The following is a 288,358-nucleotide window of genomic DNA, read 5'->3' as shown; positions in this document are numbered from 1 at the left end:
TTCATCATTGGAGGGTTCCCACTCAGGGAGTGCACATTCAGTGGGCCTCTTGACAGCCTAATTTGCTCTGCTCCTGCGTCTGTAATAGGACACAGAGGGGAAGTGTTTCCCTCATTAGCATGGGGTCAAGTCCCAATGCTAGTGAGGCAGCACTCCCTGAACATGGCAGCAGCACTGTATGTGCGCCGTGCTTTCGGTATTACAGAAGAGGGCAACATGTCTAATGGGATAAAAGGCCAGTCCAGTCCTGGTCGCTCTTCAGCTACAAAAGAAGGGAAATGTATTTGATCGAAAAACCTGGGACATTTTGTCAGGAAACTGTACTAGCAAGGACACAGAGAGGCAGGGGTTGCTCACTTGTGGTCTAATTAAACTCTACAAGTTTCACATCCTCAGCATGACAGACAGCGGGTAGAACATTATTTTCAGGGCTAAAAGCCCACGAGGTAGTGGCCAAGAGGGGTTGGTGGGCGTTTACTGCAGTTCTGGAAGCTGCAAAGCTAATACCACCATAGGGCAGCAGCACCTCCCCTGCAAGCACAACATTGTTATCCAGAGAAACGAAGTCAGCATTGCCTGTAAGTATGTATTTAATGTCAATTCCCACCCAACAACTGTGTAAGACTCTACTTGGAAAAAACTACCCTGTGAGATCGTTACCACCTGCTCATCATCACACCGTAGAAGAGAATCATCAACCCAATTATTCTAGAAAGGCATTGAGAGGAGAGGAGCTCTCAACATTCAGTGAAATGGAGAACTGGAAGAGAGTGTGTGGGTTGTTGTGCAGACATTCGCATCCACAAGAATATGTTTGACCTTCCAGTCCCAATAAAATCATTTCAACCACGATGATGATCGTCATGACAGACACTGTCCTTTACACAACAGCAAAGAGTGAAGTCATGTTTGACATGACTACTAATGGCACAGAGTTTAATTTCGAAGCAGAAAACTGTCCAAAGATCTACAGAACCACACCTTTACTGGAATCGGTTCAGTTGTCACTGTTGTGCTAATGCCAACCTGTTGTATGTATACATTGCTTTAAAACACTTAAGGACCAAAAAGTGTGCAAACAACTGTTAGACCCCGATGTCAAGTGATGCTGGCAGCAACAATACGAGGTATGCGTTCAACGACACTACCCGCAGGCCATAGGGAATAGGCGTGTCGGGCAAAGCAGACAAGGGTTGCCTCAGTGCATAGAGCAGACTGGAGATTTTTACATTCTCACTAGGGAAAAGTTGAAAGTTTCCTCCAGCTTTGGTTGCCACAAAGCTGTACTCTCGGGGTCTGGAACACTTCTAGGAAAATCCTTTATGTGCAACCACAAAAAGCAGCAGCACACACACACGTATATGGTTTGAACACAGTCTCCCACAACTAATACAACGCTAAGCAGCAAGTCCGGCTCCAGTACATATCATCAATTTATAAAATCTTGTAGGTGTCGTCATAACCAGTTTAGTGGGCAGACCTATTACCAGCATCACAGTGGGTAGTAGCAAAAAAAGCAGCAATCTGAGCAGCAGCAGTCTAGGACTGAACACCAATGTGACAGGCTGATGTGAGGGAGGCATTTCACTGTGGTCAAAAGTACCACAAGAATCATGAACGAGCATAGCTGCTTAATGGCAAAATAGCAAAAATGCTAGCAGAAGATCTCTTAACATGCTCTCTTGTCAAGTGACCTGATTTTAGTTACACGTTCACAGTTGCAGGCCACTGCTAGAACATCCCAACTTACACCATTATTGGCCCTAAGACAGTTATATTATGTTAAGCCAAGTGTAAATTGTATTTAGAAAAATAATGATACATTTTATTTAGAAAAATAATGCTTAACATATGTTTGGTTTACATGACATAACTAGACCGCATTAGGCCACATTATTGAAAGTGCTTGTTTAAATCTTGCATGGAAGTATATAAAAAAGTAATTCTTAAATTAATCTCAGCCACTTCCTGGCCCATCATTATTTTGTACACCACGCTACTTCAGTTTGGAGTCAGCCATTAGCAATTCATCCCTTACCCTGCTCTAATAGCAATAGTCCAGCTCAAACTGCCATGCCAGGTCCTTCTTGAACCGGAACACAAGCAACTCTGGACCGACTTCACCATTATTAGGGCTCATCAGTCAGGTATACCTTGGTTCCAGTAGCACAGCATTGACTGGACTGACCTCTGGGCATACCTGTCCTACTTTGGGAATAGTACTGAAGTATATAAAAAAGTGATGTGAGGAATGCTTCAATTAATCTTTGACACAGATATCTGCTTGAGGCAGCATCCCAGTTCATCATTATTTTGCACCATGCCACGTCAGTTTGGACCCAGCAATATGCAACTCAGTCTTGACCCTGACCCAATAGGAACAGTCAAGCCTGAAATGTAAGGCAGTTGTGCATGAATATTGCTTTTTATTGCTTTTCAGGAAAACAATGAAATTTAACTGTGGTCATGGTCTGTGTCTGTACCTGTAAAGTAAATATTTTTTCTAGCTAACTCAGCTGAAGGAATATGATTTGAAATATTATAAAGTTATGTGCTGAATCTCCTTTGCTATATTGCTATGTTTCTATTGTACCGTTGATCATAAGTTTAGAGGCATTTATCATATTGGTAATAAAACCATTTATTTCACTTTTCCACAAGGTTGGCCAGGTTCCAATTATTTAGCTTTAACCTGTTCTAAGACCTACCACGTGAATAACTTGAATGCTATGCTTCATGGAATAGGGAGAGAGAGAGCGTAGGCCAACAAGTCTTAGATGTTTGAATCATCTAATAGGGATTGCTTTGAATGATGCAAAGATTTGAGAATTATCATCTTCAATATAGTGTTTGGCAGATAACACAGCAGATGCTTTAGCTAAGATTGAGAAGATGCAAGTGATTAGATTGATGGTTATCCAAAACAGAATGGCTTTAGATAAGCTTTTGGCAAAGAGGGAGGTATTTTTCATGTACTAAAGACACAGTGTTGACCAGCTAATTGTGAGAGTTTTGATATTTAAAGTTGTATAACCTGACTAACATTGTGAGTGAGATTCACCCATTGGGAGAACCTGGAATCAAAGAAAATATATGTTAATAAATTAGCGGGATAATCCAAAATATATTTGTGAAAGTTGTTTCATTAGTTAAAATAATTATAGTTATAATGAGTGTTTGTTTAATGTTTAAGGTTTATGGATCAGTTTGTGTTACGGAAGTTATAAGTAATTGCAGGAACAAGAAGAAGATGAGACATTTGATGAGACATTATTTTTCTAAATAAAATAAAATTTCTACAATCCTTCTTCTAATAATCGAAAAGTAAGACACCACCAAACTATTACAAATCAGTCATCATTTTTGATCTTGAAGGATGGAAGAAGTTATTCTTGATAAGAGAAAGGCAGAGGTCTATGACAATTTAAGAGTGTTACAGAGGACATATCCTTTAAGAAAAATTAAGACAGAATTTTAATAGTTTGGTGGTGTGATACTTTTCAATTATTAGAACAAAGATTGAGGAAATGTAATTTTATTTAGAAAAATAATGCCTAACATATGTTTGGTTTACTTGACATTTCATTTATTTTTTTTTTTCATTTCATAAGGCTTTATTCGGAGCTTAAACACAAAGTCCATAAAAGCACATACATAACAATAAATGAAACATCATATTAACAAAATAATCAAGCTGTTAAAATACTTTTAAAACACATTAGAAAAACAGTTTAAAATATCATACCAGGCCTTGCTTTAATGGCTCGAAGAAGAAAAGTGGCAGTAAAAAAGCAGACATCAGGTGTCGGGTTAAATAACAATTTCATAGTATCATTTACTGTCCTAACTCCATATTTCTTAAAAACAGGCTTTAAAAAAGCTGAGCGAAAATTGCCATAAATCGGACAGAATAATAAAAAATGCAAGGTGCTTTGAGCAGTAGTATTATCACAGGGGCAAGGACCATTCGGGCGTTTTTTGATACTTGGAAAAGCCACCAAATGGTGGACAATCCCAAAACGAAATCTTGTCAATACGAACCGATGGGAGGGTCTGGTGACAAAGCTCAGATATGGTTGAAAACCTATCGACTCGCAGAAACTATCATAGAACAAACAGGTAGATAAATTACCGTTGTCCCTCCCACGCACCTCTGTCTTATAGCTCATGAAAACAGATTTCATTTCATTTTTGGTCAGACCCGTGACTGCATAATGATCCTCTGTTACATTAAGACCATAGATCTCCAGGAAACTACCCGTAACAAATTTGACCCATGGAATCTTTTGATGATTATCAATAGAGAAACAGTCTTTGATGATAGCTCTATTTAAGGAGGTCTCTTCCTTGGCCCAAATAGCTCGCCACAACAAAAGTGGTCTAAGGGCTACAGAATCTTTAAGATGTTGGATACCAAACTCCCTGTGCACCAGATCGGTAGAAACCGACGTGGGAAGACACAGGAGTCTTTTTAGGAAGAGGTTTTCCTCCACTTGTAGACTACCACTAGAAGAATGCCCCCAAATACCAGCACCATAGAGAGCTATTGAAAGACACCTCATTTGATGAATTTTCAACATGTCTTTTATCCGTTTATCCCCAATTTTAGATGCGAACTGGAACACCCCATGTGCGCATTTCGCCATCCTCACTCTGACATGGTTGATCTCACTGGTCCAACTACCTGACTTAGAAAATGTTATACCTAGGTAGTTGAAAGAGTCCACCGTTTGGACTTTAACCCCATTAATAAAAAACGAATGCGGTTTTTTACAACTCTTACCACATTCCATAACAAATGTTTTAGTTTTATTGATCTTCAGCTTCCTTTCCTTAATGAACTGGGAAAACCTGTCCATTAGGCGTTGAAGGCCAATGGGGGTCCTAGATAAAATAACGGCATCGTCCGCATAAAGTAAAACTGGGACGTTGAAATCAAGGGTTTTGGGGGCGTCAGCCGCAACGCCCTTTAAAACAGAGTCAATCTCGTTAATAAAAAGTGTAAAAAGTAGAGGGGCAAGCACACAACCTTGGCTAATTCCACGTCTAATAGGGAACTTAGAGGTAAGCTCCCCTTCCGGGCCAAAGCGAACACTAGTTCTAAGGTTAGCGTATAACCGGGCCAAGAAATAAACAATGCCCTCTGGTGCCCCCATTTCCAATAATTTCTCCCATAGGATCTTATGGTTCACCATATCGAAGTCACTGCTCAAATCTGCAAAGCAGAGGAAAAGAGAACCATTCTTGGCCTTCGTGTACTTCCCTATGAGAAGATCAAGGTTGAGGCACTGTTCTACTGTCCCTCGACCCTTCCTAAAACCATATTGGGAATTGGCTAATATATTATTTGAATTGGCCCATTCTTCTAGTCTAACCAGAAGCACCCTGCTCATAATTTTCACAGAGGAATCGAGGAGGGAGATCGGACGGTAGTTCTTAGCGTCCCTCCTCTCCCCCTTCTTATATATGGGGATAATAATAGATTCCTCCCAGGTGTTTGGGACTCCATAATGGACTGCTGCATTAAATACATTTGTTAATATCGGGCCCCATATCTCTGGTTCTTTTTTATATACATCAATGGGCACCCCGTCGGGCCCCTGGGCCTTTCCTCCCTCACTAACAGAGATGCAATCCTGAACCTCGGAAATTGAAATGTCTAAGGAAATGACAGGCCAAACCCCACCCCCGACCTCCAGAGATTTATCCGAGTCAAAGATCTCGGAGAAGTGGGAGACCCAGCTAACTGCACTGACATTGGCCGTCAGTTCAGGCATCTCCTCGCTCTTAAGAAAGGGACTATTAACTGTTGCCCAGAAGAGGGAAGAGTCAGAAGTTTCAGCCGCCTGGTCTAGCTTGTCCCATGCCTCATGTCTCAATTCGGCCTTCCTTTTTTTGACTGCGGCCTGATAGGTGGCTCTAAGCTCCCTAACCAAAGGAATATCCCTTGGTTTAGCTACGAGTGCCTCTTTTAAACCTTTAAGGGCAATGGTGCTAGCGTGGTCGAACCACCCCCTTTGCCTGCACGACTTCCCCTTAAGAAGCCTAGTAAATTTGGCCTCAATAATGAGATTTATTTTAGTAAACTTGGGTACTATTACATCCGTTAATACTTGACTTTCTAAAATAACGGCAATTTCGTTAACGCAATTAAAAATAATGGAGTTGGACAGAATATCAGCTTTATCTCCCTTCCACCTAATTCTGGTTCCATTTGGGCGGTGGGGTTCGATATTTGCTATAGTGTTAGGATAGGGGCCTTGTGTCGCCTTCCAAAGAATGGCCTCCATGGTTAGGCAGTTGTGATCACTTATAAGATTATCAACTACCAAAGGGGCAGTACACCATGGGTTAAGGCTTGTTGAAATGCAAATAAAATCAATCACCGTATTTGCATTTCGGCCTGTAAAAGTAGGGATAGTTTCCCCAGAGGCACCTTTCAGATTCTCCAACAATTCAATGTCGTAGGTCATTAAGATTTTATTTAATGAATCTCCGTAAGGGTTATGGGGAAAATGAGAGACGCCTTCCCCCCAACAATTTACAAAACCACAAACCCTATGTGCAGATAATGGGCACACAGCAATATTAAAATCCCCTAACCATATGAAATCAAACACAATATTGTTACCCATTACTATGTCAGCCAGAGCAGACTCTAAAGCAAACACTACCTGCTGCCTAGTATTGTCAAAAACATTATTATAAAAATTAATTAAAAGGATATTTCTACCCAGCTCCTGGTAAAGCCATAGGATCTGGGAATGGGCCCCAATGGGTACATATTTCTTAACAATGAGTGGTGCATCCACAGAAATCAGAATCAAAAGCCCACCCTTAGCTCTGCCCGAGGTGGACGCCACCGCCGGCAGTTGGTAAGAAACATAACCCGAATAATTAATGGGGTCCATACTCCAAGTTTCCTGGAAACAAATGATTTTAAACTTATTAATAAAATCTAACCATCCTTAACAAGCATCCTTTTGTGAGAGGCCAGCAACATTCCAGCTGGCAATAGAACACCGATCCCAATTAACTGATGCAGAGGGTTTAAAAGATACTACCCCATCCCCATTGCCAGTGGTCGGACATACAATTCCATTGGCGATTGGTGCATCCATAGAGTTCACCCTGGATCCACTTAAACCAATGGCCTCCCCTGATTCTGAGGCCCCAGGGATCAATCTTACGTTTCCACAATCGACTGTTACATCGGTGTTATAAACACTGGAACCACTTGTAACTATGGCCTCCACTGAATCTGAAGCCACTGGGGTCACTCTACATCTCCCCTCGCCCAGGGTCATATCCACGATGCCTGGGTCCACCATAGGGGATACCAGTCAGTCGTTACAGTCAAGCCCACTCAAGGGTTGGAATCTATTATACGTGGGGATAATGGGGTCAACACACGTGTTCATATCTCTTGTCCTCCCTTGGTGATACCTAGCATCCAATTGAATATCATGATCTCTATAAAAGAACCCTAGGGGGCGTAGAGAAATCCCCTGTTCTCGAGATGGAAGAGAAGCGGCTTTGATCAAGACCGTGGAGGTAATTTGAGGATTTCGAAAATTAATAACAATACAATCCCCTCCACAAGTCTTACGGGATTTCCCCACCCAGTTAGCTCTTCTGGTGCTTAAGATATCCCCTGACAAAGCTACGGGGAAACCACACTGCCGGTGGAGCCAATCCACGGTTTTATTCTTTAATGATGAATGAGATTCATCAGGACCGTGGTTGCTTCCGGTCGCACTTAAAGGAGGAACATTGGTTAAAACTGCCACAAAAGGTGCACAAGTCGGAGGTAAGTCTGGCTGATATCTACTAGATATATTAAAATTAGCGTTGGGACCCACCGGCTTCCTTAGGACTGAGCTAAAAGATGGTTTAGCTTGGGCCGGCAACTGCGGGGAAAAATTGGGAACAGCTGATGGAGCTACACAAACATTCCCAAGACCAAGTGTGCTGCTCACGGCCGGCGTTACAACCAAATTACGGGAGTTACTTGGTACCTCCACTGGGCTAGGATCACTATCATTATCTTTTGCTCCCTTGGCGGCCTTAATAAATGTATCCACTAAACCTCCCAATCTGACTACTTCGTCTGATATTGTAGCCAGTTTAAACAATAGGGGTTTAACAAGTATGTCAAACTTAACATCAATAGCATTGATTAAATAATCTAATTGGTCCTTATCTAAACTGATCGCAGTACCATCCTGTTTCTTTTTTTGGTCACATTGGGCATTAGACAATGAGGGATCAGTTCTTTTTACGGGGCGATTCCCCCCTCGTTTAGGCTGATTAATCTTGCTAATGTTCCTACATGATCGTATTAATCTTTGTGGCCTCGGTGCCTGCACTTTTGGGACGGTCGAATCAATAATAGTTTCTGGACCAAGTTCCACATCATTAGGAGGCCCAGGGATAACCATAGCCTCAATAGTAGTATCATTTGCGTCAACTACAATAGGACTATCCATTGGGTCTATAAAAACACTAACATCAGGATTGATGGTTGCCTGGATAACTGACCGGTCGGGAGAGGTGGGGCTCGAACTTTGAGATCCCGGTCGTCCAAGGGACTTCCTCCGTTCTTTGTTAATTTTATCCACCATCTTGACTAGATAGTTATCCATAGTGGTCTTTACAACCGCTGATTTAGCTTTAGGCATAATGAGCCGGACTAGACCGGTACCCAGATACTAAAATAAATTAGCACCACAAAGCGGCACCCTGCAAGCCTGTACTAGATAAGACAGTCTAACATAAGTGACAACTTCCCGTAATACCACAGTACAGTTCGCTGCCCTATCCTTATGGCTATAACGTTACAACAAATCACCCAACAGGTTGGGCAGAGTAACAGCGAACGGGTAAACCTGTATATGGCCCCCTCCAGCCCCCTCCTGTCCCGGACTGTCTCAGACTGTCCGCCCTTTGTCCGGGCTTCGTCCTGGGCGTCCCGCGGCGCGTCCCGCTCTGCGATGGATGGATGATCTTATATGAGCGGGAGCCAATAGACAAAGGTTGTAAGCAGGGAGGCGGGCTTCTATGCAGGTGTGCTGACGCACGGACTCCTGGGCAATGGAGTCCCGTGCGCAGTTCTTCCTCAGGCACAGGGCAGTGGAGCGGCAGCAATCCCAGGCGTCTACCCCTCCGGGGGTGACAGGCAACACAAGGCGATACTGGCCACAGAAGCGAAGCGGGACCCGCGCCAGCGGGTTCCGCGAGCAGTTTTAAAGGGCTTGTGGGCAGGGAGGCGGGCTTCCACGCAGGTGTGCTGACGCACGGACTCCTGGGCAATGGAGTCCCGTGCGCAGTTCTTCCTCAGGCACAGGGCAGTGGAGCGGCAGCAATCCCAGGCGTCTACCCCTCCGGGGGTGACAGGCAGCACAAGGCGATACTGGCCACAGAAGCGAAGCACTAGGCAACATTATTATCACAGAGGAACACAAATCAATTTTACATTGTTCGCTGTGAAGATATTTTACCAATGTCTCTGCCAGGGACACCAGTCCACATGGGCACAGAGGTTGCACATTGCCTTGACTTTATCAATTGTAATCTAAGTATCTTCATCTGGATGACCTACTTATAAAAACACTCTTAGAAACAGGGTTTCTGGTTGACAGAGGTATGCACCCTGTCCAATCAGGTACCACAATCCTAGTCAGGGTAAGTCAGATACTCACCATAAATCAACCTGTGCTCGCCCTCAGGTAGTTTGGCACAGAGCAGTCAGGCTTAACTTAAGAGACAATGTGCAAAGTATTTGTGCAACAGTTCAAACAGTAAAACAGCGAAAACACCACAAAATGACTCCGCAGCAGTTTAGAAAAATTGATTATGAATTTAAAAATAAAACAAGACCAAAAAGACAAAAATCCAATTAATCGAAGTCAAGATTGGAATTTTAAAAAATTCAAGCAAAAATAATACTAAAAGCATTGAGCACCTCTCAGGGTTATCTGGTTGCGCTTTACTAGGGCAAAGTCAAGAGTTCAGGTCGACCGCAGTGAAGCATGGACGGAGTACCAGAGCCACGCAGGGCCTGCTGAACAAAAGTACCATGATCCTGGTTGCAACAGTGAGATGTGGGGTGCAGCCAATCAATGCTTCAGAGGTTGAGGTGATGTGTCGATCTTTTCCACGCAACAATAGCGATGCGCTGGATTCGAAGACAAATCGGCATTTCCGAGATGTGTTGGTTCCAAAGTGGATGCGCTGGGTTTCTACTTGCAGTCGAGCAAATGCATCGATCGTCTTTCTGCATTGGCAGCGATGCGGTGGTTCAGATGCTCTGGTTCCAATGGCGAAAAGCTGGTACCAGGTGCAATGTGCCACTTCTCTTTCTGCAACAGCAGTGATGCGTCAGTTCTCCTCACTCAGCAGAGGATGTGTTGGTTGAGCTGGAGCAAGCACCTGGATCCACTTCCAATAAACCAGGCACAGAAGCAGGGGGTAAGACTCCTTGATATCCCTTAGTCTTAAAACAGGAGGCCAGCGAGCATGACCTTGGAGATCATTCTGGGTTCAAGCAAGGTAGTCCAGTTCTTCCCTAACCAGGAAGACGGTAGCTGGCAGCAGGGCATCATAGCAGAAAAGAAGTTCTTTGAGAGCAGCAGTTCAGCAGAGTGGCAGTCCTTGTAGCAGCACAACAGTACTTCCTCCTTTCAGAGTTTCTTCACAGGGCCAGTAGTGTCTAATTTGGTGGGGTCTGAAACCCAGTACTAATACCCAATTGAGTCTTTGAAGTGGAGATGATTTCAAAGAGGGGCTTTGAAGTGCAAAGAGTTCCTCCCTCGTAGCTCTAGCTCCAGACTCACTACAAGGGGGTATGCAGCCCTTTGTGTGTGAACAGGATACTACCTATTCAGGCGTAAGTGTCAGCTCCTCCCTCCCATTCTGCCCAGGATCACCCATCAGGATGTGGATTCCACTGACTCAAACCTAACCTTCCTTTATGTGTTACTGTCTAGAGGCAATGCACAAAGTCCAGCTTGTCACCAACCCCAGAGGTGTATTGGAGACAGGCTGCAGGCGCACAGAGCTAAGTGCAGAGAAATGCCATCTTTCTAAAAAAGCATTTCTAAAATAGGAATGATACATTTAACCTTGTCAGCAAAGAGGATTTATCATTACCATTCCAATTATATGAAACATGATAGAGCTACTCCTTCAATCAGGAATTACGGCCAATAAGTGTTATAAGGAATTCACAATGTTAACCTATGAGAATGGTAGAACTCACAGTAGTGAACAACAAATGTGGGTGTTTTCCATTACTAGGACATGCAAAACTTACCTTTAATTACACAGCACACTTCCCTATGGGCTACCTCGAGCCTACCTTAGGGGTGACTTATATGTAATAAACGGGGAGTTTCAGGCTTGACAAAGGGTTTTAAATGCCAAGCCGACATGGCAGCAAAACTGTAGACAAAGGCTCTGCAGTGGCATGCTGAGGCATTTTTAAAGTGCTACTTGGGTGGGTGGCACAATCAGTGCTACAGGTCTACTAGTAGCATTTAATTTACAGGCCCTGGGCACATGTAGTGCACTTTAGTAGGGACTTATAGACACATTAAATATGCCAATTATAGAGAAGTCAATCAAACCATGTTTAGGGGAGAAGCACATGCACTTTAGCACTTCCTGGCAGTAGTAAAATGCTCAGTGTCCTATGACCAACAAAAAGAATACAGCACAAATGTGAGGAAAACAGGTAAAATGTTCGGGGTAGACCATACCAAGGCTGTCAGTTCTGACAAACACCCCCACAAAAATTCAGCTATGTGCATTCAAGTTGATTTCTTGGTCAAATTTTTAGGTTGATTCATTGTAAATGTAGAACAAGTATGTCACATGGGCAAGAAATTAGATCAGAGTAAAGAAGAGTCGAATGAACAATGACTGTTGATTTTTCTAAATTGCTTTACCACATAACCAATATTTGTGGTTCATGTGTCAAAGAAAGCTGCAAAGACATGTTTATATGACACTGAACCATCAAAGTAATACTGATACTGAGCGTGGGATCAATAACATAATATCGAGACAAAAACTATCAAGTCACACAATTATCGAAAATTGAATATTGATGACAAAAATATCAAGTGCCTATACATTACTATAAAAGTCACTTATATATATATATTTTTTTTTTGTCCTCATTTGCCTGCCCCACGATCCCAAAAAAAGAAAAAAGCGCCAATTCACCTTAGATGTCGTCTGGAACTAGGTACTGATTTTATCCCAGAGCTGGACACCAAAGACGTATAGACCGGCGAAAGACGCTCTCTGGGATGTTATAGTAGGAAGAAGGAGAGGGATGAGAGGGCACATCAACCCTTCTCTACTCCATCAAGACTTAATAAGCCTTTTAGAGGGAACCACCAAGGCACCTGGAGTATGATGGCATAATCATTGGACCCGGGGAGAAAAAAAAAAAAAAAAAAAAAAACCCGGAAACTCAACAGATCCTTTTATTTCCACTGGACCAGCAAGTTCCAAAAAGAGAGGTTACGTTGGCTGCATGATCTGGCTATATCCACCATAGATGTTTCATATATGGACTCTAACCAGCCTGCGTGTGAAGGTGCCTTCAGGTCTACCCAATATTTACAAATCTGCCGCCTAGCCAACAAAATTGCATAAAACAGGAAACTCCTTGCCTGCCCCGTGATATTATCATCCACCCCAAATATAATTAACGGCAAAGTAAGAGATATGGGTTTCTTAAGGATGGCATCCAAAGTGATCTTTACTTCCTCCCAAAAAGTGTTAATAAGTGGACAGTCCATAAACATATGGACATCGGAGGCCGCAGGGAGATTACACTTATTACATGCTTTTCCCGGTTGGAATTTAGATAACCTTTGAGGGGATAAATAGGCTCGATGGAGGGTAAACAGATGGTTCCGCCTCAACCAAGCCGGCTTAACCACTTTATACAGGAGAGTGAAAGATCTTATCCATATATCTTCACACTGCATACCCATGAGCCCTCCCCACTGTTCATCGGGTAGAGTGAAGTCCCCATCCCCCTCCTCCTGAATAGCCCAGTACCAAAAGGCAACCTCTTTCCACCCCTCTTGCCTCTCTATCAACTGTTCCTCCAAGAGGCTGCTCTTCCCCAAGTATATCTTTTTCCTAGTCAATTCCCGGGACCGCTAGCAAGCTGCATGTATTTAAATCTAGATAGTGTGGGGCCAACCTTCTCATATAGCTCCTCCCACCCCACCAACGCCCCTTCCACTAGCAGCTGTCCCCAACTTACTATCCCTGCCTCCCTAATAGGTGTTGCAAGATTATCCCTTAAACATGGGGGGAGCCCAGGGGAGACCCAGATTGGGGCAAGCCTAGAAAAATATGACAACCCCACCCTATCTCTAATCAATTTCCAAGCTTTAGCCAATGATTGTAAAGTCTTTAACCTCACCATCTTGAAAAACTTCCGGTCTCCAAATTTAAAGAGAAAACCATCAGGGGGCAAATCTGCCCCATTCAACATAGCCTTAAACATTTTACCAATTGGTGCACTTGATGGAGATTTCAACAACATCCTGGAGTATGATAACTGAAACACCCAGGCATAATATTGTAGGTCCGGGAGTGAAAGCCACCCCTTCTCCCTCCTCCTTCTCAGTTTTTTCCAGGCCAGTCTCGTGGCTTTGTAATTCCAAACAAATGAGTTTATATCTTGTTGAGATTTTTGAATTTGCTTATGGTCAAAGGCTAGAGGGATGGTATTAAAAATGAACGTATACTTGGGGAGGATGGACATTTTTACTAAACTAACTCTCCCGAGAATTGTCAGTGGAAGAAATGCCCAGGCTTTTAATAATGCCCGACATTCTCGAAAAACCTGATCCAGATTAATATATGCCATTTTACCAATCTCTTGAGTGATCTTAATTCCCAAATAGCGCATAGATGGGACGGCACCCAAATTCGGATTCGGAATATTCCAGGTCATCACCTCCGTCTTTCCTTCGTTGATTTCATACCCAGAAATCCGCCCAAATTCTTTCGCTCTATTGATAATAACGGGGAAAGCCTGCACAGGGTCATTTGTATAAACAATAATGTCGTCCGCATAGAGTCCTATCCGCTTAACCCATCCTCCAAACTCAAAAGAGGGGATTCTATCATCGTCTCTCAACATTTGAGCAAAGGGTTCGATGTATATATTGAATAGGAGGGGAGAAAGCGGGCAACCCTGCCTGGTACCCCCCGTGATTTTAAAATGTTCAGTTAGGGCACCATTAACCAGAAGTCTAGCCCTTGGATCCTTATAAAGGAGTACGCTAGCTCGACGGAAATTGTCTCCTAAGTTAACCCTTTTCAGAACCGTGGCCAGATAGGGCCAATTGACCCTATCAAAGGCTTTGGTGGCGTCCAGGGTAAAGGTGGCCAATGGGAGACAAAATGAAGTAGCAATGTCAATTACTCCAGCTAAATCACGAGTAAGATCTGCCAGCTGTTGCCCTCTTATAAAGCCCTTCTGGTCATGGTGGATTATTGACCCGATCTCACTCCCTAACCTTCCCGCGAGAATGGCCGCAAAAATCTTGTAGTCATTGTTTAGGAGTGAGATAGGTCTATAGGACCCGCAATCGGCCGGGTCCTTGCCAGATTTAGGGATCAGCACAATAGTTGCCTCATTCCACGAGTCTGGCGGGGCCATGCCTTCCATAAATATGGCATTAAAAAGGGCGGTCAAAGATGGGACTATTACCGAACCAAGTGCACTGTACACTTCCCCTGGAAGGCCATCCGGGCCTGCGGCTTTCGCTCGCTTCAATTGCTTGATGGCAGTGCAGACTTCGCCCTCTGTTATTTTGGTCTCCAAATGGTCGCGCTGATCTGATGAGAAAGTGAGGATGCGCGCCTCATCTAACCATGCCTCCCTGGCCTCCTTAGCCGTGAGGTCATCCACGATGTCTTCCTTGTAGATGATTTGAAAGAACTCCTGAAAAGCGGTCCCTATATCTGCAGTAGTAGATCTAGCCTTGGCTTCCCCTACCCGTTTTATTTCCTTAATATGTTTTTTGGCCTGGTCTGCTTTTATTTTCCACGCCAAGATTTTACCCGCCGACTCTCCGTACTCAAAATGTGACAGCTTACTTGCCTCCCATCTCTTGGCCACCCTTTCCTGAACTAGATTTTCAAGCTTTGCTTTCACTACAGCCCGCTTCTCCAGATCCTCTGCCGAGAGTGGGACGCTTTTCAGTTCTAACTGCCTAAGCTCCTGCTCTATATTGGTGACTGCGGTTCTATAGACCTTACGTCTATACGAGGCTCTGCTTGTTATACAGCTTCTTATAAAGGCTTTCAATGATTCCCATACGGTGACTATTGAGGCTGAATTTATATTGATGTCTAAGAATATGCTTACTTCAGCCACAAGGAAGCAAATTTCATCCTCTTCAAGCAGAATCGTCCGATCAAAGGACCAAGAGGTTTGCCTCTGCTGATAGTGTAACAGGATGAAAAAAATGGCCGAATGGTCGGAGAGGTGGGAGGGGATATATGATATCTCCTTCAAGCCGTCTGTCAACTTATGACTAAAAAAGGCGTAATCAATTCTTGACTTATGTTTGTATTTGTAGTTGTGAAAGGAAACCCCTGGTATACTGCCCGCTCTCTGCCTCCATTCATCCACCAGCCCCAAATTCGACATTATTCCTATAAGAGTTTGCCTAGATTTAGAAGGTGTTCTTGCTCTTGAGTTAGATGATTTGTCCAGCTTGGGGTTTAAAACTATATTAAAGTCTCCTACCCAAATAATGGGGTCTTGGCAAGAAAGCAAATGATTCTGAATTTTGTTCAGAAAAGACGGGTCGTCTTGATTCGGGCCATAATAACCCACTAGGGTGTACACTAGCCCTTCTGCCAGCACTTTTATCAATAGCCATCTACCACTAAGATCTTCCTTTTGATCCAGAATCTGAATGCTAATCTGTTTCTTAAATATTATAAGGATTCCTCGTATGTTGGCATTATGGTCCGTACATACAAATTTGTCCACCCACTTCAGATTCTTTAGCATATCCCTGACCTCGTGTTTTAATAAGTGTGTCTCCTGGATGACAATGACCTGTGCGGGGGAGTCTTTCAGATACTGTAAGATTCTATGTCTTCTAGCCTTCACCCGCAGGCCATTGACATTCCAAGATAAAAATGACAACCCAGTCATGGTGCCTTACCCTTTCCCATGGCTCCTACCCCTCTCTCTATAGAACCGATCTCTCTAAAGCGGTCCCTGCGACCAGGGGCGGCTGGTGACATTTTAAAGTGGTGGGGCGTAAAATGATTGGTATACTTCACCGTAGCGAGCGAGCGGAGCGAGCGAGCCCGAACCCCTATAAGGAGGGTTCGGGGGGGTTCTCCCCCCGAGAAAATTTTGAAAAAAGAGAAGAGAAATGGTGCATTTTCAAGCAAATTTGAGAAAGCAGGAAGGTTAATAAAGCAATTGTGAAAGTGCAGTTATAACATTAATAAAGAGATGTCATATAACATAGGTAGCTGCTTATTCAGTGTATAACCACAGAGCTTCATAACAGACTTCGAGATACAATGCATTTCTGAGTACCTCACTCACAGATGTTTTTTATTTAACAAACTAAACTGGTTGCAAAGTAGCAGCATTCAACATTGTTTACTTTTTGTAAATGAAATCAGCACGTCTCTCTCTAAGAGCAGCAAACTTTTCAATAACTTTAGTGTTAAAGTCCGGGATTTTCTGAACTAGCTTGCTCTCTACAGAGAGCATTGCCAAAGCATTGAGTCTTTCCTCAAGCATGGTGTTTCTCAGGAATGTCTTAATCCTCTTTAAGGCTGAAAAACATCGTTCTGCCTCGACTGTTGTCATAGGAGTGGTTATGACAATTTTAAGTAAAGCCACTGTCTCTCCAAGTGACTTTTCCATGTTAAGTTTATGGATTAAAGCCAGCAAAGACAAGGCACTTGTGGCCTTCCGGTACACAGGCATTCCGTACAGTACAGTCAACTCAGTTCTCAGCTCTTCTTTATTGAGCATAGGATAAGCTCCCACAGCCTCATTCAGAGCACGCTCCGGGAAGGATTCATCATATTTGGCAAACTGTTGACTTTGCAATAATGTGGCACTCACCAAATGTTTAGTGAAAGAAAAACGCTCTCGTGCCTGCACAATTACAATGTCACAGATCTCCTTTGCAATTCGGACCATAGTGGTGATGTTTTTCCTGTGGTTTGTGAAAAAAGATTTCTCTGGCAGTTTGCTGTCTAAATTGTCAACCCCATCTCTCACTTTGCTTATGCTTTGTACAAACATAGTAGTATATACTTGCACTTTGACAGTATCTATCTCTCGTGCTTGTAACTGATTGTATAACAGGTCGACAGCTAGCATTATATCATGAAATAAATACAGTAAGAACTGAAACTCTCTGTCTTGTAGTGTTCTACCAAAGCCATGGGCTTCAATCTGACTTTTGTAATCAAACTCATCATTGGCTTCTATGGCTTCAAAACATTTCAGAAGGTCCTCTCTATGTTCATAGATTAGGTTGACTGTACGGATGTTAAAGTTCCAACGAGTTGAGGATCCCCTTGGAACGCTTTTGTCTACAATGTCATGAAGTGCTTCTGTTCTTTTGGGGGAACGCGAGAAGAATGCTGCCATGCCTTCTATATCCTGAAAGAAAATCCGTGTCTCGGTGATCTTTGATACTGCCTGTTGCATAATAAGATTAAGTTGGTGAGCGTAACAGTGCACATAATGAGCATTAGGGTACACATCTCGAATTCTCTTTTGTACTCCACTAAGGCTTCCACTCATTACGGACGCACCATCATAGCTTTGCGCAATAAGTTTTTTTTTTTGAGGCAGCTCTGGAAAAATTAAGCTCAGTTGACGCAGTATAGCTGCAGTAATGGTTTCTGCACTAGAGTCTCTTAAATGTGTGAAACCATAGAACCTCTCCACAACTTGTCTGTCATTGTCAATGTATCGAAACACTAATACGGACTGTGTTTTAGTGGCCACATCAGTGGTGTCATCAGCCTGAATAGCCACAAAGTCTGTGTTTTGCAATTCTTGCACAATATGGCTTCTCATAATTTCGAGCATACACTCAAGAAGTTCATTTTGTATTGTTTTAGAGGTGCCCTTAAAGACTGTAGCACGTGCTAAATGTGCTTCCATATCCTTGTCTATGCTTGCTATTAAATCCACAAGGCCTTTGAATATTCCAGGATTTGGGGAACCTTCCGATTCATCATGGCCTCGCAATGCCAGTTCAAAAGCACCACAGAAACGAATGCAATCAATTATTTTGGATAGAATCTGTCTGTTCCTATCAACTGTTTCATTGTGTTTCTGTATTGCTTTGCGGTATGCATCCCTTATCTGCTGCTCAATCGGAGCATCTTCCCCCAACATTCCCAGTCTAGTCAGGTTTTCCATATGCTTTCTTGTGCGTGAATGCTTCTTTATTTTTTCAGACAAATGCTTCAAGTCTGTTACTCCTTGATTTGTCCAAGAAAACTCACCACCAAACAGCAAGCAGGGGAAGCAGAACAGAGAATTTCTTAAAGGGCACCCTGTAAGCCAATCAGCTTTTGTGTACCAGGCGTTTGAGAATGTACGTGTGGACATTTTTCCTCTGTCCTGGGAAGTTTGCTGTAGTTTTAGGTCAGGCCGATGAGGTCCCAATTGCTTTAAATCTATTTTCTCTTGAAGTGGCCGTGCCTGGAATGACCTTGTAATCAGCTCTTGTACTGTATTCATGATGACGATGCTGGCCTTACCAATATATATTAAAGAAACCTGCCAGTAATCAAAGTACAACATATAAGGTGCGGTGCAATAATATAAAATTGCAGTATAAATACATATATCTTGTGCAGTATCGCAATAAATCTCCAACAGCTCCCCTTTGCACAACATGACTGCTAAAAATACAGCCTTACTGTCTGCTGCCTCTGTGTGCCATAGTGGTTGCTGAAGGCACTGAAACAGACACTGCTTGAGGGCTTTGAACAAGGCAAGGGATAGATAGTGCTGTTAACAACCGTTATTTCCAAATCACAGGGCTAAGGGTGTTAGTAAATTCCATCCACTGAGGGTACAATGTTCAGAATGTGTGCCTACCCCAACCACCATGTACAGTGACCACACACATACCTCTAACTCCAATCTAAAAAAAAAATAGCATCAGTTTCCTTACCTTTAACTCTGGTGTTTGCTGGGTCGTAGCCGGGGTGAAAGAGCAGCAAAGGAGGTCTTGTTCTTCGCCGGAAATATGACCAAAAATTTGGTAAGGGTTGTCAAGCTTTAGAAGGTGCTGAAAATAAAAATAACGTGCTGTAACTAGACAAGCATTGCTTTTAAAATACAAGTAATCCCAATGAATTTTACCAGCGTCAGTTCTTCAAGTTAACATAAAATAACTACAGTGTTCTTAAAATATTTATTTTGTTTGATGTTCGGGGAAACCAGACTTTTTTTAGTCTGCTACGTTAAAATTATCCATTGGAACCTGCTTACATTTAAATGTAATAATGATATGATTTTTAGCTTTCAGTATCTTTATGGAATATAATAGATCAAAATTTTAAATTCAAACGTTTCTACTAAAGACACGTTTAGAAGCGCAAGCGTTATCTCAGCACAACTCTTGCATCCCCCTCTCTCTCTGCCTGCCATTGCGCTCCATGTTTCTGAAAGGTGATAAAAAAAACACGTGAACTTGCGTTTCAAATGTCCAATCCTGCTGCAGCACACTTACAAAGCCCACACATGAGAGTAACCCGATTCAAGGCCCCATTCTCCCGATTTTTTTTTTTACAATCTCCCACTTTGCTCTTCTCAAATGTTGGCATGTACGAAAACCAAACGTGCATTTGCGTTTCAAATGTCCGATCCTGCGCAGCACAATTACAAAGCCCTTAGCCCACACATGACGACAGTAACCCGATTAATACTATGCCCACTTGAATTGCTTTTGAGAGAAGCGTTTGTTCACGTTTGGGAGATATTGAACCGAGCAGTCTCTTCCTGTTTGCAAATGGTAATGATTCAAAAGTGCTGAAAATAACATTTAATAATAAACATTTTACTGACATGGGTGCCATGTCAGGGTTTCCAGAAGTATTAACTCACTGGGCAACCTTGCCATCGGGTAGGTTTATGCTGCACAAGGAGCAAAACAGATTTGCCCTGGTGGAAAGCTTCCGTAATAAGCCCCTGGATGGGCATTTACATGAAAAAAAATCAGCTCATTGATAAAGGCTTGATGTGTTTACCAGCTGAGTTTAGCTTCATGGAGGTGGGGGTGCCAGCAGGTTACAAAGCTGCAGGGAAACTTGAGGTTGCTTGTGACATGGGAAACAGAGGGATGGCGCAGCGTACACAAGCAATGTCAGCGAGGGGCTAAAGACATTGATGGGAGTTTGCTATGGACACGAAAACATGCCTGCTTTCATTAAGTGCTATTTACTCGAAATTGGCGATGTGTGATCTTCGACTAATTGCCTTTCTGCCTAAAGTGAGCGCGCAGCAAACTAGCGTTATAAATGACTATGTCTTTTACTGAGCTTGTGACATGCTGGCTTGGGTCGGATTTTGTGTGAGGCATGTGCTGTGGCATTGCTGTTCTGGAAGACACCGTCTGACAACTTGGAAATACCTTGTATAGAAAAAGCACCAAAAATAAATAATCTGTAAAATAAATACTGCATAATATATTGAGGTGGCAGGTGTGTTCTTGGGTAGGGGGAGGTTGCAATGAAAGACGAGGAGGGGTTGCACGATGGGTCTGGGTATATTAGCGGAGGGGTACGGGGATGTGGGAGCAGGTGAGTAAATTGTAAGGATCAGTGGGCAGGGGGACCAATGGATCAGGAGGTTATCTGGAAGGGGAGGGGTAAGATGTGCGGTCAGTTGATATAGGTGAGAAGGGACTAGTAGGTACTACAGGTCTATCAGGTGTAGAATGCGAAAGGGTGTTAGGTTATTGAGGAAGGGTGTGAAGATGGGTATGCCAAGGTGGATAAAGTAATAAAATACTAATATAAAGTGAGTGTCACAGGAGTTCAGACAGCCAGTTCAAGTTAAATAAATGACATGTGAGACTAATGTACGTTAGTTTCGGCCGCTCTATAGTCTAGAACCTCTCTCATTTAAAAAACGAATTGTGCATTGATCTTGACTTATCTACATGATAAATAATACATTTTAAACATTGAAAATGTGTTTTCATTTTAGAGTGAGGAAAGTAAACGAACGAGGGAAGACTCATTACGAATACCTTTTTCTGCAGATTATAGTCAAATCCGTTTCCCTTACCTGCGTTGTTGGGAAGTGTAAGGTGCACAGTAATGCGATAATTGGCCTTCCACTTTGGTAATTACATATCCGATTTCAACCCTCATAAAAAATCCTAATTGTTAGGTTTTGCATCTTTTTCGTGCACAATTCTGAATTGCGCTGCACATTCTTTAAAAAATTATTCGTTCTTCTAGAGAACATTGTTAAGACAAGAGCTCATAGAAGAGGAGTTCAAATGTGTAAACTCTCTGAAGATAATTAAGGAGTTACCACTCTTGAAATGAACAGGGAATAGACATTTTCAGGAAACGGATGTGAAAGGACAGAAAAAAATCGTTTTTACTTCCTCGCATCCGTCAGTGGCGGGGAACAACCTTTACAACGCAACTTTTACAACGCACTACCATTACAACGCATTTTTTACAACGCATAATCCATTACAACGCATGACATTACAACGCATGACACTACAACGCATTTTTAAAAACTACCTTTACAACACATTCCATTACAACGCATACTACCATTACAACGCATACCATTACAACGCATAATATTACACTATACTATCCAACACTTGCCCTACTGATGCACCCCCTGGAGTTAGAATAGTAATTTTTACCCCTATACTATCCAACACTTACCCTACTGATGCACCCCCTGGAGTTAGAATAGTAATTTTTACCCCTATACTATCCAGCACTTACCCTACTGATGCACCCCCTGGAGTTAGAATAGTAATTTTTACCCCTATACTATCCAACACTTACCCTACTGATGCACCCCCTGGAGTTAGAATAGTAATTTTTACCCCTATACTATCCAACACTTACCCTACTGATGCACCCCCTGGAGTTAGAATAGTAATTTTTACCCCTATACTATCCAACACTTACCCTACTGATGCACCCCCTGGAGTTAGAATAGTAATTGTTACCCCTATACTATCCAACACTTACCCTACTGTTGCACCCCCTGGAGTTAGAATAGTAATTTTTACCCCTATACTATCCAACACTTACCCTACTGATGCACCCCCTGGAGTTAGAATAGTAATTTTTACCCCTATACTATCCAACACTTACCCTACTGTTGCACCCCCTGGAGTTAGAATAGTCATTTTTACCCCTATACTATCCAACACTTACCCTACTGATGCACCCCCTGGAGTTAGAATAGTAATTTTTACCCCTATACTATCCAACACTTACCCTACTGTTGCACCCCCTGGAGTTAGAATAGTAATTTTTACCCCTATACTATCCAACACTTACCCTACTGTTGCACCCCCTGGAGTTAGAATAGTAATTTTTACCCCTACACTATCCAACACTTACCCTACTGTTGCACCCCCTGGAGTTAGAATAGTAATTTTTACCCCTACACTATCCAACACTTACCCTACTGTTGCACCCCCTGGAGTTAGAATAGTAATTTTTACCCCTATACTATCCAACACTTACCCTACTGTTGCACCCCCTGGAGTTAGAATAGTAATTTTTACCCCTATACTATCTAATACTTACCTTAAATGTAATTTAATATTATGCGTTGTAATGGTATGCGTTGTAAAGGTAGTATGCGTTGTAATGGTAATGCGTTGTAAAGGTATTTTTTAAAAATGCGTTGTAGTGTCATGCGTTGTAATGTCATGCGTTGTAATGGATTATGCGTTGTAAAAAATGCGTTGTAAGTGCACGCGTTGTAAAAGTGTGCGTTGTAACGTCATACATCCGTCAGTGGCAGTCAGTGCTGTTTCTTTCCCTTTAATAAACATTTTAAGTGACCATTTGTTAAGTAAGAAATCGACAGATTTGCTTGTTGTGTCACACGGTGTGACACAAGTTACACAACAAGCAACTCTATGATATATGAATGGATGCTCGCTGTTTCAAATGTGTCCGATCCGATCCGATCCTGCTGCAGCAGTGCACACTTACAAAGAAAGCCCACACACACATCACAGTCAGTAACCCTAACCCGATTCAAGGCCCCAATCTCCCGCTTTGCTCTTAATGCTGGCATTGGCAAGGCATGTATATGGGAATCGGGAATGGGCCAGATCGGATCATCGGAATGCCTACGTACTCAAAAAAGGGGGAATTACAGTAACGCCTGACACGTCAAAGGATGCGCGTGAATCGGATGCGCTGGAGGCCCCATTCACAAAAGCTGTCACTTCACATCCTGGCCCTCCTCTCTTCTTATGAACAGTAAATACATTTGCCGATACAGGTGCAAAGGCGCCTTCACAGCCAGCCTCAACATGACAGTACATTAACAATAGACCAGACGGGGTGTTACTAACAACGCGCACGTGGCCTGAAAAACAAACAGCCCCATCCCGCCCGGTCATGTGTCTGGTAAAGTGCACTCTGGATTAGGAAGTGTGACAAAACACGGCCTGCCACTGTCTGACAACCCCGGGCTCATTGACAATGAATATTCAACATTTTAGAGGGAAGGGAGGTGTGAAATGTGGAGGAGATTGTAGGACTAGGAAGCCATGCTCGGGTCATCCCTGGGGGCCATGTCTGCACCTCTGGTGCTTACAAGCCAGGGGCAGGCTGGGGCAAGGGTGCGACTTTTCAATACAGGGCGCTAAAACAGGGAAGGGGCTGCCTCCTCCAAAATCAATGATAATGAGCTGTGCAGTCGCAGACTGCAGTACTCACCACAATGGACAAGTCAGGGACAGGGACAACAGAGTAGAGTAGAGTACTGGTACACAAGAATTGTCTCGACAGCACACGAGTCACACAACGGGTCCTGTACGCACCGCCGCCACGAGGTTATGCAGACAGTGTGGCACCACCGCGTGCGTGATGACGCGACACAGACTGCATAGAGTGCGCACCTCATGGCCAATCACTGTCACTGTGTTCAGACATAAGCCACAGTGATTGGCCATAGTTGCGCGGCACCCAATGCAGTTACTCGTAGGGGGTCTGAGAGGCTGTATCAGGCTCTCAGCCAATCCAGAGACGCTGCATTAGCAGCGCCTGCCCTGGATTGGCGAAAGAGCACGGATAGGGCTCGCCCGGATACCGAGAGACGGGGCTGCTGTATGATGCAACCCTCGGCCTCTCGGCCCCCTCCTCTCAGTAGTACTCAGTGGCAGACAGTGCGGCGAATGCGCATGCTCGTGCTTGTCGTGAGACAAACTCGAGCATGCGCAAATAAATTGCGAGCCGGCTGTCTGTCAACTGTGTCAGTGCTCGCCCCCGGCCCCACCCCCTTCATCATGTCCGAGTCCGACGCAATAAATAATATCATGGCATTGCAATTTGCTTTTTGCGTGCGTGCGTTCGCGTGGTAAGTGGGGCTCCGCCCCTGCGCCCCAATGGACGCACCGCTGCTGCCTGCGACAGCTCCTGACCAGAGCTTCACCAAAAACCGAATTATAAACTGCAGGGAAAATTGAGACAAACTTATGAGGACTTTTTAACTTTCCCCCCCCACCCCCCCTGTCCCCCCCCCTGGAAACCCCCCCCTTGTTGGTACTGGCGTGATGTATGCCAGTTTAACGTCGGAAAAAGACCCTCCCTGAGCCCCCACAGTAGCCAAATAAGAAAAGGGACCGGCTTACCTCCACCTCATAGTCTAATTAGTTGCCAAGGCAAAACATTTTTACGGGGAGGGCATGGGGGAGGACATGATGACGCGCTGGAATCAGAAGGAGGGAAGAAGCCCCTCAGCTATTGCTACCCAAATTAACTTATCATATTTAATGACCCCCTTTTATAAAAGAAAAAAAAACAAATTTCCCCTCTTTCTCTTTTCCCTCCCTCAATGTTCTCTTCTTTTTTTCCCCTTTTTCTTTTTCAACTTTATTGTCCCCCTTTCCCTCTTTTCCCAACCTTAGTGAAATATTCTTTTTTTTTTTTTTTCTTTCTCTTTTTTTTTTCTTTTCCCCTTTTTTTTCCTCCTCTCTCCCCTTCTCCTTCCCCTTCAATTGATTTTTCTAAATATTCTTTTACCTTTTTCTTCCCTATTCTCGCTTCCTTCTTAACTTGCTGTAATCCACTCCCCCCCCCCTTTCACTCCCTGACACTTGTTTAAGTTATCTTCTCTGGTCACCACCCCCATTAATCTTAAATTTCTCATACTCACATTGATATATTCCCCAGAGCAAAGACCACAGTTAACCAGATGACATTGCCCGACTGAGCCTTTTTAAGAGTTTTTGTCTCGGGGGCAAAACCTGTGGGCCTGGAGCCTGGAAAAAGGAGGAGAGGAAGGTAAGAAAGAGAGCAACTCGACTTGGAAGCCCAATCAGTTTCCCTTCTCAGGAGTGCTGGCTTATGGAGGCAATTAGCTCGTCTGCCTCCTGAGGGGATCGTATATTATACATTTTATTGTTGTGCATCACCCTCAGGAAGGCGGGGAATCTCATCTGCACCGTTGCCCCTACTGCTCTGAACTTATCAATTTTTTGGCCTAGCTCCCACTGTCTGTCTAAGGTGGTTTTAGACAGATCTGAACGAATCTCAAAAGAGAAGCCAGAAGCCGTCACTGACTTCGCTTTAAGAGCTAAATTAAGAATTTTTTCCTTGAGGGAATAGGTGAGAAAATTCACCAGTATCTTTCTAGGTATCACTCTCCCGGGGTTGAGGCGGAAAGGATCTCTGTGAACCCTCTGAATGTCCCTCCCGAGACTCTCCACCGTCTCATCAAGGTTGAGGGAGTTTTTTATTAGGTTCACCACAAATGCCTTGATGTCGTTACCCTCCTTCCCCTCTGGTACTTTTAATAAGCGGATGTTATTCCTTCTAGAGTAATTTTCTAGGGACTCCACTCTCTCCTTCATGACATCACTTTCCTTTAATAGAGACTGGATCTTAGACTCTGCTGACTCCAGGCTGGACTCCAAACGCCCTACTGAGTCTTCCAGATGCTCTGTTCTTTCAGAAAGACCGTCGACCTTCTTCTCAAGAGTCTCACAAACGGCCCTAATCTCGTTTTTGTTCTTTTTTGATTCCACAAATCCACACCTTATCTCCACCCTCATAGTGTTCAAGAGCATCTCCAGGGCACCTCCACGATCGACCCCCCTCCCCAATGGAGTCGCCATTGGTGGCGTTAGTAGTCCCTGTAACTTCACATTGTGGACCGCAGGGGGGCCAAGTTTCCCGGGGTCCGGTAAGGACATCGTGCCCTCCACTAGAACATCTATTACTGGTCTGGATCCAAGAGGCACAGTCAAGCCAGATATATCTTCACTGCGAGAGGAATCTGCCTTATTATTATTACTCATAGGTCTTTCCAAATTTCCCGCAATATCGCTGACAGCCTCTGGGCCAAGTTGGATGCCCAGAATTTGAGGCAGAACCCTGAAATATGAAAGCAGCGAAGGGGTTATACGAATTGTATTTTTACGTATCTCCCTTTTCCCTTCCCTTACAACTGACTGGGAGGTGTCGTTGCTTTTGAGGAATATAGTCGCTTTGCCTCTATTTTCTACAGGTGCTTCAGATGCCTTTGAGGCTGAAGAAGTAGCCTGTTGGGGGGTCTTAAGATTGCCGCCTTGCTTACCCCCCAAGGCGCTGCATGTGGGGCCTCTCCCCCTCTTTCTGGTTTTGCCCCCCTAATTGATGATGCACCGCCAATGGGTTTCTTGGACCTTGGCGTCCCCGATTCCTCTACCCGTCCCTCCTCCTTACTGCTCACTCCTTTGTAGTCAGTGGGGAAACAAGGGACGTCGGCAGCACCTTCCAACTCCCCGGCCTTCTTTACTTCTGTGCACACCGTGTCTTCTTCTTCCGGATCCCGGAGGTGCCCTTCACCTTGCTGACCCCGGCAACTCCCCCTCAGGAGCCCGCGAGCCGCCGCCCTGCGTCCCCGCCTGAGCTCCACGGCTGCCTGCTTCCAACGCAAGGTAGAGGCGGGGAGAGCTTCAGGCTGGAAATGTCACACATCAGCGTCCGTCAAATGCTGGGTTTGCCGCCCCTTACGCAGAAGAGGACAAAACACCGTCCAAAACCCCAAAAGACTGGACCGTGTTTTAACACGGAAAAACTTCCGAGGCCATGTTTCCCTTCCTTATAATCTTTTCTCCATCAAATTGTATAATAGAGGAAATTGTAGAGAAAGGAAAAAAGTATTAAAGTGAATCCCGTTGTTCGCAGGTATACAGTACTTATGGCTTCACTCCACTGAGATGCGGAAAATTTTCAGAAGCGAAAGCAAACACAGGAGACTAACCCGCAGAACCACCTAATCCGTTTAATCTGCTGTAGCCATCCTCTCCCCCAGCGATTTAGATGTTTAATTACCCACAGTTCAACAAAAAAAAATGATTAAAAAAAAAGAGAGAGAAGAAAAATACCAAATTGGTCCACGAGGAAAAAGAGCCAAAAGACTGTCACATTCAGAGCCCGTGAAGGTCAGCCTTTAACTTGCCCAAACATACCCACCTCCGAACTTTTCCCCAACCTGGAGCTCCAATTGAAATCAGAAATCAAAAATATCAGGTGAGTCCACGGGGAAAAGAAGGAGCCAAAAAGACTGCCACACTCAGAGCCCGAGCACGCCCAGTGACTGGAAAGGGGAGAGATTGCGTCGCTATTTTGTATGCTCGCTGCTTCACCCCCCCAAACCACAACCAGGCCGGCCCGCTCCACAGAGAAAGTCAGATTTTATCTTGCCTGGACATATCTGCATCCGTGCTTTTCTCCACTGCAGCTCCGATTATATCAAAGGCACTCCGCGCAGAACTGCTTCGGCGAGCCCCTCCTTACCATGTAAAACAAAGAAAAACCATCAGATGATCAAAACACCGGGCAGCAGGAAGAGCGAAACCACTCGTGGGCTCAGCACGGACATGATTCAGAGGCTGCAAACACCTCCATTCCGCAATAGAGACACCGGTAGCTGCGACTTCCAACGGAGGCTCAGGAAGGTCAGATCCGACGCGCGAGCCGCCTAACCTGCGGCCGCCATGTTTCCCCCCCGAAATTTCCCGTCTTTTATTAACAAATGACTAAAAAAGTCACTTATATTGTACAAATAAATATCGCTAATGAAAAACTCAACTTTTACATATATTGAGGATAAAAATATCTGAAACACAATTATCGGGACTGTCAAAATGATTAATTTACTACAATATCGACTACAAAATTATCATCAACACAAATAGTAAATACAATTTAAACACACTAAAAGCCAATTATTTACACAAACAAACAGCAATCAATATATTCTTAAATTATAATAACCATCTACAATTAAGTACAAATATTTTACATCGCCCAACAATAAAACATAAAACCCTATAAACATAGTACACCTACCAAATATACACTAAACATATTTAAAAACAAATTTACATAGTATAAACATTTAAATAAAAGGAACAATATAAATTATTGTATTAAAACATATAAATAGAATATTAAAGAAATAAAATATATATATATATATTATCTACTGGCAGTCGCCAGTAGATATTTATAGTTAGGATCGTGTTTCCATAGGAAATCCGCAACATTCTATTTGGAATAACTTTGGCGCCGATTGACGAATCCTGGTGAAATTTTCAAAATAGGTGGGGCGCTCCGCTCCGCTCCTTCCCTGAAAGTCTCGGGGGGATTCCTCAAGCGGGGGCTGTGAAAAAGGGGGGGTCTCAAAACACGTTTTCCCCATGCATTTTTCCAGAGGACCTTTAGTCCAAGCTACAGCCCGAACGGCTGAACAGAATTACTTGAAATTTGGCAGAGAGGTAGTCCTCAGGTCAGGGATGTGCCTTTTGCAGGTCTGGTATAAATCTGTTCAGTATTTCCTGAGAAAATAGCATTTAAAAGCATATATATACCTAAAAGCGCGCACCGTGCGCGTACGGTAAAACTTACCGTACGCGCACGCTGCCGTGCGCAAGCGCGATTCTGATTGGTTGTTAGATCTTAGTAAACATTCGAATCGGTCGAAACCAGGAAGTGTCGGCCGCCATTTTGTCTCTCGCAGTCTGAGGGGGTGAAAAACAAAGGTGGAGAACGTGAAAAGGGGGCAGGGTGGACAGTTTCTGACCCCCAAGCCTTTGTCAGGAGATCCAAGAAGGACCCCCAAGAGCCAAAAGTTTACTTTAAATTTTTTGCGAAAAATCGCGGAGTACGCGTAGCGTGCGCGTACGGTAGAAACGGAAAAATTCCGCGAACTGCGTAACGTGGGCACGCAATCCTGCTCAAGACGTCACATATTACATCACTCATGACATGGTCAGTGGCATCACTCATGACATCACTGATGATATCATCCTTGTGATAGAGTGGCGGTCGCGCGAGTTATAGTTATCTGAACTAACTATAACGGGGGAATTTCATTGGTTTTTTATGAGTGAAATATCCACATAACTATAACATGTGAGAAACCTATGATTTTTTAAGTGAATTTGCAAGGATTTTTAAATGCTAATTCCTAACTATAACGAGTGTGAAACCTATGTTTTTTTCAGTGAATTTGTACGGTTTTTTAAATGCTAAGTTATGTATGAATTATTATTTTTTTTATATATTTATTTTACAATAAACTACGTATTAAAAACATTTTTTAATTTTTATACGGTTTTTCACCGTGCGCGCACGGTGCGCGCACCCCCACAATTTTTTTTTAAATAAAAATTAAAACTTTTTTTTCTGCCTTCGGGGTCCTTTAGGGACCCCCTGACAAAGGCTAGGGGGTCAGGAACTCTCTACCCTGCCCCCTTTTCACGTTCGCCACCTTCCTTTTTCACTCTCGCACTGAAAACAAACAAAATGGCGGCCGGCACTTCCTGATTTCGACCGATTCGAACGTTGACTGACATGTAACCACCAATCAGAATTACGCTCGCGTACGTTAGGGTGCGCGCACGGTGCGCGGCTATAGATTTTTATGTGCTTTAACTGCAATTTTCTCAGGAACTGCTGAACAGATTGACTCCATATATGCAAAAGGCACATCCCTGACCTGAGGACTACCTCTCTGCCAAATTTCAAGTAATTCTGTTCAGCCGTTCGGGCTGTACCTTCGACTAAAGGTCCTATGGGAAAATGCATGGGGAAAACGCGTTTTGGGACCCCCCTATATAAAAATGTAACAAATATCATGCATTTATCTTTCTCCTGCTACACTCATATCAGTCCAGCGTCATTTATCTCGGCCCTCAAATATGTAAACTTCTGCCCCTCCCCCTCCTCCCTCCCTTCCCTCTGAGGCGCATTTACAGGGGTTTTAAAATTTTGTTTGAGTGTGTTCTATGTGGTGGTTCCATAGGGGTGGGAATCCTCCCCCCAGCGGTTTTCCTTGTTGTTATATTTCTATTCTATCTCGCGTGCTTTCATATTTCCACTTTCTCGTGTTTTGTTCATCCATGTCTCCTCCTGCTGCTTCGGGATCTCTGGTGTCTGCATTCCTACTCATCCTTCATGTAGCCCCTAAGATTATTATGGGGTACTGGGTGCTGGGGAATCCCCAAGTGCTTCAGCCCCTGCAGCATCATCTGGATGGTTCAAAGTATCCACTAATGCTTCCCAGGCACTGACTCTATCTAAAATCCTATCCCTTGTTTGGCCTCCCTGAGCAGTAGTCTTCCCTTGCAATCTGCCCAACTCTCTAGTTCTTGTCTCCATGCTGCCAAGCAGGGGACCCCGCAGCTTTCCACTTTCTTGTTATTTCCCTCTTTGACAGTACGAAGGCAAAGTCCTGGAATTTACTGGTCGCTTTTTTGGGGTGTATGGGGGAAACCGCCCCAGCCAGCATGACCGGGTAAACAGGGCAATGTTTTTTCTGTAACTTCAGCTATTATTTAGGTCAATCATGTAGGAGTAATCAAGTAGCACAGGGCCGGCCCATAACATGTGCAGTAGCTCTATTCCTACAACTCCATATCTGGGACAGGCAGCATCCGTCCTATGGAAAAATTTTCTAATGCATCCAGGTGTGAGCTATGCTCTATGGAAAATGTGAAAGTTAAGTGGTGTAAAGCATGCATTCCTGGCAAACTTCAGCGGTGCATTCTAGCATACTTTCCCAGTCTTTGTCCGTGAAGTGAGTGCTTAGATCCTCCTCCCACCTTGCTCATAGGCCATCCAATGGCTGAAGCATGTCTCTCCTTATTGCCTCGTAGAGGCATGTGACTGCCTTAAACATACCTTCCGACAGGCCTATGTCTTGACAGGAGATAATGGGTTCCGGGTCCATCATGGGCGTTTTTCAGTGCCACTGTAAGGCCGCTGTCACTGCTCTATATAGCAGGAAATGGCCCTGTGGCAAGTCGGGCTCAGAGAAGAAGTCCTCAAAGGGGAGTAACTCCCCCTCGCTGTAGAGATCCCCAATAGTTGTAGCTCCCGCTGCTACCCATTCATCCACCCTACTCCATTGTCCCCCATGGGGTAGAACGTTTAGCATAAGCATAGAGAGGTCAGGTGAGTACGGGACCAAGCTTCGTGTCTTCTGGAGACATCTAATCCAGCAGTACATCATCAATCGCAGTTCCCTAGTTGCATTCTGAAGTAGGCAGCAAACATTTAGAAACACTCATCTACATGCGAACGATTGCATGAGCAATTGTAACTGTCCAGCTAAACAGTCTGATTCATAGTCAGGGACTGCAAGTCCACTCTCCAGTGTCGGCCTTTTTAGGGTAGACAACACCACCCGTTTGTGTCCGGCTCCCCAGATAAATGATGTTATCAGAGAATCCAGCTAAGCAAATGTCACAAATAGATATAGCAGCTTAGGAAGTGCCATCATCTTTAGGAGTGTGATCCTACCTGTCACCAACAAGGTCAGTGTCTTCCAGAACTCTACGCTGAAGCGCAGCAATCGGAAGGCCGGGACAAGGTTCCCTTCCAATAGGTCCATCTGGTGGGGAAAGATCCTAACCCCCAAATATGACAGGCACCAATCTCCATCTATGGGGATCAATCAGGACTTCCTCCAGTTAACTTTGAGTCTCGAGAGGGACCCAAGTTTCTCATGGGAATCTGTGCACCGTCCAAGACTTCCTCTATTTCATAGAGGAAGAGGTCGTCGGCATTAAGCGCTATATGTTGGTAATGTACCCCTATCTTTATGCTCTTATAGCGCCTTACCGATCGGGCCAAGATGGCCAAGGGCTCCACCGCCAAGTAAAGAGCAATGGCAACAGGGGACAACCCTGCCTGGTCCGTAACTCCCCCTCATAATGCTCAGAGATTACCCGCCCCGCTCGGACCCTAGCCTGAGGCTGCATGTACAGCAATTTGACCCAGGCCAACAAGCCTCCTCCCATCTGCATGCGTTCTAGCGCTACAGTCAGGAAGTTCCATTCCAGTCTATCAAAAGCCTTTTCTATATCGATGGTAAGGACCGCAGCATACCCCCATATCGCTCATATACCTCCATAATCAGCACCGTATGTTTAGTGCTGTGTTACAGCCCAGGATGAATCCTGTTTGGTTGGGGTGAATCAAAGTTGACATGTGTGGAAGTAGTCTCGTTGCTAAGATTCGGCTCAGAATTTTGAAGTCCAGGTTAAGCATTGATAGTGGCTGATGCGCTGTACAGTAATGCGAGGATTTTCCAGGTCCACCACCAGGGCTTCCCGTGTTGTAGTATGGAGCATGCCTGTCATTCAGGCCAAGTCATGCAACTCAAGCTGGCTTGGGTGCTAATTTTGCAGCATGTGCAGCATAGAACTCTACTGGGAGGCCATTGGAGCCCGGAGCTTTCCCTCTGGCTAGGCCCATGATGGCCGCCCTCACCTCTTGTATAGTGACCACCTCCCCAGCACATCCACCTCCTTGGCCGTGAGTCATGAGAGGAGTTGTGACACGAATTTCTGTATCTCACTCCCATCTCACCCGCCACACTTTTGTAGAGCATGGTGTAGTAATCATGGAAGATCTCAACTATGCTGGATCCCTTCCTAGAGGGGTTGGTGATCCATGCCATCAACAAGCAGTTGTGGTCTCTTTCAGCATGGGTTCGCTCTAATAGAGGCTCCTGCTGTGTTGGTTTCCTGGTCGTCATCGTTCAATATCCGGCACGCTCAATTTCACCTTCTCCACCTCTAGTAGCAGCACCTGTCTCACCCCATTCGATGCCACCATGCATCTGCATCTAATCACTGCCTTAAATGCGCCCCATTCTAATTGCTGGGAAGATACTCTGCCTGTGATATCTGCAAAATAATGGACAATTTGTTCTCTGATTTCTTCGAGGAACACTTCTAAGGCTTCCGGTTTAAGTTGCCAGGTGAGTATGCATGGGCCGGGAGTCTCCCATCCCAATTGCAAGAGGACCTGGTGATGTTCAGACAGTGTATGAGCCAGGTACTCCACATTAGTGACCCAACCATGGATATATGGGGTACAGAGGAAAGTGTTCAGACAAACATGTAGCTCATGAAGGTGGGAAAAAAACGAGTAATTGTGGTCCTGTGGGTATATGCGCCACCATGTATCAATTAATCCCCACTGGGCCTACCATTCCCCAAAAATGTGGGGTGTGCACTGGGCCAAAGAGACCCTTAATGGGGGTGCTAGTGGTCCAGCTGGGGGTCCACCACGCAATTAAAATCACCCCACATGATTGTGGAGTGTGTTAGGTAAGGGGCCAGGGACCTTGACAGGCACATCAGGAAGGTTCCCTCTTCAACATTTGGGCCATAGACATTAATTATACTCACATCCTGCCTGTCTAGTCTCCCTGTCACTACTATATACTGTCCCTTTGGGTCTATCAAGCCTCCAGTGAATTGAAATGGGACTGATGCCCTGATCCATATCAGGACCCCTATAGCATACACAGGGTAGGTGGTATAATATGTCTGCCCTCGCCATCGGTGTTGTAAAGCTGTCCCTTCATTAGCTACTAGGTGTGTGGTTTGCAATAGAGCAATGTGAATACCCCATCTGTTCAAGTAAGAGAATATCTTATAGTGCTTGGAAATGCAGTGCATCCCCCTGATGTTCCAAGAAAGGACTTTATATAATTCAAGGGGGCCTCCATGGTCGTGGTGTGGGTGTGGTCCTATCTCCCTCCCATCCTGGGGAATTTCTCATTTTGCTGGGGGATCCCCCATCCTGGTTCCTTTGCACAGTGTTTCCCTGGTCACAACTCACATAAATATCTGAAACTAGTAAACTACCTTTAGAGGACAGATGTTCAAACTGTCCGAGCAGCAATCCTCATTAGGTGAGAAAGAAAGGATGATCTGGGTGTCATCAGCATAAGAGAACAAAGAGGGGTCACAGCCTATCACATTGTCAGTCAGGGGATGCATGTAAATGTTAAACCAAATCAGACTCAAACCGGAACCATGGGGACTCCAGAGGGGAGAGAATGGCAGCTGGAGGTAAGATTGGTGGAAAAAATGTGAAAGGTCCAGTCATGTAAAAATTGCATTAGCAAGGTCAGTTCTAGATCATGGAAACCCATGTCCCCTAATGTTTTTAAGAGTATCTCATGAAATACAGTGTTAAATGCTGGCTAAGGTGAAGTAAGATCAGCGCAGCTGTAACATCACTATCAAGATGAAGTCTGAGAAGTTCTGTGACCTCCAGCAAGGTGGGTTCTGTCCTGTAGACAACCCTGAATCCAGATTGAGAAGGGTGAAGAAGATCATACATTCCACAAATGATGAGATTTACTGGTTCACATGATTTTGCAAGAATTATACAGAGCAGGGGTAGAAGCAAAATTTGACCAATTAGTACAATTTAGATTAGACTTCTTGAGTAGGGGCAAAATCATAGTGTGCTTCCATGCTTTAGGAACTTGACTCTCTAGAATTGAAGAATTAAGAAAAGCAGTCATTATTTGCAGAAATTCAGGGCTAAGTCTGCTCATGTAGAACAGGGGAGGGAGTCTAAAGGAAGCCCAGACTTTATGGAGTTCAACAAGGTAAAGAAGACAGGGATTTCAATGGGAGAGAATGAATCTAGACAGTGATTGAGACAATTTCTAGGAGGAATATCACTGTATGATTCTTTCTGGATGTCAGCCAACGAAGCTCCAGTCTCCCGCATTCTGGCAGAGACTGAGAGGTCCAAGCTGTCAAAGATAAAGAGGCCTGAATATTTGCAAGTATTTTACAGTTGTGAATGCAAGGAAGGGAAGACATCTTTCCAGGATCAGATAGCTCTTTAACCACTTTAGTGTTTTGGTGCATTTTTGAGGCAAAGTGATTTTATCATGGTAGTAAGTAGCACCAGAGGATCAGCAGGCTTTATGATATTCTTTCAGAGCTAATCTGTATTTACATTTGTCTTGCTCTTTATATGATTTGCGCTAAATCTGTTCCAGGTGCTTGCACTGTTGTTCAACCCCCGGAAGTGTGTTATTGAATCATGGGGCTGAAGGATGCAGTCTGGACTGAGTGATAAGTTTAACTGGCAAAACCAAATCTAGGGAGTCCTGAATCCAGTTATCAACCTTAGATAGGTCAAAACCAACTGATTGGCTCAAAATAGGTAATGTGCCTTGTAATGGAGTATTAAAAGTAGAGAAATTAAGCTTAGACCAAAATCTTGAAAGAATAGTAGGACCCGGTGGCAGTGTTAGTACTGTAGAAGAAATCGGATCCACAAAATGGTATTGTGAAATGATCTGACCTAAGTAAAGGAGTTGGACAATCTACAACAAGACTCTTAAGGTTTGAGAAAGGGGGTCCAGTGGACTTTGTGTGGGAGCATTGTTCAACAAGTGGAGATTTAGAGCGCCAAGATCCTCTATCAGAGCGGCAGCAAAACAGCAAGTGGAATCTTCAAAGTGAACATTAAGATCTCCTAGCACTTTAAAGTTACCACATTTGAGGATATGATGAGAACGGACATCCAGAAACTGGGTGCTCCAATTGAGAGCATATCCAGGAGACGATAAATCAAGGCACATGACAGAGTGAAATTATAGGAGAGGCAAAGAAAGAAAAATAAGGCCTCACTCTCTGGAACTGAAAGGTCAGGTGCCTCACACTGAAAATGTTTTTATAAGAACAATTTCAATGCCACTCCCTCTCTTATCCTCATGATCCATTATAACCATACCATAGTTTGGAGGGAGTGTCGCAATGATATCTGTGGTCGATGCCTCATGGAGTCAAGTTAGAAACGCTGCATCTGGCAGGTTGTCTAGAAGGAAATTAAAAAGATCTAACTGATGTTTGGCCAAGGAGTGGCAATTAATGTTATAAAAATGAAAGTGGGTTTAGAGCTTGATGAATCAGGGGCCTTTCTCTTGGGGACTTTTGGGGTGGGGACTTCCAGATTTGAACCATAACCTAGAGTATTATCAAAAATAGGGATCTGAAAATTGCAGTGACTACACCTCATGGTACCTGCAGTGAGAATTATAGATAAATGACATACCTCTTGGGTAGATTAGCAAAGCATTGTTAGCTGACTAGATGTATAAACTACTTTATATAGGTAAGCAAAAGAAGCACTTCTGACCCCTGCGCCACTCTGGGCTCAGACGGGCGTGGACGAGCACAGACTGGCTTGCCTTTGGCATGCCAGCGGCATGCTCCCACCACTGGCGCATTTAAATAAGGCCGGGAGGAGTGGAAGATTGGTCCGGACAGCTAGAGCGCTAACCATTCCGTGAAGTGAGGCGACCAAAATGGGCGCTTACTTACTAGGCAAATTTCATATCTTTGCTACCAGAACCTTATCTTACCTTCTGCTTGATACATCCTGCATTCCACTACGATCTCCCAACTATAACTTTCTAGTCACATTCAAAGCACCCTCTGTGGTATATATTCTCTGTTCTCTTTGCCTTTGTGGTGCCCACAACTGGAACACAGTGCCTCCTGATATACCGTCTTGCCAGTCACTTAATGGGTCAGAGAAAAATATGAATTCTGTTCAATCTAGATAAGTTATAGAGATGTATATACTGAAGACCCATTGTGCATCTTATTCAATTTTTTTGTTTCAACTCTTTGTTTGATACCTATCAGTACCTTCCTCTCTCTCTTTTATACATGTTACTCATAAAATCTACCTAGCATACTGAGTAACTTTTTAGCACATTTGGGTTGGAAATTTCCATTCACAGCATAAATTAATAAATATCTAATTACTAATATAACTGTTCAACATAATAAAGAGCTGTGTTACTGTCTGGGTATTTTTTGTAATATCTCTCAATATGAGCCTACCTTGCCTTCCTCTATTGTATCCTAACACAACAAGAAAGAAATCAAGATGTGGTTGCAGTCATTATACAGCTGTGGCCAGTCCATTGAGTCTGAAGGCCACACCCCCTCACCTTGTGTCCCTCAAGAACAGTGTCTGTCAGGATGAGCAAAGGTCGGACTGACAGATACTCTTAATTTTCAGGTCAGGCAGCAAATAGCTAGACACAGTATCCTGGCTGCCTGAGCTGAATTTTACTGGGCTGAGGATGTCACAGCTCCTGTGGACGTGACCTCCTCACCTCAGCAAAGGTCCTTGAGGCCCTCCCCCTCGGTAACGAGGGGTAGCGTCACTTATTGTCTGGGACCAGGGCATTTCAGTTTTATGCCCTGAAGTAGCCAGGGTGGAATGTCAATCAGTGACACTTCATCACAGATGGGGTGGGGTCAGCGGTCTCAACGAGTCCATCCCACTCTGTGACGAGGATAGGACTGCTGCCTTCCCTCCCTTCCTGGGACCTCCGAGGCTTGGGACTGCTGCCTTCCCTTATTGACTGACCTAACGTCAACCAATGAGGGAAGGCAGCAGTCCCACCCTCCTTGGACCTCAGAGGCAGAGCTGCAGGTAAGTGTGTTTTTTTTCAATTAATGTTTGGTGCATGTTTGTATGTTTGAAAATGTATTAATGAGTGTTGTGGATGGGTGTGTCTGTTGGCATGTGTGAATGCATGGGTGTGAGTGAGTGGGTATGTGTGCATGGATATCCTGTCTGCCCCATCTCTCCTAAAATTACTGACCGCCACTGCCCTTATAAGTGCCTAAACTCTCAGCTACAACATAAATCGAGCTTATTCTATCTTTCCAAAAGATCTGAGGCTATGAGTAGATGGCCACATCTCTATGAGAGAATCAAGCCTGCCCAGCATGATCCATATCTCCCATTTCAACACGTCTGACATGTGGGACCAATCCAATCCATCAAACAGTGATAAAAGATTTGATAAGCCTCGAAGATCAAAAAAAGATTCAGACATGGGCATCAATGTCTAAAAGGTTTTGTACACTCTTGGTTTAATCTGCATAATAAATATACAAACGCATAGGTGCACATTGTGAAGATTTACAGCTATGATTTCTATTCACAGAAGGGTTCTGGTGCAGTTGTAGGAAATGTACAATTGCAATAAATTACATGTAATACAAGCCACAATATTATTTCACCTATTTAAGATGGGAATCTATCAACAGTGGTTCTCTCTTTTTTCCAACATTCCTAAAGACCCATATGTATTTTCAGAGAAAGGACATTCCCTAAATCAACACATGAATGGTAATAAGGGAGTATAGAGCACAGGCTGAACACCTCCCACCGACTATGCAATGTCAAAAAGCTATAAAAACGCAAACCACAGTGAAAAGTAAATTCAACTGAAATAGAAAAAGAGACGCTCTTAAAATTCTTAAAATATTGTGTCTTTTTATCCCCCTAATTTTAAAACAAATAGGATTTCAACAAACAATAAGTGTATTCAGAAACGGATAACATATTATGCACATATGTTTATTTTTAATACATTTTACCATAATTCCAAGGTTATTAAATATTAAATTCACCCACTGATACCCTCTTGTACCTATGTATAACTAAGGGGTGAATTGCGAATTAACAGTAAGTTTAAAAATAATAATGTATGATGACCAGTTTGTGAAGAAATTCTGGCTGCCAAGTGAAGACATTCAAAATGGAGCAATCATAAACTTCTTTCTTTCTAAAACATATATACTTTCTACTTCCCAGTTAATTATGATCCTTCAGTTCAAGGATTAACCAGAGAGGGACATCTTGCATATCATCGTCTCCATAGCTACAAGCTTATGCATGTTATGAAATACTTATTATCACTTCTTTCAATGTAAGGTGTATTTTATTAGAAACACTTAACTCTAGTTCTGTGTTTGACCTGACAGCCTTAGGGTGGTCTTCCCCCCACTTTTTCTGACATTTTTCTTGCTGTCTTTAGGACTCTGTACACTTTCCCACAGCTAAACAGTGATAAAGTGCTTGTGCTCACTCCCGTAAACATAGTAATATTAGCTCATCCCCAATTGGCATATTTAAATTACTTATAAGTCCCTATTTAAGTGCACTACATGTGCCTACTAGTGGCTTTGCAGTACTTATTGTACCACCCACTTAAGTAGCCCTCAAACCAGGGCTCAGGGATGCGATTGCAGGGCCTGTGTGTGCAGTTACAGTGTCATTTTGACCTGGCAAGATAAACCTCTTGCCAGCCCCAAACCTTCCATTTTTGTACATATAAACCACTTCCTAAAGCAGACTCTGGACAACCCGCAAGGCATGGTGCAATGTATCTAAAAGGAGGACATGTACTGTTAAGCTTTACATGTCCAGATACTGAAAAACTCTTAAAGTCGTTCTTCACTGCTGCAAGGCATATCTCTCTCATAGGATAACATTGGAAATACCTTATTAAATTTTTTCATTGTAGTTCCCAATTTTGAGGAGATACACTTTCCTACTTTGTTGGCTCTGGAATTAAATTAAAATCACAACTTATGCTGAAGTCTGATTTTAAAATGCAATTCTGTAAACTCCCCCTTTTAGAAAGTTGGCATTTTCTTACTTTAGACTTTAGTCTGCTGTCTATCTCTAATGCATGTCTGGGGAGGGTGACAGTTGGGCTTTGTGTATTTCCCCTAGACAGCCACACACTGAGGGAGCTTGATGGGAAGGAGGAACTGGACCAAGCCTCATTTACACCTGAATCCTGTTCCCAAATAAAGGGCTGTAATACCCCCTGTTTTTGAGTCTGGAGCCAGGGCAGGCAGGAAGGACCTCTGTGCACTTCAAAGAACCTGTCTTTGAAGATTCGCTTATTCCAAAGTCACAACTGGGTGGACCTCTGACATCAGCACTTAAGTACACTTCTGGATCGGTAAAAACTTTGCAAGGAAGAAGAACTGCTGTGCTTCTGAAATACTGCCACTGAACTCACATAAAAGACGTCCAGCTCCTCTGCTGCTGCACCTGGACTCTGCCATCTGTGAGTGTGCCATGCCAAGTGGTGCCACCCCAGTGATGGGCCCTTGGAAGTGAGGCCTAAGGTGCTTGCTCCATTGAAACACATGCATCCTCATTCGACCTGGCTCATTGGCATTGTTTCATGGATTGAAACTAGCACCTCTCCCCCTGCTGCGTGGCCAGAACCGACGCATCGCATCTGCTATGTGAATCAACCTGACGCATTGCCTTCCGAACGAGCACTGCATGACCCTTTAAACAAGGTCTTTGCATCTCCATCGATGACAGCCTCAACAATGACAGGAACTCTGCATTGCAACTCCTGCGCTCATTGGAGCCGTGCATCATCACTGTTGTGCCGGCCAAAACCAGAGCATAGTCGCCATTGCGAGGATCAACGCCAAAGCATCGCTTCGGCTGCACCCCACATCCTCTTTGAACCCGACTCAACCAGGATCAAGGTACTTTTGTTCAGTGGGTCTAACAGGGTCCCTGTATCTTGCCCATGCTCCATCGTGGACAGCCTCAACTTTTGACTTTGTCATGTTCCAGCACAACCAGATATTCCAAGTAAGTGCTTATTGCTTCTAAGCGCTATTTTACAGTTTATTCTTTAAAGTTAATATTTCAAGTGCTACTAATTGGATTTGTGTTGTTTTGGTCTTATTTTATTTCTCAAATTACACTCTATTTGTCTAACCTGGTGTTGAATCCTTTTGTGTAGTGTTTCCACTGTTTTACAGTCTGTAGTGTTGCACAGAAACTTAACACATTGCCTCCAGGTTAAGCCTGACTGCTCTGTGCCAAGCTACCAGAGGGTGAGAACAGGTTAATTTAGGGTTTGCCTGCTTCTATCCCTAACTAGGATTGTGGTTGCTGCCTGACTTGGACTCATACACTAGTCAACCAATGACCCAATTTCTAATATTCTGCACCTTCCAAGTCACAAAGATTCTCCGTTTCACTTGTTTAACAATTCCCAGTACAAAGGCTTGCTTCACAAAGGTAAACTTACACTTTTGTGCAAGTTTACTATTTCTTAGTATTGACAAACTACAAGTTTAATTTTAATAATAGTAATTTTACGACTATGGAGCTCTGCAGTTGGGGCAGAGAACTTCACAGATAACAAGAGAGGACAGGCTTATCTTTTTATGCGTGGGTACCCGCCACAAATGCAGAGCCTTGGCAATTGTAAACTTCTATTAGTATAAGCAAACTTGTAGTTTGGAAATACCAAAATAATGGAAATCTTACACAAAAATGCAAGTTTACCTTTATGAATCAGGCTCAGAGTGTCCCTGCACACAAGATTGTTTCTGCCTCTCTGTCCTACACAATTGTGGTAGCCTTCCTGGAATAAACCTTTTTGCCTTAACGCTGTAAGTGGGCATTCCTATTGGGAGAAGTTCAGCAGAGTAGAAGTAAGATGGTTCTAACATGTCATGCATTTTTTTCTTTCCACTGAAAATATTTTCCCATATGATGTTTACGCAATCCTCACAAATCCTTCATAAAATTGTACCCTGGTTTGTTCCCTATGCTTTTGCACCATTGATACAAATTTCATTCAGATGAAACATTAGAAGTGTGAGAAATGAACTGCAAATGTTTGTGAATACTCACGGTATGACTCTCTAGGGATCATCTTAATTTGCATTACATCATTACCTCTCTCTCAAACTTTCCTAAAAATCCCTATCCTTCTAGGTATGACTCACGGATGCAGAAGAAATGTACAATTCCCTGGAAATCCATAATCGTAAATTGCATCGCATGGAAAGTACGCCATCCCTTCAGTGGTGAACAATGTTCTACTAGCAGAGAATGAGATTATTATTTTGCACAAGACTGATTAAGATACTACACTGATATGCGTATGTAGTCTTTCAAGTCACACTGTAAAATTAGAGCAAGTAACAATTGCTGAGAGGAAAATACAGATGCTGGATTCCAGTAACACAATCCACTTAGGCCCTAAATAATGAAAGCTTTTCTCTTGTGTTGTGGTTGTAGGAAAGCCCTTTTTAAGCATAACCTGTTGACCGTTTTAGTTTCTCATATCAATAGATGGAGTACATTGCATACTTAACTGTATTTAATTCACTACTGATGCAAGCTCTGTGGTCACACATCCCCATAAATAAATGATGACACCCAGATATTTCTGTCTCTGTGATTGTGTGGTACCATCGTTTTAGTAAGGATATCTGGGAACCAGTTTGTTGTCGGATGTGATGTCTTTTTAGACTCAATTCTGCTGTGCTTCTATGGGATACTGATGGCAAATGTTACAAAATGCTTATCTGAAGAGGCACATATATTATGTATCTATTTCCAGCACAACGTCTTATTACGTTCCGAAGGACAAACAAGGGCAAACATGTATCAGTTTTGTCTTGGACCTAGGAGACCTTTTATGGGTGAGTTAAGAGAACGAAGAAAGCTAGACACCTTAAAAACGTTTATGCCATTTGTGATTGAAAATCATTATTTATTTAATTGACCTAGGAAGTATATTTCTCCTGGCTCACTGCATACATACAGAGTGTGTTTTGGGGAAGGTGTGATGTGAACTCAAAGCAGTGGGGTAAAGTAAAATGACGTGGCCCCCTTGCAAAAAGGGGAGAGGGGCCCCTGAGTCTCTCATATCTCACAGATATTCATTGGCATTGGGCAGAATGGGGCCCCTCTGAATGGTTTGCGCCACACTGGCTGTAGGGGGCTTTACTACCCCCCCCCCCCGACTCAAAGGCTAACATATTTTTTAATATTTTGCTCTGCGTAGCTCTCTGAACACCTTTCAGCCATTACCCAGTGCTTTCAGGAGCGGGAAATGGAGGTAGTGGGTAATGTAGTGGGTTTATGTAGGGGAGGCTTGAGGAAAAGCAAATGAATGAAATATTAGAATACAGGTGTTTTAAGTTGTCAATTCGGAGGCCCAGAAACTATGATACAAAATTGTATTGAGTCTTGTAAGTGACTGCACTACCACAGCTAAGAAGCTTAGATGCACACTTGCAATTCACACGCCTTCCATCACCCCCAGCCCAGCATGCAATATGGCGGATGGAATGTAATAGTGTCTGTATATGCAGCAAACCCATTTACAGATCAGTTTGAAGACCTAAAAACCAAGAGTTAACAAGATGATCGGGAGTACCAAATTTCACAAGCACTGAAGAAGAGGAGAGAAAACAACAGGATTCCAATATTCCTGCAAGTCTTGTAATTCTTGATTCGTCAGGAAACTGTTTCTGATTAAATGGGGAATGACGCAGCCCTCAGGTTAGGTTGGCACAATATTGAATGGTTGAGATCCAAACTCCTTTCTCTGAGGCGTAACAGCACATGGCAAGTTTGTGCACAGATACGAATGGATATGTTGTCATCTGTATGTAGTGGTTAGGCATTTGCCAAAAAACATAGAGGGCTAGCCTATACTTATCATAGTTAATAGGAAAAAGAGGCCCTCTGAAGCCTTGAAAATAACCCTTGGGCGGAGGATGGTCTGGGTCTGCTGCAGGGTTATTGATACCAGGTGATGTCAGACTGACACTTTTCATCTTAACAATAAGCAGAACTTGCTAAGGTATCTTTAACCCCTTCGCCGCGGCAGGAATTCCGCCGCGGCGCTGGGGGGGTTTGGGGGCAGTTGCGGTGCCGCTGTGCTCCTGACGGAACCACTCCGTCACGAGTCACGGGTGAGCTGTGCTCATGACGGATTGGTTCCGACACGACTCCGCCCACTGCGCTAATCGCCCGCACAGGCGTGGAATTAGCGCCGCGTGGGCGGAGCGGCCGCCAACGGCCGCAGCATGACGGAACCACTCCGTCATGAGCACAGCGCACCCGTGGCTCATGACGGAGTGGTTCCGTCATGAGCACGGAACGGGTTAAATGAAGTGAATGAGTCCAGGAGCATATTTACCAGCCTCACCAATACAGTAGTTCTTTTTACTGGCTGTTTGAAGGAAAGATTTCCGGATTTGAGCTCACTATTTGTTTTTTGGGTCAACAACTGTTCGTAGCCTCGGCCTTTTGAATTACAGACCACAGGGAATGTATGATGGTGCCATTTGACTGTTTATGTGGTTGTCGTCCTGAACACTTCACTTTTTCTAGTTGTTCTTTTCTTTTCTGCAGCTACACAAACGCTTCACAGATGCTAAAGCACCCATTTACAGCTGTCACCTAAATATGGAAGCCCACTTCCTGGAAACTTCCCCAAGCAGTGAGGTACCTAATGAAGGGTTGTAAGGTGGGCTAAGGGGGTATACTTATTGTTCCACTGGGAAGCAGCAACACCTACTGGCACAGCCATCAATTGCGAGCATCACACCTTGCCTTGCTCTCACGAAAGACTGGGCACACCATGACAACAAAACGTAACATTCCGTTTAGTTTTTTTGAAGAATACATTGTCGAACTCCCCCATGGATTTTGTTTGCCATATCACCTTTTTCTGCTATTAACTTCCCCTCCTTTTTCTCATAGCACAGTCTCCCACTGATTGCCATCAGAGGGACTCATTTATGAAAAGTGTTGCATCACTGTTTTCAGTGCACCCTCCTTGCGACACCATTGATGCACCTTATTTACTGTACGACGCTCCATGTTTCAAGGATTTACAGATATGTGAGTATTCTTGATAAATTTGACAGGCTGTGAAGCAGGGGTAAGAATTTGACGCAGTGGCGTCCTAGGAGTGGCATAGTGAAAATTCATAGATTTCACTGCACCACTACTACGACACTTTTTTTGCGTGGGAGCGCCTGGTGCAGTTCGGATTACTAAATTTCCCCCTGCTTCCACGGACAGAATGATTTCTCAGTCACACGCACATACACACATCATACGCTGGTGGGGCCCATAACACCAACATTCATTCTCTCAAACTATCCGTGCCTACAAAGGGACATCAAATCCCAACCACAACTGTTCTCTTTGATAGAGGAACCCACTTCTCCTGAATCACCCTAACAATTCCTCCATCAAGAGGTCGATAAAATCATTTAGTTGTTATTTAGTTCAATGATACTTTTACTCTCAAATTAATCAATAAACATTTTCAATGGAAATAATCACCCGACACAGTAATTCAAATAATGATTTTCTTTATCTAATTTATATGCAGGTTAAATCCTAATAATGCAAGGTCATCTTTTTGTCATATTTACCTATTCTGGCTAATTCCCGTTTTCTAAGTCAGAACTGGTCCTCAGTAAATTCATCAGAGTTATAAAGTCTCCGTCCTCTCTGTCAGCATAAAGATCTCTGATCATCGATTCTCCATCAATAGCTTCTGGATGAAGTGGTATCTAGCGTAGAGTAGCCTATTCCCTCTCTAGTCTACTAATATTTATACTAAAATTTACATATTAAAGTTACATTTTCTCATTTCCCAGGCCAACGATTGGCTGAATTCAAATACATCTCAATACATTAGGAAACATTTTCAAATTTTCCCATGTGGAAGAAGTCTCACAGTAAATGTATGGGAAAGACTAATCCATAGTCCTAAATTTATCAGTTCGTTGGAAACAGGTTGGGTTCGACAGTTCATTTTTCCAATAGCAACATTTGCTTCACGTTCAGGGACATTGGCACCTCGCCCAGGGTAGTCTTCATGGGCATGGTCTGACAGGTCACACAAGGGACACGAACGAAGTCAGTGCAGGCGCCTTTCTCCATTGTTCAAATGATGAAGTAATGTACTTTAGTTAGGTTTCAGTCGACGGCCATCTTTTGGTAGGCCAGAATAGTCAACTTTAAGCAAAGAAACACAAAATCGTAATTAATACATAGATATGATTAATACAGTGTTATTCCCTTGCTAATACCCTTATGTGTATGCATTTATCTAGCCATATGCAACCTTGAAAGCCGTTAATTGCTGGTTTATTTAAGAGCAAATCACAATAACATTACTCAAGCAACGTTTATCATTTTAATATGCATACAAACTTAGTTCACTTATTAATTTTAGCCATGCAACGCATTCCCACGTGTGTTCTTTCTGTTAATAAGGTTGGTTTAGTACCTTCACATCAAGCTATTAATTATTATAATTAATTATTAATCATTTTAATATAAACTTATATAAATAGATTGGGTATATAAAAAGTAAACATTTTACCCGCTCCATCAATCCCCCCTTTGGTGATTATATCACCACAACAAAACCCACAAAAAAATCAATTTAATTTCCCCTTTTATGGAAATTCAAAATGTTTTCTTGCTCAATTAAAATTCTGTTTCTCCTTCATCTTCTCTTTTCGTTTTGTCATACATACTCTCCTTCCATTCTTCCAATTCTATCTCATTAAAATCTCTTTCTTGTTTCTTTTCCTTCCTTTTGAAAATTTCTCGTCTAACTTTCTTTTTATTTCTTCTATGTCTGCAACACATACATCCTAGTCTAAGTATTAATAATATGAAAATCACACACGTTAATGGAAATAATATTTTCCCTAATTTAGAACTACCTAATTTACCTAAGAAGGTTTTAATAGCAGCCATCTTATTACTAATTCTAGTCCAGATACTTTCAACCTCCAGTGGTTTTATTTCATCATGCAGTTCGGTAATATTTTTAATATAAACCTTTAGATCTTTGCTTTCATCAGGAATGTAAGTGCAACAATGTTGAACTTTCAGCATTCCACAGACTCCACCCTCTTTTGCCAATAAAATATCAAGGGCAAGTCGATTTTGCATAATCATAGCACGCATGGCAACCATTTCAGTATTTACCAAAAGAAATCCTCCAGGGGTGCTTGTTGACAAGCGATCCACTATGGTTGACAATTTCCGAATATTATTTGCATTCAAAGATATTCCCTCTGCTGGTATCAAAGCTCAAAAAATATCACCTACAATTTCTAACCAAGTTTCTCTTCTGCTACGCATTAGTAGGTTATGTGGTCCACTATTTTCTACTCTATCCATGTGAAAAATCATTGGAAAGACCAGGCCAACATAACATGTGCCATACCAATGGTCGGGCAACCTGTAATAAGCCTTGTTCCCACAAATATAGTACAGTCCAGGAAAAACTGGATCTTCTCCGCCTCTAAATCCCCATCCAGATGCAATAAAATATGTATCATGACACTCACTTGTCCCTATATAATAATAATCATATTGGGATCTTTCCCTCATAATGCATAATTTGCCTTTCTGTGGTGAATCTATAGCTATTGTTGGTCTAGCATCACCCTTTGTCTCCTTTTTCCCATCTATTTCCCAAATGTTTTCCCCTTCTTTATGTCCTTCTGCATTTTTATGTATTTTCAATCTCCTTTCTTCGACCATATCTAGAAAGGTTTTCTCTTCTGTCTTCAAACTGCAAGTTAAATTGTTTCTAAAAATATATTCTAAAGTTAGTTCTTTAGTCTCTATAAAAATCTCACCTAGTACATTAGCAGTTTTAGCTGGATTCAATTCATTATTCATGGGCAATTGTCCAAGAATCTTATCTATATTAGACAGATTATACTCTAATTTCCCTACTTGATAAAATATACTAGTTAAAACGCTACACGTTATTCCATAAGTTGCTGGAAGGTGATGATAAGTCACTCCTTCTGAAACAGAGGCAGGTAATTGCATACATACGTAGCAATCCCTTAAATCCATTGTTCTTACATATTCATACAATAATTTTGAAAAAACATTGCTAGAAAAATCAGTTATAGACCCATCCTTGTGCATATGCTCAGTGCTTGTTTTAAATGGAACTACCTTTTGTGAACTCTTCACTATGTTAGTCATATTCTCTGTATGTCCCTCTAATGTATCTAAAGTTACTTTGAAAGAGATCAAAAGAGCGAGTACGCTCCAAAGAAGCATTAATAGTCCTGTACAACAACAACAACATGCCTTGCACCATCTTCTCATAAAGGTACATCTACTCTTGTTATCATCTATGTTAGCCATTTTGTTAAAATTGACCGTGTCTTTTGACTTAGCCTCTTCTACTCCGCTTCTTATAGTTTTCTTGCAAGAGCTAGGCCCTTATCAGGTGACCCAAATACTTCAATTTCTTATTCAATCCTTTATATTTTCTACAAGGACCTTCTTGAAATCACTCAGCTTGGCCTCTCGTCGTTTTTCACTTCCTTCTCGTCATCCACATACAGAATTTCCTGAACTTCCGCTTCTTCTCCGATATCGGATAGGATAACTCTCAGGATTTCCGCTGTTTCTTCTTCCTTCAATACTTTCAGTAAAGTCTCCTCTGGATTTCCTTGACTATCTACCTCTTCTCCTTGTTCAGGCAGTGCCACATACGTCCATTCAGGTGACTTATACTTCTGGTTTGGTTTTCTCGATCGTTTGTTTGCTTCAGACACTTCTGTCTCTCCCTCTTTTTCTCTATGCTGACTTGTTACTTCATTCACTTGTTCAGCTTATGAGGGTTTGACTCGTGTCAATCGATATCTTAGTCTCTTTATTTTGTTTGGCCAAAGATCTCCTTTAGCATTCCTTCTTGTTTTGCCTTCTTTACTGTTTCTTTCCTCAATCCAAGTTCTCTTCCTTAGAACTCGACCCTCTGGTATTTCAGTTTCACTGTCTTCAGATTCTGTCTCGTTTGGTTTTTCTTTTTCAATAGCCTCTTTTTCCACCTCTTGTGTTTGCCCTACTTCTGTCCCTCCTCGGGTCTCCGGCACGCAATCTTCCTGCTGACTACTTGTCCCTTCACCTAGCTGTGTGTTGCAGTTCCCTACAACTCCTCGGGGGTCTTCCGCAATCTGTCCCTCTCTATCTCTGACTGTCCCTTCTTCTCCTTCCAGTATTTCCTCAGGTGGAACTTCTTCTACTCTTTAGTCTGGTGTAAATGTCACTTCTGACTGGACATTCTTTTCTTTTCTCTTCTTCTTTCTGTGCTCGCCACTGGCGTTTTGCTCGTCTCCAGACTCTGAACCATCTGAAATCTGTAATCTCTTCCTCAGAATTTCTTCTCTTGGAGTTGGAACTAATCTTGGCTCCTTTTCCCCCCTTTCAGGATTTTCTTTTGACTTTGCGTTCTCATTGCCTGAATCATCACTCGATTCTGAATCATCGAAATATTCTTTTCCAATGCTAACTGCCAGATTTGGAACTCTCAAAGTGTGACTTGCATGTATCCAATTTTTCAGTCCAGCACACTTCACAGCAGTTGTTGTGGTCAAGATAACTTGCCTTGGTCTTCCCCACCTCGGAACCAGGCAATTCCTTCTTCTATGGACTTTTATTCTCACCCAGTCACCTGGGCTTAGGTCATGGGCTGGTTTTCTCTCAAGGGTGGTGGCGTCCGCTCCAGCCTGGTGAAACACAGAATGGACTGCGTCAGCCAGGCCTTTACAGTAATCCAAAATCATGTCATCAGTTATTGTCATCAACTTGTTGACTGGAACAAATACGTGTCTCATGGCTCGTCCCATGATAATTTCGTGGGGACTCAAACCTGTAGTTCTGTCTGGAGTAGATCTAATTGTCATCAAGACTAGAGGCAAGACATCAGGCCATTTCATTCCTGTGGCTAAACACATTTTCCCTATTCTGTATTTGATCGTACCATTTATTTGCTCAACCACACCAGAAGCCTCTGGTCGATAGGCACAATGTAGTTTTTGTTGTACACCCAATGCTTCACAAATCAATGCCACGATCTCATTGTAAAAGTGTCCTCCTCTGTCTGATTCTATGGTTATTGGGAACCCGTATCTTGGGATGAATTCCCTCAACAAGAGCTTGGCCACTGTGATTCCATCATTTTTTCTTGTTGGGCATGCCTCCACCCACCTGGAGAACAGACAAACTTGCACCAGAACATACCTCAGCTTGTTATAAGGGGGCATTTCAATGAAATCTATTTGCATTCTGGTGAAGGGTCCTCCCTCTCGGCCAATTGTGCCTAGGCTCACCACTGTTTTCCTTCCAAGATTGTACTGCTGACATATCAGGCATCTTTGACAGAGACTCTCGGCTATCAACCTGAATTTTGCATTGTACCAGGTCTGCTTAAAAGCCCTTATCATGGCATCCCTTCCCAGATGTCCTTGGCCATGATACATCCGTGCCATAGTTGACATCATGCTATCAGGCATCACTGGTCTTCCATACCGATAGACCCACACATGATCTTTCTCCCTTGGTGCACAACCTGCTTTTACCCACTGCTTCATTTCTTCATCTCCTGCTTCATCCTGCAACTGCCTCAATTCTTCCCATGTTCCCACAACGTTAGTAAACATTATGGAGCAAGAAAACATTTCCTTTTCCTTTGCCCTATTAATCGAATACAGATTTCGGGCACGGTACTGAGCCATGTCATTGGCATAACGATTCCCAGTAGTGATATAATCACTACCTTGACTATGAGCAGCACATTTTACTACTGACAGTTCCTTTGGCAACTGTATTGCTTCAAGCAATTTTCCCACCACTTCTGCATTCTTTATAGGAGTTCCACTTGAGGTCAGGAAACCTCTCTGCAGCCAAAGTTGGCCAAAATCATGGACAACTCCAAAGCCGTACTGGCTGTCTGTTATCACAGTCACTCTCACATTCTTCCCAATTTTGCATGCCCTTGTCAATGGCACTAGTTCTGCTACTTGAGCGGATTTAACTCCTTTCAAGTGTGATGCTTCTATGACTGCAGCAACTGTGCATATAGCATAGGCCACACTCAACAATCATTTTTCTGTTCTCAAGCACGATCCATCCACAAACAACACATAATCACTTTCTGGCAAGGGTAAATCTTTTATGTCTGGCCGTGGTTTTGTGCAAAAGTGAAGCACATCCAAACAATCATGATCAACATCATCTCTTACCTCCACTCTTTCTGCATCAGGCAAAAGTGTAGCTGGATTCACATTCACACATCTTTCCAGACTCACATTGGTTGCACCTAGAATAACCTTCTCATACTTAGTCAGCCGACTATGTGACATGAACTGTGTTCGACTCCTTGTTAAAAGGATCGCCACATTGTGAGGTACAAACACTCTTACTGGATACCCCATCACAATTCCTTCACTCTGCTCTAGGCTTCGGCATGTAGCAGCTACTGCTTTCAGACATCCTGGCAGACCTACCGCCACTGGATCTAACATTGATGAAAAATATGCCACTGGTCTATACTTTGCCTTCCATGTTTCTGTATTAACACTGAGAGTGCACATCTGTTTCTCTCACTGCAGTATAACTCAAATTCTTTCTCATAGTCTGGCATTCCCAGAGCTGGGGCTTCACAAAGACTGTTCTTTAGCTGTCTGAATGCTGCCAATTCTTCTTTGTTCAGTTCAAGGGGGTCTTTAACCTCACTTTTTGTCAATTTTACCAATGGTTTGGCAATCAGGGAAAAATTACTTATACACTGACGACAGTAACCAACCATCCCTAGGAACATTCTCACCTCTCTTTGGGTCATTGGAGCTCTCATTCCTCTAATAATTCTGATCCTGTCTATGGTTACTTTTCTTAGCCCTTTTTCAATGGTATGACCCAAATATTGTACTTCTTTTTTACAGCATTGCAATTTTGTCGGAGATACCTTTAGTCCTCCATCTGCCAAATGATTCAGCAAAGCTATTGTGTCCGTTTCACAAGCCTCGCGTGTTTTTTACGCCACCAATAGGTCGTCAATGTATTGAACCAAAACTGAATTTTCAGGCATGGTGTCAGAAGGTGCGCTGGAATCTCCACGGAGGCAGAATGTTGCTTTTTCCCAATGCCCGCCTCCCGGAGCTCACTGCGTTAAGCAGCTTCTCCAGGCCGGGGGAAAGGGGAAGTGGACAGAGAAGAGACACTCGTGCTGGACCTGAACTCCTTCGTCGTCTTTCTTAGATGGTACGGGAGCACCTAATGCACAGAGGGAGACAACACTTCAATACTACACTTGTACCTACTTCTGACTTCTTCCTCCTTATCAATCTCTCTCTCTCTCTCTCTTTTGTATCCTACCAGGTTCTGCGTGAGTATTGCTTCTCTTCTTTCTTTTTCTGTATATTCAGAAGATTGCAGCTGGGATTGAGGGACAGCTACTTCCTAGTGCACATGGGAGAGAAAAGGAACAGTTAAACTCCCTTCCTAACCTAATTCTCTAATTCTTCTATGGGCCTCTCTTCCTACCTTCTCGCTAATTCTGTGACTACCCAATGGAGGAGTCTGATTTACAACATACAGCAGTTTGAGTAGTCTTCTTGATGAAACGATAGTCAGTACTTCTCATTGCATTTCAAATCTCTGGGAGGAAAGGCGAAGCCTTGGAATGAAAGCAGATTTCCTTATGCTCAGCTCCTAGGACTGTACGCGCAAAAAGGAAGCCAGGTAGGAGAAAAGGGTGGAGGTAAGAAAAGGGAAGCACGCATGAAAGGCGGGGGGGAAAAAAGGAGACTGAGCACTTATTATCACAGAGTTGTAACTTGCTGTGTTCACGACGCAGTCTTTACCAAGTCTAACTCTTACTTGTCTCTGGTCACAATGGTATTCCACTGGCTCACCTCGTATTTGACGGTAGCCTACCGGAGCCGTGAAACAGTAGGGAGCTTCTCAGGAATTCGACGAGCAGAGGGAGGCTTTGAACTTCTCAGCGGAAGGGGCAGCACAGTTGACCAACTGCCCAAAACGAGGAGATGTGATGAGGACGTACTAGTCTGAATGCTACTCTACTCTTCTGAAGAGAATGTGCATTAACTATGAGGGACGCTACCAGTTTTGACAAAAACTGTAGCGCGACACGAAAATAAACTTCTACTCCTGTCAAGACTCAAATTGAAGTGCGCAATGGAATGCGCGCGCGCCGAGGATGAAATCTCGGATCACGCGATATCCATGCCTTAGCACAAGTACATCAGAAGAATTAGCAAATAGGGCGGCCATCTTAAAGGGGTCAATTCAGCCTAGACGTTTACCCAACAATTGCAACTAGAGGGCTTCACAATAACCCTACGATTGCAATTCTGATTCTCCATTACAGAAATGACGTTCACTAGGTTCCTGACAGTACCCCCTCTCAATGACCGATTGATCGGTCTTGGTTTGAAGGGGTGTTGCAAATGAAAACGTTTTATATGTAATGGAGCATGAACCTCTTCTGCAGGTTCCCAGGATCTTTCTTCAGGACCATACCCCTTCCAGTCAATTAGATAAAATAGTTTTCCTCTAATCTTTTTAGAATCTAAGATCCCTTTAACTTCGTACTCTAAATGTTCTTCAATTTTTAAAGGGGGGGGTGTCTTACTTTTCCTAAGATTTGATGCCACAGCCTTTAAAAGGGAAACGTGAAAGACAGGATGGACACCCAAATGAGCAGGTAGTTTCAATTTAACAGTCACTGGACCCAAGACCTGTTCTATAGGAAAAGGACCCACAAAACGAGGCTGAAATTTTCGATTGCCTTTCAATCTGAGGTGACGTGAGGACAACCAAACTGAATCTCCCACTTGATACTTTCTTGCTCTCTTCCTATGTTTGTCTGCTTGCTTCTTATAGCTTTCTTTTGCCTTGAGTAGGTTAGATTCCGCTGACCTATGAGCTGAGGATAACTCTGTAAATAGATCCTTAACTGAAGGTACCCCAAAATCTCCTTGAGTGGTAAAAGGATTTGGATGTCTCCCAAAATTCAAAAAGAATGGGGAAAACCCTGTGGAGACATTCTTTGCGTTATTTTGTGCAAATTCAGCCATCCACAACAGGTCGGACCAATCGCCTCCCTGATCCAGAAGGAACAGCCGAAGGTACTGTTCCAACTCTTGATTCATCCTCTCGGTCTGACCATCTGTCTCAGGGTGGTAACTAGTGGAGAGTCTGACCTCTACTCCTAAACCTTTCATAAAAGCTCTCCAGAAGTGGGACACAAATTGGGGACCTCTGTCAGAAATTAGAATCTTGGGAATCCCATGTATCTTTACTATATGTTCACTAAAAAGCTTAGCTAACTCTGGAGCCGAAGGAACCCCTTTTACTGGGATAAAGTGACTCATCTTAGTGTAGGTGTCTACTACTACCAATACTGTGTTGTAACCTCTACTCAATGGTAGGTCCACTATCAGATCTAATGTGACAGTATGCCAAGGGTGCTTTGGGATGGGTAATGGTTGCAAAAACCCCTGGGGAGCCTGTCTAGTGGATTTCCCTCGGGCACATAACTCACAGGAATCTACATATTGTTTAATCTGGGTTTTCATGTGGGGCCACCAGAAGTAACGTTGAATTAGATCGGTAGTTTTCAGGGTGCCCTTATGGCCAGCCAAAGGGTGATCGTGACAATCTTTCATAACATGTTCTCGAATCTCCTCAGTAGGCACATAGAGGGTTCCATTAAAGTATGGTAAAGAATCCACGATCTCTCTTCCCTTTTCCTGACTTGCCCATTCTGTCATTTCAGAAGGAGACATGTGTTTTCCAATTTCTTCTTTGTAGTCGGTCAGAGAGAGAGTACATACAATCTTTGATTCTGGAATGATCGGCTGTGGATCTATCGGGTGTTCTGAGGCTTCTGTCTGAATTCGCGATAAGGCATCCGCCTTGCCATTCTTGTTTCCTGGACGATAAGTAATTACAAAATCAAAATCTGCAAAATAAAGGGACCATCGCAATTGGCGAGGAGTTAAGGTTCGTGCGGACTTGAGGAATTGCAAATTCTTGTGATCGGTGAATACTGTAACCGTATGTCGAGCTCCAAGCAAATAATGTCTCCATTCGGCGAAAGCATCTTTGACTGCCAATAACTCCTTCTCAGCAATAGTGTAATTGATCTCAGCTTGACTAAGTTTTCTTGAGTGATATGCCACAGGATGCAATTGCCCAGTAGTTTTGTGCCGTTGGGACAAGACTCCTCCAATAGCTTGATCTGAAGCGTCTGCTTCCACATAGAATGGCTCGGCTGGATCCGCATGAAGCAAGATTGGGGCTGAAGTGAAACTCTTCTTGAGGTACTCAAAAGCTTGTTCCGCCTCAACTGACCACTGGAACTTTACACCCTTCTTGAGCAATCGAGTAATCGGGACAATCTTTTGCGAAAATCCTTGAATAAACCGGCGATAGAAATTGGCAAACCCCAAAAAGCTCTGGATCTCTCTTACATTCTTAGGTGGAGGCCATTCTATTACAGCTTGAACCTTCTTAGCGTCCATTGTGATTCCACCAGGAGACACTAAGAATCCCAGAAACTCTACTGACTGTACACTGAAAGCACATTTTTCTAATTTGACATACAGTTGATGTTGACGTAGCCTCTCTAGTACAGCCTTAACATGACCAGAATGTTCTTGAGGATTCTTGGAGAAGATTAAAATGTCATCCAAATAGATGACAGCAATCTTATCCAACAAATCTCCCATGACGTCGTTGATAAAATGTTGGAAGGCCGCTGGGGCATTGCAGAGGCCAAATGGCATAACCTGATATTCAAACAATCCATATTTGGTTCTGAAGGCAGTTTTCCATTCATGCCCCTCCTTCATACGAATAAGGTGATAGGCCCCTCTCAAATCTAGTTTGGTGAATATCTGAGCATCTTTAATCTGATCAAGAAGAACAGAGATCAATGGTAGTGGATAACGGTTCTTAATAGTTGCTCGATTAATTGCACGATAGTCTATGCACGTTCTTAAGGAACCTTCTTTCTTCGGAATGAAGAACAGCGGAGAAGAGACCGGCGACTGAGACGGTCTAATGAAGCCGTTGGCAAGGTATCTATCGAGATATTCCTTAAGGAAGCCGTTCTCTGCTTCGGTCAAAGCATAAATCCTACTGCAAGGCAGAGCAACTCCTGGTTCCAAGTCAATGGCACAGTCATAAGAACGATGTGGTGGCAACTTCTCAGCCTCTTGTTCACTGAATACCTCCTTGTATTCTTCATATTCCTTTGGAATTTCCAAGGTATCGATAACTCCAATGGATCCTCCCCCATAGGACAACAGAGTTGCTAGCGAGGGCTCCAAAATCTCTTCAGCTTGAGGGAAACAATGTTCTGAGCAAAAGGATGAATCCATGTTGACTGTCCGATTTTCCCAATCAATATTAGGGTTATGCAAGGAGAGCCACGGAATACCTAGGATAATTTGAAATTGCGGGGCATCAATTAAATTGAATTGGATATTCTCTCGGTGGCCGTTGGACTGAATGAGTTCCACCAATTCTGTATGATGTGTAATAGGGCCCGAAGAGAGGTTGGTTCCGTCAACTGCTCTAACTGATTCCTTACGATCCTTAAGCACCGCTTGGATTCCTATCTTTCTGGCATATTTAATATCGCAAAAGTTGCCAGTGGCCCCAGAATCAATCATGATGACCACTCCTGTGATTTCTTTCTTGCTGAATCGTACAGTCATTTGCAAAGTTAAATGTGGACTTAGAGTTTGAAGGGTATTCATAATTTGATGGCTCACAGGAGTCTGATTCCCTTGTTGCACCACCTGAGCGACTCCGCCTACAGATGGTTTTGGGAGTTTCCCGAAGCTACGGTCTTAGGTCTCTTAGGACACTCCTTCACAAAATGTCCAGCACTCCCACAATACATACAGAGCTTCTTTTGTCTTCTTTGTTCTTTCTCTTCTCGGGTCAAGGGACCGCGAACAGATCCTATCTGCATGGGTTCACCTTCCATGGAAGTTCCTGAACTCTTACTCTGATCAGCTCTTGCTCTATCGAATCGTGGAATATTCCATCGAATATCTCGTGACCTCTTTTCTCCTTTTCTCTCTGAACTTCGGAAATCAATCTCCAACACCAGGTCCACCAATTCCGAAAACTCTGTAGGCCGATTCGGAATCTGTGCCAATGTATCTTTGATGTCATCACGTAATCCCCGATAGAATAGGGCAGATCTTTTTTCCTCTGGCCAGTTTGTTTCTACTAAAAGTTTATTAAAATGAGTCAAATACGTTATAAGGTCTTTGGATCCCTGACGCAACTCTAACAATTCATTATCTGTAGCTTGGGAGATTCTGCGTCTATCAAAGATCCTCAAAAATTCAGCCTTAAAACGTTCAAAGTCATACAAAAAAGGATCATCCCGTGAAACTAAAGGCATGGCCCAGTTTGCAGCATCCCCACTCAGGTAGGATAATATAAAGGCTACTCGTGACTGAGCATCTGGAAAGAGAGTAGAACGACACATAAAATGTAAGGAGCACTGCGTGAGAAAAAGCTGGGCCTTTTGTGGATCTCCACTAAATCTTTCTGGGGGGGCCAAAGGAATGAGTGGAGAAACTGAATGCACTACCTGTGCTACTGTGCGTTGGTCTTGGTCAGCTGGAATGTTACTAGACAAGGACTGGGACATGGAAACTCCTGTCGTGATTTCACTAACCCTCTTAGAGAGTAACATAGTCTCTTGACGGGAAGCTAATATATCCTGCCTTAAATTTTTGTTGTCTTCACTAAGTGTCCCCATTTCTCGCTGAATTCCCTCTAGCATTTCTCCTAAAGCCTTTAAACTAAATCCCTCAGCCATTCTGCCTGGGTGAAGGAAATTCGTGGGCACTTCAATCTGTCAGAAGGTGCGCTGGAATCTCCACGGAGGCAGAATGTTGCTTTTTCCCAATGCCCGCCTCCCGGAGCTCACTGCGTTAAGCAGCTTCTCCAGGCCGGGGGAAAGGGGAAGTGGACAGAGAAGAGACACTCGTGCTGGACCTGAACTCCTTCGTCGTCTTTCTTAGATGGTACGGGAGCACCTAATGCACAGAGGGAGACAACACTTCAATACTACACTTGTACCTACTTCTGACTTCTTCCTCCTTATCGATCTCTCTCTCTCTCTCTCTCTTTTGTATCCTACCAGGTTCTGCGTGAGTATTGCTTCTCTTCTTTCTTTTTCTGTATATTCAGAAGATTGCAGCTGGGATTGAGGGACAGCTACTTCCTAGTGCACATGGGAGAGAAAAGGAACAGTTAAGCTCCCTTCCTAACCTAATTCTCTAATTCTTCTATGGGCCTCTCTTCCTACCTTCTCGCTAATTCTGCGACTACCCAATGGAGGAGTCTGATTTACAACATACAGCAGTTTGAGTAGTCTTCTTGATGAAACGATAGTCAGTACTTCTCATTGCATTTCAAATCTCTGGGAGGAAAGGCGAAGCCTTGGAATGAAAGCAGATTTCCTTATGCTCAGCTCCTAGGACTGTACGCGCAAAAAGGAAGCCAGGTAGGAGAAAAGGGTGGAGGTAAGAAAAGGGAAGCACGCATGAAAGGCGGGGGGGAAAAAAGGAGACTGAGCATTTATTATCACAGAGTTGTAACTTGCTGTGTTCACGACGCAGTCTTTACCAAGTCTAACTCTTACTTGTCTCTGGTCACAATGGTATTCCACTGGCTCACCTCGTATTTGACGGTAGCCTACCGGAGCCGTGAAACAGTAGGGAGCTTCTCAGGAATTCGACGAGCAGAGGGAGGCTTTGAACTTCTCAGCGGAAGGGGCAGCACAGTTGACCAACTGCCCAAAACGAGGAGCTGTGATGAGGACGTACTAGTCTGAATGCTACTCTACTCTTCTGAAGAGAATGTGCATTAACTATGAGGGACGCTACCAGTTTTGACAAAAACTGTAGCGCGACACGAAAATAAACTTCTACTCCTGTCAAGACTCAAATTGAAGTGCGCAATGGAATGCGCGCGCGCCGAGGATGAAATCTCGGATCACGCGATATCCATGCCTTAGCACAAGTACATCAGAAGAATTAGCAAATAGGGCGGCCATCTTAAAGGGGTCAATTCCGCCTAGACGTTTACCCAACAATTGCAACTAGAGGGCTTCACAATAACCCTACGATTGCAATTCTGATTCTCCATTACAGAAATGACGTTCACTAGGTTCCTGACAGTACCCCCTCTCAATGACCGATTGATCGGTCTTGGTTTGAAGGGGTGTTGCAAATGAAAACGTTTTATATGTAATGGAGCATGAACCTCTTCTGCAGGTTCCCAGGATCTTTCTTCAGGACCATACCCCTTCCAGTCAATTAGATAAAATAGTTTTCCTCTAATCTTTTTAGAATCTAAGATCCCTTTAACTTCGTACTCTAAATGTTCTTCAATTTTTAAAGGGGGGGGTGTCTTACTTTTCCTAAGATTTGATGCCACAGCCTTTAAAAGGGAAACGTGAAAGACAGGATGGACACCCAAATGAGCAGGTAGTTTCAATTTAACAGTCACTGGACCCAAGACCTGTTCTATAGGAAAAGGACCCACAAAACGAGGCTGAAATTTTCGATTGCCTTTCAATCTGAGGTGACGTGAGGACAACCAAACTGAATCTCCCACTTGATACTTTCTTGCTCTCTTCCTATGTTTGTCTGCTTGCTTCTTATAGCTTTCTTTTGCCTTGAGTAGGTTAGATTCCGCTGACCTATGAGCTGAGGATAACTCTGTAAATAGATCCTTAACTGAAGGTACCCCAAAATCTCCTTGAGTGGTAAAAGGATTTGGATGTCTCCCAAAATTCAAAAAGAATGGGGAAAACCCTGTGGAGACATTCTTTGCGTTATTTTGTGCAAATTCAGCCATCCACAACAGGTCGGACCAATCGCCTCCCTGATCCAGAAGGAACAGCCGAAGGTACTGTTCCAACTCTTGATTCATCCTCTCGGTCTGACCATCTGTCTCAGAGTGGTAACTAGTGGAGAGTCTGACCTCTACTCCTAAACCTTTCATAAAAGCTCTCCAGAAGTGGGACACAAATTGGGGACCTCTGTCAGAAATTAGAATCTTGGGAATCCCATGTATCTTTACTATATGTTCACTAAAAAGCTTAGCTAACTCTGGAGCCGAAGGAACCCCTTTTACTGGGATAAAGTGACTCATCTTAGTGTAGGTGTCTACTACTACCAATACTGTGTTGTAACCTCTACTCAATGGTAGGTCCACTATCAGATCTAATGTGACAGTATGCCAAGGGTGCTTTGGGATGGGTAATGGTTGCAAAAACCCCTGGGGAGCCTGTCTAGTGGATTTCCCTCGGGCACATAACTCACAGGAATCTACATATTGTTTAATCTGGGTTTTCATGTGGGGCCACCAGAAGTAACGTTGAATTAGATCGGTAGTTTTCAGGGTGCCCTTATGGCCAGCCAAAGGGTGATCGTGACAATCTTTCATAACATGTTCTCGAATCTCCTCAGTAGGCACATAGAGGGTTCCATTAAAGTATGGTAAAGAATCCACGATCTCTCTTCCCTTTTCCTGACTTGCCCATTCTGTCATTTCAGAAGGAGACATGTGTTTTCCAATTTCTTCTTTGTAGTCGGTCAGAGAGAGAGTACATACAATCTTTGATTCTGGAATGATCGGCTGTGGATCTATCGGGTGTTCTGAGGCTTCTGTCTGAATTCGCGATAAGGCATCCGCCTTGCCATTCTTGTTTCCTGGACGATAAGTAATTACAAAATCAAAATCTGCAAAATAAAGGGACCATCGCAATTGGCGAGGAGTTAAGGTTCGTGCGGACTTGAGGAATTGCAAATTCTTGTGATCGGTGAATACTGTAACCGTATGTCGAGCTCCAAGCAAATAATGTCTCCATTCGGCGAAAGCATCTTTGACTGCCAATAACTCCTTCTCAGCAATAGTGTAATTGATCTCAGCTTGACTAAGTTTTCTTGAGTGATATGCCACAGGATGCAATTGCCCAGTAGTTTTGTGCCGTTGGGACAAGACTCCTCCAATAGCTTGATCTGAAGCGTCTGCTTCCACATAGAATGGCTCGGCTGGATCCGCATGAAGCAAGATTGGGGCTGAAGTGAAACTCTTCTTGAGGTACTCAAAAGCTTGTTCCGCCTCAACTGACCACTGGAACTTTACACCCTTCTTGAGCAATCGAGTAATCGGGACAATCTTTTGCGAAAATCCTTGAATAAACCGGCGATAGAAATTGGCAAACCCCAAAAAGCTCTGGATCTCTCTTACATTCTTAGGTGGAGGCCATTCTATTACAGCTTGAACCTTCTTAGCGTCCATTGTGATTCCACCAGGAGACACTAAGAATCCCAGAAACTCTACTGACTGTACACTGAAAGCACATTTTTCTAATTTGACATACAGTTGATGTTGACGTAGCCTCTCTAGTACAGCCTTAACATGACCAGAATGTTCTTGAGGATTCTTGGAGAAGATTAAAATGTCATCCAAATAGATGACAGCAATCTTATCCAACAAATCTCCCATGACGTCGTTGATAAAATGTTGGAAGGCCGCTGGGGCATTGCAGAGGCCAAATGGCATAACCTGATATTCAAACAATCCATATTTGGTTCTGAAGGCAGTTTTCCATTCATGCCCCTCCTTCATACGAATAAGGTGATAGGCCCCTCTCAAATCTAGTTTGGTGAATATCTGAGCATCTTTAATCTGATCAAGAAGAACAGAGATCAATGGTAGTGGATAACGGTTCTTAATAGTTGCTCGATTAATTGCACGATAGTCTATGCACGTTCTTAAGGAACCTTCTTTCTTCGGAATGAAGAACAGCGGAGAAGAGACCGGCGACTGAGACGGTCTAATGAAGCCGTTGGCAAGGTATCTATCGAGATATTCCTTAAGGAAGCCGTTCTCTGCTTCGGTCAAAGCATAAATCCTACTGCAAGGCAGAGCAACTCCTGGTTCCAAGTCAATGGCACAGTCATAAGAACGATGTGGTGGCAACTTCTCAGCCTCTTGTTCACTGAATACCTCCTTGTATTCTTCATATTCCTTTGGAATTTCCAAGGTATCGATAACTCCAATGGATCCTCCCCCATAGGACAACAGAGTTGCTAGCGAGGGCTCCAAAATCTCTTCAGCTTGAGGGAAACAATGTTCTGAGCAAAAGGATGAATCCATGTTGACTGTCCGATTTTCCCAATCAATATTAGGGTTATGCAAGGAGAGCCACGGAATACCTAGGATAATTTGAAATTGCGGGGCATCAATTAAATTGAATTGGATATTCTCTCGGTGGCCGTTGGACTGAATGAGTTCCACCAATTCTGTATGATGTGTAATAGGGCCCGAAGAGAGGTTGGTTCCGTCAACTGCTCTAACTGATTCCTTACGATCCTTAAGCACCGCTTGGATTCCCATCTTTCTGGCATATTTAATATCGCAAAAGTTGCCAGTGGCCCCAGAATCAATCATGATGACCACTCCTGTGATTTCTTTCTTGCTGAATCGTACAGTCATTTGCAAAGTTAAATGTGGACTTAGAGTTTGAAGGGTATTCATAATTTGATGGCTCACAGGAGTCTGATTCCCTTGTTGCACCACCTGAGCGACTCCGCCTACAGATGGTTTTGGGAGTTTCCCGAAGCTACGGTCTTAGGTCTCTTAGGACACTCCTTCACAAAATGTCCAGCACTCCCACAATACATACAGAGCTTCTTTTGTCTTCTTTGTTCTTTCTCTTCTCGGGTCAAGGGACCGCGAACAGATCCTATCTGCATGGGTTCACCTTCCATGGAAGTTCCTGAACTCTTACTCTGATCAGCTCTTGCTCTATCGAATCGTGGAATATTCCATCGAATATCTCGTGACCTCTTTTCTCCTTTTCTCTCTGAACTTCGGAAATCAATCTCCAACACCAGGTCCACCAATTCCGAAAACTCTGTAGGCCGATTCGGAATCTGTGCCAATGTATCTTTGATGTCATCACGTAATCCCCGATAGAATAGGGCAGATCTTTTTTCCTCTGGCCAGTTTGTTTCTACTAAAAGTTTATTAAAATGAGTCAAATACGTTATAAGGTCTTTGGATCCCTGACGCAACTCTAACAATTCATTATCTGTAGCTTGGGAGATTCTGCGTCTATCAAAGATCCTCAAAAATTCAGCCTTAAAACGTTCAAAGTCATACAAAAAAGGATCATCCCGTGAAACTAAAGGCATGGCCCAGTTTGCAGCATCCCCACTCAGGTAGGATAATATAAAGGCTACTCGTGACTGAGCATCTGGAAAGAGAGTAGAACGACACATAAAATGTAAGGAGCACTGCGTGAGAAAAAGCTGGGCCTTTTGTGGATCTCCACTAAATCTTTCTGGGGGGGCCAAAGGAATGAGTGGAGAAACTGAATGCACTACCTGTGCTACTGTGCGTTGGTCTTGGTCAGCTGGAATGTTACTAGACAAGGACTGGGACATGGAAACTCCTGTCGTGATTTCACTAACCCTCTTAGAGAGTAACATAGTCTCTTGACGGGAAGCTAATATATCCTGCCTTAAATTTTTGTTGTCTTCACTAAGTGTCCCCATTTCTCGCTGAATTCCCTCTAGCATTTCTCCTAAAGCCTTTAAACTAAATCCCTCAGCCATTCTGCCTGGGTGAAGGAAATTCGTGGGCACTTCAATCTGTCAGAAGGTGCGCTGGAATCTCCACGGAGGCAGAATGTTGCTTTTTCCCAATGCCCGCCTCCCGGAGCTCACTGCGTTAAGCAGCTTCTCCAGGCCGGGGGAAAGGGGAAGTGGACAGAGAAGAGACACTCGTGCTGGACCTGAACTCCTTCGTCGTCTTTCTTAGATGGTACGGGAGCACCTAATGCACAGAGGGAGACAACACTTCAATACTACACTTGTACCTACTTCTGACTTCTTCCTCCTTATCGATCTCTCTCTCTCTCTCTCTCTTTTGTATCCTACCAGGTTCTGCGTGAGTATTGCTTCTCTTCTTTCTTTTTCTGTATATTCAGAAGATTGCAGCTGGGATTGAGGGACAGCTACTTCCTAGTGCACATGGGAGAGAAAAGGAACAGTTAAGCTCCCTTCCTAACCTAATTCTCTAATTCTTCTATGGGCCTCTCTTCCTACCTTCTCGCTAATTCTGCGACTACCCAATGGAGGAGTCTGATTTACAACATACAGCAGTTTGAGTAGTCTTCTTGATGAAACGATAGTCAGTACTTCTCATTGCATTTCAAATCTCTGGGAGGAAAGGCGAAGCCTTGGAATGAAAGCAGATTTCCTTATGCTCAGCTCCTAGGACTGTACGCGCAAAAAGGAAGCCAGGTAGGAGAAAAGGGTGGAGGTAAGAAAAGGGAAGCACGCATGAAAGGCGGGGGGGAAAAAAGGAGACTGAGCATTTATTATCACAGAGTTGTAACTTGCTGTGTTCACGACGCAGTCTTTACCAAGTCTAACTCTTACTTGTCTCTGGTCACAATGGTATTCCACTGGCTCACCTCGTATTTGACGGTAGCCTACCGGAGCCGTGAAACAGTAGGGAGCTTCTCAGGAATTCGACGAGCAGAGGGAGGCTTTGAACTTCTCAGCGGAAGGGGCAGCACAGTTGACCAACTGCCCAAAACGAGGAGCTGTGATGAGGACGTACTAGTCTGAATGCTACTCTACTCTTCTGAAGAGAATGTGCATTAACTATGAGGGACGCTACCAGTTTTGACAAAAACTGTAGCGCGACACGAAAATAAACTTCTACTCCTGTCAAGACTCAAATTGAAGTGCGCAATGGAATGCGCGCGCGCCGAGGATGAAATCTCGGATCACGCGATATCCATGCCTTAGCACAAGTACATCAGAAGAATTAGCAAATAGGGCGGCCATCTTAAAGGGGTCAATTCCGCCTAGACGTTTACCCAACAATTGCAACTAGAGGGCTTCACAATAACCCTACGATTGCAATTCTGATTCTCCATTACAGAAATGACGTTCACTAGGTTCCTGACACATGGTAAGACTTTCCAGAGATTTCTTTAGCAACTGATTGAAAATTGAGGGGCTCTCTGTGTACCCCTGTGGGATTCGGCAACATGCCAAAATACGTTCTCCAAACTGAAATGCAAAAATCGTCTGGCTGTCATGATGCAACGGAATGGAAAAGAAAGCTTGACATAAATCAATTACTGTGTACCATTCTGCATCATGGGGAATCTGATATAAAATCAATGATGGATTTGGAACAATGGGACAACATGACACAACAATCTTGTTAATCTTTCTCAAATCTTGCACAATCCTGAACTTCCCATTGGGCTTTTTCAGTCCCATTATAGGTGAGTTACATGGACTGCTCATTATTTCCCTCAACACTCCTTGTTTAATCATTTGCTCAATTAAAGGTGTCACTCCTTCAATTATTTCAGGTGTCAGTCTATATTGGGGAATGTTTGGATAAACTACTCCTTCTTTTAGTGTAATCCTTACTGGATCCATATTTCTCATAAGGCCTACATCTTCTCCAGTAAAAGTCCAGACTCCTGCCTTCACTGACTGCTTCAATTCTTTGGGTAACTCATCTGGGTTAAATACTGCATAAGTTCCTGTAATTCCATTTTCTTGATTAGCTATTGTCATCTTGTACAGTACATCCTCATCTGGTGTCTCAAATGCTATTCCGTCTGGAGTACAGAATATGGTGCAATTCATTTTGCACAGAAGGTCCCTTCTGAACAGATTCACAGGACTAGTATCGCACACCACAAATCGGTGCATGTCTGTGAATTTCCCTATTTTAACCTTTACCGGTTCAGTAAGGTAGGTCCTTATCTGGGTGTTTGACACACCGACTACTTGGATTGTTTCATCCGAAAGAGGAAGATTTTTCACGTCTGCTGATCTGACAGTAGATCGCGTAGCTCCAGTGTCTACTAGAAAAGTCATGTTTTCATCATTAACTTTCCCATCCACAAATGGTCCTGTCTGATCTATTTCTAGAGTTGTGCCAAGTACGCACCCGTCTTCCTCTCTTCGGCACCGTCAATAAGTCTCCTCTGACTTACTCTCGTCATTTCGCAGCCAATATTGTGACACAGCGCTCGCGCGTTGCGGTTTGTTTATCTGTTCTTCATTGTAGAATCCCGTTTCTTTGCTATATCTTTGGGTGTTCCTGCTTTGCGGTAATGGCGGTTTTGGCACCTGATTCTGTGGATTAACAGCCTTCTGCTGTTGCGGCGGTGGGCCACTCACACTGCACCTGTGGATTCAATGATGGATTTTCATTATTAGTACTTGGTGGATATTTACACTCGGATTTCCAGTGCCCTAACCTCCCGCAATTGTGGCATGGAAACTTCTTTTTAGCTTCTTCTATATTACCCTTTCCTTTTCCTGGGCCAAATCTCGGTTTAATACCTGGGTTATTAGCTTGTTCAACCAGCTGAGCTTCCTGTCTCTCTGCGACTTTCACTTGAGCCCACATTGCCTTTTCTTTTAGTTTTCGCTGCTTTGCCTCAATCTCATCACTAAAGTATTTAGCATGCCTTAGGATCTCATCTATTTTCTTGCTCTGCCAGTCTACGGTATGCTGCTTTATCATTTCCCCAATTTCGGGACGCAGACCATACACAAATCTGTACACAAAATGACTTAGGTCCTTTTCTCCCAGATTGTCATCTCCACTGAACTGTTTGAAAGCTAATATTAGCCTTTCATAGTAAGCGTGAACTGATTCTTTCGCTTCCTGATGTGTTCGATCTATTTTAACCCAGTCTGTTTCTTTGGGAGGCACTTTGTTTTTCAAAAACACCATAACTTGTTCATATTTCTTCATTACCTCAGGGTTTGGTGCTCCTGTTTTGGGATCTCTTGGGTATTCTTTAGTTGGCCAATCTATGACTATCTTGCATTCTGCCCATAAGTCTGCTGGCACTATTATATCAAATAGGATATTCAGATCAATCCACAGCACTTTCGACAATTTAACAAATCTGTCTACCTGTCTGTACCACTCGACCGGCTTTTCTCGTAATCGAGGGAAGTCATTTGTAAATGACAAAATGTCCTGTCTTGTCCATGGGACATGCACATATCCCCCTCCTGGAATCTCTCTCATGGGGAACTCTGTCACTACCTTTTCCTTTTCTCTCACAGGAAACGCTGGAAAAGTTCTGTCTGAGGTATCATCTCTCTTCCTATACCACCTGCTTTTCCATTTGTCCACATCTCCCCATTTCCTCAACACTGTGATTATGTCCCTAATCTGCCCTATTCGTCCTGCAGTGTTCAGATTCTCAATATCCTTTTCCGTGAAATCCACTCGGTAAGGCTTCTGTAAAGCATTTACCTTGTCCATGTCAATTCCCATTTCACTTGGTATTTCTGCTAGTCTGTCATGTAAATTCTTTGCTCTCCAAGTGATGCTTTTACACAAAAACAACAATTCCTCATCTTGGTCATTTTTCAGCTTTTCTGTGGGGATGGTCCCTACTAGTAATTCTTCTAACACCATCCGTAATTTTGCCACATCAATGGTATGGGATTCTTTCTCTTTACCTTGCAAACCCTTCAGCCATTCGCTCAATTCGTCTGTAGTTATACCCACTGATTTTTCTACATTCCCTGGTTCCGTCAGTCTTTGTGGTTCTAGTATTGGCCCCCCTACCATTCTGCTTCTCTCTACAGTATCAGGATTATAAAATGGGTTATTTGACACATGTAGTTCACCTTCACTCATGGTGTGTCTCCAAGGATTCTCTTTTGCTCTCATCAGGGGCTATTCTGTCTGTCTATTGTTCACATACGGAACTGTTAGACCATGCTCACTTTCTTTCTGCTTCTCAAAAATGGGCATAACTGGACCTATGGTCACAGGAACAGTAACTGCTTCTAGTTTTTTAGTCAATTCTCTTATTTTCTCTGTCAGTTCTAACGTGGTTTTTGCTAGTTCCCTCGAATTTTCACTCTCTACTTTCTTTTCCATCTCTCGTACCCTAAGAAAATTCCTTCTCTTTACCTCTGGAGTCGTAACTTCTGTTTTAATGATTCGCAGAGTTTCCCTCACTGGTGTACCTGCGTTTGGCGTTTCTGATTCCTGCCTGTATGGAGGTGGACTTTTGTAAAACATATCATCTAAGACATCGTCTTCTGTTTCATTTGCTCCGTACCTTCTGGTTTCTACATTATGTTTCTTCTCTATACATTTCCTTCCCTCACGTTCCCCTACAGTTCTTACTGGAAACAATCCTTCAGTCATACTTGCGTCTCGCCACCTTCTCATTCGATCACAATGAGTTTCGCGATCGTTTTGCCGTCCGAACATATATCTGTATCTACTGCCATTTCTCTGTTTTTCTCGCTCATGCATCTCGTCTTCCCACTCTGTCAACGCCTCAAACTGCGTAGGCCTAGGTCGCGGATCTAAGCTCATCATCCTCTCCCGTAAATTCCTTAATATTGCCAAATTAAAGGAACCATTTTCTGGAAACGCTAAAACTCCGTCTTCCTTTGTATACTTCGCCCAATTATCTAACCAGATGCAAGTATGGTACCCATATTGCGCAACCATGAAGGATGCGGGTGTTTTCGCTGGAGGAAGTAACTGTCCTTCCCTAGTCACAATCTCTTTGTCTTTCACAAATCATCCTTTTATTTTACTAAACAAGGATTTCTTCTTTTTCTCAGGTGAATGATAATACATCTTCCTTTCTCACGTCAACCCTTTAGTCTTGTCTTCGACTGTACGATCTTTAGTCCAATAGCAACGCGACCCTTACTCGCGCACCAATCCTGGCGTGTCTACGTCACTGTCACAATCTCCAATCCCTGCGCAACTCACACTAACGCACCAATCCTGGAGCGTCTACGTCACTGTCACAATCTCCAATCCTAGCGCGGGTTTATACTGACGTACCAATCCAGAGCATTTTACTCCTCTAACTAGCTGTCCAATCCCAGCGCGATCTTCCTGACGTCAGCAGTCGCTGCAGCAGCTCCTGCTCCTGACTCCTGTCTCCAGTCTACCCCTCCTTTACAAAACTACTCTGTAGACTTTGTTTCAATTTTACAATACTTGTTAGTTACAACATACAAACATCTCCATTGTCTGCTTCGCTAATCACAGAATAGCAAAAGACCTTTCCCATGAGAATCCTGTTTTTACTGAGAGCAGCGCTTATCTCTGCCCTACTACAGAATCGTTACGTCCGTTGGCAAAGTAGCACATCCCTCTACTTCACCCTTCTACCAAGCATCAATTAACTGTTTTCTCCGGAATTAAGACACATAGTTGGAAACGCAATGCTCCTGAGAAATAAATCCAGAGTTTCGCAATTAACCCGAATGCTATTTCATTCACGCACTTTCATAGTTCATTCACACAGAATCCTGTCTTTTCCGAGAACAGCGAACAGTCTGTCCTACTACAGAATTTTGACATACGTTAACAAAGCAGCGCTTACCTCTACTTTGTCCTTCTAACAAGCTAAGAGAACACCTGCTACCTTTTCAGTGATAAGCGTCATCGGTATGCCAATTGGTTTCCTGGTACCTAAGACCACATTTTCACAGGTAACCCTTTGCTATTATTCACACCTTTCTCACACAGAAAATATCACTAATGGTAATACTCGGCGATGCTACCGAATCGAACCCAGACAATGCGTCGTGCAACTTCAATTGTCACACGTTTCTCCCGTGTACCTACGGGCAGCCACAATCCCGTCTTTCCCAAGAGCAGCACTTACCTCTGCTCTACTACGGAATTGTTATCGATTCCCGACTTCCTACCTCCCAGAAGCCGTACAGACAACATAAAACTCAATACGACTTTGACATATAGTGTTAGTACATATATCAACACCAATCAATAATCGATAAGCTATATACATGCCAAAATCATTAAACCAAAACAATAAAAACCATCTCTAGCTACCAGAAATACTGGTGCAGTTCGGATTACTAAATTTCCCCCTGCTTCCACGGACAGAATGATTTCTCAGTCACACGCACATACACACACCATACGCTGGTGGGGCCCATAACACCAACATTCATTCTCTCAAACTATCCGTGCCTACAAAGGGACATCAAATCCCAACCACAACTGTTCTCTTTGATAGAGGAAACCACTTCTCCTGAATCACCCTAACAATTCTTCCATCAAGAGGTCGATAAAATCATTTAGTTGTTATTTAGTTCAATGATACTTTTACTCTCAAATTAATCAATAAACATTTTCAATGGAAATAATCACCCGACACAGTAATTCAAATAATGATTTTCTTTATCTAATTTATATGCAGGTTAAATCCTAATAATGCAATGTCATCTTTTTGTCATATTTACCTATTCTGGCTAATTCTCGTTTTCTAAGTCAGAACTGGTCCTCAGTAAATTCATCAGAGTTATAAAGTCTCCGTCCTCTCCGTCAGCATAAAGATCTCTGATCATCGATTCTCCGTCAATAGCTTCTGGATTAAGTGGTATCTAGCGTAGAGTAGCCTATTCCCTCTCTACTCTACTAATATTTATACTAAAATTTACATATTAAAGTTACATTTTCTCATTTCCCAGGCCAACGATTGGCTGAATTCAAATACATCTCAATGCATTAGGAAACATTTTCAAATTTTCCCATGTGGAAGAAGTCTCACAGCAAATGTATGGGAAAGACTAATCCATAGTCCTAAATGTATCAGTTCGTTGGAAACAGGTTGGGTTCGACAGTTCATTTTTCCAATAGCAACCTTTGCTTAACGTTCAGGGACATTGGCACCTCACCCAGGGTAGTATTCATGGGCATGGTCTGACAGGTCACACAAGAGACACGAACAAAGTCAGTGCAGGTGCCTTTCTCCATTGTTCAAATGATGAAGTAATGTACTTTACTTAGGTTTCAGTCGGCGGCCATCTTTTGGTAGGCCAGAATAGTCAACTTTAAGCAAAGAAACACAAAATCGTAATTAATACATAGAAATGATTAATACAGTGTTATTCCCTTGCTAATACCCTTATGTGTATGCATTTATCTAGCCATATGCAACCTTGAAAGCCGTTAATTGATGGTTTATTTTAGCGCAAATCACAATAACATTACTCAAGCAACATTTGTCGTTTTAATATGCATACAAACTTAGTTCACTTATTAATTTTAGCCATGCAACGCATTCCCACGTGTGTTCTTTCTGTTAATAAGGTTGGTTTAGTACCTTCACATCAAGCTATTAATTATTATAATTAATTATTAATCATTTTAATATAAATTTATATAAATGGATTGGGTATATAAAAAGAAAACATTTTACCCGCTCCATCACGCCCACCCTGCATACATTATACATGGTGCAGGTATAATGTAGCTCAGGGGTCTACAAAGTGATGCCATCTGCCTAGATGCATCACTTAGTAAATATGGCGGAGTGTTGCACAAATATTACACTGCCGCAGCGTAAAGTGACGCAATGGCGGCGTAAAGGGCTCATAAATAAGGCCTATAGTACTTCTACAGTACAATGCTAGTAACATTAATATTTTCCATGCCATGAATTAACATGGAACTCCTCACAGTCCAGCACCCAAGCATGTGATATGTGTCTGGGATTCGTATTGGCACCATTGTCCGGCTCTCGAGTGGCTTTCTACAGTAATTTATCTATGCTCCTACTTACCTTGAGCAGACCCCCACTGCTTGCAACGTCTGCACCAGTAACTTATTTGAAGCCCCTCTCTCCTTCTAAAGAAAGAATGTGCCCTTTTACCCCACAGTCTCTATTGATCCTATTCGATTCTATGTGATCAAATTGTATGACAGTTTGGTGTTCATATCTTGGCGTGATATTGGGTAGACTGCTGTTCCATTTAGAATTTAACGATTCTCACAAGATGTATTCACATCATAAACCTCCATCGAAGTTCACACTTTATTTCTCTGATTCCCATATTTATGGTGTTGCCATGATTTCCCATAAGCCCTACTCCTCTACATGAGAAACTGTAACCATCTAAAAATTACTTGAAAGATCTGCGGTTTTGGTCTACTGTATCAGGTTACTTTCGCCAACCAACAAATGGGTGACCTTGTTTCCATCAGCAGAACTCTGGGATTTAAGCTGTGATGTTAATGTTAATGATCATTTATCGAGTGCACGGCTCACCCATAGAGTCTCACGGTGCTGAACAGTCAAAAAAGTTTCTTAGCAAAATTGCAAACAGCTAGGTTTTGAGGGTCTTTAAAGGAGAGCAAGGGCTGATGCTGGAAAGAAATTCCAGAGTTTGGGAATGAGTATTGAAAATTAGCAGCTACCAATTCTAAACTGAGTACAGGCTAGCAGGTTATTTGAGGCAGACTGGAGGAGTCTCCTGGGAGCATACAGCAACATTGAAGAGAGTAGGTTGGCATCTCACGAAGAGCTTCATGCACTAAGCAAATAATGTCCTGTTTAACCTGCACCTCAAATGGAGGCAGGTGCAACTTGTGCAATAGTGGGTTGGCATATCTGAATCTAGATGTGCCAGACAATAGGCACACAGCAGTGTTTTGGACCACTTTGAGCTTACTTTAGAGATGGGCATGAAGTTTCATGTACAGGAAACTGCAGTAATTTAATCTGGAGCCTCCAAAGACAACAAGCAATGATAAATGCATTGGGTTTCACCTAGGTGATGAATAATAATGTTTTGTTGTTGTATGTTTTAGCCTGGTGAATAGTTGTGCAATATCAGTTACTGAAAGTCTGTTCAAGTGTTATGATTTTTTTTTAATAAAGGCAATATATGGGTTTACAAAAAATGAAACAAAATATAGAAACAAAATTAATATCAGAGCTAACAGTCCATTTGAAAAAGTTAATTGACTATATAGTTCACCAGAGAAATTATCTGCTACAGACAGACATGTTTGGCATGAGAGAAAGACCATTAACTGTGTAGTTAAAACACTTGTTTACGTCCTATAAATGTTAGTAGCTCTGAAATGTTGATTGCCTTTCGTGCAACAATAAAAGTGAAAGGGCTGGCAGCTAAGATGCACACCACAAATATCTCACACAGAGGCATAGTCCAAGCCATTTGGTGTAGTAGAAAAGGCTTTTTGATACAAAACAAACGACTGGGTGTCTGAAAAGCAATAACATGGGAATACAATTCAGTGGATCCAGAGGACCTTTAGGTGAATATGCTGCATCAGACACTCAATATGATCGTCTACTGAAGCATTACAAGACGAAAGAGCTGATGTTTGAAGGTAGACTTTAAAAAATGTGGCAGAAAATGGTATTTTAATTTCCTTGCAAATTATCAATGATGGACAGAACTCATCTCTTCTTTCTATTTACACATACACCATGCAACGCCAAGTCTCACAATCGTAATCTGATTTTATATGGGCTATGCTGGAAAAATGTAATTTAAAGGTGCGAGTGTCCGAGCTGCCAGAGCGCAGCCAACAAGATGTTAATCTTGCAAAAATTATGAAGTTAGAGTAAAAGAACCCTGAAAATCCTACATCACCATAGAGGGAAATCAAAATATAAATAAATGAAAAAATACAGGACCTGCTCGGGCTTGCTTCTGGAGACTGAGTTACAAGACAAACATTTTTAGTTATGGTAGAGCCCACCAAAGTCCCACCTTTCTACATCATTATGTGGTAGATTCCTGATGGTTTAGTTTACTAGATGGAGAGACTGTGTCACTGATACACAATAAGCTTCCAGTAGAAATTAAAGGGAGGGAAAATCGGCCTTAGTAAGTAAATAATAATAATTCAGCCATAAAAAGTAGTAATTGGTGCATCTTTACCGATTGTAGACGATAATTGGGAGGTCAACAAAAGCAGCTTACATCGCTTGGTGGAGTCATTTGCACTGAGCTAAGAGGCATGGTCTATCTAGGCGTTTACAATATACTGAGAAGCTGGTGCAGCCAGCAGGGTTCTAATGCTGAACCTACATGCTGAGGAGTTAGCCTAACGGCTAGGGCGCTCGACCTCGGACAAGGGAAACTGGGTTCGAGTCTCGGTAATGACGCTCACGTAACGTAGCTGGTGCTATGTAAAGCGCTCTGATACCTGATTGGATTCGGGTCAAGTTCACGCTATATAAAAAATTCTGCAAAAAACCCAAACCTTTCTTGCTACTTTGCTTCAATAGCGTTTCCCGTATCCTTAGGTCAGTGTAGGGTTTATTAGATGCTGCAATTTTTTTCCATATAAGGGTAGGAGGATCGAAACCATCCGACAAGTCACCAAATAATTGTTCTTATTTTCTGTGTCATGGCTACGAAGATACTTATATGTCCTTTACTGTTGAGGGCCAATATTGTAAGGCGCTTTCGTCCCCCTTTGGTTATTCTATACTTTTATACTATGTTTTTGATTTATATTAGTGTGGCTTTGTGTTTGTAATAAACCTTTTAATGACAAGATACTGACTCAGACTTTCATTGTGAGGTCCTAATGATCATTCTGTACTTTAAGATTTAAATTGTTGTTAACCTCTTTTCCTCTCAGGCTACTACAACGGTCCATTGACCAGAGTTGAATTGGAGGAAGTGGCTCAGGGCATTCTCAGAACCAGTATGGAATCATTGCAATCAATTAATCAGAAATTAGTATATTTGAAGAAAGAAAATGCAAAATTATGAGATTTCGTGACAATGGGAAAAAGTTGTAAAAAAGCATCGAGTGAAAGAATCATAACTAGAAAGGGAAAAAGTGTGACAATATATGTGTTATATAGGTAAATTGGTATTAAACAGTAGCCAAGTCCAAAATGTTTTAAATGAATACAGTAGCACAAGGGAAAATTCTGTAGTGTTTGTTTTAAACAATGGTCTGTCTGTGAGGATGTCAACTGCGTTTATACACTAGGAGGAGTAGAAGGGTCTCATCAGGACTGGGGATGGCCTAGTGAACTGGTAATGGAGGGAGAGAAATAAGCGCGATTGTTTGGCAACTGTTTTTATATATGGGTGAATAAAAAAAGATATGCATACTTGTTTATCATGAAGCGGTCCCTATGTAGACCAAGTAACTTTAGGACCAAAGGAGAATAGTATGCGGCAGAATAAATAAGAGGTGCCAAGGGGAGTGCCTACAGGGGGAACTAACTAATAATATTTAAAATTAATAATCAAGGAGGCAAAGTGCTGCTTGCATAACGCAAGTGAGAAGTGCGGGAGCGCTTGCCCAAGGATGCACCACACGAAATATGAGGGCAGGTGCCCTAGTCGCACTGACCACAAAGGTGCGGAGAATAATAATAATTATTAGTTATACTCACGGGGCTTGAACCTAAAAGTAAAGTCAATAAAGAATATAAGTAGTGCCTCAGTGAGGAGTCTCATTTGGTGTTGACAAGGTGCTCATTAGATCAAGATTGTGCATATGCTGGGAGGCCCCAAGGGGAAAAGCAGAAATCAATGCTGTGAATACATCCTGAATGTGGCAAAGGCAGAGGACACAATGGCCAGAGGATCATGCAAGAAGGCTCGGAGCCGATCGTCAGTGTCTCCGTTCTATGGGACACTGCGATCGTACTACGCCTAAACAAACCTTGGTGAGATATAAAATAATGCACATAAAATAAGATAAATTAAATAGCATGCCACGTTTGTAAGTTACGGTACCTGAATAGAAGGCATTACATATGAATTTACTATTAAAATAGAGCGGAATTGTAAATACTGATATCTGGCAATTTCAGGTCACGACTGATGCCCCAAGAAAAAAGCCTGCATGGAAAGGCATGATCCAGGTCTAGCAAGTTAACGATGGGCATGGTGAGCATTGGTTGTGCAAAATCAATGAGGGAACCGAGAACGGTGCAGCAAACAACAGTACAGTCCATAAAAGAACAATTAAGGATAAACATAAGAAACATGAGAATGGAAATGAAAAATAGAAGTAAAAGTAAAATTACAGCACACATGATCAAGAATAGACATGAGGGTAGGCATGTATGAGAGATATCAATCCAAGTGGGATTCCTCCTGGGAAAAGGGGGGCCATAATCTGAATGCTGAACCCCTTTTGAAGAGCATAAGAGCCCTCAATATTAAGAACAGGTAGAATCAAAAAGACAGAAAACAGAATAAGTGTTTAGTTCATAAATGCAATAAATATGTGCCACTCCTTTGTGGGGATGAGTCTATTTTTGATAGAGTCACAATTATCAATCCATTCACATTCCAGATACTGCAGAGTGTCTGCTGCGTCTCAGCCTTTTGGTAATGGTTGGGCCTTTTTCAATGATTTGACATCTCAAATCATCCGCAGAAGGATGATGTGCCAGGTAGTGTTGCACCACTCGGGTAGTTTCATTGCCACATCGATTATGGCTCTTGTGTTGTCTTATCCTGGCCTTAACCTGTTGGGACGTGTTAGACCTGGCTTTTTATGGTGTGTTTCCCCTGTCCTTTTGCCTTCGGACCTCCTGCTTTTGATGGTATGCTGGACTTCATGTTTGCTGGTTTATTGTCTCTGTGCACTTATTCACTGCTAATCAGCACTAAAGTGCAAGTGCTCCTACTGTAAATTCTGTTATGATTGATATTCCATGATTGGTAAACTTGATTTACTGATAAGTACTTAGTACAATGCACTGTGTGTGCCCAGGGCCTGTAAATCAAATGCTACTAGTGCCACCCACACAAGTAGCCTTTGAAAGGTGTCTCAGCTGCCATGTCGACCTGGGATGTGCGCCCACTTGCCAAGCCATAGTTTTCTCTCTTACTACATTTATGGCACCCCTAAGGTAGGCCCAACGTACCCCTGTGGGCAGGATGTAGTGTATGTGAAAGGCAGGACATGTGCTGGTGTGTTTTACATGTCCTGATAGTGAAATCCAACCAATTTCGTTTTTTCACTAATAAAAGGCTGTCTTTCCCATAGGTAATCATTGGAGCTGCCTTGTATCATTTTGCAAGTGTAACTTTCATTTTGCTTAGTTGTATCATTTTAACTGTATTTTTATCTATTTTTCTCTGGTTTTATTGTCTCAATTTTTATTGTATAGTGATACGTATCATGGATCATGTTCCTCTACAGATTAATGTACAGTACCCTACTTACGGATCAGGACCCGGTCCGAGTAGAACAAGTAATGCACTTTATTTTGGTCAAAAGGTTTTTAAATGTATAGTTTTGTGTTCTTATTGATAGATGAACTAATTGTAATGGTATGTAACATCCTGTATTTAACTGTACATATCATTTGTGTTTTTATGACAATGCCCTTTTATGGTCCTGGAAACCGAAATAAAGTTATTGAATGGAACAGTAAAAAATAGAGAAATTCAGTTTAGGCTCCCCGAGCTCAGAAATTAATAACACATCTTTTAGTAAAGGTGGTTTTCAAATTGTGCGTTTGAAAATGCCACTTTTAGAAAGTGGCCATTTTCTTATTTAACCATCCTGTGTGCCAATGCCTGTTTGTGTATTCGCCGTCTAGTTTTGGTGTGACAGGTGATGGGGATGTGCATTCACTCTAGACAGTCACAAGGTGGGTTGAGGTGTGTTCTGCCTTTCTTGAGTGACTCATAGCCAGGCTGAATTGACATTTCTGCATTTAGAGTGGTGGGAGGAGTTTTCATTAGCTCCTGAATAAGCTGTGGCTGCTTTGCACAATGCTGTCTCCACCTCCTGTGGTGAAGCTGGAATAGAGGACAGAACTGGTTCTTACTGAGCAAGAGGGACTTGCTGCCTAAAACTTCAAAGGGAAATGTAGCATGAATATTGAGGCTCTGACCCCAGATCTTTAGAACACTTTTAGACTAAGGACCCTGCCAAGAAGTAGAGCTGCCAGGAAGAGTACTGACCCCTTGCTGTTTGTTGCTTTGTGGAATTGGCCTGCAGTTGCTGCTTCTGTCTTGGGCAGTGAAAGGACTGGACTTAACTTTCTTTGAATCCTGCTATTAAAGTTTCTCTAAAGGCTTGAAGTCGAGCTTGACTCCTGTTGGAAGTCTCAGGCACATCAAAGACTTCACCATCCTCTGGGTACCCACATTTGAAAGTGCGTGTTTCAGCTACCCCCAGAGGCAAAAGCAACCCGTCACTGTCAGCGATGCCGCTGCCTGCTCAGTGACCTGTTGGCACCACAGAGAGCACCGCCCGCCTTGCACCGCAACCCTGGGCTCGCCAGAGATACCACCTGAAGCCACCAACGAGCTGCTGCTTGCACGTTGACTAGAGGGCACCGTACTTTGCACCGCCTCGCTTCACATCACCACCTTGGTATCCCCAACAATGACTCTCCACGTTGACACTGATGCTGCTGCCTGCACCGTGGCCTGGGGGCACCACTCATAAGTTACTTGACTCACTGCCCGTTCCATTCCATATCCTTGGCCTGCCAGTGCCATCAACTCCAAATTATCTACCGAAGACAGCGCTTCAGCAATGACGACGATGCTGCTTGCACAGTGACCTGCCAGCACTGCGACAAGCACCACCCCAATTTGCATCACAGCTCTGGTCTCACCGATGATGCTGGATGCCGTCATAGACCTGCTGCTGCATCGCTTCACTTCGCACCGCAGACCTGATGCCTGCTCAAGCTGGCACTTAAGCTGCAACGCATGTGACTTCAAGGGCCCGATGACTCCTGCACCAACCTCTGGAACCAATGCTGTTGATGCCGCTTCTTCAGAGCTCTTCGCAAGGTCCACAATGCCCTGCGTTCCTGAGGTACTGTGTGCAGGACTTCCTGACACCGTAGCTGTCCCGCGACACCGAGGTCGACCTGCAAGGTTGGATTTGTTTGTTTACAACACATTGATAGCCCAGGATGGAGGTATCTACTTCACTGAACTGTATTTTAAGGTTTTTCTTGCAATATTCTTATTTTTATTAATGTATGTAGGATTTTAATTGCTTTGGTCTTGTTTTACACACATAAATATTGGCTATATTTCTATAACTGGTGTGGTGTCCTTTTGTAGTGTTTTCAACGTATTACTGTGTGTTATGTGCAAATGCTTTACACGTTGTCTCTGAGATAAGCCTGACTACGTGTGTCAAGCTACCAAGGGGGTGAGCAGGAGTTATTTTAGAAGTGTAATCCCCCTTATCCTGGCTAGGAGGAAGAGTCCCTACTTGGACAGGTTGCAAACCTGCCAACCAGAGACCCCCCCTTTCTAACAGGATGTCTGTTTGATGTAGATCAAATTGAATGGCCACCATATACAGTAAATCACATTGCTAGATAAAGAAGTTAGGGGCTGATTACGATGTGGCCTAGAAAGGCTCCGACTCTTCCGGGCTGCATCGCAATTGGACGCTCGGGTTACTTTCTGACCGCCGCATTACAATGCTGGCGGTCGAGAACTAAACCGGCGGGTCATTCTGGCAGGCTTCCGACGGGCTCAAAGAGTCTGTCGGCCAGTTGGAACTGGCTCATAATCCCAAAGGGCAGGCCTTTCTGCCCTTGGGATTATGGTGCACAGTTTCCAGCATGGTTTCCATGCCGGCCTGCCCGACATGGAAGCTGTAGGACTTGGCCCTTTTTTGGCTAAAGTCCCTAATTTTTTGATTTCCCCCTAGACCTTTTTTCTGACATGGTGTTGCCAACTTAGATGCTTTGTACACTTTGCCACTGCTGATCAGTGTCAAAGTGCAAGTGCTCCCTGTATAAAAGTGTAATGGTAATTGGTTGTCCATGATTGGTATGTTTGCCTTACTAGTAAAGTCCCTAGTAAAGTGCATTTTGTGTGCCTGGGCTGGTAATGCAAATGCGACTAGTGGGCCTGCAGCACTATTTCTGCCACCCACACAAGTAGCCTTAAAAAGGGAACTCAGGCCTGCCATTGCAGGGCCTGCGCGCAGTTTGTTAAACTCCCATGTTGTTCTGTTAAGTGCAATCACTTACCAGACCTTACCCTTCCCTTTCTATGCACATCAGACACCCCTATGGTAGGTCTAGCGTACCCCCTGGACAGGGTGTAGTGCATGTGAAAGGTAGGACATGTACTAAGGTGTGTGTCATGTCCTAGCAGTGTAATAATCTCCATTTCGTTTTTCACTGTTGAAAGGCCATCTTGCCCATAGGACAGAATGGCAAGGCTGTGTAATATGTTTTCCAACCTATGTTCCCAAAGGCTTAAGATGGAAAGGTGAAGTTTAGTATGCCTGAACTTACAATGTAATAACACATATTTTTATGTAGGTGGTTTTTGCCTTGTGTGTTCAGAAGTCACTCTTTTAGAAGTGGCTACGTTTTTGTGCTCAGGCATTTCTGTGTGTCTCTGCCTGGCTGTGGATTGAGTGTCTGGATTTGAAAGTGATAGGATCTGGGGAATGTCTTGACCCAGGGGAGGAGGTGAGACAGCAACAGGCTGACCGGCATCTGTAGTGTAGGAGGAGGAGATGCCCCTGGAGGTGAAGAGGCCTGGGTTGCAGCTATAAAACAATTGGTTCATCTCCTGCTGAGTGATTGAGAACCCAGACCCCCACTAATCAAAGGAAGAAAGGTGCCACTGGCAGGGAGGCACCCAGAACTGGTTTGAACAGGGGTTAGTGCCCCCTGAAACACAAAAACTTCAAGGCCTTTGAGGGGTATAACTATGAGAGCTGAAGCCCCTGAACTTTAGAGAATGGCTTGATCAAGTGTGAACAAGACTCGAGCTACTTCGTGGTAAAGAGGACCTTTGCCAAGGAATAAACAACTGAATAGACTGAAGGATAGGACTGACCCTTGGTGTGTGTTCTGGGGCTGGCCTGCAGTTTGCTGTTTTAACCAAGGAAAGGCTAAAGGGGCTTTGCTGTGTGCTGTGTCCCCTGCTTGAAGGACTTTGCTGTGTGCTATGTCCTGAAGTAACTTATCCCCAAGGGCCCGAGGTGAGCTGACTCCCTGTTTGGAAACACAGGAACTCAAAAGTTTCCATGAGTGTCTCAGCGGCACTGTGTGTGCGTGCTTACTGCAGCCTGAAACCCTCGTAAGGCATGCCCTGAGATTGTGGGCACCTGGAGTCCAAGCAAAGATCAGCGATGTGGTGTGCTTGTGCTTTCTGTAGCCTGAACCCCTTTGTGAGGATTGTCCAGTGATCGTGTGCACCGGAATCCAAGTGAGTCTCATCGAAGCTGTGTGCATGTGCAATGTGCACCGTGAGACCTTCGTGAGGATTTGCCTTGTTATCGTGTGCACCGGAAGCCAAGTGAGTCTCATCAACGCTGTGTGCGGAAACATTGTGCACCGTGAGACCTTCGTGAGGATTTGCCTTGTTATCGCGTGCACCGGAATCCAAGTGAGTCTGGTTGACGCTGCATGCGGGTGCATTGTGCACCGTGAGACCTTTGTGAGGATTTGCCTTCTTATGGTGTGCACCGGAGTAAAGTGAGTCTCAGTGACGCTGTGCGTGTGATCTTCTTGCAGCCTGAGACCTGTGTGTGGAGTGCCCAGTGATCGTGCACCCGAAGCGTAAGGAAGACTCAGAGACGCTGTGTGTGTGTGCTTTGTGGCAGCCTGAGATCTTGGTAACTGAAGCATCCCGGACCGGCAGTCCCGGAGGAGCTGAGTTGCTGGCCCGAGCCACCGTTGCCATTTAACAAAGCTGCATTGGAGGACGAGCTGCTGGATGAGGAGAGGAGAGTGAGTTTGCGCCCCCTAGGTAACGTGTGTCGACTCCTGCAACAGGGCGCGGGCTCGGAGGGAGACGCTCTCGGCCTCTCTCTCGGTTTGGCAGCGCGAGCCTCTGCTTCGGCACGTTTCGCAATCTGTATTACCAAGGGAGTGGTGGTACAGAGTCCGGAATGCAAAGCTGCACTTTTTGATTACATCATACCGTGTTAGGGGCAACTGTGAGAGGCTGGCTGCAAGTCAGAAGGAGAGGCAGAGAGACCGCCTAAGGACCGGTGATCGGGCCTGAGTGTTACGCATTATTCCATTTCTGCAACGGAGTACCTGACTGTGGTATTACACATTGCATCATTTCGATATAACGGAGTACCTGATTAGAGTATTACTCATAGCATTATTCCTACATAATGAAATACCTGATTAGTTTATGACGCATAGCATTTTAGCTGCATAAACGAACTGCCTGATTGTTGTATGAAGCATTGCCTTGTTTCTGCTTAACGAATTACCTGATTAGTGTATTACACATTGCCTTATTTTTGCATAACAACATATCTGGTGGTTGTATTACACATTGTATTATTTTACCTTGCAAAGTGACTGATTGTGCGTTAGGCATTGCATTTTTTTCATTGCAGAGTATCTGATTGCTATGTTACGCATTATGGTATTTTTACATTGCAAAAGTGCCTGATTCTAGCATTACAACTGAATGACATGATATTAGGATTACAGGAGAATGTTTAGAAATGCTCATTAATATCGACGGAACCTACAAGGGATGGCTGGTCTAACAACCGGCCAGGAGAAATATTACACAACCTCATATGTTGGTTTTATATTGTGTGGTCTTATCGTATATCATTTTACATAAAGTTTATACTCGTTTTTAAAAAACTTGTGTGGAGTCTATTTGTGGTGTCATCATTGGATTATTGTGAGCATGGTTGCAAATACTTTACACATCTACCTTGAAGATAAGCCTGGCTGCTCATGCCAAGCTACTGAAGGGGTGAGCTAGGCTATCTAAGAAGGTGACCTTCCTTTCCCTGACGTTGGAATGCGGGTCCCTACTTGGCCTAAGGTACCTACCTCAGCCAACTAGGGATCTCGGGTCTAACAGAAGCCATGTCGTAAAGCATGTTTGGGGGCCCTCAGCAGGCCCCCCTTGTGTTTGCGGCCTCCAGTTAGGGGCCGAGGGAGCAACTATGGTGCCCCCCTGTTGATCACTGCAGCCCATGCCTGCCACAGGGTGCAGGGTTGAACAGCACCTCCTATTTCCTCATGGGAGCATATATTATGGCTGGTTTACGGTCATAATGCATGCTCCCATAGGGAAATGTAAAAATGCGACCGAACAGTGTTCGGTCACATCTTAATTAGGCGGTTGGGACTGCTTACCCGAGGTTGGTCATTGCAGGACCGAGACGGTGTCAGACATCGTAATTAGGCCCTTGGGGCCATATGTAGGTGGCATACACTTTACCGATTCTTAAATACCGAATTTTACCGATTCGGTATTTAAGAATCGGTAAAGTGTATGTAGGTAATAATTCGGTAAATGTTACCGAATCGGAGTAAGTCGGTAATTACCGAATCGGTATTTACCGATTCGGTAATGAGGCATACCTTCCCATTGATTGAATCAATGGGAAGGTATGCCTCATTACCGAATCGGTAAATACCGATTCGGTAATGGGGGGAGGCATCATCATGGGTGGCAGGGTGTCACATTGACACCCTGTTGCACCCCTGATTCGTCCATGTGTGCACATGTGGCGCACATACATGCCCTAGGGGCATGTATGTCTGCCACATTGCACACTTCACAGGGCACAAAAATGCATTTTCACACCTAATCGTCATTTACCACCAACTATTAGTTGGTGGTAAATAACGAATCCCCACACCCACCACACAGTCCCCCTACATCTCATTTCTGTATTCGGTATTTACCGAATCGGTAAAATTACCGATTCGGTAATTTTACCGATTCGGTAAATTACCGAATACAGAAATTATCCCCCTACATAGCAACAGCCTAAATACCGGTCGGTAACGGTATATTTACCGAAAATCGGCCGTTACCGACCAGTATTGGGCTACCTACATGAGGCCCTTAGTGTGGTGTAAAGAAATCTGTATAGTGCCGTGTTTGAAAACCATGTTGTTTTGTGTAAACCTGCATGCAACGTGGTTAACACATTTAGAATGGCCCTTAATGGGATCTAGGCCATAGGAAGACCAAATAGCTTCCTGTGGTTTAGGTAGATGGAAATTACCATGAACCAAATTATCTCTAATGTGCTTTTCTCTTTTGTATGAAAATAATGGAAGTTCATTAAAACACTCCATATTTTTCAGAATAGATCAGTGTTTTTGACAATTCTGCTAGTGTCAGGGAAAAACGTGGTGACACAGGCAATTTTGTCAGCAGAGGACTTTTCTCTGGGTTGTAGTGTGGCTTCTTTAGGGCTATGCCATGCCCTTTTCGTGATGAGATGTCTAGGGATTCCACTTTTGTGGAGTTTCTTACTGAGAATAGCCCCTTATTTAAAGAAATCTCCTCTGAGGGTGAAATTCCTACGGAGCCTCAGTAATTGGCTGAAAGGGAGGCCATCTCTGAGTGCCCCTATGTGGACACTTTTGTACTGTAGGAGGGTGTTGCGTTCCATGGGTGATTATCATTGTTTTCGATCCCTGGATCAAGAAAAGGTAAGCTACAGAAATCACTGTCAAGTCAAGGTATCAGTGGAGCCTTTCCAGATCATAAAAATATATACTCTTCCAGCAACGTGTGTTACTGGAAAAAGGATTGTGATTTGTGGTGACAGGGTTTACTTCAAACTGGCCCGCATAGAGGTTAGCCACATTTGGGGCAAAAATAGCTACCATAGATGTACCGAAGGATTGCTGATAGTACTCATTGTTGTACATAAAATAGTTGGTGGTGAAGGGAATTGCAAGAAGTTTCATTATAAAGATGGACAGGAACATGGTAGGGGGCAGGTCTTCCCTCTAGAACGTGTCGGATAACCTCTGTACTTTCCCTCTGGGGAATGTTAGTATATAGTGATTCCAGGTCTAGGGTCATGAGTAGCTCTCAAGTGGGATCGAATTCCAAACCTTCCAAGAGGATAATCATGTACGTGCTATCCCTCATTTAAGTGTCTAGTAGGGGAACTAAATCTTCGATAAAGATGTTTATGTATTCCCCTATGGACTCTAGGACAGATTCACAGCCAGACAGAATAGGTCTACCAGGGGATTTGGTGGCATCATTGTAGATCTTAGGTAGGATATAGAGTATTGGTGTCCTGGGTGATTTTTTATGAAAGAAATTCAATTTGTGTTGTGTCAGGAAGCCTTCTCCAAGACCACAAGTCGTGGTCTGAAGTATTTTAAGTTTGGTACCAGGTAGAGGGTTGGCAGAGAGTTTAATGTAGAGATTATGAATGATGAATTGTGTCATAATTCTAGAATCGTAGGCCTCGCTGCCTTCCCCCTCTTCTGCAGGCTTAATTATGATAGAGTCCACCATCCTCAAGTGGTTAAGGGATACCCTCTCAGGCAGGAGATATCGTATGGAGTGTAAGATGTGGATGTTTTAAGGCAATTAATATCTTCTAGGACCACCTTTTCAAATGCTAATATTTTAGGAGGCATCATGGCATTTGGGGGGATGAATGAAAATGGAGGTCACAGTGAGGATGCAGAAGAAGCAGTGGAAACAGCTTTATCTTGGGAGAAATGTTTAGGTCTAATTCTCTGTAAAAATCTGTGGAGTTCAGATTGCAATCTGAAAAAATCTGTCCTTTCCTTTATAAGTAAAGAGAGCCGCTTGCAAAAGTGTTTGAAAAGGTTGAAAATGGGAATGAATTGTGTGGTCGGGTGAGTAGTGAGAGGAGGGGTCCCGTCATCAATGTGCACTGTTTTCTGTCTTATAGTTTCTGCCTGTTTTTAATATTCTGGGCTCTTATGCTCATCAATAGAGATTCGGCGGTCAGATGTCTCCCCTCGTCCCTTGGGGGATTCCGCTTGGCTTAATGCCCTCTCACTCATCCTCATCTTCATATCTATTATGCATCATATGCACTATAATTTTTTTTTGTTGTTGCTATTTTTCATGTCCATTATCATGTTTATTATGTTTATCCTCAATTGTTCTTTCATGTATTGTGCTGTTGCTTGCTGCGTTTGAAGTTACCGTACCCACTTGGGCTCAAAACTTGGCATGTATTTGTTTACATTTTTTTATTATCATTGGTGATTTCCATTCTATCTAACCACCCACAACTCACCACTCTCAGTGGCTCCTTTTCCGATCCCAAGACACAGACAGTTCTCATTGTACACACCATTGCCCAGCCCACTGGTGAGGTAACAGTCCTGTCCACGAGGACGGTATGCTCTCCAAGCCTCGTTTTGACATCAAATGCCACATCTGTAGTCTGATCGCAGTGTCCCACATAACGGAGACACTGACAAACCGCTGCATACCATCTTGTGCGAACCTCTGACCATGGAGTCGACTGCCATTGACGCATTCAGGCTGTATTCACTGCATTGATTCCTGGTTCGGGGGTCTCCCACTGCACCAGGCACCTCCTTCCCTCACAGTTAAGCTTGCTCCATTAAGTATCTTTTCAATATCCGTTTAGACACCTCGCTGAGCCACTACTTATTCTATTTATTGACTTTAGTTTTCGACTAAAGCCTGTGTGTATAAGTAATAATTATTATTATTCTCCACACCTTGGTGGGCAGTACTACTAGGGTACCTGCCCTCATACTTCATGTGGAGCATTATCGGGTAAGCGCTCCTACACTTTTCAATTGCGTTATGCAAACGGCACTTAGTCCCCTTGATTATTAATTTCATGAGCCGCCCTATGATAAACCAGTATGTATATCTGTTTTTTCATTCACCCATACTAGAAAAAAGTTGCCAAGCCATTCTATTAATTTGTTTCCTCTCTATTACCAGTAACCAAGGTCATTCCCAGTCCTAATGAAACCCTTCTACTACTCATAGGGTCGAAATGATGTTGACATCCTCACAGACAAATCATTGTTTACACTACAGAATTTTCCATTGTGCTACTGTATGCATTTAAAGTATTTATTGGATTTGGTTGTCTGTTTAATACCAATCTACCTACATCACACATAATTTGTCACAATTGTTTCTGTTTTGGCTATGGTTCTTTCACCTGAGGCTTTTTTTCGACTTTTTACATTCTTCATGAAACCTTGTAATTTTACTTATGCATTTTGCTTTTTTTATTGTTTAAAATAAACTCAATTCGGATGAACTGATGGCAAAAATTTCATACTAGTTCTTACTCAATTTTCTTCTCCAGATTAAATCCTAACAGTTATTTTCTGTTTTACCATATATTTCCTTTTTGTATGAGTTCCATGTGAACACCTGTGTAAATATTTTTGTTTTCATTAGAACCCATATGTAAAATAAAATGGTAGTAGTTTTCAATATGTTTTCAAATACGATCAGGCCTTACATTATGGATAAGAGCAATGAGCACAAGCAAAATAGTTGGCATCTTGAGATATACCTAAAATGGCAAAAGAAAACAAGTTTGAGAAAAATAAACTGCTGTTCCATGCATTTTTGGCATAATATGCACAGGAAACTCGAAATGTCAAATGATCACTTCAATTCTCCTCAAAAACAGCAGTACTTCTTTTTGAAAATGTGTACAAAATCTACTATACTGAAACCACTCTACAGTAACATGACATTAAGCACATTGAAAGCTTGTGTTTTCTGGAAGTAGGCACGCATTGGGCCTCCGAAATCATAATGTTCTCTTTTTTTGCGTCATGCGTTTGGGGAAATCGGTACATGATCATGTCCATTAACAGCAAATAGGAACTGGTTTATTATAATTTTTAATTGGCTTTATAAAGTGAGTTTTCACCCAACTGTAGAATTTTGCTGGTGGGCAAAGCACATAAGAAAAATGAAGATTAGGTAAAGCAGATCAAGTGATGGTGGTAAGATAGATAGACTTGAGAAAATAAAATGAAATAATTAAGACCTCTGCTTCAGTTCAGTAGATTCAATATCTCCACAACCTAAGTATTTTTATAGGCAATGTATCTGCACAACGTTGCATTCCAGTGCCCACTTAAATCCAAAACTGTGTCAGGTGCAAGACATGCGTGAAGCCACCATAGATGCTAATTATGTTTCCAGTTCCATTTGTATAAGGAAGCATTAATCACTACTTGGTTTGTCAGTACGGCAAGTATTGAGTAACTGGGTTGTTGATTGAGGGAGGTAACACCGTACTCAAGCAACAAAACCACAAACAGTTACTAAATGAACCTTAATTTTCAAAATGTCAAGGTAAGTATAGCGTCTAAAATCACAAAGTCACTAAATTAACCTTAAATCTCAATGTTTTAAGGTAAGTTTAGCGTAAATATAGTGACTAAAATCACAAAGTCACTAACCTTAATTTTCAATGTTTTAAGGTACGTATAGTGCCTGAAAGCATAAAGGCACTAATTTACCTGAAATTTAGAAGTTTTAAGGTAAGTATAGCGCCTAAAAGCACCAACCATCGACTGTGGTTATCTGGTCACGCCGAACTGGAACAAAGGCACAAATTTAGCCCAACCATGATGGAGTGCTGGCCAGATACTGGTACCAGTTAGAGTACCACTGAGGATTGTACCTTATGTCCTTGAAGCGGAGCATTGCGCCGTGCTGCATCAGTTCCAATGAGGAGCTGCGAAGGCTGAGAGGTGCCGTGATCAAGGTCCTACCTCGTGTTGCATCAAGATGTATCGTGCTGCTTAGGTTCTGAGGCAACCCACAGTTGGGCCAGGAGAAGTACACTCAGATGTCACCAAGGGTCCAGGACCTGTGGAGTTCCTCTTGTTGATCAGAACTTTTTCAAGGCAAAGTTTTGTTGTGTGTAGAAGTAATCTTCATGTTTCTCGGAAAGGACAGTGTTTAATCTCTGTGTTCCGGGACCGCAGAGATTAAACAGAAGATTACTTCTACACACAACGAAGCTTTGCCTTGAAAAAGCCAATGGTCAATGGACCACTAGGGCGAAACACGTGTCGGCCAACTTTCACTAGTCTGTTTCTCATTTCACGTATGAAAATTCAAATAAAACCAAGCACGTGAAAAACACCAGAAGACGTTTGATAATTTTTCCAGATTAATTTTGACATATCAAGAGGGCACAATCCTCCATCTCTCTCTATACTGAAATGGGAGAAGCTTCTAGAGTTTCCCCAAAGTGGTGTTTGGAATTTCCTGCCTTCCTACCCTAATCTCACAGTCTGTCTGCAGTCACAATAGGCTAGTGTGAAGTTCTTTGTGTGTGAGGTTAGGCAGTATATTTGAAGTTTAAATGTGATAGGTGACAGCTCTTCCCCTCCCATCAAGTCAGGATGGCTCATCCTGCCAACACCCAAGCCCTCCATTATGATACTATCTGGAAGGAATACACACACGCCAACTATACCTTGTCAGGTGGCCCAGGATACAGTGTGCAGGCACCAAATGGCTAGAAAAAGAAAATGTAAACCTGCTCTCCAACAAAATGTAATAAGGTAACCCAATGTAATCCAAAGGAGAGGTAGGTCTAGCAATAGTGAGAATAGAATTTGATTGTTTTTTACTACCAGGACATGTAACACTTAAAAGTACATGTCCAACTTTTAAAAAACAACACACCCTGCCCTTTGTGCTATTTTAAGCCTATCCTAGGGGTGACACATGTAGTAAAAAGTTAGATTTAGGCTTCACAAAAGGTTGTTTTGTCAGGTTGAAACAGCTAGAGTCTTAAAAACAAGCAAAAATTGGCTTAGAAAACAGAGGGGTGAAGGCACACATTTGTTGGTGACCCTGCAGAAAGGGCCATGTCCAACAATCTATAAGATACAGAACACTCGGAGGCCCTTCATCACATTCTGAGGGGGGGGGGCATAATTTTGAGTTACGCTACTGTATTGTAACTTTTTACCAATCATTTGTTACATTTAAAATGTTAACATAAGCATTGCAGTAACATCCGAAAGAAAAACTTTATTTGTGAATTTTGTGCTATGGAGTCACCTTTAAATCCATCAGAAAATTGTGATTACATCTTCACTTATAAAGTATTGAATAAATGAGGTGTAGAAATTGCAGTGGTTTCTCTGTTTAGAGTGCATTGAGGTTTTTCAATTATATAACATCAAATTATGCTCAGCATACTATGCACATCCGAGAAAAGAGTCTTAGAAAATGCACATAGTTCCAAGTTATTATCATCCTTTGTTGATTCCACATACACTTGTTTGTAACCACACAATTGTCTGTCGCAATTGGACATTTCTGTAATATCCAGTTTGTCGGGCAGTGATTGAGGTGGATGAGCTTATCTTCATAGTTATCTTTGTATATTTTTGCTAGTGTGCACATAGGCAGTACGTTCTGACCCACATGTGGCAGTGTTTTGAAAGGCATAGCTTTTATCCCCTTCTTAGTGAAATAGCTGAGTTCAAGCATGAGACTACAGTGTGACCAAAACAGAATGTTTCCAATCAGCATGCCCACGCCTTAAGTTGACTATTATAAATGACGTCCTACAGGCCAGTGCTCAACCAATTGGTCCTAACAGTCTGTGGGCCGGCATGGGAAGCGTTCTGTTCCCCCCTCCCGCCCTGGCAGTCAGTGGGGGGGGGGGGGGGCGTGCACAGAGTATGTTTACAGCCCACTCATCATGTGATTTTATTGGCTGAATTGTCACGTCGGTAAACTCTGCTGAATTTTTCTGCACATGGGAAATCCATAGAATGATACCACCCAGGGAGATCAGTCTGCCAAATGTGAACGTGAGGCCTTAGATTGCACCTCCCTCTAGACTGCAACATGGGGGTGTATGTCATAGACCATATTAAATAATATCCTATTCTGTTGGTGAAAATGTAATTGTTCCAATGTTTACTATGTGAAAATGTTCTCTATACTCTTACAAATAAATATAATCTGCCCCCCCATGGTCCCGAGATTCATTCTTGATCAGATATAAAAGAAAGTTAGTGTTCTGGTTGTGATGAGTGATTATCTCACGAATGAAGAAATTTGAAAGTTTATCCCCAGCAGCTGTCTGCTATTAAATAACCTGTCCTTGTGGATTTACACAGGCACCACATTTTCTCAGTTTGCGAAACCCTGATTGTGTGTCAAACAAAGATAGAGATGAATAATTGTTGTCAATTTTGTGACATATAAATGTTACAGGCACATCATAAAAACTATCTTTAAAATAGGGCAATGTTTAACATTTTTCATTACACCGTTATATATATTGCAAATGCACTCTTTTAAAAGGTCTGTCTTTCTCATATTTGACAGTATCGTTATGTAATGAAGTGTTAAAAGAACATTCTCCCATTATTTTCTTTTTTTTACAAGAGCTGTAGTCTACTGGGTAGAGTAAAATCACACAGATAATATATAGCTCCGGGCATCTCTAAGGAGGATTTTATTCAGCAGACTTATATGCGTTTCAACTCAAAAAGGTAGTATTTTCCCGAGAGGAAGCTTCAGTACAGAGAGCGATAATTTGGTACTGCGGTGTTAATACATGTTTAGCTCTTTTCTCTTTTGATATCATAATTGACCATGAAGCGTAAGAATTAACATAGAAATATGTATGCAAATAAGCAGTGGAAGTGTCTAGTCTAAGTGTAATGGCGTTTTGGAATCTTGTTTCCAACAAAGATCCTTTCTGTTCACTGTCAGTAAAACTGGAATTCAACCTAAAAAAAATACATAAAATAAAAGCTGTTGTGTGTCGGCATATCAATTTAGAAAGACTAATATTTAGGCCTTGCTGCAGACAAAATTAAGTGTGACATACCGCATGACGGCCGCATTTCCATGCATCAGTGCTCTTCACTCACTTCATACATTGTTTTTAACTAAAAGAGCTTTCTATCACATTTTGATCTGTCCATGGCACGTTGCCAATATTTACACTTTCCTGTTTGCATTGTGATGTGGAACAAAGTAACTCACATTCAAGGCCTCCTGTGGCTCTGTGGAAGTACAGTTGATTCCCCACCTATCTCTACCCTAACCTCTGTGTTTGGCCCCTAGTGTTACTGCCACAGCAGCACTCATGGGAATACATGCCGACACCTCTGATTTAGGAAAGACACTTCCAGTATTTCCTTTTGCCCTGAGCTGTGGAAAGCAGGGGCGGCTCCTCTGCTAAGGTGGAGGAGAGTCACCCCACTGCTCTGTGAGAAAATGATAATTGCTCTGTGATGACTGTAGCCTTTTAACCGCCCCAGTTTATTTTTAGACAAATCATGAAATAACAAATTAAATTTGTTTCCTGCATTCTCTATCTCTGTTATTTAATACCCGGACGTGCTTGATGTATCCAATTTAGCAAATTATCACCTTTATCAGCCACATTAACTTTTGCATCAACATACCTTCCATTACACTCCACACATGTTTGAAAATATCCTAACATTTGTTTCGGCATTCCCCCATACCCTGTAGTTCTCACATCAGACTTGTATAACTTCACCTTGCCACAAAAGTTCTGCTCAAACACGTCTTTTGAGATCAAGGTCTGATGGGAGCAAAAATCAAATTTCATTTTAATTTTTTTATCACCAATCTTGACCCACTCTAGTGGATGCTCAACACCACACTCATTCACCTGAAAAATAACCTCATTAACTTCTCTTTTGCTTTCCCTCTTGTTCCTACCTCTACAGTTTTTAGAAAAATGACCTCTTTTACCCCCATGAATTGCACACTCCTGTTTGCTGGACAAAAATGTGCATTAGCTTTATGTCCAAATTTGCCACAGCGAAAAACAGGTGCCCTTTTGGCTCTTCTTCTACACCCTTATTGTTAACAGGAGCAGACTTCATCTTGACTTGGCATACCACTTCCTCTTTTTTGTCTACACATGCTTGTTGTTTGCCCACCTTACTCAATTCGTTCACACACTTTAGAATTTGTTCCACACGTTTGGCAATGACCATGACCTCTTCAAAAGGTGGCACATCTTTTAACCACAACTCCTCCCTTATTTTGTCACTGGAACATTTCAATGTGAACTGGTCAGGAATCCTTTCTTCTATCAATACACCAAATTTGCAACTAGCTGCCAATTTCCTCAGACTAGTCACAAATTCTTCTACTGTCTCTTCTTTCCCTTGCTCTCTAAACCCAAAATAGTACTGTTCCATAATAGTGCTCACTCTTGGTATAAAATGAATGTCAAGCTGCATAATACACACTTCATATTCATTCAACCCTCTCTGGAAAGAAGTACTCAATTGTGGCAGTGTTTCTAAAATCTCTTGTCCCTCCCCTCCCAAACAGTGAAGTAACAGCGCCTGGTTACATTCTCCACTCAGATTTGTGCATAATTTTCAAAAATCTTTTTCCATTTCTGCCACTTTACTGGTGGTTCTCCTGGACTTGACAAAAAAATTGGGGTGCTGTAACATTCTGCATTATCACCCAAAATTTCAAATGATGACTCTCCCAATAAAAGTAACCATGCTGAAGTACTTATCCCAAATCCCAACTACGTTCAACAATAATGTGCACCAATGCCAATAGCTAGATAATACACATGAGATTACAACAAATTAATCACATATTATAGACAAATAAACTTCTGCCCAAATTTATCCAAATCTGTCATAAGGTCTCAACAAATGAATGTTGTATGTGTCACCGAACCAGACAAGCTTGAGGATGTGCTTCCACTCTCCCGTTAATTCAAGTTGCATAGAAATCGATGTCACACAAAACAAACTGGTGTGCCTGTCACCAATTCTGACAAGCATGTGGGTATGCCTGTTACCGCTCCCTCATTTTCCACACCAATGATGCCACCCCCTGGGAAAGCTCAAGATTCTTTATGTCCTGTCCATCTCTTCCCCGAAGGAAAATAAAGAAAATAGTTCTGTCAACGTGATCATGCAAACCCTTAGACCTGTTTCTAAGGTTGGTTGTGCTTATTCCTCTCTTCCGCTATGGGCACAACACTCCGGTCGAATTCCGCAGCTGCTCAGGCTTGTCTTCATGCTGTAGTGACGCATTTGCCACGTCAGACAGCTTGGTGAAACGCACAGCCCGAAAATGCGTTTCACCAGCCACGCACTCCTCCAACTGCTCCCCGCTGCAGCAATACTACCCTCCGCGACCAGTGGACTTTCAGGAAACTGCACGACATGTGAGAATTAAAGTCTGAGTGCCTCGCGTGTCCAGCTCAGACATAGCAACTCTCCAGCAGCTGCTCCTTCATGCAGCTCGGTGCTGGACTCCAACCTTCACAGCCACGATGTTGAGGTGAGTCAGACTGCCTTTATCCCGCAATCATCGCCAGTGTAATGAAGGCATAAAGGGTCCACACCAGGCAATTCCTTGTTAAGTAGGAGACTGTTTATTAACACCCCATGACTGGCACTCAAAGAGCAGATGATGGCTTCCAAATAGCTTGTACGGGTGGCAGAGAAGCCTTACCTGCGCAGTATGCTAATGACAATAGCTGGTATTTCACCATGTGCAGATGCTGCAAAGAGGAAGGATGTGCAGTCCCTCCTGGAGAAATACTGCAACAGCCCCCCCTCAGACTCATCCCCTGGATATTGTGCAAGAATTTTTAACCTTTTCACAGCGCTCTACACCACAGAATTTTCAGTTGATACCACGTGAGGTCACAAGTTCATGTCAAGCCTCCAAGTTCCCACTCTCCCCACGAGCGACCAGGAAGACCTGGAGTTAGATATTGTTAGAAATGAGGTTTCTGGTTGTCTAGTGCATGCACCTAAGCCAGGCAGAACCCACCACTCTAGTCAGAGTGCGGGGGTTACACACCCAAGAGAACCCCAGCTCACCTGGTTGATAGCTTAGTAGAGCAGTCAGGCTTATCCCAGAGGCAATGTGTAAAGTGTTTGCATAACACACACACACACACCAGTGACACAATAAATACACCACAAATGAAACTCCACACAATCTCATGTATTGTATATAACACATTGACAAAAAGCACATGAAGCAATAATCACTTTGCCAACTAGGCAATTCTCATAACATCACAGTTAGTGCAATAAAGTAAAGACTTATATGTTGCACACGTCATCAAGACCTCTTGAAGAACAACATGACTGTGCATCATATTTTACCATCACACTATATGCTGCTCATCAACCTAACTATGCAAGGCATAAATCGACCAATCCGTGTGGACACTAAATGAAACATGAATCATCCCTACTGCGCATGCCTGAAAAATGCAACCATCATAATATACATCAGTGTATAAACTGCAGCTGTTGGGTAAGGGAAAACACATAAACCACCATATTTCACCCTACCTACATGGGTAACATCCTAAACACATCATCAACTATAATCTCATATAGGCCAGAACCCCAGTGATATTCTTAGCAGGGTTATGGCAATCCAAGAGAGTCTGGCTGTAAAAGAACACATTGGAGGCTTACTGCAGGGGCACCTGCTCATCTACCAATAGGGAAATGGTAGTTTTTAGGTCAGGGGTGAGAAGCCTCGGGACCTCCATCAAGGGTTCCTCCCCATCCTGATCGCTGATGTCCCAATGCCCCCAACTATATATTTCACCACACAGAGAGGGGGGGACTACACACATGGTCTAACCATGCAAGGAGCCCTCTCAGGTCCCCGCAGGTAGAATCCGCACAGACAACTGCCCATGGTCAAGTGGAGCAGTTACCAACCAGACCGGCCTTTTGGGATCAAAGGCAACTAGCCGCGGGCGGTGTAGGGCGGCACAGTCGGCATCGCTGGGGTCTGAGTTGAACACAATCAACTTCCCATGGTACAGTGATGGTATCGCTGAAGCCCGTCACACGTGCTAGTGTTGAGAGCTGATACAGCGCCACCCACGCGCTGATGGAGAAAGGTGGCGCAGCAGTAAACACCTGCTGAAGGCAGGGGAGGAGCAATTTCTTATCTGAGACTCTTGGCTCCTCCCAGAATGGAGCGCTTCTGCTTGCAAGGAATGCCTCTGAAGGGAAAGTAAAAAGCAAGGCCAGTAGTTAAGTCTGTACTGAAATATCCACAGAACACTGAGTTGTGGAATGCTCATCATGCTAGATGAGGTGCTCAGCAATCTACGAATAATGTGTTTTCCGCGAGCACTGGTTTCCTCAGCAAAGTGGCTATCTCTCTAGCAGTCAAGCAGGTCAGCATTATAAAACAAAGTCCAAGTGTTGGTCTTTCTGGCAGCACAACAATCCTCTGGTACAGTGTGTAGAGCCAGCAGCATCTGGTTACAAGTCCCACGCAGTGTCTAAAAACATGGGGTCAGAGCCCCTGTATTTATTCTCAAAATGTCTTTGATCTGGAGGTATCTTCAAACAAACTTTAAAAAGTGAACAACACCTCCATTCAATCCCCAGCCCCGGCTCCAGACACACTACAGAGGGGCGAAGACAGCATTGTGAGTGGCCAGGCACAGCCCTATTCAGGTGCAGGTGCAGGTGACAGCTCCTCCCACCTCTCTCGCTCAGGAAGACCCATTAGGATATGCAAGGCACACCTCAGCTCCCTTTGTGACTGACTAGAATGAATGCACAAAACAGGCCCCTGTCACTCTAAATTAGACATTGATTGGAGTCAGGATGCAAAGCAAAAGGAGTCATAAGCACATAGAAATGCCCACTTCCAAAAGTGGCATTTCTAAAATAGTAATAAGAAATCCACTCTCATCAATAAGCAGGAATTATCACCACTATTTCAAACATGCCATACATGGCAACATTACTCATTTCATATCAGAAATTACCACTGAAACACATATCAGGGAATTCCCAATGCAAACCTATGAAAGGAGTAGCACTCACAGTGGTGAGAAACCAAATTGGCTGTTTGTCATTACCAGTATTTGCCACACAACAAAGGCGCATGTCCTCAATTTTACCTACACAGCACCCTGCCCATAGGGATATCTAGGGCCTACCTTAGAGGTGACCTATATGTAGTAAAAAGGGAGTTCCAGGCTTGGCAAGTAACTTTAAATGTCAAGCCACTGTGGCAGTAAACTGCGCACACAGGCCCTGTAGTGGCAGAGGCCTGAGACAGGTTTGAAAGGCTACTCCTGTGGAGGACAGAAGCAGAGCTGCAGGCCCTCTGGTAGCATTTAGTTGACAGGCCCTTAGTCTATTAGATACCCGTGTACAAGCGACTTACAGGCAAATTAAATGTTTCAAACAGGTGTAGAGCAATCATACCAAGTTTACAGAAGAGAGGGCCTGCACTTTAGCACTGATCAGCAGTGGTAATGTGCCCAGAGTCCTATAGCAAACAAAAAAGGCCAGAAAAAATACAGGAGGAAGGCAAAAAGTTTGAGGTCAGCATTGCAAAATTGGCCAGGTCCAACAGATATCTCGTAGCAGGAGATAACAGACAACATCAAAACTTGGAAGACAAGCAAGACACCCAGGGAAGAAGGCTTCCTTTTGGAATTGTACAGTACTTCCTATAACCAAACTATTCTGCTCCTTACAGCAATGTTGCAGGGAGCTGCCACCACCAGTTTACTGCATTCAGAATTCAACAGAGCACATATCTCCCTTATTCTGAAATGTGGAACGCTGTGCAAACGACCTCTTGAGTCACTTCTGACCTGTGATATTAGGATATTGGCTAAGGTCCTGGCCACCAGACTGGAATGAGTGATCAGGTCACTGATTCATGACAAATTGTTGGGCTTTGTCCTGTACAGATTGTCACACAATAATATAAAAACACTGTCACATATCATTTGGTCTACTAAGTCTGACCCAGATGAAAAACTGCTGCTTTCTCTCGATGCAGAGAAGGTTTTCGACCAGGTCAAATGGCCGTACTTATTCCACACAATGGCCAGATTCGGAATAGGTCCCAAATTAATTGAAATGGTCCGGTGTCTATCCCAGTTTCCCATGGCAATGATCATCTGCACTGCATAATCTATGACTCGGTATCCATTACTCGAGGTATGAGGCAGGGCTGCACCCTGTCACCACTCCTCTTCCTCCTGGCTCTGGGACCACTGTCCACAGCTGTAAGATCATCAGCACACATTGCCAGCATCCAGATGTGGGTGGGTAAGATTAAAACTCCTAATACATGCAGATGATATCCTCTTGACCCTGAGCAATTCTGGAGCATCAATCCCAGCACTCTTGTATCTAGTTGACTATATGATTGATTGGACCAAGGCAAAGGTTATGCCACTGACTTCCCAGACCTAACAACGTTCCCTATACCAACTGCCAGTGACATGGCTTATGAACGGTCTGAGATATATGGGTGTATCTTTGCATAGAGGCTTTTATACCATGGTGCAAGATAAGATCACCCCTTCCCGTACGCTACAAAGGGGACTTCGCTAAATGGATAGCAATCCAACTGTCTCTCTGGGGGAGAGTCCAAACAGTAAAGATGGTGACCTGCCTGAAATTCAGTTATCTATTTGGTATGCTTCCCTTCAATATCCCAGCCAAAATCCTCTCACAGATTGACTCAATGGTTTGCAAATATGTTTGGGGGCCCCTGCCTCTGAGAGTAGCACCTGACAAACGTGATGCTGCCTTGTCCTTGAGGGCCTGCGTCTTACTCATTTCTGCACCTACAAAAGGGCCCAGCACTAATCCCAGATGGCTTATCATCTAAGTCCACATAGCGAGCTACCCCTCTGGGTCAAGATTGAACACCAACTTCATAATGACAAACAGGGTCTCTCAGTCCTATACACGCACCCACAGGCTTTGCAGGACCCACACAATCCCACACTTCTGGAGACGAATGCAGTCTGGAAAACTATCCAAGCTCTCCTGAAAGAGGATTGCTTCCTGCATCCTAAATTGCCCCTGTGGCATAGTGGATCCAATGCAATCAATCACTTACTTCGGTCCTGGCCAGACTGGATCAGTGTTGGGATCTTGGAGGTACAACACCTTCTGGTTGAAGAGACCATCAGTCTTTTGAGGACCTTGCCATGGAGTACAGACTCCTACGCTCCTACATATGGAGGTATCTCCAGCTTCAGCACTGCCTCCATTCCCAATCATGAGTGGGGGATTAGTCATCACCTCCTTCCTCACACCATACCTACTTAGTGCAACTACAAAAAAATGATTCCTGGACTTTACGAACTGCTGGTGGCCAAACTATTTTCTGAACCTCGTGAACCTCTTGAACATTTTTGCACCGACAGATACGTCAGGATTCCTGACGTATCTGTCAATCTTTGCGACATGGAGCACCATACTGTAAATATGGAGCATCCATGGTATCACAAGAAGGATGCACTGAAAAGTGTTGCATCACTGTTTTCCCGCAGTGATGCAACATTTCATATATGAGGCCTCAAGTATCAGGTACTCACCATCTTATTTCTCTAGCCACTTAGCCCCAATCTTAATTTGCTTCTGTTTTGAGGTTCCAGATTCTGGTATGATGGTGACACTGGTTGAGCCAGCCCTAGCAGCTTCAATCAAGAATCTGGAACACCTAGGCACTTCCAGGCATTCTTCCGGTCTATTAGCCATTTCATGCTTCTTCATTCATCCGCCAACATAGTGGCAGGAAAAAACATTTTGCAGACATGCTTGAAATCTGCACATTTTATAATATCACCTGCAATTCGGATCTGTAGTCTAATTTAACTGTTCTAGTGGTTCTTGAGATTTTTTCGTGATTTTTTTATTTTGATTAGTAGTTTGAACATAATAGATATATGAACTGGTGCCCGTCCGCAGTGATTGATTAATTTGCTTCCCTTCTAGTCCTTAAATAGCTAAATATATGCCAGAGGTGTCACATCGTAGGTGAGCAGAACACAGCAGTATGGCGACCTGGGCTGGATGGCACAGGTCTAGAATGGCCGTCACTTTCTGTAAAAGCAGGTTATTTGAATTAGGTTTTGTATGAGGCGTGATGATTAGTGGGTGTTACTTTAAGGTATTTCTTACGATATAAATTGATGTTTATACTAATGTCGCTCAAAATGACATTTACTCATTACTGTTTTGATTCTTTACCTTGTTGATTATTTTAAATGATTACAGTTTTCTTATTTGCAATGTATGAACCTGGGATTAGTTAAGGTTGGCTATGATTGAAGGGCTCGTTATGATTTAAAGGTGAGCACTTTTGGTGTTGGGTAATTTTGTCTCACTTTTCCTATACAGTATGGTTGTATAATTGTCCTCTCTGTAGGCTGCCTTGAGAGGGTTTTATAGCTGGAATTCACAATGAGATATTGATTTAGAGGCATATTTAACAAATAGTCATGCAACACAGAGTAGCAAGTCACCTTGCTACATTGCGCTGCGTGCAGAAGCGGCCCGTGTAGGTATGAGGAGTGGGACGGGTGGCAGTCTATTCGACAGACAATGCAGAGGGGAAGTTAAATAAATAATTAATTTTCCCTTGTCGTCTGTCGAATCCTCCCCTATCCGATAATCCGACTCACTGCTCTTACCTTCATGGGCTGTTCCTAGCTGCATGATAGGGAATGGTCAGGAATGCACCATACTTAACAATCTACGGCACATTCCTGTCATTTTCCCAGCATCTAGCGCACAATATGCTGCCTAGTGCCAACGCAGGCCCCCTTACACCAATGTGCAAGGGTTCCTGCCCCAGGACTGTTTTTGTGCAAGAAGGCACACCTTCCTACATAAAAACAATCCCGAGAGGCATATCCTTCTTACAATGTTTGCTGTAAAATGAATGGATAGAGCGGCCTGTCTTGGCACTCCACAGTGCCCTGGAGACCTGCACTTACTCTCAACCACTTACGCTCTTAAGGCAGCAGGGTTGAGAGGTTTAAAGTGTGCATGTGTGGCTGGCCGTCTCAAGATGGCCAGCCAAAGGGACATGCACACTTTAAATAGTGCACAGACAGCCCACCCTCCTTCCTGCTGCTGATCCCACTCTGCAGACCCCCGCCTCCCATCCTGACACTCTGTTCGGTATGGGTGGATGAAACATAAAATGGCAATATATTACCACTTTTTTTTTCATCTCTGGGGCTTTGCGGGGCATTTAGGTGAGGGTAAGCTCCTCCGCTCCAAACGGAAGAGCTTACCCTGCCCCCTGATAGAGCCAGCTCTGTTCTGCAAAGAGTCTTGCCCTAATGACCTTGAATAATTCTTTTACATACCATTTTTCTTTAATTTGTTTTCAACCTCTGTGATCTGTGGGACACTATTCCAGATATTTCGCTGTGAAATGTTTTGATGTTTCAAGCAAAATCCATACAAATGTATTTTAGAACGAAACAGGCCCTCTCATAGGAGAAATGGGAGGGGGTCACTGATGTTTTTTCAGTAATATTAGTTAGCTGGTGCTGTGTTACATTATTGAAAATACGTCATTACCCCTTAATATTAGATGTAAACATGTTTAGAATTTGGAACAGGATGCCTGTGCACTGTCAGCAACCTAGTCAAAGAGTGCATCAAATTGGATCATAAATCAAAAGCCGTTCTGAACAGGAGCCCCCAAAATATGTTAAGTTCAGGGACCCCAAATTCCTTAAGATGTCCCTGGTCCAAAGAATGTGTTTTTGAAGATGAGCAACATTCGAACACTGGTGGTGCCATTTTGTCACTTCTGTCGCATCCCTCTGTAGTGTTTTCTCCATTCCTCAGCCAACAGCAGTGTAAGAGTATTTTGACGTTTTCTGCACCCATCGGCTTCAGAAGTCTGAAACATGCTATCTACTCTCTATTTTGCAGTTACAGCTGCCCGCACTTCTGGCAAATTCCTGGAACTACTTTAGCATTCACAGTAAAACTAAAACTAAAGTAGCATTGCTGTTTTTTGCATTTTTCTTAAGAATGTTTTTAAGTGTAGGCTAGCTGAGAATCAAGACCCAGATGTACAATGGTTAGGAATAGTGATATCCTAATTGGGATTCCCTACAAATCGTAATTATGTACTTAATCCTAATGTAAAAAAACTTTTTGTGTTCGATTAGTGATTCCTAGTGGAACACAAATAGACCTACCTCATGAATATTAATTAGGCAGTTTGCAATTTGTGACCCACTACAATGCACTGCCCTCACAAGAATGGTGGCCTGCTTGGATCAGCAGACCACCATGTCTGTGACTGCTTTATAAAAAAATGAAACTTGGCAAAGTTTCAATTTTTAGTGCCAGGCAGTGGTCTGAGGGCCCACTGCCTACCCTTAAAAAATATTTTGCCAACTATTCTCAAAGGGGAAGGGCCCTTCAGGTATCCCATTTGCGAGTGGGTTACCACCATTTTTTAAAAGGCGGTAAATTGCAATTGTTTTGCGACCACATTTTGGTCGCAAAACATTTGTATATACTATTTTAATGCAGTATTAGGATGGGATGCCTTCTACATGCACCTTCCAAATACCGAACCTCAAAACACAAATTGCCAATCAGAAACATGTTACTGAATTGCAATTTGGGATTTATACATCCCAAAAAGCATTTTTCCTGTCTCAGTCGACCCGATTCTGTGAATCCAGCCAATTGCTTCGTACCATAAATGTGTTTTGGAGAAAGCAACATGCGCAATGTAACTGGCATGATGGACACACTGTTGAGTGGAAGAGCATCATTAATTCTACAGCCATGACAGTCGTGAACATCATCCTTCACAGTACAATCAACACCTCCACCACAAAAGGAAGGTACTGTTAACTTGCAGGAGCCAACTATATACAAAGTGTTAGAGTACTAAACAATGTATGATAGGAGGCACTCAGTAACAGGGCAACTTAATAGGCTTACAACTAAGATGTTGACAGTGTATATGTTGCCATTTTCCTGTGTGAAGTATGACGACTTATTTTGTTCTTGACACATAATTAAAAATACGAAGTGCCACAATCCTATCAACCGATGGTAAATTAACTGCATGATGTAAATGAACTGCATGATGCACTAAGCAATGTAAAGCAGGAATGAAGTCCTCCTAAATATGGGACTGTGGACATACACAAAGAACATAGGATAATTAACAGCCATAAACAGTAGGGGTCATATACTGCTAATGGTGCATATCTCAGGCAATCAGCTCACGTTATCAAGCAGTACTCTGGTTGCAGGATTTCGATGAGTTCACACAAAAAACTCAAGATATGCAGCTTAAACTGGATGCTGTAGTTGGTGAAAAGATGTTGCCTAATTCTGTGGATGTAAGGAGTATGTGACAACCGACAATGGAAGCAGCATAACTGCTCTTCTAATATTAACTACCTAACATGTTGTGCGCATGTCCTTCATCTTGCTGTGGGCCAATTATTGAAGGGAACATCAATTTTGAATAAACTAGTATGTTCTTTTGAGGTATTTTCACGCATTAGCAGTTCAAATACAGCATACAAAGCCTTGGGCAACTACCAGGACAGGCATAATCTACACGAGCACGAGATGAAGCTTGAGATACCTGTAGAGACCGGCTAGGTACGGTCTAGTGTTTATAAAATAATGTGTTTCCACCAGCCACTCCTCGAGGGCTAGCTTCCACACTCACCCCACACCCATCCATCACAGGTGGTACCGGTCTGGTGACTCTGCTAATAAAAGGGTCTGGGCCAGTTCCAGACAGTACCACCATGTTGTTGGTGTGATTAGTATCTCTGCATGAGGGCCTATGTCCCTACCCATTACAATGGTGATGAGCAGGAACAGTCCTGCTTGTACGGTGGCAGTAGCATTGATTTGCAGTGAGGGAAGTGTGGCTAGAGTCTAAGGCCCACCCTCTCTCCTACATCCAACTGGATGTCAATGGTTGCAAGGCGAGAAGGCGGCAGCCCAAAGCATGCACCAGTGAGGCCCTGGCAACCATACTGCTGACCGGCATAGCTGCATGAGGTCAGCTGAATAAAGTGATGGAGTGCAGTCAGTGCCAAGCTGAGGGCGCCACTGCGCTATCAATCCGCCTGCAAGACGCATCCCCTGTGTCGGCAGAGACTACGTGGGTAGAAAGAAGAGCACTTCGCGAAGAACCAGCCAGTATGAGGAGTGTATGCAGCTAAATGACAGTAAGGGCCACCCAAGTTGTGATACCCTATCGCGAGGTGTCCCAGGATGGCTGGAATGCCAATCATCAGCCCCGACCATGCCCTTGCCAGTGGCTTCCTGAGGCCGGGCTCCAAATATTCCCCATCTGAATCTCCAGTCCCAGGGCAGCCTGTGATGTCAAGGAGGCTGCTTCGGAGGGGAGGGGATGGACAAATCGAGGTGCCAGTGGGCGGCTATCTGCTGCACCACATGGGGGCTGTGCAAAGGTGTAAATAAGTGCATGCCATGAAGTTGCTGCCGGAGCATTCACGTGGCCGCCCTCCTGCACCTATATATGTGAACCCAGCACCGGCTGACTGACTGAGGAGGGCATTGTAGCGACAAGGCTGCCTGCTGCTGTTGCTGTGCAGATGAGAGAATGCTGTGAGGTGCCACGCTGCAGTCTTACCTGTGTCACAGGCTGCTGGTGGAAGAGGGTGGGGCCACTCTAGGACATTGTGCAGTGCAAGGGCCTGCCCGTGAAGAAGGCACCAGACCGATGAGGGAGCGGGGGAAGCATCTGCTGCATCCAGACCCACGAGGCCCGCAGTTGGAGGAGCACTGCGCCAGCCTGGGAGGAGAGGCATCCATCCACAGCACCACCTGGAGGCCCATAGCTGCAGCACACCCAATGGGCTGCAGGACAGAAGTTTGCCCAATCGGTGAATGGGCCTCGGAATGCGAGCCGGTAAACTGGCAAGTGGGGAAACAGTAATAATTTCCCCTAGGACCGATGCATCGCCAAGCCTGCATTAGAAAGTGAGTAAAACGCAGTAGGCAGCGCTGCCAGCGGCACATCTAAGCTGCATGAGAAATATTACTGCAAGAGCATGCGACTCAAGGAACAGTCCCAAGATCACAGAAACAGTCTAGTGGGCAGGTCGGGATGAGATTGGCCCCCAAAGAAACCAGTTTTTGAACTGTCATGCTCCAAGGCAGTGGAAAAGAAAACATATATTACAATAAAAGCTAAGTGAGAGAACCTAAAGGGAAAATCTGCTGGGACCTATGAAAAGAGCTGCAGTGACAATGGCCATGGCTGGTTACTGCAGCAGTCAAGGACACTGTTGACTGGGGAAAGGCCTGAGGCACTGAAAAGGCTGCCTGGCACATAGGTGAAGTGGTGTATGCACCCCAGGACATGAACAGTGAGAAAATGAGATTGTGTAACACAGCAGGAGAATGCTAAAGGTGCACTGCACACATCTGTGGGCTGGTTATCCTTAGAAGGGAGAGAGACAGTGAAACTCCTAATAAAGAATGAAGCCTCAAAAGAGGCCCCCACCAAGAAAGAGGCCAAGACGACAGTGAAACACACGTAGTTACACCAATGGCAGCGCCCAAGAAGATAAACTGGAAGAGAAAGGACCAGAGCACAAGGCACCAGTGAATGGCACCCATGAAGAGAAAGTCTGAGAGCACGGGATCAGAGGTGCGCAGAGGATAAAAAGCAATGTCATCACACGTAGTGACTGACCCTGCCAAGCATGCCTGCCATTGGGCAGGACCAAGTGCTGCCACGTGTAGACTTGAAGTGCAAGGCGTGCATCCTCAAGTGAAGAGGAGAAGAAAGGAAGGGGACACTCCAGGCCAGGGAATTGAGCAGCAAGAGGATCCCTCAGAAACAGGACTTGTGAGAAGTCCAGGCGAAGAAGGAAGACCTGTGAGAGGTCTACAGGAAGAGTCCATTCCCACAGAGAAGACAGGACGCAACCAGGCGAGGTCCCTGTGAAAATAGGATCACAGTGAGAGTGTTAGAATTCACCGTTAGCTCACACAGAATCCTAAGATGAGTCGTAACATTAAAGCATGTTCCACTTCCTCATTTGTTCTTTGGGGGCGTCTACTTTGGAGAGAATCCCTAGACCTCCATAAAGAAAGCAATTTAGAGACGTTCCCTGACTTTTTTTAAATGAAGTCACATCCACGAATCAGTGCTTGGCTTACTGATCCGTCCTTAGACTAGTGACCACGCCCCCTGCGCTCCGCTCGTCGGTGTGTGAATCTACGAACTACGAACTTCCGTCAGCCCTGTTCAGCCCTGTTCCTGCTTCGCGTTATTGAGAACCCTTTTTGACTGAAACCTAACTCTGACGGATACTTGTCCCTGCTCAGTCCAGCTACGCTGTAATTGGTTCCTCAGTGGCTGCCGACTTTCCTTGTGATTTCCCCACTGGAGCGTTTGCTCCATTGCCTGCCTTGTCCCGACCGGAGCCGGCCAGTGTGGCATACCCCCTTCTCAGGTAAGCGTTTTGTTGCTGCTCCGCTCTTATATATATATTTTTTTTTTGAGCCGGTCAGCGCAGCGCGTTTCCTGGGAGGTGGGGAAACCTCGACTACTCCGCTTCCGTCCGGAAACACAGAGGGCAGTGCAGATTTTCATGGTTGCTCCGCTCTTTTAAACGGTTGACAAGAGCCGGCCAACACAAAATCATTAAGTGTGCTTACAAGTCCTGGCTGCTCCGTTCTTCCTTGGCTACAGGTAGAGCCGGCCAGCAGGACTTGTCTTTATAGTTGGGTTTCGAAGTGTGTACTTAACTCCCAGCTTACCTCAGAATTGAGACACACCCTCCGCCACACTATACCCTTACCCAGCGGTCCTATGACCTTTCCCCTTCCCCTCTAGAGCCCTTGCTCTAACTATGATCCAGGTGTGCATGGTGATGAATGTGAAGGAACCCTCCTTTTTCCTATATCCAGAGCTTTCCCTTCAAAACCCCAAAGCGGACTGATGATAGCCGAAGGTGATTTCTTTGGTTTACCTTACGTTCAGAAGAATCTTCTGGCATTATACATCACTGAAGACACGTCATCAGTGAGTGAATTCTATGAGGAGAGTGGACATGTATTAATGTTTTATGTATTTTTGTTGACCATTTGAACACTCCCTGTATTCTTTAACAGGATTTCTATGATCTACCACCATTGCCTGACACAAAACCTTAGGGAAAGAGTGGTGGTCACTCATGGGTTATTCCCCTCACTTTTAGTGAACAATATCTCAAGAGAGGGTTGTTCTGTCTCTCTCTGAGGGTTGTCTTCTGAAAGTGTGTGGGACAAAATCTTCTCTCCTGTAGAAGTCTGAATTGGGGTCCTCCTGGACTTCGCGACAGAGAGGCCTGGTGAGAAGACAGAAAAGAAGAGAGTCAGTCCTAAAGGTAGGACAAGACCAGGGAGGTCCAAGTAAAGTGCAAGTTACATAAGAGAGGTCTGGTCAAAAGGAATAAGAGCGTGGCAAGAAGTAGCAGTACCATGTTGAGATGGACAAAAATGAAAGATGGAAGAAGAAGGGAAAGGTGGTGATAAACTAGTCACCCACAAGATAACCAAGAAGGGAGAGGTGATGATAGACCAGTCACCCAGAAGATCACTGACAGTTATTGGTGATTGTCATCACAATCTAGTGGATCAATGTAATCACCTAAGGAGCCCTGCACATCTATAGTGGAGAAACACGTCAGCAAAACACCTGGAGAATAACAAGGCATCCCTGGCACTGTAGGAGGCTGGCCACCAAGAAACCATCTGTGAGCCCCAGTGAATCTGATAACTGCTGAAGAGTGCACTCTCGACCATTGTACCATCCACCCTTGGGATTGCATGAGAGGCTTGGACGTGGTCCTGTTGAGAGTTTGTCATTGACCCCTTGGCATGGCCTATGAGAGGCCTTGCACAGCCCATGCAGTCCCATGGCAAAACCCTCAAGGACTTCCCGTGAGAGGGGAATCCCATCAAGAGAGATGTGTCGGCAGCCGCTCCACGATAGGTATAAGGAAGCACGGAAAGCAAATGTGGAGACTAGGTCACCCAAATAATATCAAGTAGATGCCAGTGGAACCAGAGTCAGATGGCAAGAGTGCACTGATCCTGAAACAACCACTCTTGAGGCGGAGTGGGTGACTTGGAGGTGGTGCTGTTGGTGATTCCTCCATGGCCCGATGGTGTGGCCTGGGAGGATACTGAACAGTCCATATAGTCCTGTGGAAGCCCAATGAAGAGGGCCTCAAGGGACTCCTGTGAGAGGGGAATTCTGGAAAGAGAGGGAAGCCTGGAGTTGCTCCACCAATGGACACTGGAAGCACTGTGGTATCCGAGGCAGACTCTTCAACCATCGCAGTGACATCACCTATCTTTGTAGGCTTGCTATCCATGGAGCCAGGGCGCCTTTAAAGAAATATCACCAGCAGAACCCACCACTGCTCTAGATGCACCATCAAGTGACATTTGTAAATAGACTTCCACACAGTGTGATCAGGTGGGACAGAACCCACTGTGCCCAGATGGACTGTAACAACATGGACGGCCGATCGAGGAGTCCGTCCTTCATCCACACTGCCATTTGTGCCCGAATGGTATGGTGAAATTACGGAGGCGGGCCGTGATGCCAGTTGCTCTCAGCTGTACCTGCTCCCTTATATTATCCTGGAAAGGAACCTGAATAGACTCAGTGGAGTTTGTGTTTTGTTATTTTGTTCTCTCCCACAGGTTGGACTTGTTATCCATTTTTAATAAAGTTTGGGAGGGATGTAGTGACACCTGGTCACGGTTTAGTGTTTATAAAATAACGGGTTTCCACCAGCCACTCCTTGAGGGCTTGCTTTCACACTCACTTCACACCCATCCATCACAGTTGTTACCAGTCAGGTGACCCTGCTAATAAAAAGGTCCGGGCGCCCATGCCCTGGGTCGGTTCCAGAGAGCACTATCATGTTGTGCATGTGATTATTTTCCATGCATGAGGGCTCAGGGCCCTACTCATTACAGTACCTACACCCTGGAAGTCTAGCATGTGCAGTCTATAAGATCTCCTGGACCTCAAACTTGTCTTCTAGACTATTACATGGAATCAAAAGGTCTAGGGTGTTGGATGACCAATACTCGATTGCAATACATTGTGACTTCACCCATCTTGTGTGCAAGGTGCTAAGACCATTTGAGTAGGCAACTATTAGGGTGAGTCAGCTTTACACTGGCCTCAGCAAGAGTCTGCCATAGATCCACCTGCTGAAATAAAACCTACTAATACTGCAACAAGGTGAAAGGGCCAGAGCGGCAGATGGTTCGAAGGGCCTGGCATCTAAAATACTTGTTTGGTTATAAATAAGGCTCCCAGTTTTCCGTTTTTACTGATCTTTACAGATAAATACAGAGAGAAAACAATATGTTTTTGTCTGCAATTATTTTTAGAAGCAGAAAAATACAGAAAAAGTAGCTTATATTAATTAATATTTACCTGTGGGTGTATTGTTATGCTATTTTTGGCTGCTTCATTTGTTAAAACACGGCAGGCATCAAAGTAGGAGTGCTCGTTTATCAGTCAAATAAATGTGAAAATGTACGATATACAACTGAATTTATTAACAAAACACAAAATAAATATTGATACAATGGCTAAAAAATAAATATGGATAAATACAGATGGAAATGTTAAAAAAACTATGGGGCATATTATCAAGGACTGCGTTAAAATTTATCGCCAGTTTAGCGGCAGAAAACTGCCGCTAAAGCGGCGATAATGGGCTTGATAATATGCCCTTGAGAATTCCAACAGAAGCCCATGTCAACATGGGCTTCTATTGGAATTCTCCAAGTTAAAATCGATAATTTTAACGCCGACCTTGATAATATGCCCCCATATACCTTAATATTCAAAATCACAAGAGCAACCCTTATGTCCCTGCGAACCGGGTAAGTACACTGTACTACAAAACAATGTTCACAAGGAACTCATTTGAAAATAGTCATCTATTGCATACAACATCAATAGTTGTGTTTGAATTAATCTCTCACAAGACTAACACGAAGTCAGTACTTAACACAGTAAGCCTACACACAACCAATCATAATTTACCAAGCCTCAGCCGAGGTCTTTTATTTAACACAAATTTTTGATCACATATAAAAACATATCATATATACATTACTCCTCTCTTTCTTACATTCGCAGTGCAAAGTGACCCCAGTGAAACCATAACCTCACAAACACAAATAAACAAAAGATATAATGAAAGTGCAAAGGGTTATTGGAAAAAATAACAAGGACAGTTTATAAATAATGTATGATAATTCAGTCAGAGCTGTCTCTTATTTCCTTTGTCTATATACCTTAAAACCGGGGCCCTTGGTTATAAGATGACTCACATAATCGCCATTTTAAGACAGGAAAAGAGTACTTAGGGGCATATTATCAAGCCAGGCGATAAAATTATCGCCGCTTTAGCGGCAGAAAACTGCCGCTAAAACGGCGATAATGGGCTTGATAATATGCTCTATGGAATTCCAATTGAAGCCCACGTTAGATGTCCTTCACATCTAACATGGGCTTCAATTGGAATTCCTTAGAGCATATTATCAAGCCCATTATCGCCTTTACTGCCGCTAAAGCGGCGATAATTGTATCGCCTGGCTTGATAATATGCCCCCATATTGGCAAATTTCTTGACCCACCCTTCAGAGACTTCTTAGTCTGCCTTTTAGGTTATGATCACACTACTTTTCAGATTCTAGCCTACTGCAAAAAGACACAGAGCAATGAAAGATGGACTTGAAGCCTGTGGCTTATGAGCCAAAAGCAGAGGCTGGGAATATTCTGGCAGCACTGGTACTGCTTGTGTGGGGTGTGTTGCCTGACGTATCCTTGCCGGCTGTCCACTGCTGCTCTTGTTCACAACAAGGGTTTTGGTTTAGAAGATTTACTGATGAGAGGGAAGTCCCTTAGACATAGTCAATGCCGATGTAATTGACACCTGTGAAATGGTTGTTTTGAAGAAGCTTCTAGTGTATTGGAACACCAAACGGGAACTGCAGCCAATTTAGCTCATATATCTTTGAAGGACCTACGTTGTTTGCCCTCATTTTCGGTCAATCCAGTTCACACCTGATAAAACTGTACTTACACCCACTTCTGGGGAGGAAGTGTACCCATAAACTAAAGTGCCAAAAACGTGCCCTAATATTCTTGTTATTGTTATAAAATACTTAACTGGAAATAAATAGCAGTGGAACTAAGGGAATGAATATCTCCAAAATACTTTTCATATAGGTAATGAATATTCCTAAAATTCTGCTCCCTCTAGGGTTGAAAATCCCCGATGATCTGTTTGAAGTTATGTGTCAAATTATTTTTGAAATTCGGAACTCTCTGTATACAATCAGCCGTAAGTGATTAAAGATCTGTTTTAAATTCTGAGTTTAAAATAGTATACAATAACATTGCATGCCTGTTATGTTTGTTTAAGGCGTAAATGGTAACCATGTTATTAAAATTGGTAGGAGTGACCAGGGCATGAATAACAGCAGGACTGTTACTTCGGTATATCTCCCTTTCCAAACCATTCACCCTAGTTCTAATGTTTGCCACAAGCCTGGAATAAAAAAGTGCAAAAGTGAGTAAAGAACATTCACAGGAGCATTTGAGAATTTAACCCCAGATAGAACGTGTATGAGTATTTCCTGTTGGAAAATATTTGCAGTACAAATGTTAAGTCAAGTGGCTTAAGTTTCACAGACAATGTTATACAAAATATGAAACGTACCTAGAATTCAGGTTCGGGTCACACTCTAGTTTTCTCATCTGATGCAGACACAGGCTTCTAACTTAGTTCCAAGCAGTAGGGGCAGCTCTTTTTACTATTCAAAGAAAATAGACCGCCAAGAAGAGGGGGACAAATTGATTGCCATTCAGTTGTTTCTTAGTGCACACATCAGCCATCACTGACACAATTGTCCACCTACCACACCAGCCTCATCATGTCACCTACCCAGATGAACATTTTAGGGGGAAAAGAAAACAGAGTGAGAGTCAGGGAGAAACAATGACTTTTCAAGTCCACTTTGTTGCCCATCTTGGCAGCCATCACTCTACCAATCGATCTATAGTGTCTTACCCCAGACAGGGTACATGCAAATGATCACGCCACACATGGAGTGTGGTATTACACGTCTTTACTAGCGTGTAACCTTTAACGGAACATTCTACATCATGAATTCTATCACTCACGCACTTATGTCACTGTTCTACAGAATCCATCAGAAACCAAAAGGGTCCCATAAGCTCTAACTCACATAATACAAAGGGTCCCATCATATATAACTCACAAAACACTACGGGCCTCATTTATGAAGACCCTTATGGTGCCGGAACATCCCTTTTTATGACGTTGCGTGGGGCAGGAGCCTGCTCCATATTTACGTGGCAGCAGTAAGCCATATTTTTTGGCTTAATGCTGCATCGAAAATATGGCTCCCTTTAATGCAGTTTTCTGTGTTAAAGGGATGTGCAATGGGTGTTCCTTGAGGCGTTCCTAGTAACATCCATGGCTTTTTGACATAGCCCCAGATTTATGAGAAGGAGGAGGCATAAGGGAGGCACAACAAGGAGAAATATTTTTATTTCTCCTCGTTTTTCCTTTTTTTATGTGTGCTGCGTTCTGCAGCACACATAGAAAGAGGAAAAAGCCTCTTCTGATTGTTTCTGTGCAGGAAGCTTTTCCTTCCTGCACAGAAATAATCATCTCTGCAATGCAGGCACCCTTGCACCATGGTGCAAAGGTACCTGCATTGGTGCACGGCAGCCCATTGTGTGCTGGCGCAGGGGAAAAGGACAGGAATGCGCCGTATCCAATACATATGACGCATTCCTGCCCTTTTCTTTTACCCTAAGGCAGCGCAGCAGGTAGGCCTGCTGCGCTGCCCTACGGTAAAAGGACCTACATCTTCCCCTTTGTACAAAAAAATATACTAGTAATACATATATGCATTACATCTCTTCAATGAGTTGTTTTGGTGCTCAAATCAATCTCCCAAATCTGGTAATGGGAGGCTGGGGAGATACTGGAGAAATGTCCTTGACTGGCATTGGTGACAGGGACACTGGTACAATCATTATGTTCTCTTTATTATCAGGTGGACAAGTCTCACTCCTGACATCTGAAGTTGGTGAAGGTCGAGGCAGGTGCCTGAAATGAGAAGCATCTCATGTAAAGGACTTTTCAGGATAGATGAGCAGTCACCATGTGTCCTTTACGAGTAACAACTCTTGGTGGGTCAGCATCGAAAGTAGCATCAGACTTGCGTTTCCAGTTCTGCCTGAAAATAACTTGGTCTCCTCTTTTGAACAGAATGTTCCAAGCACAGCTGCGCCTATCCGCATGGGTCTTCATTTGGCATTTGTGAGAAGAGACAGTAGTGTGCAGTCTATTAATGTCAACAGAGCTCTCATTTGTCCATTGTGGCAACTTGATGCCTATAGCTCTCTCAAACATTAAGGTGGCAGGGCTTTCACCTGTGGCAAAATTCAAAGTTGACCAGTATGCATGAAGCGTAGACTGAAGAAGTGATTTGAGGTCATGCTTTTCCTTTTTTTTTTTTTTCATTGTTAAGATGACATTCGACTATTGCAAATCGTCCAAGTGTATCTGCTATGGCTCGCGGGAATTGTACTCCCCCGCCCTTCGCTAGGATAGTGTAGTGCTCATGCTTTTCCATTGCAGCCTGCTGAACAGTCTTCTTGAGGGTGCTCATAAATCTCTCGCCCACCCACTCATCTGTGGCCAGAAAGATATACTTTTCTGATGCATGACATTAAGATAAGTGAGAACATCTTTAAATTCCCGACAATTGAAAGGCGGGCTATTGTCAGATTTCAAAATCGAGGGAAACACCCCATGTTGCGAAAATGTTTTCTAATTTCTCAATGACTCTGCCATGAGTAGTTGACATCAGATTATCCACAAGTGGAAATCGAGCATTTTCATCAACAATGACTAGAAAAGGATGTCTGTTGTCAAGGGGTCCAAAGAAATCAAGTGCAATCTTCTCCAATACATACTTTGGAAGATCAGACATGTTCAACAGATGTGGGGTTGTCTTGAATCACAAGCAGTTGCACAAATGACATACCTTTAACTTTTTTCCAACTCTTTTATTGAGACGAGGACTTCACACTCGGTCCCATATAAGCTCATTTCGTAGCAACAACCCCACAGTTTCCTTATGAGCCAGTTCAAAAACTTTTTGTCTCAGACTCTCGGGCATGACAATTGTTGACCCTTATAAGATGATGCCTTCAGGGGTAACTGAAAGTTCTTCCTGCGCATTTTGTAGTTTCGGATATTCAAGGTCATCTATTATGTTTTCACCATGATTGGTGTGTACTAATGTCTTTGAGTATCAGCAAATCCCTGTCAATACTCATGGCAGCAATGATTTGTTTTACTGATATGGCAACAGGGGTACTAGATTTCGCTATGAAAATAACATAAGCATCAGTCGCCTTAGAATTAGTACCATGACACTGTATTGGCACACATGAGAAGTAGTCAGCAGTATTTTGATTTTTTTCCTGGACAATGCACAATCGTATAATCATACTCCTGCAGTCCTAACCCCCACCTCTCAATGCGAGGGGCCTCTTGACTTTAGGGTTGCCGAAAATGGAGAGCAATGCTTGGTGATTGGTGACAACTGTGAAATGCTTTCTTTATAAAAACACATGAAAGTGCTCAAAAGGCCACACCACAGCAAGGCTTTCTTTTTCTGGTTGTGAATAGGCACTTTCTGTCAATGACAGACTTGGACTAGCATAAGCTACAGTGTGTCTTGGGGCATTTGGATGTCCAGTGTGCTGGACAAGGATGTCACCCAACCCCAATGGGCTTTCATCAACAACAACCTCTATCTGCAATTTTGAATCGAAGTATGCCATTTCAGTTGTGTTCTCAATTACATGCTTGATTTTTTTTTGAAGCTTTGTTGAAAGGAGACATTTTGTTTTGTTAAGTCTCTCAATGGGGCACTTACAGTAGCAAAGTCATGTATACACCTTGAACAGTAACTGGTCATACCAAGGAAGGATCTCAGCATAGTTGTGTCTTGTGGGAGAAGAGTGGATGATAAGGCCTGTACTTTATTTGGATCCGGAGTCATTCCCCCATTAGAAAAGTTATGACCAAAGAATTTGTTTGGTTTGGTGAAACTCACACTTTGCTGTATTAAAAGTGAGACCTGCATCAGCAAGTAAACAACACATTTGTGTAAGCGCTTTATCATGTTCCTTTTGTGTGACCTCAGAAACTAGCATATCATAAGTGTAATTTGTGACACTGGTTGTATTAGGCAGGGAATAATATCCTGACAAAGTTCTGCAGCTGATGACACTCCAAAACTTTGCCTTTTGTATCTAAATAAACCAACATGAGTTGAAAAGGTAGTTATGTACCTGCAATTCTCCTCCAGTTCGAATTGCTGATATCCTTTGTTCAAATCAAGGCGGTAAAAACTTTGGCTCCATTCAGATGAATAATCATGTGAGCAATGTGTGGACCTAAATGTCGGTGTCTTTCAATCACCTTGCTTGCTTGGCGCATAGCTACATAGATGCGCACAGCTCCTCCACTATCCTTTTTTGGCACTACCACTATGGTTGATACCCAGGGCATCGGAACAGTGGATCGCTGAATGATGGTGTCTTTAATAGTATCTCAAGCTCTTTTTCAACAGCCTCTTGTAAATTAAATGCAATTTGACAATGTCTTTGAGCAACAGGATGGATGTTCTAATTTGTGAAGTTTGGGAAGCGCTTCTACTTTGCTTGTGGTTGTACCTTGTACCAGGAAGCATTCCGAGAGTATCCATCATTTGTCATTGCAGGGGAAGGGTTTACCCCACTGCCCAGGACCATGTCGAAATCACAGGAGGTGAGCCAAAGCCATTAGCAGCAGCTGGGTACTTCAGTTCCCACAACCCCATGCCGCATTGCCAGCTGCCTGCAATCTACCTTACTTAACAGCTCCACCAGTCCCAGTTTGTGGGATATTCCCGGGCAAAGCCCAGGCCAAGGATGAGCCGGTCCATACCTGTTGGAGCACCGAGGAGGCTGGACTGGGCCACACCCCTAATGTCTTCCTACTTCAAGGTACTGTTGTAGGCTTTTCAGCTTCCAGCGTGTAGCATATTTTCCCAAGCAGCTTTTAAATTGACTCCGAAGATCTGGCTGCTTACATGTCTGCTCTTGTGTGGTTCACTATTTTTACTTTTTGTGACTCTGAATTGCACACGTTCTTGTTTCCTAGACTGCCAAACCATGGGAAAAAGGCAACCGAGCAAGGGCCAGTGGTAGCTAAAACTAAGAAATCCAAGAAAACCCACAAAACTGCTGGGGACAACTGTGTGCTTGATTGGATAGACAACCTATTGTTAGAGTGCAAGCAAATTGTAGATCCCGCCTGCCTATTTCCCATCCTGGTGCTCCTAGTTCTCCCATCAATCATACAGCATAGAACTAGAGGAGAATACTTGGGTTGTTTGTAAGACCCAGGAAAGAGGGCCAGGGTCTCTCTACTGTTGCTCACATTGTTCCATGCCCACCCTCTCCCCTTGTTCCCTCTGCTTCTTCTGCTTCTTTGATCCCAGACACCTCTGATGGCGTCCTCTCTCACAGCAATAAATTTGCCCCTCAGTCTGAGCTACTGGCTGAACAGGCAACTGGCAAAGAACTTGCCACTCCCAGTAATAACACTGTGCACCCTTATGCGGAGCCTGATGTGTCTAGTACTCTCACAGTACTCTTATTCATACTACGAAAGAAAAGGTTGGTACATTAAAGTCATTGTTTCTCCCCTGACCCTTATTGTTAACCAGCTGTTAGTCTCTAGTAGGGCTCCTGTTGTTTTACCTATACATCTTAAAAAATAGAGGAACCCTTTGAGACCCAAAGGACTAGGATTCAAAACAGAAATTCTAAATTAGGCGTCCTCTGGTAATACTAATAGAAATTACAACTTCAGCAAGATTCCTTCCCAGACAACACAACAAATCATCAATCCACTATTCCACATTCATTCAAAGGTAGCACTGTAAATACCAATAGTATACGTGTTGGCACAGACACTTACAATTGATGCATAAATATGCTGACTTTATTAGAATTGTAATACAACATTAAAAACATTTCATCTAGAAAACAAAAGTTAAATACTAAAAACAACAATTTCACAAAATTATCATTAAGGGACACAGCACGAGAGATGATAAAGACATTAATTTTTTGTCATTGGGTACCACAACCACTACCAAAGACTGTACAAAGACACCCCAATGTTTCAAAATTCATCAGCATTTGGGGTGAATTGAGAGCGGTGAGTTTATGGTGGACAGGCGTCGACGCGATTCGAAGGTTTAGTAATGATTGGACCTTCTTTATCAAGACTACTTAGAATAGTACTCTCTGAGATTAAAACATCTATAAACAAATATACAATAAATCAATAAGTACTGTAGTCAAATCAATACATCAATGCTAATATTAACAAAAAATAAACAACATTATTAGGAATAAAAACAACATGTCACAAAATCCTAATAATCTTTTCAAAACAATAGAAAAGGACATACAAACTATACAGCTTGTGATTCCAACATATCAAACTTCTTAGTACCCACAGTGCCCTTATTTCATTCATGTCATATATTCTGCTCCTCTATTCCACACCGATGTATTTTCTCATACACTTCTATATATACACAATTCTACCATTATTACATAGTGCAGCGCTTACCTATAATTCATTGTTCTTTATTATAAAGGCACTAGTTGATCACTGATACATGGATCCAACTGTTCATATTGGTGAACCAGAATTTGTTTCACCTATTGTAAGACCACATAAAAAGGACATAATAATAGTGTCTTTTTAGTTAAGTGGGTTACCTCACCTTCTTATTAATATTATCCATTACATAGTCAGACGTGGTCGTATTAATAAAATCCTACTTACTAATTTATGTTTTGTAGAGAGAAAACTTCAAAAGTTGTAATTTCTATTAGTATTACCAGAGGACGCCTAGTTTTACCTATACAACCTTTGCCCACATCTCTCCCTGGGTCTCAGGCCGCCTCAACTCCACCTCAGGCATCTATTTCCTTTGAGGCCCTATCTCCTGGTAAGACATAAGTGCCCCTCTTCCAGGTCTAAAGCTAGTAGGATTGACTCACTGAACAGAGAGAACTCTGGAACTCCCACCATTCAACATCTGTCCCACAATGATAAACCCATGAACTTGAACATAACTCAGGCGCACAAGGAAGCTCATAGCATAATTCCTAACAATATTTCACATCCAGGGTTGAACAAGCATACCACTCTTGGTTTAATTACAATCACCAAATCTGAGCCCCTATGCATTTGCAGAACCTGAAACATGTGCGGATTGGTCATACAAGATGAAATTATGAGTGTTAAAAGACTAGGTAGCTCTAATCCCAGATTCATCAAATTAGAATTTATTCTTTGCAGTATGGATATGGCTCACAACGTGGTAGCCCTCAATACTAGGACATTTCCCAGGTCACTCCAATATCCATTTTAAATATTCTAGGTCTGCACTGAGACGGCTGGCTGCTTCTCACCTCTTAGTGGGAAAGATTGACTTGAGAGGGCACACAGCACATGTTCAAATATGACCCACTCTTTACCATCTAACTCCATTTGATCTCATACTGTTGAGGCCTCTTGTTATTGGCATGTGTGTATTTGAGGAGATCAAAAGTAACCACAACCATCTTTCCTCGACCATGCAGGCATTTTGCTTGTTAATTTCTACTGTCTCTGGTCTGCCTCTTTCTACACAGGATACCAGACTGACCTCAGACAAACACCACCTAAAGTGGAGTCAAGTGGTAGATCACCCTGATATCTTTTCGACTCTCACTGCAGACCTCAATAATGTCATGGAAGAGCTTGAGGCCGGACACCCTGCCTCCCAAGATCAAGTGATTCTTATTCATGCAGCTTTTTTCAAATGTATAATGGGGTACTTCATAGTCTCGGCCAACCACAAAAAATTAGGCACCCCTGAGACCAGTCCCAGGATCAACACAGAATGCCGTAAGCCTCAGTGGTCTCTAGTTGGTGCCATTAAAACAAGAGATATATAACATTCCTTTGGCCAAGAAAGCCTACAAAATGGCTATGTCTCATGCTATAAAGAGTTGGTGCGAGCAGAGATAGAACGTCCTTGATGATGCAGGCACTGACCGAGATTATACTTTTTTCTGGCAGTCAATCTCCCATAACAGAGCTACAGGGGCATTGTAACTAGAACATAATGTAGTCCCCTACCTCTGGGCGGATCACATTGGAAATCTTAACTCAGACCCTTCTTCATGTATTTCTATTGAACCCACCTTGACCTTGCCCTGCACACCAACCTCTGAGCCCCTGTTTGACATCTCAGATGTGGCCCAATCTCTTTCAGCTGTTGCAAGGGGAAGGGCCACGGGCCGGATGGCATCTTGGCCAATGTGTTTTTATCTGTTTATCTGATATGGAGGCTTGGTTCTGTAAAATTCTAAGCATCACTAATAACATCGCTGCTGGGGATCCCATTACCGAGTCATGGAGAGGTGCTACTGTAATACCCATTTACAAGAAAGGCTATCCCTAACAACTACAGACCCATAAGTTTAATTGATTGTATTCAGAAAGTCTTCTGCGGATGCATGCTTGCCAAAATACATCACTGAATGTGCAAGATGGGCATCCTTAGTTTCTTTTAGGCAGGCTTTCGCTCAAACGACTCCACCATCGATCAGGTCTTCGAATCTGTTGGTGCACTGTCATCATCAGCAAAGGCAACCTCTACGTTGCCCTTGTCGATTTGAGATCTGCATCTTCTTGCAGACCGTCATTGATATGAAAATGCCTCTCAATATACTGGAATTGGTCATTTGCCTCCACAAGGGCAATTTTGCATGCATTAGATAGGGGAAACAGGATGAACTGACTGACAAGATTCTGCTCCTTAAAGGTGCACAACAGGGTTGTGTACTGGCCCCCACACTTTTTTCACCATATATTAATGGTACTATATCATTCTTATCTCAGGGTGTAGCAGACCCTTGTTGGGCTGCATTAAAACCTCAATACTCCTATTCACAGACAACACGCTTCTGTTCCCTAAGACACAGAGTGGGTTACAGAAACTTCTGGTCCATTTTGAGGAGTTCTGTCTCACTAGGGGTCTTGAGATCAACACTACTAAAACAAAGCTGATGACGTTTAACCCCCGTAAATCCTTAAAGAAGGACATAGTTTTGGGGGGGCTCTTGAGACCGTGGACTGTTTCACTTACTTGGGTATCACTGTTGGTGGACATATGTCCTGGAAATCCCATGTTACTAAAGCTGCCTTAAATCTTAAACAAATCACCGGGGCAATCCTCAAAGAATATCAGGCCTCTCACACCAAACCCATTCCTCCTGCGTTCCACCTCTATGACTTTAAGGCTCTGGGCTCAGCTCCTTATGGGGCAGAACTGTGGGGCTTTTTCAACATTGATACCTTGACCAGTACTGAAAACAAATTCCTGCACCACCTCGCATTCCTTCCTCCAAGTCCTCCTTTGTACCCGCTTTTCCTGGACATGGGAGTAAGACATTTTGCTGGCAAAGTTAGGTTGTGCTCCCTGCTATACTGGAGGCAGATGTGAACAACAGCACAACCTACACATTATGCCACAGCCCTCCAAGATGTAATGCATGCAGATCAATTGCCAAAGTACCTTGTCTCTTGAACATCAAACAGTCACTTCACACCCTGGGGCTAACTGATCTTTGGGACCACGCCCCTATCACCAACTTTCCGACAAGAACTCATTAAAGATGCTCTACTGGGCAGCTGTAGTGGCCAATGACTCTAGGGCTGAGTCCCTCAAATTGGTAAGAGAATTCCTAGACTGAGAAGTTATAAGTCATACTGGGATCAGGTGACTGTATATCGACAGGAAGCTATACTTTCAATTTAGAGTGGGCACCCTCCTCTTGAGAACTTTTACCCTAATAGGGTTTGTCAGGTTCACTGACATCTGTCCTGCCTGTACTTCCTCAGTGGAGAGTGTCGCACATGTTTTCTTTGCATGTCCAGCTTATGCTCGACCCCACAGAATCTTGTTAGCTCCCACCTGTATACAACCACAACAGCATAGCCTTTGGCCGCTCTTCGTATTCTGAGATCAGACTGCAGCCTACCGCTGGCCATATCAGTAGCCGAGTTCCTGGGGGCTATGTGGATGCTTCGCACAAAGGCACATACCCCCTCTTACTTTTATGCTGTTCACAGTACTCTATCGCTTTTTCTTTTAAATTGTACTGCTACTGTTTTTAGTAACCCATTTTATAGTATTTCTACTGTGAATACACATGGTAATATTTTAAAGCTCTCATTGTACCATTCAGGAACCTTTCAACAAAACTTGTGATTGTCTAATGCGGAATTGTAGAGTTTTAGCTATTTATGTACTATGTACTGTTTTATTGGCACTTGCACTTTTTTGGCCTTGGAGGCCGAAATAAAGTTATATGATGATGATTTTGATGATGATGTGAAGTTGCACTTTCATGGTCTTAAGTCTTCCTAGTCCATGAAACAAAGATGGAAACTGATTAAACTATCTCATAATAGAAATTGACATTGTAGTTTGCAGGAATCAGCCTCATGTCTGCTGCAGTATTGAAACTGAGTAAACATGCACTCGATGAAGTGCCTGGCAAGACATGAATTGGTGCTTGTACTTTTGACTGTTTATGCTTCACTTTTGATATGAATGAACCGTTGACTTTGCAGTGGCGTTGAAGCAGCCCACGTATACGCTTTGGCTTTCGACAGAGTTAAACGGGGCATTGGAGATAGTTCATTGTACTTTTCCACTGGCATGATGTTTATCTATGCACCACTGTCTATGTTAAAAGGTATGGAGCACCCATTCACTTTCAGTGTGATCTTGGGACAGTGTCCAAATGAATTTTTCAACTTCACTTGTTTACCTAGCTTTGAGCCGCATTCTTCCTTGCTTGAAGCTAATTCTACATGTGCACGTCGTCCAGCAGTCAACACTGATATCGCACACCCATCTCCCTCACTTTCACTTGACAATGATTGTGACAAACTCATAGACGAAGAATTTGTCGACAATCAACGTTATTCAGTTTCTACTTTCCTCAACTGATGTTGCCGCTTGGCCTTGTGGGCAAGCATGGAGTGTTGTGTCTGGAACTTTCTGCCATCCATTTTGTTTTCTTGGCGTGACTCACTTGATCTTGCCTCCATTTTGTTTTCTCGACATGGCGCACTTGATCTTTCTTTAGCTTGGCAAACTGCTACAAAATGTCCCTTTTTTCCACAGCCCTTACATCTCTGTCCAATGGCAGGACATTTACCTTCATGTGGAAAGGAAAATCCTCATCGAAAACACAACTTCTTGTTCTTTGGAGACATTACTTTATGGCCTTCTACATTGTATTTTGACTTTTCACACTCAGCACTGACTCATTTTGGGCCATTCCATCCTCCATGTTAGCTGCTTCTCTGTCAGCGCTTTCTTCTGCTCTGGCAGCCATGAGTACTCGCTCCAAGCTGAGTGCCTCTTTCAGCATTCGTCATGTGAAGGAATCGGAGATGCAACCATCTATTACCCTGTGATGCATTGTCTCTTCTTCATTGAACTCATTGAAATTGCAATGTTTTATGAGTGAGTCTTTCTACAAACTCATCCATAGTTTCACCAGCTTTCTGCCTTTTCTGACTGATAATGTACCTTTCATATTCGACATTCGGCATTGGATTGAACATAGTGTTTAAGGCTTCTTTGATTTACCAGTAGATCACCTTGTGGTATTTTCTTTATCACTTATTTTGCTCTTTCACTTGCTAAATTATTTAGATACTAAATGATTTTTATGTCATTTGCTTCTTCCAGCACATTAATGAAATCATTGAAGATTTCAACCCAGGCAAACATCTGTCGCCACGTTTTTGCTTTTTGGCTGTATTAAAGGGTGGCAATGGTTTCAAGAAGGCGGCTGTGCCATATCTTGGATTTCTTTCAGCAGCAAAGGGCAGTGGACCATACACACATGGCAGCACCTGTACCGTAAGTCACCTAAGAAATAAAAATGATGAATAGCGTGCTATGAAAACCAAAAGGACCCCCTGCCCAGGGGTACCTCTCCACTGAGGGAGACACAGAACAATCGCAAATATGATTTTAAACACCACAAAACATCCACAGCAATGAAATCAAAGTCTGTGGTCATGCAAAAGTAATAAGAGTAGATTCTGTTCTTGACGATTCAATCTTCCAATTTTATTGTTTTCATTTTAATCAATAGTGGTATTGCTTTTTTCTCCATCAGCCAACGCGTTTCGTCCTGTTGACTCAGGACTTCTTCAGGGCAAGATGGTGGCACACTGTCCACCCTTGATTTCAAATATTCATATGTCCATTTAACCTGGTTGTTTCTATATTGAATATTTTACACAAAGTTCCCAAATATGTACAGATGTCCACTGTATATCTTATAATAAAACTTGGCTATCGTTAAATGCGGATGGCTTGATAACCCATAATTTCACAACAACATCTGCCACAGGGACATCCAATATAGAAATCTGATGCCAATGATATAAATGGTGTCCAATTCAACCTATACTCGAAAGAAGGGCACCAACTTTTGTCCAGTTAGTTGGCTGATGGAGAAAAAAGCAAAACCACTATTGATTAAAATGAAAACAATAAAATTGGAAGATCAAATCGTCAAGAACAGAATCTACTCTTATTACTTTTGCATGACTGCAGACTTTGATTTCATTGCTGTGGATGTTTTGTGGTGCTTAAAATCATATTTGCGATATTTCTTTCAGCAGCCATTGAAAGATTTGCTCTTCTGACTGCCACTCAAAGCCTTCAAGTTAGTACAATGTGATTCACCAGCCTCATAAGCACAACTATGTGCATCTGCTTGTGTTGCGGCACCCGGTGCTGCGGTTGGATGCCCCTTTTTACTCAGGTCCAGATAAGCGTGATCTTATTCTCTACATCTGGTTATCGTCACCTCTAATGTGTCTCAGTTTTACCTACTTCTGCTCACAGCATTCTCCTCCACCTAGCTGTCCCCGCTTGGTGCACCTTCATACCTGGTTGTTACTGCCTTGCAATATTTTTTGCTTATGGCTCTTTTTTAAACTCGGCTTTCACTGCCTTTAGCACACCTATGTACCTGGTTGTTGCTGTCTTTAGCGTTGTCATACTGTATGAATAACGGCTCTGTGTTGCGTTGTGGCGCACTACCTGTTTTCTTCATCAGCAAATTTCTAGCAGATGGCAAACAAACTTTCTGCAAGGCCTTCATTTTTTCACAGGCCTTGCATTAGCTGGGGTGGCGCTTTAACTCCACATATGCCAACTGTTGATTTTCACTTTGGCACACGTGGCGCTTACACGCAGTTTGTCAGACCACAGCAAACTCTTGGGGAGAGCACTCTTGGTTCTACAGGGTCACTGGGTTCATGTAATCCCCTCTCTATTTGCCAGTTGCAGCATCCGACTCCAGCCCGGGTAAATGCAAACACATCTTTATTTCCTCAGCGTGTAGCCATCAATTGAACATTCTTCATCATGTATTTTATCACCCATGCCTTACATCACTGTTTTAGGGAGTCTGTATGGAGCCAAAAGAGTCCCATCATCTTTAACTCACAAGACACTACACCATCCAGAAAACCTGCAGCACAAAAGTAAAGAGTATCGGTGACTCAAGGGCGGTCACAATGTTAGTTCCTGTTACTGACTCTTCTCTGGGGGAACAACAGTAACTTTGAACGCTCCACTCTCTCTTCAGCTGCCACAACCACGGCTTTTACAATCCATGTAGAAAATCTGCAAGGCAAAGGAGAATAGGCTCTGAGAATCAAGGTGGAGACAATTATTCTACTCACCACTGCCATGTTCATGGTGACCCACATCGTGCACCATCACACTCCTCTGTTTTCTGTCTCTGCTGCCACTAATCCCTCATATATCCAGAAAACCTTCAAGACAAGGTAAAATCGAAGGACACAGAAAAATCATACTGCAAAGCAAATAATAAACAATGATCATTACAATGCAAGGTATAGACATGAAGAAAGCAAGCTCACAATTTCAGTTACTCTTCTAGCTCACTTACCATACACATCTAACTGATTGCTATAGTCACCTATATTCTTGATGCCTGTGCCACTTTCAATATCATCATTGTCCATTGTCTGGAATGTGTGCTGCCACTGGGGATTCCTTACATGATATCTCTGTCTCTTGGCACATTGGTTTGCTCTATATTTCTCCCGCAGGGACAGCTACTGGACTTGGAGTAGCATTCTTCATGCTCCTTCATGGTCTATGCAATAGTCTTTGTCGTCATCTCACCATGCTCTGGCCCTACTGCCCTCCTTTCTTAAGGATCGGAGATTAACTGTGTCATTAGATGTATTTAACTCGGTACCTTATATCTTGCCGTGTGGAGTGCCACAGGGCTCCTCCTTAAGCCCTTTGCCTGTTCAACGTGTATGTTTCCGAACTGGCCCCTCTGATCCGGGCCCTTGGGTTTAGTCTGACATCATACGCCAACGATACCCAGATTGTGGTGGCTGCATATAAACATCAAACCCCTCCTTTCCAACAGTTTCAAAATTGTATGTGTACAATAAACAGATGGATGAGTACCCATTGCCTCAAACTTAACTCAGAAAAAACTAAGGTCCTGATTTTTGGAAACATGCAGCTAACTTGGGGCAATCTGTGGTGGCCGGCAGAGATGGGAGTACCACCTAAACCAGCAGCCAAAGCTAAGAACTTGGGTTTTTGGATTGATAATAAATTAACACTCTCTCAGCAGACCAATACTATTGTCTCTACTTCACACTTTCTTATAAAGAAAATAAGGAAGATCCTTCCGTACATCCCTGCGGACACCCGAAAAATGGTGGTAACATCTCTCATCCAGTCCAAACTGGATTACTGCAACGGGCTATATCTGAATATTCAGAACCAGTGTCTAAAAATGCTTCAGATGGTCCAAAATACAGCAGCACGGCTATTGCTCAATATCCCCAGGCATAAATCGGTATCAAATGAGATTCGTAATTTGCACTGGCTCCCTGTACCTCAGCGTATTAAATTCAAGGCTTTGTGCCTGGCCTACAAGGCATTGAATCGCACAGGCCCCTCCTTTCTCCAGAACCTTTTTGTATGGTATAAACCTACAAGACACCTCCGGTCGGCAGGGGCCAGACTCTTAACAGTTCCCAGAATTCGTACCTCGCACTGGGGTGGCCGCAGTTTCCATTATGGCACCTCCAAGCAATGGAATACTCTTCCAATTGAACTCAGAAGTGCAAGCTCCCTATCCAGCTTCAGGATAAGGTTAAAGACCTGGGTGGCCCAGGACTAGACGCTGCGTAGGCTTACTGTGTCCCTGGCGCCAAGACACCTCCGGGTATTTGTGCGCTTTTATAAATCCCGTTAACATTAACATATGCTTGTATCAACCAACAATTCAGAAATAGCATGACACCAATAGTGATAAACGTCTTACTGGCCATAGGCTCTGAATCTGAGGTACCACAGCACGGTAGGTCAGGCCCAAAACTATGCAAGCAAATATCACTATACTACTAGCTATCATGGGAAGCATTCCAACAAAAGGCTCATGATCATTTATCTCAATCTTTGTTCTGCGAAAAACACAAAAAAATTATATCTGCACCTGATTCTAAGAAACCGGGCAAATGGCACCCTTCAGGTGCTCCAAACCCCATTCAATGGTACAGAGAAATAGTTAAGACATCCCGCCTCTTTGACCCATGCAAGAAGTATGGATGCAGACAAGAGTAGCCCTTGCCACCAGTGTGCCCACATCTGCATCTGCCCCTCAAGCTCTTTGCCATAAAATGGAGTAGTAAATGGAGTACTAAATCTAAATAAGCATCAGACAAAAGGCGAGATTTGGGACTGTTAATTTGGGTGAAGGACCCACCAACTTTGTACTCTAGGATCTTGCTCTGTCAAAACACAGTTTCAAAGAGAAAAAACTGAATTAACCAATTTTAGTAATGGCACAAAGCAGCATTATTTTACTTAGCGAAACAAAGGTTATTTAAGAAGCACCAAAACAACATTAAAATGAAGAGACAAACAATATTCCCACACAAATTTAGTAATCAAACTTAACATGGTAACTGGATATATTAATTATTAAAGTTTTCAAGTCAAAACGTACCAGAAGGTCAACAGGGAACCAGGTGTGATTTCAGCCTGCTCACAGAGGAGCCAGAGTACTGTTTGCCTAGCAGACCGCATTGAGGAGAGTTTTACAATCTGATGTATGGCCTCATTCGCTTTTAGCAGGCGTCCAACTGGTCCCACAGATCTGCAGGCATTAAAGGACTACTCATCCTATTTAGGAATACCTACGTGCATACCTGCACAGCAAGAATCTTTAAGCCTATGTTGGATCCACGGCACTGTGACATGCTGAGCACGTACCATGTTGCCTTGGCTTCACTTTGCATTGCTGTTTGTTTTACAAACGCAAATTTCCAAAGTGAGAGATTGTTTTAGAAATACAAACAATCAATGGTCATAACTTGCAGGGAGGTTTCTCTCTGCCTGTCAGGGCCATTTAATTGCCAGACCAGGACTGTTATGCTGCATGGTGATGCCAGGCAGGGAAATCTAGTGTTGCTTGTCATGCTTGTAACTGGACAGCTCAACCATTAGGGCCATGTGATGGAGTCAACATAGGCCTATTGGCACAAACCCTTCAGTTTCTTCACCTCTAAATGGGGAAGCGGAACTGAAGGTTGGAGCTGATGAACTACCAGTTTCTGCCATTTCACCTGCTCCACCAAACACTAAACGACAAACTTAGGCTTTTTTTAAATGAATGTCTAAATCATCCAGCGGGACAAGGTAATATGCTGTAGGCAGAGATCTCTTCACAAATTCAGATATTGCATTGTTGGGGTCCCACTAAAGCCCTTAGTTCTAGCACCAAAAGCTCCAAGCAAGGCAAATTAAAAAATATAGCTGCAAAAGTATTCTTATCACAGAGTTCACTTTTCTGCCATTTCCCACGCTCTGGTTTACTCCTCAAACGTAGTCACTTATTTCAAATATAGAATCTTTCAGTCAGGCAAGACAGAATACTGAAAGTGGCAGGACTCCAAGAGGTGCATAACTTCTCTACCATATCCAGCAGATGCCCTTTTCTGTGCTGAAAAGGTTCTGTGCAGTACAAATCAAGAACGCCTTCCCTGCCAAGTTTGTGCATTTCTTGAAAATATTCAGGACTTTGTTCTGGTTCTCCAAAGCTAACACAAATGACTCATCAAAGTGGGCAACCTTCAAGCACACAAGGTCAGTGGAGGCCCTTTCCTTCGGTACAAGCAGGTACTAGACAAAGGCCTCGATCCTCTCTTTAGGCTGATAGAGAGCAGGGACCTCTTCTTCTGACCCTCACTAAGCACTGTTGTGTTCTGAGGATCTGGTAGGGGAGTGACTTTTTTTCTGGTAATAAGTAGCAATGATTGTTGATAAGCATTTACCTAATCCACAAATTGTTCTTAAAGTCTACCTGTCCCTCTTTGCAGTTTTACTCCAGACAGTCCCACAAACCATTACGCCAGGGTGTTTCAAGATGAGGGGATCTGTGTTCCAGTTTACAGAGCTCTCCAAGCCCATCAATGGAAGAGTAAACACCCTTGGAAAGCTGTCCTTGTGTGATTCTGACTTGGGATTTCCTCCTTCAGTGTTCAGCCATCTGGCAGTGGTCAAAGCAGCTTTAAGGCACCCCCTGAGATCTGATATTCCTGTCCACCCTGCTCTCCCACATTTCAAGATAAATAGCCAGTAATAAATCCTCCATTCTTTCCTGCCTGAAGGCGCGCGTCTACTGTTCCCTCGTAGAAATGTGTTTCATGCCTTTTTTATCAACTCATTACTGCAAACTGGAGAAGGGGGAGACTAGCAGGACAAAATCAACTACTGTCCTTGCCCTTAGGCAAAAATAAGACCATATTTATAGTATATTAAACAAAAATCTACATTTAACATCGAATTAAATTTTTGGACATATGTTGCAATAGTGCGCAGATGATTTTTGTAGCTATTACCCAGGTCAACCTTTGAAAAGTGTGGCTTTTATTCACTACAGGCTTTAACTAGAGGGAAAGATTAACAAAATTGCAGTGAAGTAATATATTTTATCTAGCCACTTCAGAGAAAACTCAAATTTTTGGCATGTGGACATTTTATATTATGCACCCTGGACTCATGACACCCAATGCACTACTTAAGGGAGACGTAACTAATATAAAACATGTTTCACAGGTTTCATTTCACAAGTGCCTGCTGCAGTTTTGGCGGCAGCCTTTCAAGTGTGCATTGGCTTTCCCGAAGCCATGCTTTTCAAGTCACACATGTGGGTGCTGTAAGATTGCCCTGCAGCCCAAATGTAATATTTAACCTTTATTGCATTGGTGCACTTCCTGTGCCATATTAATTGGCCATACCTAAAAGTTAAATATGCAAGTCTTGGTTAGCCACTCTTTGATGTTTGGGGCACAGAGCACTGGGGCGTTGAGCAGTCCCCTAGAGGCAGAGTAAAAAATGGCAGCTAGTAAAATGCAGCGGTACCACTGAAAAGCTGCACCTTCCCACAGCAAATGAATATAAAGGTGGAAAAGGGTAATTAGAATGCTTATCAATGCAGAGAATTATAATTGTATTCAAGTAGCACTTACTACCCCTGATGAGGCATTGAAGCGCTTTTCGGCGAGTAGCACTCTACTCCGTAACCCACAGTGGAATAGTGGTGGATTAGTATCGGAAATGTAAGTTGTTAAATAGAGCAGTGGACATGTTAGTCTGTTATATAGACTGAATAGGATAAAGGAGGGATAGAGGAGGCAAGAGTCTAGAAGGTTTTATTTGGGAGATAATGGTAGTAAAAAGAGGATTGGGATGAGTCAAAGATAGGATAGAGAAGGTGAGAGTTTAGAAAAACTTTATTATGGGAGATCATAGTAGTAGAATGAGTTTTGGGTTGGAGCAGAGAGTGGATGTAGAGGATATATTGAAAGAGGTATAGGGTGAGACATAGAGCAGTGTGTTGGAGAGAGTTGAAGGTATCTTTTTCTCCTACAGTGGGAGCTTAGGGATACATTAATAGATACATAAATATATAAAAAGGCATACATGTGTGGGCCATTGCAAGATGCAACATTGCACGGAAGTGGGGGATGGGGACGGCCCCGTGCCAGCGAGATTGGGCTATTGACATGGATAGTGCAATGATTGCCGAGAAGGATGTGTTCAAGCATAGAGGGTGCCCTAAGAAATGGGACCATAAGTGGGGGAGGTGGAATAAATATAGAGGCAATATATGTTTATCTCCAACAAATGAACTGCAGCGGGATAGACGTTTATTGTTGAATGCGCCTGGGACTGCTACGGTGCCCTCGCCCTAAGCAACATAAGGTACCTGCTCGCTTACAAGATGACATCTGGTGGGCGCGCATTGTTTGTATGCTAATCCAACTAAGTACTAGATGCTTAATGAACATGGTGGACGCTATCATCCTGGTTCAACATGGGGAAGTGTAATGTGCTTATCGAACGCTCTCTGTATTGCAATATGTGACTCTGTACTGTAGACCTGAATATCGCTTTGTCATTGCTTTGTACATTTTCTTTTCTTAATAAAAATTGTTTAGAAAAAAAAAAGGCATACATGTATATGGAAAATAATATAGATATATAAAGTTGTGTTATATAAAGTCCCATATGTACATGTATGGATAAATATTTAGAAACTCAAGCTGCCAAGTGTTGCTGTACATAAAGCGAATGTACTAATTTGTATTGAATTTGTATTTATTTGTTTGGTAACTGTATGTTTTTTCTAATTAATTTACATTTATTAATTTTTATATTATATTTTCACCAATATTTCAATTGTGAAGCACTTATTGATACAATTGTAATGATTAACCATAAGTAATATACACATTTGTTAATCAAACCCATAAGAATATCTGTATGTTTTTAAACCAGAAGTGGTATATATATTTGTACAAAGACATGTACATATCTAAATACATACATATAATCAAAATCTACATGTTTACATACACAAGCATATGCTGTATATTTGTGTTTTGAGTATTTTGGCCATGTAGGAAGAGGCCAAGAGCCAACTCTTGAGTAGTCTTCTGAAGATAAGATAGTTTTCTGTGGATCTTATGTTAGAGGGTAATTAATTCCTTAGTTTGGCAGCTAGAACTGAGAAAGATGTACCACCCATGTTTGTTTCTTGTATACTGGGGTATTGAGGCAGAGTGCCAATCTGGAGCTGAAATTCGTTTTTTGTATGTATTTGGTGATTTTATTCCTGATGAAAAGTGTCCCTGTTCCATTTATTGCTTTGTGGGTGATACAAAGCAGCTTGAAGGTGGATCTTCTTGTAACTGGTAACGATTGAAGGGCCTTCAAACCAAGAGAGACGTGGGCTTGTGGCTTTACATGTAGGAGAAGTCTGGCATCAGAGTTCTGAATCTGTTGTAGTCTTTTCATAGTTGATAAAAATGATGCATGGTGAAGGCCACTGGTGTAATCATGGTTACACAGTACAAGAAAGATAGTAGGTTGGACCTTGTATGGAAATCCTAGGTGGGGGAGAATGCATCGCAGAAGTTTCATATTAATAAAGCTTGCTAAGTTATCCACTTGGGCATTCATCGATAGCTTGAAGTTTTATACTTCCTTGGATACTTTAGGAGGTGGTCCCGGATAGTCAGGTCAGGTGCAAAGTGGGTCATAATTTTTCCAATTGCTGTATATGAGTATGCAAGTTCTGGATGCATTCAATTTGAGATGGCTCCATGTCATCCACTGATGAATGGCTCAGAGGCAACTGAAGATTTTTAAGTTTCCAATGTCTTTGTTTATAGCATGTGAGCTGAGATTCGTTGATCATTGACGTCATTTAGATGTTGAAAAGCATGGGTGAGATTATACAGCCTTGAGGAGCAGTGTGGTTTGGATGAGAAAGGAAGGGCATTGATGACATTTTTTCTGTTTTGAAGGTAGGATGTGATCCAGTCGAGAACAGTCTCCGTTATGCCAGTTTTGTGGGTTCTTTGGATTAGACTGTCATGATGAACTGGGTGGAAGGCAGCTGAAAGGTGCAAGAGAAGTAGTGCAGCGACTCCGTTCCAGTCTACTGTGTTATTAAGGTCATCCCAGATGGAATGAGGGCAGATTCTGTGCTCTTCCCCGACGGAATCCTGTTTGAAAGTCGGACAGTATGGAGTTATCTTCAATGAACTGTGACATCTGGGTGAATGCTGCTCTTTCTATTAGTTTGCCAGGGAAGGTCCATTTGTAATGGGTCTGTAGTTCCTTGGATCATGTGGGACCAGATTTGTTCTCTTAAATAATGGGCATATGTATGCATTTTTTAAGCCTTTTGGAAAGACTCCGGTTGTTCAAGAATTTTTGATTCACTGTTCTGGATTGAGTAGAAGCAGAGGTGGCTAAAAGAATGTTCTTAAAGATTTGTGGTAGACAACGTTCAAAGGGGCAGCCAGTTGGCCTGCTTGTTTTGACAAAATCAATAAATTCAGTTTCTGATAGTTGTTTGAAGAAATGTTGAGGCTGGGTCAGCCTATCATTGGAAGGGATTGTTGGAGGTGGGTTGGAAATGGTGGTTTTCCTTTGTTTTTAATAAGGCTCCAAGATGTTCCTTCTGTGCAGTTAGGTTCACAAAATTCAGTGAGAATTTCTTTTAATTCTTTATGTGCATATTTAGCATTTTGAGTTCTGTTTAAATAGTTCCTTTTTTCTAGGTTGTTTTATTGTTGACTTGTATATTCTGTTAAGTTTGTGTAGGTGGAGTTTGTCTTGAGTGTTATTGGTTTTGAGCCAGGTGTTTTGCAGCTTTTTAATCTGTTGTTTTATTGTGTTTAGTTCTATATTCATCTACGGTGCATGTTTTCTATGGCCCTTTTTTTGTGGTATTGGGATATCAAAAACCTATTGGAGCCACTCATAGAATTTTTTTACTGAATTTATTGTGTCTAGATCTGTGTTGGATGCCATTTGTGTTTCTAAGTATTCAAAACTGAGTTTGTTCAACGGTTGATATGTGGTTGCATGTAAGATGGCCTTAGATGTGGTGAGTTGTGGTGTTTTGTGTTGGAAAACTATCAGATTGTGGTCTGATCAGGTTACTGGATTAATCCTTCGAATGTTAACTAGTTCTGGATTTGAGAAAATGACATTTAGGATGTGTCCAGCGAAGTGTGTGGGTTTGTGGATGATCTGATTTAGGCTCAGTGTGTCTAGGCCAGTGATGATAGTTATTGGATCGGGCATGGTGAGTTTGTCAAACCATATGTTTATGTCCCCAAGGATGCATAGGTTGGAGTTTAGTCTCATAAGGTTTGAAACTGTGTATAGAAACGTGTCTGAGAATGTTGAATTGGTAGGTGGTGGTCTGTAAATAAGAAGTAAGTTACAAGGTGAAGTAGGTGTAGGGTTGCATCTGGTGATGACAGCCTTACAACCTTGTATGAAAATGTTATCAGCTTTGGTGATATTTATTGTTTTCTTGAATATAACAGCTAGTCTGCCTCCTCTTTTGCCTGAGTGACTTTGTGTGAAAGTTTGATATCCTAGAGGAACAGCTTTATGCTATACTGAAGGGATGCCATCTCCCAATCATGATTCAGTTAGAAAGAGTTGTGTGTCAGTGAGTAGGTCGTAAATGTGGTGCTTGTTTTTAGAAAGTGATCAAGCATTTGTTAGTAGACAGTCTAGAGATTGTGTTTTGGTGGTGGTGTGACTTTGGTTTCTAGAAGAGAGAGTAGTACTTTTGGAGCTTGTAGCAGGTGTATTATTAGAGTTGGTATTAACTGTATCAGGATAACAATAGTGTTGTTTGTCTTGGTGGAGATGGAGGATGAGAGTGAGTTGGTGGGCTGTTTTTGTTTGTAGAGTAGTCTTGTTGTGTAATAGACAGGGAGATGAGAAGTTGCAAAGAGCGGTAGGTTGTATATTTTGTATGCCTATTTTTAGGGTGGACGTTGTATGGGTTAGGGGTGGTGGTGGTGGAGCATGTGGGTCATGTTTTGAGGCTCTAAATTGTCTAAAGAATCAAAAGAGGGTGAATGGGGTGGTGTGTTTTAGTGTTTGTGGTAGGTGTCGGTGAAGATAGAAAATATGGGTGTAAATTTTGTTTAGGATCTGTATTATTTGTGTAGTCATGAGGGTAGGAGTAGGTGTTTGTTTTGGTATTGTGACGGAATGTGGTATGAAATTGTGTGGGTGAGATTTTGATATACTGGTGCGTGTGTTATGTTTTGCTCATGTAGAGTAGTGAGATGCAATATTGATGTAGTGAATTTCTGTGAATGATTTGGATGTGAAGTACTGTTAGTGAGTGGAAGTTGAATAGTAAAGGGTGCGGTGATGTGCGTTGGAGGAGAGTGTATGTGGTGTGTAATAGGAGAAGAACAGGGGTTACTAGTGAGAACAGTAGCCAGAAATTAGAAATCTTTGTATTATCACAAAGTTTGTCTCTGCTGTTAGTCCTCTTGAAACTGCCCCACTAAGAGTTGCTTCTGTAATTATGTCAATTTGGGCATAGGGCAAGGAATATAGATCGTGTAAAAAACGTATGAAGTAGTCCTCTGCCAGGGGGTTTGAGAGATGAAGCGGTTGCAAATGCCTTTCCTATTTCCCATGATAGAAGCAGGTACACATCAACTGTGTTGGATCAATCTGTAAACTCTAAAATTAGACCTCAAAACCTTTTAACTTACATTGGTTTGTCAATAAAAAGATTTACTAGGGGATTGATTTAGGGAGATGTTTATTTTGTCATTTGTTAAAAGCCGAAGGCAGCTGGTATGCATGGATCTTTCACTCAAACAAGACAGGTCATCACAGGTATTCAACGCTGAAAAATTAGGTGGTGATTTATGAATGGGGTGCAATCATATGCTATAATACGTGTCTCCCACGTGAAATTGTATTGACTAACAGTACTCTCATAAAATATACATTCTACTTTTATTTCCATTGAGACAACAACGTGCAAAATGGTCTCTCTCTCTCTCGCTGTCCTTTCAAATCGGTTCTGGTGGGATTATTGTATTTGCCCTCCCTATTTGATTTAAAAAATACGGTATATTATTAAAAGGGAGAGAATGATTTGTATGTAATTGTGCAACTTAGAGTTGTGTGGCAAATGATTTAACCGTGCATTGTGAAGTTTCCATAGAAAACCTTTGAGGTATTGAGCTTGCCAGTTCTGAACTACTGCAGACATATCTTATGAAATATAGATGACAGAAACGTGAATGCATCAATACTTCATTACATTCCCTGGGAGCAGTGTGTAACCTGTTTATGTCACCACAGAAGTGAAGCGCCCCACCGAATTGCTAGGGAAACAATTAGGAAGCTGCATTTGTTAATCTTCACATTGTCAATGAAGCAATTTCTTTTTTGTGTGACAATTCTTGAACTAATGTTCAGTACTGTGTCTACTACCACAACCTTCCAAAAGGTAGAAATTAGCATATCATTTTAAATTATTGACCAGCTATTTGAGATTAAATTATTCCTCGAAAAAGCCCTCGGTGCCATCTTGCATTCGGTGCTAAAATACAATTTAGGTGTTTGTTTAGGAACAAAAGGTGCCATGTGCTGGCTAGGAGGTGAATTCGGTCTTTGGCACAACGCGTGTTTGTTAACACAATAAACCAAGCCTGCAAGTCTAACTTTCAGGGCACGTTCTCGCCTCCTCTGGAGCAGTAATACGCCGCACGCCATCCTGCCACAGGGCACACATTCTTCCAGCTCTGACAAGGACCTATGCTCCTACGGAGCTGTTTGCATCTCTTTCTCAGGTTTCGTGCGTCCCTCGCAAGCGTTGCTAATAAGAGACCATCTGTTTCCTTGATAACTGCTCAGGCTGACGTTAAAAAGCTCGTGACGCCGTTTGGAACGTGCAAGGGAAAAAATACACCCTTGAGTCTCGCCAACCTTCCCTCTTCTCTGGCAATAGCACAACAAAACTGCTGCCTCGTGCTAATTTTCAGATCCCTGTGCAAAAAGAGAACAGAAAAATAATTAAGAGACCTGCATAAGTTCATCCCGCAAAAAAGTGTCAGTTGTCATTATTCTGTGGTAAAGTATAAAAATGTAGTAAAACGAAAAAAAACAATATATAGCTCCTGAGCTAAAGAAAAAAGCCTAGTTATCCAGATTTCGAACGCTGAAGTCAGTGTGCAGTCACTAATCAAGAGTTTCAGCGCTTCCTTCGGTGGAAGAATTAGAGAATCGCTGCTAATGAGAAGGACTTCACTTGATTACACGCCATTTGCTTTGAGCACGGTTCAATACCGCACACACAAGAAGGGAAAGCACGCCTAGCTTTATTTAGTCTGTGCAGAAAAGCAAAGGCAAGTCTCATTACAGCTTTACATTTATTAGGATATACAGTTTATATGCAACCTTCGCACCCGCAGCTCACAACATAAGCCACAGGCCTTTGAGAGTCATTAGGCCCTCTCCCTGCACGGAAGTGACTGCGTCGCCACAGGAAGCCCATGGGATACAGGGAGAGAAAACTAGAAGCTCAGCAGAAACGGGGCATCGACGCTTCAGTGCATAAAATACTCATATTTAGTGGATGGAAAAAAACTGATAACTTAGCAAAATAAGGATTTTGCTAAACTCCGGGCTGCTCTGGATAACCACATGCTTGCCTTTTGTGCTGACACATGCAATTATGTTTTCCTTTTTCAAAAATGTGTGATTACAATCATAAAACAGCAGTGCCTACCTTAGCATGGCTTTGCATTTACGGCCCCTAAAAAGCAGTGAATGAAACATAAGCTGAGGCCACAGGGGAAGAAAAGCAAACTTATTGTATCAGTATTTGTCATGCTTTTCCAATAGCAAGGTCCATTTAGTCTATTGCCACCAGAAGCTATGTTTACACCGCTCATCAAATATGTCTATGAACAAGTGAATGAATAACTTACAAAGTGTCGAAGACAATGGCCCCTATCCCGACCATGGGGCCAAATTCCGATATGTACAGTAACTCCTATTAGCCTATTTATCGAAAGTCAGAATTTTGAGGTAAACGTCATAACCCCAATAATTTTTCCATGTAAACATTGGCAGGTTTGACCTACTGAATTTACCTGGGGAGTATTGCGGAGAACATTTCAATAAATGAAGAATTTGGTGTGGACCACACCAAGTCCACATGAAAATAATTTTTTATGGGGAATGCTCAGAAAAGGAGGTATTCAACACAACCATTAAATACCACAACCACAATGATGGAGTTTACCAAATGCAGTAAATACCCACCCTAGTCTAGATTACTCAAAATCAGGTCTCAATAACTCAGGTTATCTCGTTTGAGATATGGGTATCTTACTGGTCCTTAAATTCCCTTTGTAACCTAGTACCGTGCTGAATTGGCAACTAATAAAGATCAGAATTAGAAAAGACAAGAATGGAAGAACTAGTCACATATAACACAGACCAAATTAACAACCCCAAATCCAAGAAAGTGCTGATGATATTTTAGCACTTTCCTATGTTAAATTTGAATCATTCTTGATTTAGCACTCCTAAGACCTCAGCCAGTGTGACAGGGAGCTGGGAAGTTCAATGTGGCGCAGGTACGCAATAGGGTAAATTGACAAAGAACAGCAACAATAGACATTGAGAACATCAATAACAGCAAAGGCATCTCCAACAGGTAGTAAAAACCACACCCCATTGAATGTGCATTTAGAGGTGACAACATAGTCAATGAGAGAGGAGCAGAAAGGAAGGGACTAGAAAGAGGAGGTGGAGGCAGGCGCAGCAGAAGAAAGAAAAGATGGTTAGACACAACAATAGGAGATGGAGAAATAAAAGCAAGAGAGATCCTGCTTTGAAAATAAGAGCCTGGTTTAGAGTTTGCCAGATGAGTTTTCTGTGACAAACATGATGGATATCCCAACAAGCCTATCACAAAGACCATAGGAAATAATGCACCTGAAATAGTGCAGATGGGATATCCGTCACGTTTGTGATGGTGTAACTACACATTAAAGTCTAAATCAGGCCCTTAGTATTTTAGAGCTTTGCTATGAGTTGCACATTAGAAAATCTGCAGGGAAGGAGTGAATAAAACGTGCTAACAGGCTATTTCAAATGCTGGGGTTATTACTGAAATCTGAAGGCATGGTTTGAGTATAATAGGTGCTAGCACGACATTACAAATAGTCAGTGCTTACTTGTAAGAAAATGAGGGCAAGGGCTCTCGTCAGGAGGTCACTGCAGCTTGCATCATACATTGCCTCAGCTAAGCTGCCAATGACAGCAACAAAACAACTAGTAACCATCACACTCCTACAAGTGTGACAATTCGGACTATTTCAACCTCCGAAAGCTATAAGAATGGCTTGGGTGGCTGGTGATAGTACTTTTCAATGTATATTGAAGTAATTATTAAGTGTTGTTGTGGTAATCTCTAAAGTAGCCAGAAAGCTCCACCTTGTGGCAGACTGTCACAAGTGCCGGTGTTGACAACTAAGTTCCAATGCCGAGCACCGGAAACCACTGGATCAAATTTAGCACTGCAAATATTGGGGCATTATCAGAGAAACACCCTTTCAGGGTAGGTGACTTTCTGAAGTGAGGTGTTTATGATTTAATAGGGATTGGCTTGTTGGAGATGTGTTCTTCTTGCGTAGTTCAAGCTTGTATTGAAAACATAAAGGTGAGTTGATGTGGGCTGCTTTTGAGGTCAACAGGCTGTTTTGTAAGTACAACAGGATACAAGGGGAAGTAGATTTAAGTACAAGTGGGATATGGTAAAATTTCTTAGTATTACTGGTTAGTGTGGCTCCAAAGTGGACAAGAGCTCTGAGGGGAACAATTTTACGGATGGCCATGTCTGTGCTCTAACTCAGTCTGAAACTCCAGTCCCCGGACTTAATCATCCTTCATTTGGGTGGGAACGACATGGTGAAGCTGGGTTGTCAGAGAAGCATTGCTGACAGAATTTGCTTGGTTGGGGAGGACCTTCCCTGGGGCACGGATCGCATGGTCTTACATGATCCTGCGGCGGAGATGGGCGCCTGGGGTGAGGTCAAGAGCCTTGAATATTTCAGTAAGATGCTTGAATGGGGAACTGGCCAAGCTTTGTTCAGGGCAGGGCCACCTTTATCACATATCTCACAGGTTGCTGACAGGGGACCACATGTTTCACCACGATGGCGTGCATCTGTCGGACATTGGAACAGACTTATGGATCGATGGCATTGGGTCATTTGTGCGGAATTTGTTTTGTGATGGGGTGGGCGAAGGACCGGTTGGCCCTGGTTGCCTTTATGGCGGTAAGGAGGCCACATAGATTGCCTTGCATTGTTAAGGGGAGTACTCCTGCATACTCCCTAGGCCAGCACTGAGGGGAGAGATGGTAAGCTCACCCAGAGGGAATGGGTACACCGGCAGGGGGGGAAGGGCGCCAGGTTACAAGCTAGGGCATGGGGCATGCGGCCCGAGTTATACCCTATAAGCCCCCCCTTGGGCAGCCTGGTGGTGGAGGGGTGGGTCCCTAGGGTTGCGGACAAGGACCAGATGGCAGAGTCCACCTCTCAAGGATGCAGGTGGGTTGCGCCTGCGTGGTTCTCAGTTAGGGGGTGCGAGCCAGAAGGCCCCTTGGTGCTGGAGCAATAGATAACCTCTTTTGTATGAAAATTAAGTTTGGACATTGCTGCTGATGGGTTATGATACTAGGATGAACGCATATGAAAATATTGGTGATGGAAAAAGTTTATACATTTTGATAGTGTTGCTTTATTGAATTGGAATCTGACTATGCATGAATTGTCATGTGTATTTCTGATGTTTCTTGTAATAAACATGGCCTCTTTCACCCACAGCACTGGGTATTGAATCATTGTTTTGTGGGTTTCGATGGGAGCGGGGCTGGGGGCAACCTGGGGGTTCCGGGTCCTATGTCCTGGATCAAGTTAAAAAAATGTCTGACATGCCCATCACAGTTTGTTTACTTGTTTAGTGGAGATTTTTTTTAAACGGATCACATAAAATGTTGAAAAAATCTTTGCGATGGTGTAAAGCATCAAAATGTTTCCTTCAGAAAAAAATTGATTTAGTTCCGTAGAGAAGATTCTTGTGAGTGTTTCTTTCAGAACCAGGAGGAGAGCATTTGCAGTTATGTGGGGATTTTTACCCTCTCTTTTCTGAAGCACAAAAAGCCTTCCTTTTGGTATTTATTTCTTTGGTAGATCAGGGAGGTGTCCTCTGTGTTGATTTGAGCTACATACCATAAAGACAGTTCTTTTTAAATTGCACCAACCTGGTTGTTAGATTTGGCCCTCTCTGCGGGGTAACCCCCAAACTTTTTGCCTTCAACCCACCTGTTTTCTGAACCCATTTTTGTTGGCTTTTATCTCTATTTGCACTTTACCATTGCTAAACAGTGCCAAAGTGCTTGTGCTCGCTCCATAAAAACATGGTAAAATTAGCTAACACCCAATTGACATATTTAATTTACTTATAAGTCCCTAGTAAAGTGGTCCTAAATGTACCCAAGACCTGTAAATTAAGTGCTACTAGTGGGCTTGTAGCACCTATTGTGCCACCCACTTAAGAAATCAATTTAAAACATGTCTTGGGTCACCAGTTTTAAACTACTATTTTGACCTGACAAAAGGAATCTTTAGCCAGGTCCAAAACTTCCTTTTAGTACATGTAAATCACCCCTAGGGCAGGCCCTAACAGCCCTTAGGGCAGGGTGTAGTGTATTTAAAAAAATGGACATGCAGTTTTAAGTTTTACATGTCCTGGTAGTGAAAAACTCCTAAATTTGTTTTTCCCTACTGCAAGACATATCATTTCTCCTATAGAATAACATTTGATTACCTTATTATATTTATTAAGTGATAACGTTTGGTTGGGAACATTTAGAAATGTCATGTTTGCACTGAAATGAATTGTAATTTTAAAATCTCTTTAATGGCAAAGTCTTATTTTAAGTCAAAATTCTGGAAATGAACTTTTATAAATTTGGCATTTTCTGGTTCTAACTATTTGGTGCCTGCAGCCTGTATTCTGGGTCACATGACTAAGTGTAGATGTCAATTGACCTTGTGTTTTTCCCAGATATTGACCCAAAGAGGGACTAGGCATTGGCGGAATGGGCCATCATGCAGGGATGGGCAGAGTAGAGTTGTGCACAGTCCCACTTACTTTACAAAGGAGCTACCTCAGCACACCCACAAAAGACTTTTGTCACCCCCACACATCCTGAGACCAGGGCAAGGAGGAAGTAAACTCCAGAACCATCTGTGGTCATCCCTACTGTTGCACTCACTGGAGTGGGAATAGTAATTTTTACCCTTACGCTATCCAACACTTTCCCTACTGTTGCACTAACTGGAGTGGGAATAGTAATTTTAACCCCTACGCTATCCAACACTTTCCCTACTGTTGCACTCACTGGAGTGGGAATAGTCATTTTTACTCCTACGCTATCCAACACTTTCCCTACTGTTGCACTCACTGGAGTGGGAATAGTAATTTTAACCCCTACGCTATCAACACTTTCCCTACTGTTGCACTCACTGGAGTGGGAATAGTAATTTTTACCCCTACGCTATCCTACACTTTCCGTATTGTTGCACTTACAGGAGTGGGAATAGTAATTTTAACCCCTGCACTATCCAACACATTACCTACTGTTGCACTCACTGGAGTGGGAATAGTAATTTTTACCCCTACGCTATACAACACTTTCCCTACTGTTGCACTCACTGGACTGGGAATAGTAATTTTTACCCCTACGCTATCCAACACTTTCCCTACTGTTGCACTCACCGGAGTGGGAATAGTAATTTTTACCCCTATGCTATCCAACATTTTCCCTACTTTTGCACCGTTTGGAGTTGGAATAGTAATTTTTTGTATTATTTTAGTTAATGTAGTATATAATTCATTTTAAAAATATTAAAAATAATTGTTATTTTTTTAATTTGTTATATATATTTATTGAATTCTTATTTATATTATTGTTTTATGTGTAGAGATGTATTTGTAATTATAAGATATTTTTAAACAATGTATACGTTATTAAAATAATTATTAAAAAATATTATTAAGTAAGTACATATATTATATATTATATGTATACGTTTAAATTAATTTTACATTAAATATATATTAGTTATAATTTATAAACATTTAAAAATATTTTTAACTATGTTTATTTTAATTATATGTATTATTTACTTTATTTTACATTATTTTTGTAACTTTGAAAAAACGTTATTTTTAACAATGATATTTTTGACATTGATATAATTTTTTCGATATTTTTATACTTACTATAATGTAGATAGGATGTCGATATTCTTGACTTCAATATATTTGCGTCAATATTTCTGTAGGTCGATATTCTAACTCTTGATATTCTGTCAGTGATTCCTACAGAAGAAGGGCTGCCACGCTAATACAATACTGCCTTTCTGCTTGAGAACTGCCCTGGTCTCTGAGAAGGAAGAATGCACCTGCTCCCTTCATCCCAAGCACAGTGACTCCAAGGGTCAGCTGGCTGACCTCCAGTTCTGAGCTCAGGGACACAACAAGCTTCAGAGGCCTCCCTGCAGCTGTCCAGCTGACTTGCTGCAACTGGACCTACTTGGACCTGCAACTGGACATGCCTGAGGCCTGCTGACCTCTGCTAGAAAGAGTGAGTCCACAATTCCCAAGCAGCACATCCCGGGTCCTGGACCCTTATCTGGCATCAGAGTTCACTCTTGTGCAGGAAAAAGAGAACTCCAGAGGTTTTAGTCTCTTCACTACTGCCAATGGAGCCAACGTGACTGGCAATGCGGAGCTCAATGAACCCAAGTATTTGCAGTACAGTGACAACCAGCTATGACTGTCAACGCAAGATCTGCACTTCACGCTATAGCACATTGGATAGCACGCTGTGACCGCCAACATGAAGCTCCAGCAATGACCATCCACGACGCCAGACCGGATCCAGGCATTACAGTATCAACCGTCCGGAATGTCGGGTCTCCACTTCACATTGAAGCGACAACCATTCGTGCCACTCTCCTTGCTACTTGCGGCCTCCTCCACGGCAAACAAAACTCTTCGCAGTTGACCTTGAGAAGGTAACTTTTTCATGGGATGACACTGGTCCTTGTATCCAGCCTGCACTCCATCACGGTCGGCCTGAAGTTGTGACTTTCCCCCAGTCTAGTACAACCAGATGACTGTGAGTGGTCCTTTGTGCTTTTAGGCACTATTTTAAAATGCAATTTTAAATTTCATATCTCTAGTGCTACTGTTTGGATTTTTGACATTTTTGTCTCGTTTTATTAATTAAATTTAGCCTAAGTTTCTAAATTGGTTTGGGATTTTTCTTGTGCTTGTGTTTCCACTTTATTATTATTTGTGTGCTGCATAAATACTTCATGTATGGCCTCTAGAAAACAGGAGAAATCCGGAAGTTTTGGGCTCTTTGCAACAGTGAACAGGCCCGTTCATGCTGAGATCCAGCCCCCTGCAATGACCAGCAATGAAAAGCTCTGGTAGACCTTACTCTTTATGATACAGTGACCATGAGCAATGACTGGCAGAATGAGATCTGCACTTCGTACTACCACAATGGCAGTCCATGGAACCGCAGTAACAGGTCATCACCTTTTGTTCTCTCACTCATACATGTCCATAATACACAGCGGAAAGACATGAGGAAAGTTTACAATATTTATTGAAACTATTGTGCTCCATCATGAAGCAATTGTGCTGCAATTAGGAAACATATACAACTTAGTAATGTGATTAGCATTATCAGTAGACTGTATACAATGAAAATCCCTAGCATGGCGAATTACATATTTGCCTAAGCCTAACCTCATTATGTGAACATAATGATATATCACAGATCTCTTTGATTATAGCCGGGCCCAATATTTGGCATTTGCAGGTAACTGGACTGCATCTCAGACTGTGCAAGACTGGCACACTCATCCCTGGGTCTTTCCTCTCATGAAAATCTCCTCTCTATATTGAAAATGGCAACTCTCGGCTTATTGAAATGGTGGAGCCGTGTGGGAGCTCTCATCATGCTCCACACCTGAATCTGCTTCCGGGTGAGGACACGCAGGATGGTCGCAGGTCGGCAACTTCGCTGCTCCACTCCGCTCTGTCCCTTGGATCTCGACGGCAATGTGAGGAGCTGAATATGCTTGCTGGACGTGCTAGATGGTCTCTGGATGGTTGCAAGAAGGCTGCTCCGCCTTTTCTTTGCTGTGTCCTGGATCTCAACGGTGATGTGAGGAGCTGGCGATGCTAACGTGCGAGCATGCAGTGTTTTGGAGGCTGGGATCTATTGATCAACCCCTAGGCAAGTGCACTTTAAAAAAGAAATGAGAAAAATCCTAGCAGACGCTCTAGTCTTTCCCTGCCTCTTGACTCCAGACGCCAGGTCTAAGACTCTGTCGTTCATTCACGGGGGCCCTTTGAAGAGGATCTTGATGTAGAAAACAAAACAGAGCCAGGAGTGTGGGCACGCTGTTTTAGAACCGCCAGGCACTATTGATGCATGAAAATGAAGCTAATCCAACCAAGATATCATGGAATCCTAGAAGCACAGAAGGTGTTGATTTTGTTGTCTAGGTGGGACTTCAGGTGTTTCCCTAAGTGGAGTAGTAACAGGTAGAGGTTGCAGAAGCACAGATGCTGCTTGCATCCCCTACCTGTGAAATCCCGGCACCATAGCACTATGGTACCTCTCAGAGGCAAATTTCTCAAAAAAGAATCAACACAGAGGACACCAATGAAATGTATTTCGCAGGGACACATCAATGAAAACCATGCAACCAGGACCGCTAAAACCACCAATTTTCGGGAGTCCCTTGCTCAGGGTGCAGAGAGCAGCGATATCCCATCTGCAGCTGTGCGGCAAATTTAAAATAGCAGAAGATTTGCCCCAATCTAATTCAATGCCTTTAAACTTCTCAAATGAGTAAATTTTAATTCCAGACAGCAGGGAAGACCGTCATGGTATCAAAGGATTCACAAAATCCGAGCCTGCCCATTGATGTGACCGTTATGGCTGACATCTTTGCCAATATTCAGGATTAAGTTGCAGATCCAGGGTCTAAGGCCAATGTTTCGAGTATGGCAAACATTTTGTACCCTCTATTCTTTTGGGCTGGGACCAAATCAACTTAAAAAGACATAAACTCTATATTGCAAGGAGGAGTCCAGGCTCATGATATGCAGGTCATGGCAAAGCTAACATCTCCATCTAATAAAAGTTCGCTATGAGCCAACATGAGTCCAATTCTTGCTCCAAGTTCTCAAGAAGAGCTATTATCACCACTAGCAATGCCTCCGCCGGTTTCTTCGAAAAACAATTTAAATTTTGGTCGAATTATGTGAGATGAAACAATTCCAGGAAGATGCTAATAAAAAACTTGTGAACATCTGAACCAAATCTCTGACTCCCTATTGCAACTTACCTCACGGATGACCCAGGTGGAGCAGAGGTTTACCGATCTGGAGGAGTCATATAATGATCAAAATAAATTAACACGAAAGTCCAAACTGAGTTAGAGGAGCTGCAACTCAAGCTCAATGATTCTGAGAATAGATCCAGATGGGCAAATCTAAGATGTGTTGGAGTTTCAGAGGATTGGGAGGCAAGACAAACTGTCACTTCACAAGTCTCTGATCTGATACCCAAGAATGTATGACGTTACAACGCATACATTTATAATGCATGCCTTTACAACGCAGTTTTTACATCACAACATTCTTTACAATGCATTCTTTTAAATTGCATGCCATTACATCGCATTTTCAGAAACTACCTTTACAACGCATTCCATTACATCGCATAATACCTTTACAACGCATACCATTACATCACATTTAAGGTAAGTGTTGGATAGTATAGGGGTAATAATTACTATTCTAACTCCAGTGAGTGCAACAGTAGGGTAAGTGTTGGCTAGTGTAGGGGTAAAAATTACTATTCTAACTCCAGTGAGTGCAACAGTAGGGTAAGTTTTGGATAGTGTAAGGGTACTATGTGTTGTAATGGTATGTATTGTAATGACTTGCGATGTAATGCCTGCGTTGTAGTGACATATGTTGTAATGACATGAGTTGTAGTGACATGCGATGTAATGGCTGCATTGTAATGACATGCGATGTAAAGGATGTTGCGATGTAATGACTGCTATGTAAAGGTAGTGCGATGTAATGACTGCGTTGTAAAGGTTGTTTCCCGATACTCAAACATGTTCTTACAGGGAAAGAATCAGAAGGGCTGGAATTAACCATGACTCATGTCCACTAAGTCCCTATTAGTCTCCATGCTTATCCTAAATATCCTAGAACTATCTTAGTAAATTGTGGGGACTTTCGTGTTAAAGAGGGAATTTTATCATGCGCTATGAGGCAGAAATCATTTACTACATCATAACACTTTGCACTTCGTATATTTTTGGACATGTCTATTATAGCGTCACGTCAACGTAAAGAGTTTGTTTCCCTTATTGATGATTTCAAGCGTCATGGGGCCCCAGCAGGCATTGTGCAGCAGTCAAAACTTAAGGTTCTCAATCAGGGGTGCATACAGATTTTCCACTATTTTGACTTGGCCAGAATTGTCTTGTACTCAATTAAACATAATCCAGCAGCCCCTGGGACAAGAAACAGTGGCCATCGAGAATTCAAGTATCAATATAGATCAATTCTGTAGTAATCAACAGAGTTGGAGGGGGGATACGTGCAGGTGCTGGTTGCGTCTGAATTAAAGAAGCTGTATGAAAGCTGCTATCTCTATAATAGAACATGATATTGTATTAGCTCTATAGAAGACATTGTAAAGGGGCGGTCACACAGTGACCATCCTGGGTGAGTCCTTTCTAGTGGAGGGTTCAGAGTGCCATGCCACAGCACTCATGTAGGCAGGGGAAGAGGGAGGGAGGAGGATAGCTCCAGGGGGGACCTAGGATAGGTGGGGCCTCAGGAGGGGTGGGATGGGAGGAGGAAGGGATGGGGCCAAGAAGTGTGGGTAGGGGTGAAAAAACAGTTAGTACGTATATTGTAGGATATGTTTTCCAGGTTGCCACCGATGAACTTGCTTATGCGAGCGAACACTCCCAAATCAGAGATGTAATCCTTCAGGCGTTGGGGCAACCAATGTCTATCATACAAGGGAACCTTTCTCCTATTGCTACGATGGGGGTTATTAACGTCCTTCAAATTGCATCATTCCGAGCCGGTGCACCAACGCTGTTTGATTACCAACCGGTCAGTGTTAAGATCCGAGCCATATATAGCTGAGCTTAGTGCACAGGGCCAGCTCGCCCTCCTTCGTTGCCAGATAGAAGCGCAGGAAGATGGGGAAGTCACAGAAACCCGCAGGTAATAACTGTGTTTTAGATCGAATAGACGCTCTCATTAGTGAATGTGAAAATATCCTAGAGGTCAAACCATCTACCAACTCCAGCTCTGATGAAGCCCCTCACCGGTCTTCCCACCCCACCAACCCTAGTTCTAACAGCTGCCCTATTATCCCAGCAATATTCCATAAATCACTTAGAAAAATGGCCCCCACATGCAACACAGAGGCAATCATAGAGGCAAACCCTGACGTAGAGGGAGTTTGCCATTCTTCCACCTCTCCATCTGGTGCAATCCCACAACAGTCAGGACCCGTCACTTCTTGCGTAAATAGGTTTTTACCCTTGTTGGACCTGCTTGATTAAGACAGGGAAGATAGGCCCCAGCCATCCCGACTCTGACTCCTTGCAGAGGGACAGGCCCTAAGCCTAGCCTAGAAATTCAGGAAACACATCATCTTATTAATACCCTCAGACTTGAAATAGGGGCTATGAAATCTATGATTGAGGGCCTTACCTCCCTGGTCAATCGCCTCGCGCAAAAGGATTATTTTTGGTCCATTTTGGCCACAGAACCCTAATTCTATGACAGGTCATATTCAACAGCCCCGACAGGTCAATCATACTGGATGGGAGTCTGCTGCACATGGCATAGGTACCCGCTCCATCGGTCCCAACCTACCCCTTCCCATGGGTCCATCTTATAAGCCTGTGGCACCTCTCATGGTGGCCAAGTGCCCAACCAATCCCAGCATTAGCCACCTAAATGCCCATCACAATATATCAGTACTACAGGGCCAACCATCACGCTCTAGACCTATATCCTTATCTCATGACCAGCACTAAATATGTAGTACTAAACATAGGCTAAACCAGTCAAACATCTCTAACTCGGTCATAGCACCTAAAATTTACATGGTTAATGTGCCCAAGCTTAATTCCGGAAATGGGTTTGAAAGTGCAGACTCCCTGACCAACAAAGCAATTCATTGGATTTGCTAAGTCCAGGGTTGCCGTTCAGTCATACGGGACGACCTTACCAGGGCTCGGAGGTTTACTTCTCCCACCAAACAGCTAAAACACAGTGAGCTCACACTGAAAGGGGTTGATCTGGCGGAAAACCTTCTCGCCCTGGAATTTCACACCTGTCTGCCGGAAACATCTTCTATACAATTTAGGCGGTTTCCATTAGACAACTGGTGCAGTCGCTCCGATAGGCAAGCACATACTTTTTTGACAGGAAGCTCCTCGATGGATACAAATGACTGACTGCGGAGTGAGCCCCGACTGTCCTTGAAATATCACATTGCTCCTTAAATTAGCATTTCCCCCACCCCTAGTATACTGATATCACCTATTGGTGATGACCAGATGACTAGAACTACATCGGCTATATCCCTCCCCCTATGAAGAGTAGCGGGTTACTAGTGGTAAACTAATTCACAAATCGGCAGGGCTGTCGGCATCTTGTCTTACCTCAAACAAGTTAGCTGTAATATCATGGAATATTGCAGGATTGAGGTCTAAGGTCATTTCTCCTGACTGGATCACCTTCATTGAGTGTCACGGAATTTGCCTCTTTCAGGAGACTTGGCTGGTGGAACCCCCTTACTGTGTAGGTTATTTAAAGGACCATTTTCCAGCTATTAGTGGGGGAAAACGTCGTCCATCAGGGGGATTGACAATTTGGGTTCGACAAGCAATTGGCTATAACCTCCAGGTGCTCCCAATACAGGGCAGGGGCATACTTGCAATTAGGCTGATGCTGGGCCCAAAAGGAAATATTGACATCTATAATGTTTATGCGAGAGGCCTAAAAGGGGGTAGAAGTCGGAAGTCATGGCGACTCCCGACAATCTTCTAGACCTGCACTCTCGGGATTCCCAAGTCCTAATTGCAGGAGGCCTTAACTTGACTTTTGAGCCTTTTGCCATTGATGAGTACAACTTGACAAGTGAGGAAGATAACCAGTGGCATCCCTAAACTGGGTCTAGCACCCATAAAAAAGTGGACGGATGCAGAAATGCAAATCAACTCCATTTGTCTGGAAAAAGGCCTACAGGCTGTGGATGGAAGATCTTCTTCAGATATCAGGAAACCAATGTGTTTCTGTAGCAAGATTTTAAGGGGGTGCTTTCAACATTTTACAGGAGGTTGGATTGGATCATCCCGTATTAATAAGACTCAGAACAAACCAAAGCATCAAAACTTCTACTCAAAATGACCAAAGGATCCATGGCGTTTGGATAATCCTCACTCTCAAGAGTTCACCTGTTTCTCTAAAAGATATAATGCAGCCTCCAGGATTTATTTCTTTTTGATCCCATTTCAATGGAGCAGGAAGAAATTTGGTATATGGTCCAATCCCTTTTTTAGACCATTCAGTCCCATTTATTGAACAGAACATTACATTTGAGCAACCAGAAAGTCCAAGGTGGTCTCAGGATAAATCATTATTAACCATTAAAGGCTGGGTTAAAGTCATGAATTCAAATCTCGCAGAATGTTTTGAGAGGAATATAAGGTCGGCTCCCTACTTTGCGGTCTGGGAGGCCTGTAAGGCCTTCATATGGGAAGAGGCCATTGCTTTTAAAGCACAAGTTCCTAAGCTGAAAAAGGAAAGGGAGTGAGAATTGCAGGTAGCATTTGATACTAGGAGTCATCTTAGGGTGGGTATGTAGGATTCTCAGGCTAGATTAAGCAATGCTAGACAAGCCCTGAAAGAACACTATTTTGCCCAGAAAATTATATAAATCAGAAATCCATCTTTCAGCAACTATTCAAAGAAAGCAAGCAGGGCGCACAATGTCTCACATGGTCAGTGAAAAAGAGACCGATCAGCTCAACTCTTAAATCCATCTATGATGGAGACAGTGGCAATTTGGTATCTCACTTAGAAAAGATAGAGAAAGTCTTTCTAACCCATTATAAAAACCTCTATACGTCTCCATTGGTCACTAAGCCAGAGGTAATAAATAATTTCCTTGATGGCATTGTTATACCAACTCTTAGTCAAGAACAGCGGCAGGGGGCCCTCGTTCTCATTACTCCTAAAGAGGTACTAGAAGCAATCAGGAACTCTCCTAATGAGAAATTGTGTGGGAATGATGGCCTACCAGCAGAGATGTATACAATATTTGGTCCTCAGTTGGCTCCCTTTATGATCACTCTATTTAATTAATTTTCTAGAAGGGTGTGAAATTCCCTCTAGCTTCTCAGAGGTGGTAATCATTAGCTTTTTTAAGTTTGCTTAATAGTGATTCCAATATCTTGGCCAGAATAATTGCCTCCAGAATAACACATCTGGCACAAGAAGTAGTCTATATTGAGCAATCTGGATTTCTCCCTGCAAGGACTATCTCGGCAAACACTAATTTCCTCCTCCAAGCTATACCTTTTTACCAATAATAACATCAAGATGTCCATCATTATGATAGACACTGAAAACGCAGTTGATGTAGTGCAGTAGGAGATTCTTTTACCACCACGATTAGATTTGGCTCTACATTAAAATTGGTGAAATGTTTAAACAATTTATACAACCAAGCACAAGCTAGGATTTTGAAAAATGCACACTCGGCGGGGAGAATCATAATTAGTAAGGGCACTCGTCCAGGCTGTCCGATCTCTCCGGTTCTTTTTGCACTTTTTATCGAACTGCTAGCGCTATCCCTTCAGCAAGATCCAGATATTGAGCCTCCGGTTCTTGGTGCTCCCAAGCTTAAAGTATTTGTGGATGACTTGATCCTCTACTTGAATGTCGAGGAACTCAATATCAAAAGATCTTTTGCCAGAATTCAATCCATTTCCAAGCTTGGGGGAGTATAGAATAAACCAGTCAAAATCAGAAAAGTTCCTATTTAACGCCTCTGTCTCTGTATTACCTAATGAAAAACAACACCAGGTGCAAGTCGTGCATCTTATCAGATACCTAGGTATTTTTATCTCACACGATTTTACTGATCTCTATCAACTTAACTATTTAACCATACTACTATCAAAATGGCAGCTATATCCTATTACAATAATTGGGTGAATTAAAATGATGATCTTACCTCTTTTTCTTTTTCTTTTTTCTAATAGAACTATGAAAGTTCCCCAGAAGTCTTTTTAGAAATTGACCAGATGCTGCTACATTTTATTTGGTCAGGTAAAAACCCTCAGACCAAGTTAGAAAACTTACAATTGCCTATCGAAGATGGTGCCCTAGCAACCCCACATTTCCAAAAGTATTTCTAAGCTTTTTTTTTACATTGGTGTGTGAGGGCCGTAACCTTTCAAAATCCCAAGAATAACTTTTATCTTAACTTTATGTTAAAAGAAGCAAAATGTTAAGCTTTTCCCCTTCCTTAAAGTTCTCAAGCTCCCAAAACCGTGTAGGTATAAATTCCCCTTGGTAGTAGCCTGCATATTTAATCAACTGAAGGAAGTCTATGATTTCCTTCAATTTCACCCAGACATCTTATTGAAAGACTGTGATTTGCTAGGTCTTCCGTTAGGAAGAGGGTGCATTCAGAAGTGGGAGAAAGCAAGGTTTCGTAGGCTTAAGGCCTTTTAAGCAGCTGGAGCCATGAGGCCTTGGAGGCAGCTTCAACTGGTATTTTGGCATTCTCCAAGGGGTGTTTCTTATCATATTCTCAAATTCAAGATTTTTATTCATGATACAAAATATCCAGGGGAGTCTCCAACCTCAGCATTAAGCCATGAATTTTATGTCTCGGGACAAGTGTGAGTTGGCAAATGATAGAAAACCCTGTTGAAACAACTGTATCCAAAAGCTACCATAGCAAAGATTGCCTCCACTACAGGCTGCAATGTAGAAACCTCTATTTGGAATACATATAATATAGGGGCCCATAAGACCATTAGCATTGCCAATTTTAAGAGGATGGCAGTTTTTTCAAAATGGCTATTATATATCACACCAGCTAGTTTTCAAATGATGTTTCCAACCTCATCGCAACTATGCTTTAGATGTCAGGTAGACAAGGGGGATTAGTTACATATAATTTTTATGTCCCCAGTCTTATTTATTTTTGGGAGTAAAGTGTTTCAATGGATAGCAGTGAAACTTCAAAGCACCATAAGACCAGAACCAATGTGGGCTCTCTTTGGGATATGTAACTCAGAAAATTTGATGATTCATCAGAAACAATTCTTCTTTATTTCGACCCTAGTGGCCAAATCATTAATTTTGCAGAAATGGAAATTGAGAGAAGCCCCCTCGTATGAACAGTGGGTAGCCAAATGCAGCAGGTTAAATCAAGGAAAGAACTCTATGCTTTGCAGATTAGGGTGGCTTTTAAATTCCAGAAAATATGATAAGGGGAAGGTAGAATGGGTTAGTACTCGGGATCACCTGCTAGTAGATTGGGGTCAAATATCTTCAGGATAATCAAAAAGGAAGAAGAGCGAGGGGAAGGAAGGGGAAAGGAAGGGAAGGAGAGATTCTCGTCTACTGTTTTTCATTTTTTTTTAAACCATCTGTTTATTGATTTTGTATTTCATGCACAGCTGCACACATTGTAGCTGATATAAAAATAGCATATGCGAGATTTTGCTAGTAGCAATGACCATCACATGCTAGCCGCACAATTACAATAAGTATGTCTACACAATTTTATAACGAACCATGCAATGCTATGTTGTGCCAGGGCTCGCTAGTCAATTGTCCAATTTTTTCCCTCGAACCCCGTCGCAGCTGTAACTGGCTATCCAATAATTGTAGAACAGATTAAAAAACATGTAACAAGAGCTTCTGAGCTTGGTAATATAGCTTCACAGCGCAATTTTCTGTCCCCCTTTGGACTTACACAGACTTGTAGCATGAATGCGGGCAGCATGCATGGTGCCACAAATAGCTTGCAAAACTTTCAAACCTACTCGTACCGTCCATTGTTTTTATGGGAGATAGGAAGTTATGCTTGAGTTATGTTATGGTATGTTAAAATTATTTATAAAGCGCTCGTACACCCAGAGGTTTCATGGCTTTGCGGCTAGTATGCCCAGATCTAACAAACAGGATGCTGCCCTCAGCTTTTTACCTCTAGCAAAGAGGTGCAATATGCACTCCACCCAAGTGCGATCCAGTCGGCGCTCTGCTATCGCCATCCGGATGTTACAAATGCGATGCCAGTAAGTGTGTAAAGAACTGCAGGTCCACAACATGTGCAGTAAGTCAGCTCCAATATAGTTACATCTGGGGCAGGCCCCGTCTGTTCACCTATATATTCTGTTAATCCTCCCCGGGGTAAGGTAGGCTCTTTGAATATGGCTGCCCCTACTGCCTCACAGAATGATGCGTCCTCTAGGGCCGCTGGTTGGAGGCGCCACACAGGTATAGGCAGGCAGGGTGATGCCCATGTTAGGTGTACTAATAGTGGGTTATGGTCAGCATGTGTGCGCCCGAGATATTCTGCACATTCAAGCATGGCATGAAACACTGGAGAGCCCATTATTCTATCTAGGTACACATGCAGATCATGCGGGGATGAGTAGTAGGAGTATATTCTCATATTAGGGTGACACTTCCACCACAGGCCTATCAGCGACCAATGGGGAAGCTATTCACTCAGTGCCTGAGCATTTTTGGAATACTGCGTACCCAGTAGCGGTGGAAAAAAGCATTGTAGTGTGGGGTCTAGGATGGCATTATAGTCCCCCCTATCAACCATGGAAGACCACTCCAAGTCACCAAAACCCTAGTGAGGGAGTGGAAGAATTGCGTCTGTTCTACGTTAGGGGCATATCAGCGCCAATACCAGTGGTGTTCCGTTAAGGCGCGCTTTTATAAAGGCCCCCCATACCACCCTTATGGTGAGTGTGCCTCCGTATATGGCTATGCTGTTTGTCCGTATTACTGTCTGTGACCCCTAATCTGAAGTGCACTGCTATATATTCCAAGGCTAACTACCTTCCTTTGCCCATTCCGTCTCTGCCCGGGGCTCTAATCAAGCTTGCATTTGACTGCCAAAAAGGAATGTCTCTGCCTCTGCACTGCAGCAGTGTAAGCCAGGAACAGCATCACAGCGGTATTATTTATCTTGAGGTCTTGCCTGCAGAGTGCTTCTTGCAGCAGACCGTCGCGATCCCTGTAGATAAGCAATTGGAACAGGAACGGTCTGGGATTTTCTCCCAGTGGCGGTCTCCTCGACGGCACGTTGTGCGCTCTTTCCACTACGAATTGTGCAGATAGGGCTGCTGGCGGCATTCAATCACAAAGCCAATCCTCTGTGAATTATACGGCATCTTGACCCTCAATTCCTTCTAGAAGTCCAATGATACGAACGTTATTGAGGCGCGATCTGCCTTCCGCATCTTCCACTCTATCCTTGAGGGTTGCTATGCGTTCCAGGAGAGTCTGTATTTTGGTAGCATTGTCACAGGCGATTGGCTGTCGCTCCTCTAGCTGCTTAGTCGTAGTGTGCTGTGTGTCTGCAAGATTTTGCTGGTCTGCCTGCAGGTGATTAAAGTCGATAGTGATTTTGTCTATTTTGCTTTCCAGTGCTGCTCTGGTGCTCTAATCTGTCTAATGTTTCTCATGCCTCAAGCGCCTCAAGCGGCTACGGCAAGATGAAGTGTATCCTATTTATCCTAATTTAATTTCTGTTTTCTACCTGCTTGAAAATCAAAATAAAAACGTAGAAAAAAAAAGTCTTGGCTTATATGATATGAAATGCCATGCTAGGAAACAGCAGCTGGGTCTCTTTGTTATGTCTATGTGTTAGGTGTGTTAGTGACTGATCACAGAGAAAAACAGTGCACACTCTCCGCCACTCCACCTCCACCAAGAGCGACTCCTCCGCCACCACCAAACACCTTCACTTCCAGATCCAGACCAGCCCTACAAACATTCTTTGCGGCACCCTTGCCTACATACCCCCTGGCCCCCGCGCTTCGTTCACCACTACTATTGCCGACCTCGTCACATGCCACACCATTGCCTCCATGGACTACATACTCATCGGACAACCTCGCCAGCATCTGACTGAACCAGCTCAGCACCACTTCTTCCCACATGGCATGACACACCCTCAACCCCATCATCGCAGATGGGATCAACATCCGTTTCAGCCACACCACGCAGCCCCTCTGGATGGACCACCACTGCATACACTTCTCTTTCAACACAGCCACCACTCCCAAACCCACTCCTCGCCCTCCGCGAAGGAACTGGAGCAAGGTCACAGAGGAGCACCTCAACTCCACCATCAGCCGCGACCCCCTCGCCGCGACCGACTCCAACTCTGCAGCCAAGGAACTACACCATTGGGTCACCCCTCCACACCACTGACAGACAACACCCACTGAAGGCGACCTGGTTCACCACTGACCTCCAAGAAGCAAGACACTCCTGCAGGCATCCAGACAGACTACCAACAATGCATAAGATCCACAAAGAAGACCTTCATTCAGAACAAAATCCTCACCAACTCCAGCAACTCAAAGGAACTCTTCAACATCATCCAGCAATTCACCAAGCCCCACAGTGAAGCCACAGACATCACTCCCTCCCAAGACCTCTGCAACAAGCTCGGCTCCTACTTCCACCTGAAAATCAAAGCCCTCTACGACAACTTCAGTGAGCAGACTCCAGAAACCACCCTTCCCTCCAGCAATGACAGCCGGCCCACCATCACCACCTGAACCCCGGTCACCACTGAAGATACCACTACTACCATGAAGAGCACCCACTCAGGAGCCCCCACAGACCCCTGCCCTTTGCACATCTTCCACAGAGCCGCCGCTGCTATTGTGCCCCAGATACGACACACCATCAACACCATCTTCAAATCAGACAACTTCCTAGATGACTGGAAACGTGCACCTCCTCAAAAAACCCTCTGCAGACCCGACGGACCTGAAGAACTACAACCCATCTCTCTCCTTCCCTTCAACGCCAAAGTCAAAGAGAAGATCGTCAATGCCCAGCTGACAAACTTCATCGAAGTGAACTCCTTCCTCGACCACTCCCAATCCGGATTCCACAGCAACCACAGCACCAAGACCGCCCTCCTCACTGCCACAGATAACATCTGCATCCTCCTCAACCAAGGCCACACCGCAGCTCCCATCCTACTTGACCGCTCCGCAGCCTTTGACACCGTGTACTACCGCACCCTCACAGCCAGGCTCCACGATGCCAGAATACAGGGAACTGCCCTCAACTGGCTCTGCTCCTTCCTTGCAAGTAGAACCCAAAGTGTCAGACTCCCACCTTTTCTCTCCGAACCCACAGAGATTAACTGCGGAGTACCACAAGGATCATCGCTCAGTCCCATGCTCTTCAATATCTACATGGCCCCCCTCGTCGCCATCGTCAGACAGCATGGACTCAGCATTGTATCCTACACCGATGACACCCAGCTCATCCTCTCCCTAACAAAGGACCCCAAAACCACCAGACTCAGTTTCCAAGAAGGAATGAAAGACGTCGCAGCTTGGATGAGCAGCAGCTGTCTGAAACTCAACTCTGAGAAGACAGAAGTCTTTGTCCTCGGACACTCTCCCACAGTGTGGGACAACTCCTGGTGGCCCTCCACCATTGGCACCCCCACCCCCACAGACCACGCCCAAAACCTCAGCATCATACTTGACTCCTCCCTCACCATGACCCGACAGATCAACGCTGTCGCCTCACCTGCTTCAACACCCTCCGCATCCTCCGCAAGACCTTCAAGTGGATCCCCCCAAAGCCAGAAAGACCGTCACCCATGCACTCATAACAAACTAGGGAAATGCCCTCTACGCTGGAATCAACAAATCCCCGCCATGCAAACTCCAGACCATCCAGAACACCTCTGCCAGACTCGTCCTCGGCATCCCACGGCATGAGCACATCACCCAAGCCCTGCGAGACCTCCACTGGTTCCCCGTTGAGAAGAGAGTAACCTTCAAGCTACTCACCCACACCTACAAATCCCTCCACAACAGCAGACCCAACTACCTCAATGAAAGAGTCTCTTTCAACGTACCCAAAAGGAACCTCCTCTCCACCGACCTCGCCCTGGCAGAAATCCTGTGCATCCCTAGAATCAGAGCGGGTGGGAGAGCTTTCTCCTACATTGCAGCCAAAGCCTGGAACAAGCTCTCAGTCAGCATCAGATGCTCCCCTACTCTGCACACCTTCAGGCAGGGTCTCAAGACCTGTTTTTTCAGCTAATCGGGAGCTGCACGCCCCCCCCCCAGCGCCTTGGGACCCTCATGGGAGAGTAGCGCGCTTTAAACCCCCTGATTGATTGATTGATTGAGCGTTGTTTGACCTTGTACAAAATGTTCAGACTGAATCTCAGCAGAATAACAAAAACTTGTGCAGCTTAAGTCTAAAATAATAATGTGGCACAAAAACTAATGTGTAACTTTGTAACATGTGCAAGGCAAAAGCGGCCTACAACCGACAGTTAGGCTAACATAGGGGAATACTACAGTGGGCCCTGTAGGGAATTCACGACAATTTAATGAGTCAAACATGATACTGGCCATTGTCTGCATTCATTAATACTGGATCCTCTTGTCCAACCTTTGGAACATATTGGTCTAGCAACTTTAAATATTCGGGTCAACAAAATATAGAAGAGGGGACCAAAACGCAGCCCTGACACACACTCTTAGCTAGATTAGAAAGACTAGAGTACTCACCATCGGGACTACATCTGACTTTGCAGACAAACCAGAAAGCAGGCAATACAGGAAGTTTAGGATCTCATCATCAATGTCTAAAGGAGCCAATACTGACCACCGCCTGACACTATTCCGACAGTCAAAGGCCAATCTGAAGTCTAAAAAAGCCAGATAAATGTTGACATTGGTAGCAACCATATATTTATCCACTAGCAGCTTCAAATCCAGACATTGATCAACAGTGCCAAGCCCACTCCTAAACCCATACTAAATCACTGCAAGAAAATTGGAAGATAAATGAGAAATGTTATTTTTTTAAATAATTCTACCCAAGACTTCCCTAAATTGTCTTAAGCGAAATTGGGCAATAACAGCGAAAGTCACCTGGGTCCCGGTTTTAAAGATAGCAAGAATTTTAGACTCTGTCCAAGATTTTAGCATCTCGAATCTGCTTGCAGCAGTCAGAACATTGGACAAAATAGGGGCCCATAGGTTTAAAAGGATCCAGGGGAACCCAATCTGGGGCCGAAGCTTTCAAAGAGGGGCTATGTTGAATGGCTTTAATTACCTCATTAATTTAAAAAACTAGAGGTTTGTCTGGCATTTGAATATTGTCCTTACATTCTGAAGATGAACTGTATATATGATCAAAATTCTGCAATCACATGTCCAGAGAAGTGTGGAAATCAAGGCAAGATGCTAGACATTCATTAAAGAGAGGATTATTTACATGTTTCTAGAATAAACGATAGCCAAGCATAAATCCTCCTAAACGTTGTCACATACTGTGGCTTTTTTATTTTGAATGGCCAACCTGTAGGCCAGTCTCAACTTTCTGACATTCCCTATATCCCGGGGACCTGCTTAATTGTTAAGTGCAAGTTGGTATTGACTTCAAAGCACACATGGTCAAAACATTTATGCCTTTTATTGATACAATGATAGATCTTTTTAGCTGTGAAAAATGTATTACTAGACTAAGAACTTATTTGATATTCTATTAGAATATTCCCATCAGGCAGAACTACTTCTAGATAGTGTGTGGAAAACCCATTAACCTTTGAACTAGCGAGTTCATGTATCAAAATGTCCAGGTTAACAGAATCCCATTTAATATATCTGCCATTATCTGCATAAATTAACACAGAATTATATACTGACATAGTTTATGGGTTGAGGAAGCCAGATAAATGAAAAGTGCTGGGATTATAGCCACTATCAGAGGCTTATACTGCCTAAACATGGCTAATAAAGTTGCAAAGATTATAAGAAATGAAGACATAACCAATTGTAGCTAGAGATCCCCTAGCCTTATAAATTGATAGTTGTGTGTGGAGGGCATCACAAGAGCAAACTGAGGTGTCTAAAAGGCTATTAGCAAGGGGAACCTCCGATAAAAACTCTCCATCTTTTGATTTTGCGGTAAAGATAGTACCTGGGTATACAACATCAAGTCCATTATGCGGTAGTTATGAGGTAGAGCTCAATTATAAATTGAAATCCCCAGCTAAAGTCACAGAGTTATAGCAACTACTGGAAGGTACAACAGGTATTATTGGATTAGTTAACACATTAGAAAGGTTACGAAAATGAACTGAATCATTGCCATTGAAAACATCATTATAAAAAATTATTAATACGAAAGCTCTTGTGACCAAACGAGAGTAATGGGGCTTTTAGATTAACATAGGCCATGCTCCAGTCTTTCACTTAGCTAAAGCATCACAGTGCTTGACACAGGAAAAAGCATAGGTATGCAATACATTGACAAAAGTCCTAAGAGGTGGGCGCAAGCATAAAACATCAAAATGTTTTGTCAAGTGAAAGCTGACTATTAAGGAATAATCATTTAAAATAAAAATATTCACATGATGCAAAATATAAGATGAAGAGGGCATGCTTTCTGATAAAGAACAATCCTAAAACTTTAGTACTAGACACAGAAAATGTAAATGATAGAATATAAAGATAATGGGAACAAGCGGACCGATAGAAAACCAATCATAAAGCACAATGGTGGATAGGATACAGTACGTACATAATATGTGATAGAGTGACAAATTTGTATCCTATGTGGGGTACCTGTTAGGAGTGCAATGTAATCACTTGTAAAACACACTCACATAATATTCAATGCTATGAGAGAAACTAGATGCTAGAAGAAACGAGAATCAAGTAGCATGTTTCTACGAATAGAAATCGATAATTAACGGATGTAATTTGTACTGGAAAATGTAACCAATGCAGTTAGTTTATAAGCCTCATTACTGAATGTGACCCAATGATGTATTAATTGTGTTAGACGCTTTTGTAGGCTAACGGTGTAGAAGCAAGACATGTAGTAAAAGAAATTATTCATAATGAATGTTAATGGTTTATGTAATTTCTAACATATACAGCATAGTGAATTCATGATTTTAGCCTAAGTCGAAGGCCCGAATTTGGCAGCAGCTTAAAATGTGATTGTTTCTGAAAACAAATGTATAAAATTCTCATGTGAGTTTTGTAGAATGCCTTCTGTCTTATGTTTGCATTAAAAGTGGATGACGTTTGCTAGTGCAGAGTAGGGGTATTGTTCTATTAGACAAGGTTGCGGAATGAAGGAGCTACAGTTAGCCTGAGAAAGATAAGGGGAAGGGAGGTGTTTTCACACGGGAGAATGACAAATGACCAAAGATAAACTGCTACAGTGGGACGTACATGGAGAAGGCCGTGAAAGGAGTCAACGTCATGGAAAAGTTTGTGGCTGATCCCATTGTTGAGTACATGTGAGAAAAGCATCATGGGATATTTGTAGACTACGACTTTGAATATATGATGCATTGTAGAGAAGGACAGACATCGGATTCCTGCTTGCCATCTTGACAGAGAGCACCTGAGTGCTATTTTGCTTCCCTTTTTTTGTTTATGGCTTCATACCTCAGACCCATCTTATGGTGGATGACTTCTTAGGAAGGATCTACCCGCTGACACCTTTTCTCTTGAAAACCTTTTGCTTATATGTACATTTAGGGATTCCCCTTCTAGAGTTACAGTAGGGATAGCTAGAACTAAATGCTGTATTCAAAAGTGCCAATGCAGGGGGACTTGAACTTTTGCTTTCTCATTTCATGCCTAATTGTCATCTAACTTATTGTCTTTCCATGCTTCACTGAGTAAACCTTTTACAGGGATTTGGTTCTCTTTTGTTTCCCCTGTGTTTGTATACTCTCCTAAAAAGTTTTGTGTATGTCCAACTATTTTTGAACTTGACTAACCTTCAATTGGTTGTCAATTTGGGTTCTTGTGTAGCCATGTGAGTTGTACTGAATTTCAATTGATTTACTGCCTAATACTCCCCCTCTACGCTTCTATGCTGCTAAAAAAAACACAACGGAAGACCGATACTGGACTGGAACTGAACAGGTGTGCCCAGACTCTTTCATATCTCACTAACTACAGAAGCATTAGGAGGGGGGTACGGCAGGTAGAAATAAACTATTGGTGATCATCATGTTACCGCAGTGTGAAAGGCATCCACCTATCGTGAAGTTATGCTCCTAAAGCCCAAGAATAATAAGACTATAGAAGAACAGAGAAAAATGACGCTAGAGAAGCAGTTGTGTCCTCTCTTTTTTGGAAGGATGATAAGGATAGAGGTGTGCAAATGAAGAGAGAAATAGACCTCCAAATTGTGGGAGAACCACAGAAGTGCTGTAGGAAACTAGGGGCCAGATGTATGGCCCATTTTAGCGGTTGCAAACGGAGAATCAGGCTATTTGCAAGCACTACAGGGTCTTTTCACATGTACTAATCCGATTTTTACCAATCGGTAACCTGTTACCAACTCGCTAAATAGGGTTTGCAAGTCCGTATTAGAAGGGGCATTTCAAGAGCGCAGAGGTTGAACATTTACCTTATAATAATGTAGAAATGTGCTTTAACATTATAACATATAAAATTAATGTCAAAATAGTGGTTAGAGAAAATGAGCCTTTAGTAATCATGCAAAAAGTGAAAATGCTGCTTATTTCTGCTGAAAGCCCCCATTTCTATTTTTCACTGCTAGGCCTCAATATTTTTATTGATTTTTTCCTACCCCTTTATTTAAAAAAATACCTTTTTGTAAATACTGATTTAACTTTATAACTGTAGAACTTGACATCTTCGTGACATATGCTGTTTCCTTCTAAATGTATTTCTTTCCTTCCACACACTATAAGATTTCATCGTATTTTAGATTGTTGTCTCTGACACGTGCTTAAAATGTGCAAGTATATTAATGAAAGAAAATGCTTGCTGTATCATCTAACAAGGACATGATAGATATTAATGTTTCATTTCATAAAGCAGTCAATTGTTTCACAATGGAACAATGAAAAGCTAACAGAGAAGGCTTGCAAAAGTTCTCATGAGAACCTTCTTAGATGTATCTTTTTGTAATACATTGTAGCCACATTCAAATAACAACATATCGACATGGACGTTTACCGTGAGAATCGAGAAAGAATACAACAGGCCATTGGAAGATCCTTTCCTATTGGTTAGAAATTATTCAACATTCATAGTTTGCAACGTAATATTTGCTTTCTATATAGTATGTGTTCCTAGCTAAAGAATTAAGGCATTTTATGCACCCCTATCCTTCCACACCCCTTAGCACTTTGTTGTGCTAGCCCAAATTGTCATAAACTACTGCTAACAGTGATTTATTTGGTTTCCTTTACCTTGTAAGGAGACTTTCTATCCAAGGACCTTATATCCAAGAACTAACTGACAGCTACACCTAGTCATGTGACCCAGATTACAGGCTGCAGGAAGCAAATGTTTGGTATAAGAAAAAAACACATTTCCAAAAGTGGTAATTTCAGAATTGTGAGTTAAAATCTGATTATACCACTAAAGAATGTGATGAATTACAAGTCTACTCTTTATAGGAAGTTATCCTTTATTAAATGTAATAAGGTAACCTAATTTTATTCTGGGAGAAAGGTAGGCCTTGCATCAGTGAAATACGAATGTAAGAGTTTTTCACTGCTAAGTCATGTAAAAGTTAAAAGTATACATGTCCACATTTTTAAGTACACTGTACCCTATCCTATGGTATATTTAGGGCCTACCCTAGAGGTGACATATGTATTAAAAAGGAAGGTTTAAGCCATGCCCGAGGTACGCGTAGTACCACCGTACTAGGGACTTACAAGTTAATTAAATGTGCCAATTGTGTGTAAGCTAATGATACCATGCTTTAAGGAGCGAACACACGCACTTTAGCACTGGTTAGCAGTGGTAAAGTGCACAGAGTACTACTGCAAACAAAAACAAGATCTGCAAAAAATAGGAGGAGTAAGGCAAAAAGTTTGGGAATGACCCTGCAGAAATGGCCAAGTCCAACAAGGGCTGATTAAGAGTTTGTGGTTTGTTAAAACAGTGGTCTCAAATACAAGAAGGTCAGAGCTGTGAAGTTGACAGAAGGCACTTTAGATATTTAGCTTTTAAGCCTGATAGTGAAAGTAACTAGAGAGTATGATTTAGTGTATTAGGCACGAAGGATTGAAAGATGATTACCTCTAGCCATTGGCCGAGGCCCATTCTACTTCCCCGGTGTATGTGCCAACATTTGCCTGACACGTGGAGGGTTCTGAAAGACTCCCTGTTGCGCACACCAGAAAGTTTCCTTTTCTGCTTATTTAGCTCAGGCTTCTGGGGAATAGCTTACATGGCAGCCTGAGTCTTTTTTTTAATTTTTAAGCAATGACGATCAGAGTGCTTGGCTCACTGACATAATTTTTCTGAAAGTGAAAGTGAAATGAGCCGATCAGTTCATTTCACTTTTACTGGATCAGTGCTAGGGGTATACATCAGGCCTCCAAACACTGATTTTCATGGGCCAGGTATCATTGGGATGGAGAGAATCTCTCCTTTCCAATGACATCTCCCTCTAGTGGATCCCTGCTTGGATGTCGCCACAGGAGGGTGATCCCCAAACAGGGATTCACCCACGATTTACCAGGAATGTCAATTGTAGAGAGGAGCAGTCCCCTTGGGTATGGGCGTGTGCTCCACATGCCTGGGCCCCATAAGCCTTCTTGTCCCCTGGGGGGTGGACAAGGGTTTTCACTCCGTTCTAACCCCTGGGGGTGCAGAAAGCTCACTGACACTAGGATTCTCTAGCATCCATTTTTTATAAAGGTGAGTGGCCTCCCTGGCATGAGCCTAAGTTTCACACCCCTGACCAAGGCCCCATCTGCGTTTCTGTCACCACTGAATGGGATGTTCACCTCCATGCAGCCCCTCAAGGGGAGGGAGAAAGCCCAGAGGTTTTTAAGGCAGATGTTTCTGGGTGTGGAGTGGCTCCGCTTTGCATGGACCTGTGTGCCCACCACCAGGGGCTCCATTAGACTTTATGCCCCCAAGGGGCGTGGCTGGAGATATGAATTTCCAATCTGCCCACAGGGGAGTCAGAAACCCCACTAGAAAACAGTATTTTCTAGTTTTTTGTTTCTGCAGGCCAGCAGCACCCCTTGTCTAAGGCCCCTTTTACCCCTTCTGCCTCCCCGGGGAGGTGGATGGGGGTGTTCACCACCAATCTGCCCATGGGGGACAGAAAATCCATAAGACACTAGGTTGTTTAGGGCAGGTTGTTTTTGGCGGGAGAGCCCTTCATGTGCATGGGCCTCTGCTCTCCCTAATAGGGGCCCCATTGGACTTTCTGCTCCCTAGGTGGTGAATAGGGCAGTTTTTTCCTATTCTGCTCCATGGGCAGAAATCCAACTAGACAGCAGGGATTTCTCATTTGTATTTTTTGGGTGTAGAGACCCCCTGGGCATGGGTCTGTGCTCCCCTCTGCCCTGGGCCCCATTAGCCTTTCTGGGGTGTTTACCTTTAATCAGCCCCCCGCTGGGGGAGGCAGAAAGCCAACTAGAAACAAGGTTTTTTTAGGGCAGATTTTGTTTTTATGGGGAGTGGCCCTTCTTGGGTCTTTGTCCCCCCCACCAGGGGCTCCATTAGACTTTCTGTCCCCGGGGGATGTTTGGGGTGTTCACGTCCAATCTGCTCCCCGTGGGGTAGAAAACCCACTAGGCACAATGGTTTTCTAGTTTTTGGGGGTACAGATGCAACCCCTGGTCTTTGGCAAGCGGACCACTGGTCTGAGCCTCATCTGTCTTTCTGCCTCCCTAGGAGGTGGGTGGGGTGTTCACCTTCAATGTGCCCCACAGGGGTGGCAGAAAGGCCACTGGGCACCAGGGGTCTTTAGGATAAAATTCTTGGGTGGGGAGTGGCCCCCCTGGGCATGGGACTGTACGCCCCCTCACTAGGGCCCCATTAGCCCATTAGACTTTCTGCCCCCTTGGAGGAATGGAAATGTGTGTCCACCCCAATCTGCCCCTTCGCCTCCGGAAAGGCCACTAGACACCAGGGATTTTTTGTATGGTATGCTAATTTTTAAGGTGGGCGAGATGCTCCACTAAGTATCGGCCATTTGCTCCCTCCCACCAGGGGCCCCATTTGTCTTTCTGCACCCTCAGGGCCAAAAAGCACACTAGACATCAGGGATACATTTGTGTTTAAAAATAATATGATGTGCGGGTGTCCCACCCTGGTGTTGGGCCTATTCTCCATCCCTAAAACCACAACAGTCTTTCTGCTCACTTAGGGCACACAGCCCATTCCCATGACAAACAAGAGAAAATGTTAATTATTTTGGCTGTAGTCTTGACAAGTGGAATCCAAACTTCCTCCTACTTGCCATGGTGAACGGCTGCACTACTTGGGTCTGTGCTCTTCCATCCAGGGAAACTAATTAAACCTAACCATATTGAAACTATAAACCAAGGGGACTCCAGAGTGGAGTGCCTTGAATGAATCCCACAATGTTTTGTTACCCATAATGTCCTGCAGACCTCAAACATTTCTATGAAGAAAAGCTCCAGTATCCATAGGGAATCACAAATGTCCTAAAACATACCGTTCCCAAACTTGTAACTTTAAAAAGGTACCCCACATGTATGGCTGACGCTAACACCTGCAACATAAAAGGCCCCAAACGGAAATTTTGAGAAATCGGCAATGAGGAGTCAGCGATGTTTTGACCTGGGCCACTCAGGGAAAGCTACTAAACACCAGACTTTTCTGAAAACTAGACACCCAGGGGAGGCCAGGGAGGTGTGATTGTAATTATCCCACAAAGGATTCTTACCCACAATTCCCTGCAAACATCAAACCAAAAACTAAACAGGCCTAACCAGGGTCAATATGAGTCATTGCAGGTGGGGACTCCCAGTAGCCCTGGTTTGATCGAATCCTGTTCTGGACACTAGGGCCAGCCACAAAAGTGGGGTAGCATTTTTATCATAACAAGTGGGGGAACACTGGGTAGTAGAAATTGTGTGGATCTCTGCCAATTCCAAAGTTGATGTCACAAAAGATTTTAAGAAAATGTGCAATTTTATGCAAAGTTTAAGGTTTGCAGGGCATTGTGGGTGAGGAAATGTCATGGGATCTACACAAGGTGCATAACCCTAGACTCATCTGGGTGCCTAGTTTTCAGAAAGGTCTGGATGTTTTCCTGTGTGGCCGCTGATCCCTGGTGCAAATACCACAGCTACCCCCATTACGAAATCAGGTCATTATGTTACAAGAAATGTTGATGTCTCCACATTGAGATTTGGGCCCTTTCTTGCTGCGGGCCCATCCACACAAGAGAGGTACCCTTTTTATCGGGATTATTGGGGAAATGTTTTTTGGTAGAAAATGGTTTGCTCCCCTTAGCTTCTAGCACTTTCCATGACACAAATGTGAGGAGGATGTGTGATTTTACCCAAAGTTTGGGGTTTGCAAGGGCTTTTGGGTAAGAAAATCTGGTCACAGCCATGCAAATCACCCCTGGATTTCCCTTGGTGTCTAGTTTTTAAAAATGTACAAGTTTGCTGGGTTTCCTTAGGAGCTGACCGAGCTCTGGCCCGAAATCCACAGCTACTCACATTGTAAAAAATGAGTCCGTTTTCAGTAGAAAAATGTGATGTGTCCATGTTGTATTTTGGGCCAATACCTGTCACGGGCATTGAGCTGCCAGTTTTATTAATAGATTTGTAGAAATGCTTGTGGTAGGAAATGTGTGTCTCCCCACAGATTCTGGAAAGTTTCCTCACATATATCTGTGAAAAATGTTTGTTTTTAGCCAAGGTCTGAGGATTACAAGGACTTCTGGGTGTGGAAACTTGGCAAGAGCCACATAAGTCACCCCACTCTGGATTTGAGTGGGTGTGTACTGGGGGGCAGATTTACAACTTCTTGTGGCATACGGGCGGCGCATTGCTGGAGTCGCGTCGCAATCACGATGCAACTCCTGAAATGCACGGGGGCCGCCCATACTTAACATGGTGCGTCACTCCTTACGCCTGCTTCAAGCAGGCGTAAGGATTTGACGCAGCAGCGTCGTAAAACTGACTCAGTGAAATCTTGTAGATTTCACTGCATCAGTTTTACGGGGCTTTCCATCGAAGGAACGCCCACCCTGCGACAGAACGCCCACATGAAACCTGACGCAGGTTTCATGTGGCGCAGGGCTTTACAACATGACGCATCTGCCTAGCTGCGTCACTTTGTAAATAAGTCGCAACGTGGCGCATGGTTTATGCCACCGCTGCGTCACAAAAGTGACTCAATAGCGGCGTAAAAGTGTTGCACGGGCTTGTAAATCTGCCCCTGGGTATGTACTTTTGAAAAATTTGCAAGTTTTCTAGGCTGAACAAGGGCTTAAAATACTCACCTATCTAGATCGCAAAAAATGATCTATTTTCAGTGGAAAAATGTGATGTGCCCATGTTGCGTTTACGAACATCTTCACCAAGATATGATGGTGAAGATATGGCACCTCATGGAACCATGCCCTGCTGCTGCTTGAAGCCTGGTGATGGCCTTTGAGAATCCAAAGAAGTCAGAAGGTAAAACTTTGGCCAGGATTAGGTGGCAAATTTATCCAAGCCAAAAAGTGATCATGGTGGCTACAAAATCCAGCTTTGTCTTGCTCATAGCTTTTGGCACCAAAACCAAAGGCTTCAGGGGAGCTTGATGATGATTTATCTGACGTAGTGAGACCTTCTCTGGCTTCTGCTTCTGACATTACCCACTGGAAGAATGTGAGCTCCATAGAATATACTAAGGGCCTGATTGATTTAGAATTTGGTGAATGGGTTACTCCATCACAAGAATGACAGGTATTCCATCCGCCATTTTAAAAGTGCATCATATCCTACCGCAATTGTTATAAGACAGACAGAATATTTGCCACATTGGGACCGAGTAACTTATCTACCATACTCTATATGAGGTACTAATTTCCAAGGTAAAAACTTTGCTCAGTGTGCACCCTTAGAGTGCCCAACCTCTGCTATATTACTGGCCGGTGTATCCCACCATCACTACATTGTAGTCAACCTTAAAACACACCTAAGGTCCTGGTCTTCAGCGACTATTAACTACCATTTGCCCATGACACTTTTTAGCAGCATTTTCACTTGAATCTTTAAAAATTCCAGGAGAAATATCTAAGTTTCCCCTTACTGAATTTTTAGTTTTTTTGGTGTCATTTGCAGTAGACACCTTTTCAAAGATTAACTGTTTTGCTCCTTTGACTAAACCATCAAGAGCTGAGGAAATAAGCCACGGTTCTTTGACTGATATGCTCCTTCATCATGGTTTGCCTTATGCAATCATTTCAGATAGATGTACTCGATATCTTTTATGCTTTGGAAAGCTTTGTGTAAGGTACTGGAGTGCTATAATCTGGTCATCATTCCATGGCAAATGCTTGGGTCTGTGCTAAGGGTTTTGCATATGAATGGCCACAGTCCAGACCCTGTGGGTTCAACATCAAATCTTTCTGAATTTATAAATGACTCTGCGTTATCACTTGAAAGAGAAAATGATTATGACACTTTAGATTCCATTTTTTCATGTCTCGATATTCAATTCAAGGATAAAGTACAGTGTTTTAGGGAGAAATGAAGCAAAGCATCTGGGCTCAAATAAGACGAAACAGTTAATCTCTGATAGACTCTTAAAGATGACTTGTTAGGTATTCTCCAACTCAGGCAACAAATACATATACTGTGAAGTGGAGGATTCCTCTCCAAAAGAACTGCACAGTCATATTTCTTGGAATATGGCAAATTGTGCTAGCTATGTTTTATAAAAATTGCCTGTTTTTAGGGACTTATCATCAGAGGTCATATTAGGCACTTTTGATTTTGAAACAATATACCCCTGTCTACTTTAAAAATGCCTAACGGCAATATTCTGTGGATAATCTTGTGTGAGCTAAGGTATGCAAAATGTCATAGTAGGGTGTATCAATAAGATCAAATGGAACCACTTATGTGAGGTTTCCAAACACAGACTGAGCTAGATTCTTCATTGGATCCTATGCCAACATGTAACCATCCACAAGTTGCCACTGTCTTCATGATTGTTTCAAGACCTGGCTCCGAAAGACCCTAATGGAGCTGCCCACCCCCAGCGCCTTGAGACCCTCATGGGTGAGTAGTGTGCTGTAAAAACCCCTGATTGATTGATTGATTGATTGATTGATTGATTAAATAGACTCATGCTTGAACAGTAACTTGTAACTAAAGCAGGAGTGGCACCAGTGAACTTGTTATCCTTTGCTTTATCACATTTTTGTATTAGGAAATGTGACACGGTAATAGAATAATATGCCGTTCCAGACCCCGGTACAAACACAAAATGTCTCACAATTATTTACATCATTTTGTCAGTTTCTGTATGCACTCATTATTTTCAAGACCTGCCAGAAACAATCCTCAAATTTGCTTTAAAAACAAGACCTTTAGCCTTCACCCTTCTCAGCTACCTTCTCTCCTAAATGATTATCAATTCAATAAACTAAGCGAAAGTGCCAGTTCATCCTCCTAAAATGAAGACTGCTTTCAATCACTGAGATTTACATTTTCACAATTCTAAAAGTCTCTGTAGCCAGTAGCTTGATATATTTGTTTAGTGCAAGATCACACAATACATCCTCTGTGAAAGAATCAGCATCAGGTTAATCAAACAAACATTTAAACAGGCCCAAATATTACACAATGAATGTAAAAACTAGTGTAACATGTTGTAACCAATGGTGCAGCATAATCTAAGGCTGATCTAGTAAGCAAACATATAAATTGAGTTACGTAGATATTATCAGAATACAATTACACTGGAAAAGTAATACGTAGCCAATATTGCAACCAAAAATTCTAAATGTAACTCTCAAACACTGGTACCAACCAATGTTGGGTGCATAGACAGGGTTTCGGTGAGAGTGGCTTTTATATTTAAAAAGGTTTCAATCTACATACCCTCCTGCTGACTAATTCCAAGGGTGGATAAATGAAACCAGAAGGACCAGGCACTCTTGAGCTTTGCAACCTGCCCAAGGCTGGACATAGAGGATGATTGTTAATCTTCTTGAGGAAAGAACAAAGCTTTCAGGAACTACACTATTTGTCCTAACATTAACATGAACTGCAGGATACTCTCAGGAATGTAACGCCAAAAGGGCCTCAAAGGCATTACATTTGGCTGAACTATAAGAATAGAAGCATGACATGAGCTTTCAACGTACATGCACATAACCTGAATAATTATTTGACTGGAATGTATTATATTTCAATATTAGTATAGCAATTTCAAGCTATTTAAGAGCTCAAAGTACTCTCTGGAACATCAGGAAAGTGGCTCTCCCATTAGTTGTGTATGGTTGGTAAAGCCGGTGTTTATGAAACAATCTATTAAATGCTACAAGTGGGCTGCAGCACTCACTGTGCTTCCCACTAAAGTAGCACTATACAACTCTTTCAGGCAGCCGCTGCAGCTTGTTGGTTATGTTTAAACTTCCAATTTGACCTGCCAAAATAAACCTTTTGCGAGGCCTAAATCTTATTAGGTAGGTCCTAAAGGCTCATAGGGTAGAGCACATGGTATGTAAAAAGTAGGACATGTTTACTTAAGTTTTACATTTCCTGACCATGAAAAACTCCTAAAGTTTTCTTTCACTATAGCGAGGCTATTTCTCCCATAGATTACCACTGGGTTACCCTATTACACTTAATAGGTAATAACTTCAGTTTGGAAGGAGGTAGAAAAATACTTATTCTATTCATTTGAATTGCAACTTAAAATCCTCTTTAAAAAATCAGATTTTAAGTTACTATTCTATAAATGGCACTTTTAGAAGGTTGGTCTTTTCCTGTCTATATCAAATGTGTCTTTCTGCTGGTGCAAATGGTCAAGTGACCTTGAATGGCTGTCCTGTGGTGTTTTGTGTATTTCTTCCAGACATGAAGACAAAGGACCTTGAGTGTGGGTCAGGGTGTTCTTCCCCTGAGCAGGATGCCCTTGGGGTTGTATTCAGCCCTCCTTTAAAGGGGTAGCGTGGGGGCTGTGCCCACCCTCTTCCTGACTTCTAAAGCTGCCTGCCCTGTCCCTAACAGATGCAGCTCATGGCTATGCTTGTCTGCCTTTGTCCTCTAGACAGACTGAAATCAATCCCATGAAAGGGGGAGAGTTGGGCAAAGGGGGCATCTCCCACCCACAGGCTGACACTCGGTATAAAAATAGCACCCTCAGAACCTCTCAACAGAACACCCCTGAACTTGTGGAAGATTCAGAAGGACTGCCCTGCTGTCTGAAGAAGTAATACTGGACCTACTTGCCTTGAACCCAGCATCCCGAGAAGCGACTCCAAGGGTCAGTTGACTGACCTCTAGTGTGATCTACAAGGACATAAGAAGCTTCCAGAGGCCTTCCCTGCATCAGTCCAGCTGACCAGAACCAACTGGACCTGCCTGAGCCCTGCTGCTAACCCGTGCTGGATTGAGTCCTGATCCCCATGCGGTGCCCCCAGGTCCTGGTCCCTTGGCTGTATTCAGAGTGTACTTCTCCTAAGTAAGGAGCAGGTAAAAAAAACTCTAAGAGATTGGGGCTCTACAAAACCGCAAGCGGGTTTCTCATGTCTGCAACAATTTCCATGTCTTCCACCAATGCAAAATTCCAATGGCTACCTGCTCTTTTCATCAAACAGCAACCGCCTGCATCAACCGTCAATGAGAAGCTCCATCGGTGTCATGAATCTCATGACCACTGACCATGTTTTGACGTTGCATCATGTTGTACTTGGGACATATTGAACTGACCCAACGTCATTAGTCCCCTGTAAAAACCCACCCCTGACCCGTGCACCTGCACGTCCTTATGTGTGAATGAATGTTCTTAAAATGTATAGGTATCTGATTGGATTGGGAATGGGAGTGTTAGTGGTAGAAATGGTTTCTTGGATATTTCTTTTATGTCACTGTAAGCTCTGAATCGTTTATACACTGTTTTTCAACATCTTTGCTGCACGCATATCAAAGCGGTAAAGTGATGTCACCTATTGCAGCGCGTTAGCCAAATGCGCTTACAAAAGCGTCCACATACGCGCACCACTCAGTTACGTGATGAGCACGTGTAAACACCGGGTGCGGTTTCCTATTTAAACCGCACCCAGTGTTCTGGAAGGCGCTTTGCCTTCCATTTGTCTAGCGCGTCGGATCGCGCCAGAAAGCCTCCGCTTGAACTTTGAAACCTTACCTGATTTTGGAGCGGAATCCAAGTAATCGATCTCCGGAGCTGAAGGTTCTCTTCTCAACAACGGCGGGTCCTCGAGAGAAAGACAAAAGAAAGGAGATAAGTACTATAAGATAAGTACTATTTATTTCTAAGGCGCCCAACGAAAGAAAGGCTCTTTTGCCACTGGATTCAAGCAAGCCTGGCTGAAGACGGCTGAAATGCCAGAAACCGGTCCTAGGAAGCTTGTTTCCGGTCCAGGGAAGACATGGCTTGGCAGTTCGGGCTGGACTGTTCCCATGAGGCACAGGGTCAGACTGATTTGCATATGGCCATGTCTGAACTGGGGTGGCAGAGTGGGCTAAAGAACGGTGATGGATTAAACCCAGATCAGTTGACTGGGGGTGAGTGCTTGCAATGTTCAACACTCCGTCCATCATTTCCTATGGTTTTTGCTTTGTTCGCCATAAGTTGGCAGGGAATGCTCAGACGTGAGTCCCTTGCTCACTTTGCCACTGGATTCAAGCAAGCCTTGCTGAAGACGGCTGAAATGCCAGAAAGCGGTCCTAGGAAGCTTGTTTCCGTTCCAGGGAAGACATGGCTTGGCAGTTCGGGCTGGACTGTTCCCATGAGGCACAGGGTCAGACTGATTTGCATATGGCCATGTCTGAACTGGGGTGGCAGAGTGGACTAAAGAACGGTGATGGATTAAACCCAGATCAGTTGACTGGGGGTGAGTGCTTGCAATGTTCAACACTCCGTCCATCATTTCCTTTGGTTTTTGCTTTGTTCGCCATAAGTTGGCAGGGAATGCTCAGACGTGAGTCCCTTGCTCACTTTGCCACTGGATTCAAGCAAGCCTGGCTGAAGACGGCTTAAATGCCATTAACCGGTCCTAGGAAGTTTGTTTCCGGTCCAGGGAAGACATGGCTTGGCAGTTTGGGCTGGGCTGTTCCCATGAGGCACAGGGTCAGACTGATTTGCATATGGCCATGTCTGAACTGGGGTGGCAGAGCGGGCTAAAGAACGGTGATGGATTAAACCCAGATCAGTTGACTGGGGGTGAGTGCTTGCAATGTTCAACACTCCGTCCATCATTTCCTTTGGTTTTTGCTTTGTTCGCCATAAGTTGGCAGGGAATGCTCAGACGTGAGTCCCTTGCTCACTTTGCCACTGGATTCAAGCAAGCCTGGCTGAAGACGGCTTAAATGCCATTAACCGGTCCTAGGAAGCTTGTTTCCGGTCCAGGGAAGACATGGCTTGGCAGTTCGGGCTGGACTGTTCCCATGAGGCACAGGGTCAGACTGATTTGCATATGGCCATGTCTGAACTGGGGTGGCAGAGTGGGCTAAAGAACGGTGATGGATTAAATCCAGATCAGTTGACTGGGGGTGAGTGCTTGCAATGTTCAACACTCCGTCCATCATTTCCTTTGGTTTTTGCTTTGTTCGCCATAAGTTGGCAGGGAATGCTCAGACGTGAGTCCCTTGCTCACTTTGCCACTGGATTCAAGCAAGCCTGTCTGAAGACGGCTGAAATGCCAGAAACCGGTCCTAGGGAGCTTGTTTCCGGTCCAGGGAAGACATGGCTTGGCAGTTCGGGCTGGACTGTTCCCATGAGGCACAGGGTCAGACTGATTTGCATATGGCCATGTCTGAACTGGGGTGGCAGAGTGGGCTAAAGAACGGTGATGGATTAAACTCAGATCAGTTGACTGGGGGTGAGTGCTTGCAATGTTTAACACTCCGTCCATCATTTCTTTTGGTTTTTGCTTTGTTCGCCATAAGTTGGCAGGGAATGCTCAGACGTGAGTCCCTTGCTTACTTTGCCACTGGATTCAAGCAAGCCTGGCTGAAGACGGCTGAAATGCCAGAAACCGGTCCTAGGAAGCTTGTTTCCGGTCCAGGGAAGACATGGCTTGGCAGTTCGGGCTGGGCTGTTCCCATGAGGCACAGGGTCAGACTGATTTGCATATGGCCATGTCTGAACTGGGGTGGCAGAGCGGGCTAAAGAACGGTGATGGATTAAACCCAGATCAGTTGACTGGGGGTGAGTGCTTGCAATGTTCAACACTCCGTCCATCATTTCCTTTGGTTTTTGCTTTGTTCGCCATAAGTTGGCAGGGAATGCTCAGACGTGAGTCCCTTGCTCACTTTGCCACTGGATTCAAGCCAGCCTGGCTGAAGACGGCTTAAATGCCATTAACCGGTCCTAGGAAGCTTGTTTCCGGTCCAGGGAAGACATGGCTTGGCAGTTCGGGCTGGACTGTTCCCATGAGGCACAGGGTCAGACTGATTTGCATATGGCCATGTCTGAACTGGGGTGGCAGAGTGGGCTAAAGAACGGTGATGGATTAAATCCAGATCAGTTGACTGGGGGTGAGTGCTTGCAATGTTCAACACTCCGTCCATCATTTCCTTTGGTTTTTGCTTTGTTCGCCATAAGTTGGCAGGGAATGCTCAGACGTGAGTCCCTTGCTCACTTTGCCACTGGATTCAAGCAAGCCTGTCTGAAGACGGCTGAAATGCCAGAAACCGGTCCTAGGGAGCTTGTTTCCGGTCCAGGGAAGACATGGCTTGGCAGTTCGGGCTGGACTGTTCCCATGAGGCACAGGGTCAGACTGATTTGCATATGGCCATGTCTGAACTGGGGTGGCAGAGTGGGCTAAAGAACGGTGATGGATTAAATCCAGATCAGTTGACTGGGGGTGAGTGCTTGCAATGTTCAACACTCCGTCCATCATTTCCTTTGGTTTTTGCTTTGTTCGCCATAAGTTGGCAGGGAATGCTCAGACGTGAGTCCCTTGCTCACTTTGCCACTGGATTCAAGCAAGCCTGTCTGAAGACGGCTGAAATGCCAGAAACCGGTCCTAGGGAGCTTGTTTCCGGTCCAGGGAAGACATGGCTTGGCAGTTCGGGCTGGACTGTTCCCATGAGGCACAGGGTCAGACTGATTTGCATATGGCCATGTCTGAACTGGGGTGGCAGAGTGGGCTAAAGAACGGTGATGGATTAAACTCAGATCAGTTGACTGGGGGTGAGTGCTTGCAATGTTTAACACTCCGTCCATCATTTCTTTTGGTTTTTGCTTTGTTCGCCATAAGTTGGCAGGGAATGCTCAGACGTGAGTCCCTTGCTTACTTTGCCACTGGATTCAAGCAAGCCTGGCTGAAGACGGCTGAAATGCCAGAAACCGGTCCTAGGAAGCTTGTTTCCGGTCCAGGGAAGACATGGCTTGGCAGTTCGGGCTGGGCTGTTCCCATGAGGCACAGGGTCAGACTGATTTGCATATGGCCATGTCTGAACTGGGGTGGCAGAGCGGGCTAAAGAACGGTGATGGATTAAACCCAGATCAGTTGACTGGGGGTGAGTGCTTGCAATGTTCAACACTCCGTCCATCATTTCCTTTGGTTTTTGCTTTGTTCGCCATAAGTTGGCAGGGAATGCTCAGACGTGAGTCCCTTGCTCACTTTGCCACTGGATTCAAGCAAGCCTGGCTGAAGACGGCTTAAATGCCATTAACCGGTCCTAGGAAGCTTGTTTCCGGTCCAGGGAAGACATGGCTTGGCAGTTCGGGCTGGACTGTTCCCATGAGGCACAGGGTCAGACTGATTTGCATATGGCCATGTCTGAACTGGGGTGGCAGAGTGGGCTAAAGAACGGTGATGGATTAAATCCAGATCAGTTGACTGGGGGTGAGTGCTTGCAATGTTCAACACTCCGTCCATCATTTCCTTTGGTTTTTGCTTTGTTCGCCATAAGTTGGCAGGGAATGCTCAGACGTGAGTCCCTTGCTCACTTTGCCACTGGATTCAAGCAAGCCTGTCTGAAGACGGCTGAAATGCCAGAAACCGGTCCTAGGGAGCTTGTTTCCGGTCCAGGGAAGACATGGCTTGGCAGTTCGGGCTGGACTGTTCCCATGAGGCACAGGGTCAGACTGATTTGCATATGGCCATGTCTGAACTGGGGTGGCAGAGTGGGCTAAAGAACGGTGATGGATTAAACCCAGATCAGTTGACTGGGGGTTAATGCTTGCAATGTTCAACACTCCGTCCATCATTTCCTTTGGTTTTTTCTTTTAAAGAAGGACACAAATAATTTTTGGAAAGCTTTATTTGCAAAAGGCTACAAGAACTACATGGACATTACAAATATAGTAAACGGAAAATCAAGAACTTTAAAATATTTATTCAAGAACTACAAAGTATTCTGTGATTTTGGTGAAGCATATTTGTTGAAGCATTTTTTGGTAAAGGTGATACATCGAGTGAAATGTTTGGGATGTTTAGAAAGTTAAGTTTGTGTAACTTCTGTCATGTATAAAGAAGAATGAACACCAGGCATAAAGAAATAAGACGGAATTATCCAGTACAACAAACATCAGGAAAGGGGGTCAAGTGAGTAACTAATGAGGGATAGTTTCAAAAGAAGTGCAAAAGGGGAGTAAGGAATTAGTTTAATCATTTCTTTGTTTTCAAAATTACAGAACAATAAGATCCCGTCGCTCTTCCCAGAGAAAGCTCAAGTTCTCCGTGACCTTCACCAACTCATCTTGCCAGTCATCCCTCTTCATACATCACAAGAACATACTCGGACGTAGGCCTGACAAGAGTTGTACGCAGGTAGGCATTTGTCACACAAAGTAGACATTGTATTCGAATAGAAATTCTAGATAGACTCTGTCCCAGAAAGCATAGGTAGAATAGTAAATCTGTTTTAATTATTATTTGACAGGTCGACATCTGAATCCAACTTCACGTCCAGTATCTGGCCCTCCTCCTAGATTTCTAACTCATATCTTGTAGTGGAATTTACAAAACTTACAGGTATAGCTTAGATATTTGGGAAGTTGGTCTCTTGCGTCCCTGCGAAATCCAACTACGTTGAGAAAACACCGTAAGGTAAGAGACGACATAGTACCTTGACAATCGGTGACATGCTTCTCGTGCCGACAACGGACTCCTCGCAGCTCCCACCAATGCGAAGCTCCAGTTGAAATGGCTCGCGTGGACTTGGACTGTGAGAAAGTAAACTCTTCACCACAATGAACCTGGTCCCTGTTTCTTTCCCGTGCTCCATTGAAGTTGGCCTGGACTTGTGACTTTGACCCGGTCCAGCATGACTAGATAATTGCGAATGGCACTTTGTGCTTCTTAGTCATTTTTTTACATAAAAGTTTAAAAATTGTTAACTCCAGTTCTACTGATTGAATTTTTGTCATTTTTATGTCATTTAATTTATTGAAATGTACTTTACTTATTTATAATGTACACATTGCCGCTAAGTTACATGATACTGGCCATTGTCTGCATTCATTAAAACTGGATCCTCTTGTCCAACCTTTGGAACATATTGGTCTAGCAACTTTAAATGTTCGGGTCCACAAATTATAGAAGAGGGGGCCAAAACGCAGCCCTGACACACGCTCTTAGCTAGATTAAAAAGCCTAGAGTACCCACCATTGGGATTACATCTGACTTTGCAGACAAACCAGAAAGCAGGCAATACAGGAAGTTTAAGATCTCATCATCAATGTCTAAAGAAGCCAATACTGACCACCGCCTGACACTATTCCGACAGTCAAAGGCCAATCTGAAGTCTAAAAAAGCCAGATAAATGTTGCCATTGGTAGCAACCATATATTTATCCACTAGCAGCTTCAAATCCAGACATTGATCAACAGTGCCAAGCCCACTCCTAAACCCATACTGAATCCCTGGAAGATAAATGAGAAATTTTATTTTTTGAAATAATTCTACCAGAGACTTCCACGGGACCTGCTTACTTGTTAAGTGCAAGTTGGTATTGACTTCAAAGCACACATGGTCAAAACATCTATGCCTTTTATTGATACATTGATAGATCTTTTTAGTTGTGAAAAATGTATTACTAGAGTAAGAACTTATTTGACATCCTACTAGAATATTCCCATCAGGCAGAACTACTGCTAGATAGTGTGGAAAACCCATTAACCTTTGAACTAGCGAGTTCATGTATCAAAATGTCCAGGTTAACAGAATCCCATTTAATATATCTGCCATTATCTGCAGCAATTAACACAGAATTATAGACTGACATAGTGTATGGGTGGAGGAAGCCAGATAAATGAAAAGTGCTGGGATTATAACCACTAACAGAGGCTTATACTACCTAAACATGGCTAATAAAGTTGCAAAGATTATAAGAAATGAAGACATAACCAATTGTAGCTAGAGGTCCCCTAGCCTCATAAATTGGTAGTTGTGTGTGGGGGGCATCACAAGAGCAAAGTGAGGTGTCTAAAAGGTTATTAGCAAGTGGAACCTCCGATAAAAACTTTCCTTCTTTTGATTTTGCGGTTAAGATAGTACCTGGGTATACAACATCAAGTCCATAATGCGGTAGTTATGAGGTAGTGTTCAATTTTAAATTGAAATCCCCAGCTAAAGTCACAGAGTTATAGCAACTACTGGAAGGTACAACAGGTATTATTGGATTAGTTAACACATTAGAAAGGTTACGAAAATGAACAGAATTATTGCCATTGAAAACATCATTATAAAAAATTATTAATACGAAAGATCTTGTGACCAAAAGAGTGTAAAGGGGCTTTCAGATTAACAGAGGCCCTGGTCTAGTCTTTCACTTAGCTAAAGCATCACAGTGCTTGACACAGGAAAAAGCATAGGTATGCAATACATTGACAAAAGTCCTGAGAGGTGGGCGTGAGCATAAAACATGAAAATGTTCTGTCAAGTGAAAGCTGACTATTAATGACTAATCATAAAATTCTCCATCCCTAAAACCACAACAGTCTTTCTGCTCACTTAGGGCACACAGCCCCATTCCCATGACAAGCAAGAGAAAATGTTGATTCTTTTGGCTCTAGTTTTGACAAGTGGAATCCACATTTCCTTCTACTTGCCATGGTGAATGGTTGCACTACTTGGGTCTGTGCTCTTCCATCCAGGGAAACTAATTAAACCTAACCATTGTGAAAACTATCAACCCAGGGGACTCCAGGGTCGTGTGCCTTAAATGGATCCTGCAATGTTTTGTTACCTATAATGCCCTGCAGACCTCAAACATTTCTATGAAATAAAGCTCCAGTATCCATAGGGAATCACAAATGTCCTAACACATGTATGGCTGACCCTAACACCTGCAACATAACAGGCCCCAAACGGCAATTTGGAGAAATCAGCAATGAGGAGACAGTGATGTTTTGACCTGGGCCACACAGGGAAACCTACTAAACACCAGACTTTTCTGAAAACTAGACACCCAGTGGAGGTCAGGGAGGTGTGCTTGTAATTATCCCACAAAGGTTTCTTACCCACAATGCCCTGCAAACCTCAAACCAAAAAATAAACAGGCCAAACCAGGGTCAATATGAGTCATTGCAGGTGTGGACTCCCAGTAGCCCTGGTTTGATCCAATCCTGTTCTGGACACTAGGGCCAGCCACAAAAGTGGGGTAGCATTTTTATCATAACAAGTGGGGGAACGCTGGGTAGTAGAAATTGTGTGGATCTCTGCCAATTCCAAAGCTGATGTCACAAAAAATGTAAAGAAAATGTGGAATTTTTGGCAAAGTTTAAGATTTGCAGGGCATTGTGGGTGAGAAAATGTAATGGGATCTACACAAGGTGCATAACCCTAGACTCATCTGGGTGCCTAGTTTTCAGAAAGGTTTGGGTCTGGATGTTTTCCTATGTGGCCGCCGATCCCTGGTGCAAATACCACAGCTACCCCCACTACGAAATCAGGTCATTTTGTTACAAGAAAAGTTGATGTCTCCACATTAAGATTTGGGCCCTTTCTTGCTGCGGGCCCATCCACACAAGAGAGGTACCATTTTTATCGGGAGTATTGGGGAAATGTTTTTTGGTAGAAAATGTTTTGCTCCTCATAGCTTCTAGCACTTTTCCTTACACAAATGTGAGGAAGATGTGTGATTTTACCCAAAGTTTGCGGTTTGCAAGGGCTTTTTGGGTAAGAAAATCTGGTCACAGCCATGCAAATCACCCCTGGATTTCCCTTGGTGTCTAGTTATAAAAAATGTACAAGTTTGCTGGGTTTCCTTTGGAGCTGACCAAGCTCTGGCCCGAAATCCACAGCTACTCACATTGTTAAAAATCTGTCAGTTTTCAGCAGAAAAATGTGATGTGTCTATGTTGTATTTTGGGCCAATACCTCTCACAGGCTGTAGGTCTACCACACAGGTGAGCTGCCAGTTTTATTAATAGATTTGTAGGAATGCTTGTGGTAGGAAATGTGTGTCTCCCCACAGATTCTGGAAGGTTTCCTCACAGATATCTGTGAAAAATGTTTGTTTTTAGCCTGAGGATTACAAGAACTTCTGGGTGAGGAAACTTGGCAAGAGCCACATAAGTCACACCACTCTGGATTTGACTGGGTGTGTACTGGGTGTGTACTTTTAAAAAAACTTGCAAGTTTTCTAGGCTGAACATGGGCCCAAAATCCACACCTATCTAGATCGCAAAAAATGATCTATTTTCAGTGGAAAAATGTGATGTGCCCATGTTGCATTTACGAACATCTTCCCCAAGACATGATGGTGAAGATATGGCACCTCATGGAACCATGCCCTGCTTCTGCTTGAAGCCTGGTGATGGCCTTTGAGAATCAAAAGAAGTCAAAAGGTAAAACTTTGGTCAGGATTAGGTGGCAAATTTATCCAAGCCAAAAAGTGATCGTGGTGGCTACAAAATCCATCTTTGTCTTGCTCATAGCTTTTGGCACCAAAAAAGGCTTCAAGGGAGCTCCACGATGATTTATCTGACTTAGTGAGACCTTCTCTGGCTTCAGCTTCTGACATTACCCCACTGGAAGAATGTGAGCTCCATAGAGTAGACTAAGGGCCTGATTGAATTAGAATTTGGTGGATGGGTTACTCCATCACAAGAATGACAAGTATCCCATCCGCCATTTTAAAAGTGCATTATATCCTATTACAATTGTTATAAGACAGACAGAATATTTGCCACATTGGGACCGAGTAACTCATCTACCATACTCTATATGAGGTTGTAATTTCCAAGGTAAAAACTTTGCTCAGTGTGCTCCCTTAGTGTGCCTAACCTCTGCTATATTACTGGCCGGTGTATCCGACCAGAATTATATTGTAGTTAACCTTAAAACACACCTAAGGTCCTGGTCTTCAGCGACTATTAACTACCATTTGCCCATGGCACTTTTTAGCAGCATTTTCACTTGAATCTTTAAAAATTTGAGGAGAAATATCTAAGTTTCCCCTTACTGAATTGTTGGTGTTTTGGTGTCATTTGCTTATTAAACTTTTCTCTACTGTTTTTATTGTATTGTCCTGCTGCCTTTCTTTTACTGTTATGGTACTTTTAAATGCTGTATGCATTAATTCTAAGTTAAAGAATATGTTTGTGCCTGTCCTACTTGTGCTCAGCACGATTCCTTACATTCTATGCCTCTTAGTTATTTTAGATATTTGCAGCCATTACTAGTGACTCCTGAACCTTGAATATAAACTGATAAGGAATGCAGTAGACACCTTTTCAAAGATGAACTGTTTTTCTCCTTTGACTAAACCGTCAAGAGATGAGGAAATAAGCCACGGTTCTTTGACTGATATGCTCCTTCATCATGGTTTGCCTCATGCAATCATTTCAGATAGATGTACTCGATATCTTTCATGCTTTGGAAAGCTTTGTGTAAGGTACTGGGAGTTGAACAAGTGCTATAATCTGGTCATCATTCCATGGCAAATGCATGGGCCCTGCTAAGGATTTTGCATAGGAATGGCCACAGTCCAGGCCCTGTGGGTTCTGCATAAAATCGTTATGAATTTATAAATGACTCTGAGTTATCACTTGACAGAGAAAATGATTATGACACTTTAGATTCTATTTTTTCAAGTCTCGATATTCAATTCAAGGATAAAGTACAGTGTTTTAAGGAGCAATTAAGCAAAGCATCTGGGTTCAAATAAGATGGAACAGTTAATCTCTGATAGACTCTTAAAGATGACATGTTAGGTATTCTCCAACTCAGGCAACAAATACATATACTGTGAAGTGGAGGATTCCTCTCCAAAACAACTACACAGTCATATTTCTTGGAATATGCAAATTGTGCCAGCTATGTTTTATAAAAATTGCCTGTTTTTAGGGACTTATCATCAGAGGTCATATTAGGTACTTTTGATTTTGAAACAATATACCCCTGTCCACTTTAAAAATGCCTAATGGCAATATTATGTGGATAATCCTGTGTGAGCTAAGGTATGCAAAATGTCATAGTAGGGTGTATCAATAAAGATCAAATGGAACCACTTCTGTGAGGTTTCCAAACACAGACTGAGCTAGATTCTTCATTGGATCCTATGGCAACATGGAACCATACACAACTTGCCACTGTCTCCATGATAGTTTCAAGACCTGGCTCCGAAAGACCCTAATGGAGCTGCCCACCCCCAGGGCCTTGAGACCCTCATGGGTGAGTAGTGTGCTTTACAAACCCCTGATTGATTGATTAAATAGACTCATGCTTGATCCATTCTTGATTGACATGCATTGCCGAAGCTCCTGCATCCAAAAGTGCAAGAAGTTTGAAAGAGGCAACAGAGGAAAGCTGAACAGTAACTTGTAACTAGAGCAGGAGTGGTACCAGTGAACTTGTTTTCCTTAGCTTTATCATATTTTTGTATTAGGAAATGTGACACGGTAATAGAATAATATGCCGTTCCAGGCCCTGGTAAAAACACAAAATATCTCACAATTTTTTACATAATTTTGTCACTTTCTGTATGCACTCATTATTTTGAAGACCTGCCAGAAACATTCCTCAAATTTGCTTTAAAACCAAGGGGCATATTAACAAGCCAGGCGATAAAATTATCGCCACTTTAGCGGCAGAAAACTGCCGCTAAAACGGCGATAATGGGCTTGATAATATGCTCTATGGAATTCCAACTGAAGCCCATGTTAGACGTCCTTCACATTTAACATGGGCTTCAATTGGAATTCCATAGAGCATATTATCAAGCCCATTATCGCCGTTTTAGCGGCAGTTTTCTGCCGCTAAAGTGGCGATAATTTTATCGCCTGGCTTATTAATATGCCCCCAAGACCTTTAGCCCTCACCTTTCTCAGCTACCTTCTTTCCTAAATGATTATCAATTCAATAAACTAAGCCAAAGTGCCAGTTCATCCTCCTAAAATGAAGACTGCTTTCAACCACTGAGATTTACATTTTCACAATCCTAAGAGTCTCCGTAGCCAGTAGCTTGATATATTTATTTAGTGCAAGATCACACAATACATCCTCTGTGAAAGAATCAACATCAGGTTAGTCAAATAAACATTTAAACAGACCCAAATATCACACAATGAATGTAAAAACTAGTGTAACATGTTGTAACCAATGGTGCTGCAAAATCTAAGGCTGCTCTAGTAAGCAAACATATAAATTGAGTTGCGTAGATATTATCAGAATACAATTACACTGGAAAAGTAATACTTAGCCAATATTGCAACTAAAAATTCTAAATGTAACTCTCAAACACTGGTACCAACCAATGTTGGGTGCATAGACAGGGTTTCGGTGAGAGTGGCTTTTATATTTAAAAAGGTCTCAATCTACATACCCTCCTGCTGACTATTAGATAATAATTCCAAGGGTGGGTAAATGAAACCAGAAGGACCAGGCACTCTTGAGCTTCGCAACCTGCCCAAGGCTGGACATAGAGGATGATTGTTAACCTTCTTGAGGAAAGAACAAAGCTTTCAGGAACAAGACTATTTGTCCTAACATTAACATGAACTGCAGGATACTCTCAGGAATGTAACGCCAAAAGGGACTCAAAGGCATTACAGTTGACTGTATTATAAGGATAGAAGCATGACATGAGCGTTCGACGTACATGCACATAACCTGAATAATCATTTGACTGGAATGTATTATATTTCAATATTAGTATAGCAATTTCAAGCTATTTAAGAGCTCAAAGTACTCTCTGGAACATCAGGAAAGTGGCTCTCCCATTAGTTGTGTATGGTTGATAAAGCCGGTGTTTATGAAACAACCTATTAACCCCTTCGCTGCTGCGGACATTCCGCTGCAGCGCTGGGGGGGGCAGGGGGGCAGCGCGGTGGGCCTGTGCTCATGACGGAGCCACTCCGTCATGAGCCACAGTTGAGCTGTGCTCATGACGGAACGGTTCCGTCATGACTCCGCCCATTTGCGTTGTCGCCCCGCACAGGCGGGGAAACAGCGCCGCGCAGGCAGAGCGACCGCCAACAGGATTGTCATGACGGAACCGTTCCGTCATGAGCACACGCCAACCGTGGCTCATGACGGAACGGTTCCGTCATGAGCGGGGAAGGGGTTAAATGCTACAAGTGGGCTGCAGCACTCACTGTGCTTCCCACTAAAGTAGCACTATACAACTGTTTCAGGCAGCCGCTGCAGCTTGTTGGTTATGTTTAAACTTCCAATTTGATCTGCCAAAATAAACCTTTTGCCAGGTCTAAATCTTATTAGGTCGGTCCTAAAGGCTCATAGGGTAGAGTACATGGTATTTAAAAAGTAGGACATGTTTACTTAAGTTTTACATTTCCTGACCGTGAAAAACTCCTAAAGTTTTATTTCACTATAGCGAGGCTATTTCTCCCATAGACTACCACTGGGTTACCCTATCACACTTAATAAGTAATAACTTCAGTTTGGAAGGAGGTAGAGAAATACTTCTTCTATTTATTTGAATTGCAATTTAAAATCCTCTTTAAAGGTAAAATCAGATTTTAAGTTACTATTCTAAAAATGGCACTTTTAGAAGGTTGGCCTTTTCCTGTCTATATGAAATGTGCCTTTCTGCTGGTGCCAATGGTCAAGTGACCGTGAATGGCTCTCCTGTGGTGTTTTGTGTATTTGTTCCAGACATGAGGACAAAGGACCTTGAGTGTGGTTCAGGGTGTTCTTCTCCTGAGCAGGATGCCCTTGGGGTTGTATTCAGCCCTCCTTTAAAGGGGTAGCAAGGGGGCAGTGCCCACCCTCTTCCTTACTTCTAAAGCTGCCTGCCCTGCCCCTAACAGATGCAGCTCATGCCTATGCTTGTCTGCCTTTGTCCTCTAGACAGACTGAAATAAAATCCATGAAAGGGGGAAGGTTGGGCAAAGGGGGCATCTCCCACCCACAGGCTGACACTCGGTATAAGAATGGCACCCTCAGAACCTCTCAACAGAACACCCCTGAACCTGTGGAAGATTCAGAAGGACTGCCCTGCTGTCTGAAGAAGTAATACTGGACCTACTTGCCTTGAACCCAGGATCCCCAGAAGTGACTCCAATGGTCAGTTGACTGACCTCTAGTGTGAGCTATACGGACATAAAAAGTTTCCAGAGGCCTTCCCTAAGTTAGGCTTGACTGTTTTTGTGTCAAGCTACAAGAAAGTTAAGCACAAGTTTATTTAGCGACTTTTGTCGTTCACCATGACATGGATTGTGTTAATTACTTGAGTGGGGCTCGTAACCCCATCAACAAATCACTGGATGTCTTACAATATATATATTCAGGATGTGTAGATTTTGAGCTATGAATAGTATATACTTACCTTCATGGGATTTTTATTATTTTGATGTTAAATATTATGATATCACAATATTTAATAGTCAATACTGTGGCATACATCCAAGTAAAGCCTTACCTTGGTATTTTATAAACATAAAGACAGTGCTCCAATGCCTTTATTAAACAACTCACTGTGTCTCTTGAATTAATTTGAGTCAAAGGATAACACTGCATGCTTTCAAGTCAGCACATTAAAAAAGGCAAATCTTTGACCAATTACATTATGAATGGTTTTATGCAAAGGCTAATATTTGTGGGGTTTTAGAAACAGATAGGGATATACTCTTAGGCTCAGGAAAAGCCTGAAAACAGGAATATTTGTGGTTGAAGTGACTACAAGGTTATACTAGAAACGGCTGTGTTTGTTCATTGGCTAGAATACTTATATAATCACCGTGGATTAAGAAAGTACAATTTTAGAGTATTTTTAGCGCAACAGCCTTTTAGGCTAATGATTCTTTAGTCTTTATTTAGCATGCTACTGAGCTGACATTTTGTTTGTATATGTATGTTCAATTACATTTTTATCTGGCTGTATGCACCAATGCCTGGCTGTGCTTGCATTATTTACTAATGAATTTGTGGTTGGCTCTATTATTGTTTGATACAAGTCTGTTAACTATTACTTATGCGAGTAACTCTACCTGACTTGCATTATTGTTTAAAGACCTACTAGTTGTGAATAAAAGCACTTATATAGAGTTATTCTTGATTGTGTTACTTGCACATGTTGCACGCGTAGAAATCGCCTTTCAAAGTACCTTAGTTTAAGCACATGACAAAGTGGAGAGCCACAGGTAGTGGCATGATGTAGGCTGCTGTAGTGGACAGAGGCAAACATGGGTATCTACTTACTTTTTACCCAAAGTAAAAGACAGCTGGAGTTGCAGCCATATTCACACATGCCTCATACACTCATGATACCCAGCTTCGGTTTTAGCAGAGAAAGACAGCATTTCCCATTCTGCTGCTTGGTAGCAAGTTATCCATTTAATGAGCAACAGAGAGACCCCAGAAGTTGGGATACTTCAAGGGCCTCATTTGTGAGGCCCCTTGCGCCATCAGAACACCACTTTTTGTGACGTTCCATGGCGCAGGAGCCTACTCCATATGTAGAAGGCGGCACTGAGCCACTTTTTTGGGCTTAATGCTGCCTGGTAAATATTGTTCCCTTTAAAGCAGTTTTCTGTGTTAAAGAGGCATGCAATGGGTGTTGCTGGGGGTGTTCCCACCAACATCTATGGCTTTTTGACACTGTCCCAGATTTATTATGCTTCCCCATGGGAGGCATAAGGGAGGCACAGCGAGGAGAAATATCTTTATTTTTCCTCGTTTTTCCTTTGTCTATGTGTGGTAGCACACATAGAAAAATAAAAAAGCCTTTTGTGATTGTTTCTTTTAGGGAAGGTTTCCCTTCCTGCACAAAAATAATCATCCCCGCAACCAGTCACTCTTGCACCATTGTGCAAAGGTGCCTGTGTTGGCGTGCAGCAGCCCATTGTGCGCCGGCGCAGGGGAAAAGGTCAGGAAAGCACCCTATCTGATAGGGCGCATATCTGCCCATTTCTTTTGCCGTAGGGCCGCGTAGCAGCAAGGCCTGCGGCACTACCCTACAGAAAAAACTAATAAATGAGGCCCTCAATATGGTTGACTGATCCCAAAAGGCATTGGGTAGCCCTTACAGCTCTGCAGATTTGGTCATATGTACTAACAAACATGAACTAGCCATTTTTGTTCACAGACAAGTCTCTAGAAAAGAAAATGCAATTTCATTAAGAAATGGTGAAGATTTAAACGGACCTCTTCCTCCCTGGCCTCGTGTTATTTAGCTCTGTTTTGGCAGAGGTAAGTCTTGCAATAAAATTCGACAACAAAGTAAATCTTTTCGAGTATGCTTCTGGGATGAGAGAACGCCCATTGATTTCCTAGGCCCGGCCATGTCCAAGAGTCGTATTTCAGAGCAGAGACCACGCTGCAATGAGACAGTGAGACTGCTGTGTGTTGAAAAGGTGAGAGGGACAATGGCTTTTTTAGATGAGATTTGGGGAATTTTAATAATAGTTGAAAACATATAATCAGACCTAAGCCCACATTCCTTACGGAGGTAAGAAATCAAACACTTAACTGGCATGCTTTAGTTCTTTAAAGGCAATTCCAACAGCTTCCCAGTTCCAACAGCTCTTTATGTCTTAACCTTTGACCTATACGGGCTCGTGCCTGTAGAGATGGTATTGTATAGATTGTTGGTCTAGGATGCCCTCTTAGGGAAACTGTGCAGAACCACTATGTCAGAGTTTAACATGCTGCCCAGAATGACCTTTAATACTTCAGAGGTAATAAATAAAACCATTGAATGTGTGTCAATCTTTTCTTCACATTACTGACGTCCATCAGAGTCTCAGGTGCCATATAAAAAAATATATTAGTACACAAAAAATGTTCAGTAAAGTATCTTACCATTAAGCTAGAATTGTACACTTAAATATCATTTAACATGGCGTGTGCGCAATGACCAGGGGGCTGCAGTGATCTGATGTCTCTGTATGCATGGACTGAGCGGGCATGCTGTAGAATGTTGAGTGTGGATGCTGTGATGCTGCGAGAATAAATGTGGAGGGCTGTGCGTGCTTTGTGTAGCATGGCCGTTGAGTACAATTGGAGGGGGAATGGAGGACCTAGCAGCACTGTTGTAACCTAGAGGCCTAACATGAAATAAAAAGCGTACCTCGTAGCTGAATGGCTCCAGACTCTTGCATGAAGTTCCTCCTCCAACTACAAGATTTTCGGGATGATATGTTCAAAGAACCTGTGTTTGTATGCCGCAGCACTCTGGCAGCATTTGGGAGCTGGTCCTGGTGAAGGAGGAGGAGGCCAGTGACGATGGAGAAGTAGCCTGGAATCACCCATTCTCAAATCAACAATCAGGTGGTGTCAGTACTGCCAGCTGGGCAGGAAGAGCGCAGTGAGGACAAGCTGTCAGATGAATGGAGTGAATGCTGAGATGCAGTGTCCAATGGGCAGCCAGCTTGAGTTCAGTACCAGGAGCAAATTAAGGGGTATATGTACAAGAACTGCTGCTAACTAACACTTACGCTAGTTAGCGTCAGTTTTCTTAACACGGCCTATCACCAAAAACTATTACCCTGTTAGCGATGTATTTACAATATGTTGCTGCATGGCGATAGTTTCAGGTAGCCTGGATGAAAACTGCTGCTAACACTAGCGTGAAGGCAATACAAATTCTGATGTTAGCAGGCAAAAACTGACAAAAGGCCCACTAGTGGCAAAAAAACTCACGTTAGTCAGGCCAACGTGACTTTTTTTGCCTCTAGAGGCAAAAATAGCCTATAAGTCCACCTCCAATGAAAAACTGGAAACAAAAGCAATGGAATGCAGAATGGAGCAGCCAGGGCCAAGTGCAGCATAGATTAACAACCCCCCAAGCCCCACAACAGCCAGGATGACCAGCCAGAGTCCCAGGGGAAGAGGAAATTCAGGGCTACAATCATGAAAAGAGGCGCATCGCTGAGCAAAACCAGCGATGCATCACTTATCATTGTGCACTCCTTGCAACACCATGGCATCCAAAACCTTGAAAGCACAGACAGTCCCCGGGGCCTGGAGGCCTCACTGGGCCTGCGTCTGGGACCTAGAGTGGAATGCAGAGGTGCTGTGGAGTTGCAGGCCGTGGTGGCAGACATTGAGGCATCGGCGATCACCCTTACCTGGTGGTGAAGTTGTCCAGGTCACATGGAGACATGTTGCAGACCTGTGTGAGAAGACCACCTGGTGCCCCTTGGAGCTGTGAGTGGTAGAGGCGCTCCTGCACACCAACGTAGGGAGGTCTGCATCACATTACACGTGCCACCACTACACCGTGGTGCACGGAAAAGATTATCAATGGTGGGCCACGCCTCTCTGCATCAGAGGCCAGAGGATGTTGATCTGGCCAGACGCTGTGGAGGATGAGGCTCCTGAGCTGTGACAAACTTATGTGACAGTAGTGCGGCAACTTCACGTCTGGGGGGGCTTGTGCGAGCTGTCACAGATTCGGAGACAGTGCAGTGGATCACGCCACGTTGTCAAAGTCCAGGTGAGGAGAAGGTGGTACGCGTAGCGGAGGAGGTCTGGGGGTCGAGTCGGGCCCTGGCCTAGCTCTGTGGGTGATGTACCCCTAGTGGCTGCTCATCCACTATGGTGGAAGAGCATCAATCAGTGCAAGAAGAGGAAACATAACAAGATGATAACTTTCTGATGTACTCATGCTGTTTCCTTTACAGGCAGGAGGGTGTGTGGGGCTGCTCTACTAACGGAGCAGGGCAGGGGTGGAGTGGTATGCCCACTCAAATGCGCAGTGACTGTTTGGTCTGCCCTTTCTGCCCGCCCAAAGCAGTCATGCGCACATCCCTGTGCACAATGCAGGCTGCATTACAGCCTGCATGAAGAACATGCCCACCCCTCCAGCCTCTGGCTGAACGCCTTGTCACGGCACTCACAAGCAATCACAACACCATTGCACTGCAGCATTTTGATTGGCTTAGGGGAGGGAGCCTGGCTGCCTGCTTCCTGTTCCTGGAAGCAGACTCAGGAGAGCGGGTGCACAGAAGATGAGGGACCCGGCCTAGAGGTAAGAATTTTAAAAATATATATTTACAACCCCGCCCCGCCTGCGTCCCCTCCAGTGTCCTCTCCTGCATTTCCCACCTCCCCGATGTCCAGTTCCCCCCACAGCACTACATAATGGCGGCTGCTGTGCAGCCATGTGCAGTGGCTTACCACTGGTGTGCCAAAGCCAAGCCCTTCTGTGTCTGTCTGCCTCTGGACCATGCCCGGCACCAAGGACCCTTCCTCTCGGACACTCCACCACTACAACACCAGCACCCTCCTCACCATCAACCCTGGATGCCACACTGCCTGCCATCTAGCAATACTGTAGAATTCTCTTGCACCCTGCACCTGTCGAAACTGCAAATGCACGTTCTGCCACATCAGCACACCAGTGCCTCCTGTTGCCCAGACGACCAACAGTGCAGCAGACCGGCTCATCTTCATCCCCCTCAACGTGTGGTCCCTCCACAAACATGCAACAGAAATCTGGGACCTCTTCAATGCCACATCTTCAGACATCTCCTTGAGCATGGAAACCTGAACCAACCTCTGCTCCAGACTGGTCATCGCCATCACCATCCACGATGGCTACAAATTCACCCGCACGGACCACCCCGAGTGGCCAGGAGGAAGCATTGCCATTGTCTGAAAAAGCACACTCCGACTGACCACACACTCTAATGATCCGACAGTGACCATGGAACACCTCCACTTCCAGATCTGGACCAACACCACCACCACCACAGGCCCCCGGGCCATGAACCCACATTTCACAGATGCCATTGTAGACCTCATCGCACCCCACCCTCACCCATCCACCGACTACATCCTACTCATAGACCACAAGTTCCATCAGGACAACCCCAGTGACCAGAACACTACCCCCCTGCTGGGGAACCTTGCCAACATAAGGCTCAAGCAGCTAGTCATTGCACCAACCTACATAGCCTGACACACACTCAAGCTCACCTTCTCCACCAGCGGCAACTTCAACTATAGCCACACCACAGGACTCTCCTGTACCAACCATCATTGTTTACATCACGCCTTCCCCACGCCCACCGTACACCATTGCCATCATTGCCCCGTGTCGCAGCTTGATCAAGGCCACCGAAGAACTTCCCATCAACTCCCTCAGCACCACCACTCCACCAACGCTTACAGCGCAGCCTCCACCGATGGATTTCCAACTGCGCCGACACCCTGGCTCCCCTCAAGAAAAGACTAGGCAAACAACACTCCAAGAAGGCCAACTGGTTCACTCCGCCCTCCACTGGTCCAGCCCCACCTGCAGACGTCTCAATCAACTCCGCAACACAGTCACCCTTGCACCGTGGCACAAGGGTGCCTGCGTTGGTGCATGGCAGCCATTGTGCGCCTACGTAGGGGTAAAAGACAGGGGGGCTTATTCATGAGCCCCTTCTGACAGTTTCACCTCACCGGTACATCATTTTCTTGACGTACTTGCAGCATGATTGTTGCAACATGACACATCTAGGCATATGCGTGACTTTGTGAAGCCCTATGCCACATTATACCTGCAACAGGTATGATATACGCAGGGTGGGCATTCCCACGCAACAAAGCCTCATAGGAGTGACACAGTGAAATCCATCAGATTTCACTGCAACAATTGTAGGACGCCACAGCGTCAGTACCTTATGCTGATGGAGCAAGGACTCGTATAAAAGAGACTTGCTCAGAAGCAATCCTCTCATATAACTCATAACGTCATACTAATTGTGTTTCGTACAATTAATATGCACCATATTCCATATTTTAGCAAGACGAAGCTTGCTTATGTGTCTTATTAACAAGTAACCCGAGTAAGATCTAAAATGGCTGCTAACGTGGGAAACTTTACTGCGCATGCATCAACTGCATCTACGCAGAATGACAGTCTGTCGCTTGGAGGGAATTTTCTGCACCTGTGCAGATGCATCTAAAATGGCCGCTTGAAAGCTCACATGCTAAGCATCTGCTTTGCTGAAACTAAAACAAGCTATTTACTAAGTACCAATGCTAGGAGAGCTTTTAAAAGTAAACGGAATTAGAGTAGAGATAGATTGTATACAGTGAATTCATTTTATTTTGAAATTAATATGTTTCTTTTTGACTTCTCCACTAGTTCGTATTTGAGAGAGTGAAGCCTGTACCACACGTGATCTATACGCACGCGCAATAATAATAAGCCAGAAGCCATGATGTGATGCTTGAATCCCGTCCAAGGACGTCTTTGCAACATGTCCTGCGAACCTGCTGAACATTCTGAATATTGAATTGAATAAATGTCATATGTATACATTTTGGTTGATAAAGATGTGAATACGGGTGGGAAATAAAGTCTATGAATAAAAATTAAGTGGCGGGAACATTAAACAAAGAAACAAAGAAAATATATTAAAACTTAGCATGGTGTGATGATCATCCCCCCCCCTTGCCTGTCCAATCAGAATTTGGAGTTTCATGAAATTAAAACATTAATGGCTGGTACATGAGCATAGAAAGGTATAATTAAGGTAGCGCTAGTTAGTTAGTTATGGCTCGTAATGCTGAGATGCTGAGAGACCGGGATGCTGTCCTAGAGCTGAGCGGATGCTGAAGAAGAATCGAATTACAGAACCAATACTTTAAATTAAATTAGAAGAAGATCGCAGAAGAATCTCAAGGAGGAAGAGAGTGTCAGAGAGGGGAGCAACGCAGACGTCGGTGTTAGAGAGGTCATCTATCCTGTTCTGAGTCCTGTCCTGAAACCTGTCCTGAAGTCTTTGTCGCCTAATCTTTCCCAGGGGACCTTTCCAGCTCCTTGGCCAAGGGGCCGGTTTCCACACTATTCTAGGTAATTATGCTTCTGTGAAATGTCATTGTACTGCTCTCTCTATCCTCTCCTTTCTGAGTACTGTCATTGTGAAATTTCGCTCTAATATAGATGACTGATTCATTTGATTAATTGATTTTTCCTTCCTTTGAGAGACGGAGTTCGTACTGTATTTTTTTGATTTTGGCTCACATGAATTTTAACTAGATAAAACATTTAAACTTTTCTATGTCATTTCACCATCAACTAGTTCCAACTATTAGGTCCATTGACCAGAGGAAAGAACTTTTTGATCAGTGAAAGATTAGTTAGGAATGACAGGTAACTAATCTTATAATAAGCATAATAGAAAATTTACCCCCAGTGGTATTTACCAGCCTATGTGAGTGTGTGTTTATGGGCCCAGGTGAGTATATGGTGTTTGAGTATCTGTGGCTGGTAACCCGCTGGTTCAATGCCTGCCCCATGGCAGGCATAAGGGTGATGCAGTGCCACAGGGATAGGCTGCCCCATGCATTGCTGGAGTTGCATCATGATTGTGACACAACTGCAGCAATGTTTGACTTTAGCGCTGACAGATACGTCAGGATTCCAGGCGTATCTGTCATTAATTGCGACATGGAGCATAGTATAGTGAATACATAGCATCCATGGTGTTGCAAGAAGGGCGTAGTGAAAAGTGTTGCAATGCTGTTTTATCCAGCACCAAAACCTGTTCTGTCCAGCACCAAAACCTTCTGAAATGAGACCCCAAGTGTTTGCACCATTTTTAAGACCAGCTATTTTCTGGTCTTAAGAAAACTGCCTCTACCTGGAGTTAAAGGCAGTTTTTTGGTTTTGCACCATACAAGGAATTCCTTGTAAATATTTCAAAGTGGGTTAGCAGCAGTTTTTGCATGGGAACGCCTACCTTGCATCTCATTTTTGTTAACTCCCACTAACAGAAGTGGCGAACCTATAAATTCTCGTTTTTGATGGAAAACTGCTGCTAACTGTGGTTAGCTGTAACTTGTAAATACGGTGATAAAAAAAAAGCTGCAGTAACGTCAAATAATTTATGCTACAGCAGAGTTAACTCCTTGTACATATGCCCCTAAATCCTCTATTCTTGTCAGCACAGTATCTTCACCACTAAGTAGCCTTAGTAAATGCAACCACAAAAGGAAAGAAGTCATTAACCCATTGGTGGCTCCTCCGCAATGGCAGAGGAGTGTCACCCCACTGCTTTTAAGCAGTGCAAGAAGCAAACACATAAAATGATAATAACTTTCAGTTATTATCATTTTATGTTTGTGCTGCTTTGCTGGCGGGCAGGCGGGTGGACAGGGCTACTCTGCTCTCCGAGCAGGAGAGGAGTGGTTTGCCCACTCCTAAATGCACAATGACTGTTTGGTCTGCACTCTCCGGCTAGTCATGTTAACATTCCCCCTTCTGTATGCAGGCTGCATTACAGCCTGTGTGGAGAATTTGCCCACCCCTCCAGCCCCTGACTGAGTGCCGTGTCACGGCACTCAGACCAATCACAACGCTGCATTGCAGCATTGTGATTGGCTTAGGGGAGGAAGCCTGGCTGCCTGCTTCCTGTTACTGAAGTCTGAGGCAGGAGTGCAGGAGCAGAGACACGGGACCAAAGTAAGTTGTTATTTTTTTTTTTTCCTCTCTCCCTCCTGCATTCGCAACCCCCCTCCCAACTGCGTGGCCCCCCGGACTCCTGCTCCCCGCCCCCTTAACCGCGAGCCGTGCCGTCCACCGCTGCATGAACCTGCTTCACCAGCAGTAGGAAGGTGCTAGCGGTGTCAGTGAGTTTACACTTGCAGTGGAGTGATAAAGCAGTAAATCAAACTTCTGCTTTTGGACAGCTTGACTGTGGAGGAGCAGCGTTTGATTTTACAAGGTGAGCATACTTATGAGTTAGATTCTGGGTCTAATTACGAGTGGTTTATTCAATTGTGTGTCATGCGTAACCCCCTGTTTAAGCCACCAAAGGAATTACAATTTTAATTTTATTTAACACATCTGATAAATAACACAGCATTCCGTAATTGCAAAATGTAATAGGGGAAAACGTGGTACTCACTATATCATGCGGATTTTAGAATGTTAAACACCAAAATCAGCATGTTATTCCCCTTATATTCATAATGGGTGTTATTTATCACACCAGGGGTATTGGTATTTATCAGGGGCGATAAATAACACCACAACTCGGAATCAGGTCATCTGTGTTTTGGCAAAGGCAACTCTTTTTGGTCCACTGTAGGTACGGAACACGTCCGTGTGTTAGCATCAACAGTGTGATCTTGGACATGTTTTTTATGTTCAGGAAATACATACCTGCCATCCAAACCACATTTACCGGAATCAGATACCTTTTGAAGTGCCTTTGTGCAGTGCTTGCTCAAGCTGCAGGAGGGAGTAATAATAATAATAATAACCCACATTTGTAAAGCGCGAACAATCACCCGTAAGGGTCTCTAGGCGCTGGGGGCCGCCAGGAAGATTAAGCAAGCTATTGCCCAGAGTCACATGGTGCTGGGCTAATCTGCTGCCGGGGATCGAACCGTGATCCCTACATTCCAGCGTGAGTGGCCCTGGCCGCGGCGCCATGGCGGTACCATGCTCCCTTACCCCTGCAACTGATGTGATGCATGAGGACATGTTCACAGGGAAAGAGGGCGTGTTCTCAGACAGGAGCCCGAACTGCTTTATTTAAAATAAATCACATTGTAGATTGTACAGTATTGTCAGGCCAGAATTGACAAAGAAAACAGCACACACTGGACCGCCGGAGAGCATTGGGCAACAGTGCATAAGCTTTATTATTCTCGTGTACCCTGCCTTGTTTTGTTGTGGCCCAAGAGATGGCGGGGATGCAGCAAAATGGCACCTTCGGCTTCCACATGCATTTTATTGTATTGTTATTTATACAGGGCTTTCCCTTGCAAGCCCCAAAGCTCTTGGAAACAACACTGCAGAAATGCTCTCGTTTAGCTTTACTTCGCACTGCAATGTATTCTGCTTCCGTTATTTGTAAAAGTGCAAAGTGGTGTCAAGTATTCATAAGTTTCTTTCACATTTCTTGTTGAAGCTGTTTGCTTCTGAATGGCTGTTGATTCACTTCCTCTCCCACCGGCCATATTTAGCATATCTCTTTGCCCACTGTACCATTTCTCACAGGAGTGAATAAGATGATTTCCCTGCAGAACTCTGTGTGAATCTGGGCATGTCTTGGCACAGTTAAAATGTTCGTACATATCTTTTTCGACATTTGAAAAAATAATGTATTTTTATCCACAGAATTGCATAGATTGATAGTTCCACTGCCAGCTTTCTGTACAGGATTCTATGCAAGCTATCCTGGCTGGTGAGGGTTGAAACCTCAAAACCGGTCCTAGGAAGCATGTTTCTGGTCCAGGGAGGACCTGGCATGGCAGTTCAGGCTGGACTGTTCCCATGAGACACAGGGTCAAGAATGATTTGCACGTGGCCACATCTAAACTGGGGTGGCATGGTGAGAAAAAGAATGATACATTTAACCCAGATATCTTGACTGAGGGTGAATGTTTTGATTTGTTCTGCATTCCATCCATCAACTGTGTGCCTTCTGCTTTCTCACCCTAAGTGCGCCGGGTTTGCCCAGACGTCAGTCCCGGGCTCAATGTGCCACTGGATTCAAGCTATCCTGGCTGATGAGGGGTGAAACCCCGAAACCGGTCCTAGGATGCTTGTTTCTGGTCCAGGAAGGACATGGCTTGACAGTTCGGACTGGAATGTTCCCATGAGGCACAGGGTCAAGACTGATTTGCAGATGGCCAGGTCTAAACTGGGGTGGCATGGTGAGCAAAAGAATGGTGGATTTAACCCAGATCTATTGACTGGGGGTGAATGTTTTGATTTGTTCTGCATTCCGTCTATCAATTATGTGTCTTTTGCTGATCATGAGACAAAGGCATAGCAATTTGTTCTAATAATGTCAAAGACAAACAATCTGCTCACTAAAAAGATATTTTGTAGTAGCATTGTGTAAAACACTCACCTAAAAGCATTCAAAGATATCACTGATTTTCGGATTCCAATGTGACCCCAGTGCATTCTGGTATATCTCATGTTCAAATTTGTATTTTCATTTATTTTCATCATCCAGACACGTTTCACTGTCCTGAAAATTGTTTGAGCAGTGTTGTGTGAAAGCTCTAAAAGTCCAAACAGATATTGTGCATACTGTCCTGATACTTACCGGTAATCCTCATTACTCTTCGTCGTTCTTGTCCTCGACCCAGTCATAACCAATGAGTTAGTATCCAATCACAGACAGGAAACAAAACAGGAACACCACCCACCCTCCTGCTAAGGGCTATAATACAATAGCCGTACCATAGCACTTTCTGAAATACCAAGCTGCACAAAGGTCAGATACCGGGAGGGAGGGGGAAGAATGACTGGGTTGAGGACGAGTAGGACTAAGAGTAATGAGGATTACCAGGGCATTACCTCTATGCCTCTTGTCCTCGACCCAGTCATAACCAATGAGGTACACAAAAGTAGACATGCAAAAAACAGAAGGCCTTTGAAATACCCACTGAAACAAAGAACCACATAGGATAAAGCACACTATAGTGAAGTTTAATGCAACGTCAACAGAACAACTAAAACAGGAGCATGAGGCTCCACAGCCTGCAAAACCCCACTCCCAAATTTCAAATGGTCAGTTTGAGCACAATTCGAATTGTAATGTCGATAAAGGTATGTTCAGAAGCCCAAGTCCCAGCCAGACAGATCTCCTCCAAGGGCACTCCCTTAAAAGCGGCCCACAAGGCCAATACTCTTCTAGTAGACCTGACTTGAACATTGGAAGGACACGGCAAGGCAACACCCTCATATGCCAAAGAGATGGTGCCCTCAATCCAACACCCCAGGGTCAGCTTAGATGCAGCTTTCCCTCGCCCTGCAAGTCCAAAAGTCACAAATAAACTGCCAGAAGAACGAAATGCAGCAGACCATGTGGTAAAACCCAGGATCCAACCTCAACACCACAGCATCCTCCAGGAACCACAGAAATGGAGGGGAACATCTCAAAGCAGAAAGCTTCCCCAACCGCCTTGCTGATGTGACAGCCAACAGGAAAGCCAAGAACCAGAGAAAGATCCCATGCCAGCACAGTAGAGCGGACAGCAGGGTAAGTAAGAGAGGGGGAGTAAGAGAGAAACGCAGAAACAGTGCATCGGTGGGAAAAGGACCAGAATCCCTGAAGGCCCTCATAGCAGCCCAATGGCCCTTACGAAACCTATCCAAAAAGAACTAAAGGATAGAAGAAACAGAACAAGAAGTAGAAGACAGACCACGAAGAGGACACCACATGTTAAAAAAAGTCCAATGCTTAAAATAAGACGACAGAGTAGAACCTCTACGTGAACCCTGGTCCACTGAAATAATGTGGGCCGGCAAACCTTGCCTCGCTAGAGTCCACTGTTCAACCTCCAAACCGCTAGGGTGAGGAGAACCAGTGTGTGATGACAATGGATCCACTCTGCAGCCCCCCACCTCTGGAAATCTGGAGCAAAAGGTCGGGAGGAGAGCATTGGTACTGGAGGCAAACAAATCCACCTTCGGGCATCCGAATCTACGGCAGATCATGGGCAACATCTTGGGGGCAGACACAAATCCTAATAAGATGGAACCTTGCAGCTCAGGGCATCCACTACAATGTTGTCGGTACCCTTGATGTGTTGAGCAGACATGGCCTGGAGATGAAGCTCTGCCCAACTGACCACAGTGCAAGCCACCTGGTTAAATGACTGACTGTGAGTGCTGCCCTCGTGATTCACATATGCCACAGTCAAAGTATTGTCGGAATGCAGCAGAACATTGCAACCAGACAGGTGGGGCTGGCAAAACCGAAGGGCCCTCTCTGCCACTGCCAGTTCCATCCAGTTGGAGAACTGCATAGCCTCGGACTGGATTCAACGAGCCTGAATGGACAACTGACCCAAAGTCGCTCCCCAACAGAGGATACTGGCGTAAGCCTTCAGCACCATTGGAAGAGAAGGATACATCCACTCGCCCTTGGTGAGATTCGAGGAGCCCAGCCAACATTGTAGGATGTGCATAAATCAGACCACCCAGGATATAGCGGCATGGACTAGCAAATTTAGCGGTACAAATATGGAAATTTAGCGGCACAAATATGGAAATTTAGCGGCATTTTTGCGGCACTTTGTTTTACTCATAATCATTCATTTTCAGCTTTAAAAACAATGGAAACTGATTTAGCAGAGTATTCCACTTTGAAATAGGCAACCTGGGATATGGAACAGAGGAAGCAGCCCACAGGTGAAGGCTACTATCCCTTGGAAATGCAATCCTCCATTTGCTTTAGTATAGGTTCTGAGAAGCCCATCAAAGATGGCCTGGTATCATCCTGTAGGAAATGGCATTCTAGAACCTACCTTAGTGTATGCTCTGGGGGGATTGGTTTTTGTGGGAAGGTGCTTTCTTCAGAGGTCTGTTAAGCAGCACTCTGCTCTGAAGTGATATGGCACATAGCCACATTCTCAGGACGAGGCACCTGAAACCTGACTTCAGAGCAGCCAAATGCTTGCGTGTAGTCACATGTCTCCTCGGAGAATTTGAAATATCCCAATTTGCAAACAAGACAAGTGCCAGCATTGCAGCCCACTGCCCAAATTAGTAGCAAATGTGAAACGTCCGCAATGGCACAGCAAGTTATTTGCTTGCTGCTGTGAGCCCTTCCGGGATTTAAAAAACAATAGCCTTAAGTGCGCTCCATACCTTCTGTGCATGCTCACAGTAAAGCTATGTACAGAGCAGTCTCCTCTGTGCATGTTCTTTAGAGCATTAACGTCTCTGCACCACCAATGCCTATCTCTCTGCTTTCACATTTTCAGGTTGCCTCCAAAACAGCTTCTTGTCACAGACAGTGTTAGTGAAACTGATATTAACTGCTATTATTTCTCTCCTTCTGATGTGAATTATGGTTAATTTGTCCGGCTGGTGACCCCCCGAGTCAGCAACGTGCAGCTCCCATAATTCCATGGGGAGCAGAGAGAGACAAGCGACAAGAGTGATTTGCTTTGTACAACTTCAGAAACGCTGCCCTTTGGAGATATCTTGATTAAGGAAAAGTACATAGTATTATTTATTATGCTTGCTTTTATAGTATTTTCCCTCAGCTGTCTCTTATTCCTCAGGATCATAGTTACCTGCTGTTTAGTCTAATCAGACATGTTTTTCTATAACTTGTTTTATGTTATTTTCATATTTACTGGTTCCTATTTATGCATTCCTGTTAAAACGACTTGCAAGTTAGAATTGTAATCATACCAGTGAATGCTGGCTGTTTTTGAGCGAAGAACTTCACTGTCGCTTGATGGCGGGAATTTTTAAGGGTCTAATGTCTCAGTGAGATAAAAGATGCTAGTGACATCTGTGTGGGTCCTGCAGGTCACCGCTTGTGTCACTGTGTCCAGTGACATTAAACTAGACAGTAATTGCTCTTGCTATTTATAATGCTTAATAACAGAATCATTACTCGCCATATCAAACCTGTATGTGTGCAAGAAATGCGGCTGTGCTTTCCTTCAAGCTATGTGCCTAGACTTACACAGTTCTTTAAGCCACATTAAACTGGCAATAAAGATAACACTGTAAAGACTGGAGAGCGGCAGCAGCGTTTGTGGGGTGCAAAGGTTGGCTTAATTTAGGAGTTGAAGTGAAGAATTGTCTTAGAAATGTAAAAGCGTGCTGATTTCGTGGGCACTTTTGTAAAAATCGCGGCATTTTTATAAAAGTGCCGATTTCGCGGCAAACCACAAAATCGCGAAATCCTGGAGGGTCTGAATATCTAGATACACAGGGATCTCCAAGGCCATATCCTGAATTGGGAAATGAACAAACCAGTGTAGGTGCCACAGCAAGGGCCGCAGTTGTAACCTGGCCCACAGAACTGTGAAAACAGAAGCCACCATGTGCCCCTGCACTTCCATCCACTGAAACAGAGAAACAGTGTTCCGCAAGAACAGCAACAGTACCAAGTAGTGCAGCCACTGGATCATGGACTGAGGCAGGAACACGTTGCTCAGAACAGTTTTGAACACTGCTCCAATTAATGCCTTCCTGGTCAAGGACATAAGATCGCATTTTGGAAGATTCAGGAGGAAACCATAGGTTCTTAGAGTACGGATGGTCAAGTCTAGAGGTGGCTGCATCACCAGAGCTGATGGGGCCTGAATCAGCCAGTCATACACTGAGAACCCCTGGAGATGAAGGTGAGCGACTAGCAGAGCCACCGCCTTGGTGAAGACCCTGGGCGAGGATCGCAGGCCAAATAGTAGGACACAAAGGTGCCAATGATGACCCCTCAGTGAGACCCATAGATACCTCTGGAACCTCAATGCCACAAGAACATGGAGATAGGCATCCTGGAGGTCCAACGTCATCATCACAAAGCCCGCTTATATCAACGGAATTATCCGTTGCAGGGTTTCCATCTTGAAAGGGATCATCTGCGCAAACTTGTTTAGGGACTTGAGGTTGATCACTATCCAGAAACCCCCAGTAACCTTCTGGGTGAGAAACACAACAGAAAAAATACTCCAGACTCTCTCTGATGCCAGAACTGGAACAATTGCCTTCTTCTTCAACAGCAATTGAACCCCAATCACCAATGCCTCCCTCCAGAGAACATCCCGTGGAAGCAGTGTCGGAACAGTCCCTAAAGATGGGGAAAAGGTGACGATCTCACTCTGGTAACCGTGTTGCAGGACACTCATCACCCACTTGACCAAGACACCAGTAAATGATGCAGCCGCCCGACAACCAGTGGTGCCACTCCAACCTGCTCCCTGTTGACTGCATAGTCAACAATGCTGATTAGGGTTCCCTGGTTCCCGGAGGATGTTTTCTCTGAAATTTTCCTTGAAATCCCTTGCCTTCACTCTTCTGACCCATGAAGACATACTTCTGCAGACGAGAAGGATGACGAAAGGACTTTGTTGAAGAGGAGAAAGGCTGTTTCTGCTGTATCCTAAAGTAAAAGGAATGCTTCCGCTCCTTGAAAACCTTATGCAACTTCTCCTTCAGCCCTTTCCCAAAATGTTTCGACCTGTAAGTGGCAATCGCAAAGCCATCTATTTCTGCGCAGCATCTCTGTTTCACCCTTGCAGGAACCGGTTGCACCTGGCCGCAATGGAAGCACCACAAGATAAAGCTGGTGCTCTGACTGAATCAAACGCAATGTCCAAAAGGAATTCTGTCTGGCGCTTCATAGATTCCAATAACTCAGGATAACACCCACCTTCCTGCATAGCAGTGACCAACGGGGAACAACCTTTACAACGCAACTTTTACAACGCACTACCTTTACAACGCATTTTTTACAACGCATAATCCATCACAACGCATGACATTACAACGCATGACACTACAACGCATTTTTAAAAACTACCTTTACAACGCATTCCATTACAACGCATACTACCATTACAACGCATACCATTACAACGCATAATATTACACTACACTATCCAACACTTACCCTACTGTTGCACCCCCTGGAGTTAGAATAGTAATTTTTACCCCTATACTATCCAACACTTACCCTACTGTTGCACCCCCTGGAGTTAGAATAGTAATTTTTACCCCTATTCTATCCAACACTTACCCTACTGTTGCACCCCCTGGAGTTAGAATAGTAATTTTTACCCCTATTCTATCCAACACTTACCCTACTGTTGCACCCCCTGGAGTTAGAATAGTAATTTTTACCCCTATACTATCCAAAACTTACCCTACTGTTGCACCCCCTGGAGTTAGAATAGTAATTTTTACCCCTATACTATCCAACACTTACCCTACTGTTGCACCCCCTGGAGTTAGAATACTAATTTTTACCCCTATACTATTCAACACTTACCCTACTGATGCACCCCCTGGAGTTAGAATAGTAATTTTTACCCCTATACTATCCAACACTTACCCCACTGTTGCATCCCCTGGAGTTAGAATAGTAATTTTTACCCCTATACTATCCAACACTTACCCTACTGTTGCACCCCCTGGAGTCAGAATAGTAATTTTTACCCCATACTATCCAACACTTACCCTACTGTTGCACCCCCTGGAGTTAGAAAAGTAACTTTTACCCCTATACTATCTAATACTTACCTTAAATGCAATTTAATATTATGCGTTGTAATGGTATGCGTTGTAAAGGTATTATGCGTTGTAATGGAAATGCGTTGTAAAGGTAGTTTTTAAAAATGCGTTGTAGTGTCATGCGTTGTAATGTCATGCGTTGTAATGGATTATGCGTTGTAAAAAATGCGTTGTAAGTGCATGCGTTGTAAAAGTGTGCGTTGTAACGTCATACATCCGTGACCAACGTCTTGAAATCTGACAACGACTGTGCAACATACGCTCCATATATGCCAGAAAGAATGGCAAGATGAGACTCCGCATTGGCCTTTTTCGAAGAGGAGTCTATCTTGTCAGCACCCTCCTTAAGGACATTATTCTCTGCTATTGATGGCTGTCCCACCAGACTGGCAACAATAGAGATAACATGGACTGATTCGGGAATTGAATCCTCCAGATCCCTCAATAAATAAAGCTTAGACATGAACTGAGGCATCAGAATACGCTCAGGATCCTTCCACTCGTTCAACAGGATGTCCATCATAAAATGGGATGAATGGGCATGGGTCTAGTAGATTGCTTCCTAAATTGCAGCAACAACATGTCCCTATGAGTGCTGGCTACCACCTCATCAGGAAATCCCATGTTCTCGCTCACATCGGGTAGTATGTCTGGTAACATGTCCTTAGAGATGTACTTTCCTTTATGTTCCATGGAACTCATAGAGGAATCCTAAGACAAATCCAATCTGGAAATGTCAGAATACAGCTCCTGCCCACCACCAGAACGTGAACGAGGTTTCTTAAGCCTCTCCTCATCATCCAACTTCCCAGCATGTTTCCCCATATGCAGCCAGCAGAGAGAGACCAACACCGCTCCAAAGAACAACACAATGCAAGCCAACAACCCTACTCACTAACAAGTCTTGGCACTTGAAAATGCAGTTGAAACTGCATCCGATGCAACCAATGCATGATTGACAGGACATCCTCGTAATAATGCTGTCAAATGCTGCCCGGCATGAGTGGAAACCCCAGACGGTGTAACGAACCGTCAGTCGGACAGCAGCGGCCAACTTGCAGAATCCAGCCATACCGGCTGACATCCGCAGACGTGAGCTGGAATGAAGGTAAGCACAGACCTGGAGTCGTAGGAGACCATAACTGCGTCCCAACTCCCATTGCTCCGATGCTTTTCCCGGCCGCTCCCCAAAGCCCAGCAGAGAGAGAATAGCCTGCAAATCTGTTGGAGTTAAAAGCACAGAAGTTACCTCAGCATCTCCTGTATCCTGTTGGAGACAGGAAACAAAATAGGAAGTGCTAAGGTAGGGCTATTATATTAAAGCACTCAGCAAGAGGGTGGGTGGGGTTAGCAAGTGTTTCCTGTCTGTGATTGGATACTACCTTATTGGTTAATACTGGGTCGAGGACGAGGGATGTAGAGGTAATGACTTTTCCTGGACATAGTTGATTCCCTCCACTCTTCTTAGTGGTATTGCAACCAGCAAGGAAGTACACCTTGAATAAGGTGCATTTTAAACCCTGAAAAATATAAAAGGTTGCAAAACAAGTGTCAAAGGAGTACATTTTTATTTTATCTGCAAAGATGGTGATGAATGAAGGTTTAAAGGCTACATGTACCAAAATGTTGTGGGGTCACATTAAGTGCCAACCACTGTGACTTGTTTGAAGGCTGACAGGTGAAAGTGCAACCAACAAAAGGCAGGTTAGTTTAACCAAGTTCCTTATTGGTAAAGGAACAGCCAAAATAATTATGGACAAGCATAGCAGCAGGTCACGAAAATGACACATTTTAAGCTCCTCAGATGATCAGTAAAGACTTTAAAGTATGTCCCAGGGAAGTACTCATTTATAGGAGGAACGAGACCTACTTTGCTTCTTTTACATCCAGGAAACAAACAGGCATACAGAAGAAGCTGTCACTTTCTTAATGTACCTATACCCTTGTGTGATGGAAAGCATAATTTCTAGTCACAGAGCATCACACACATAACCTGTATTAGGTACTAACAAGTGTCTGAGAGCTACAGCTACCATTACCACTGTCCCTTGACAGTAAGCATTTGCACAAAAATGCATCACAGGAAGAAATTTGACGCTTGTGGAAATGAAAATATTGATGTCCACACTCCCCATTTATTTTGTCTAGTATTCAGATTCAATATTGAATTGCTGTATAGTAGACTTGTGCGAAAGTTGCAAAGCCTAACGGCTCACAACAGTGCAATTTAAAAAAATAAGTTTGCCTGTGTTGCTAAATGGAGTTCAGAATGGTGTTTTTAAAAATAAATCCCATGGGGAGGCGGAGCTTGCCTGGCTCCAAGATGGCCGTGCTTTCAAGAAGCTCCGCAAGTCTGGTATTCTATGCTACAAAATCCTGCTTCCCAGTAACTAATTCGCAACTGATACCTCCCTCGGAGTGCCCCGAAGCAAGAGTTGCAGGGTTGCTGCCACTTCCCCTCTAGTCTGGAGACCGTGGAGCGTCAATACAGAGATCTGCACCCAGCCTCTGGTGCGGCCTACGCTAGACAGGAGAAGGCAGAGTTAGCCGAAGAGTAGCAGTCTTGGTCCTGGTGATCTTCGGAGACCGCGTACACCGTGGGTACCTGATCCACGGAGGCCCTCCCTGCCATGAAGGCTACGCTCGTTGTGGGTGTGCTGGGCCAGGGTGGTCCTAACCCCAAAGGCAGCCACCTGGGGATGCTCCCGACTTCACCATGACCTGACAGAAATTGCAGCGGCAGCTGGGGTAGGAGACACTCATCCCAACGGTGCACCTCTCCCCCCGGACGGCACTACACTTGATCCCCGCAGGCCAGGTCTAAGAACAAGATACTGGCCATGGGCGGGTGCTGCAGCGGTGCACGGGCTGGGCGCCGTTGGGCCCTGTTCCGCCCTGGCTCCATACATATGCCGCCTGAGGATTCTCCGGCAGGCAGAGGTGAGGACTGAATTGGATTTCCCTGGTCGTGCTCTCATTGCCTGGGCCATTTTGTGACAATTTATTTAAAGCCAAAGGCCTGACTGGCCTGTCCGCTGGTGCAGTGTGAGAGGCCAATAGCAGAGTTGTGGAAACCATAGGGGGATAGGGCAACACCCGGTCTTCCCAATCTACACTGGACCCCCCCCCCCCCCCCAGCTGAAACCATGCATTCCAGCCTTGCGTATAAATAGTGAGTTCAAGAGAAGGATAGGGCAATACCAGTTCCAACAGTAGCTAGGCACGGGAGTTAGATCTAGTCAAAATGGGACTGTCCTTCCACGCGTGGCGCGTTCATACAGCGGGGTGCGACAGTGTGAATCACAGCGGATCTATTAGGCCCCTTGTGTGGATTGCAGGGACCCCTCTCATCACCACTGGATCTTACGGGGCATCAACCCAGGAACTCCAATCCACTGTATCGGCGGCCACCCCTAGAGGCTGAGCGCTGCTGCTCTGGTCTGAGGTGCACCGTTGGTGTATAGTAGGAGTATACGTGCCATCTCTTCCTTGTATGCTTTGGGAGTGCTCTGCGAGTTGTGTACACAGGTAGTTCCCACCATGGGGAGAATTGATAAATCCCAGTCCAAGCTCCATTTTGAGCCGCGCAAGATGCCCAGACAGCAAGATATTGGCAAGAATGCCTCTTAGTCTGGTTCAGAGACTCGTGAACCGTCAGTAGACTCTTAGCTAAAACAAATTCTAGCAGCGATGCAACGCAGTCTGACCAAAATTGATGGAAAGATTGATGCGCTATCAATTAGAATGGATAGAGTGTACAAAGATTAGACAAGCATACAGAAAGGCTAGATTCAGTGGAAAAAAGGGTCTCAGACACAGAACATGCTTTAAACTCGAGTTCTCTCTCTCACACGAAAATGGACAAACTACTGATCGTTATACAAGGCAAGGCTGAGGACTTAGAGGTGCCCTCTAGGTGTGTTAATATCAGACTAGTTGGAATTGCTGAATCGACCAACATCCCAAACCTGGAACACTTTGTTGAGCACCTGCTGGTCGCACTCCTTGGCAGAGACATATTCCAAACGTGTTCATAGTAGAGTGCACCCATCACTCGTTAGCCCCTAGACCGGTACCAGGGACTCCCCTGCGGCCCAACATAGCCAAGCTGCTCTATTACAGGGATCGAGATGCGATCCTCCCTTAAGCTAGAGAACTACGAACACTGCATCATGAGGGTTTGGATATCTCCATATACCCTGACTTCACACAGCAGGTGCAGGAGGTTTGACTCCAGTATCTGCCGGTACAGAGGACACTTTCAGATCTCAATTTGGACAACAATATGATGTATCCTGCTAAATTACATATACAAGCTGATGGCAAAGTGCATATCTTTACTGATCCTAAGCAGGCACTGCAGTTCCTGAAGAAAAGGGAAGGTGAGAGACTCCGAAAGTAATCTCCAAGTTCTCCTGCTTCACTGGGAGGTGCCGCTTCAGAATGAGACGAGCAGTAACCTTGTGTAGGCACCCTGCCAACTGTACGGAACGTTTGGTCCATATGGCAATGCTATTACAGACAATTTGACTGCATCATTGTTTGATCAAATCTATAACCCTGGGGACACATGCCGGTAAGGTAGTATGATATTAATGTACAAGGGGGAGAAGATTATGTTTCTTTATGTTACTAAGAGGGCCTCTGCTAGTCTGTTTGAGTCACTGTTCTTATGTGCCCCCTTTTTGCTCAAATTTGTCTGACAAATATTTCCAATGTAAGAGTTTAATGTGATTTTTGTTATCCCCTCTGGCAATATGACTATGATAATTATGTCTGGTTGTTAGCATTGAGGATGGTGTAAGGAATAGCCATAGACGATACATATAAGTATGTAGTAATGTTCAGGATGGGAAGTGTATTATATTTTAAGCTACGTTGATAGCCTGATCATAGAGGAAGTTCATTGCTGGTAACATCTGCCCCTGTGTGCTACTCACAGTTTACTAATGAAGCAGTTCATTGTTGTTATCTTGATATGAGGTATGTTTTGTTACAGGGGGTTGGTAAATTCTCAACTATGCTAAGTTGGGTGCTGTGTAGCGTGGGTGGGAGGGTTTTTGTTAGCAAGTTTATAGACAATATGAGAGGTATACAAATTGCTCTCAGAGTTGGCTGGCGGTGCAGTGGGGGTGATGGTCTAGTGTTGCACTATGACAGATAGAATGGCTTCTAACTAAGCATCACATCAAACACACAACATAGTCAGATTCCTGTCATGGAATGTACTGGGTTTAAATTATTTTAGGAAATTATGCAAAGTAGTAGCATACCTTAAGCGGCACCAAGTGGATGTTGCATTGATTCAGGAAATGTATTTAACCCCCAATAGTAGCATGCTTACACACTGATGCTGCAAGGCCATTACAGTGCTGCGGGGTTCACTTCTTATGACAGGGGGGTCCTTACATAGGTGAATTTAAAATCTGGCATTACATTGCAAGAAGCAGAAACAGATCATAACAGCAGAATTGCTATCTCAAGGGTGCATAAAAACGGGCTGAATGTCAATCTAGTCAATGTTTATAGCCCTGACCACTATGACTCACATTTTTAGCAGGCACTAACCTCTCGTCTGCTCAAGGGGACTGACCTTCCACAAATCTGGGGAGGTGATTTCAATTGTGTCCTTAACCCTTCCCGGGACGCTCCAAAAGCCCTCCTCGATGACCTTCTGCTGCTGGTAGGGCAATAGAGGACATCACTGAGCAACTAGGTTTACTAGATGGATGGTGCAAGCATTCCCCTAACACTCAGGGTTCACTCACTACTCCACTCCTCACAACATACACACCAGAATAGACTTCTGGTTGATCTCCAGGTTGCTTTCTTCTTGAGTTGTTGCTTGTGAACCGCTCCCCCGTACGTACTCAGAACATTCTCCTGTTCTCTTAGACATTGAACTACCCCCTAAGAAGAGCGCTCCCTTTATGTGGAGGTTCCCCCATTCTCCCTTCTCAACCCAGTTTTTAAGGCAGGGCTAGCCTCCTCAATTGAAGAGTTTTTCTGGGATAATATTGGCTCAGTCGGCCACTTCTCCACGGTCTGAGAGATGTTCAAGGTGTTTATTAGAAGGCTTGCCATTTCATAGCATGCAGGAGTACTTCGCTCACTTATAGACAAATTGTCGAACCTGGAGAAAAGGCTGGGTCATCTGGAATCGGCTTATCAGCAAGGGGGTGAAGCACAATTGGTTGAGGATATTAAAGGTATACCAGGAGGTCACAGATAGCGAAGTGAAACACTTAGGCAAGCACGCTATAGCTAGGGCGTATGGCGAGGGTGAACGCCCCGGTGCTGTTCTGGCAGCTCTACAACACCAAAAAAGGGAGTCTAGTATGATAGTGGAGATACGGAAGAAGATGACATCCCATTGCATGAGACATCACTTATTGCTGATAGATTTAGCAGATATTACTCTGAATTGTATAGCTATCGGGTAGTTCCAAATGAAGATGCCACAAAAGACTACTAAGAGCATATACAAATGTCATGGCTCACCAACTCTCATAGGGAGCACTTTCTTGCACCTCTTGATCCCAGCGAGATTCGAAGTTCTCTCAAAACAATGCGTGATAGTGGCGCCCCTGGCTCAGATGGTCTTACGGTGACCTTCTACAAGACATTTAAGGACTTGCTCACACAGCATCTAGTCACCCTCTACAAAGAGATGGTTGAAGATGATGTGATGCCCCCCACCATGAGAGAAGCTCTGATAGGTACTCTACTGAAACCAGGGAAGCCACCAAAAAATGCTCCTCCTACTGACCCCTATCACTACTGAATGTGGACACAAAACTTTTCACTAAACTATTAGCTAACGGTCTAGCCCCATTTGTCCCATTACTGGTTGGTCCAGAGAAGGCCGGCTTTGTCCTGGGGCGTAGTTTAACATCCAATCTTAGAAGTGTATTTGGTACCATTCAGAACATTGACTCTGAGGTAAAAGCCGCTGCTGTCTTTCTAGATGCAGAGAAGGCATTTGACTCGGTGGAGTAGTCATTTATGGAAGCTGTGCTTCGGCACATCAGAGTAGGCGAAGTCTTTCTTCGACTCGTAGCAGTTCTACATAAAACCTGGTTGCTAGAATTCGGGTAGGCAACACTGTCATGCCCCCTATTACAATCTTGAGTAGAACTCGGCAGGGCTGTCTGCAGTCGCTACAGCTATATGCCCTGGTGGTGGAGCCACTGGCATGTGCAATGAGAGAATACCATGGGCACAGAGAAGAATCTTTTTCCTGGATATTGTCTCATTATTTCTGAATATGCTGACGATATACTCCTATATATTTGCGATCCTGGAGAGCATCTTACCCCAGTGCTTATGGAGGATAAGCGCTTGGGGCAATATCAGGCGTTAAGGTTAACTGGGTCAAATCTGTTATTTTTCCTTTGACTCCATCCATGGCACCAGTGGAGTTGGGCTTTCCTCTGCAATGGTCCACAGATCCTGATCGTTATTTAGATATACAAGTGCACGCTGACCCTGAATTACTTCTCTCTGACAACTAATGGAAGGCAATCTCCAAATTGGAAGATGTCACTCGTTGGATTCGCCTGCCACTTTTGCTCATAGGACGTATTTCTGTTATGAAAATGATAGTGCTTCCTAGATTTTTGTTCCTGTTTTAAAACATTCTGATGCTTCTCCCAAGGCATGTATTTGACGCTCTCCGCACAATACTAATAAAACTGTCTTGGGCCGGGAAGCAGCCATGGGTTAAGTAGGACACTCTTACTCTGCCCTACTCTATGGGTGGTCTAAACGCCCCAGACCTAGAATTATATTATAGAACGGTGCTGAGCTCCCATGCACACTACTGGATTCATGGGCCACAGAGTTTACCACATTTACACATTGAAAGGGTAGCTGCCGAACCCAACACTCCCTCAGATGCTGTTTCATACCCCTACCAGGAGACCCAACACACTAGACTCTATAAAACCTACAGTGCAGGGCATGGCGCAATTTACTAACTAGACTGGCAGGGGCCCTCATGTACTCCCCTTTGATTCCTTTAGAATTGTGTTCCTGGTTCCCGACTGGTCAGAATATAGAAGTGGTCCTAGTGTTAATGGAAATTAGACATCACGAAGATGGGGACCTCTTTCAAAATGGGGTGGCACGCAAGTGGGCAGACATAGTTGTTGAAGGTTGTGAATCCTCCCCCCTAACAAAATACCAATACTATAGTCAGGCATGCATCACGCGATCTCCTACGTGAAGATATGCATAAGCCCATGGAGATGTCAACACTTGCCTACATCTTACGCTCCACTACCCCCTCTAAGTTGGTGACCACTATTTATAATCTGACGCAAGAAGCCATGAGACCGAACTTAATCAAGACCCAACAGGACTGCCAGAGGGATCTGGACACAGTTATTGGTGACCGCACCTGGTGTTACTGCTGTGAAATGATCAAACACATTTCACTTAATGGGAGGCACCGCCCCTAATCCACTTTAAATATCTCTATACCACTTTACTATACACCCAAGAGAATCTGTTGGTATGGCATGCAGGAATCAGCTGCATGTCCTCGCTGCAAGAAGAGCGATGCTGGGTTCTTACATGTTGCCTGGTACTGCCCCATGATCCCAGAATTCTGTGATAAGGTTTTTCATACATTAAACAAGATCACAGGCCTTTCGCTTACTCCAGATCCACTACTTGCTCTGCTTGGATATACTAAGAGAACAAGCAAAGAGGAAAAATGATTAGTAGCAATGGGCTTACTCCTTGCCAAGCGTAGAGTGGCTATGCACTGGGCTAAAGGCCCTGTTCCGACCTTAAACGATTAGACAAAAGATATCCTATATTGCAATACTCAATCAGACATTTATAGTGAGTTATTATCCCCGCAGAATCGACCCAAAGGTATTTGGGAATTATATCAAAAGTACTTGGTGGGAAAGGAAACTAGAGAGCCGTAAGGATGAGTAGGTAATTAAGGGTTTAACGGTCGGATATTCCACTACACTCAGGCAGATATCACATACAGGGGGAAGAGGCCATATATTATCATCAACATTAATTTACAGGTATAATAAAGAGCACATGCTCTGGCTAACTACCAGTAAACTCTGACTATGTACAACTACTCTGTTATAGACGTATGCGTTGCATGTTACCGCTGTGGGACTGTACTGTATCCAGCCAATGTAATTAAGTATTGTATTGTGTTGGGTTTACATTGTAAAAGCTTTAAATAAAATGTAAAAAAAAAAATCGAAATAAATCTCAAGGCAGAAAAAGAAGCTGAGCGCTGCATTAGGAACTTTCCACTGCTACTTATGGCCACTATAGCAGCCACTTACCAGTGCCACACTCCCCTTTTCCTGCTTGCAGAGACACTAACCATGAGCATGTTAGTTTTACTTGATATCATTCCAGCATAGCAATTTCTATGGATATTTTCTAAGAAAAAAAAGGATTATTGCAGCAGGGAACCATTCGCTATAACAGTGAAATATATAATTAAGGCTTAAGGAGAGCTAAAGTGGTTTTACTAATGGCCCAGGAGCACTATGCAGTAACTAAGGGCCTGACTTAGAGAATGGCAGGAGGGTTACTCTGACACAAATGTGACTCATATCCTATTCACCTTCTTAAAAGTGCATTATGTCATATGGCACTTGTAATAAGGCGAAATGGGACATCCATCATGTGTGTAACAGAGTAACCCTTACGCTAAACTCTAAATCAGGCGCGGCGCATGTCAGGGAAAAGAGGCAGGGTGGGGGGACGGGTGTGCTGGAAAGAGGGACGAGGGAGACAAATGTAAAAAAAAACAAAAAACTGACCTGCTGCCCTTCACAATCGCGTCGTGCTCGTCTACTCCTCTCCTCTTCCAAAGGCACAGGCTCCCGGCCTGCCCTGCAGCCAAGCCTGAAGCTGCTCTCACGCATGAGCGCAGCTTCAGGATTGGCCTGAGCACCCTCAATTTGCACTCCAGGACTGACTGGGGGCCTTATATATGAAGGCCTTACGCCGCCCTTGAGTCACATTTATAATAATACCATACTGCCATACTGCACCTTATTTACAAAGTGATGCTTCTAGGCAGATGTGCCATTTCATAAATGCCTGCGATACATTAAACCTGCATTAGGTATAATGTATGCAGGGTGGGCATTTCCACGTAAAAAAAGGCTCCTAGAGGTAGCACAGTGATTTCACTGCACCACTTCTATGGTCAAGTCCTTACACCTGCTTGACAGCAGGGCCTTTCACATGGGACTCGCCCATTTGTAATGACACCACTGCTGGAGTTGGGTCAGTTGACCAGCACACTCCAGCAATGCGTCATTACTGTGTCACCAGATACGTCAGGATTCCTGACGTATCTGGTCAATCCTTGCGACATGGAGAGCCGTAGTGTAAATACAGCACATCCATGATGTTGCAAGGAGGGCGCAATGATAAGTGTTGCATCACCGTTTTTCCCCAGTGATGGGACACTTTTCATAAATGAGGCCCTGGGATTCTGTGCCTGCTCTCTCCAATTCAGCTGTGTTGCTGGGTTACAAAGAACTTTCACTGCGCATGACAGTTTGGCCGGCCTGAGACGGCCGTCCAAACTGTCATGTGCAGTGAAGGGAGTGCTCATACCACTCCCCTCAGTGCCTGTCGTCACTGTGGCCCTGCCCTCAAGACTCGGCACAAGGAAAACAAAATGATTATAAAACAGGTTTTAAACCTGTTTTATTATCTTTATATTTTTCATGTTTTGGAGGGTGCTGGAGAGGGGGGCGACGTTTTTCCTCATAGTGGAGGAGCTGCACCAGTCCAAAATCTGTTTAAAGTTGTGACAATGAAGGCACATTCAAATGCATAAACAGTGCTGGTAGGTAAAGTGCCCTTGGTGCAATGTCAAATGTGTAACACGCTGCATATATTACTCTATGTGCGTTATTTCCTCATTTGCACTGTGGTGCTTGTATCTGATACAAAAATTCTGAGACCCACTTTAAGGGGGTCAAAGTTCTTCCCTAAGAGGTGAATGAATTCCCTGTTCCAACGTCTGTGTGGGGGTGGGGCTCGGGTGGGTGGGCAAAGTGTGAGAAGCATATTGCCTGTCTCTTCTCCAACCAAAGGAAAGAGGCGTGGAGGTTCTGAATTTTGAATCCACTTGCTCTAAAAGTGCCATTCTCCTTAGTGGCATGGGCCTGGTGACACATCTTGGCCCGTATAAAATGTGTTAGTGATCTTGAATTGGAACTCTACATGTCCTCCTAAAAGGAAAGTCAGATCAGGCTGCATGTATAGCACATAGGTAGGTAAACAACAAATAAAGAGTGAAACAAAGAAAGGGAAAAAAGATTTACAAACCATTAAACAAAGGAGAGACAAGGGAGCACAAGTTGGAAGAAGTGTAGAGGCATAAAAAACATAGTCTATGGTCTTTGTTGGTTGCATGGAACTTGAGGGCACATGCATCAAGCATATTTGCCTTCGCAAACAGGCCCATTAGCTGAATCGGCCCAGTTGCGAACCCAAAAAATGCTTTTCAGATGAAGCAAACCCTCTTTTGCGATTCGCAAAATGGATTTGCAATACTCTGTTAGGAAGAGGCATGTTTAGGTTGTACCTTCCTAATGCCGAATCGCATCGGTATGTAGGAATGTTTTGTGACCAAAATGCGGTCCTAAACATTTGCAGTTTACTTCCTACTTTCAGTTGGCGGTAACCCATTTGCAAATGGGACTTTGTGAATGTTTGTTACAGTGTTCTTTAAGAACAGGCAGTGGTCCAACAAACCAATGCCTACCCTTAAAAGATGAAAAGAAAACTTTTCATTTCACTTTTTGTAAAGCATCTTGTTTTCCTTTAAGGAAAACCGGCTGCTTTACAAAACAAATGGCTTTGTTTAAAAGAAATCACAGACATGGTGGTCTGCTGACCTCAGCAAGCCACCATCCCCGTGATTTTTGCGATTCCTAAGGGGTCGCAAATTGCGCATTACCTCATTAATGTGGTAGAGCGATTTGCAGAGCCCTAGGAATCGCTATCTGAAACTTTTTGAGTTTCATACTTTGTAAATTGCAATTACCTAATTGCGATTTTCAGGAATTCTATGTTAGGATCGGAGGATCCGATTATGCTTCTCGTTTCTTTGCATTTATTACACGGCAGCCAATAAAAACACTTTTTTATTCGTAAATTACAAATCCCATGAGCACTAGGTGCCCCATAACCATAGAGAGTACCCTATATCAGGTCTCACAGAGGTAATCACTTCCTCTTTCTTTGCTGCTCCGTAGGCAGTTAAGTGCCTTTCCCTCACTACTCCTTGATGCTGTAGTGTATGGGTTTAGCCTTATATTGGATTGTTAATGCGTCTTACTTAGACTAATGCCTATAATATTGTGTGGATTGCCCTGTCTGAGGGTTTTTCACTTTTATTGTTTGATGTGAACGAGCGCTTCTTTAACGCGCTCGGAGGTTTGTTTGACCGGAATTTAATTGTGCTTTTTCCGCGCGATCGGGAGTGCTTTTGCCTTCCCTGCCAGGCGCTTTGCGCCCGCGGCAGTCTTTTAGGTGGAGTGGGAGTTTGGGGACGAGGACAGCCCGTCGCTCAATCGCGCACAGTCCTCTTTTGTTGTATGACAGGCGCCGGGCACCGCGCATGTGCGGCGGCCATTTTGTACAACTTATCCATCGGTGTACACGAGTTTAGCAAGAGCGGGAAAACGCTCCGTTTTCAAAATAATTTTCAAGTATTTGGCCTGTCTGCAGTCCCCAGTGACACCCGACGCCTACATTTCACAGAGGGCAGTACATTAGTGCATAGGCGTTTTGATTGTCTGACTTGTCTGGGGTTACTCCTCTCCCCCATGTCTCCTCCATATACTTGAGGTATCCTCACAATTGGGTTACAGCAGTGGCCAATATCTATACTGACAAGCAATGGCCGACTTCTTCTTTGAAGATGACTATCTGGAGGAGGAGCCCTCTGGCTCACTGGAGCAGGACCTCGTGGAGGCCCTTGATGCAGGGGTGCAGCACTCTGTAAATACAGTCCTTATCAGGGCGATTGCACCCCTCAAACGTCACTTGAATAAATATATGCTCCAGCAGGGGTGGATCCCTGCGTCAAGCGCTCGCCCACCAGCCAGTAGCAAAAAAGGTACCAACCCTCACACAGAGGATTTTGCTCGGCTCTCCAGAGCTTTGGCGAATGATCAACCGTATACTGCGCTGAAGGAGTCTGTGTACTCCATTCAGGGAGAGAAGGGAGACTCCTCATCAGACAGGGATTCGGAGGACGATGAGGTTCCCAGACCGGCAAAGAAATCTCAGAAGGAGTACCACCTTGAGGTTCCCACACAGCCTAAGCTCCTTACAATCGAACCGGCGGACATTGTCCACCCTAATTCCACCGCGTGGCTCCCGTCGCAGGAGGTGGCAGATTACGTACAATCGCACCTCTGACGCCCCTTCAACAAGGACGTCAGGGCTCGACTGAGGTCGGAATGCCCGAGGCCGGATTTAGCAGCACGGGTTGCGAAGACTCCTGAAGTGGACCCGACAATGATCACATATTTGAAGAAATATGCGAAAGACCCCAAGAAAGGCATAGACCACGCCTGGCGGTCATGCCAGGATAAGGTATTAGAATTATCAGGACCGATCACCAAAATACTGGAAATGGGGTTTCAGGCCAAGGAATCCGGATCTCCGATAGACCCAGATGACCTGATCGAATGGGCGCAGCGGGCAGTGTGCCAGTTGGGCAACACCAACTGCGCCTTGTCGAGTGAAAGGAAACGATCTATCCTGCTTAAGTTGGATCCTAAGTTAGCGGATTTGTTGTCCTCTGAGACGGGGCCTGTAACCCAGGGTCTCCTTTTCGGTCAACCTTTCTGAAAGAATTGACAAAGTTTGTGGCCACTTTCAGTGGCCTGGATAAGGTGCAGGAATCACTCAAGCGTGCCTTTCGACCAGTTTTTACCAGGGCCGGATGAAATCGAGGGTGGTCGTTTGGCCGTGGATACAATCAAGGCGCCGCACATGGCCAACAGCAACAGAGAGGAGGCTATCAGGATCACAACTCAGGCAACTCCTCTTTCTACCCCTCTCGCAGAGGGAGGAACCGGTTCCGAAAAGGGCAACCACCAAGACACCGGAAATACAGGTGAGACTCATTCTGTGTTCAGAAGTGGTTCTGGGGGGACTCAATCTTTCCTACAGGTCTGGCAAACAATCTCGCAGGATGCTTGGGTCTTGGAGACGGTTCAGGGGACAAACTGGAATTGTACAATACTCCCTCCCAGGGTTCCCTTCCTCCTCCCATATATTTGTCCTGTCAAGATCAAAGTTTCATAACAGACGAAATCCAAGCCTTTCTTCAGAAGGGAGCTATCATTGTCACTCAGCCCCACCCGCGAGGTATCATCAGCACGGTTTTCTTAGTGCAGAAAAAAGGGGGCGGATCCAGGTTGGTTCTGAATCTGAAAGAATTCAACGGGTGGATCGTTTACCGACACTTCAAAATGGAGGGCATCCATTTGTTAGGAGACAAATCCTCTGCAGGAAGGGGATTGGATGATCCGTCTGGACCTGAAAGATGCATATCTTTCAGTGCCCAACTCCGCTCCACACCGACGGTTTCTTCAGTTTGTCTGGCACGGCGTCTGCTACGAGTACAAGGTTCTTCCCTTCGGACTTTCGTCAGCACCTTGGTGCTTCACGAAACTCCTGCGCCCAGTCATGGAGTCTTTAAGAGATCGAGGAGTTCGCTTGATCGTCTATCTAGACAACATCATTATCATGGCCCGTTGCCCCCGCCTAGTACTCATGCTCCTAGAATGGGCCATTGATTTGCTTCAAAGCCTGGGCTTCGTGGTAAATCCTCAGAAGTCTATTCTGTCCCCCACGCAAACTATAGAATTCCTGGGTTTTCAGGTCGACTCCCGGAGCTGCCTGCTACTCCTTCCCGCGCAAAAGATCCGAGCGATCAAGAAGGAGTTGAGATTGATTGTGAACAAGCGGATTGTATCATTGAGGTCGGTAGCCTGAGTGGTGGGCCTGTTAGCCTCATCGATCCAGGCTATCTTTCCGGGACCTCTGCATTACCGCGCACTCCAGCGTTTAAAGATTCAACATTTCTGCAAAGGCCTTGGATATGCAGAACGGATTCCTCTTTCAGAGGAGGCGAGGTGGGAAATGTTATGGTGGTTGGACCACATGGAGTCCTGGAATGGCAGAGCCATATTCGGATCCATTCCCAATATAGTGGTTGAATCGGATGCCAGCTGCTGGGGCTGGGGAGCCTGCTGTGGTACGATTTCGACAGGGGGTCGGTGGTCTCCAGAATAGCTTTCTCTACACATCAATTGCCTGGAGCTGCTGGCAGTCTTGTTTGCAATTCGCAGTCTCTCCCCCCAGAAGACGAATTGCTGTATTCTATTACGGATGATCAATGTATCGGCAGTCCGATACATGAGCAAACTGGGGGGAACAAAGTCATGGATTCTGGCAGAAATGCCAAAGATTTTTGGCACTATTGTCTACACCACAAAATATCAGTCGTGGCGGAATACCTCCCGGGACGCAGCAACGAGGTGGCGTATTGGCACTCTCGGTACCTTCGCGATTACAGCAAGTGGAGGCTTCATCCTCGAATGTTTCGCTGCCTGAATCAAACGTGGGGTGCTTGTCATTTAGACTTATTTGCATCTCGTCTGAACAAACAACTGCCGAAATTTTTCAGTTGGCATCCGGATCCGGAGGCGATCGCCTTGGACGCGTTTCTTCAGGTCTGGCCCCCCAGTCTTTGCTGTGCCTTCCCGCCATTTGTAATGATACCCAGAGTCCTGGCACAGGCCAGGCGCCAGCAATCAGAGCTTCTTCTAGTCACTCCGTTGTGGAAAGCACAAGCTTGGTTCCCAGTAGTTCTAGAAATGTCTTGCGCTATACTGATTTTACTTCCACAGACATGGGACCTGTTGCTGGACCCTCACAAGCAACCTCATCCCTTGGTATTATCAGGGCAGCTCCCTCTGGTCGCATGGCGGGTTTCAGGGATAGATGGGAGATCCCTGGCCTTTCGGGAGACTATAACGCCCTCATTAAACAGGCATGGTCCGATAGTACCCACAAGCGGTATTCATCAGCATGGAACAAATTGTGTGGCTGGTGTGCTCAACGGGATATCGATCCCACTACAGCAAATGTCTCCATGGTCATGAATTATCTGGCTTCCCTGGCCTCATCGGGTCTCGCGTACAGACCGGTCAATACCTTTCAGTCTGCGATATCGGTGGGACATGTGCAGCTGGATGGCAAACCTGTAGGAGAACATCCCTTGGTTTGCAAGTTGCTTAGAAGAATTAGGATGGTCAAACCTCCCTGCCCAAAGTACTCGTTCCTTTGGGACATCACAGTGGTTTTACGATTTTTAGAAACCTGGCCCGCTAACAAATATCTATCACGCAAGTAGATCTCCGCCAAATTGGCCATGTTGTTATGTCTGGTCTCTTGAAAGAGAGTGTCTGATATCCAGGCTTTGGATTTGGCAGGTTGCCGTTTCTCCCCTGAGGGGGTCACTTTTACTATCTCCAGGCGTACCAAGTGTAATACCACCTCTGTTTCATATCCTAGTTTTCCGGATAATCCGGAATTATGTGGGGTCCAATGCCTTAAAGCGTACGAGGTAAGTACAGCTGAGTTTTGCTCTAACATGCAAGGCCAACTATTTATTGCTTTACAAAAACTGTTTCGTCCAGTGACCACAGCCACTTTGGCTCGTTGGATGCGTTGGCTTATGAGCGAAGCAGGTATTGATGTTTCTAAATTTGGGGCTCACTCTGTTCGAGGGGCAATGGCCTCTAAGTCATATACGATGAGAGTAACGCTTGCCGATATAATGAGGGCAGCTGATTGGTCAACAGAGTCCACCGTTAAGTCTTTTTATTATAAACCGATTGTGGATGTGGCATCAGTAGTGGTGGCTAAGCTTCGAACAAGCATAATCGGAACCTCCGGCCCTGACAAAATTTGCAAACAAGTCGTGACAAGAATTTTCAATTCTATTAAGGACAAGGAGACGAGGATTATCCCACCCAAGATTATGTATTAAACTGAATCATATGTCATGAATTGCAGTGCTCGCTGTCAATGTTATTTTGATTGTATTATTGACTTATTTTCCCACCCTGGTCTTGAAGGATCTAATGTCTTCGATAATTTCTAGAGTGACCGTTCTTACGGGATTTTTCTCTTTGTTTTCAGATACGAATGGCAAGTAAGGAATTTTGCCTTCTTCTTCAATGGTTCGCTGGAGTGTTCTTCCACCTTTGAGACGCTGTGGTCGTTCGTCGATCCCAAGACGCTGAGTTTTCATCCCCGAGGAATAAAGTGTCCCCGTTGGACTTCAGAATGTTTGGTTATCGTAATGGATTGTCTGCCTAAGGACAGTGTTCGAGATTGAATGGTTATCTCAAGAAGTTGGACTTAATGGTTTTCAAAAGAATCACGCAAAGAAAGAGGAAGTGATTACATCTGTGAGACCTTATATAAGGTACTCTTTATGGTTATGGGGCACCTAGTGCTCATGGGATTTGTAGTTTACGAATAAAAAAGTGTTTTTATTGGCTGCTGTGTAAACAATGCAAAGAAATGAGAAACATAATCCTCGCCTCCGTGTCCGTAAAAGAATTGAAAATTCTTCTCACGACTTGTTCGCAAATTTTTAATTCGTAATTATGTATTTGCAATTTACAATTTTGATGCATGTAGCTCTTGGCCCCTTATTAAGGGGGACCTCCCAAGGTGCAAAGACGCGGTGGAAATTTGCACCTACCACACTTAAGTATTACAGAAGCAGCGTTTCCCCGCTTGGAATTGTATAATCTATTTTGCTAACTTTTTTTTGTACAGCAGAACTTATGTCATAGGAAAAAAAAAAGCACTTTCGCCTCAAGAGTGCAACAAAATTCATCATTTCAGACTACGATTTTGTTCGCACTACCAATGCGTTTCTCATCTTAAAATGATTAAAGCACCTATGCGTTCCAGAACACTGCCTAGCAAGTTGTGAACGCTTGATTAAACTTTCATAAATTCATACAGGATACAAAAAATGAGCTATTTTAAATGCCCATATTAAATCATATTTATTACTTGGTTTATAAAGTCACCTGATTCTGATAACCGGGAAGCGAGCCAGACCTATTCCTAAGACATATATGTATTGATCCTAATGTATGGAACTCTGTGAAGCTTCTCGGAAAGAGAAAGCACCGGCTCGAGCGTGATGAAACAATGGCGATCCTTTTGGGATCGAGAGAGACAAGATGGTTTCCAAGTAAGCCGGTCTTTCATCTTTGATTGGCGGTGGGCACTGATGCTGAAACAGAAAGTAAGGCGCTCAAGTAGCGGCACTGATACAGCTATTCCTCTCTGCTGGTCAGATAATCCAGCACTGCCTTGTACAGGACTTTCTTAAGGGGACAGCACATCCTGAACTTCATTTTCACATGGAAAGGGAAAAGAAAGGTGTGGAGAACATGAAGCGTGAGAGTGGCTGCGGCCACACCTCCACACGCCAATGGCCACGTCATGCCGCTGCATTCTGAACCAACAGCTGCTGCACTGCCGCTAACTCACATTGTGAAACAGCACATTGCGCATAGGCGCGGTATAGAATCGGTTTTCCACACATCAGTTAGACTTATACCATAAAAAGGCTTTAACTTCTGGATGTGTGAGTTTCTCCAGATTTATAAAGGTGAACTTCCAGATATAAGTCTAAAATATGCTAAATTACTTATGTGTGCATAGCTTAGGCGTTCCTAGGTTTTGCACAATTTTATTTAGTGGGTTATCCAAAAGTGTGTCAGGAGTTTGATTAGAGAAACTCAATGAAAATGTGGTAACAACTCACTGAAGTTCACTTTAGTGGGAATTCAAATAAATTATACCCCATAGAGCTTAGCATAAGTCTTGGCTGACAGTATAAGAGAATCCATCTTCTACCCCAGTTTTCAGGAGGATGAGGTGTCGATTGATGAGATATGTTAGCAAAAAATAGTTGGAACTAGAAAGTGAAAAAATGTATAAGGTAAATTAGAAATGTGTCTAATTTCTTAAAATAATCTAGTGCTGATGACAATAACTATGTTTAAGCTTTATAAAATAAAGAGAAAAACCCGTTTTCACTATAGATTTCTGCTTAGTAACATGAAAGGATATCATTTCTTCATCAGAATTTACAAATATATCATGACACTCGTCCTAACAGTTATAGATATTTCAGGATTGCTATATGCTGAATTCTTTCAAAGAACACTGCTATTCAGTAGAGGCAACGGTCATAAATAATTCTTCATTAACTCGTCAACATATTATAGTTAATTGCTGTCTGCTTGGAATTTTTCTCTAATTAGCAATAAACATTTAATAATTTCAGTTTGTTTAGTTAACTGTACCTCTTCCTTTAGAGCTTCCTCTGCACAAAATGGTGAATTGGTTCATCTTGCCCCATTTGGAGCAAACGCAATCTTGTGCTGGGCGTTCATCTCGGAGGTGTGCACCACAGCCACAGTATCCGCAGTTCGACCCAGATAGAGGGTGCATAGTCGTTCTGGCCTTCCTTGTCAGTGTGCACAGCATCGGCCCGTTCTATCCTTACAATGGAGATGTGCTCTGGTTGTTGTGTGATCACAATGTCCATTTCAGCAGCTCTCGCTGAGGACAGATCGTGAGACCTACCCAGGATCAGGATGTCATTCAGGCTGATATTGGGTTGCCTTAGGATAAGTCCCCTTAATGTCTTGTTCCTACAGCCCTCGATGAGCTGTGCCCTTCCTTCCTTGGGCTGCACAAAGTCACGCATAGAAGGTGTCTATTGACTCCTTCTCTTTAGCGGGCCTGGTGGAGTTTAAAGCCTTCAAAATTGGGTTCAGCTGTCAGTTGAAATGCACATTGAGTGCCTTGACTACAAAGTAGTTCTCTAGCCTGCCTATCCACGTTCTCCAGCATGGGGATGCCATGGCTGGATCAACCAGCTCGCTGAAGAGTGGCAGTGCGCAGACTAGGACATGTTGCGGGCAGGCTGGTCTTGAGACGCCCATGGTGGGGTTGCTGCTTAAGCGACATCATCATCTGCCATTGTGACATCATCTGGCATGTGCTGTCGTGTAACAATGCAATTGTGGCCATTTGCAGAAACAGCAGGCCTTCTGGGCAGATTGCCTGGATGCGCGGAGGAGGGAGGACTTTTAAGCACTCCTTGCGGTGTGTGTTGAGCTGGGCAGTGATGAGGCAACTGGCAGGGGAATGCAGCTCTGAAGTGTGCCACATGATGTGGGAAAAGTGATGATAAGGCAGCGTGTGTAAGGGCCTGCACTACCTGCGGCAGCAGCTGAGCAGTGCCGAGCATCAATGTCGGCCCGCGGGGGCAACTCTCATCTCCACAACCAGGCAGGCAAAAGGGCAATTGGTGGTACACTTCGGCTTGTGCTGGTTGACATCACCTCTGAAAGGCCTGCGCAGCTCGCAACTGTAAACAGGTGGATCAAAGCAGGGTTGTTGTAGCTGCACTGCTGAGTCGGTGGACAGCGGCTTGCGAGAGCCGGCATCGCTGTGCCAGATGAGTTACCATTGTAAAAGCAGTGTGGCACTCTATAGCAGATGGGGTCTGGGGCACACCCTCATCACCAGTGTACTGGGGCCTCACCCTAGGCGCTAAACCTGGCCTTGTAGCACTGCAGCAGCAATCAGACACACACACACACACACACACAGTATCACAGTGTGAGCTAAAGACCACATGCCACCTTTGCCCATTTAGTATATAGTCTCTGGCCGGCCACGCCTGGCCAGAGGATGTAAACGGCGTAGCTCCAGGGCGTATCAGCACCGCAAGGGCGGTGCTTGGTGATTGTTCCAAATAAAATAGGTTTAATTTACCCATCTACAGTATGGTGTAACATTGTTAACAACCTGTGAAGTGCCATTTATTCAAAATATCAGACATATTAAAATATACAAAGTTTTCAAATAACAGATTTGTGGCAAAGTGTATATATTATCAATGTCAATGCAGTAATTAGTAATGCTGTAGGTAAGAAGTTGAAATTTAGGTCGGGAGTCCCACTTCCCCTATAATGTGAACGTACACCACCTTTTAGATGATAGTGTATGAACAGTGGTGCAGAGGTGAGAAAAGCAGAGAATTGGGAAGGAAATGCAGATAGTCAGTGTAATAATTTGGCACACTTGGGGCAAATTGGATTAGATCCATTGGGTGTAGATTTTCTATTATAAACTCCAATGACAAAATATTTTTGTACACAATATTTAGGAGACAATTGTTATGGTAGGTGATATTCCAAACATGAGATTCTGGTACTGAACTATTATAGTTGAGTGGGATAATGTGCTACAAGTCCTGGCTGCTGCCAGTTGAGTTTCAAGAAGTAATGCAGGTTTTAGAGTACTCTCTTCAGAATAAAATGTAACATGTTTTAGCTACCTGCATGAAGATGTGGTCTAATGACTGAGTTCAAAACTGATGCCAACATGCACACGGATATTATGATAATTTATCCAAATTCCAAAGAGATTGTAGGTTGTGCTGCAAACGCCAAGGCGCCTGAAATGCATTGGGTTTATTTATGATTTGATGAAAATACCACGCACACCTAGTTTTAATGCGATAAGCCAAATTTAGGAAACAAGATAATAGCGTGCTGAAGAGGAGTCGACCTCTAAACCAAGGCGAAGAGAAACTGTCAATAGTTGCACTACTCAGCAATGAGTTGTGTCCCTCTTGTAGCACAGCGATGTCGAAGCGACGAGGTCGCAAAGAATCCAAGTGATGCTCAACAAGATAACTCGTTTATATTTATTGAACAGATATATCCATATAACATGAAAATCAGAGCGATTAAGCTGCTTGAATAATCCCAAAGCGCTTTTTTCAAAGGAAACCAAAGGAAAGTCCCCGATGCATTTCGGGTAAATAACCCTTCGTCAGGAGGAATCCTAAACAATAAAAGGTAAAAGGTAGGAGTAAATCTCATGACCCCTGCAAAAATACGTGACAAAAAACAAGCTTTGACATTATAGTGAAGGAAAAAACATTGTGATGAAGGAAAAACAAACGTGCCGAATACAGTGGAAAAATAATAGACTAGAGATCCCAATGCGCCAAAATATGATCGTAAAAATTCACCGTGAAAACTAAATGAAACTGACGAAGCCTAAATGGTGAGGAACACAACAGAAACAAAGTGAAGAGCAAACCACCCTCATGGTGAATGCGCAAAAAAGGACAACACCAGGAACAAGCTTTAACTAATAAGAGCGTACACAAGGTAGTGAGTATGTCATTGAACTAGTGAAGAGGCACGAAAGAAACGAAGTGAAGAGCAAACCACCGTCATGGTTAATGTACAAAAAACGACTAACGCAAGAAGTAAACTTTAAATACTGCAAGCGTGCACAAGATGCCATCGATCAAAGGTGACACCAAAGTAAAAAATAGTGAGAAATCTCAGCAGTAGTGATAGCAAGTTAAACGGGAATCATAGAGCATAGATTTACCTTGAGTTAAACAGAAAAGAACATCTTACGAAATTCGTGTTGGCTCATTGCAATCAACAACTGCTGTGCTTGCAACTTATAGACACTGAAAACGGACGCCCGAATGGCGGCCATCTTGGAATAGGCAAATGTGTTTAAAACAAGATCATGATGCTACAAACATAACTGTAAAACGTGATGGAAGCTCGGAATTTGCACGATGGTATGTATAGACTGTGCAATAAACATAAAGAAGTTGATAGAAAAATGTAAACACTTGTGTTGGTGAAAAAATTATCAATAAAGTTTTGAAAAAAATATGTGCTGTAAAGGAAATCAGGGTCAAATGACAGGAAAACACACGCACAAATGAAAAAACATTAGAGGGGTGGTTAGTGAATTAAACGAAGATAAAAGATGAATTGAGAAAAATAAGGTTTAAAGAATGATATGAAAGAAAATTAAAGGAAAAAGAACTTAAACCACCGGAGGTGGGGAAAAATGCCAGATAAAGAAACAGTGAAGTAAAGAAGATGACTTAAACAACCTGAGTTGAAAAAAATGTCAAATAAAGGAAAATACAAAGCTGATCATGACTTATAAAGAGGAACAGGCAACAAAGTACATAGCAATTTCAAGTAAAACAACTGAGTTCAATCCGATCATTGAGTCCATAAGGTACCAGAGAGTTCATTCTGTATATCCAAGATGTCTCGCGTTGAATCAAAAACTTGCGGTTATCACAGCCTTCTCTGAAAGGAACGATTTCACAAACCAAGAAGCGTAATTGGCTGATGTTATGTTTGTGTTCGTTGAAATGTATGGCAACTGTAGATTTCAAGTTCTGATTTCGAATGTTACTATTGTGTTCATTCAAGCGTGTTTTAATTTTTCTTTCGGTTTTACCAATGTATGGTAGGCCACATGGGCATTTCAACATGTAAACCAAATTTTTGGAATCACAGGTGGCAGATACAAATAATTTGATGTTATGACCCCGTGTGGGGTCCTGAACAACGTTCCCTTTGATAATGCTGTTGCAATTGCCACAGTTGTGACAGGGCATGGTGCCCTTATATAACAAAGTAGGTTGAACAGAATTGGTGGGTTTCAATAATTCCATAAGATTTTTACTCCTTTCGTATGCGAATAACGTTTTTTCGGAAAAAATTTGATTGAAATCAGGTTCAACTTGTAGCATAGACCAATGTTTTAGGACTGATTTTTTGATGTTGAAACTTTCTGTGGAGAATTTTGTAACGATGACAGCTCTGGAGGTTGACTTGGGTGCTGGCCATTGTTGATCCAATAATTGTTTCCTGTGTGTTTTTGAAGATTTGTCAATGGCCTTAGCGAGAGTGTGTGGAGGATAACCTCGGTCTAAGAAACGACGTTCCATATTAGACATTTGTTGGGCAAGTTGTTCAGGTTCAGAAAATTATGCGTTTAATCCTGAGAATTTGAGAAAACGGAAGATGACACTTGAGCGAAGGCTGATGGAAACTGAGAAAATGTAAAAAACTATTTCTATCAGTATCCTTCCTGTAAAGATTAGTTTCAATGTGTTGGTTTTTGATGTAGATGAAAACATCCCAAAAATGTATGTGAGACTCACCAATGAGAAAGGTAAACTTCAATCTGTCATTGACTAAGTTGAGTTGACCAATAGCTTCAGTTAATGTGGTTTTCGAACCACGCCAAATTAAAAAAATTTCATCAATGTAACGTAAAAAAAGAAGTACATGTTATTTCCATGGGTCAGTGTGAAGAATGTGGTCCAACAAATTTGGACTGGACCACATTCTTCACACTGACCCATGGAGCAGTTGTTGATTGCAATGAGCCAACACGAATTTCGTAAGATGTTCGTTTCTGTTTAACTCAAGGTAAATCTATGCTCTATGATTCCCGTTTAACTTGCTATCACTACTGCTGAGATTTCTCACTATTATTTACTTTGGTGTCACCTTTGATCGATGGCATCTTGTGCACGCTTGCAGTATTTAAAGTTTGCTTCTTGCGTTAGTCGTTTTTTGTACATTAACCATGACGGTGGTTTGCTCTTCACTTCGTTTCTTTCGTGCCTCTTCACTAGTTCAATGACATACTCACTACCTTGTGTACGCTCTTATTAGTTAAAGCTTGTTCCTGGTGTTGTCGTTTTTTGCGCATTCACCATGAGGGTGGTTTGCTCTTCACTTTGTTTCTTTTGTGTTTCTCACCATTTAGGCTTTGTCAGTTTCATTTAGTTTTCACGGTGAATTTTTACGATCATATTTTGGCGCATTGGGATCTCTAGTCTATTATTTTTCCACTTCATTCGGCACGTTTGTTTTTCCTTCATCACAATGTTTTTTCCTTCACTATAATGTCAAAGCTTGTTTTTAGTCACGTATTTTTGCAGGGGGTCATGAGATTTACTCCTACCTTTTACCTTTTATTGTTTAGGATTCCTCCTGACGAAGGGTTATTTACCCGAAATGCATCGGGGACTTTCCTTTGGTTTCCTTTGAAAAAAGCGCTTTGGGATTATTCAAGCAGCTTAATCGCTCTGATTTTCATGTTATATGGATATCTCTGTTCAATAAATATTCACGAGTTATCTTGTTGAGCATCACTTGGATTCTTTGCGACCTTGTCGCTTCGACATCGCTGTGCTACAAGAGGGACACAACTCATTGCTGAGTAGTGCAACTATTGACAGTTTATTTATGATTGACATATAAGTTGGATGATCTATTCCCAGCTTGACAAGCACGTAATTTTGCATGAAGTTTGAATGCAATTATCATCAAAAATAAATTGATTTGAACATCAATGACTATTGGTTCATAAGGTTCTCAACGCCACTGAAGTAAAATTTTAAGATGGCTATTCAGTAGCCCATGGAAGGGTGCTCACGCCAGCAAAAGGAATCCTTCCTTTTTGCACTATAGCTTGGATGTTTACCTAATGACTGAGTCGCCATTTTAGGACCTAAAGCCAGGCTCTAACCCCTAGTCTGGCAGTTAACTTGAAGTTATAGGTTAGAGCAAAGTGGAGCAGAATCTATATTATACCTGCTGCAAGCAAAATCCCTTTCTAAAACTATTTTGGACTCTGCCAGACTCACAAGATTCAGGACAATATTTGTCTGGTACATTTTCCATAAATGCTGTCTCCTCTTGTGAAAAATACATTCAACTACTGTGTTCCTATGGCAAGAATATCTTCAAAATGCACTATGTCAAATCATATGTACACATATTTTACCTATAGACTGCTAGCTCTAGCACCAGTGCAGTTATAGTTAGGTCTGACTTTCCATAGGGAAGGCAGTTTTGTGTCTTTAATAACTTTGGTGCTGGTCACTGAATCTGCAGAAAACTTTCATGGTGATTCATCAAGCGGGAGGAAAGAAAAAACAGAGGCCCAAAAATATTGATCTCCCATTTTAATTCTTAAAGGAAACGTTGCCCTCTTAACCAGAAAAAAATGGCTGAATCAAATGACACTAAATTTGGCATGAAGTTAGAACTTTACTCAGAAAGCATGCTTTTTATTATTTTGTATAAGTCTATTCAGTTGTTTTTGACGAATTTATGTTTAAATATGTGCGCAGGGAGGTCATAAAATGGTTAATCTCCGGGAAAGTTTAATGATATGTGGACTGCTATGTATTTCAGGAGACTCGTGCTAATGGAAATAAAAAACTTGAATCCCATTGGCTGAGGGAATCTTTTCTTCCTTCGGTCCATGGGTGGCCACAGTACCCGGAATGGCACCATGGTACCTCACAATCTGATTGGCAAGCCACAACAGCTCAAAAAAATGTTATGGTGCCCATTACAGGACTTGGGGACGCACACAAAAATTGTAGGCATCACATAGGGAGTTGGTGACAGTACATGGTCAAAATGTATTTGTATGTATATATGTATACTCCAAGCAACACCGTTAACCCTTAAGATGTGGTTTGTTTGCCCCCAGGTGAGTGAAAACCCGTCACAATTCAAAAACATGAACCATGTTCAGCAACACAGACTCACACCCAGGAGTTAAGAAATATAAATTTATTCAAGTCCAACACTAGCCACCCAACGCATTATGGGTAAAGTCTTGATCACAGATAGGTAGGTGTAACCAAAACAATCATTAACCTTTTTGCTGCCAAGCCCTCTCTGCCACGCCTTTTTTGGCTATTTGAGAGAGTTTGTGCTAAGGCCCCCATATCTTTTTGTCCACATAAGGTATCCATGCCAAATTGGCGTACTTTTCTTCCAACATGCTGAGGATTCTAAAGGTATCCAGAGTTTGAGTATTCCCCTGGAGGAGATCAAGAAATTGAGCAAAATACAGCAAGCATTTGGGTTTTCGGGGAAAAATGGGAAAAAGGTGTTGGAGAAGAAAGCTTCTGGTTTGTTCCCTGCATACGGTATCAATGCTAAAATCACCATCTTCCCAGCATTCAGGAACAGGCAGACCTTTGTCAGAAAACCAAATGTTTCTGCACAGTTTCAGCATTTACTGGGACATAGATAATTTCTACTATTTTTTGTTCTTTCAACCTCCTTCCAGTTAGTGGTAGAAATGGGTATGAAACCAATAATGGATCCCAGATAGCTATACATTTCTAAAACGTAGGCAGGATTCTGAATTAGCAAGGGGTCATTTGTGTACATCCTTCAAGGGTTTCCTATAGAAAGTAACAGTTGAAATAAAAGAATATTGTAATTTAGTTGAACAAAACAGCCATTTCTGCCTACATTTTCACCTGTAACTTCTATCTATGGTAGATTTTGGAAAGCTATATACTGTTACGTCCGCAGGACCCTTCTAGTTGTGGAAATATATGAGGCTTGTAGGTTCACCAAGAACCCGAGGTACTCACAGCCGATAACTGAATTGCACCTTGCAATAGTTTTTCATTGTGTACCGAATATACAATAATTAATTTGGTAAAATATAGGAGTGGGAAATAGATATAAAGAAATCCTATGTAGATCTGAAATGGGAACTAGATATGGAGTTTAGAAGCAGTGGTTATATGTGCATCTCTGAACTTATGGTACCCATATTAGAATGTGAATTAGAGGGTATTGTTCAAAATGACTTGCATAGAAAGACAAACGGTAATAACACTTGTTCTACTATTTAGTGTTCCCCTGGGTCTCCCAATAAAAATGATACTTTACTTGTGTGGGTAGGCCTAGTGTCTGCAACTTCAAATGGCCTAAAACGCAAAGTGGGCACATCACATTATTCCATTGAAAACAGACCCTTTTTTTGAAATGTGCCTAGCTGTGGATTTTGGGCCCTAGCTCAGCCGACACCTAGGGAAACTTAGCCAACCTGTACATTGTTGAGAACTAAACACCCAGTTGGATTCCAGGATGTGATGACTTGTATGGCTCTCACCAGGTTCTGTTACCCAGAATTCCTTGTAAACCTCAAACTTTGTAAAAAAAAAATCCACATTTCTGTGATGGAAAGTTCTCAAATCTGTGGAGAGCCACAAACTTCCATACACCCAGCATTCTCCCAAGTCTTTCAATAAAAATGGTAGCTCACTTGTGTGAGTAGGCCTCGAGCTTGTGACAGGAATAGGTCCAAAACGCAATGTGGACACATCACATTTTTCCGGTGAAAATAGACAATTTTTATTCAATGTGCCTAGTTGTGGATTTTGGACCAACCTCAAACTTTGCAAAATACTCAATTTTTCCTCACGTTTCTGTAATGGAACATTCTGGAATCTGCAGGGAGCCACAAACTTCCACCCAGCAAGCATTTCCACAAGTCTCCCGATAAAAATGGTAACTCATATGTGTGGGTGGGGCTACTGCCTGCAACAGGAAATAACCCAAAACAGATTGTGGAGATATTTAAATATTTTTCACAAAACAACCTTGTTTTACAAGGGAGTCACCTGCGTTTCTGGCCCCAGGCTCGACGGCCATCTAGGGAAACCTACCAAACCCAGACATTTCTGAAAACTAGACACCTGGGGAGTCAAAGTTTATTTATTTGTTTGATTAATTAAAATCTTACAAAAAATTGCTAAAAATGTAGTCAAATATAAAACTTTTAAAAGACTAAATATATGATTGTTATCATATCTTACACTTGCTAAAATACAATACACAGTATATTTTAAGATACAATGGATAAATAATTCAAATGTTACTCCTCTAGTTTTTTTCCAAACGCACACAAATATTTTACAAATGCAGAATTCATGAATATATATTTAAAGTTTAGGCATGCTATCAATGCTTGCCTACATGTCCTTACTCCACGGTCATTAAATAGTCTCTTAAGAGTAATTTTCCTTTCAGTTTCTAATTCAGGGCAAAGACATAATAAATGTATAATGTTCTCTTGTCCGGATTTACATAACCTACATTGAGTATTCTCTTCTGTGTTCTTCCATGTAGGTAAATGATATAAACCCGGCAATAAGCCAAAACGTGCTTTGATAAAGATAGGTTTGTTTTTCTGCAACCATGATGTTTCAAGATATTCTTGGACCTTTTTTTTCATAAATCCATTTATAATTGGCCATGCATGTTTTCTTTTTACAAATATATCTTTATCTTTTATCAGCGACAGATGATTAGTAAGTTTGTTGTTTTTTTAAAGCTTTCCTGGGTAATTGTATTCTACCAAATTGGTATTACACCAAATTCTTCCATCACTTGATTTAAATAAGACCAGGCCTGCAGTTTCCTATTATCTTTGACTTCTTGCCATAATAACTGGGACATTTGGTTTTCTTGATTGTTTTTTATTCGGTTCCACACTTTAAGAGCTTATCCTTTTCTTGCATATAGCTGGCTATTTAACCCAAATTCCAGCCTCACCTGTGCTTGTGAGGCGTTATTCGGCAGGCAAAATAATATTTTATAAGTTTTTGCAACCGCATTATTAATAATCTCCGCATCTTTCCCATTTAATACCTCACAACCGTATGTCAGGGTAGGTAATAATTTTGCTGAAATAACCTTTAGTAAAGGACGATAAGACAAGTCACTTATTGCTTTCTGTATAATCCTAAATGCTGCAACCAAAGTATTTGCTTTTCTGGTAATATCCTTTTTTTGCAGAAGAAAATTTCCACTGTCATTAAATATAACTCCATGATACCGGTAGGAATCAACCTGCTCTGAGTGAGTTTCTTCCAACATCCATTTACATTTATTTTTAAGTCTTGTTTTTTTTGTAACTACCATTACTTTGGTTTTTGCTTCATTTATTACTATATCATTTTCTTTTGCGTACGTTGTTATACGATCGATTAACCGTTGCAACCCAACACCTGGGGAGTCCAGGGAGGTGTAGCTTGTGTGGATCCCCCAATGTTATCTTACCTAGAATCCCCTGCAAACCTCAAATTTAGCTTAGACAAAATCAAATTTTCCTCACATTTCTGTGTGAGAAGTTGTGGGATCACCAAGCTGACACAAATTTCCTACCACTGAGCATTCCCCCACTTTTCCCAATAAAAATGGTACCTTGTGTGGGTGAGTCAAGTACCTGTGGCAGGGAAGGGCTCAAAACATATTGTGGAGACATCGAAATTACGTATCACAAAACGACCTGGTTTTATAAGGGTGGGGCACCTGCGTTATTAGTCCCGGGATAGGCGGCCATCTAGGGAAACCTACCGAACCCAGACATTTCTCAAAACTAGACACTCGGGAAGTCAAGGGAGGTGTGACTTGCATGGATTTCCCCAACGTTTTCTTACCCAGAATCCTCTGCAAACCTCAAATGTAGCTAAAAAAATTACATTTTCTTTACATTTCTGTCTGAGATCACAGTGCCAGCACAAATTTCCCACCACCCAACGTTGACCTTGGTTTCCTGATAAAAAGTATAGTCCTTGGCAGAGCACCACCACAGCCAAGGATGTAACCATTATGTCCTTGGCATGGAAGGGGCTAAATCGAGATAGTTGATAGTTAACATAGTAGAAGTACACTAAGCATATATATTAGTGTGAGCACCATCTTGGAAGGTAAAAAAAAGATCAATACAGCAAGTATGAAAAAGTTCAAATCAATGCTCATAACAATTAAAACAATATAGCATAAGGCACTCTAAAAAGTATTCATGACTAATGCCTTTTCCGATGGTCCTCACCTAACCAAACAAAAAACCTTTCCATGAGTGTAAATATTATCGATTTTGTTTTAAATCTCATTCATATGCTGTGTATGCATAAGACTTTTACACTTTGTACTTTGGAAAACAGTTTCACTTTTTCAATGTTGATCTTTTGATGCTGCCTAATATGGCTTTAGGTGTTTTCTGTCTTTTGTTGGACTTGAATAAATAAACATTACCTGCTGTTACTGCGCTCCTGAACTTAGTTCATGTCTTTGTTATATAGATACATGTTTTACACACACACACATGTGCACACACACACACACACCACACAGATTAATAGAGCGGTGAAGCCTCAAATGAGTCATGATGCCCCTACCCTTCTTTAACAATGTTATTAAATAGCATATTGCACTCTATGCATCTGCATATATGGGTTATGTCAAGGCATTTTTCATGTCTATGTGTTTTAGCAAATGGTATTTAATCAAACTCAGGATGCAAGGGGTTACATTTTTAAGGCAGGGTTAAATCACAGTGAAGAGAAATCCTGACCATTTGGGAGGTGGCTTCCCTTTGTAAAGTAATGCCCTATTACTTACCAGTAATCTTCATTACTCTTGGTCCTGTTGTCCTTGTACCATTCATTATAAGTGGAGATTAATAATTTTGCAGACAGAAAAAGAACACAAGGAATGTTGATCCCCCACCCCACCCCTTCCCATCAGGAGTACTTAACCAGTACTTACCCAGCATTTGTTCTGAACTACCAAACCCTCCATTTGAAGGCCGGCCATTCAGGAGGGAGTGAAGGGCATAATGAATGGGATGAGGACAACAGGACCCTGAGTAAATAGGATTACCAGTAAGTAAAAGGGCATTACCCCCGGGGGGCGGAGCTTGCCGAGGATCATGGCGGACACGTGAGCGCGTAGCTCCCGGCATCAACCCTCAAACGATCCTTCATTTATCCTCTTCTCTGCATAGCTCGAGCGCCTACACGAGGGGAAACCCTCCCGCACCAGACTGCCTCGCCTGGGAACCCCGGAATACTCCTACATCGCAGCGGGGAGTTGGAGCGGAGAGCGGAGCTCGGTCGGGCGGACTGGGCCGTCATCCCCGACCTGCCTTGGGACCTGCCCCGGTGTGCGTCGCTCGACGTGCGGTCACTGGCGAGGGGGAGGACCCGTACCCCCGGGAGCGCCGACCGCGGTGGAGCCGGGGAAGCTAGGACGCGGACGACACCCGGCGGGACCTAGGAGATACGAGTACCAGTGGAGGATGGGGGCTGAGAACTGACGGATCTGCCTCCCCCCACCCTCCTGAGTCGGGCCTCAGCCAGACGGACGGGGACCTCGCGGAGCACGCGGAGCCCTTGCGCTTCAGAACCTGCTGCTGGCTCCCCCCCCTCCCTAGCCCCCTTTGGGAGGACACCGGGCGGGCGCTCCCGCATACGCAGCCCCAGCATAAGGAGGACCCGAGCCCCTGCTCGGGTCCTCCCTATGCCTGGCGGAGCGTTGGGGAAACTCGGAGCGCGCTCCTGACGACTGCCGGACCAGTGTGGAGAGCGTGCGGCCTGGAGGGGCAGGGGGAGCCTTGCTGAAGCGAACATAGCTGCCCCCTTGGGGGAGACGGCCGGGAGGTGCCCTCCGGACATAGGGCAGGAGCGGTGTGCTGGGCGACGCGGCCTGGACCCGGGAGCCCTGGGCCTCTGGTGGCCTGGCCGCGCTGGGGGGGCCTCCGGGCCTGCGCCTTGACGAGAAACGGCTGAGCCCCCACCTGGCCTCGTGGGGGTCGCCGGACGCGGGAGCCTCCGGACGGATACTGGGACCGGCCGTGCGGTGCTGAGACCCTAGGGAGTGCGGAGCTCCGGAAGCAACATGGGCAAGGGGGACAAGACCCAGCCGAAGCTGTCCTTCGACCCGCGCAAGACGAAGGGGCCTGATGTCGCGGCTCTGGCGCTGCCGCCCGGTGGACCCGCCCCGGAGACCTCTATCTGTGCGGACATTAAAGAAATGTTGGCGACCATGGAAAAGGGGTTGCAGGGCAGCCTGGCGGAGATAGGCACCAAGATCGATGCACTCTCCTATCGCATGGACCGCATGTCGGAGAGGGTGGACAAGAACTCAGCGCGCCTGGACGAGTCCGAGAACAGAATAGCACAGATCGAGGCGGCGCAGACAGAATGGGACTCGGACCGCAAACACTTTCGTAAACTGCTCCAGGTCATACAGGACAAGTCAGAGGACTTGGAGGCCCGCTCGCGGAAGTCCAACGTCCGCATCACGGGAGTTGCCGAGACGACGCACACGGGGAGGATGGAGCCCTTCGTTGAAAAACTGCTTCGCACTCTGCTGGGTGAGGACGTGTTCTCGCCCATGTTCGTCGTGGAGAGGGCCCATCGCTCGCTGGGACCTCGCCCCAGGCCGGGCGCTCCTGCGAGACCTATCATAGCAAAGCTGTTGAACTATAGGGACAGGGACACTGCCCTGCGGATTGCGAGAGAAAAAGGGAAGCTGCAATTCGAGGGAATGGACATCTCCATCTATCCGGACTTCACGGCTAGGGTGCAGGAGGAACGGAGACAGTTCGCCCCTACAAGAAACAATTGCGCGAACTAGGGCTGGACTACGCGATGCTGTATCCAGCGAGGCTGCGGATCAACAGGCAGGGCCAGTCGCACTTTTTCACGGACCCGAAAGAACTGCAACGATCCTTGAAGGACTGGTCCAGGGGTCAACGCAGTGGCTCGCGGGAACACGTGGGCGCTTGCGCCGGGGCCCCTGGCTTGGAAGAGCAGGACTAGCCGTCGGGAGTCAGCCCCCCCCGGTGGACGGCTGCCCGGCGCGGATCTGTGGCCCCCCTCTCCCGGGGGCGTCTGGGTCCCTTGAGAGTGGCCTGCCTACTGGATCTGTGTGCGGATGGAGGTGATGGCGACGGCCCTCGACGAGGTCGCTGCTGGGTGAGATCTTTCTAAATTGTGGAGGGCGCCTTCCTATTGTGACACTGGACCTGGGGAGGGGGGTTTCGCTAGCAGTTGCGGACTGCCGCCAGCGCGGTGCTTTGGGGTCCCATAGTTGCGGGGTCCTCCACGGGGGTGGCTCTATCCGGATGCGGAGATGACCTGTTTCTGCCCAGGCCAGCGGCTGAACTAGATGCCCAAGCATCGGCTCCCTGGGACGGCCGGGTTCGGCCTGCTGGCGTGGGTATTGCACCCCTGAGAGGTCTACTCAGGGGCCCCCTAGAACTATTAACTGGGGAACGTCACCAGCTCGAGCCAGGCAGACAAGTGAGGGTAACGGTGCGGGGGGTGCGTCTGCGCAGCGGTGTCCCGTCAGGTAGGGATGTTCGATCCCCGGTGGCTGCTGCCCCAGCGCTGTTAAGCTCGGGTGGCCCTCTTGAGGGCCGACTTGGGGAAGTTATCTCATGTTTGTTGTGAATGGAGGGGGGGGGGTGGGGATGGGGTCCTGTCTGGCCAGGTTGGGGGTGGTCGGCTGTGGGAGGGGGGCTGGGCGGTTGGGGAGTTGTTTTTGGGGTTGGAGACTGGGAAACGCACGGTATGTCGATAAAAGGGTCTTCTGCTATGTTCTTGCGCGCCCGAGATGTGCTGTCAGGCGGTGATTGGGGGGGGGGGTCCTCCGCTGACTCTCCCCCTATGGAAGCTATGAAGTATGACTGCAGGAATGCCTGAAAGTGGAGAGCTGACGGGGGATGGCCGTGAGGTGACCCTCAGAGCACTCACATGGAATGTGCGGGGATTGGACGATTTTCGCAAACTGCACAAAGTACTGAACTACTTCAATAGGCACAACATAGACTTGGCACTCATGCAGGAGTCTCACCTCCCACTCACTAGCAAATTGCTCTCCCACAGGGGTCTGTCTGGTTGCAGCTTGGCGGCAGGCTTTACTTCACACTCTGGAGGGGTGGTCACATGGGTGAACCCGCGATCCAAACTGTCGTTGCAGAAGCTGGCCGCTGACCCGGACGGACGCTACTTGATCGCTCGGTGTATCGGCAAAGGTCATGATCTCATTGTGGTCAATGTTTATGGTCCCAACTACGATACCCCGGAGTTCTACGCCGAACTCGCTGCGCAATGCAGGCGTCACGCCCAGGCGCGCATGGTGTGGGGGGGCGATTTCAACTTCGTATTCGACCCGACTTTGGACCGCTCCTCGGGGCGGGCCCGCCGACCGGCGGTGGCCGCGGTGTGTATGCAGGCGGAATTGACCACACTGGACATGGTAGATGTCTGGCGACATAGAAGCCCCGGAAAGGCAGGTTACACACATTACTCGGCATACCACGATGTGCATACCAGAATAGACTACTGGCTGGCGTCCCGGACGCTCCTAGCGGCTGTCAAGCGATGCGAGGTTCTACCTCGCACTCTGTCGGACCATTCCCCCCTCCTCCTGGTATTTGCTGCCCCGGGCACACGACTGCCGCCGTTCACGTGGCGGATGCCGCCCTACTCCCTGCTGGACGAGGCATATAGGGGGGAATTGGCGGACGAGATTGACGCTTTCTTCGCGGCTAATCTGGGAACCGTGCAGAGCTTCCAAACGGTATGGGACTCGTTTAAGGCCTACATTCGCGGCGTGGCCATGGCCAAGCACTCCGGTATTCTCAGATCCATACGGCAGCGTATGAGAACATTGGAGACGCAACTGGCTCAGCTGGAGGAGCGGCACAGGGGGTCCACGGACCCCGAGGTGGCCGCCCAGATTCAGACGCTAGTTTCAGACTTCAACAGCGAGGCGGATAGGGAAGTGCAGCACATGGGCAAATACACCACGGCTCGCACCTATGGGGAGAGCGAGCGCCCGGGCTCCCTACTAGCGGGGATACTCCGTAGTACCAGGCGGCCCTTAGTCGTTGACGAGCTAGTGACTGCATCTGGGTCGGTGATCACCGACGAAACGGAGATAGTGGAAGAATTTCGGGGCTACTACGCGGGGCTGTACACAGCAAAATCCTCCCAAATGGAGGAGGAGATAAACGACTACCTCAGTTATATAAAAATGCCCTTCCTGTCAAATTCGCAGAGGGAATTCCTGGCGCTGCCGGTGCAAAAAGACGAAATCCTGGAAGCACTGGGGGGCATGAGGGCGGGTTCTGCCCCGGGCGCAGATGGGCTAACGGTGGTGTTCTACAAGGCCTTTCAGGATAAACTTCTCCCACACATCATGACCCTTTTTGATGATATCTGCCAGGAGGGTAGCATGCCGGACTCGATGCGAGAGGCACTGCTCGTCACCATTCTGAAACCGGGGCGGCCCTCGAACCTGTGCGGCTCGTACAGGCCGCTTTCCCTGATAAATGTTGACGCCAAGCTGTATGCGAAGGTCCTTGCTACGTGTCTGGCGTTGCTGGTGCCGGAGCTGGTGGCCCCGGAGCAGGCGGGGTTTATCCCATCCAGGAACCTCACTTATAACATTCGCACAGTCCTTGGAGCCATGCAGCATGTGCACCCGGGAGGTAAGGCCTTGGCGATTTTCCTCGACATGGAGAAGGCGTTCGACTCTGTCGAGTGGCCCTTCATGGTGAGAGTCCTGAGGAAACTAGGGCTGGGAGAACCGTTCATGCAAATGTGGGTGCACTATATTTTAGACCTACGGCCAGGCTGCGCTTAGGGGACCGAGTCACGGACGCCTTCGCGGTCTCCAGGGGTACTCGGCAGGGGTGCCCCCTTTCTCCCCTCTTATACGCCCTGGTGGCGGAGCCGCTGGCGTGCGCTATGCGGGAGTATCATCAATTTGAAGGTATTAACTTCCCCTCCTATCGGATTTGCATTTCTACCTACGCGGACGATACGTTACTCTATGTCCGCAACCCGGAGGAGAATCTCTCATCCGTGCTGAGAGAGGTAGTCCGGTTTGGGGCCCTCTCGGGCCTCCAGGTGAACTGGAATAAGTCGCTGGCGTTCCCACTGACCCCGCTCACAGTGCCGTTCCCCATGGAATATCCCCTCCAGTGGACAACTGACTCCGTCCGATACTTGGGGATCCAGCTGCACAATGACCCGGAGGTCCTGCTCCGGGAAAACTACGGGGTAGCCTACTCCAAACTTGTCGACGACGTGGAGGTGTGGATTAAACTCCCTCTGTCGCTGATGGGCAGAGTGGCCATCATAAAAATGGTGGTTCTGCCGAGATTCCTGTTCCTCTTCGCGAACATCCCCATTGTACTCTCTAAGGCTTTCTTTGCGCAGCTGACCCAGACTCTGGTTCGGCTGGCCTGGGGCGGTAAGCAGCCCAGGGTGCAGTGGAAGGTTCTGACGCTCCCCTACGAGATGGGGGGGCTTGGGGCCCCTGACCTGGAAAGGTATTATAGGATAGCGCAGGCGGCCCACCTACATACATGGGTCCACGCCACCACGGATATACCGCACGTGCTGATGGAGCGGCTATTTGCGGAACCGCTTCTCCTCCCGGCTACTGTCTTCCAGCCGGCGGACCGCAGGGTGGGAACATTGGACTCCCTGAGGGCCACGAATCATGCATGGCATGCGATTCGGAGGGCGCAGGACTGCGATCTGCTGTATTCCCCGCTGATGAGAGTGGAGTGGGCGATCTGGCTCCCCCCACTGAGGGACGCGGGGGTGAGGCGTGCACTGGGCGCCTTGGGCATCGCCAAACTGGCGGACCTGTTCCAGGACGGGGTGGTTAAAACGTGGGAACAGATTTGCTCGGCCCGGCCTGGGGCTACCCAGCTCCAGCGCTTCCAATTTCATAGGATCCGTGGTGCGCTGTCGGCCCTGCTGGGGCCGGGCCTGGAGGAACCGCCGGAGGTCCCGGAACTCACATATGTCATCAAAACGGTGGCCCCAGCCAAACTCGTTTCGACTCTCAAGAAAATTGGGGACCAGCACCGGGCGCCTGAGTGCTCGGCGGCGCGACGGGGGTGGCAGGCCGACCTACAAATGGAAATAACGGACGAGATGTGGACCTACTGCTGCTCTAGCACAAAAAGGGTCTCGTTAAACGGTAGGCACCGACTGATACACTTTAAGTTCCTGCAGCAGGTCTATTACACCCCAGAGAGACTACACAGGTATGGGCTTCGCCCATCGGCGGAGTGCGAATGCTGCCATGTCCCGGTAGCGGACTTCATACACATGGCCTGGCACTGTCCGGGTATAGCCCGGTTCTGGACAGCAGTGTTCCGGGAACTGAGCAAGATACTGGAAAAGGACATACAGCCTAACCCGGCGCTGGCGTTGCTGGGTTTCTCCAGGCCGCTCCCGCGGGCGCTCAGACGCCTGACGGATATAGCGCTTCTGATGGCTCGGCGAGTTGTGGCGTCGTGCTGGATGAGGGGGCCGCTCCCCACTAAAAAACGCTGGGTCAGAGATATGCTGTACTGCTGCACGCAAGCGGAGACATATAGTGAATTGTTGCCCCCGAAGAGCCGGCCCAAGGATTTTTGGGGACTGTACAGAACATATCTGACGGCTGGGGAAGCCGAGGGGGCGAGCCGGGGAGCGCCACAGGACGACGGACTTGATGCACACGGCGAGGCGGTGGAAGGAGTGATACTGGAGAGCGCGCTGGCGGATGCTTGACTGGATGGCGGGTTGGCGTGACGCTTAGGAGGCGAGCCTGTGGGCTGAGTGTGTTGCGGGGCATTACCCGGAGGGGCGTGGCATGCTTTGAGTGGAACCGCGGGGGAGATGGAGAGTGGATGCGGAGTGGACGGCGAACTGAGAGTGGAGCACTGCTTTGCCTGCTTGAAGCCAGATGCAGGGACGGCGGATAGGACAGTACGCTGATGCGAGTGTGATGCGACGACGTGCGCGGGGTGGGTGGGATGGGAGGAGGGGAGTTGGGTCTTGTTTAACAGAAACTCAGGGACTGGCTCAGGTTAGCTGGTGAAGGAGGTTGCTGGTGGATCCGCACCACATACATGAGGGTCTGTAGCGGGGTCCGAGGGCTGGTGCTGCCACTGATATCTGCAGTATAGGCAATGGGATACCTTGTGGGTAGATCCCCCTGAAACGCCGCCGGTCCTCCGGGATGTCGGCTAAATGGCCGTGTACCTGTATACTGCACCTCCCTCCTTCCCCCCCCCCACCTCCTGCGGATCAGGGGGGGTAACACATGGCTATGTGACTTCCTGCTGTGCTGACCTGTATGCTTATTTTTTGTTAAATAAAGGTTTTTGAAACTTTAAAAAAAAAAAAAAAGGGCATTACCCCCAGGTTCCTTATTCCTTGTCCCTTTCAATTTCAAATGGAGACTACCCAAGTCAGAGACCCGGCCTTCATACTCCAAATGACAACACTAAGGATGGTACAACAGACAGCAGAACACAAAGTGAATTATTCAACACAGTACAGGAGAAATAGTCAGGAGCACCCAGCATGCAACACTCCAAAACCAAAATTAACATCAGCCCCTAAGACATTCTGGTGCTGATAATGGTGAACAAGGATATTAGAGGACAACCAAGTTGGCCACACAACAGACCTCAGAAATGGACACCCCCGCAATTCAGCCCAGGAAGCAGCTATCCCCCTAGTCGAGCATCCCTGCACCCCCGCAGGATGAAGAGCCCCAGGCAGTGAATATGCTAACTTAATCTGCTTGAGCCACTTACTGATAGACAGTAAGGAAGCCTTATCTCCCTTTGAAGAAGACCCAAAAGAAACAAACAAGTCCTCTGACGTTTAAAAAGACAGAGTCTACTCCAAATAGATCTGTAATGTCCTCTTCACGTCCAACAGAGACTAATCCACATTCGCTTCAAAGCCAGAGTCAATTACCAAAGCAAGTAAAACAAGCTCCTGAGAGGTATGGAATTTGCCTTCCCTTTGTCCACCCCTTGGATATGGACAGCCACCAGGGATTGAAGGTGTCACTCCTACTACTAGAGCAAAAGCAAAACCACAGCATTGAGGGACCTGGAATGAATCGCCCGCCGATTGTTCAAATTAGCAACAGTCATCTGGTTGTCGGACCAAACCACCAGGTTGTGCCCCTCCAATAGATGCCAAAACACCATAACAATACTGGAGACCACCCTCAGTTCCCTCCAATTGGAAGAACGCCTCCCTTCTGGAAGAGACCAATGGGCCTGCGTGTACCTGTCCCCCAGAGTACACCCTCACCAAACACACTGGCATCTGTCGTCAACACCAGCAGAGGGTCCAGCTGCAAAGGCATTCCCTGAGACAGATTGTCTTGCACAGTTCACCACTCTAGCAGTGGGAAGATCTCCTGAGAAACAGCCACCATCCGATCAAAGTCACCTGAGCGAGGATCCCACACAGACAGCAGATACATTCACAGAGGAAAGAGGTGAAACCTGCCCCAGGTGACTGTAAACACAGCCACTGCCACGTACCCCAACAGGCTTAACCACAGATGGACAGGCAAGCAGGCTCTGCTCTTCACATCCTGGGCCAGTGACTGCAACACCTGAATCCTGGGAGCAGGAAGGAACTCTCTGTTGAGGTTGGGCTGAAACGGATCCCCAAGTAACCTCATATCCTGAGAAAACACCAACTGACACTTCTCCCTGTTCAGGAGAAACCTCGAGGGACGTACACACAGCCTTCAGATGAGAAAGAAGCTGCTCCTCCGATGGAGCCTGGAACAGCCAATCGTCCTGATAGAGGTATAGGTGAATCCCCCCTGGAGATACAGGGACACCCCCAGTGGGGCCACCAAATCCATAAACAACATGGAGGCTGACCGTAGACCAAACGGAAGCACCCAGAGCTGATAATGAACGCCCTGGATGCAAAACCTCAGAAACATCTGAACCTGCGGATGGATGGGCATATGGTAATCTGAATCCTGCAGATCCAAGCTGCACATCAGATGTCACTGCAGCATCAAATGAACGAGCCTCAGCAGTGTCTCCATCTTGAAGGGAAGACATAACAAATCCTAGTTAAGAGCCTTCAAATCCAGAACGAGTCAGAAGCCTCCCGTAGCCTTTGCAACCAGAAAAATAATGGAGTAGAACCCTTCGCCTCTCTCCAATGGGGGAGCCTCCCCAATGGACTCTTCTGCAATAGAGAACAAAACCCCCTAGCTAAGGCCCCCTGCTTCTCTTTACTGGAGGTCCAAGGAGTCGGGCGAACCCAGAATGCTAAAGAAATCGCCTCAAAATCTGTCTGGTACTCATGCCTCACAATGTCCAACACCCAGGCATTTGAAGTTGATTCCTCACATGCCTCGAGGAAGTGCTGGAGGCGACCGCTAACTACAAACTCCTGCTCCATCATATATTCAGGACCAGGGCTTCGGAGGGGTGGACTTTGCCTTCCTATCCTGAACCCGTCCAGTCGAGAACCTCTCTTGAGGCCACAGAAACTGCCTCCTGGGGGATGGGCAAAAAGGAGACTTAAGCTTAAAGGACAGTTTCTCCCCAGCTGCAACTTTTAGGGAGGAGCAATGCTTCTTCTCCTTGAAAAGCTTGTGCAGCTTGTCCTCCAACTTCACCCCAAACAACAGAGACCCCTAAAAAAGGGCAATCACAGAGCTGAAGCCTTCTGGGCAGAATCATTCCACCAGTCCTTCAAATCTGAGTTCTGGCGAGCAGCCACACATGCTCCACCAGATAGGACTGAAGTCCCCACAACATTAAAGGACACATCCAAAAGATATTCCACCTGGCACTCAATTTTTTCCAACAGCCGAGCACAATAAGATGGATCTTTCAAGCATCTATACAGTCCCTTGATATCTGTAATCAGAGACTGGGCTACGTAGGTACCATAAATCCCAGCCCACAAAACCAAATGTTAGCCTGAATACACTTTCTGAAGGGAGACATCCACATTCTTACCCACTCCTCCCCGAGAAGAACTCTCAGACAATTCCCCATCTGGAAACCCCATGTTAGTCTTCACATGCCTAATTAACTCAGGCAGCATCTCCATGGGAACATATTTGCCCTTTTGCTTATCCGGACCTTTGCCCTCCTCCTCTGACACTGATGAAGGCGAAGAAGGGACTGGAACCACCCCTTTAGAATTCTTTGTGTTCTTTTTTTCTGTCTGGGAGATGGCTCATCTCCACATGTAATGAATAGGAAGAGGACTAAGGGACCTGGTGGTAATTGTTCCATGCATTTTGTGAGGCAGTAAAAATTGGTTTCCTAATGTCAAATTTGATGTGCTCTATAATATAATATATATATAGGATATATAATGAAAAAACAAATTCTGAAAAAAACAAAGGTTAGAGGTATGTTATAGTTTTAGTGACATAATTCGAGATGTCATCAGTGATATCATTAGTTAGTCCTTTGATGCACAACGGTCACAGTTCTGTAATTGCATGCTGGGGGTAGAGAGACAATGTGGCACATTATGCTCTTGTTCTAAAACTGATGGCACAACACAGTACTGACATGTGCCTCTGTTTAAGAACAATGGTGTGAGACATTATATCATTATGTTACAGCACTTAACTTAATTTAATTGTTTCCTCAGTTGCTCTTAAAATATGATTCACATGGTTTATGACAACAAACAAAACTTAATTATTTATGTTGGTTGCCAGTTTCTCTTAACTTTTTCACCGTGTTCTTTTTAACTATTATTCTGTCAGCTGGAACTGTATATTTTCATCTTTGTTTATGATGTAATTGTCACAAATTGTTTTTATTACGTTATGTCTAAAGCTGCACACATTAAACTTTATTACATTCAACATTTCATGAGTGATGCAATATGTGAGCTAAAAAGTAGTGCATGGTGGGGGTGTAAGTTATATTTAGCTCAGTAAAATGTAACTGGTAAATTTCAGTGGGGTTTTGTGTTTTTTTTTAATCTTATTTCAGCACCTAACAAAACTGTCACTTTAAACTTTGTTTTCGTCAGTGAATTCCTGACTTTTTGTTTACATTGGAAAATTGGAAAATAACACATTTAACCTGAATCATATCGACTGAACTGCAATAAGTTGCTCTTTTCTCTGAGATGTGAAAACAACTGCTGCAGGAGGTGCCAACGAATGTGACATGTGGAGCATTCAGTACCTGGGAGCACGTGCCAGTGTGTATTCATTTATATGAAATGAACAAGTTTATGTGGAAGACGATTAGATTTAAATAACATTATATACCAGAAATCAATGATCCTAAGCCACTTAGCACATGGAATATGGACATCAATGTTGTGTAGCAGCTGCTACCCCTGGTTTGCCATTTCGGTACTGCTATTACTGGTTTTGCTACCCCTAGTCTAAGGGCTCATTAAAAAAGAAAGTAAAGAGAGTTCTTTGACACTCTGTAGTATCCAACCTTTACCTTTCTTTGCATACACAATAGGATCCCATTTCAGGCTAAACTGCTGAATGCACTATTAACTCCTCATCAGACCTCCCCATCACAGTTCTTACATAAGTGAGCAACAGCTCCTCCCCGCAGACATTCTCAAGCTGAAAACTTCCCTGCTCCCATCCCTACCCTCCAGGCCATGCCCACATCATTATTTATTTATTTATGTTTTATAGAGCGCAAACCTGACCCGGGTATCAGAGCGCTTTACAGGATTGGCAAGTTGACTACAAGAGACTTGGAAGGGGGAGTGGAAAACATATGGGATACAAAGATGTAAAAACATTATACAATAAAATAGAGGTCCCATATCCTTTGGTGGGATGCCCGGAGGTGTCGGGTGGCTGATATCCGGATGGTCCCAGGTGTGACGGTAAACGGAAGAAGATGAGCAACACTGAGGTGGTTGCCCTGCAAGAGATTAGGAGAGGAATTTGCCCATTAGGAAGGTTTTGGCCTCCTTTTAAAAATGTGCCAGGAATGGAATTCTTCTAATGGCGGGCGGGAGTGAGTTCCATATTCTTGGTGCGGCCCCAGTGAAGGCCCTATTGTAAGATTTATTTTTTTTCGCAAGCGTGCTGGTTGGAGCAAGAGGTCTTTGCCAGTCCGGGAGTTTCTGGATCCTCCGGATATCACAAGTTTCTGGGCAAGAAATGCAGGGGAATTTGAGTATAGAGCCTTGAGAGTGATGCAGGCCAGTTTGAGTTGGATTTTGGCCCCATAAGGAAGCCAGTTCAGAGCTTTCAGGTGTGGTGATATGTGGTCGAATTTCCTTGTGCCTGCTAGTAGTCTGGCGGCTGCGTTGAGGCAGGCTTTTAATGGGGCCAGGTAAGTCTTGGGTAAACCCTAGAGGGAAGAGCATCCATATTCCAATCTAGAGATGACAAGTGCTTGGACAGCCATTTTTAGGTCTGGAGTGTCCAGGAAGAGTTTCAGTTTTCTTAGGTAGTTCAGGTGAAATCTGGCTGATTTGGCCATTGAGTTGATGTGGTCACGCATGTTCAAACTGCAGTCTAGGGTAATTCCAAGAGATTTGGTCAGTGGGCAGTGGGCAGTTCAAAGCTGTGCTTGCCTTAATCCATTGCTGAATGTCCGGGTTGGTTTTGGGTGGGGAGATTAGGAGAAATTCTGGGTTTTTTGCATTGAGTTTGAGCTGGTTAGTGGTGAGACAATGGACCGTCAATTTTGAAGGTCTCATTCAAGGAAATAATCGGTGAACACCCTAAATATCGATTCAGAAATATCGACTGCCCAGAATATCGAATTCAAAATATAGAGTGGACAGAATATCGAATTATCAAAATATAGATAGGTCAGAATATCGAAATTGGGGTACGAAATATCGATTTCGATAATATAGTATTTAAAAATATAGAATTCCATAATATCGAATTTTAAAATATAGATTACCATAATATCGAATTTAAAAATATAGATGAGCGTCGGCATCGGGCGCCTTAAATATAGATATCTATAATATCGATTTTTTTTTAGTGTTATGTATGGTAGTATATGTGTTAAAATTATGTATTATGTTTGTAATGTATGTTTAATTTATTTAAACTAATGAATGTTATGTAAATTAATTTTTGCGTAATTTAATTCCGTAGCGGGTTGTGGGTTTATAGGGGAATAGGGTGGGAAGAAATTTAATTATGGTTAATTAAATATTAATTATATTTATATGTTTTGATAATTAATTGATTGATAATTAATTATTAATTGGTAATGAATTTTTATTAATTGGTAATTAATTCATATTAATTGAATAATTGATAATTATGTTAATTGTATTTTTTATTATTAGGAGCGGGTTGTGGGTTTGTAGGGGAATTGGGTGGGAAGTAATTTAATTGTAATAAAGTAAATAATTATTTTTTATTTATGTGTATTGATAATTAATTGATAATTAATTATTAATTGGTAATTAATTTGTATTAATGGGTAAATAATTTGTATGAATTGCTAATTGATTTTTATTAATTGCAAAATTATTTTTATTAATTGATTAATTGAAAATAATGTTAATTGTATTTTTTATTATTGGGAGTGGGTTGTGGGTTTATAGGGGAATTGGGTGGGAAGTAAATTAATTGTAATAAAGTAAATATTAATTTTTTTATTTATGTGTATTGATAATTAATAATTATTTATTAATTGGTAATTATTTTGTATTAATTGGTAATTCATTTTTATTAATGGTAATTATTTGTTATTAATTGGTAATTATTTTTAATTAACTTTTTATTGGTATTGATAATTAGTGTCATCTTATTTTAAAATTAAATCATTACTTTCCCTACTTTTGCACTCTCAGGAGTGGGAATAGTAATTTGTACCCCTACGCTATCCAACGCTTTCCCTACTGTTGCTCTCACTGGAGTGGGAATAGTAATTTTTCCCTTCCCGCTATCCAACGTTTCCCTACTGTTGCACTCTCTGGAGTGGGAATAGTAATTTTTACCCTCCCGCTATCCAACGCTTTCCCTACTGTTGCACTCTCTGGAGTGGGAATAGTAATTTTTACCCCTACGCTATCCAACGCTTTTCCTACTGTTGCACTCACTGGAGTGGAAATATTAATTTTTACGCTCTCACTATCCAACAAAAGCTCGACTTTTTTTACATTACGTTTGTTATGTTTACATTTTAAGCTTTTTTATATTATATTATGTATGTTTTATTTAATTGTTTTTAATATTTAATTACTTTTATATTATTTTTAATACATTTAAAAAATTCGATATTTTAGCTAACTATATTTTAACATTCTATATTTTGGAATCGATATTTTAGTACTTACCTGTTTGTAGATAGGGAGTCGATATTCTGTCCTTCTATATTTTGGTGTCGATATTTTGGGCATTCTATATTATGTCCCTCGATATTTAGTCACTGAACCGAAATAATCTCCTCAGGAGAGGAGATTTTGATGTAGATATGGGTGTCGTCGGCATACATGTGGTAGGAGATATTTGCTTTGTATAGTACTTCAGCTAGAGGTTCAAGGTAAAGATTGAAGAGGGTAGGGGACAAGGTTGATCTTTGAAGGACCCCAACCGTGATCGGAGAAGGGGCGGACAGATTTCCGTTGACTCATGTGGCACATAACCCCTGACCTTACCTTCTGACATCCTGTTGTTTTTTTCAGCTACTATGACAAGGCTGTTGGACTCCTGGTTGGTTGTGTTGTCTACAGTGGGTAAGGATGGTGAGGTCTGCTGTAGCATCCTATTCCTTACAGGAGAGAGCGGCATGGGTTAGATCCCTGCTGTAGCGGGACAGCCGCGAACTCCACTCCATTCGCGCTGGAGCCTCGTTGATTGCAGTCTTTCTTCCTTTCGCCGGAAAGGAACGTGTTACATGAATGGACCGCCCTGCATACCTGAGGCATGGGGGTTACTGGTTCCGGTTGCAAAGACAGACATCGTCTGCTGGAGGCAGTCTTGAAGGAGGTATGTTTTTCCTGGCATAGGGGAGGCATGGCTGGAGTCCCTGCTGTAGCAAGACAACCGCAGCTCTCCTCAGTTTAAGTTGTTGCCTCATTGTGTGCCTCTTCCACCTGGGGCATGGTGGGTGCTAGTTTCTGCACGGGCGGGCCTCGGCTGCTGCAGGCAGTATTGGGGAGGTGTGCTTCTCCTGGCCACTTTGTGGGAAATCTCTATGGCGAGTTTGTGGGTAAGCCAGATTGTTTTTTGTTGCCTGGGGGTCTCAACAGGTTTACTGCACGCTGTTATGGCAGCGTGGGGCGTGCACAGTTATTGGCCAGTAGTGTAGTATGGTGTTTAATGCTACATGCCATTGGTTGGTTGGTTGTCTTAGCAACCAATATTTGAGGGACTGATTGGGCCGGATGCAGGCCAATTAGTGTGGTATGTATGAGCGTATACTTCTACTGGCCTCTGACTTGTCATGGATGGGGGAAAGAGGTAAGAAAAGTGTAAGCATTTGGAGGTGGTGGCAAGGTCTCCAGCTGCTCCTTTCTTGGCTGATGTCCAGAAGATGATTGAGGCCGCTGTTTCTGCTGCCTTTCATGCTAGGGAGGCCGTGGGGTCTAAAAAGCAGAAGTTGAATGCCCTTTATCCTCCTGCTCCTGACTGTGATTCAGAAGAAGAGGTGAAAGGGCAATTTATTCATGGGGGTGACCTTCACAGTATTTTACAACATGTGTGGGACAATGTGAGTTTTCCTATGCCCTAAATCTGAAGATTTATTTGCCAATTATCAGAAAAAAGGAGCCTGAATGTCTGCCTATCCATAAGTCTGTCCGGAAAGTGCTGGAAGGGGACTGGAGGGATGTGGATAAACATGCTTTTTCCCAGTTCCTAGCAAAACATTATCCATTGCAAGGGTTTTCAGAGGAATTCCCTTCCATTGTGAAGGTTGCTTCCCTGTTGGTAGGCCTTTCTTCTAAGAGTATGCAGTGCTGGAGGATGTGGTACCTTCAGATCTGGGGGATAAATGGGTTGAAGGGGCTCTCAAGAGATCTTTTGCATTTCCAATCTGGCTGTTAGATCTGCTGTGTATGCCAGTTATCTGGTTCAGTCGCTGCTGAAAGACTCCCAAAGTATCTTGGAGCAGCTGCTTCAGGAGGAATATCTCTCTGAGTCATTGACTATGTTGGAGCAGTAGTTGCATTTCTTGTCTGACCTGTCTTTTGATTCCCTTAGTGCCTCAGCTACAGCTCTGGGGTCCTCAGTGGCAGCTAAGTGATAGTTATGGCTTAAGCCCTGGAAGGTGGAAGTGGCACAAAAGAGTGCTCTCATGAAGATTCCCTTCACTGGCTCCAAACTGTTTGGGGGCCCTGTGAAAGCTATGATTAAGAAAACTGCGGAGGACAAGAAGTTGTTGGCTCCTCTCGGGCCGTCACTGAAGGGCAAGTTTGCTGACTATAAGAGGGCGCTTGGTCAGGCATTTCAGTCTAAGATGGCTGCTCAGCCCTTTCGTGGTAGGGGCAGTGGCAGGGGTATCCCTTCCTTCCATAAGTCCCAGGGCCAGCAGGGAAGTTCGGATACAGCCAGTCAAGCAAAGACATGGGGATTCTGTGTTTCTGGGTGTTGCCCAGTGGGGGGGGGTCACCCCAGGAATTTGTTGCTGGTCTGGGAAGAATCTTTCAGGGATCAGTGGGTCCTGCAGATTTTCAAGCTGGGGTATCGTATAGAGTTTGTGGAGCCTCCCTTGGAAGGTTCCGTTTTACCCCTGTGCCAAGTTTGCCGGTGAAGAGTCTGGCTCTGTTGGACAGGATTCAGGACCTACTGAACAAGGTGGCCATTGCGAAGGCCTCTGTGGTGCAACAGGGAAACGGAGCTGACTCTATCCTTTTTCTGATCAAAAAGCCAAATGGCGATTACCGACCTGTGTTGGATTTGAAAGCTGTTAATTTGTGCATTCCTCGCCGGTCCTTAAAGATGCTGTCAGTTGGGGACTTTCTCACAACTCTGGATCTGAGGGATGCATATTTTCATGTGCTGGTACAGAGGGACTCACAGAAGTTTCTGAGGTCCTGTGAAGGCGGCGAACATTTCCAGTTTCAGGTACTGCCCTTTGGTCTCTCTGCTTCACCTAGGTTGTTTTCCAAAGTGTTGGCTCCTTTGGTGGGGTTGTTACAAGCACAGGGGATCCAGGTGTTTCAGTCCTTGGATGACTGGTTGATTTCTTCCACTTCTTTCCCTAAGGCTCAGTCTCAGACTCAGGATGTCGGCAGTCTTCTATAGCGATTAAGGTGGATTCTGAACATGGAGAAGTCACATTTGAGTCCCACTCAGGACTGTTGTCCATTGGAGGGGTCTTCAACAGGAGGAATGGGAAGGTGTTCCTTTCTGAACCTCGCAGGATGACTCTTGTGAAAGAAATGAAGGCAGTTTTTGCCTCTCCCGCTTCCAAAGCACGGCAATGGTTAAGGGTGCAGGGGTTAATGGCCGCTACAGTCATGACTGTTGCTTTTGCAGGTTGCACTTGTACCACTTGGTGAATCACATTCTTCGCCTCTAGTGTCTGGGGTCTCAGGATTACGACCAGTCGATTCCAGGGATCCTGGTATCCCCCAAGAGTTGGCCTGGTGGTTGGAAGTGGGAACTCTCATGAAGGATTCTCCGTTTGTTCTCCAGGACTGGTTGGTTCTGACGACGGATGCCAGCGAACTGGGTTGGGGGGCTGTGCTTGCTCAGGATTCAGTTCAGGGGATCTGGTCAGTCCAGGAGGCTCAGAGGTCTTCCAACTGTAGGGAGTTAAAGGCCTTCCAGCTGGCCCTGGTTCATATTCTCCCTTGGATCCTCCATCAGGATGTTCTGTTGAGGACAGACAATACTGTGGTGGTGTACTATGTGAACCATCAGGGGAGTACAAAAGTGGCTTCACTGAATTTTTTAGCTCAGCAGATTTGCCAGTAGACAGAGACAAATTTGTTGTCACTCAGGGCGATTCATCTTCTTGGGGTGGTGAACTCGGACCCTGATCGGTTGAGCAGGTTGTTTCCCTCCCTGTTCAAAATGTGTTTGGACAAAAGGGTGTTTGCAGAAATTTGGGGTGCCAGAGGTGGACCTGTTTGCCACACAGAAGAATGCATTGAGAGAAAGATTTTGTTCTCTGACCCCGTCAGAAGCTGTGTGGAAGGTGGATGCTCTGTCGTTTCCATGGGGGACTGGATTGATTTATGCATTTCCTCTAATTGCTTTGATTCAGAGGGTTCTACTGAAAATCAAGCTGGACTGAGCCTCTGTGATCTTGGTTGTGCCAGGCTGGAGCAGGCAGCCTTGGTTCCCTCTGTTATTGCAGTTGGCGGTGTTACCATACTGGAAGCTTCCCATGGACCCCTGACAACTGAGGATTCTGGCGCTGTCTCAGGAGTGTCTGGTCAGGTTGCAGCTGGCGGGCTGGCTGTTGAAAGGATGAACCATGTGGCGATGGGTTGTTCTCCTGAGGTGGCTCTCTTTATTCAGTAGTCTCGTAAACCATCTACCCTAAAATCTTATGCAATGCATTTGGTTTACTTTCAGGGCTGGTGTTCTGGCATGGGCTGGTCTGCCTTCACTGTGGATCATGTGAAGGTTTTGGAATTTCTGAAGGATGGTTTTGAGTAACGTTTGGCTGTTTCCTCTTTTTATCTTTTTTTTTTAAAACATATTTTATTGGTCAATTGCATAAACATCGCAGGGCTCTGTATACCAAAGACAACTGCCACATCAAACCATACAGTGACACAGGAGCAACCGACTTTTGTAGGTGGCAACAAGATAAGTAATGGAAATACACAAAATAATACGACCAACCCCCCCAACTCCCCCCTCCCTTACCCTCTCCCCTCAAGTCACACCAAGTCTGCATAACCCTAGCCACAGCCGTTATATACAACAATAGAGTCGTAGCACAATAACACACGCCCCCCCGGCCCTCCCCCCACCCGGCACCGCCACATCTCTATGTACATCGGAAGTCATCCCCATTAATGAGCTGCTACAGCCACTGGTGGCTCCAGCCACAGACCCCAGTAATCCGCCCACTTTTTCCATATTCTATAATGTTTACGCGGACATCCCCTAGCTACAAATATGCTTTGCCAGCGTGAAGAATAGTTGCATGAGGTGCCTTTTATAGATGTTACCCCCTATTCCTCCCATAACATGGAGCAGAGCTAGCTGCGGCGTCCGCGGGAGCTCCCACACCAGAACCTCTGAGAGACATGAGAACACCCCTCTCCAAAATCGGTCCAGGGAGAGCCACTGGCTGGCTCAGTGGGTGGCTGTGCGTACTTTTCGGGGTCCTGATTGTGAAGCAGTTGTGCCTTTGGTGAACAGGCTCTTGAGGAGTTGTTTTCTCAAGAAGCCTGAGGTAAAGTCCTTGACTCCCGGTTGGAATCTGCCATTTGTCTTACTGGCATTGCAATCTGCCCCGTTTGAGCCTCTGGAGGAGGTTTTTGACTATCAAGGTGGTTTTCCTGGTGGCTATTACCTCGGCCAGACGTGTGGGGTAGTTGGGCTTGTTGCTATGTTCTGAGCATCTTTTGAAGTGCTATTCGGATCAGGTGGTTCTCAGGCCTGATGCTGCGTTTGTTCCTAAGATTCCCTCCTCTTTCCATTGTTCAGAAGATCTGGTGTTGCCTGTGTTATGTGCTAATCCTCTGTCTGAGGAGGAGGTGCTGCTACACTGTTTGGATGTCATGAGGGCCCTTGGGGTGTATCTGAATCATACCCGCCTGAATCATACCCATTTCATACATTGGATTCCCTTTCTGTTACTTTTGGTTTGGCAGGTCAAGGTCTGAAGCCTTCTCTTGCTACTCTCAGTAAGTGGTTGAAATGAGTTATTCTTGCGACTTATGAGTACAAGAGGGTACCAGTGCCTGGGTCTGTGCAGGGCTGCTCTACTCAGAGTCTGGCTGCTTTCTGGGCTTGTTTGCAAGGGGCTTTCAATGCGGAGATTTTTAGGACCGCCACTTGGAGTTCTCCTCACACCTTTATGTCACATTATTGCTTGGTGGTGGGTGGTGATGTGTCTGCCGGTTTTCGAGACACTGTGTTGCGTTCTGTGCCAGGGATGTAACTTTGCTGCTTATTGATTGTAATAAAGTCTGTTCTGCAGCTCTGATATTGAAACCGATTTCTTGCTTGGGTATCTGCTCACTTATGTAAGGACTGTGACGGGGAGGTCTGACAAGGAGGTAATAACCAGTTACTTACTGGTAATATTTATTAACCTCTATTGCCCACAAATATGATCCGCCCCCTGTATTTTATATATCAGCCCTATTGGTTCTAGGCCAGTATACACCATATGGGCCATATTATCAAGGACGGCGTTAAAATTATCGCCACTTCAGCGGCAGGAAACTGCTGCTAACGCGGCGATAATGGGCTTGATAATATGCCCTTGTGAATTCCCATAGAAGCCCATGTTCACAACGGAACATGGGCTTCTATGGGAATTCACAAGGACATATTATCAAGCCCATTATCGCTGCTTTAGCGGCAGTTTCCTGTCGCTAAAGCGACGATAATTTTAACTCCGTCCTTGATAATATGGCCCTATGTGTTCAATCATGTACATTATTACTTAATTTTTTTTTTAAACATGTATAAGTGTGCAGGGATTTCCAGTACATGATGAAGTCTATTCTATTAATCCCTTTTAAAACACAGGAAGAAGCAAAAGTTACATTGTCAAGTGTTCATAGGGTGACCTAGTACTTAATTAGAGCTGATGGTTGCCGGTGGGGGCCACCAGCACTCATTTTTGGGGACCGTCACTTATTTTTCCTCACTGAATAGTTCCTGAGAGCAAGAGAGATAACACATAAAGGGGAAAGAATGAGGAAGAGAAAGGAAGGAGCCATCACAAATGGAAAAAGCAGGATCCTTGTTAGACTTGGGGGTCTCTAGTTGGCACAGGTATGCACTTGTGACAAATAGGGACCCTCGCCTCCAGTCAGGGTAAGGGGGTACCCTCCTAAAATAACCCCTGCTCACCCCCTTGATAGCTTGGCATGAGCAGACAGGCTTATCTCAGAGGCAGTGTGTAAAGCATTTGTGAACACATACAGTAATCAAATGACAAGACTACAGATGGACACTACACAAGTTTTATATCAAAAATAAGTATTCTTTATATAGATTTACCACAAGACCATTAAACGACAAAAATACACAATACTGTTACTTTAGATGGTAGAATTTTGCTTAGTTCTCTTCAGTTCTTAAATGCGACACTTTAAGTCAATGTACCTTTTAGATGCGACACGCAGGGCAACGAAAGTGTTGCAACGATGTTGATGCGATGAAGTTTTTGGTGCAAAGAAATAAAGACATGAATATCTTCCAGATGCGGCACACTTCTGCGATGTTGCAAGAAGACTCGACTTGATGCTTCAGCTGCAGCGGCGACACACTTTACGCGATGCGATGACAGCGGCCTTGGCAGCGACACTCTTCTCCAATGTTGCGAGACGCTTCCGCTCGATGCGATGCTGCAGCGGGGACACCCCTTTACGCAATGCGACGACAGCAGCTCTGACGGTGGTACGCTTCTCCGTGGATGTGAGGCGCTTTTCTTGATGCGGTGCAATGCGACAACTACGATGGCTGCGATGGCGACACGCTTCTTCCTCGATACGAGACTCTTCTCTTGATGCGGTGCAATGCGTCAGCTACGATGGCTGCGATGACAACACGCTTCTTCGGCGATGCGAGACTCTTCCTGGATGATGCGAGACGCTTCCGCTCGATGCGATGTTACAGCGGCAACACACTTTACGGATTGCGATGACAACAGCTCCAACGGCGGCACGCTTCTCCTTCTTGAGTCGTGCTTCCAGCTCCTTGCGACACTCAGTCCCTCAGAAGGCCCAACAACAGCAGCAGGAACTTCCAAAGAACTCTGGGGAGCTGGGGGGTGAAGTCTGTTGTTCCTGAGACTTCAGCAGGAGGCAAGCTCTATTCCAAGCCCTTGGAGATCCTTCACAAGTTGAGCAAAAGTACACACAAAGTTCCTTTCTCCTCTCTTTGGCAGTAAGGCAACCACTGCAGGCCAATCCCCGAGGTACAGGGATAGTTTCCTCCTTAGCTTCTTCTGGTTCCTCCCTCAGCAGAGGTTCTTCTTGTTTTCCCAACGTGATTTAAATTCTTGGAATCAGGGTCCCAATACTTATACCCCAAACTCTTTTGTCCTCTGAGGGCAGAGGGACCTTTGCCTTGTTCAAACCGGTTCTGGTCAGTCCTGGAGCACTTTGTTTACCTGACTCCTTCTTTCCTTTCAGAGTGCAGGGCAGAGACATCAGTCGCACCACAGGGGGTGGAGCCAGCACTGTGGGGGGCAGGCACTGTCCTATTCAGGTCCCAGGAGCAATTTCTCCCTCGCATCTAGATGTAGATCTCTCTATTCAAAACTGGGCAGACTCACCCTGTCTCCTGGAATCCCCCAGCCCTGTCACTCAAACCCCAGACAAGGAATGCACAACCTAGCAGAGGCAGGTTTGAATGGTTAGACAAGAAAATACCTACTTTCTAAAAGTGGTATTTTCAAACACAGAGGTGCCGATTCCGATCCTGTAAAACCCGGGTACGAACCGTCGTACGGAGCGTTTTCTCCGTCCGACTCGTACCCGGGAAAACCACCTTACAATCCCGCAAGTACGATTCGTACAGAAATACCATTTCCGTACGATTCGTACAAAACACCGACCGGCTAAAATATGCCCAATATTCCGATCCGGGACACCGCGTACGTGACGTCCGGACGGAGTCAGGCAGCGTTTTACGAACCAGCAAGTACGATTCGTGCCTACGTCACTCCGCACGTAGCATTTTTTACGGGAGCCAAAAACTGCCGGGAAATTGAGGACGACGCAAGGAAGGAGCACCTGTATGCGACGGACAGCCATGGACCCCATCCTACGTGTCATCCCGGCCCTCATAGCCTATGACCTGGTGCACAGGAACCGACGCCGACGCCGCAGAAGGTCAGAACAACACCCAGGGGCAAAGGTGGGGGGCAGGGGCAGGAAACATAACCCCCACCCAAAGCAAAATGTATACATGCCCTGTACATACCGTACCTCCAGTGACTGGTCACTCGGGGGGGGCATGTCCACCAGGGCCTGCGTCCCGCCACAACGGAAGTGGACGTGGACGCGTCCCGTCACCACAACAATTGTGGTACGCACCGTACCCAGGCCTGAAGAGCGTGGGTACGGGTCGCACCACGCCTACCCTTACGTCACCCCAACAATGGTGGTACGGTGAGGATTGGGTGCAGAGGACTCCCAGCAGTGCCCAGACATATGAGGGGTGGGTGCCTATCTCTCCCAGCAGTGGCCAGACATATGAGGGGTGGGTGCCTTTCACTCCCAGCAGTGCCCAGACATATGAGGGGTGGGTGCAGAGGAACCCCAGCAGTGGCCAGACATATGAGGGGTGGGTGCCTATCACTCCCAACAGTGCCCAGACATATGAGGGGTGGGTGCAGAGGACTCCCAGCAGTGCCCAGACATATGAGGGGTAGGTGCCTATCACTCCCAGCAGTGCCCAGACATATGAGGGGTGGGTGCAGAGGACTGCCAGCAGTGCCCAGACATATGAGGGGTGGGTGCCTATCACTCCCCGCAGTGCCCAGACATATGAGGGGTGGGTGCCTATCACTTCCAGCAGTGCCCAGACATATGAGGGGTGGGTGCAGAGGACTCCCAGGGGTGGGTGCAGAGGACTCCCAGCAGTGCCCAGACATATGAGGGGTGGGTGCCTATCACTCCCAGCAGTGCCCAGACATATGAGGGGTGGGTGCAGAGGACTCCCAGCAGTGCCCAGACATATGAGGGGTGGGTGCCTATCACTCCCAGCAGTGCCCAGACATATGAGGGGTGGGTGCCTATCACTCCCAGCAGTGGCCAGACATATGAGGGGTGGGTGCCTATCACTCCCAGCAGTGCCCAGACATATGAGGAGTGGGTGCAGAGGAACCCCAGCAGTGCCCAGACATATGAGGGGTGGGTGCCTATCACTCCCAGCAGTGCCCAGACATATGAGGGGTGGGTGCCTATCACTCTCAGCAGTGCCCAGACATATGAGGGGTGGGTGCAGAGGACCCCCAGCAGTGCCCAGACATATGAGGGGTGGGTGCAGAGGAACCCCAGCAGTGCCCAGACATATGAGGGGTGGGTGCAGAGGAACCCCAGCAGTGCCTAGACATATGAGGGGTGGGTGCCTATCACTCCCAGCAGTGCCCAGACATATGAGGGGTGGGTGCAGAGGAACCCCAGCAGTGCCCAGACATATGAGGGGTGGGTGCCTATCACTCCCAGCAGTGCCCAGACATATGAGGGGTGGGTGCAGAGGACTCCCAGCAGTGCCCAGACATATAAGGGGTGGGTGCCTATCACTCCCAGCAGTGCCCAGACATATGAGGGGTGGGTGCAGAGGACCCCTAGCAGTGCCCAGACATATGAGGGGTGGGTGCAGAGGCCTCCCAGCACTGGACAGAGACATGGGGGTGGGTGCAGAGGACCATAGTGCCATAGTGCTACGGGCTGTACATACGCGGGTACGAGCCCTATCTCTATGGCGTACGCCTACGGCAACACTACCCTAGTGCTACGGGCCGTACCCACGTGTGTAGGGCCTGTAGCACTAGGGTAGTGTTGCCATAGGCATACGCCATAGTGCTACGGGCCGTACATACGTGGGTACGGCCCGTATCTCTATGGCGTACGCCTACGGCAACACTTCCCTAGTGCTACGGGCCGTACCCACGTGTGTAGGGCCCGTAGCACTATGGTAGTGTTGGCGTAGGCGTACACCATAGTGCTACGGGCCGTACATACGCGGGTACGGCCCGTATCTCTATGGTGTACGCCTACGGCAACACTACCCTAGTGCTACGGGCCGTACCCGTGTGTGTGTAGGGCCCGTAGCACTATGGTAGTGTTGGCGTAGGCATATGCCATAGTGCTACGGGCCCTACACACGCGGGTACAGCCCGTATCACCAGGGTAGTGTTGCCGTAGGCGTACGCCATAGTGCTACGGGCCGTACATACGCGGGTACAAGCCGTATCTCTATGGCGTACGCCTACGGCAACACTACCCTAGTGCTACGGGCCGTACCCGCGCGTGTAGGGCCTTTAGCACTATGGTAGTGTTGCCATAGGCGTACGCCATAGAGATACGGCTCGTACCCGCGTCTGTACGTCCCGTAGCACTATGGCGTATGCCTACGACAACACTAGCCTAGTGCTACGGGCCGTACCCGCGTGTGTAGGGCCAGTAGCACTAGGGTAGTGTTGCCATAGGCATACGCCATAGTGCTACGGGCCGTACATATGCGGGTACGAGCCGTATCCCTATGGCGTATGCCTACGCCAACACTACCATGGGGATAGAACCAGTGTGTACACGTACGTGTGTACGGTCCTTGCACACACGCGTACTCCTACCCAAACCCCATATTGTGATACGACCGTACACACGCCCTCAGAGCGTGTGTACGGTGCGTTTCACAGCTTAAACTGGTGATAGGAGGCGCACAGGAAAGGAATGGAGGTGTATGACTCGCACAAGGATGGACATCAAGTCATTGCCAGTGCAGTGCATCATGTGTAGGGCCTAGGTGTGTCAGGCAGTGAGTTGGCACATGTCTCCTCATGTTTAACCCAATAGTTGTGTGATGACCTGTGTATACATGTCATGTGTGATGGGGCACCATGTGGCGCACTTCCCCTTCACACCTTTTACATGTGTGCATGTATTTCAAACTTGTCAAGCACTGCATCACTTGGATGGCACAGTCCCCAACACCCGCAAATGTCCCCTGATGCCAGGTACATGGATGATGACACCTGACATCTCACTACCAGCGTGCCACGATGTGACTATGTCATGTGTGTGTCATGTGTTCCCATCATCTTGCTGTTGGTGTTCCGTCAACGGCATCTGCTGTAGCTGCATCCAACATGTGTGTAGATGCCCATGTCACACTATTACGCACACCAGGACACATGTGGAATAACACGTGACGTGTGTCTGTATGCATCTAACAGGGACTTGCGACCTTAGGACATATCTGCGTAGTCTCAATGTCTGTGTGATCATATTTGACATGTACCCCTTCATGGAAAGGTGTGTGGTCTGTCCTTTTTCCATTACATGTGACCTGTGCGTCTAGCTTGCCGGCAGCTGTCTGTATGAGATGACATCCTTCAAATGCACATATGTGGATGTATGTCACTCTTGTAATGAGTCTGGCTGTTCACTCACACTGGCCCACAGGTACTTTCATGGCATGTCATGTAGACCTTGACAATCCATGTTTGTAGCTGGCTCTTGGTAGGAGTATCACCTGGCTGGCATACGTGTGCAGGATGTATTGCACAGACCAGACTCTGTATGTGGCATATGTGTATTAGCTGTTGAACATGTGCTTAGTTCATTGACATTGGTGTAGTAATGTACTCAATCTTCGTTATTCCTTCCTATTTTCTGCACGGCACCGCCTCTCCCCCGACCAATGCCAGACTTGGCTGCCATGAGGGAACGTGACTGCATACGCCGCTACCGATTCCCCCAACGGTTACTTGTGGACCTGACAAACAGGCAGGCAACCGCAACACAGTGAGGTTCCGTGAAATCTGAAACTGCGTTATAAATATCATGGTTCCGTTACGATTTTGGTAACAGCGAACCGTAACTAGTGAGTTCGGCTAGTACGTGTGTTTTCATCACATTACACCAATGGATTCACTGCGTATTTAGGGTTTTCGTTCCGAACCCTTGGTTCCATTTTGCGCATGGTAGCCATTTTGTGGTTGCCCTCACATAGGCCGATGACTGTGGTTAAACGAGCTCTTTGGTCAGGCTCACCTTAGCTCGAGTTTGTGCTGACTCCTACTTGACTTGAGTGAACTGACCTCGTTGCCTGAGGCCGACCCTACCAAACCCATTCCCGCCCGCTAGCTGATCTTGATTAAGGGTCAGAGCACGGGATATCGTAAAGTTTTATTGCACACAAACATGCCGCATCCTACTTCTATCTGTTTCTTCTTTTATGGTCCATTTACGATATGGGTTGTGGTCTCTTTATTATGGGTCTGTCCGGCTTTTCTAAAGAGGAATGTTGGGATTGTTCGATGATTGATCGTGGGCCGGGCAACTTAAAAGTGGGTTTTACCGTCATGCGATACTTTTGGTGTGGTTACATGCGATTGGACAATTTGTAAAATAATGGAGGTTTGTCTGGAATGTGATGTTTCTGGCATAAAAAGGGATGACTTGCTTTGTAAATTTGAGCAGTCTCCTGAGAACTCATACCGTGATGACTTCTAGGACTTCTGTTACTGGCCGCTGCCAATAAATTCGATCTCTGACGCCACCAAGAAGTATCCTGTGTCTCTGTATTTTAAGACAGGTGAACCCAAAGACTTAGGACGTGCCCCTGGCGCCGCTTGGTTCTAAAAACTCGGTTCTTCAGTTGGCGCCCCACGCGGGGCGACATCAAGCGGTACCGGTCCAAGCCCGAGGATCGAGAGGAACTTCGTGAGGAAACTCTGGAGGAGGGCCCCCACTTCAGCGACCCCTGCATGTCGAAAACGTGGACCGAAGGTCTTTTCCACGAGATTTCCCCCTTCTGACGGCTACGTAAGGACCGCTGCCCTGACTGTCGCCCTGTCTTGGACACCCCCCTTTTGTGAAACTTCGTAAGGCGAGACGATCGACGGATCTTCTGGGTGGCGTAGCAGACGACTTGGTTAAGTATAAGTGGGTCGCTCCCACTAATTTGTTTGGTTCTTAGTTTGTTTGGTCCTTAGTTTTGATTTGAAAATTGCAATTTCCAAAGCCGAGGGTCTCGTGTATTTACGAGTGTATCGGTAGAGATAGCCCCTTGAAGTTTGAAGCTCGATTAGTGAGCGAAGATGCCTAATCGTAGCAAATTTGGTACTTGGTTTTGTTGTGGTTATAACAGGAAGTTCCTATTGGAGGACTCGTGTCCGATACCTCCAGTTGGAACTCCGACTTATGAGCTCTATTCTAAACACGGCATGGGCCCCATTACATTCAATGAAGTATGGGTCCGCTACACTAGGAAAGATGGCGTCTTACGATGGCCCCAACATGGTAGTTTCGATACAGAGATTTTAGACAATTTGGAAGCGAAATTATTTAGGAAGAAAGCCCGGCCGGCAATGTTCGACTCCTTCCGCCTTTGGCGCAAAGAAGCCAGACAACAAGAGATAAAACAAGCTAAAAGAGATAAGAGAGAAAAGGGTGTATCGATAATGCAAGCTGCTAGGCAGTTTAAAGAAGATGAAGAAGATAAAGCGATTGAGGTGTCAAATAGGCAACATCATATGGCTATTGACAAATGTTATCCAGTTTTGTCACCCCCTCCTGTGAATCCTGTTAAGGATCCCGAAAAGGATCCATTACTGTCTTATTTGTTAAAGTCACCTCCCCCTTACGTGCAAGGTGCTACTGCACCGATATTACCGCTTGTTGTACAACAGGTTGCTGGTCAGCCTTTAGTCCCTCCGCAACCCCCTTTTCCTGTTACACAGTTGGTTCAGGTTCCTCCAGCACCCCCTCTTCCTGGGTTGCCTACTTTACCTTTGCCTGCCTTGACTCAGACTGTTGTGCCTCTTGCTCCTGTCCCTTCAACTTCCTCCACTTCTGCGTCTTTTTCTTTACCACCGCAAGGTACCTTTTCTCCTGTTCTTATGACTGCTTCCTCCCCTTCTGTTCATCGGCGAGTGGCTGACACTGTTGCTAATTTCTTGACTCCTCTATTTGGGTCGCTAGTCACGACCCCCGTTTCTGATGACAGACAGAGACGTAGTCAGCTCCCTGGTTCTGTGGAGCGTGGAGTGTTGGATTTGTTGGCTCGTAGGTGGGTTACGAATGTTTCTAGGTATGATCCGGGAGTGGTTCTGAATATGTTCCTACAGTGGAAAGAGCCGACGCAGCGGTATGTTTTTGATATGATGTGTACTTTGCTTCGGGAACAATGGGAAGATGATGAATTGGAGTTGGCTCCTGTTGGATTGCTTGATATTCAGAGTGAGTTCGCCAAAGGGACGATAGTGGGAGCTGGTGTCGAGGATGCGGTAGTGACACTTCTTACATATAGGTCCGCACTTCCTCCCCAGCCATCGTTTGAGCCTGATGCCTCAGTTAGAAAGAAGGTACGACAATATCCAATGAGAGAGGTTCCTCCAGTTTGGAGAGAGGGAGACGCAAACGCTAATCCACCTATTTTGGCTCATTTCCAACGAGTTTGGATACATGTCCCTTGGAAGAGAGCTGAGGTTTTGGCTCTTAAGCAAACCTTACCCGACCCCCGTAAGAATCCCGCGGGGTATTATAAGGAGTTGTCCCAGACAGTCGACGCATGCATTATGAATCTAGCTGATGTGGATACGTTATTGGGTAATGTAGTCCCTCAACCGTTGTGGGTGAAGATTCGCCATGCGGATCATACGGTAGAATTAGGTGATACATGGGTGAATATTGCGGCTGTAGATGCTAGACAGGTAGGAGGAGCTAAACCTGAGCCTCTAATAGCGGATTTACCGGGTAGAATTATTAATATGATGAAAACGATGATGCCAGCGTTACGAGTGAATTGGGACAAGTTAACAGCATGTAAGCAGAAGAAGGACGAAAGTGTGTCTGAATTCTTCACCAGGTTTGAAGAGACTTTTATAGATCATAGCGGTCAATATATGAGTACGGAAGGTGGTCAGAGACTGTTTGTAGATGAATTTGTCTTTAATTTACTTCCCGAACTGTGTAATAAGTTGAAAGATTCTGAGAGTTCTTGGGCTGTCTCTTCGTCGGCCCAGATATTGGCGACTGCACAGTACTACGAGAATAGGGATAAGGATGAGAAAGATAGATTAGAGAAAAAGACAAAAGACTTAAAAAGGAAGAATCTTCTGCAGCAGGCGTATCCGCCTCGGTCGAATCAGCAGGAATCACAGCAAAGTCTACAGTTTCAGCAACCTCCATCGTTTCAGAGACTGTCACAGAAACCCGAGTATTTTCCTCCAAGACCACCTTTGGGTCTGAATCAGTGCGCGTATTGTAGAGAGGAAGGTCATTACAAGAATGAGTGCCCTGTTTTACGACAACGTGCGAGCGGTATGTTGGCTCCAAGAGGTCGTGGTAGTTTCCAGCAGGTGTCTAGGGGTAGAGGACGTGGCGCGTTCCCTCAGAACGAACATTCTTTTCCCCCACAGACGTCTATGAATTATTTTGATCAGCAGAACGTACAGACTGGCAGATCTCCGCAATATTATGTTGATGATTGCTACGTTGAGAGTGAGAGTACTGGCTATAATGATTGCTAGGACAGCCAAGGACAAAGAGAGGGAGTAGTGTCAGTTCCAGTAGACCAGGATGGACCTTATGTTGCAGTGGTTACATCGGGTGTGGTAGAGCCTTTTCTTTTGGATACTGGTGCAGCGAAGAGTTCTATCATGCACTCTAAACTCCCTGGTGCACCTTTGTCTGGCTTAACGAATATTTCAGTGGGATTTCCTGGCGCCCCGGTTCGTAATCCAGTTTCTAGTCCCTTGTCTCTTTCTATTGGGCCTTGTGAATTGGAAGCACCCCTTATTTTAACGACAGGTTGTGGTGAGAATTTGTTGGGTCTGGATTTGTTAAAGAGACTGCACGCGACATTGTATTGTTCTCCTTCGGGAGTACACCTTTCATTGGGTAAGAGAGTGACCTCTCCGATGTATCTGTCTAGAGATCAGCTTCCACTGGAATTGCGTTGTCTCCCTGATACTCTTTGGGCTACTGGTCCTAATGATGTGGGTCTTTTGGGGATTCCACAATATGTTGTGACGCTCAAATCGAATGTTAGATTGCCACGTATTCCCCAATATCGGATTTCGAGTGATGGTGAAAGAGCGCTTTTAGCGATCATCTATGATTTAATTGAGAAAGGTGTGATCGAAGAGATGAGAGGTAACGTGTGTAACAGCCCTGTTCTGCCTGTCTTGAAGCGTACTGATTCTTCTCAGCAGCCTGAGTATCGGTTTGTGATTGACCTTCGAGAGGTTAATAAGATTGTGGTGCCCCAGTTTCCTGTTGTTCCGGACATTACTGCTTTGTTGACTTTGATTCCAGCTTCAGCTGCCTGGTTCTCCATCATAGACTTGAAGAACGCTTTCTTTAGTATTCCAATCGCCGAAGAAAGTAGAGATATTTTTGGCTTCTCTTTGGGAGGACAAAGCTTCCGGTTTAAGCGCGCTCCTCAAGGCTATTGCGAAAGTCCGTCCATCTATAGTCAGGCTTTGAAAACTCAGCTTGATACTTTTGTGTTGCCTACGGGTGCTGCTCTTATTCAGTATGTTGACGATCTGTTAGTGGCTGCTGATGATAAGGAAACTTGTAAAGAAACTACTCTTTCGTTGTTACAACATTTGTCTGATTTGCATCATAAAGTGTCACCTTCAAAGTTACAGTACTGTCGCCAAGAAGTGACCTACTTAGGTCATCTCTTGTCGAAGGAGGGAAGAAGGTTGACCACAGAACGAATCCAAGCGATTGCTCAAATGACTGTGCCTAGTACGCAGAGAGAGGTACGCGCTTTCTTGGGTATCACGTCGTACTGTAGACAGTGGATTCCGAATTTCTCCTTGTTGGCAAAACCTTTGTTGGCTTTGACTTGTAAGGATACACCGAGTCCTCTTCCCTGGTCTGACGATTGTCATAAAAGTTTTTCTGAATTGCGTGACGCGTTGTGTTCTGCTCCGGTGTTGGGTACTCCTGACTACAGTAAGCCTTTTACACTCTACGTTCATGAGAGAGAGGGATGTGCATTGTCAGTTTTGACGCAGCAGTTTGTTGGGAAGCAGCGTCCATGTGCGTATTTCTCGTCGACTTTGGATCCGGTAGTTAGAGCATTGCCGAGTTACTTGAGAGCTACAGCAGCAGCGGCTGTTTCCATCCGACAGTCTGCTGGGTTGGTGATGGATAATACGTTGGTGGTGATGGTTCCACATGCAGTAGATACTTTATTGAACAGAACAAAGACTCAGCATCTTACTACTGCAAGGTTGTCGGGTTATGAGTTGACGCTTTTGGCCAGTCACGTGCACATTAAACGGTGTAACGTATTGAATCCAGCGACATTGTTGCCGATTTCTGTGCATAGGGATGGTCAGGAACAGCATGATTGCTTTCTTAGGACAGAAGAGGAAACGAAGGGTAGAGTTGATCTAAAAGATACTCCTCTTTCAAATCCAGATAGTACGCTATGGGTTGATGGGTCATGCTACAAGCTCCAGAATGGTGATACGACTGCGGCATATGCCGTGACGACATTGTGTACGATTGTTGCGACTGCGCTGACCCCCAAGATGAAGGTGATGGCAGCCCTACATTTCTTTGCCACCGGTACGTTTCAATTGACCATTGCTGATGTGGGTGGCATGTCTCAGACCATGTTCAGCCGTGTCCTGCATGATGTTTTGGAAGCCATGTTGGAGCACCTGGATGAATTCATCCATTTTCCAACTCGTGAACAGTTGACAGGTATCAAGGGTGAGTTCTATGCCCTGGGAGGGATGCCCCATGTAATTGGGTCCATTGATGGGACACATGTGCCTTTGGTACCACCACAGGCACAGGAGGTAGCCTTCCGTAACCGTAAACATTACCGCTCCATTAATGCCCTTGTGGTGTGTCTTGCTAACATGGTGATTTCCCATGTCTGTGCGCGTTTTCCAGGGTCAGCACACGATGCCTACATCATGAGGCGTAGCAGGGTGCCAGAAATGATGCTGCAGCTGCACAACGAACGAGCATGTCTTGTTGGTGAGTAGACTCTGTTTGTCCAGTATTCAGCGTTATTTTAGTATGTGACGGCATCTCCTGATCCACTTCTTTACATGATGTTTCCATGTAGGGGACTCTGGCTATCCCAACATGCCATGGCTGGTGACGCCTCTCCGCAACCCGAGAACAGCTGCAGATCACCGTTTCAACAACGCCCATGGGCAGACCAGGTGCCTCCACAAGACCGGCGGGTCCCTCCCATATGCACCAGTGAAGGTCTGCAAAATCTTCCTCATGTGCTGTATGCTGCACAACATGGCAGTGAAGAAAGCTGTGCCACTCATCCTGGATCTCGATGAGCAGGAACATCCACCCGTGGAGGATGACAGCCTTGGTCACGAGGCAAGTGAGGAGGAGGAGGAGGACATCCGGAGTCAGCTCATACGCAACTTCTTCTCATAATGGTGAGTCCCTGGGTCTGAGTGTGCACGCTTTGAGCCTTGTGTGGCATGTGTTGCAATGTGTGTGTCCAGCTGACTGTATGCTAAGTGACTTTGAGGTGTGTGTTGATGTGTCACTCGAGTGCTGATGTCATTCCACACATTTTAGCTGACACACTCAATTGACAACTGCCATGGGGTCAACCTTATTCATGTAGAGTACATGACCATGCATGCGGATGACTATGTTTTTCCTGACTTCTTGTGTGTCTCCCATCCCCAGGTATTTGCGCATGCTGTCTGCTTGTGGCATCGTTGTGCTCCTGCTATTCCTCATGAGTAATGCAACATGTGCTGAATCAGCGTTACATGCATGGACATGGTAAAAATTCTCCTTTGGGTAAGGATTGCAGCAAGACTTTTTGGGTGTGGTAGTTGTTTGTAATGTGTGGGCACTGCTCCTGTGCAGGTTTTGTTACTATGCATACATGTCGACTCACCATGGGGCACATGATATGTGGCATGACTCACATGAATTGATAGTCACACTTCGTGACAGTCATCTGTTATGGGATTGTGGTTTGTGATGAAGGCATCAATGTGTGTACAACTTCCCTCTGAAACATACGGGAGGCTACGGGTGGACATATTGTGGGACATCCCCATATGATGCTCAATGGGGAATTGCAGCCTCTCCGTGTGCAGCAGGGGCTGTTTGGCTCAACCCCTTCACTTGTGTGCCAGTACAATGGTTTTTCAGCATCTGTGGTGCAAAGGGGTGTCCGGTGTAGGTCCCACATGTTAATCCAATAGACCTGTGAGTCTGTTAATGTTGATGCTTTTGCATAGGTGTGAGCCTGAGTAATAAAGGGGTTCCTCAGCCTCCAAGGTGCCTCATCTCTGTCAATGCAGGTCTCTTGCCACTGTGTATGCGGCATCTCTGGCATGGTTGTCAAGGATTGTGCACATGAGTCTATATGTAGATTAGCAACCTGCATGCTGTTCTTCATGTATTTGATTCTCTATTGTGCATGATGTCCATGGCTGTGTATGTGTTTTGGCATGTTATTCCCCCCCACGGGCCGCCAATACCTTCTGGGGTGTGTTTCCTGTGCGCAGCTCGGCCTTCAGTTTCATGATCCAGTGTCAGTCATCTTTGGTGATTGTGCATCCTTTGTCTCTGGGTGTGCCATTGCAAACCGGTTACTCCTTCCTTGACATACACCTGTTTCAGTAGTCCTTTCTGATATCCTAGTCTTTGTGTGGATATTGTGGCATAATTCCCAGGACATGCCGCCTGCTGTTGCAGCCACTGCAGCAAGGGCACACGTAGTTTCCAGATTTGGCAACACACACACATCAAAGGTGCTCCTCCCTTCCTCCCTCAACACATTAATTTGGCTGTCTTCGGCTTGTCTGTGCCACAGTTGCGGCCACGCGGTACCAAAGGCTGGACCGTCTGCACATGCAATGTGCACATTGCATGACCCTCATGTCCTTGCATGACCCACATCACACTACAGTGTGATGTTGCAGCCACCCTCCAAGCAAGGTCCATCCACACATCTCCCGCCTGCTCTCAGGCATGCACTGAGCGCACACACAACACCTTTGCATGATGAGTGTGCAACTCGGACTGCCTACACAGCGCTGCCACACCTTCCAGGACCTGTCCCACCCACCAGGTCATGTCCCTCCTACTCCCCACCGGATCTGTACCCCTGCAAGGCCATGGGAGTGGGACTCAAGGCTTCTGCATGTAGTATGCTTTCGTCGTGAGGCACATGGCACAGGTATCATCTTTCAGCGTGTCAATCTACAATGTGTCCAGGACCCCCCTATCCACCATCACATGCGCACACGCCCTCATCATCAACTCGTATGCCATTGACAGCCAGGCGCTCCTCACCCTCACCAAGGACGCAGACATTTCCAGTTCCATTATTCAAGATGAATGGCAGAACAGCAGCCACCTGAGGCTGGACTTGTACAGGACTGAGGTCAACATCTGAGGATTGTCCCCTTACAGCGGGCTCAACTGCTTGTGTCCCACCCACAGAGGCCCCACACAGGCACCCAGTGTCCACGCACACAAGATGTTGTACATCATGGATTGCTTGCTCTAATTTGCCATGGTAATCACCAGCATCTGTACCTCACACTGCAACACCCTCAGCATTATGCACATGATCCCCAGATAGATCCACTCCAAGGTAAGACGGACCATCCCCCAGGTCCACGACAACATCCATGTCAAATACTGCCCTGCCCTCTACGGAGCAGCCACATCCAAAATCCAGGGACACTTGTCCACATCCAGGCTGCATCTGCACACCTCAGCGTCAACATCCAGCGCCCCAGCCACATCACCGTCCAGCAGAGATAGCTGCAATGGATCACTGTGTGCTGCAGGATGACCTTCAGACTCCTCACCCACACTCAGGAGGCAGGCCACAACCCTGACCCAAAACCAACCTTGTACCACTGTCATCCGAGACCCCGTAGTGCCATCTCCGTGCATCCAACCTTGACCTGGCCACCATTCTTCTGATCCACCGTACTCCTGCATGCAGGACATAGTTCTCCCACCTGGGTACACATACCTGGGACTCCCTCCCCGGGAACCTCCAAATGAGGCATTACCTCTACGCCTTAATGTTACTCTTCCAAATAGGTGTGTCCTCACAGTTTCCCTAGCACCCCCTCAGCAGCTTGAGGCCATCACAGGTGAGTATTGTGCTCCATGTCTGCATTGAATGATACATTGTGACCCATGTGTGTCCTGTACCAGACTCCGTTCCCTGGGTATGGATGTGTGGAGTTAGTTCAACACTCAGGCATAGTTTGACATTTACACACACATATGTTGGTGAATAATGCCAAATGACAGCAACATCTCATGACAAACTTAAGTATTTATTTTTGGTGGGGTAAGTCTTTTGGAGGATGAAGTAAGGTGCTCTACCGGGTGCATAGAATCCAAAGTTCACAGGGGGAGATGGCATCCTTGTCAGTTGGAGTTATCAGAATCCAGACCACAGTGTTGGTCATCATTGGTCAGACTGTGACCAGCAAGTCCATGTGGCAGAGAATGTCATTGGGTGAGTTGGTGCTGTTGCGCCAGAGAGCCAGGTGCCAGTCCAGGTGACCTGGGAGATGTGGATGGTCTGCTGACTCTCACGGTCTTTTCCATGGACGACCCACCTTCCTCCGGGGACCCTCAGATGCAGGCCTTGACGATGTCTGTGATGCTCCGCCGGAGGAATCCTCCTCCTCCTCCTCCCTCCCTGTGGCTGGTGCTGGTCTTCGCCTGGAGTCACAGGGAGGGTTGCCCATGTTGTCGGCAATCCGACGGAGTGAACGGCTCATGTCCGTTTGCACCGCCAGGAGCTCAGCCAGTCTTGCCTCCATCCGTCCTTGGTGTTGTTGTTGACTGGCATGTTGCTCGGCCTGCAGGTTCTTAATCTCGTTGAGGGTCGCCACTACCTGGCTGATGCCCCTGGTGTCACGCCGGTATGTGTCCAGGATGTGGCGCATGTGTGCTATACCGGTTCCCTCAGCTGGCTGGTCAGGTTCTCGCCTCTGCCTGCCTCCACTCCCACCACCCCTGTCCACACGAGCCGGGCCTGCCGTTGTGGGCACATCGGGTCTACGGGACCCCTGAGGGATGGCATTAGCGTGGTTGTCTGCCTCCTCCTGGGTGCCCGGAGAACCTTGTCCCTCCTGGTCAGACTGGCTGTGTTCGGTGCGAGCAGGGCTCCTGGGTGTCTCCTGGGATGTGGCAGGAATGGGGGTGGTGGTTGGCACAGATGTACCTGACGCAGGTGCTGCAGGGGCTTGGGCACCAGAGGGACCAGGTTGGTCGGGGTCATCCACGGAGTGGTGAGAGTCGTCGCTGCCGGTGGGGTCATCTTCACGCTGAGCCTGGGACTGTGATTGTTCCCCCCCATTGTTGGGGGGAGGTCGATGACGTTACCCTGTGTGTGAGAGAGAGACAATGTTAATGCTGTTTCATGCCACATCCATGTTTCATATATATTCAAGTAGTCACAGTTCCTCCAGGTGGTTGGATGTGCCTAGCATTCCTCTCAATGCACACTTGGGGATGGGTATGTTGCGAGGGACAGATTGGTATGTGCTCCTGAGTGTTTGCCAGTAGTTTTTTTGCTGGGATGCTTATTTGGCTATGGATTGGTCTTGTTGTGTCACATGTCAATTGTGAGAGTGGGTAAATCCATTGCCTGCCCCGGGGGTGGGTGCTTGTGTGAGGGGGGGATGTGACCAGGCCTGTTGTTGTGTGTAGTGTCATTGGGTCTCCCAGGTGATGTGTCTTTCCCCTCATGGTGCATGCTGGCATGACAGTGTGTGTGAGTTCCTGTGCTGGGTATGTGAGCTAGTGGAGTTGTTGTTTGAGTGTACAGTGGTCACAGGAGGGCCTTGTGCTGCCTACAGCAGGGCCAAGTGTCAGCTACCTTGTCATTACTTTGCCAGTCCCTGTGCATTGGGCATGGTGCATGGGTATGTACCTAGGCCATATGAGCTGTGGGCATTGATGTCTTGTTCTGAGTTGCACAATGTGTTGGGTGAGCCCCACCCTCCCAGCATCCCGGACATCCAGTCTTGGGTTTGTGGTTGGTGTGGCCTAGGACATGGCATTGCCTTTATTTGTGAATGGGGCATGGAGACGTTAGTGGCATGAGCGTGGTTTTTAGGGTGTGGTTGTGTGCGGTGAGGGCTTGGGGTTAGGTGCGTGCATTTATTGTAGTTGGGGTGTGGATGCCATTCCCCCTATGTTACGTGAGTTGTTTGTGTACTCACCAGGCTCTGCGACTCCTTCGACTCCATGTACTCCCACCGGCGGAAGCGTGGCCATCACCTTCTCCTCCCAGGGATGGTAATTTACGGGTCTGCGGGGCAGCCCGCCTCCAGTGATGTTACTCTGGGCGTATTCCTCATTCATCTTCCTCTTGACTGCCCTGCGCAGATCGTACCACCTGGCTTGGCATTCATGCCTGGTCCTTCGGATGGGCGCAACAGCATTCACCTTATCGACGATCCTCTGCCACAGGCTGTTTTTTTGGGCTATGCTGGGCTGTCTGACCAAAGTTCCAAACAGCTGTGGCTCGACTCTGATGACTTCGTTGACAAGGAGCTCCAGCTCTGCCGTAGTGAACTTTGGATTCTTGTCAGTGGGCATGGTGTGGGGTGTGGGTGTGGATGGTTGTGGGTGTGTGGGTGTGAATGTGAGGGTGTGTGTGTGAAGGTGAAGAGGGGGTGTTTTTGAAGGAGGTTGTGTGAAGGTGTGTAACTGAAGGTGTAGTTTAAATGTGAGTAAGGTGCGAGTAAGGTGCAGTTGTTTGTCTGTGATGTCTGTGAGCAGTGGGTCTGTTGCAATGGCTCATGGGTTGTGTGTGTGGGCCCTTTTTATTGGTCCAATTTTTGGGTGTGGCTGTGTTTGAATTTGTGGTGGGTTTGTTATAAGAGGTGGTTGGGATTTGGTCCTCTTTTTGGCAGTTTGGATGTGGCAGGTCAGTCATAGAGATGTATTTTGTCATGTTGACGTGTTTTGTGGTGTTGTGCGAGTCAAATTGACCCTCCTTGTGCTGTTTTACTTTGTCCTGGTTCTGTATGAGTCTTTTTCGCATATGTACGGTCCGTACATACGCGATGCTGGGTGAGGGTGCTGGGGTATGGTGTTGGGGTGTGGCGCATACAGGTGCGGGCTGTGCTAGGGTATTGGGGTACGGTGCGTACAGGTGCGGGCTGTGCTATGGTGTTGGGGTGCGGCACGTACAGGTGCGGGCAGTGCTACGGTGTTGGGGTACGGTGTGTACAGGTGCGGGATGTGCTACGGTGTTGGGGTATGGTGCATACAAGTGCAGGCTGTGCTAGGGTGTTGGGGTACGGTGCGTACAGGTGCGGGCTGTGCTACGATGTTGGGGTGCGGTGCGTACAGGTGCGGGCAGTGCTACGGTGTTGGGGTACGGTGCGTACAGGTGTGGGCTATGCTACGGTGTTGGGGTACGGTGCGTACAGGTGCGGGCTGTGCTAGGGTGTTGGGGTGCAGCGTGTACAGGTGTGGGCTGTGCTAGGGTGTTGGGGTGCAGTGCGTACAGGTGCGGGCTGTGCTACGGTGTTGGGGTGCGGCGCGTACAGGTGCGGGCTGTGCTAGGGTGTTGGGGTGCGGCACGTACAGGTGCGGGCTGTGCTATGGTGTTGGGGTGCGGCGCGTACAGGTGCGGGCAGTGCTACGGTGTTGGGGTACGGTGTGTACAGGTGCGGGCTGTGCTAGGGTGTTGGGGTACGGTGCATACAAGTGCAGGCTGTGCTAGGGTGTTGGGGTACGGTGCGTACAGGTGCGGGCTGTGCTACGGTGTTGGGGTGCGGTGCGTACAGGTGCAGGCAGTGCTACGGTGTTGGGGTACGGTGCGTACAGGTGTGGGCTATGCTACGGTGTTGGGGTACGGTGCGTACAGGTGCGGGCTGTGCTAGGGTGTTGGGGTGCAGCGTGTACAGGTGTGGGCTGTGCTAGGGTGTTGGGGTGCAGTGCGTACAGGTGCGGGCTGTGCTACGGTGTTGGGGTGCGGCGCGTACAGGTGCGGGCTGTGCTAGGGTGTTGCGGTGCGGCACGTACAGGTGCGGGCTGTGCTACGGTGTTGGGGTGCGGCGCGTACAGGTGCGGGCAGTGCTACGGTGTTGGGGTACGGTGTGTACAGGTGCGGGCTGTGCTAGGGTGTTGGGGTATGGTGCGTACAGGTGCGGGCTGTGCTACGGTGTTGGGGTGCGGCACGTACAGGTGCGGGCAGTGCTACGGTGTTGGGGTACGGTGCGTACAGGTGCAGGCTGTGCTACGGTATTGGGGTACGGTGCGTACAGGTGCGGGCTGTGCTAGGGTGTTGGGGTACGGTGCGTACAGGTGCGGGGCTGTGCTACAGTGTTGGGGTGCGGCGCGTACAGGTGCGGGCTGTGCTAGGGTGTTGGGGTGCGGGTCGTACAGGTGCGGGCTGTGCTACGGTGTTGGGGTGCGGCACGTACAGGTGTGGGGCTGTGCTACAGTGTTGGGGTGTGGCGCATACAGGTGCGGGCAGTGCTACGGTTTTGGGGTACGGTGCGTACTGGTGCGGGCTGTGCTACGGTGTTGGGGTGCGGCGCGTACAGGTGCGGGCTGTGCTACGGTGTTGGGGTGCAGCGCGTACAGGTGTGGGCTGTGCTACGGTGTTGGGGTGCGGGGCGTACAGGTGCGGTGCTGTGCTACGGTGTTGGGGTGCGGCGCGTACTGGTGCGGGCTGGGCAACGGTGTTGGGGTACGGTGCAGAGGGGGGTACGGTGCTGACATACGGGGGTACGGTGCTGACATGTGCGGGGTGAGGGGGGCTGTACGACTCGTATTCGGGCACAAGTTTACCCATGTACATGTAAGCTACAGCGTTCGCTCCGTACGGGGCCTTTTACATGCGGTTGTGTATTCGGACGGGTGGTACGGATCGTACTAGCTCGCTCGGACTTCTGTTTTACGATTTGCACGTAAAAATGTCCGGCTCCCTATCGGACACTTTTCCCGACGCTATTCGGACGTAAAATTTTACGGCTCCCTCTCGGACCATTTTCCCAACGCAATTCGTATGTATTTCTCACGTACGAATCGTACTTCGCAGTTTGTACGGTACTTGTACGATTCGTACGTAAAAAAAATACGGATACGAGTCGGACGGTAATTTTTTTAACGGATCGGAATCGGCACCAGAATGTTAAAACTAACTTCACTAAAAGATGTATTTTATCATGCTGAGTTCAGGCATACTAAATTTGAATTTCCACCATGTTCCCTGAGTCAGTTAGTATTATAAGATGTAATAACCAAACTGCCCATTCTGGCCTATGGAGAACAGGTAGCCTTGCAATAGTGAAAAACGAGAATGGTTGTAATTCACTATTAGCACATACCACACACACCAGGGCATGTCCTACCTTATACTTACAATGCACCCTGCCCTTGGGCCTGCCATAGGGGTGTCTGATATGAAGAAAAGGAAGGTTTAGGGACTGGCAAGTGGGTGCACTTGCCCAGTCAGCATGACAGTACCAGACTGCACGCAGGCTCTGCAATGGTAGTCCTTAGACACACTTTTACAGGCTGCTTCTGTGGGTGGCACAACCAGTGCTGCAAGCCCACCAGCAGCATTTGGATTTACAAGCCCTGGGCACTCCTGGTGCACTGTACTAGGGTCTGACAGGCAAACCAAACCAACCAATCATGGAATCACTAATTCGTACAATAATTTACAATAGGGAGAGCATATGCACTTTAGCACTGATCAGCAGTGGTAAAGTGCCCAGAGTCATAAAACAGCCAACAACAGGTCAGAAAAAATATAGGAGGAAGGCAAAAAGTTCAGGGATGACCCTGCAAAAAGGGCCAAGTCCAACACAACCCCCTTCCAGCCAAAATGAAGGGTAGACCAATCACTACCTTGATGGGCTTCCCTGCTTTGGGCGATAGAACAGGACCTGGCCCGCAACTGCAGGGGCAGACTCCAGTTCTACGCCAATCTGAACCTATTGGAATCCCTCTGTCCATACTCTCAGGGCTCACCAAGCCAATCCATGGCGAACCATTCTCCTCACCTGTGGACACCACCTGTGCAGCACCTAACCTTAACTGGCTCACAGGTGTTTCCTAACAGACAGACAGCAAAATGCCACAGTGGCCACTGACAGTAGTCAGGGATGTGACCCAGGCCTTATGCCTCTCAGGGCTCTCAAACCTCTGTAGTGCCAGGGAGCGGGGGGCAGTAGCCCCAGGTGCTTGGCACCCTTTGTCCATTCTCCCTCCTGTAAGGTCAGATATGGCATCCTGGCACTGACCCACCAGCCCCAGACCTGTACCCAGTGGCTGGACCAAAGACTGGGGTGGCTTCTCCCACACCCGGTCCTTTTCCTTGCGGCTCTGTACCCTCCCACTTGGAGTGGTACCCCCTTCCACAATTGCCAGGGCACCTGTGGCAGGTGTCCTGCGCAATTCGCCCACCAGTTCAGGGGTTCTATCCTGCAACTGGGCGTCCAGGTCAGGGGGGACACCCTGAACCTGGCCCTCCAACCCAGGGTCTAATCCCTTCAGTTGAGCCGTGGTCAGAGGCAAGGACTCCCTCCCTCTGCACCCCCTTCCAGATGGCTGTACCCTCTCACCTGGAGTGGTACACCAAGAAGACAGACTGGTAGGTACACTGATTACAGATGTCCCTCCCTCCAGGTCAGACAACACCTGAACCTGGCTCTCCAACCTAGGGTCTAAATCCTCAGGCTACACCGGGGTCAGAGGCGAGAACTCCCTCCCTCTGCACCCCCTTCCAGAGTACTGCACACTTCCAACTGGAGTGATACCCCTAGAAGCAACATGGGTCAGAACACTGATTACAGTTGTCCCACCCTCCAGGTCAGACAACACCTGAACCTGGCTTCCCAACCCTGGGACCAACCCATGCGGTTGAACGCTCGCCTGGCGTACCAGGACTTCCCGGGGAGTACGCATGCCCCCCCTGAGGGTGACACATAACTCATGTGTCGTGCGACAGTCTGCCTAGCGCAGATCTCCCGATCCCTGTCCATCTGACAGTGCGCGAAGAACCCCCAGGACAGAAGTGGTGTCACCATGTTCATTCACTGGTGATGCAGTCCTTCTGGCTGGCTCCTGACCCACTGGTTCTTCCACTGGGGACTCTTTCCCCCTCTCACCCCTCAATCTGGACTTCTGCACCCTCCCAACTGGAGCGATACTGCCAGACACCAGAACTGATGGAGGCCTGCTTACAGACACTCCCCGTTCACCAGACACTAGGGGATCCCGCACAACGGGCAGCCCCTCAGGACATACTAGGCTCCCCAACTGGTGTTCCCTTAAAGAACCATCCAGGTTCTGAGACTGAGGTTGGGCACTACCGGGACATAACCCATTCTTACTCCTTCCCCTTAAAGACAGGACGTGAGGCCCTACATCCCTCTCACTACTACAGGACCTAGTTGGGCTACTCTGAGCCACTTCCACCCCACTGGGTTTGAAGATACCTGAACCACTCATCTTGGGATCACTCCCCAATGCCTTTGCAGACCCTCTGGACTCCACCAAAAGGTCTGCCTCCAACGTGAGCTCCCTGCGGTCAGAGAACTCACTCTCCCACAGGTGCTGGCATAGCTCTGGAAAACAAGGACTTACAATATGCTCTCCCACAATTTGATTACACAGCCCCCTACACGGTTTTACCAAACTATCCTTTACCTCACCATTCAGTGCCTTGACACATACTCCACACCCCTCTCCTGAGATTGGCAAGACAGTATCTGACAGTCTCTGTGACTCAACCCACACTCTCTGGGCGGTCTTCACACTCACACACCAGGATCTCAACCATGGGGGAATCCCTCCCACCACTAGGATTATGAACCCCTGTGACAGTTTCCCAATTCACCTCAAGAACACTGCTCACCACTGGAGCAACCTCATATCCTTGAACCTCCTGGTGTATATTATCCCCCTCCTTCAAGTCAGGCGCCACATCTCTGGGTGTGTGTGCTACTCTCTCAGCACTAGAAAATTCAATATTGCTTCCACCATCTAAGCTGGATTCCTCCTCCCACTCAGCAAAGCTCAATCTCTGAGCTACACACATTTCTTGTTGCTGGGCTGAGACACTCATGGGCTGAAGCCTCGAGCTCTAAGTCAAGCTTCCTCATACTCAACTCATTCTCCATTTCCATTTTCTTTTCCTCTAGGGCTAACTTTCTAATCTGCCATTACAATTCTAACTGTCCTTTTAACTTGAGCTTGGTCAGCTCCATTTCGTGCATCCTACACTCTTTTTTATCTACTAACTCCTCTGGAGATAGACTTTTACCAGAAAAACTGCTACCGGCAGGGGAAGGGGTTCTCCTTCCTCTTGGACCCACTGGCCCTTCCAGCTGCTCCTCTGCATTATCAGCATCAGTGGCATTCCTTGCTTCTACCCAGGCCCTCAGCGCCTTGTAGAACTCTGCCTTTTTTTTGCATCCAGTAGTGCAAACATTACATTTTTTGCAAAAGAATTTCAGCTGTTGTACTTTGTAGCTTTCCAGTTTCTCTTCTTCCCATTCCAACTCATTATCAACAGAGACTATAGATGCAGCTTTCTCCACCATGGTTAAGCTTGGCAGTACTCAAAAATAGAAAGCCCCAAAAAGAAATTTACCAACAAGTATTGGTTGCTTTATGGTCTGCATTCACTAAGTAGTGTTCACCAATCACTGTACATGAGTCCCAAATGCAAGTCCAGAATCCTCACCGCTGACCACCAATGTTAGACTTGGGGGTCTCTAGTTGGCACAGGTATGCACTTGTGACAAATAGGGACCCTCGCCTCCAGTCAGGGTAAGGGGGTACACTCCTAAAATAACCCCTACTCATCCCCTTGGTAGCTTGGCACGAGCAGACAGGCTTATCTCAGAGGCAGTGTGTAAAGCATTTGTGAACACATACAGTAATCAAGTGACAACACTACAGATGGACACCACATAAGTTTTATATCAAAAATAAGTATTCTTTATATAGATTTACCACAAGACCATTAAACGACAAAAATACACAATACTGTTATTTTAGATGGTAGAATTTTGCTTAGTTCTCTTAAGTTCTTAAATGCGACACTTTAAGTCAATGTACCTTTTAGATGCGACACGCAGGGCAATAAAAGTGTTGCAACGATGTTGATGCGATGACGTTTTTGGTGCAAAGAAATAAAGACGTGAATATCTTCCAGATGCGGCACGCTTCTCTGATGTTGCGAGAAGACTAAACTTGATGCTTCAGCTGCAGCGGCGACAAACTTTACGCGATGCGACGACAGCGGCCTTGGCAGCAACACTCTTCTCCGACGTTGCGAGACGCTTCCGCTCGATGCGATGTTGCAGCGGCAACACCCCTTTACGCGATGCGATGACAGCAGCTCCGACGGTGGCACGCTTCTCCGTGGATGTGAGGTGCTTTTCTTGATGCGGTGCAATGCGACAACTACGATGGCTGCGATGGCGACATGCTTCTTCCTCGATACGAGACTCTTCTCTTGATGCGGTGCAATGCGTCAGCTACGATGGCTGCGATGGCGACACGCTTCTTCGGCATTGCGAGACACTTCCTGGATGATGCGAGATGCTTCCGCTTGATGCGATGCTGCAGCGGCGACACACTTTACACGATGCGACGACAACAGCTCCGACAGCGGCACGCTTCTCCTTCTTGAGTCGCGCTTCCAGCTCCTTGCAACACGCAGTCCCTCAGGAGGCCCAACAACAGCAGCAGGCACTTCCAAAGAACTCTGGGGAGCTGGGGGGTGAAGTCTGTTGTTCCTGAGACTTCAGCAGGAGGCAAGCTCTATTCCAAGCCCTTAGAGATCCTTCACAAGTTGAGCAAAAGTACACACAAAGTTCCTTTCGCCTCTCTTTGGCAGTAAGGCAACCACTGCAGGCCAATCCCCCAGGTACAGGGATAGTTTCCTCCTCAGCTTCTTCTGGTTCCTCCCTCAGAAGAGGTTCTTCATGTTTTCCCAAAGTGATCTAAATTCTTGGGATCAGTGTCCCAATACTTATACCCCAAAATCCTCTGTCCTCTGAGGGCAGAGGGGCCTTTGCCTTGTTCAAACCGGTTCTGGTCAGTCCTGGAGCACTTTGTTTACCTGACTCCTTCTTTCCTTTCAGAGTGCAGGGCAGATACATCAGACGCCCTACAGGAGGTGGAGCCAGCATTGTGGAGGGAAAGCACAGCCCTGGAGCACTTTGTTGACGTGATTCCTTTTCTCCTTTCACAGTGCAGGGCAGAGACATCAGACTCACCACAGGGGGTGGAGCCAGCACTGTGGGGGGCAGGCACTGTCCTATTCAGGTCCCAGGTGCAACTTCTCCCTCCCATCTAGATGCAGATCTCTCTATTCACCACTGGGCGGACTCACCTTGTCTTCTGGAATCCCCCAGCCCTGTCACTCAAACTCCAGACAAGGAATACACAACCTAGCAGAGGCAGGTTTGAATGGTTAGACAAGAAAATACCTACTTTCTAAATTTGGTATTTTCAAACACAGAATGTTAAAACTAACTTCACTAAAAGATTTATTTTATCATTCTGAGTTCAGGCATACTAAATTCGAATTTCTACCATGTTCCCTGAGTCAGTTAGGATTATAAGATGTAATAACCAAACTGCCCATTCTGGCCTATGGAGAACAGGTAGCCTTGTAATAGTGAAAAACGAAAATGGCTGTAATTCAATATTAGGACATGCCACACACACCAGGGCATGTCCTACCGTATACTTACAATGCATCCTGCCCTTGGGCCTACCATAGGGGTGTCTGATATGAAGAACAGGGAAGGTTTAGGGACTGGCAAGTGGGTGCACTTACCCAGTCAGCATGACAGTATCAGACTGCACACAGGCTCTGCAATGGCAGGTCTTAGACACACTTTTACAGGCTGCTTCTGTGGGTGGCACAACCAGTGCTGCAAGCCCACCAGCAGCATTTGGATTTACAAGCCCTGGACACTCCTGGTGCACTGTACTAGGGTCTGACAGGAAAACCATACCAACCAATCATGGAATCACTAATTCGTACAATAATTTACAATAGGGAGAGCATATGCACTTTAGCACTGATCAGCAGTGGTAAAATGCCCAGAGTCATAAAACAGCCAACAACAGGTCAGAAAAAATATAGGAGGAAGGCAAAAAGTTCAGAGATGACCCTGCAAAAAGGGCCAAGTCCAACAATCCTGTAGAGTAAGATAAAGCTGCAGAGAGTGTCTTGCAGTGGATTAAAGAGGCTTGAGGTGGATGAAAGCCTGCCCAGCTTGGAATTAAGCATGCCAATAGCAGAGCTTTGGGCACTAGCGCTCTTTATTTGACAAATTAAGCACTGGGGTTACCACCTCCCTCTGGTTCATTACAGACACAGGGGCAGATTTACAAGCCCCGTACGCCACATTTGTGCCGCCGTTGTGTCACTTTTGTGATGCAGCGGCGGCGCACAGCCAGCGCCATGCTGCGGGGTATTTACAACATGACGCATCTAGGGAGATGCGTCACGTTGTAAAGCCCTGCGCCACATGTGGGCGTTCTGGCGCAGGAACGCCTCCTAAAAGTGGCTGAGTGAAATCTACAAGATTTCACTCAGTCACTTTTACACCCATGCTGCGTCATAACCCTGCGCCTGCTTGAAGCAGGCGTAAGGATTGACGCAGCATGTTAGGCATAGGGGCACCCCGAGCCTTGCTGGAGCTGCGTCGCGCTTGCAACGCAACTCCAGAAATGCGTCACCTTTACGGCAGCAGATGCGTCACACATATGTCCATTCTTGCCCCATGGTGCGCCGCATTGTAAATGCGGCGCATTCATGGTGGCGCAAGAGGTGTCTGCCTTGAAGCAAAATAACTGGCGTATCCCTGCTGATATGCAGGGATGTGCCAGTTATTGTAAATCTGCCCTACAGTTTCCAGGCCGGAACTTTTGGGTGAAAGCCTAATTGTATTGTGGGTTCTGTAGTCTTGTTTTGTTTCCTTTGCACGAAATAGACAAGCACACTTGAAATCAATCTTTTGTAGGTGATAATTCAAGAGTAGTAACAGTGTCCCTAAAGACCTGAAGTCCGGTGGTCAACAAATCGGTGCTTTGTCTTCATCACAGCCGTCTATAGCTACCACTCGAGTGAACACTTTGCAAGCTTCCCCATTTCCTATTTTAATGGAAAGGTTAGACTCTATCAGGTTGAAGACACTTATCACGAAAACATGGCCTTCTGGGAGGCCTCACGGGATCAGCCCATCTCGGGCCAGCATGAGCCAATGCCTTCTCGTTTGCTGTCCTTCAGCGATCAGACAACCTGCCATGCATGTCTTTGAGGTAAACAGCAGCCCTCTAGCCCAGTCTAGCCAATAAGTGCACACAGCTTGTCTCATTTTGTTTTTTAAAACGCTATCAAAGCGAGGGACATGTTTTCTAAAGCTACACAGCATATTGTTTCTGTACACAGAGAACTGTAATCAATGTTATTCAACGACAATACCATCTGAGAATTATAAATTGCTTGCATAGATTTACATCAGGGGGATTAGTGTATTTTTAAACTCGCAAACCAGCTTTGATCATCAAGTATTAGACAAATTGGAACCAATATTTGTACTTTTGTAAAACGGCATATCTCACAAAAACATGTTAGCCGCCAGCTCAGTGCCAAAGAGCTGTGGTCTGCGTGCATGAGTCAATGCTGCCCTCTGTTGTCTCAAATAAGAAAATCACCTTTCTCATCATGTCAGCACATCTTCCTATGGAAGAAAATTCGTGACCTCAGAAGTGCTTTGGCAGCCAACGCATATTCTATAAAAAATAACGTAATGAATGTGTTTGTGGGGAAGGAATGTTACATTTGTAAAGCTACAGCACTTACCGACGGTGCATGAATGGCTTCTCGCGCACTTTATGTACCTGTGTTGTGTAGACCACTGTTTCTTTTAATGGAGTGCACTACACGTGATTTTAACATCCCTGCTCGATGTCAGGAATGACGCATCGACCACAAAAGAGAATGTTAAAAATAATACAGTCTGTGCACTTGCTTCAAAACACACCATCGAGTTCACAGTAAAAGCTAACATTTTAATTCAGTAACCAAGCGGAGGACTCTGTGCTCCTTCAAGCCAGCGGGTATATTTCCATTCATTACTCACAGTAGGAGAGAAGGGAGGTGAGCTTGCTCAGACCGGATTTCACGACAACACCACTTTGAACAATTTCATGAGCAACACTAATATGTAGCTCACATTGATTTTCATGTCTAGGTGTCCTTTTTTTGCTTTTGTACTACAAAAAAAAGTCATTGCCAAGTCTGCGTGCGCAGAGTAATAGCATCAGAGTTGTTCTTGTGAAGAGGTTGTAAGAGCGCTGGGCCTTACAACATGGGGTAGATTTACAAAAAAAGGCACTCAACGCCGCGCAGCCCCTGGCGAGGCTGTGCTGCGTTGCGCAACATGGAGGGAGCAGGAGAGCACCATATTTTCAAAGAAATGGCTCTCTCCTCCCCTTTCCGTTGCCCCGGCGCTGACTTCAGCTGCTGTGCGCCATGCACACACCTTACCACCATAGTGTTAGGGTGTGTGCATTAGTGCAGCATAGGTTTTGTACAGAAAGGGTACCCTTCCTGCACAAAAAACTATGCTAGGCAGAATGCAAAGCTTTTCCCACTTTGCATATGTGCTGCACTGTGACGCAAGCATGCATTTCTCCTTTCCTGTACCTAGTATAAAAGGGTGCAGTTTTCTCACGCTAAACCCAATCTACTGTTTTTAATAAATTTGGCTTAGCATGAGAATCCTTGGGTGGTTGCATGGGAACGTCCGCGCACCACCCTTGGTACGCCCCCATGGCGCAAAGTAATGTGAAGCAGTGCAATGCACTGCTTCACATTACTTTTATGTTATGCAAGTTTAGCGCTGGAAAGTTAATTAGGAAAAAAAGATTTTGTGTCACTTTTGTGATGCAAACACGGCTCAAAATCTTAGTAAATCTTAGTAATCTCTTAGTCAAGTTGTTAAAAAAATTCTCCGTTGGTCATATGGACGTTTGTCAGCTGACATGAAGCTTTGAAAGATAGAAAACATCAACTATACATTTCTAACCTGTCAAGCCAATGCGACCGCACAATAAGTACCAGGAATCGCTGAATGTAGTTAAAGGGTTTTATTTGGATTACCACTTGTTAGAAATGGGGGTCTCTAGTTGGCAGAGGTAGGTAGATGTATCCAAATAGGGACCCTTGCTTCTAGTCAGGGGAAGGGGGATACACACTTTAGATAACCCCTGCTCAACCCCTGGGTAGCTTGGCACGAGCAGACAGACTTATCCCAAAGGCAATGTGTAAAGTATTTGTACTCAAAACACACAGTAATACAGTGATGACGACACAATTGGACACCACACTAGTTTAGAAAAATAAAGTATTTCTATCTAAACTCAACAAGACCAAAATGATAAAAATCCAACATACATGTAATAAGAATATGACTTTAAAAAGGTGTCAAACAACTTGGACCATTGAAAACTATGGATGCGTGATTTCTCTCGAAGTACCTGTAGTTGCCACAAAATTCACAAGGCCAAACAGCCGCGGAGATGGGAAGCGCCAAAAAACAAAGAGATGCGTTAGTTCCAGAGACCATGGGGAGGCGATGCAACAGTTCTGCTGCACACAGCAGAAGTGATGCGTCAAATCAGGTTTGGAGGGGGCAGTGATGCTTCGATTCCAAGAATGTTCTGGTCTGCGGGTGATGCGTCGGGAAAACTTGCAGCACGATGTGTGTAAATCCGGGATGCGTCGGCGATCGATGGGGCAGCGTCAAGGGGCGCTGCGTTGGTTTTTACAGCTGCGATCCCTTGATGCATCGGTTCTTGCAGCGGCAATAGGCGCTGCGTCGGTTTCAGAAATGGAATGGCGATGCATGGAGATTCTTCTTGCGCAGCAGTGCTGCGTCGGGAAAAACAGCCGCAAGAAGAGAGATGCATCGATTTTCTTGTAGTTGCATTGCTTTTACAGCTCCCAACAGCAGGAACAACCTTCAGAGGCCCAACACAGTCACAGGCACCTCTTGGCAGGTCAGAACTCCCAGCAAGGAAGTTCAGGGGAACTGGGGGTGAAGTCTTTGAGTTCCTGAGACTTCGGAACAGGAGGCAAGCTCTACTCAAGCCCTTGGAGATCTTCCTCAAGCAGGGGGACATAGCACACAGCAAAGTCATTATCCTTTCCTTGGCAGAAACAGCTACTGCAGGCCAATCCTAGACAGCACACAGCAAAGGGGCAGTACTTCTCCTCAGTTTCTCCAGCTCTTCTCCTTGACAAAGGTTTCTCTTGATTCCAGAAGTAGTCTAAAGTTCAGGCGTTAAAGGTCTAATACTTATACCCCAAAATGTCTTTGTTCTTTTGTGCAAGGGTCTCTGAGCCCAGTCCAAACCAGTTCTGTCCTCACTGGTGCAGCATGACCACAGGGGATGGAGACAGCATTGTGCAAGTAGACAAGCCCATTTCAGGTGTAAGGAAATCTCTCTGCGTCATCTAGAAGGGTCAGGCACACCTCAACCCCCCTAGTGGCTGTCTACAGTGAATGCACATCCCCAGCCCATGTCACTCCAAAGCCAGACAGTCAATACACCAACAAGCAGAGGCATGCATAATGGTTAAACAAGAAAATGCCTACTTTCTAAGAGGATAATTCTACAGTGTGTGATTAACCATGAGGGATGATTTCCCGCTTAGCAGTGCGACAGACGGGTGCGTAGTTATGTGCCAGGAGGTATGGCTTTTGTATGACACTGTGACCAGGGGCGGTTCACAGCAACTGTACGCACGCATATACAGATGGCAGTTTTTTTGCATCAAGAAGCATAAAACAAGGGAAGGTGTGATTTCTTACCATATTGTGTGTCTTACTTTTTAAAAATGGCATTTTCAAACACACAATTTAAAAATCATCTTTACTGAAAGATGTGTTATTAAATTCTGAGTTCAGAGAGCCTAAACCTTATTTCTCTATCTTGTTCCAAAGGTGAAGTTTTATTGATAAGATGTTATAAATAAACTCCCATTCTATCTTGTGGGGCAAGATAGCCTTTTCAATAGTGACAAACGAAATTGGCAGTATTTTACTTTCAGGACATGCCATAAACACCAGTACATGTCCTACCTTTACCATACACTGCACCCTGCCCAGGGGGGAACCTTGGGCCTACCATTGGGGTGCCTTACCTGTAGAAAAAGGGAAGGTTAGGGCCTGGCAAGTGGGTGCACTTGCCAAGTCGACATGGCAGTTAACAACTGTACACATTCACTGTGATGGCAGGCCTGAGTTACCTTTTCAGAGGTACTCACGTGGTGGCACAATCAGTGCTGCAGGCCCACTAGTAGCATTTGATTTACATGCCCTGGCACACTCAGTGCTCTTTACTAGGGACTTGCCAGTAAATCAAATATGCCAATCAGGTAGAACCAATTGTAAACACATTTTACACAGGGGCACTTACACTTTGACACTGATCAGCAGTGGCAAAGTGCCTAGAGCATCTAAGCCAGCAGAAACGAAATCCAGCACAGCATCAAAAATATAGGAGGCAGAGGCAAAAAGTCAAGGGAAACCATGCCACAGATGCCAAGTCTAACACCACTCAAACCAATATATACACAAACCAAAAATAGGTTTAATAAGTACACCAATACTATAGGAAAGCTGAAATATCTCAGTAAGTTAGGGCACAACAAGGTGAGATACGGAATTGTGATAGCCACCACAATACAGAAGCAAATTAGGCAAACAGGTGTTCCATAAAGACACTTCCCTTCTCTCTTCTAAACTTCTGTCAGGTGTAGGGTCATCTTTCACGGGTCTCTAATTCAGGAGCATTCTAATTCAGGACCATGGAAGATGTCAGCATGATCAGACTTCAGTGAGGTGCCGATTACGATCCGGTAAAAACCGTGTACGAACCGTCGGTCGGAGCGAATTCCCCGTCCGACTCGTACCCGGTCGTAAAACTTTACAAACATGGAATTACGATTCGCACGGAAACACCATTTCCGTACGAATCGTAAAAAACACCGACCGACGAAAATATACATACGAATGTGATCCGGGAATGCTGCGACGTGACGTCGGGACGCTTTCAGGCAGCGTTTCACGACCCAGGAATTACGATTCGAACCGACAGCAGTCCGGACGGCAATATTTTCACGGCACCCAAAAAGTGCCGCAAAAGCGAAGTACGGCGCGAAATGACCAGAGTAGGTGGCCCGGTACGTGCCGTACCCCCCCCCAGCCCCCGTAGGTACGCGCTGACCCCCCCCCAGCCCCCGTAGGTACGCGCCGACCCCCCCCAGCCCCCGTAGGTACGCGCCGACCCCCCCCAGCCCCCGTAGGTACGCGCCGACCCCCCCCCCAGCCCCCGTAGGTACGCGCTGGGGGTACGCACCGTACATACACGGGTGGGGGTACGACTCGAACGTACACGGGGGGGGTTCGACTCGAACGTACACGGGGGGGTACGACTCGAACGTACACGGGGGTACGCACCGTACATACACGGGTGGGGGTACGACTCGAACGTACACGGGGGGGTTCGACTTGAACGTACACGGGGGGTA

The sequence above is a fragment of the Triturus cristatus genome, chromosome 1_2 (assembly GCF_964204655.1).
Source record: "Triturus cristatus chromosome 1_2, aTriCri1.1, whole genome shotgun sequence".
In the NCBI taxonomy this organism is placed as follows: domain Eukaryota; kingdom Metazoa; phylum Chordata; class Amphibia; order Caudata; family Salamandridae; genus Triturus; species Triturus cristatus.
The sequence above is the reverse complement of the archived record's forward strand: the minus strand, read 5'-3'. Positions refer to the sequence as shown.